Source organism: Anser brachyrhynchus, assembly GCF_964034855.1.
Source record: "Anser brachyrhynchus genome assembly, chromosome: Z".
NCBI classification, from domain to species: domain Eukaryota; kingdom Metazoa; phylum Chordata; class Aves; order Anseriformes; family Anatidae; genus Anser; species Anser brachyrhynchus.
In genome coordinates this window covers 54,595,727-54,884,084 of record NC_137697.1, presented here as the reverse complement: position 1 = coordinate 54,884,084, position 288,358 = coordinate 54,595,727, and the positions used below count along the sequence as shown (strand labels likewise).

The 288,358-nt window shown below is 38.7% G+C and overlaps 1 protein-coding gene and 2 long non-coding RNA genes across 9 annotated transcripts; all 3 read right to left on the bottom strand.

The window, feature by feature from the left end:
* Positions 1 to 17,579: 17,579 nt before the first annotated feature.
* On the bottom strand, positions 17,580 to 28,702 carry LOC308185107. 2 transcript variants are annotated; one of them, XR_013943120.1, is made up of 3 exons: positions 28,218 to 28,702; positions 18,583 to 18,690; positions 17,580 to 17,757 (listed from the first exon to the last, which is right to left on the bottom strand). It is a non-coding gene; the product is annotated as an uncharacterized lncRNA (long non-coding RNA). The 2 variants fall into 2 exon arrangements; XR_013943121.1 differs by lacking the exon at positions 28,218 to 28,702 and adding an exon at positions 27,519 to 27,751.
* Positions 28,703 to 75,531: 46,829 nt separating this feature from the next.
* EFNA5 (ephrin A5) lies at positions 75,532 to 286,373 on the bottom strand. 6 transcript variants are annotated; one of them, XM_080572840.1, is made up of 5 exons: positions 285,727 to 286,373; positions 115,385 to 115,677; positions 85,245 to 85,310; positions 84,753 to 84,833; positions 75,532 to 79,849 (listed from the first exon to the last, which is right to left on the bottom strand). In XM_080572840.1, exons 1-5 carry the CDS (start codon positions 285,849 to 285,851, stop codon positions 79,728 to 79,730), a joined length of 687 nt encoding a protein of 228 aa, XP_080428966.1. In that variant the 5' UTR covers positions 285,852 to 286,373; the 3' UTR covers positions 75,532 to 79,727. The 6 variants fall into 6 exon arrangements, with proteins under 6 accessions (XP_080428966.1, XP_080428969.1, XP_080428968.1 ...); XM_080572843.1 differs by lacking the exon at positions 285,727 to 286,373 and adding an exon at positions 285,226 to 285,392; XM_080572842.1 differs by lacking the exon at positions 285,727 to 286,373 and adding an exon at positions 285,202 to 285,275.
* Positions 90,191 to 93,397, bottom strand: LOC308185108. The gene is made up of 2 exons (XR_013943122.1): positions 92,776 to 93,397; positions 90,191 to 92,402 (listed from the first exon to the last, which is right to left on the bottom strand). It is a non-coding gene; the product is annotated as an uncharacterized lncRNA (long non-coding RNA).
* Positions 286,374 to 288,358: the final 1,985 nt, after the last annotated feature.

Here is a 288,358-nt window from a genome sequence, read left to right as displayed (position 1 = left end):
AAATTAATAGCAACTTTATATCATACATAAAAAACAACTGAAAAAAAAAACCAAATAAATAAAAACATACAGGCATGTTGCTATCTGAAGAGTTTGACCACAATGTCATTCAAAAAAGAGCAATGGATAACTTGCACATCCTGAAGGCCTCAAGAAATATGCCATTTTTCAATCCTCAAGACTGAGAAGCTATAACTCACAGCTTAATGCAAGACACTCACTGGCTTTCACACATGATATCTGGCACAATGTCCTAAAATATTGGTTTTGTCTACTTTTACTGTCAAGTTGCTGGAGAATGACATTCTTTTTACAACACAAAATTTAAGAATTGACAATATATTTTTGCTACAGTTTGGTGTCTTCAGCCTCTGACAGTGGCTTTAATTTATTATAACAATTTCAAGGGGCTACATTTTAGCACTGAGTGCCATAAGTTAGAACTAGATACAGAAACCTGCCAGCTCTAATTCATTGCAAAGTAGGTGAAAGTTTTTTTTGAGTTGTTTTGTTTTTAGTTTGTATTTTTGTTTTGTTTTGTTGTTGTTGTTTTTTTTTAATACTGGTGTGGAAATGTGTGTGTTCTTTGAAACAAAATAACTCAAGATTTTGTGACTGTTAAGCAAGCTTTTAACCAACAAACATATCTTATTCAAAATACATCAGCAAGGGTTAGGGTGAAATAGGACAACTTCAGTGTACTGAGGAGAGTACTCTGTCTTTTACTAGACAGTCCATGAAGGATTTTGCAAAAAACTTGCAGTCAGCGTGGTAAAAGCCATTTAAGGCAGTGAGAGGAAGAAAGAAAAAATAAGTGAGAAGACAAACTGAATAGAATGAAAGTAGATGGGAAGGAAACTTTATAAAGTAATCTGAGTCAGGAGGCAAAAATTGCCATGGAATGCTCTAATTGGAAATAGCTCTTTGTAGATCTGATTATTTTTTTCCTGCTCTTCAGTACAGTGACGTGGGGTGAAGACCCACTGAAGGAAGATCCATGGTGTGACTGAATGATCTTCTGAAAAGAGCCATCTTGGCTACTGAAATGTTATGAATTTTATTCCTATTCCCTTCCATTCCCAGTGTGGACAGCACTGGTCTGCACAAAGCAACGTAGGCATACATTGGCCAGTAGCGACTAGGAAAAGGTGCTAGCAAGAAGGATCTTGTTTTTACTGCTGCGACCAGAATGATGGTTCAGAGTAAAACCAATGGAAATCCTTCTGGTAGAAATAGTGTGTGAGTGACAAAATATTTTTAATTGATGGATTTTGACTTCTTCCCAATTTAAATGTACTCTTATATATTCCTCATGTCTATGACAGAATGGCTGAAGTGAAAACAACTTCAACCACTTTCTCTACTCCACAGTAGGATTTTTTATATAAACATCAATCTGCATTTTTATTTAAGCCCCCTTGGATAAAAGCATTTGGCAAACAGACAGAAATTAGGAGAAGAAACTGATATTGGTTATGCAAATTATTCTACAGATAATATAAATATGGGCCGCATACTACATTGTGTTAAATAAACTGTAACCAGTGGCTGGAAGGATATCATCTCTCCCCTCTATTTGGCGCTAGTGAAGCCACACCTTGAATGCTGTGCACATTTCTGGGATCCCCAGCACAAGGAGTACATTGACTTACTGAAGCAAGTCCAGTTGAAGGCCACAGAGACATTTATGAAACCAGATTTTATGTCATTGGAAGAGAAGCTGAGAGAATGATATTTAACTTGGAGAGTAGAAGACTAAAGGGAATAGTATCACTCTTGTGAACAACCTAATGGAAGGACACAGAGAAGGAAAGAGCCAGGCACTTCTTGGAGATGCACACTGGAAGAATGGGAGACAACAGTCACAAACTGAAAATAAATAAACGAAAAAACAAACAAACAATTTGGATTATCTACTGTGGAAGGGGGAGGAATCAGTGAAGCTGATGAAACACTGAAACAGGTACCCCAAGAGACTGTGAAAACTTAATCGTTCTAGGAGGTATTAAAACCTTGACTGGACAAAGCCCAAGGCAACTAGATTTAGTTGTCCTTGACTTCAGCAGGAGGTTGAACTAGATGATTTTGAATCATTGAATATATTTTAATATTCTATTCTGTGAATAAATGTGAAAAATAAAAGCCTCATAGAGCAATTAGGAAACATAAGAGGCTTTGTCAAACAATTTAATAATACACAATTATTTGCCCAGCTGTGTGGCAACTTCCCAGTCTAATTTCACCCTAAGTGAGTTTTAAGATGTGAATTCCAAATCAAATCAGTACTCTGAATCTTCTCAGATTTGATTCTTGCTAAATATATAAAGCTATATTATCATCAGACAGCCAGTGCCTGTGAATCCTGTAAGTTCATGCATGACTTAAGCACCAAGGGAGTTATGATCTCATCAAACATGTATAGGACCTAGTAATAAAGATACATTAATCAATTTAGAAATCAGGATCTGGTTCACTTGTCTAGTGTTTTCTAGACATCAAGAGTTCCCATTGTGAATTGTGTGAATAAAAATTTAACAAAGCTGTCTTATTAACAAGCAGCAATAATGACACATGTCTGTTCTGATTTCACGAAAGCAGATTCTTTGACATCAATGCTGAAATATTTAATTAACAATAAATGTGCTATCACCATAGGCCTCTGAAAGAAAATCTTGTTTCTCGTTTCATTTACCAGTTTCATGGACAGGGTTCTTTTTATTTCACTTTGCCTGACAGTTCAATAAACAGTCTTCCTCCTAAACCTATTCACTAAAGTTCTACCTACAACTATCCATCCATTCCTATTATAATTATTGCACAAACTTTTATGAATGACTCATACAGAAGAAACATCAAGCATATACATTCATTTGTGCTGTTTTATGAAGAACTGCTTTGTTGTTTGTAGACATAAAACATTTGTGACAACCTGTTAGAAAATGAAATTTACCCAAAAAAGTTCACAGAGAAGAGTCTATCAAAATAGCCATCAACAAGGTGGAAAAAATTCTTTTGGAATTCTTTCACATATTTCAAGGTGTAGCAATCTCTTTCAACTTTATAGGTCATGGGCTACATGAGCAAAGCATCACTCAAGCAGAAGAGAATGGTGCAGAGGTCCAAAGAGAGTTTCATGTTTCCCCTCACCTCACCCTGCTGATCTTTGGTTGCCTTTTCTGGCAAAGGAGTGTAATGGGAGACAGGTTGAACGGAGACACAGAGCGAAGGCACAGCAACAAAGGAAGGCTGTGAAACAGGACCCTGCTTGATGAAATAAAACAAAGGAAATGTTTCCTTACACCTCAGTAAATCAGTCATGTCTGTGCCAGAAGAGTGCTTTGGTTACAACAGGTGCTTTTATGGTTTCTCACAACTTCTCTGCCTTTCCCCATAAAGTCACAGAGGCCAAACCAGTCCTCAGCCTAAATTATAAATGTGAACAGTGACTGAACAAGTCTGAGGATACTTTAACAAGAGTGAGCACAAAGCACGTCTTAGTGCATTGCTGCACCTAAGATACCCAAAGAGTAGAAAGATACGGGCTCCTTGAAACACTACCACCAGTATAAATGATTACTAGATTCCATGTATGCAGTCATAATCCCTTCTGCGTCAGCTCTGAAAATTCATTACATGGTATTTTAAAGACATTTTAGAAGATTTTGTTATAATGTTTAATCAAAAACAACATTCCTTAGGAAGGAAAAAAAATCATGATTTTTTTTCCTTTAAATTGCTACATAAAGCATGTTAGCATAGAACAACTTGGTATATCGTACTCGTTTTGTTTTGATTTTCACTTTGACGATATATAAAGAGCATAGAATGCACTTATTTACTCTCACACATTAGTTCAGACAGATATATAATTGTCTAAATGTCTATACAGAACTGATCTGTATCTACCAAGCTTCAGACAATACACAAATCTAATCAGGCTGCATGTCAGTAGTTAGAGGATGCTACAGATCACTGCTATGGTGTTATATCAATACTGATATAATATAATTATAAAGTCATATCAATACAAATATAGATTTTTCTGAAACCACACAGATTACAGTATATTCAAGGACTCCAGTAAATTGTATTTCAGATTCTGAGTGAGCTCCAATGTCACAATCCTACCAGACATGTATACTGTTCTACAAATGTATTGAAATCAAAGTGGAAAAAGTGTTTTACCACATCATAAAACTGTCATTCACTTTTGTCTGTTTGACAGCCTTTTTTCAAGACACCAAATAAACAAGAAATTTCAAAGCATTTTCAGGGTGCCTTACAGTGGGCTACATAACATCATCTAGTGTCTGCCCTAGATTACTCCTAAGTTAAATCAGTTCTACCAATTTCCTTACATATATGAGCAAATCACTCACAAATGTGATAGAAAAGGGAAACTTTCAATGCAAAACTTAGGTCACCGCTTCTGAAACAAGATTAATGTACATAGTGACACTTCCAAAGATAAGCAAAACGTATGTTTGTGAAATAACAGTACATAAATGAATAGAGCAGGTTCACCTTTCCTCTGATTTCTGAGAAATATAAAATATCAGAGAAACCTGTGAAATCCAAAGATATGATGTAAAATCCTTATTAAGCAATGAATGGCTGATCTCTTCATAAAATCTTTAATGAATTTCAATATCTACAACATAGTAACTGAGCTCTAAATAACAGATTTTTATTTTTTCTGTATTGTGAACCAGAATTTTCATTGCATTCCATGGTTATTTAATTGGTACCCACAAAACCCCTCCACCCTGGCATTATCAATGTATTTTCCCATTGCAGACCTAAACAGACCTAAACTTCTGAGTATCTGTTGTTTTTAAAGGAGCCCAGCTGGTAAAAGACATTGTTTTTAAAATATCTGATGAAGAACTACAAGAAGAACACTACCCTACTCTAAATTAAAGTAGCCCAGTATCATATGGAATACATGGTATGTATCTTCATGGCATATGTCCATAAAGTATGTAATATGTGGTATATATCTCTTAGGGAGTGTTTATCTGTGTCTGTTTTAGTCAGAGGAAGGTCTACTGTCTCAGGTATATATTTTAGAAAGTATGAGGGAACACAGAATCATTCATACAGGTATAAAATATATTCCAAAGTGCTAGGTAAATACAGCTGCTCACACAGTATACTAACTTGGAGGCAATATGAACTTCACTAAAATATAAATGGTTACTTGAGCTCTAACACAGAAGTGAACTGAATGGTTTTAGTTAGGGTCAGTAAATGAAAACTGCCAAAAATGCAATACCTCCAACATACTTTAATTTTAATATATATATATATCATATATATGTATATATAATTATATATATAAATTATGTTGTTCCCTGATCCATACAGTACACTGCTGCTTAGTACAATTATATCTCCTGAAAGAAAAAGGAAAAAGTGAAAGTAAATTTTGCTGTAAATGTTTAATTGGCTTCATTATAAATCATTTTTCAAGTGAGTCAACAAAAATAATATCTTCTAAGCTGTTAAATAACATAAAACATTGGTATGTTTTTCTACCTTCTCCAAATAGTCAGCATATAAACGACCAAAATGAGATTACTATTATTACAAGGGTAGAATTTGCTTCAGAAATCTAGTTACCATACAGTTCACTTCTGTATCTTTGTTAATAAAAGGTTGAAAATAAAGTTGCAGTATAACTGTTGATGGGGATGGAGCAACATGTTTGCTGATAGAGGGCGACAGATGTTTCAGAAATTCTACAATGGAAATGAAGGATGAATAGCTGAGCCCCAAGGCACTGGAGCGAGCAAGGCCGCAAAAGAAACTTTCTGCAGTCACTGCTTTGACAACCAAAATATTCTAAGCTGTTCAGGTTTCTCCCGACCCATCACAGCTATTCTTGTGCAGACTGAAACTACATCCAGCATAGTCCACAGAGCACATATGGTCTCATTACAGTAATGAAAAGTACAGGCTGTGCTTAAGTGTTCACTGAACATGGATATGGAGCAATAATTTTAGGAAGCACTATATTGAGAAATGCCCTTCCTGAGGAGAAGCTAGTGAACTTCAAATAGTTTTGCAGTTCTCATATTTCCTTGCTGTAAAATTAATCCTCAAATATTTTTTTGTGAAATAACAGAAAACAAACAGTCTCTGATGATTTGTTACATATATTATGGGCAAGGATGTGTGCACAATCTCAATGTATCAAGTTTACTGTATAGTCATAGTTTAGCGTTCTGGCATTCACTGGTCATCTGTCTATTGCTTAGTCATGCAGAGGATGCCCTTCGGACTCAGGAGACTCATGATGTTCGCAGTTTGGGTTGAATAAAAAGTATGGATTAAGACATTAGGACAGAGTGATCTTGGGTATTGTCTTATTTGCATCACACTTAGAGAAACACCAGGAAATCACCATCAACACCACAATAATAATGTAGTACATGGGAATCAAGAGGAGCTGTTCCTCTTGCTTTTGGTTTCAGGCAAGGGATTTCACACAAAAAGAGGAGGACTGGACTGAAATATACCCGATAGCTGTTAGTTCATTTTAAGGGCTAAGGAATGCATTAAAATGCTTTGTTCATCAAATCCTTAAGGGTCTGCTAATAAAATACGTGTGGGAACATCACAAAGGTAATTTTGTGTAGTTTTAATTATATATTCACTGCTTTGAGTAGCAGAAATAATAAGATTTTCCTCTCTCTGAAATATATCAAGGCCCTATCACATTACAGAGGAAGGTGTAACACCTCAGTTACTTGGTTCAGAGGAACATTAAGGCCTGAATTTTAAAACATTCTTGAGAAACTTCCTGGAAGAAAACTCCGCTGGAAATGGAGTAGGTCCAGTGAGTCAACTCACTGTAACATCAATCTAAGTCAAATTTAAGCCCATGCAAAACGACAGCAGGATTCCTGTGCATTTACCTATGGAGCAACAGGTTTAGCTAAACCACAAAAATCATATACATTTTCCAGCCTTTAATAACCTGTACTTTCAGCCACCATGAACTTCTACAGCTCTTAGTTCATTAGATTCATCATTAAGAAAAGAAAAAAAAAGAAAAAAAAAAGAAAAAAAAAAAAGACCAATCCATCTTTCCTAATATGGGAAAGTGTTCCCACTGTTGGGCCCCATCAAGTAGTAATTTTCGCAATACAAATGTGAGATAAGTCTAATATGTTATTGCTGTTTTGCTACTGCAGTATTTGTGGCAAAGTTACATTATTTATCAAAGACTGAATATTAATAAAATTCTACATTTAGAAACTGAATTCAAGACCTTTTGACTACTGTTATCTTATAGCAAACTCTTGATTTCCATTTTAAAATAAAAATTAAAATCTATTTTTCCTGTATCAGTAACCAAAGGAATGATAACATAATTATGATTTGGGGGGTTTCCAGCTTGCTTTCTTTATGCCTTGAATATATTTCACATTAAATCAGTTTTTCTAGCCTTCCCTCCAGCCAGCAATCAGTCAATAAGACATCTTTGCACAACTGTCTCATAATAAGGGAGGTAATGAAAACATCTTTTTCAAAAAAAATTAGAAAAAAAAAAAAACGAGTATATTAAGCCAAAAAAGGTGGTAGAGAAACACAGAAGGAGATCTAATATCTTTAAAAATTTATATGAGATATCAGACTGACAGAGTTTTTTCAAATCCCAGGAAGTATTGTAATTGAAAGGAAATTTCAGAAACCTGCAAACCAGAATATCTGTAACACCTTTGGTGATCTCTCATTCAGATATGTGGTCAACATCTCACAGAAATTCGCCCTTTGGAAAACAGCATGATAGTAATCAACTGAAGAGGTATACATAATAATCATAAAAGATTAGAGATCTTTCTTGCATTCTTACCACAACATAACACCAGAACATAACTTTTAACACCCGCAACAGTACAAACTTGGCATTGACAGCTCCAAGCGCTTAGGCATCATATTGAAACCCTATCATGAAATAATTTTTAAAATATATGGGGTATATCTGAAGTTAGTTTTCCTGGTCTTCCCTCTTCTGAATTTAGAAAACACGAAGCTATACTTTAAAGACGTTTTTCTACGTACATGAAATTGAAATATTTGTTTTTAAGGAAAACTTAGGACTTCTCCATCTGTAAGTGAGGAGGTGAGAGGAGGAGGGAGCAATGAAATTTATAACTGAAAATTATAAGGTACACTCAGTCAGAAAGCTCTGATAAAGAAATATCAATTGTAACTGTCTCCATTGTGCAATACGTATGCAGTTTATACAAAATCCATAAGATTTGATTTAAGCAAGAGATAAACCAGAAATATAAGTCTTTGCTTATGATTAACTATTAATAATACTAATTTTTTAAAAAGACATACAGAATGCTCAGCTCAACCAAAAAAAAAAAAACTAAAGGAAACAAATGAAAGCCAGAAATAGTATCACAAAATATTTTTGCAGTATGTAAGCTGTGTCAGAAATGCATAACTGCATACTGTTTACATGCAAGGACTTTTATTTTCCATTGGATTTAATTATTAACATATCACCAGTATTAGATAGAAAAACATGTTGCCTAGAATCTTTTTCTTTTGAAAAAATAATTCTTTTAACAAAATCTATACATGCACTGACTTACATTAATATGAGTGCAAAGCAAGCTGCTAAGTTGCATCTGATTTTATGTTGTTACAGAGAAACAACACAGTTCAAACCTGAACAAAAGCCAAAACTTCTCGAGAATACCAAAGCATCAAAGTCTATAATTTCTGGTGTGAAGTACTACAGGCATAGGCTCATTTTCCAATGTTTTGATCGATATAGGTTTTTTTCCATTTCTGTTTTTTTATTACTATTTTTGTGTGTGTGTGTTCGGTTGGGCTCTTTCTTGCATTCCATATAATATTTGGGAGGATGCAGGAGATACTTTAAGTTGCTTGAAAATGTTCTTTGTACGAAAAGTGACATGATGGTCTAGAGTATTTGAAAAATTCCGGAACTTAGTGACCACTTTAAAAACATATTTGATTTCACAAGCCTAATACAGCTTCAAAGGGAAGATGATATGCTATTGTACATTATTTTTAAATAAGTCTACTAATCTCTTTTGCTGTAATATGTGTAGCTCAGTGTATGGAACTAGTCTGTTACGAGAAAAGCATGACTAACAAGACTTCTTCACAGGACTGAGTACAGGATTTGCCTACCTCATTTGACTGTATCAAGTAAAAAATATACATCAAACATTTTTAGAAATTCATACCTACTTTTTCTGCACTTGTCAAAAATTTAAAACTATTCTTTAGTAAAATCTAGCGTTAAAATATTCCTGAAAAATGATTTTGATTTTGTAGAAAACCTGAGTTATGTGATCCAGATAGATTGATTCATCATTATATAAAAAAGAAAGCAATTTGCGTATGTTTTAGACATGGTCAGTTTCACAAACAAACTGTATTTGGTAATGTTTATTCTCTGTCCTTTACTCCTTTTCCCTGTTTTATGTTTTATGCCACCCATATGGAATCTTAAATTAAACTATGTTGTACAATAATTATCACAAGGACTTATATCTGTTCTGGTTGTTGTTGTATAAAAAATAATATTAAAAATTAAAATTAAAAGAAATATACTACCCAGGTTTCAGAAACTTGTTTTTATTGCCGGTTTTATCCCACCTGTTACTCAGTTTGAAAGATTAGTTCTGTTTTATTACAGTTTTTTAAAAGAGCATAACAGGAACATTCTTTAAATTTTACTCACATTCTAGGTGTTGGGCTGTGACACTATTTTACTAAAATACAAGTATGTTATTCATGTTCATCAAGGTATTGCCTGGTATGATATCTCATTTTGGGTTCTCTGTTATCTCTAGATTTTGTAGATTCCTTTCTGTAAGGGTATGGAGATGTCTTTAGTTGTTCTTAGAAACCACAACAATCTTAAAGCAATTAAAATTGTCTTAATCTTTATATATATATTATCAAGTGCCAGTAACATTAGAAAGGTACAAACAAACAAGAAACTAAAGTTTGCCCTGTGTGGGTACCAAAGCACAGACATGTCTTGTCTCTGGGTCATAAGCACTTGGGGAGACAATGGAGCAATGACAGTACATCTCACACTCACAGACCCTAGGTACAGACTCATCAGCTGTCACAAGTTCTCTGTGGTGAGGGTTTTTTTCCACTTTCAGATGGCAGGGCTAGGCAAAGGAGATCTGCAGCATCCTAAACCTGAGGTTTGCTGCATCTCTACAGCAAACCAATATAAATAATAGAAAATTACAAGAAGAATTATGCAGTATGTAGTGGATGAGAAATTTCACCATCCTGTTCCCTGCATAATCACAGAACAAAACAGCATTCCTGCTGCCGACAGCCTACAGAAAGAGGACAAGTAGGTACCATCAGGCAGACATAGGAGAGTACAAAGAAAGAGATAGCAGACACCTTCTTCAGAATACATTTTGAAAGTTTTAAAAACAGATGTGAACATTCACTGACTTTACTGGCTTCAGTCACTCACAGGAATGTCAAAAGATATGTCACGGAAATAAAAAAGGCAGAATTTTTACCTTTTTTTTTTTTTAAAGCAATGTCAGTTCCTACTCTGTTGTTTATCCTGTTCTCCCCTTCAGTCTGGCATCATACTTCTGATGCAAGGGCTATAGCCATCATCATTCTCCCAGTGGATTTCTCATTATTAGTGGAAAAGTGTTGATGATCACTGGTCAGACCTGGCAAGTCTTGTTTTACATTATGTGTTTGTGTTTGAAAAGGCATAGAAATATTATAGCCAGGGTTGTGTGGCAGATGCTAGAAACTCAACTGCTTCACCTGAGACAGAGAACAGAGAATTGTAAAGGACTCTGCATGGTAAGGAAGGGACTTAAGACCATACACTGGAGCAGCAGTCCCCGTGCTTCCAAGTTTGCTGAGAGACGTATTTCTGTCTGCCACCTGAGCCCTGTAGTAGGATACCTCCTTTGGATTCACAAGAAAGATCTGCCACTCAGGGCTTAGTAGGTGACAGAAATTCACACACTGTCAATTATCACTCAGGAAGAAACACTATACAGTCCTGTTTCCTTTAGGCATGTTTTAAACTACAGACCTTTCAATTTGCATTTTTTTTTCTGTGGCAGTTATAACTTCCTCTGCTATATAATGGAAGTTAAGTTATGTATATTTAAATGTAGTGTGTGGTGTTTAGAGTGAAGGTCAGATAGCCTGCCAAATGCACAAGTTTCTGTTTATTCCATAGGTGATACATGCCAGGTCTGATATTCTACAGCACGGCACTGGCTGCTACCAAAAACAAGACACCAAAAAGAAAGAATTTTTCAGTTTATTATAAATATAAAGTTGAATTTTTTCTGTGTATTGTTTGTTCCAGAAGCCTCCACAGTATTTATTCTAATAGCCTCATTCTGTAGTCACTTTCGTGATCCTGCAGATTTTCAGTGAATCTGTCCTTGTGAGTAAGAGCTGAAAGATGAGACTGGCAGGATGGGAATAATTATTTTTTAAACGCTACTGTGCATCACTGTAACTAGCAAGCCACCTTTTACTTTAAAATTTAAGAAAATTTTATTTAGTCATTTCATCTTTTATTTAATTCAATAATTTTTCTTTCACTCTCTTTGAATCTTTAATTATCATTTTTTTCTGTATGTTTAATATTTTCCTTTCTTGTACAACGTTTTAGGGCTGTACAGTTATTTTTTAAAAAAGTAAACCTAGTGTGACCAATATAAGAGAGAACACAACCGAGTGGGAGTTATCTTTCTATTAATATAATGTTTCCTTTCACTTCATTGAATATTGACAAGCTCTTTCTCCCCCATTCTTACACACACAATACAACCACCAAAATAATCTCTGTTTTATTACAGTGCCTCATAACATGTTATACTAAAATGTCTAAGTCCATTTGGACTTTCATTTAGATATTTAGTCAGTTTCATTTTTTTTTCTTTTTTCTTTTTTTTTTTGTGTGTGTGTGTGTAAATGCTACCAAAATTTAAAATCTTCCAAATAAGTATTACAGCTATATCAGTGAAACAGTAGGATTTCTGAAAACAAGAAGTACATCAATAGAATTTAAAACTTTGCCTTTCATAATGCAAATCTGCTAATTTTGAATATCAGAGTCATTAATGTTCTGTCTAAAAAACACTCTAAAGTGCAAAACTTAAATTCACACGATGAAGACTGGGGAGACAAAAAAGGTTCGGATGTGCTAATGACAGAACCAGCACTCTGCAGCTGCCTCTACTCTGCCAGGTGGTGACAGGACAACCCTCCAGATACCTCTGCTCTTAGCTCTTGATAGATAGTCCAACTCACTTGTTATACACTAATTGCCTGGCTGCCAAGGACATCCATTGAAATGCAGCACATTTCAGGCAGTGATAGACTTCTCTAGCAGGAAGAAAGGAAAGCCTTGAGCCTTGCCTGTACTGCGTTATAGCTCATAAGTGAGAACGTGTTCTCATTTCTCCATATCACACTAAAAACTGCAAAGATGATTCTAGATAAGACAGCACTCTTCATTTTCTTTCATCTAGTGTTCATGTTGCTTCCTGAATACCATATTTGGGTTGAGAAAAGAGCATACTTACACGTTTCTAAAATCACGAAACACAGACACATCATTCATTCTAAAAACACTAGCAGGTATGATATGTCAGACAAGTTGATTTGATCTTTAGGAAATAGTTTAGTATCTAAAATTCCGTGTGCCATATACAAAGAAATAGTGCCAGCAGGATATTGAAAACCACAGAGAGCTCTGCAGGAAACATTAGGAAAGAACAGGGAAACTAAATGAACACCCAGGGAAAATAGATACTCTAAAATTGGATCCCTGCTGCATCAACCTTTGTGGATGATATTGCCAATTTGGGAAACTGTAGATTTCAGGGGCTTTGGTAACCAGAAGTTATACGGAATATTTCTGAAGTCTCTGTTTTTGCATTGGAAACTGCAACACTTTTAACTATAATAAAAATGACTCTATCTTTGAAGTATCCAACAAAATTGTTGTCTCTAACAGCATTATCTTTTTGGATTCACAGTAAAAGTGTTCAAAGTTGAAACAGTGCAGAAACCGTTTGTCAGCTAGGACTGAGGATTAATCAACACAATTTTCTTAGCATATAGAATTAAACAGTGTATCTGTTACACGTATTTCCTTACAGAATAAAAGGAAGAGAGGATAAAATCCACACAAACATAAATTAGAAAAGAGTTATGTAGGGAAAAATAATTATTGAGTTTTAGTACTCTGGTTTCTTTCAACGTAAGACACTAAGTAACATCCTACTTTCCATGATTGATGAAAACATAACTTTGATAAGCTTTTCAGGAATCAAGCTGAAACTTCGAAAGCAGACCTTCAAAACTTCCATCTTTCTGAAGAAATTCTATTCGCTAAGGGATATTTGAAAATGGTGACTGGAGAGTGTTCAGCTGCAAAAATCCCTTTCTACCCATTAGTTTCAAGTTCCCATAACAAAGAAAAATGAAAACTCTGTTTAAACAACTATTGAGAACTGTGAAGTACTCAGTCTTCTATCAAATGCTGGCTTCACAGAGTGTGACAGTTGTCTAGAGGGAATCTTATTCTAGAAACAACATAGTTAATTTTTATCTTAAAGTACTGAGATTATTTTTCCATCTTTTTTAAATGCCTTATTTTATCATACTATTTAGTAAGCCTATTGAACAACTAATGTCAAATCACACACACACATGAGCTCACAGGGACCTGTACTTCTAGGATAAGCAGCCACTGCATTTTACAGGAATCTGGTTTCAGAAATCAGGCACAGCACACTGATTGATTTGCACTCAAAAGTAATTGTTCTGAAAAGCTATGAAACCTTGACTTTAACAAGATATAGATGAGAACAGTTTCTAAAATGTGCGTACTTGACATAAAACAGCCCCAACCCTCAACATGCATAGTAAAAGAAATATCATTTTTCCAAAATGTAAACAATTGGGATATATTTACCAGGGTCAGAAAACTTGGGTGCTAATCAATTTGGATTAATGACATACAAATAATGAGTTGCGCTTAAATCAACTATGTTGTCAAAACATTGTTCTTTTAATCCCTGGTAAATGATGAGGTTTATAAAAGCAGAATTTTGTAAATAGTTGAAGATTACTTAAACACATGTGGAAAGCAGATTATGTGTGAATCCACTGCTGCTAAAATAAACTATACGTCTGTCAAGAGTATTTGTACTTCACCATTTCATAAATCCACAACTAGCTGTATATACATCTTTACTATAATCCAACTTTATTTTATGTCTAGACTTTTCACATTAAAAAATACCATACCTGAACTCAGTTTTAAGGTCCTTTCTGTGCATCTGATCAAAATATGTTAGATTTTAAAACAAAACAAACAGCCTGGTTTTACCCCTTTCCAAAGCATCCTATGTTGGAAATATTGGAAGAGCTGTCTTTAACATTTTTACATAGGTACTTTGTTAACATGCTTTTATCTTACTTGGAGCTGGATGGTACATCTGCTTGAATTTAAATAAAAAAAAATAATTAATTAAGAACAAGGTGCAAAAATCCTATTGCTTCCCTACAAAATCTATTTCCAAGCTAGAAGAAAACACAAATTTCCAATAAATGATTTTTAAAATCATATGTTTTTTCCTTTTTGTTTTATGACAGGTGAGTTTCTTCTTGATATTGAACTGTTGATAAACTTTTGTGATACAAGGCGAATGGCTATGAACTCCATCTTTAGATACCTTTTAAACTACAAGTGCACCAAATGCAGTATTTCTAAATACTTATGACATGAATTAAAGTGGAATTAACATTTAACACTGTAATTCAGCAACCAGTGTTCAACAGCTGACTCTCCTCCCTCAACCTCCCCATCCACAAGCATATTCACCTCTCAGAAAGAGCTCCAGGGATCACATTGTGGTCACTCAGAGAAGCAGCAGATGACAGCTAGGTGCTGACATGTCTGAGAGGTTTTCCACTGAGCACACCTAGCAGAGCCACTCCATTTCTGATTAACCAATGTCAGACAGAGCCACAAGTAGGAATAAAACAAAAGAGGAAAATAAGACATTATGCTGTTAGGGCATTAGTCATGCCCACAAAGAGCATAAAAATCTTAGTACAGTGAAAGCAATGAGGCACTGAAGAGCAGGGCTAGCTACAAGATGATGTGCAGTGGCTGTTTTAAATGTGAGTGTACTAATTCCATGTAATATGTGAGTTTTTTGTCAATCAACGTCCAGAAGGCAAGCTCTGCTCTCTGCACTTCCTTACACCCTAATAGCTCTGTCTTTGTCAAAATTTGTATTACTTAATGATTCTTTACTCTTTGTTGCCAGTAGTTTCTAAATAATATCAACAAGACAGACATGGACAAATCAACTTCCCAAAAACCATTTATACATATATATATATACATGTATTCTTGACGGAGCTCTGAAATGAAGACGCTGACCTTAAACAGTAAAATATTCTGTTCTTGGCATCTCTTTCTGTTCTCTCCCGGTCAACTTTATGGATTGCCTACTGCAGCACTCAGACTTCACTGCCTTCATTGCCAGATCATCATCATACAAATCTTCTGTATGACAACCAATAAAAACAGAATTTATGTGATGGTAAACAGTCCTGTGTCTGCTATTGGACAGTAATTGCAGTGCTGTGGGTAATGTGGGGGTGGCAATATGAGAAAAAGATGTGTTATCACTGATCGGTTTTCAAAGGTACAGAATGCAGGTACTATTCAGTGACTTGGCAAAGAGGTCTCCTCATTCTGAGTCTCAAATTGAATTCGATAACACACACACAAGGAAACCAAAAGACTTCATAACCTCCTTGCTGGTGGTTGTTTTTGTTTTCAGGATAGTTTTAGCGAACAAGACACGTTGCTGACAGAGTTGGCTGTACAATGAATACCCTCTTTTTCAGTTTGCAAAAAGAAAACTATTTATTTGAGATCACAGGAGGAACATATATAACAATAATAATTATAGAAGAGTGTAATAAGGTGAATAGCCACTACTATTTCTGAGAACAGCTGCTCTAATTTCCGCTAGCAAAGAAACTTGGATAGATTCATTGACTGGGAAAACTGATAAAATATTTAGTTTCAATCCTTATATGTTTATCATTTTGCTACATCGTACGCTGTATTTTGTACACGTAGGTCTCAGATACTTATAAGGTACCTGAAGGACCACACCTGCGATCTATATTCTCCATATAACAGTCTAAAAATTCACCATTATGAGATTGTGGAGTTACACCCTAGAAACTCTTCTGATCTACAAAAGTATGCACATAGTTTTGCTTATGGGGGCATTTCCTGTGCTTGCATTTACATTGGTGAATCGCATCACTGTGGTCTGTCATTATCAAAACTGAGGGAACACTTTGAAAAAAATACAGAAATGCTTGTCTATGTGAAAGTAAGTTAAACTTCATGCTTGTACTGCATTTTTATGCTCACTTTTTACAGATATTTAAGCTAACAAAGTGCCTAGCAAAATGTCACTAATTTTGAAGAACTCTTTTGAATAGTTTCTACACATTGCAGTGGGTCCAAATCCATTAAATCTGGAATGTTTCACATTTTCAAAACCTGAGCAACAACTACTCTGACTGTTCAGCAGTGCTTCCCAGCACTTGGAACACATATTTCCTCAGAAGTAATCAACTCCCTTGTGCTTAATTGTCACTCCTCAGCTCCTCATAGCAGAACCACCTCAAGACAGCTTCTTCCCCCAAACTACAAGGAAGATGCAGCTTTGCAGCAGCAGCAGAGCAGATGGCTTCCCATGGGGAGAGGAGAGCTGTTGGACTGGGTGGTAAGGGGCCTGTGGTACATTTTTGGAAGCTGCTTTGGTTTTCTCTCCTTTTAAGATCTTTTTTACCCTTTGGATTCTACTTCTTCACCTCACCAGCCCAACCCACTTCTTATTTTTATTCTCCATATGCAAATGAGTATTTCTTCACTCTTCCCATACTTACCTATTTCTACTCCACTAGAAGCAAGGTAATTTCAATCAGACTTGGGAGGAGGGGGTTGTTCGTTGTCTTTTAAGTCATAAAATCTTCATTACACTAATATGACTGCATCTGCATTAGGATACTTGCACTGGTCTAACCTACTGATGTAGCAGAAGACTGTTCCTTTCCTTTTTGCACAGGCAGAAAACCCACAAAAACTGCAGTGAGAAAATATTTTTCAAAGAATCACAGAATGACAGAACAGTTGAGGCTGGCAGGGACCTCTGGAGGTCATTGGGTCCAACCACCCTGCTTAGCCAGGGCCACCTAGAGAAGGCTGCCCAGGCCCACAACCAAGTGGCATTTGAACATTTCCAGGGAGGAAGACCCCACCACCTCTCTGGGCAACCTGTTCCACTGCTCCATCACCATCCATCATCACCATGCTCCATCACAGTAAAGTGCTTTCTGATGTTTGGATGGAACCTCCTGTGTTCCAGTTTGTGCCCATTGCTTCCTAGAATATTTGAGATTTTAGATGTTGTGTCCATAGAGATTAATAGAAATTTAATCTATATGTTCTTTCCTTTGCTAATTGCAGTTAATATGTTTATTAAGAAGCTGGCTAGGCTTATTACAGGGAATGACATCTTAGAGGACATATTGCTTGGGTTGCAATGCACTCAAAGAGTGTAGGAAGCCTGAAGCACCTTAGTTCATGGTCCGTTTTGACAGGAAGAAAGGAAGAATAAAGCACCTGGAAGCCTGAGGAAAGAAGAAGGAGGTTATGCTTTAAGTGACAAATAACCACTTTCTGTCCCCCCTTTCCCTCAGTTTGCTCTTGTTCTGGTTGCAGTTCAGCCATCCCAGGCTGCTCATGTTCTCTGCCCCATTCTGCAGTGAGCCCTTCACCTGTGTAAAGTTATGAGCATTTTTTCCTCAACTTTTAATTTTATATTTAAATATTCATTCTTACAAAAAGCAGCTCCATGTGCCTACTAGAACTTCTTCTGTCTTTTGGTAGGATTGCCACAAATAATTATTCTTTGATTTACTTCTCTCTCACTACTTAACTTCTGAATCTCTTCCTGCCATCCTAACAACCCTGCAAGGTACAGGTCCCATATGTGCACTCATACTGATCCCAAAGATGCCTCAGGTCTGCTCCTCTCCCAGTCACAAGTTCTACCAGACACATTTAACTATGTCCTAAGCAAGATACAAGCTGAGTATATATTATAAGTGAAGATTGTGGGTTTTTTAATAATATATATATATATATATTCTACAGATATTGAGGTCAAATATCTCTTCTTTGTTTCTTTTTGCCTTTTCTCATACCCTTGCCTCACTTTTTCTACTCTTTTCACACTCTGAGTCAGGAAGGACAGCTTTGGAGGGGACACATTAGCACAGCATTTTTCTGGCAAAGTCAGCAGCTGTGTGTTCAGTTATTCAAAATCCTTTTTTTTTTAAAAAAAATAAGACATATTTCATGACAGCAACATAACCAGAAGGTCAAATCCTTTGATTTTAGAAAGGCACAGGCACATTCTGTGGCATAAAGCTCAAATTATCATAAATACTCACATCCGTAATGTAGAGAGGGCTTGGTTCTCCACAGTGTCTTCACTTCAATGGTTTTTATGATTTACACTGGGGTGGGGAGTTTTGGCTAACAGCAACTCCTGAGATTTTCTGAAAAATAAACACGTGAAAAATAAGCAATCATAGACATAATTATCTCAGATATTTCTAGAAATGGCAATAGAAAATAAAAGAAGGGATTTTGTTTGCTAATAGAGAGCTAGACCAGGAGTGTGCTAGAATTCCTCAGCCAGGATACATCCAAGTAACAAATTGCAGCATCAGGTAAGGTCACCTATGTTAGCTCCAAGGATGATAGCTGGAAGCTAGCAGCAGGGCAGCTGTATTAGCTAGGGTTCGCAAGGGCTAATGAGCTGTTCCTAGGGGCCAGGCCCCCCTGCCCAAGGCAAAGCTCAGTGCTGATGTGAGGCTGCATCTCCAGGACACCCAGCCAGCTCATTCAAGATGCTATTGTGGGGCACTGCACTGTGCTGCGTGGTTCTGCTTTTTGGTCTTCTTCTGCTTTGGAGAGCTAATAAAATGTGAAAGAGAGGCATTCAGCACACAGCAAACCATAATGACACGGTCAGTGTACCAGCCTGGTCCCACACACACCAGCCCACTTGCACTGTGGGACAAAGACACAAGTGCACCAGCTACAGCAGGGCCATTAGTATTTGACACTCACAATACACTGTAAGGAGTTGGATATATGCATTTGTAGAATGATCCAGAGTTTTAAAATACATGTTTGAATCTTTACTAAACTTTCTCTACAGAAGCTCTCAAAAGAAGTAATTTGGTTACAATCATTAGTAAAGAATACACATCTATTCAAACGTACTGAAGGCATTACAATCCTCTTTTATGTTGTAAAAAAATAAAAGGTAATTCAGGTCCAATCTTCCTTGCACTTATGTAAGTAGTGCTGACTTGTTAATCCTCACATTCACCTCAAAGATGAATGAATACAGGAGACCAAAAACTGTTTAGGGAGTTATTGACCCAACAGGCAAAAAAAAATAAAAATAAGAGACTAAAACGTAAAATATACTTGACAGACAGCAACAGTTTATTAATGTGTGAGCTATGATATACTTATTTTGTTATATGAAATTATACTTTTCACCCTCAGAAAAGGAACTTGAATTTTGAATATGTTAATTTAAAAATAAAATTAGCACTATTTTACTCCAATTTTTTCTTTGTCAAGGCAATATTTTTTCATATAGAAGATACTGAATTTTAATCCATACCTAACAGCTGAAATACAGACAAAAATCAATTCAAATATACCTTTTTAAGTCCCCAGCAGTACACTGTGTGGACTCAAAGAGCGCTTTTTCCCCTTTTTGACTCACATAAATAACTACCCACTCCCTGCAGTAAATTGAAATTTAAAATCTCAAATTTGCAGCTAATTCCTGACTGTACAGTGAAGAAAGAAAGAAAGAGAGAGAGAAAGAGAGAGAGAGAGAGAGAGAGAAAGGAAGAGAGAAAGAGAGACAGAGAGACAGAGAGACAGAGAGAAAGAGGAAGGGAGGAAGGGAGGAAGGGAGGAAGGGAGGAAGGGAGGAAGGGAGGGGAAGGGAGGGGAAGGGAGGGGAAGGGAAGTTGGGGAAGGGGAAGGGAATGATGGATTAAGACCACACACAAAAAAAGGTGATTCGGATATATCTGCACCTCATGACTATCTTCAGTTTCAATACAGACCCCCAAACCTTCCAAGTTTCATTGGAAGAGATCATGAACCTACATGAACTTTGTTTAAAATCTAGTCTGAATTTGTAATAAAATAATAAACCAAGTGAGTTTATGTTTTCATATTTTTATGAGTATTTCAGAGATCTGTAGTCTTCATTCAGCTTTTCCGTTGGTGTGAAGCTATGTCATAAACAACCCAGGGCCATGGTACAGGCCAGATAAATGCCTTACTCAGGTACGCTTCCATTATTTATGGCAGTGTGTTTCATAGTAAAAATAAACTTGCTCAGGCAAAACTGACTGGATATTCTTAGTTGGCATCTTTTGGCAGTGCTCAGAAAGCAGCAAGCATGCCTTAACATTAACTTTATTGTTTTATTTGCATTACAGTCATGTTTGTAAGTGCTTCCTGAAAGTTGCTTTAGTCTAAATAAAAATCTAGGATTTCACCTTTGCTATTTCTGCTGTTAATACACTGAATTAAAAACAAAACCAAACATAACTAAAGAAATTATGTGAGACTTAGCAAATGATTCCAGCATCAAGATTTTTTTTTTCAAAAAATGTGTTCAGTTTTTAAACAGAGGTGGGCTGAAACCAAAACACTACAAGAGAACATTTCAATGCCAAGTGGAGAGAAAGATGCATTTAAACACAGCCAAGTGCTCTCTTGCATACCTTTGTATGTAGTCCTCACCCATAAATGTGGAGAGACCTTCACTGAAGTCCAGAGTCATTTTACCACCTCACACTAGTTGAGGCTTGCTGGGAAGTTTCCCATTTATGTTGGAGCCCATAACAGAGGGAAATTCTACACACTTTGAGAAATGCAGCCCAGTATGTTTGTTCCCCTGCTATCTAATGGAATTATTTTTAAACATGTATGTGTACTCATATACAGATGTATAAGTATATAAATATATATGCATAGCTTTGTTTCCTTCATGTAAGTTATGACACCTACAAAAGAATTACATAAAACACCGTAAATTACAGCTAATGTACAGGTGTGTTTGATTCCTTTTTACCGTGAAGATGAAAAGCAGCATCAAGGACACAATTATGCTCTGTCATAGCCAAGAAATTTTCAGCCATAGGAAAATTCCACAGCTTAACCTTTTGTGTGGAAGGGGTTCCATTAGAAGAACGAGGTAATAGTGTCTGATTCACTTCTAAATGAATCATTTAATTATACCACCAGCATCAAGGAAAAAGAATGGACTAGGACTTTAGGATTGTCTTGGCCATTGGATGCACTCTAAAAGCATCTAAAATTAGTCACTTGAGAACAGTAAAAAAGAGAGAGAGAGAGAGAGAGATTTTTATTATAGCATTCTGAAGAGAGTGGCACCACTGCCTTTATATGAAGCTATGAAGAGCAAGTCCACACTCCGATTTCTGATTTAGATACAGCAACATCCCTCCCAAATACAAAGAGGAGGAAGGGAATAAGGCCTGCTCCTCATGCCCCACACTGAACTACAAGCTTTTTAGTAGTGCTTTTTAGTGTTTCAGATTTTCACAACAGACACACACACAGACAAAAGAAAATAATAAGACTGAAAATCAATAAAACTGAATGAAATACTTGCCTGCAGGAAAGCACAAATCCTTCAAAGATAAAGGCTTAGATCTGTAGTCCACATATGAGCACAACATATATTGAAGCAAACAAGTGCAGTGCTACTGTATGAAGTGAAGAAGTAGAACATAAAAAGGAAAAAAGAGAGAAAAAAAAAACTAACTTCATGCTAATTTGTATGTATAGCATACAATCTTACCAATTATTATCTAAGAGGGAGGGCAAAATGCAAGATCCTGAACCTGAGGACATCCACCAAAAACACACCAGAAGCTCTGTGCAGATTTTGTGTCAAATACCCATCCTGTTTCAAAGATTTTAATGCTCCCAGATACGTAGAGCATGTGGGTGGCACCTGGATAATTACCACACTCCTAGCCTGGCAGCAGGGAAAGGGCAAGCTCCCCCATGACTGACACATTTAGCCATGTCAGGGACACTAAACATCCATATGTTCCCCAGGAGGAAGAGGAACAAATGCAAAGACCTGATTCTGTCTGCAAATCCCACCTAATTCTTAAATGTAGTACTTCAGTTTAGCAATCTTTCCATCCACAATAATATTTCAGAAGAGCAAATGTGTTAGTTATGATAATCTCATTCTACCATTTTAAGTCACATGTTGTTTGTGTGGGTGGTTATAAGTCTGCACACTTGTATGCAAACAAATGGAAGAAAAGCCTGAACGCCTGCCAAACCAAAAAGGAAATAAACAGCAGGGAATTAAATTTTTTTTTTCAGACTTCTAAGAAACAATTACAAGGAAGAAAGAGTAAAACCTGAAAGTACAAGAAAGTACTTAGCAATAACTGAGGCTCCTTGGGACCTGGATCATGTTAAGGATCTGTTCAGGTGTATCCAACCCCAATGTATTATTGAAATCCATAAATTTTTAAGGCCAGGCGGGATCATTAGTTATGATCATCTGTTTTCATCTACCACAGGCTATAAAGAGGCCTGAATAAAACCTAGTACCTAGTGAAACAGGAGAGGATATTTTAGGACACTGTCAATTTTCACATGTAACCTTTAGTTCTTCTTGTTCTTGGGGAAACTGTGCCAGCTGTGTATCACAGTATCACAGATTTCTAGGTTGGAAGAGACCTCAAGATCATCGAGTCCAACCTCCGACCTAACACTAAGTACTCCACTAAACCATATCGCTAAGCTCTACATCTAAACGTCTTTTAAAGACCTCCAGGGATGGTGACTCCACCACCTCCCTGGGCAGCCCGTTCCAATGCTTAATAACCCTTTCGGTAAAGAAATACTTCCTAACATCCAACCTAAAACTCCCCTGTCGCAACTTTCGCCCATTCCCCCTCGTCCTGTCACCAGGCACGTAGGAGAACAGACCAACCCCCACCTCTTTACAGCCTCCTTTAAGGTAACTGTAGAGAGCGATAAGGTCGCCCCTGAGCCTCCTCTTCTCCAGGCTGAACAAGCCCAGCTCCCTCAGCCGCTCCTCGTAAGATTTGTTCTCCAGACCCCTCACCAGCTTGGTCGCCCTTCTCTGGACTCATTCGAGCACGTCCATGTCCTTCTTGTAGCGAGGGGCCCAAAACTGAACACAGTACTCAAGGTGCGGCCTCACCAGAGCCGAGTACAGGGGCACAATCACTTCCCTAGACCTGCTGGCCACACTGCTTCTTATGCAAGCCAGGATGCTGTTGGCCTTCTTGGCCACCTGGGCACACTGCTGGCTCATATTCAGCCGACTATCAACCAACACTCCCAGGTCCTTCTCAGCCAGGCAGCTTTCCAGCCACTCATCTCCCAGCCTGTAGCTCTGCTTGGGGTTGTTGCGCCCCAGGTGCAGGACCCGGCACTTGGCCTTGTTGAACTTCATACAGTTGACCTCAGCCCATCGCTCCAGCCTATCCAGATCCTCCTGCAGAGCCTTCCTGCCCTCGAGCAGATCGACACACGCACTTAGCTTGGTGTCATCTGCAAACTTACTGAGGGTGCACTGGACGCCCTCATCCAGATCATCAATAAAGATATTAAAGAGGACCGGCCCCAGTACCGAGCCCTGGGGGACTCCACTAGTGACCGGCCTCCAACCAGATTTGACTCCATTCACCACAACTCTCTGGGCCCGGCCATCCAGCCAGTTTCTAACCCAGCGAAGCGTACGCCAGTCCAAGCCCCAAGCAGCCAGTTTCTTGAGGAGAATGTTGTGGGGAACGGTGTCAAAAGCCTTACTGAAGTCAAGGTAGACCACATCCACAGCCTTTCCCTCATCCACCAAGCGCGTCACTTGGTCATAGAAGGAGATCAGGTTCGTCAAGCAGGACCTGCCTTTCATAAACCCATGCTGACTGGGCCTGATCGCCTGCTTGCCCTGCAAGTGCCGCGTGATGACCCTCAAGATAATCTGCTCCATGAGCTTTCCTGGCACTGAGGTCAAACTGACAGGCCTATAGTTCCCCGGGTCTGCCCTGCGGCCCTTCTTATAGATGGGCGTCACATTGGCTAGCCGCCAGTCAACTGGGACCTCCCCCGATAGCCAGGACTGCCAATAAATGATGGAAAGTGGCTCGGCCAGCTCCTCCGCCAGTTCTTTCAGTACCCTCGGGTGCATCCCATCCGGCCCCATCGACTTGCGCACATCCAAGCTCCGTAGCAGGTCGCCAACCATTTCCTCATGGATAGCGAAGGCCACATCCTGCTCCCCATCCCCTTCCACCACCTCAGGGCACTGGGTATCCAGAGAACAACCGGTATTGCCGCTAAAGACTGAGGCAAAGGCGGCATTAAGCACCTCAGCTTTTTCCTCTTCCTTAGTAACTAGGTTTCCCCTCGCATCCAGTAAAGGATGGAGATTCTCCTTAGTCCTCCGTTTCGCGTTGATATATTTGTAAAAGGATTTTTTGTTGTCTTTAACGGCAGTAGCCAGGTTGAGCTCCAGATGAGCTTTGGCCTTTCTAATTTTCTCCCTGCACAGCCTCGCTACATCCTTGTAGTCCTCCTCAGTGGCCCGCCCTTTTTTCCAAAGATTATAAACCCTCTTTTTTCTGCTAAGCACAAGCCGCAACTCTGTTGAGCCAGGCCAGTCTTCTTCCATGCCGGCTCGTCTTTGGACACGTGGGGACGGACCGCTCCTGTGCCATCACGATTTCCTTCTTGAGGAGCACCCAGCCTTCCTGGACTCCTCTGCCCTTCAGAACCGCCTCCCAAGGGACTCAGCCAACCAGCGTCCTGAGCAGCTCAAAGTCAGCCCTCCGGAAGTCCAAGAGTAGTATAGTATATAGTATCCTCCAGTATACGGTATACAGTAGTATAGTATATAGTATCCTCCTATACACATTTTGACTATATTCATCATATGACTCATATGAGTAATTCTCTCCCTTGCAGAGTACTTGAAGAGAAAGAGAACATTTAGATGGAATTTCAGCTGAGATCAGGGTCTCTTCACTGAGAGACCCTGAGGTAAATTGTATCCTGTGCCAACGCATATTCACATTAAAAGGAGAAATCCACAGGGAACTCAACAAAGGTGTTCTTTGGCCATTACAGAATCTTGTACATATCTAAACGCAAGATCAAAAAAAAAAAAAAAAAAAAGAAATTCAACAAGGAAAAAAGAAAAAAAAAAATCCACCTCCTGGAACTGAAGAACCAGCAATTGAGACCACTGTGCAATGAGCAGCCCAGCTGAGCCTGTAGCAGAGTTTGGTGCTTCTATAGATAGGCCTGGTATTATCCTATCCACAGCCTCTTTCCCCTGCATGCTGTTTGTTGGCTCCCTGGTCTAGGTTCTCACCAAGTTTGAAATCATCAACTTCATTCACCAGCCTCTTCTGTCATTAGCAGGAAAACAGAGAGGGAATTATCATACTACCTGTTGACTCTCCTGTGTTGCATGTATAAGTAATGAATGAGTTTATTATAATAGCAAAACTCGGCAGTGAACTAACATCCAAAGATGTGGAAAATTGTATTTAGCTGGGATAAACAACAAACCTCAACAGTTTATTTCTTCATTTCAGTGCTGAACCCCTCCTCCTTGCTTGGCAATAGAGCTTTTCTGATCTCTATTAATGCAGAAAATAACCATCATGGACTTATCAAATGTATGATTCAGCAACAGAAATGAAAAAGCTCAGTTATACAGTAGAGACTCAAGATATCTCAGGCTGGACTGACAAAGTAGAAAAGAGGGCTGAAGTTTTCTCATAAGCAAGGATAAAATCAAAGACATTCGTGTCTGCTGAGTCCTGTTTTCATTCTGACTATACTGAGAAGCAGTAATCAGTATTAGTCAGGCAATAGGATACAGTAATCCCTCTGAGGGGCTGTGTAGCAACTGTTTCAGGAATTTGCACTTTACCTCAAACCCCCACTCAGGGGTTTACCTCACATTGGCAATAAGCACTCTGACTTTCTGTTCAAGAAAAGTATTTCATCAGGGAATAGCAACCCCTACATGAACGTTTTTTGTATACACATATAATAGGCCAAATTTCTGTCTCTTGTCTGAGAACAGACGTTATCCCACTGTATCTAGAGAAGAGAGAGAGAAAGAGAGAGAGAGAGAGAAGAAGCAAAAAGTGACAAGAAGCCACAATAATTTCCCCTAATTTGAAAGGTTGTTCTTTCACCTCTGCAAATAGCTCCATTTTTGTCAGCCTACTGTTACTACTCTGTGTTCTGCATGTATCACACCAGGATTTTAAATACCCAGTACTGTATTTTTGAAATGTCTTGAATCGCATGAATATTTTCACTGAAAATCATGTTTAAAAACTGAGCTACCACTACGTTAACTTTCTGAAGCTTGGCATGGAAAGACTTCAAAAAAAACATTTATTCTGAAATTTAAGATAACAAATAAAAAATAGAACAAGGAATTACCAGAATCTGAGCCCCAAATTACTCTGTTCTATTTTATCATGTATTTCATCATTAGTTTTTCCCTTCTGTTAATGTTATCTAAAGTTTTTCTCTGGTTATTACTGAAAAAGTCCCATCTTAATTTCCAGACACACACACAGATAAATAAATAAATAAAAATCAAGACTATACACAGTTAAGAGCTACTGAAACTGAGAATATAAAAATTCAAACTCTCCTAAAGCTCCTAATATTAGAGTAAATGTATGCTTAATAAAGAGAAATTGCAAGCAAGTAAAATACTGCTTCTCTTTCTCATAAGGGTGTGGTGAAAATTAATTCTTATGCAGAAAGTGCTTTAAGATCTTTGCATGAAAGGCATTATTTTGGTTAATAGCAAAGTATTATTATTAAGTGTTATTAAAATAAATTGGAAGTAGTGAACATCATAAATGCTTCCCTGTAGGTTAAATCTGAGAACTGGTCTCTGTTGCATTGTATCTTAGGTTTAACCTTTACAGCATCGCCATCATATGCATCTCATTTACACTGCAGAGATAAGGCTCCCCTGGGCCACCAGCCTCCCCCAGCCATGGCCTAAACAGCTAGTTGACAGCCCAAATGCTATAACTGCTATGAAATTTTGTAATGTAATTTTGAAATTACCTTATAGAAGGTAACAAACAGAAGGAAACAAAGAATGATTTCATATCACAATTTGTCTTTTTGTTAAAATGTGTTTTGTTGTAAGGATTCACAATTTTAAGTAAATAACTGTGTGGAAATGCAAACCTCTTAAATTTGAAGGACATACCTTTACGTTATAGCTGTAATCATGACCCTCAAATCTATATCTACCCTTAGAAAAACTCCAAGCCTTAGAAGGTTTTGCTGAAAGGTGATGAAACGAAGGAGCAGACTTATCAGGTTTCTCTCTGTTTCTTGCTATTGTTTTTAATGCTTTTAACTGAGTCTGTTAAAATGCCAGCCCTGGAAATGGTTGTTCTCTGTGTAACCACGAAACAAATATATCACAAAACACCATCAGTGTATACTTGCTAAACTTTCAGTAGGGTCATCCAGCAGAGGCCTGACAGGATTGTACTGCTCATGAATTTCCTGTGTCAAAAAACAGGCTGTATAAGGACATAGGTGAATATATCAATCAGCATATTGATATCCAGCTGAATTATGGGCTCTCAGAAGTGAGGAATGTAAATACTAGGCAATAGTAAAAAAGTCTGCTTAGAAAGTTATTAACTGGGATTGGAAATAGAAAAGAGAATTCAGCTGAGAAGAAGCAAGACAAAAATGATAGAGTAGGCACTTCAGCTATTAACTATGACATTTTCTGGTTTTGATTAAGATGTCAAAAACAGAGAGGGGGATATTTAGTTTATAAAATTGTTATTATTGACATATAAAAATTATAAAGATTTTTAAAGTATGTAAAATTGCCAATAAAAAAAAATTCATTTTGTATTGTTCTCATAAGGGTTATTTAGAAAGGTACCTTGGCACAGGAAAAACTGTGTATCCTCTTGTGAACACCTGTGAACTGTTGAGTTTAATTGGGCAACAGCTGGTGCTGATTGTGGATTTTCTTGCTGTATCTCATTACTGGTTTCCCCTTTGCTCTTTCCTGATTCAGTGTTGCTGGTGTGTGCTGTTTAAAGGACCCTTGCAGAAATAGTTAAAGATAGTTAAAGAGTGGTTGAAAATGTTTCTGTGTACATCTGTGTACTAGTGAGCTTACTCAGAGTACAGCAGATGTGTGATGTATGTGGGTGGTGTTCTGGGGGGATATCGCGTGTTGGCTGGCAGTCCTCACAGTGTCTTTCATTCTCCATCTAGGCATCAAGTTCTTCTGCAGAGGTTAGGAGAAGCTGTGATTTAAAGCTATTTATGGGCTAAAAAGCTCAAAAAAAAAAAAATCACCCATAAAAACCTTTTCATTTCACAGTAGAATATATTCCTTGCTTCCCACTTCAATAAAATTATAAAGAAGTAATCATGTATGTCCTACTGTATTACCTTGCTCTCAGGGCAAAGCTGCTGATCCTAAGAGCCAAATTACCATCTTTTGCAACATTTAGGAGAATTAGGAGTTCAGAGAGAAGACATTTTGAGTGCTGACCTTGCCAAAAGCAGAGGAGCTCACAGTGCACAAAGTAGAAAAGTAAATGGGAGATGAAAAATGAGTTTTTTCTGGAAAAGAGTAGTGAAAGAAAGAGAAGGAAAAAGCCTTCTGCAGTGAAATTATCAGCTGAATGCCTATTGCAAAATAAGAACATAATTCTGAGAATGACTGAAATTGGTAACAGAAGAAGAGCTCTAAATATGCATTTGGAAGAACAGCTACTTACCACTGAACTGAGTGAAATCAGAACAAGATTGAGACTATGCACTTTTCAAAATGGAAATACCCACCTATTTACCTGATACATAAATTCATCCATAGAGAGAAAATGGGATTAAAATTAATGATCATGCCAAAATTAGGCTCTTCATCTAGTGCTGTTAAAAAAAATTAAAAATAAAATAAAATAAAATAAAATAAAAAAATAAAATAAAATAAAATAAAATAAAATAAAATAAAATAAAATAAAATAAAATAAAATAAAATAAAATAAAATAAAAAAGCACCCAAACCTCCGATACAGTGCTCTGAAATTGCTATTAAATGAGCACTCACTTTAGTATGGGCAGATGGTAAGTTTAGATATAGGTCATTGTAGCTAACTTTAATACTACTGATATTCAATTGATATTTATCAATTTATTTTTAGAAAACTTTCAATTTGTGTAACACTACCATATATTATGAACATAATACATTGATATTTTCACCATCCAATGTAAATTAATCTACAATATCATGGCCACAAGAAATGATTAAATATTTTGTTTCTCTAACACTCTTTTGATTTCCCAATGGCTTTATCATTAAGGTCCTTTTAATTTTATTCTCTTTATTAAGAACAGGAAAAAAAAAAACAGGCAACAAAGAAGACAGTAATGCTGCGTGCAGCAAGTGAAAATAGGTTTTAATAACATAAATACCACTTTGAGGAATACTTTCTACTTTATCGATAACTGAAGTGACATGATTTAATCCTTCTATACTGAGCCGATGAAATATCTCCCCAGGAGATATATGACAGATATATATTTGGAACTATTTTATTTTTGCATAGGGATAGAAGTATTAAATATATAAATATGCTCAGAAAAACTTATACCTGTGAAAGTACAAGATAATTATGAATATTTATAATCCTGAATAGTGAAGTGTTGGAGTTGTATTAATTTGTATTACCATTGATAGAGCTGGGCTTTAGATTTACCTTTTAGTATTCTTATAAATCTCATTAATAGAGGTCCCCTTAGCAATGTGCTTTTACTAATTCTGCAGCTGTAGCAATAGAAAGCATTAAGGTGTCCTGAGACAATTTTCAGCTAGAGTAGTATCACTGCATCTAACAATATACATTTATTGCAGCATACTGTTTTATGTCTTTATCTTTATTAATGCAGTATTAGCATTGTTATTACCCTCAGAAGAGAATTTCTGCATATACAGAATGCCTAAATAACAATGAAAGAATTTATTTACTAGTCTTTGTTAAGGTACAAACACTTTTGTAGTGGCTTAACAGAAGAAATGTATTCTGACTTAAAGATTACAATCTTTGTGCTGAATTAGATGAACATTAACATCAAGTTGACTGTCAGTATTGTGTTTCTGTTAACTCCAAAATCTGCAACTAATTTAGACTATACTATTTTGTTACTAGGATTTAGTTTGCCTGTTGGGCTACTGGAGCTTCCACCTCAGCACGAGGTGGCAGCTAGGTTCTGTGTTTGGAAAGAGGAGCTCACTGATCACCTCCTCACTTATTAGGTGGCTGTTCCCAAAAGAACCTGTGCACATGTCATTCCATCTCTATCAGATCCACCCATTCTCCTGAGTCAGATGCAATGGTATACCCACAACAACATCTCTGTGCCCTGCTAAGCGACTTCCTCGCAAGAGGAAATAAGACAAATCAGTTCACAAGGTATTGAAAGGTTCTGGTTAAGATGAAGACAGAACACAACATTCACTGAGACTCAGAAATCATCACTCTTTAAACTTTTTAAGCTCCAGGTAAACAATTCTGGAACTGCAGCATTTTTAAAAAAAAAAAAAAAAAATCTAGATACGCTTCCTGAAGTTCACCACAGTAAAATTAACATATCTTTCCTAAGCTTGGCTGCAAATAAGAGACATGCCCCTAAGCAGCATATAGCATTATCAAATAAAATCAGGTTATGGCAAGATACCCCAGTTTCATCATACATTTACCTGCATCTTACAGTTGCAATTTATATCAGAACCAATGCCATATTTCCAAAGGCTATAGATTTTTACATCAAAGGCTTGATTCTTGGCAGAAACAACTAGCCATTTAGAGGAATAATGGTACAAATGCAGAAATACTAGTTAGTTATGTTTAGAGAAAGAAAATGACAGTAATACCTGCCAGAAGCTTGACAAACAACTTGCACTTCCAAGACTGATCATACCACTCTTAGCCACTCAGAAAATATTTCAGAGGTTTTCTTTAGGGCCTGGTGAGCCATTATGAAATTCATCAACAGATTTTAATGTGAGATTAATGTAAAACACACACGTGCTAGTGACAACTTCCTGGATTCTTTATAATCAAAGGGCAAATAAGGAAATGACTGCAGAAAAGGAAGCAAAGAAACAAATAACTGTACGCTATGGGTAACCTTTAACCTATAATTATTATTCTGTATTCAAGTACATCAGTCAAGATCTAAGTGTCCTATCTCATATTTGTGAAATCAATGGAACCTACATAATGTGTCTAAAGTGAAATCTGGCCCAACTAATTTTAGGTACATATTTATACCAGAAAGAATCTATGTCCAGAAATAATCTAATTTTGTCTCCATGATGGGATAGACCAATTTAAAATTTCTGCCATCATCTTGTAGCTGTCTTTTTGCCTTGGGGAGTCTCCACCTCCAAGATAAGCAGAGACTGTGCGTATAATCCAGGTGAATAGTATTCACAGAAGTCTGAAAGCTGAGTCATCTCTTCCTGAGATGAGGAAATGCCACAAAGAAAGATGATCACTGAGCAAGCAAAGATAAAGACATGAAGCAGTTATCTTTCACATGCATACTCTCTAACAAGCAGAAAGATACATGTAAGTAATTCAGAAACCTGTTGGGCTGGATGGAAGGACACTCATGATTTTTCAGTATGTCAGCAGACATCTACAGAGGCAGGGAAGAGGGTCTACCAGAGACATACACTGAGGTCATGATTCTGGGCAAGTTGTATGATATCATGCCTAAATCCATTAGTCCTGCTCTTCACCAGGGTTAATTACCATTAATACAACTTTGCACAGATGGGGGCAACACTGTTTCCAGAAGTAGTATGAGTTTAGTCATGTTATCTCAGGTGTCACTGGACCAGGCTGCACTGTGAAGTCCAGGTATGTCCCAAGACTCTACAGACACTTTGTACCAGGTCCAGTGGATATTAAGACAGGTATGCTCAGTAGCTTAACAAATTTCTGTTTCAGAGGCGAGTGCTGAAAGATATCTCTAAGTCAGCAATCAAAGCCAATGTTTTGGAATAATTAAGAAAGGACTACAATGAGACAAGATGAAAAGGTCACCAGTGCTCAGGAATTCATCTCACAGGTTACTGTGCCTGTGCCACTGTTACTGTGGCAGTAAAACTGAAAAGTGTCAGCAACGTGAAAAATGATAAAGTATCCAACAATAAAAGGTGTCCTCAGACTCCACTGGTAAAGCTATAAACTGTAATTTCTCAGGCAGCTAATCTGTTAATATCAAGTACTCTTTCAATTACCTTGGCTATTAGGGTGTTTAATGTTCAAACTGAAAATAAGAGAAAAATCAGTATGACTGTATACACAGCTTCCTATTTAGATTCTTATACCATTGTCCATGCTATTGTTTAAACACCCCAAAACAAATTATCACCAAATTTACAGTAGTCCACAGTAGATATGTAAGTCTCTTCCCACTTCTCAAAGCAAGCTGGGGACAAATCAGATCATTTTCTTTTTTCTCCATTGCTATTCCATCTCTTTTCTTTTTCTTTTTGCCTTTTTCTCTTTGTCCTGGGTATATTTAGCAACAGCTTTGGAAAAGTGAAGTTGAAAAAGTGAGCTTTAGACTTTTTTCTGAAGGCAGTGAGATTTGTGGTCATTCTTCTTTCCTCCAATAATGAGATCCAAACCACTTGCCTTAGTGCCAAGAAAGCCCTGTCTCCAGCTCCTACAGCCTTCACCCTTGAGGCTGACAAGCTCATAGTTTCTGAGGGAACATGGTTGTCAAAGGAGATCATCAATACAAAGAGTGAGGTCCTCTCAGGGAAATCTTGAGCCATGTTCTTCAGTGGTCTCAAAGATTAATAATGAGACCTTGAGTTTGATCCAACATATTCATAATTTCATAATAAATTTATTAGATACATTAATTCATAAATTTTGTAGCTTCTGTCAGATAAAATCTGAAAATGGGCATACAAAATTGAGAAAGAAGAAAAAGTGTAGTGACTGCCACTGATTACACTTAACTCATTAGAATATTATTATTTAGTTTCTATTTTTTATCTCAGTCCAGGCTGTACTTGTCCATCACCAGTAAGCTAATTAATGTTTTCTCTATAGACAAAGTGGAAAAAAAATATGTGTGAACATTTTTTTTCCTAATTTTACATTTGTGGGAACTGACAGACAAGTCCCGACAAACAGGATTTATATATTACCTTTTTCCAACTGTTTGTCCTGCCACTCTGCAAGAGTTACCAGAAGCAAACATAAGCCAGATTCTCAGTAGCTGTGGCTTACATCTCAGCCTATCAGCTTAAACTGAAGTTGAAGGTGGTTTAGATTAGTACACCAGACTGTGAGGAGTGTCAGCAAAGAAGCTCAGCACAGACTTAGTCCTGCTGCCTCTCTTACAGGGCAGTAATACCAGCAGAGGGAAGTGAGTCTTGCATGCATGACCCACCAGGACTTATCTGTCAACTCTCTGAGTCACACAGTGAAGCAAAATCAAGCCGCAGTATATAAAACCAGGATTCCTCACATGCATGGTGAAGAACTTTTAGCTTAGAAATACCTGATCATTTCTACACAGATTGCCTCTCTCTTGAAGACAGGAGTTTTCGTGGGCCAACCAGATATAACTCCCTAGCCTCTAACAACTGTAATAATTTCATTCCTTAAAATGTTGTCAGTATCTGTCTTAAATATGGATATCTTGACTATTAGAGGCATTCTTAGCTCACTTGATCATATACAGCCCAAATTCTGAGCTTTCAGCTGCTTCTACAAAGCAGGCTCCTGGACTGACATTTATATTTGCATACTTTGGTGGATGTCTTTAATTTCTACCTCCTGTTTCATTGTGCCCGCTCTAATAAATACACATGTGGTATAGATTGTATTTCATAATACTGACTGATGGTTTTAGCTCTATTTGTGGTAAATCTCATAGGTCTGGTCACTAAAGTGAGTCATTTTTCAACATTTACTGCAATATTTCATCATCCTCCTGACTGAAATGGAAATTAAAATCTGTTGTATCACTTCCTTGTAAAATAGAAGAGCTAATTTCATGTGGGGAAATGTAATTCCAATTTATGCAATTATTAGTTATTTTATCACTTTACTATTTTTGTTTATTTCTTCCTGCTGTTTGGCCTACAATAGAATAGTTCAGCTACATTTCTACAAGCTGTTTTTATACTTCAATTCCTAACATGTTATTTCAAAGTAATAGATCAACTTATTTTAAAAATCCTTCCTTCCTTTCAATTTCATTTGAAAATATGACTTTTCTAAACCACTGTGGGAAGCCTCCATTGCCTTCACTGACAGCTGAATACAGCCCAGCAGTGAGGAGATAACAAGGAATAGTACCATGGATGCAAGGCTGTCTGATGTGTAGGATCATTGACATCCCTTACTCCCAGCGTGATGAATTGGGTTTACATGGCAAGGTTTTGGTAGCAAGGGGGATGCAGGGGTGGGTGGCCTCTGGGCCAGCTCCAGCAGGCTCCAAAAGGGACCGGCCACTGCCCAGAGCCATGCCAATGAGCAACACTTGTTGGGCCTCTGGGAGAGCAGATTGAAGAAAAGGAAAAAACTGCTGTGCAACAGCAACTGGGAGAGAGGAATGAGAAAATGAGAGAGAACCAGCCCTGCACACACCAATGTCAGAAGGACGGCAGGAGGTGCTCCAGGCAGGCAGCACAAGTTCCCCCGCGGCCTCTGGAGAGGCCCCTGGTGGAGCAGGCTGTCCCCCTGCAGCCCATGGGTCCCACACGGAGCAGATCTCCATGCTGCAGCCCATGGAGGAGCCCCCAGTGGAGCAGGTGGATGTGGCCTGGAGGAGGCTGCGGCCCATGGAGAGCCCCTGCAGGAGCAGGCCCTGGGCCGGAGCTGCAGCCTGTGGAGAGGAGCCCACGCAGGAGATGGTGAGCAACCTCCCTGTCCTTATCTCAACCCTTGAGCCCTTTCCATCGTATTTTCTCCCCCTTTTCTTCTTCTGAGGGGGAGTGAAAGAGCAGTTGTGGTGGAGTTCAGCTGCCCGGCAGGATAAAACCACCACACCTAACAGCAGAAAGCTCTCCAGGATAATTCTGGAAATTTGTCAGACACAGTGGTTTTTGCTGACTCGCTTGCTGGTAGCAGCTCCTTCATGATTTCTTTAATTTGGTCTCTTCCTGTTCCTTTCTGTGATGCTGTCGGCATTGATGTTTCTTGGCTATTTGTCAGCTTTGATGTTTTAAGGCGTGCAAAACCAACATGTCAGCAATGCCAAAAAATAATGATAATAAATTCCATCTGATTATAATTCAACAAGAGCTTGCACCAGCTTGACTGTCCTCTACCTTAAGGCTACCTGACAATACCATAAGGCCAAATTCAGAACTAGTGTGCAGAGTAACTGTAGTTCAAAGTCTTTGAGGCTGGGCTGATTAACCTCCCTGGAATTTCAGGGCGGTCTCCTGCCCTACAGTCCAAGCAGGGATGAACTTGGGTGGAACAGGTGACTGTATTCCCACTCTACTCCTTCTGTCGCCCTCCAGGGCTGTGAGTGGGAGGGGCAGAGAAGGCAGATGAGACAAGCACATGGCGCTGAGCTGGAAGTGCAGTAGAGCACACCATATCAGCTTTATCAGCCTGATTATATCTGGCCTTGTGAATACTCTTAGTGCCATATTATTCTTCCCTTAAGGCTTTTCTGCAATGGAATACCCCAAGAACAGGAACCCACAACCTAGATGGATTCTGGGACTGAACTGTGGATTTCTTTCCCTTCCCATTAAAGCTCTGCAGGCATCTATTTATATAGATTGTTTCTGACTGTACTCAGTACCCCCTCACACACACACCTTTTTTTTTTTTTTAAATCATCAAGATTAAATTCTTATTACCTCTACTATTTCCTAAAGTCACTCATTATAAAATAGCCTACATATAACCCTTGAACTTTAATTTAGAGTATCTGTCCTCTAGCTATTCTGGTATGGATTGACAACCATGCTGCTTACATCCAGTACACCCCACAGAAACACCCAATGGATTCGGCAGAGCTTTTAATGAAAGGGAAAGGGAAAACTGCCTGCCAGTTTCATGCAGATCAATATAACAGTGTAGGAAGCATTAATGGAAAATGGACAGATTAGTATAACATTTGATAAGAATGAAGCAGATTTAGTTTACAAAAATAAAAAAGAGCATATAGATAGATTTTATACTTCCACATTAATAGCAAGAAATATTGATGGTGGAAGCTTCTCAGAGCAACTACATACAAAACAAGGTAAAAATTTGAAGAATATTTTGGAAAGTAGGCGTTTGCCAAACTTTTCCAGAGGAATGAGAACTTTCCCTAATAAATACTTTATAATAACTATTTTGAGGAAACATTCAGTATTAGCAGGGATGATGCAGCATTCCTCTTTCAGAAAGGTTTGGTTTGTGTCTTTTAAACAAGATGCAAATTTTGACAAACAGCCAATGAAGCAATAAGAGATATTAAAAGATATGGAAGCTTTCCCTGATTCAGAAGTCATTACAGGATAATTTGAAGCAGATTGCATAGAGTATGTTTCTTGCTTCTCTCCTCTGAAGAATCCTATTGTTCACCTCTGAGAGAAAGTGCACAGAAACCAGGAAGGTATCTCAATAGAAGATGTGATAATTACAAAACAAAGAGTTTCTGGCACAGAAGCTTTTTTTTCTGGAAGAAATAAATAATAAAATAAAATAAAATAAAATAAAATAAAATAAAATAAAATAAATAAAATAAAATAAAATAAAATAAAATAAAATAAAATAAAATAAAATAAAATAATAAAATAAAATAAAACAAAACAAAATAAAATAAAATAAAATAAAATAAAATAAAATAAAATAAAATAAATAAACTATTTTGTTTTATCCTCAAAGTAAATCAACAAGAAGTCAGGTGCAGAGTGCTATCTCCTTCCTTATTTAACCAGCAACAAAATAAACAAGATTTGTCCATGAATCCATGAATCACAGAACAATTATATGGCTGAATTTAGAAGGGACCTCTGGAAGTCACCTGGTCCAACTCCCTGCTCAAGCAGGGTCATCTAAAACAGGTTGTTCAGGGACACATCCAGAGGGCTATTGGAGATTTCCAAGGAAGAAGAGACCACCACCTCTCTGGGCAACTTGTGCCACTACTTAGTCATCTGCACAGTATGGAAGTTCTTCCTGGTGTTCAGATGGTACCTACTGTGTTCCAGTGTGTGCCCATTACCTTTTGTCCTGTCCTTGGGCACCACTGAAAAGAGCCTGGCTTTGTCCTGTTTGCACCCTCCCTCCAGGTATTTCTGTACACTGTTGAGATCCCCCATGACACTTCTCCAGGCTGAACAGTCCCAGCTCTCAGCCTTTCCTAGTAGGAGAGATGCTCCAGTTCCTTCATCATCTTGGTGAAAATGGATTCTTTCTAATATGTCCATGTCTGTTGCTCATGAATTCAAAAGTTAGTGACTTCAGAATGTATCCCTATAAGCTGAATCCAGAGATGGTTAGGGGTATGCACAGCAAAACAAGAGTATGCATTTATGTGTAGCTAACACACATACTTATGCTAGCTAAATCCAGATGAGGTTTAACCATCCCCACTGTAACATCCCCACTGTGGGTTTTCCTCTTTTGCTGGCTATTTGGTATGTGTACTCCGTAGCTGTTAAGACTGAGAAGCCCAGAGCCTTTCCTCTATGAGCTGTGGAGTGCTCTTCTGCAGGATGAGTTGCTGGAAGTAAACTCTATTTACCTATTTTATTTCGGTCATCACTGCAAATTGTTCAAGTTCCAAAGCTATACTACAGCTAGTGTAAGCAGGACTTGTCAATTTCTCCAGCTGTGGGTCAAGGGAGTCTCTCAGAGGCTTCTAGGAGATGGTACATAGGACAGAGTAAAACAGAGGACAAAAAGTAATCAGTTTGGAAATGATAGGAAATAATATATCTTGTAGCAGCTTCCAAAAATAGCAAACCATCACAGAAATGGGATTTTGTTCCAGTAATTGTTTAAGATAGGTGTTTGCTTATAGCCCTTTCAGGCTGTATAGGTCTTCATACCAGACATAAACACAGAGAAAAATGCTGTCATAATATCTTTCTCTCAAAGTACCTATTACACCTAGATAAGTTAGTTTAGTAGGATGTAGTTCCCTTCAAAACAAAGAATGCAATGCAGTCTTGATCATGAGAGAGAGGCTGGCTACAAGCTATAGAAAGATGACACCAGACGCTTCAGACAAATCTCTCATGCAATACACCTGGCTTCAGACCAAAAATAATACCAAATGTTTGTTCAGGAATAGTAAGTACATCAGTAACAGAAACAAGAAGCACATCAGAAAGGAAGTGTCTTGGAAAAACTGATATGGGAAACCTCATCCAGAGACTGAGAAAAAGCCAGGGGGATGGTTCAGAGTAGGACTGAGAAAGTGTCCACCAAAAAGTGTGCAAAAGCATACACAGAGAAAAGAAGCTCTCAGCACCAGTGGTGAGGTCAGGCTGGGCACAGAGGCCAGCTGCCTTGCAAACTGAGGAGCATTGTGAACACAGAGTTCCCACACTTAATGCTGCCTATGGCAAAAAAAAATAAATACATAAAATAAAAGCTTTTGTTTCAGAAGTCTCATGGTACTGAATTGCAACAGACTCTCACTTGAAGGAAAGCCTGTAGGATAAAGCAAGCATTGGTCCGCCCTCTTCCACTGGCACCCCTTCATGTGTCAACCCTTCAACTGTGCAGAAGTGACTCTACTTTTTCCTGCTCTCCTCCCTAAATTGTGTATAGAGTACAACCATCAGCACCCATAGTTTATGGAAATTTTAATTCTTTGTTGTAGTTTAACCTGATAAGCAGTTAAGCACTGCACAGCCCCAGGAGCGGAATGGGAGAGAGAATGAGAAAAAAAAATGTAAAAAGTTACGGTTTGAGACAAAGACAGGAAGGGACAATAATAATAATTAATAATGAAAGAGTACACAAAGCAAGTGATGCACAATACAGTTGCTCACCACCTGCTGACCAATGCCCAACCAGACGCTGAATAGCAGCCAACTCCCCCATTTTTTTGTTCAGCAAAACACCAACATCTCTTTGGCCAGTCTCGGCCAGCTGCCCTGGCTGTGTCCCCTCTCACCTCCTGGTGCACCCCCAGCCTCCTCGCTGGTGGGACAGCACAAGAAGCTGGAAGGTCCTTGGTTCTGTGTGAGCACTGCTCTGCAACAACTGAAACATCAGTGTGTTATCAGCATTGCTTTCATCAAAAATCCAAAACATGTCACTACCAGCTACTAGGAGGAAAGTTAACTCTATCCCAGCTGAAACCAGGACACTTCCTTTAAAAGGGCTGTGATTCTACGGAATATTGAAACTGTGACAGAAGTGTTATGCTTAGAGAAATGTAAAGTTGGAATAGTTACATGATTCAACCAAGATGATGCAGAAAAGGAGGAAAAGATGGGGGCTATAAGGGGGAGGGGAGGGCAGGCAGGAAAGGATGAAATACACATATAGATGTTTTTACTAGTGGCGCAACTTGCCACAATGACAAGCCACTTCCCATCTTCCTGCATACCACAGAAGAATGGGCCCTTTTCCAGTATAGACAACTCAAGTGCTAGAGTCAGATGGGAGGAACACAAAATAAAGTGGTAGAGCTACAGTAAGCATATTAAGCAGCCATCACAGCATGGCTGGTGCCCTCTTCAAAGCTTCCAAATACTGTTGTTCTTGAAAAGTAAGCAGCAGGACACCCTGCATATCCAGCTTCACAACGAGAAAATGTCAGCACAATTCCTTCCCCCTGCTTAAGTTGTATGTTGTTGCAAGTGTAGAACAGGTTGGAGTGACTGAGCCTATAGGCAGAAAAAAATAAAAATAGCACACAAAACGACTGCCGGTTAAATCTTTCCAGTCTACCTGAAAGAGGGGAGGGGGGCTGTGGGGGAGGTGGCTATTAAAATGATCTTTGTGATCAAAGGACACAGGAGAACTGTTTTGAAGGAAATTTAATTTTGCAAGTTGCTGTCTTGTAGCAATAATCAAAATGACAGCACTGCTGAGAGTTACTCATTTCCTGCAGACTACCTAATTTGTGATTGTGGTAGCAATACGTTTCTAGAACCGCAGTAAAGCATTAGCTAGGGTTTTTTCCCTTAATTTTGTCAAAGCAGAGAAGTAGGGATTCCACCCCCACCTCCTTTTCTATTTCTAAACATGCATCTTCATTCAGCAACCAAAATTGGACCCCTCTGCCCTATGCAATTACATTTCCATGACTCAAGCTGGGTGTTTGTGTTTTATCCTGTTGATTAATAGCATTCACATTTAAATGGTCACAACCAGCCTTTGAAGTCATTAACACCCCATTAAGATGAATGGGGTAACTTCACACCTTTTGTTTCAGTCTCCTGACTGTGGAACCAACAAAACCGCAGAATATTGATTTACAGAGTAAAGACTGCCTTCACGGATATTGAAGGAAAAATATGGAGGTTTAAATACAGGAGAATGCTTCAATATCTGCTGAATAACTCTGGATAATCCACATCCTGAATTTTCAACACCTGGAGAGTCGTTGCCACCTTAGTAATAAGGTAATGACATTTAAACCACTAATCAGTCTAGTACAGTTTGCACCATAATGCAGATAATCGTCAGTGTGAAGCTTCCATTTAACATCTTCTTAGAGAAAATAAATAAGTATTTGCAGCATCTAACTTCTCGGTCGAGAAAACATCTCCCCGGGTTTAAATATCTGCTGACTCTGTTATTTATTCTCATACATAAAACAATAATGTAATCCCTATTGTGTCTCTCTCTTCAGAATGCAGCATTGATAGCACTAAAATCTAGTTAGAATTAAGTCGGGGGTGGGAGATGGTGTCTGTTCTGCACAATGAGTAACTGTAAATAAAACCATATTGTGTCTACCGTAATGTGCTTTGTCCTAGCTCAGCTACTTTAGTCTTGCTCAGCAGAAATGTAATTTACATGGGCTTCTGGGACAATCTTTCTACACTAGGTTCATTTGGGGTTTTCTCAAGTAACAAAGGAGCTATGTACTAGACAAAAAAAGTCAATACTCTACCCCAGCAAGCTGTGGAAGCCCTTGCCATGACCACATTTATACCAGATGGCATTAAAAGGAGAAAGGGAAGGGAAGGGAAGGGAAGGGAAGGGAAGGGAAGGGCAAAGGACTAGAGATTTATAGGTCACACTTCCTTCCCACTATTCGTGTAGATTCTCAAAGCCAGGATTGTACCAGAGATTCACACTGCCCCGTACAGCACAAGCTGTCCCTAAACAAACTCTGCTCCAGCCATCCACAGACTGGAAGTTCTTTTTCTGCAGCTGCCAGCAGAGATCTAAAACAGGGACTGACAATCTATGAAGGGCAGTGTGCCAGACTTTATTTTTCTTCTCCAAATTAGACAACATGACAGTTAAAACCAAGGGAGATCCAGGGGACTTTGCTGCTCAGGGGGCAACAGCTCTCCCCATGTGCTGGGGCTCCAAGGCCTGGAACCATAGTATACCATTCAAATTCTGGCTTTGAGCTATCTTTGGCACATGGCTGTCCTCACAGAAAAGACTCTCTATTTCTTTTTGTTTCTTTATTTTTTTGTTTGTTTAATATCAGAAAACTAAATTTCATGTATTTATAAAATACACTTTTTCCTTTACACTATGAGGCAGGTATCCTCCAGGCTTGTGTGAAGCAACCAGATGGTTTAAAAGAGATCACAGAGATCAACAATTTTCCTGTGCATTACTCCACATTGGAATTGTAGTGATTTGGGACTGTTGCTACAGGAAGGAACTGTTCAGATTGAGTCATTGCAACAGATTAATACAGCATTTAATTAATCTGCTTAACACTGCTGAGGGACTGTTAGGCTCTGCTATTGTTATTCTAGAGAGACCCAAGGAACAGCAGAGAGGCAGTGACTTGCCCAGGGCACCCAGCAAGTCAGTGGTGAAACAGTAATCAGGACTTGGAAATTCCTGTCTCCCTGCTGTCAAGACCAAAGTGCCTAATGAAAAGTGCTCTTCACTGGTTTGATTTTATAACGTTGTTTCTTACTCCTGATCCCTAGTGTTGAGGTTTGCTGTCTGCCACAGTACAGCAAACCTGAATTGGCCTGATCATTGAGCATCTAAAATTCAGTGGACAAGCTGATTGAAAGAAATCTTAAGTTTGCTTTTAATAAGAATCTGTTACACAATACCATCAGCAGAAGGGCTGCTCTGATTTCCTTAGCAGTGATAGGTAACTTTGCTTAAGAGTACTATCTGACCTTCATACCAGCAGTTAATCCACTTGGGAACTGGATTATTCCCTAGTAAAATAGGAGATTCCTCTTATTATACACTAAATACCTCCACCATATTTTGCTGCAAATCAGTAAATAAACCTTCATTACTGACTGTTGCTTGAAAATTGTTGTCGTGAAAAATGTTCTGGTAATCTTCTGAAAATGTCAGTCAGAGAAAGCAATTTGGTTAACTTTAGTTGCCTTTAAGTTTCCTTCTCTGAGATTTAGTGTGTTCTGGCTGGAATTATCTTTCAGTGAGTCATTTTTTTGTTTGTTTGTTTGTTTGTTTGCTATCAGTCACACAGAAATCCCATTGTAAGTGGATTTCAGGAGAGCAAAGATTTAAATGTGATTACATACCCCTCATGTTACATTTAAATAGTAACAATATAACAACAAAGGTTCTTATTTCCTGTCCAATTCAAAACATTCTTCCAGCATTAAACATGAAGAGAATCAATATTTCATAGCAGTCTGTAGAAAACACAGAAAGTCCACAAGCTTTGTGAAGTATGGTTACATATAGGCTAGAGTTTTGACATTATTCGGATAGAGAAATCTGGAACAATTCGTCTGGTTTATAAAACGCAAAGGAATGCTCTGGGTGTTTCACCACATGCTAGGAGAGATGATGGGAGAAAACTGGCAGAAGTTATCTCTTCCCACCCAGTTTAACTGATTCAGACAGGGCAATTTTGTTGGAAGAGTCTGCTGGCAATCAATATGTCTCAGCTTGCTCCTATATGCCTTGCTGAGAGAGAGAGAGCTGTTGGAAGAGAATCAAGACATGCAACTTTTTCTACTCTAGTTTAAAGCTTATGAAAGCAAATGATCTCCAGGGCACTAATCCTTTCACCTTGGTAAACATGCAACGAATCTAAATGAAAGAAAAACAAGACTCCTCCCTCCTCCTCCTTCTGCAGCAGCACTGAGTATTTCAGCCTGCACAATGGTTTCTGCCTTGCTTGTGCTACAGCCATTCCCTAAAACTCGAATTAAAATAAATAAATAAATAAAAATTCAAAGAGAACAAAGAAAAGGAGAATATGTTCTCTGCCTATTTCTCAACATGTGTTTTCAAGCAAAAACCTTGCCCTACACAGTACAACTACAGATTTGACAAGGGTGAATCAGTGCTGGCAGCCTCTTTGTTACTGCTAATGACAGGCACCCATTCTCCTGATCTGCCCATTTCTTGGCACCAACTCTGGAAATAAAACAGCCTGACTTTGAAAAACAAACCATTAGAGATTGTTACTTGTTCTTAAAGAGTTATTTAGCAGTGTTTACTTATTAACCAAATATTTTTGTACATGGTAAAAATAAACCTGGTTTAATGAGCTTGGAAGGCAATACGTGAGGCATTCACTTATTTACTTAATAATATTATAATGGATTGCCAGTAATTTCATCTGACATCTCACATAAAAGTATACCCTTTTGGAAATATAGTCTCAGGTCAGAGAAGAAGACTTTCTTTTTGTTCCCTTCAGCAACAAACAGTGTCCTTAAAAATAGTATTTCATGTATATTCTCCTAAGGTTAAAGTGAAGCAAAAGAGCAGTGGCTTTTACACAAATGCCAGTCAAGTACATTATACTTGGACTATAATCAATAACAGTGGACCTTTCTTCACTGAAGGTGGATCAGTTAGTGAGCCATCCCTGGCTGTTCAAGAAATACTTCAGAATAAGTATTTTAAGTCTACTCTGCCTTGCCTATTCCTAAATCACATTGATTTCTTAGGGAAGATGATTTAGTGTCAGTTGTTTGCTGGCTTAATTATGTAGACCAAGAAGACTAGATACTATGGCCTAAATCACGATGGACTAACTGTGATTGGAAGAAGCTGAAGACTAGGCCCAACAGCTCGATGCCATGTGAGGGGGAGATAATATGGAAAGAGCAGGACAGAGTAGCTTGAAAGAAAAAACAAGTCATTGTCCGTTTTACACAATAGCTGATCTATCGTTTTTTTCTTCTTGGTATTGGTTACTGAAGGACTATTGGCTGTCGTGTCCTCAAACAAATTTCTCCTTTCTCTAGCACTACCCTTAAAGAAACACTACTTAGCTCTGAGGAGGAGAGAGATGTTCAAAGCTGCTAGAACTTCATTTATGTGGGTCATACTAAACAATGTAGGTGGTTACGTTGATGCAGCAGGACAAATTTAGCCAACTCTACTCAATGTGCAGTGAAAGGCACTACTGTGCACTAGACATACCCCATGAAAAGCTTTCTTCCTAATGTTCTGCTGACAGGGAGCCACGGAGGGACCCTTAGGAGTTTTTCTCTCGCTGTCACGAGGCTTTGGGTAAAAGCATTTCTAGAAGCTCTCTCCATGTTTCCCGTGCACCAGGCAATCCAATACAAGGATTTCAACATCCCACTGCCATGGAACTATGGCATATAATGCAAAGAATGTAGAATAAACATGTGGAAACAGGGTAACCCATACATAAAGTAATTGGCTGGGGGAATTCCTCAGTCCTTACATTCTCCACCTGTCACCTAGGCTGCAGTTATATTTTCTTGCTCCATAATTCTCTCTCAGTGCCATTTCCATGACTGGTAATTTTCTGCAGAGTTTCAGTCAAAAAAAAAAAACATAGCCTGCCAAAACTAGAAATGCATATTCATTTTCCCCTTTAGATATTTAAAGAGTGAAAATAAGCTGGTGCAGAAAGTCAGTATGAAGTCCTCTGCCTTATCTGTATTCCTTAACATGTAGTAAAGGCCAGGAACAGGAATGAAGTTCTACATTCCTTTTCACTGCATACTTGGGTAGCTGGCACAGGTTTGTGTTCAGTAAGAAAAGCATATGCACCATGCTGGGTGGTGAGCCACTCTGGTGCAGAACCCCATCACTAGGACTCTCCCCACAAGCACTCTTTCAGAAGTCCACAGCACAAGGCCAGCTTCCATAGCCTGTTCAGAGTTTTTTCTTCTATGAGCCCTAATGCAGCACAGCCACACATACCCTGTTGTTCCTTCACCTACATTAAAAATAAACTATGGCAAAGAAGACTATTCTGTGGGCAAAACTATAACAAAAAATGCCACTGGTAGCTTTTATACTAGTCACCCTATTTCAATGTGCATTTGAAAATATTTCCCTTGTTATGTAGGGGCAAGAAACCACAGCAAAGCTATTCAGCATTTGCTTGTAAACTATGCGTACACACAAAGACTCTGAGACTCCCTCCTTGCAGCCTAAAATCTTGGAACTGTGTTTAAAGTAATCTGCATGCTGTAATATCAAAACATGCTTGGACTAGCTAAGAGAGGCAATTAGGTGTTTCCTCACTTTGTTGCTTCATCAAGCACTTTACACAGGAATTTAGCATTAATTTACTTTTTTTTTTTTTTTTCCTTTTTTCTACAGACTGAAAGTGCTGAATGCTCTCAGTTAGACAAAGCTGACTAATTCCAGAAACCATTCATGAGAGTTATCCTATTACCTGTTTGTTGGAAAAATTTCAGAGAATCAGGTTTGGATCATATATATTTGTCTATAGCTCATTGATAGGAATATTTACTGTGATATTAGTATTATAGCAATATTAACATTATGGTAGACAGACAGGACTCCACCCATGATCTTACTTCAAGGCATGTTATTAACACATAATTCTTTCAGCTTAACAGTGACTAGTTTTAATGGTTAACCAGATGGTTTTATTTATCTTATTGTATTTGGGGGAGGAAAAATGAAAAAAAAATATTGTTCAAAGAACTGCATGAAGTTGGATATTTCTTTTATGTTGAAGATTTAACTATTTAGATAAGTCTGTATTAAGACAATCAAATTTTCATCTATCATATCACAAGAATTCAGGTACTTTCACATACAGAAAATAGATATTTTGTCCATATACCCCAGTATTCAGTCTTTAGCCGTGGTCAACACCAGATGCTTCAAAGGTAAGCAGCTGTCAGATTATCTTCTCTGTGTCAGATTATCCTCTTCACCAACTCCTGACCAACAAGATTTTACTCTAATTCTGACGATCAAGATAAAGTCTGAAGTATGATATATACTGTTTATATTAAATCATTGACTTTGAATCATACTTTATATCCGTATCAAATTAGCCTTTTAATTCTAAATTGTCTCTGAATTCTTATTCTTAACAATATATTGTGGAAATAAGAGCTCGCTAAGCATAGCAGAAAAAGTGTTTCATTTTCTGTTCTAAATTTGCCATCTCTGGTGGACAGCAAGTGTTTCCTTGGTGCTGCACCTTCATCAGGCCTTTCCAGACTTGGCAGTCTCCCACCAGTGGTTTTACCCAAAGATTTCAGGGTCTGAATGAAATGGCAGACTTACTAGTATGATTAGTCCTCAGGAATAATAAGTGAAAAAAAAAATCAGAAGTAACATTGCTGCTTACTACATAAGAATAAAAGAATAAACAGAATAAACAGAATTCAAAAGACAATGCAATTAAGATAATACTAAAGAGTGGAGAATGAAAAATGGCAAAGTGCAGGCAAATAACGCTGTTTAGGCAGCATTCTGCCAACAGAAGCAAGATACTCCCAGTATCTTGTCTACTTCACTTGTGTTTACAGAAGGAGATGGGTATGAGAGGTAATGCAAGAGCAGTCCCTCAACCCAGACCTAACACTACTTGAGTCAACGTGCAAGGCACCACCTTTATCTGGAAGGAAAAAATAAAAATAGACAAGGGACTCCAGTGTCATGTGTTCTTCCAGCATGAATTTACCCTTACACATTCCACCTTCCCACAAATCAGTTTTGCCCACATTCCAGCAGCCTAGATAAACTGTTACCAGTCAGCATTCCAATTTCAAAATACGCAGGAGAGTTGTTGTGATGGATTACATAGCCTGCTCTAAGTAAATTCTTATCATTTGATATTGCACATAAATATAAAAAAACATTTTATGTATTAAAAACATGTTTAATATAAAAAGAAAGGTAATGGCTAGTCTAGCAGACTTATTACTTTTCTATTTTGCATTAAAAGAAAAAATAAAGCTTTCAGTGTATTACTCTTCTTCCAATACTCACTACAATTTGAGCTATTCTTCATCAATGCTTTTAAATTACTGAGAAAACTGGAGCTAGTCATCCATTTCCTTATTTTTTCCAGCAGCCATGCCAACATCGTATGTTTGTATAAGTCCCTTAAAACTATAAAACGTGCTGCAGCTAGTAGGAAGTTTTTGGAAATGTGAGTTTAATTATCAGCTAAGAGATTGCAGTACAGAACATGTGCCAAAAGGAACCTTATATTTGCATGCTATTGATGATGTGGTGAAGGACAATTGACAAATTGTTTCTGAGTAACACTTCTATCAAAGTCAGTTTAGATCACAGGAAGGCATTTGGAGAATCCATTTCTTGTTCAGCCCAGTTTTCTCAGTGCAGTCACAAAACTAAAGTTCAGTTTTAGTTTTGAAGCTTTGAAATTGCAGACCAGTCTTTAAGGGTGGGATACATTGACCTTTTCTGGACTCCCTTACCCAACTTTTGAGGCCACCAGGAATGGTCTCAGGCATAAGTGCCTGACACAAGTAGGTCAACAATAGTAATAGTACACAGGTAAGTTAACAATAGTACGTAGGTAATAGTAAGTTAACTGCCATAAGCAGAAAGTCCAAATCAGAAAAATGGTCTCAAACTGTGTTCTAGCCATGATCTAAAAGGGATTTCCCTGACACCCTAATGAAATAAACAGCTCAGATTCTGAATATGGTGTGAGGGCAGAAGCACAGTCTCCACCACACCTGTTTGGTGACATCTCCCCTGCTGGTTGAGGACTCCTGCTGCTGACCCACACCACTTGTCCAGCCTGCTGCAACTCCACACTGGTGGGGCCTGCAGCAGGCCAGCCCTGTTTACCCCAGGGCTATCATGCACAATCTGCAGCACCAATCTTGCACGCCTTTGCTCAGTACGGCATGTTGGTTACAGGTGGATATTCACCCAGAGATGTAATTTGTAGGCAATGTCTTACTCCACATGGGAGGGCTTGCATGTCTCTTCTGAGCAATTTTCCACTGTCTGTCAGCATCCCTTTTGTTCAACATGAAGGAGATGCTTCATGGGCTTCTCTCCCAGCAAGGGTTCATCTTCTCACCAGGAAGGGAATATGGAGAAAATAAGATGTCATTACTTTGGTGGGATGTTGTGAGGGGCTACACAAACAAAAACAACCTTTTCAAAAAATTAGAATTTAAAACCTAAATTCCCATAATTGTATTTTCAATTAGACTGTTGCTGGGTGAAAAAACATTCACAACATTTAGATTTTTGACAGAGTAAATAGAAGTTGGGGAAGATTTCCAAATGCATTAGGGTACTCAGATCCCCTTATACCATGTAGATTTAATCATCGGGGTGCTACTGTAAATCAAGATAGCTGTCCGTCTGCATGTTTACCTGCTAAGTACCTTTGAATTCTCATTCCTAAAAATTAGGGCTAAAATGCTAACTCAATTAGAATCTGTGACAAATCCCCGTTGATAGTTCCAGCATTTCATACTAAATCCACATTCAGGCATCTAAATAAGTAGTCTGTTGGTTTTGTTTATTTGTGTGTTTTCCAGTATTCAAATCCCTGGCACTCATATTTAAGTAAATATATGTCCTGGAGCCAAAATGTGAACTTTGAAGTTTAACTTCAGACACATATTTTTAGAAATTTCATTTTTAATTGTACATGTGATCCTTTTCACTATAGTAGTCATTTTAAAGATATAGAATACCCAAATGTAGATTGCCATCCTTTTAAAATTAAAATCTACTCAAAATGCAATGTGTTATACTCCTGGATATGCCATTAGTTTGCAGGATAACAGATCATAGAAATGAGTATGTGCTGCAGCAAAGCTGCATCAGCAGAGGCTTTTAAAGGTCCATTTTAGAGACTTGCACATTTGATCTGACTTCAGTGTAGGACATACAGGGATGAAAAATAACATGTCTGAGTGTACAAGTATGAGAAACTTATCACTGGAATGGCCTGAATGTTACAAGCCAGATTTGAAAACATGTTGGCAATTTTGCACCTAACTCTGGGACAGCACAGGATGAGCTGGTTTTGTAGCTCACATCACTTCTTTCCTAAGACACTAACCCCCCTAAAAAAAATTATTTATTTATTAAAAAATAAAAAATGAAAAATTGGGGGGGTATGGGTGGGAGGCAGGATGGGGGACAAAGGAACGCTTAAAAACACAAAGCTACTCTGCTAAATGGTTATCAACATTTGTAAACGGATTAGGTTTTTTAATAATTTATTTTAAAAATTGCTCTTGGTCTGAGACTTCTGTTGCAGTTTCTGTCCAGATCAATTTTTACAGCTGAAATAATTCTTGAACTGCAGAGCTCATAACAAGAGTGACAGATCCTAAGCAGTAGCCCTATGAGAAAGTTTACTACAAGAGAAAATATAAAAATCCTAGGATTATCGCATTTGCCTTTGTTTATTTACAGCACTATACAAAATGAAAAAATAATAAAAACAACAAAAAATTCAACACCAAAGATAAATTCTTTCCTATTGCTTTCCTCTTGCAGAGCATTAATAGGTTTTAGAAATGAAATTATTTTATTAATTTGATTAAGTTAAAGAAAAATCCACACTTCCCATGAATAATTCAGATTACCGTCATATCTTCAAGTGTCATATGTAAAACATTGTTATACCTCAAAAGTCCCTCACAGTCTAATGTACATTTAATTTTCAATAATGTTGATTTATAGTTTTATAAAGCAAAATAATAAATATAATAAATTGCTCCTATATTTCCTGATTTCAGTCACTATGAAATAACTGCTGTAGTTTTACATTTTCAGTGTGAAATATTAAATACATAAATCAAAACAAGATTATTTTTCATCTGGAGCTGGAGACTGGTTTCTGAAACTGACAAATTCATTTTAGTTAAAATGGATGTTTTAGGAAAGAGATCTTTACTGAGTCCATAAGAGCTCTAAAAGAAATGGAATTTTGCATTCTAATATCCTGCTTTTGTTGGCTTCTCTGTGATGGGTGTTGAGTTTTACAAATGCAATGGCTAGAAGCAACCCCAAGTTTCTCAGAAGCATCATTCTGTTTTCTCCTTACCACTATTCCTTTCACTCTTTTCCCAACCACAGATGGTTCTCTTGACCGTAAACAGCCACATCACTGCTAGGCTGACATTCTTGTCAGCTGCAATTTTTGGTACAACATGTTTATATACTTGAATATATATACATGTATGTATGTATGTATGCAATCCTCCCTAAAAATAATTGTTAACCAAGAAGAATGCTAGGGAATAATAAGAACAATTCAAGGGAAATGCAGACTTTCTAACGTGCGCAAACAGATTCAGTTGTTTTTACACATTCACTGTCTCAACCTGAAGCTTCATTGGGCACAAGAAAAATTGTTTTGCATCCTTGATTAAAAAGAGTAAATCTAATTATAAGGAATCATTATAACATTTAAATACCTTTCAGCTCTTAAAGTGCTTAAACATTCAACCACAAGAAGCTTTCAGAAGGAGTCATGATACCTGAATATTAAAGAATTGCAGGAGTGAATGGGCAGGGAAAACAAGCAGAGTCTACCTGAGGATGGATATTAGACAATTCCAGAAATTGGATGTTATCAGTCAGGTGGTCTCCCCAGGGACTTGCATAAAACCTGCAACAGATCAAATTTTGGAAACTTTTATTGTGTGGATTTCCATTGATGATCTGCACACGTTGTTTTGTTCTTTTTCATATTTTAAGACAGTTTTATGGTAAATAATAATACTCCAAAAGTACAACTCACTAACAGTGTATGGAAGAAACATATCAAATAGGACCCTTTGAATTTACTTGCTAACCTCACCTTCCAAGAGATAATGCTGAATTTTCCTCATTGTATATGTCTGAAAACTGTTTGAATGAACACAAAGAATAAATATTCATAAGAGAACACCTCCCACTTGGGCAGTTTGCTGTTTCATCTTGGACTGTTTTTTGTTGGTGGTAGTTGGTTGGTTGGTTCAGTTTGGTTTGGTTTTAAGAGCAGAGGAAAAAATTCTGAAGGTCATCTAACCTGTTGTAGAGACCTGTATCACATCCATGGGACAAGTTTGTCAGGGTCTGTCCCACAGCTGAGCATTACCATGGTCTAATTGCCTGGAGGGGTTGGCTAATAGATTACTGCAGGATGCCACAATTGCCTGGCAAATACGCCTATGAATTCCTATGCACAACAGAGCAGAAGTCATCTGAGTTCATTTTTGAATTTTCTTTTACCAGAACCAAGAGGATAGTGAGAGAAAAAAATATATACATGAATAGGGAAGAAAATTTTGCTATTAAGTTTGGTAGTTTAGGAAGCACTACTATTGGCATTTACATAAATGTTTCTTTGAAGTAACATTACTTTTGTTATTGCAGTTTACTTCCTCAGTTATTATTTTGTGGGGATGTTTCAACAATTCTCCTGCTCACTACACTTAAATTCTCAAGTTAGTATTTCTCTTTGCAATTGTGAATGGATCTTAAAGGAAATTAACTTATATATGCAGCATTTTAGTATTGGAAAAGCAGGTTATTCTCTTCCAGTCTGAATCACTGGGAGAAGGAGGCAACTTAATGTCACAAATTAATTAAACTCAGACAGCCAGGAACTTCATTAGTGGTACCTGTAATTCTCTCTGTTGATTCAGAGCCAAATCTTGAGATCCTTCTGTGGCTCTCATTAAGACAAAAATCCACTCAGGTAACTAGGAATATTCTTTGTTCAGGACCTATAGTCTTTAAATTTGCCTTATTGTGGTTTCAGTCCTTCAGCCAAACCCATACAGTCTGAAAAGGCAATGAATCTTGAGACCATCCTGTTATTTCCAGACTAGTTTGATTTGACAAGAGAGGTGGTATGAAATCTGAACTAAAACATAAAGAGTAATGTATAATATATAGTGGCTGAGAAATCTCTTTGTTCATAAATATTCTACCACAAAGATATTTTAAATTTTATCCTTCTGGAATCAAAGTGTTCAGTAAACCGAGAGTAGCTTACTCATGGAAAATATTAAATGAACAACTATAAACAACTATAACCCAACAGAGAAATAAAAATAGAGAAACGGATGATGGCTATTAACTCTGGTAAGTCTGTCTTAAGCTAATATGAAAAGACACAGCCATTAACTTCAGTTTTGCAGTCTTGGAATCTTGTTGGATGCTTCAGGGGAGTCAGTGGCTGAAACAAGCCAGGCGTTCACTGCCAGGTAAGATAGAGAAGTAAATGACCCAAGACCCAGTCTCTCACTATCTTGGGTTTCTTTGCATCCCATAAACTACTGTGTCCCTTGTTTGTCTTTTCTCAGTAGCCCAGACCTACAGTAAATATAACATTTTTTTCTCCTTTTCATTTTACAGAATATCTACCTCTACTAGTCAGCAGTTACCACTTAAAGGGGGGGGAGGGAAGGAGTGGCGGGGTCAGGGACACAATTTGAAGGACTAAAAAAGAATCACATAGATTTCTAACATCTGTAGCATCCTAAAATATATTGTCTATTCTTTTGCTCCTAAATTCCCTTGGGAGCTCTAGTTCCACTCAACCTTTATAAAATGAATCAGATTAACAGTTGTATAAGTGAACTTTTAAAGTGCATTGTACACTATAATTTATACTTACAGTTAAGCAACAGTCCTTGTTTCGTTGACCTCTAACCATTTGCAATTTAATATTATATGACTGCAGTGCACTGTGATTAGAAAAATATGCATATAGCATGCATACACACAGCAGACTCATCATAAGTAACCATGAGAAAAAAAGTATTGCAACATGCTGTCTCATTCAAAATTTTTAGAAACCCAGAGTAGCTCTCTAATTTTTTTCCCTTTTTGCTTTGCTTTCAACTACTATCTTCTGCTGGCTTTAAAAAAGAAAAAAAAATGGAAAACTGGAAACCAATTCTCTTCTCTTTATATATGTATATACCTAGTTGTTTAGGTATCAGATCAGATCATGTCTACAATGTAATTAACTTTATAAGGTTTAAGTATTTGTTGTTTTAAAAAGTCACAGAGTCACAGTGCTCCTGTAAGTGTTATTTAAAATGCTTTCATGCAAATTTGCCGGCTTTTTTACCCTCCAATTTCATGGATGTGTTTTTTCACATTTAAAATACTGAGCTCCTACCAGTCCTTATGCTTAACTTTGAATTTTAATGTACTTCCGTTGTTTTCAAAATTGCTTTCAAAGTACAATGAAGGTGTCAAAGAAAATACAATGCTAAGCATACATTAAAAAACAAGTATCTGCCAAGGTTACACAACTCTGAGTCAAATTTTGTTTCTATCAAGCCCAAGAGATGATGTTTTACAAATAGGTGAGGTGGAGATCAGATGCAGAGAACATAGAAAAAAATAAGATGTTGAGGCTTTAGTACATGAGCACTGCTGTAGGATTTTTTCTGCTGCTGCCCATCTATGTTGAAGTACTTATAAGTGAGAAAAAGAATAATGGACTATATAGGAAAGAAAGGTTATGATAAATTGAAAGTGAGGAAGGGAATGAAGATAAGAACAGTGGGTTAAGAGCATTACATTAAAGCTGTAAATTAGGACCTCATTTAGAGAAAGAGAAGAGAAAACTGGAATTGGGTTTGCAGAATAATTTCATGAGAATAGAAACCCCAATGGAACAGCTCCAGAAGGTGGACCCCTCTACCAGGGGTGGCTGCAATCCCAAGTGCTCAGCAAGCTTTAACCCCCTGTACAGTGGGGATTCTGTGCCTCTCACAAGTTTCTTCTATGGCCATATCTTGTTAGGCATGCTGGTCATAAAGCTAGTATCTTTGTTTAAACTGACAGGGGTCATGATGGTGTAGTTTGCACAGTGGCAGGTACAACACAGATGTAAGTAAGAAGTAATTGGAGCATGTGGAATGGTACCATGTGCCTTAAGAACTAGCTTCAGTGGAGAGCGACCAAAACTCTCATGTAGGTATATTTTATATGTGACACATACATATGTGGTCACACATATATTATGTATATATATCAATATATAGATGTGTAAAATCATTACTAGCAAAAGAACACTCAAGAAGAAAACGTTGCTTGAAGTGGCTACTTCATGCACTTCTGTGATTCCACTTTGCCTGATAATAAATCCTTTCTAGAGTTTATGTCCATAAGTAAGGCTCAAAACTGATTGCTAATTAACTATCTTTACACAGCCTTTGCCTTCAAATTTCAAAATATCTCTTACAGACTCCATTGATAATGAGTCAGTTGTGAGTTATGCTCTGTACAGGAACTGCTAGTATCCAAATGTACTGCTTTCACTTCAAGAAGTGTGGTCTGTGCAGTCTCCTCAACAAAATGCTTTTCCATACTGACTGCCTTTATTCCTACAATAACATAAATAAATAAAAGGAAAAATAAATTTTCTTTTATTTCAACCTTTAAATGAGTTAAAAATAATGGGCCTAAATATGGAGGTGAAGGACATTTTGCTCCAGGAGTGCCAACTGACTGAATCAATTTGAATGGGCTCCAAGGCCCTGACTCAGTTGCCATCACTTAGGTGTCTGTGCAATATCAGATGCAATGATGTATCCCACTTGGCTTCCATCTGCCTCTCCAGAAGGCTGCAGCCCTCCTTGTGTGTTTTATCTACCACCTACGGCAGATGTCTTAGACACTTTAGGGTCTAAATACCCATGTTTACACAACATACTCAAGCTCCAAATGTTTGATTGCATTCACCTAACAGCGCAATCCAGCTCCAAGACAGAAAATACACACAGCTAAATGTGAGCTATGGCTATGCAGAAACCTCAGTGTCCAAAATCCCATTACAGTCAATGAGAGTATACTCAGTATAGAAGGTTAAACACACTCTCTAACATAGGCACCTAGATAAGGTCTGCTGTAGAACAGCAACTGCAGGAACCTAAATTTAGATATTTTAATCTCAATACTAATACCATGCTGCATATCCAAAGAAAAAGATAGTAGAACCTAATGTACAGGAACCCTAGTCAAGAAACATATGAAACTAAGAATTCAGAGCATAGAATAGAAATAGAGCATGTCCAAAACCAGTTGAATCAAAATGCATAACCTGATATGGATCAAGTTCTCACCATGTTTCTCAACCCTTTCCAGCCTGTAATCTTCAATAGTATTGCACCTGTAAGCCTACAATCTGCTTTGGTCTGCCTATAGGTTGATTCATAGAGTAACTATACAGGATATGTAACAATATCATTTCCTAATCATGGCACAACATGAACCATTTTGTTAACAAGGATTAATCTGACTACCAAATAATGCTCACACCTATTTAGACAGAAACCTAAAACCTTAATGAGGTGGAATACTTTAAGCATTAAAAATGCAGATCTAAAGGGCTGTGAAGATTTTAAATTAGCAAGTGAGCATCACACTGGTGAAAGCAACACAATGAATCATTGTGAATCACTTGGCAGAAACTGCAACTCAACTTCAAAGCAAAAATTAGTGGCTTGGACCTCTGGGTGGAGGGAGCCATAAAATACTAGCATCAGCTTTTGTATGTAGCAAGCTCACTATACAAAGCTAACCCTGCCCAGTATCTTTTTTATTAATCTAGGGATTCTTCTTGCAACTCATCTTCTTTTCCTATGCTCTCTTTCAATGTAAATGCCAATATAAATGCAACAGATAATACCACTAAAGTATGTGAACAAAGTTCCTCTCTCTGCAGCAGTCGTTCCCCTGTTATTCATTTTGCTCTTTGCAGCAACTTCCTGAAAATTCTTATTTTCAAGCATACCACTCCCAGAGCAGGTTCCTTAATGCATTCTCAAGTCATTTGGCCAACCTTTTGTAGGATGTTCCTCTCCACTCTGCTCTGTTCAGTCTTCCCATCACTCTGTTGTCCCTCTGTCACCCTTTTAGCAGAAATCAGAAACTGCTCTCTTCACTTTAAATTGTGAGCCACTGAACTGAGTTTAGTACATTGCCTGAGTTTAAGGACACAAGAAGTGGTTATTTGATGGAAAGCTGCAGGATCTGTCCACCCTTCCTGCAACCTGCTCTTCAATTCACTCTGCAAAACAAGATTTTTTCTCCTATGTCTTTTTGGAGACCTAGTACTGAAACCAGGATGGAAATACAACAAGCCACCCAGAAGCAACACAAATTATTTTAAAATTATTCTTCAAGTATCAGAGAACCAAACTTTTGTCTATGACCAGACCTTTTCCAGAACTCTGGCATGTGAGGGGTGAATGCTGAGGATGGTTTTTAACACTTTATGTTGTCAGAGCAATGTTTTCAAGCCTTTACTATAGATGAGAATCAGACTATGATGCCTCAGTCTTATATAACTCAGCTGTAGGTATGTCTCCTTTTACTAAGACTTAAACAAAAGTGAAATTGGGCTGAGAAGATAGCTCCCTACTTAAAGAGAACTAATTAAAAAATGGAATTCAGAATAAATCAGCTAACTCATCTTAAAAGGCAGAGAAGCACAGCCCACGCAGGAGGAGCAGCCAAACTGCTGCCATCCTCCCTCCAGGGGATAAAAGAGGACATCTGTGAAAAGTCCTCCCTTCAGTTTCTCCAGAGTAGCAAGCACAGAGGTTGAGAAGACATTAATCACATTCCACCCTTTGTATCTGAGGAAAGAAACTCTGCAGGGTGAATATGACTGAGAAAAAACACCTACTTTTGGGATCTGATTTTGTGATGAAATACAACCACCTCTTTGTTGGAAAAGGGTTCTGAATCCCTACATCTGTGCAAGTGGGAAGTTAGCTGTGTGTATCTATTTCACAGAGGGAAAGATCCCCACCAAACCTCTCTGTTTCAGGATACCTTCCAGCAATGGAGGGTAAAATACATAAAGACTTCTTGCAGCTTGTGTATACTGTTAAGCTCTCCTTTCAGACACCAAGTAAATTCATAGCTTTGATGGTCAGCCCTGGTGCCACCACACAATTAGTGTCTGTGTTATTAGGACTCTCAGATGTGGGGGTGCTCTGTAATAATTTCATTTGGATATGATTAATGTTCTTTACATTTTAGTTCAAGCTGTTTTCTTGTGTAGCTTTACAGTCAAAAAGTCGACAACCCAGTGGCAGCTGAACTTCGCATGTAGGTGAAATGATTCATGCATATATATTATGTCTCTAAAAACACTTTGGGATCCTACAGGATAAAAGACACATTTAGAAATGCAAGTCATCATTATCATCAGTAAATTGGATGTTGGAAACACAAAAGCCCAATTCAGAAGCATGAACGTTTTTTGAGTTTCATTTGTATCTAAAAATATGGGAGATAGACACCAAAGTGCTCAAGAAATTCTTCAAGCTGATTTTAATAATAGTCATTATGTTAAAAAATGAAACTTCTCCTTGTGTCAGAGATGAACTGGGAAGAAATAAAGAAAGAGAAGAAACTCCTGCAGCACCTCTGTGCCCTTCTAGAATTGCTGTTCATCATTCTTTCTTTCAGCAGTTCACTTGCTCCTTTTGTGCAAAAGGTACCACCATCTAATGAAACAATTAAGGCCTGACAGTTTAAATACGCTATTCTGTTCTTTTCAAGCATAAGTGCCAGCCATCAAGACAAACTATACCCACTGCTTCACTATCAGCAGAGTCATTGTTATCCCAGATAGAGTGCCCTAAAAATAAAAGCCATTCTGTATGTGCAGCTTCATCAAGTCAGGTCATGTCAGCCCCGCAGGGTAGACTGCACTGTACTAATTTTATTATTCTATTTTTAAACATGGCCTCCTTAGATCTTTTAGTGTGTCCTACATAACAATGCAGAATTGACATATTGTATTCAAGTTCCTACTCCCAACCACCCCCAATTTCTGAATATCCCACCCAGTCAATATGATTGCTGTCCAAAATAATGATAAGCGGTCATATTTGGCTTAATGTCACCTGTTGTGCATAGCTTGGCTGTTTAGGGGTCATGAGATCAAATCAAAATTAGTGTCCACAAGATTGAGCAGTGTTAACAATTCAGTGCCCTGAGCACCATATTTCATAGAAGGCACCACCTCCAAAAGCTGAACTGAATTTTTTAAACCCATGAACATATTTGCAGTGGGAGGGTTTAATCCTGAATTACTTCAGATATACTAAGGCAAGAAGTCACCCCGAGTATGATCATCTTTCAGAGAGAGAATAAAAATTATTGTGTCATTTTGGTACATGTGAGGCCTTAAATGCTGCCCTCCCATAGCACTAAGGTCACCCAAGCTATTTAAGAGTTATAATGCTAGTACAAAACTAGGAAAAATTGCCTATATTTTTCAAGGCAGACTGAGGGAACTCCATTGGCACACAGATTTACACTAGGCTCTTGGACTATATTTCATATTTGAATTTTTTACACTAGTAAACACTAGAAAGGTACATACATTTTAGGGTGACTTTGAAAACTAGCAGCTGAACAAGAAAGTCCTTTTCTGTAATTGCACCTACTCCTTACAAAAACAACAACGAAAATAAATTTAAAAAAAAAAATCAAAAGCTGATTTCAAAAAGAGAAATCTCCAGGAAAGATGATAGGGGGCCTGGAGCATCTTCCCTATGAGAAAAGGCTGAGAGACCTGGGTCTGTTCAGCCTTGAGAAAAGAAGATTCAGAGGGGATCTTATTAATATTTACAAATATCTGAAGTGTGGGAGACACCAACTCTCTCTTTGGCCAACCTCTTTTCAGTGGTTTGTGGGGACAGGACAAGGGGCTGTGGCCACAAAATGGATCACAGGAAGTTCCACACCAACATGTGAAAGAACTTCTTCATGGTAAGTGTGATGGAGCACTAGAACAGGCTGCCCAGGGAGGTTGTTGAGTCTCCTTCTCTGGAGATATTCAAGGCCCGTCTGGATGCCTGCCTGGGAAACCTGCTCTAGGGAACCTGCTTTGGCAGGGGGGTTGGACCCAATGATCTCTTGAGCTCCCTTCCAACCCCTACAATTCTGTCATTCTGTGATTCGCCAGACCCCAAGCTGCTAAAAAATCCAACCTTTACCTGCAGTTTGAAAATTAGCACCTAGCCCAGTGTTAACTAGAAACCTGAAGCAATGTCAAACCAAACAACAGCTATTGTGCTTAGTACCACAGTTGTGGGTTTAAAGCATAACAAGAATCCATTCAGTGTTTAGCATGTGCACAATAAAAAATTACACCATTATATGCAAGAGGAAGGGAAAGTAGAGAAACAAGGTTGTTTTTAGCAGTTTGTCTGAGTATGTTCCTTAGATGTTCAAATTGTCCTTTTTGTCATATGTAATGTCATATTCCCAGTGATCAGACAGGCTGGTGTTTTAGGAGTTTTAGGCTGAATCTATGGACAACAAACAGCTCTCAAGATGTTATCATTGTATGCCCTGAAATAAGCACCATACATTTCCATTGCAATATTAACTGGTAATAATCATCTTGATGAAGTTTTGTGCAAGAGGATGAGATCATCAGAGAAACCAGGTTCTTAGAAATGTCTGGTGCCTGTTGCACTATATTTCACTGGTTAATCCTCAGCTGAGCTTCTTCAGATTTGACAGGGTGCTTCATAGTTTTTTTGTTGTTGTTGTTGCTTTTTTTTTTTTTTTACCAATAATTTGTTGGTATGGAAGGGTCTGTAGCTTCTTTTGTTCTTTTTATTCTTTTTGTTTGGGTTTCAGACAAGAAGGAAGGAAGGACATTGGCACAATATTTGAATTGCACATTTGAAAATATTACTTAATGTCTCTCCCCACATACTTCATTAGCTAAGGAAACAGCACTGAAACAGGTCTTAGAGACGGGTATCATCTCCTCCTCTGCTTGACTACTTCCACAAAAATGTACATAGAATCATAGAATCATAGAATATCCCAAGCTGGAAGGGACCCATAAGGATCATCAAGTCCAAATCCTGGCACCACACAGGTCTACCCAAAAGTTTAGACCATGTGACTAAGTTCACAGTCCAAACACTTCTAAAATTCAGGCAGGCTTGGTGCAGTGACTGCTTCACTGGGGAGCCTGTTCCAGTGTGCAACCACCCTCTCGGTGAAGAACCTCTTCCTGATGTGCAGCCTAAACTTCCCCTGCCTCAGCTTAACACCATTCCCGCGGGTCCTGTCACTGGTGATTACGGAGAATAGGTCACCTGCTTCTCCACTCCCCCTCGCGAGGAAGTTGTAGACTGTGATGAGGTCCCCCCTCAGCCTCCTCTTCTCCAGGCTGAACAGGCCCAGTGACCTCAGCCGCTCCTCCTACGTCTTCTCTTCTAGGCCCTTCACCATCTTCGTCGCCCTCCTCTGGACACTCTCCAACAGTTTAATGTCCTTTTTGTACTGTGGTGCCCAGAACTGCACACAGTACTAGAGGTGAGGCTGAACCAGCACAGAGCAGAGTGGGACAATCACTTCCCTCGACCGACTAGTGTGGTGGTTTTACTCAGGTGGGCGGCCGAGCTCGACCACAACTGCTCTCTCACTCCCCCTCCTCAAAGAGGAACAGGGAGAAAATATGATGAGAAGGGCTCAAGGGTTGAGATAAGGACAAGGAGATCGCACAGTAATTATTGTGACAGGCAAAACAGACTCAGCCTAGGGAGACAGTAAGATTTATTGCTTATTACTAACAAGCTAGAGAAGTGAGAAACAAAGGAAAGAAACCAAAAGCACCTTCCCCCCATCCACCCTCTTCCACCTCCTCCCCCTGAGCAGCACAGGGGAACGGGGAAATGGGGGTTATGGTCAGTCTATAGCGCTTCTTCGCCGCCGCTCCTTCTCAGTCACTCTCGTCCCCTGTGCTGTGGGGTCCCTCCCACGGGATGCAGTCCTTGGTGAATTGATCTGGCCTGGGCTGCCCACAGGCAGCAGCTCTTCAAGAACTGCTCCAGATATGGGTCCATACCACGGGGTCCATCCCTCAGGAGCAAACTGCTCCAGCACGGGTCCCCCATGGGCAGCAGCTCCTGCCAGGTCACCTGCTCCTGCATGGTCTCCTCTCCACGGGCTACAGGTCCGGCCCGGAATCTGCTCCAGCAGGGGTCTTCCACAAGCCGCAGCCTCTGTCATTGCAGGTCCACCTGCTCCACCGTGGTCTCCTCCACAGGCTGCAGCATGGAACCCTGCTCCACCGTGGTACATCCTGCTTCACCATGGTCCTCACCACAGGCCGCAGGGGACTTCTGCTCTGGTGCCTGGAGCACCTCTCCCCCTCCTTCTTCACTGACCTTGGTGCCTGCAAGGCTGTTCCTCACTCCTCTCACTCTCCCAAATGCTGTGTGGCACAGTGTTTTTTTTCCCTGTCTTAAATATGCTCTCACAGAGGCGCAAAAAAACATCACTTATTGGCTCAGCTCTGGTCAGCAGTGGGGCCCTTACCAAACATGGGGCAGCTTCTAGATCCTTCTCACAGAAGCCACCCCTATGGCCCCCTGCTACCAAAACCTTGCCATGTAAGCCCACTACAACTAGCAATGCCGTGCTTGATGCATCTCAGGATATGGTTGGCACTCCTGGCTGCCAGGGCACAATGCTGGCTCATATTCAACTTGCTGTCAACTACAACCCCCAGATCCCTCTCTGCGGGGCTGCTCTCCAGCATCTCGTCGCACAGTCTGTACGTATAGACAGGGCTGCCCTTCCCAGGTGCAGGACCCGGCACTTGCCCTTGTTAAACCTCATGTGGTTGGTGATCGCCCAGCTCTCCAATCTGTCCAGATCTCTCTGCAAGACCTTTCCACCCTCATCCAAGTCCACAACTCCTCCAAGTTTAGTGTCATCAGCAAATTTGCTCAAAACACCTTCTAGTCCTACATCCGAATCATTTATAAAAACATTGAAGAGGACTGGCCCTAAAATGGAGCCTTGAGTGACCCCACTAGTGATCATCTGCCAGCCAGATGTGTCCCCATTTACCACAACCCTTTGAGCCCTGCCCGTCAGCCAACTGTTCACCCATCGTATGATGGTTTTGTTTAGCTGTATGCTGGACGTTTTGTCCACTAGGATCCTATGGGAAACCGTGTCAAAAGATTTGCTGAAGTCCAAAAAGATTACATCAGCTGGTTTCCCTTGATCGACTAGATGGGTGATCTTATCATAAAAGGAAATCAAATTTGTTAGGCAGGACCTACCCCTCATGAACCCATGTTGGCTGGGACAATGACTGCATTGTCCCCCAGGTGCACTTCAATAACTTCAAGGATCACCTTCTCCATAATTTTACCAGGCACTGACGTGAGACTGAGAGGTGTGTAATTGCTAGGGTCTTCTTTCTTACCCTTCTTGAAAATTGGCACATTTGCCAGCTTCCAGTCCAATGGGACCTCTCCAGATTCCCAAGATCGTTGAAAAATAATTGAGAGAGGTCCTGCGATGATGTCAGCCAGCTCTTTAAGCACCCTGGGATGAATCCCATCCGGACCCATGGACTTGTATGGATCCAAGTGGAGCAGCAGGTCCCACACACGTTCAGGGTCGGTTGGGAGTTTGTCATTCCCACCATCATGGTCCTCCAGCTCAGGGCACCCTGGGTCCCGAAGCCCATCATCAGTATTGAAGACAGAGGTGAAGAAGGCATTGGTGTCTGCTTTGACTATGTCATTGTCTGTGAGGAGACCTTCCCCATCAAGTAGCGGACCTATGTTTTCTTTGGTTCTCCTTTTTCTGTTCACATACTTAAAAAAAAATATTTTATTGTCTCCCACAGACATGGCCAGCTTCAACTCTAGTTGGGTTTTGGCCACACAAATTTTCTCCCTACAAACACGAACAGCATCCCTGTATTCCTTCCTCATCGCCTGACCCTCCTTCCAGCAGCCGTACACTGTCTTTACACTTTCTTTTTGAGCCTAAGCTCCAGTAGAAGATCCCTGGTCAACCAGGCCGGCCTTCTGCCCCACCTGCCTGACTTCCAGTATTTTGGAATTGCCTGATCTTGTGCTTTTAGGAGGCAGTGCTTAAAGATTGACCAGCACTGATGGATGCCAATGCCTTCAAAAGCAGTTTCCCAGGGGACCTTGCTGACTAGTTCCCTGAGCAGCCTGAAGTCTGCTTTCCCCGTATCCAGGGCTGAAGTTTTGGTGGAAGTTTTCCTTCTATCACCATAAATTCTAAACTCAACCACTTCATGGTCACTATGACCGAGACAGCCGCCAATTGCCATGTCTCCCACAAGACCCTCTCTGTTCTCCAGCAACAGATCTAGGAGGGCACCTTTCCTAGTTGGCTCCCTTAGCACCTGCACCAAGAAGTTATCATCTAGGTGCTTTATGAACCTCCTGGACTTGCTCTTGTCAGCCATGTGGTGATCCCAGTTGACGTCTGGCAAGTTGAAATCCCCCATAAGTACAAGGGGAGTTGATCTTGAGACATCTCTTAGTTCTGCTAAGAACTAAGAATTCATCGGCGTTGTCATCCTGGCCCCGTGATCTGTAATAGACTCCCACAATGACATCCCCTTAATTTGTTCGTCCCTTAATCCTTACCCAGAGGCTCTCAACTTTGCCATCGCCAACTTGAAGTTGCACAAAGTCCAGCCCATGGTTCACATACATCACCTCGTCTACTCTGCCTGTCCCTCCTGAAGAGCCTGAATACCTTAGTATATGTAAATGATCACCTTACACAGTAGAACGATGACCTGCAGGCAACTTTGTTCATCTGGTTTCCAAGCGCTTTTCTTCCAGAAAAAAAAATTGAACTGAATTCCAAGAGGAGTGAACTGCAAAGAACAAAGAACGTGCCTTCACAGGAATACAATACGATGCAAAAATGTCCAAAGAAAGAGAGACCAGGACAGTCTTATATACTAGTATTAACACAGCAGCCTCTCTGACACACTTGGCTACTGAGATACCCAGAAAGTTTGCTCAGGTGAATTTTTTAGCTACCCTAGTGCAGCTATGCCCTTATCATAATCCCAGTCAGCCAGATGACACAAAGCCCAGTATCATACCACATAAATATATCCAAAGGACCAGTGTTAATAGGTTAGATACTGAAATTCAGACCTGAAAAAATATCAACATCCTATTTATCTCAGTTTGTTTTTCTGCCTGCTTTTACTTCATATTGTATTTCTGTATCTTGAGTGAACAGTGGCTGAAGGAGTCAAGGTCTGTGTTTATCAGATAGTCTGAAAGACTCACCTCTTCCTGAATGTTTCTTTCCATTGAAAGCAACCCTGATGTATACACTTGCCATTGGGCAGATCAATCTGCCAGCTTGTGTCATTAAAGTTTTCTCAACTTCACCAGAAAAAAATGAAGAAGGGATATACCAAGACCTTCTTGAAAACTCTATAACAGCTTCTCCTGTTGAGCTTCTCTAATGAACACATTATACAGGCAGAAGAATGTTGAATAACTGCTAAAAAACTGCAAGCGATGAAGGTACTAGTAAATACATTTGTTTGAAACACATATTAAAAACTGGGCTCACGCTGAGCACACAGAAAAGTGAAAGTTTCACTCAAATCAAACCAATCAAAAAATATTTTAATCTGTCTCACCAAAACGTGCTTATGCTTCGTGTCCTGACAGGCTGAGATGTCTCCCTGACACAGCTTTTGGAGCCAGAAACCTCCACACACGGCCTCTGAGAATTTTCTGGCAATTCCCATCTAGCAATCTTTGCTGATGTGAGCTTCAAAACTGTTGCTAAGTGGCAATTCTACTGGAAAGCAAAGATGTATCTGTGATGTTAAGCTTAAATCCCCCCTAAATACAACATGCGACGAAATGACCTTTTCTTCTGTTTGTTCTATTGCAGCAGTGTGTTTGTGTAGTTATTTTCAGGCCCTGTAGTATTTCTGCAGGACATTGGCATTCAGTGCCTTCTTTGTTTCTTGATGAATATGTAAAAACAAAAGTGTCATGTTGTTTGAACAGATTTCTGGCCAGCCTTAATTTAGAACTGGAGTATGTGCACACAGTTGGGTATTTCAAACTATCAGTCACTGCAAAAGGTTTATTTTGCTTAGTTAAGAAGCAAAAAAACCAGAGTTGGAGGCTAATTCTTGGAGGCTGGAATTATCATATCAAACAGCGCTCTAAACTTGTGACAACCCAATGCCTCTTCATCTGGCTTGTGCTTTTGGAACAAACAGTGCATGACTTTCACTCAGTTTTCATACACTTCATAAACCCCAGCCAAAGGGAAAAATAAAAAGAAAACACTAGATTGTTATAACATGGCTATAAATACAGACAGTGAATTATAACAGTAAAATATGTTATGCAAATTACAGCTAATTTTAAAATAGCCTAATCTGACTGCCTACAGTGTGAGTGAAGAATTATATTGCGTTGTTCGAACTCTTAGCTCATTTTTTACCCCTTCAAACCATTCCTATTACTCCAAGTTTTCAGTTTTAACAGCCATTGAAGAAGGATTTATATTGACACATAAAAAATAGCAGTGGGCAGATCTGTAAAACTCTCTGAGTTACAGAATTTTTCTAATTAGCATTTCTTATTTGCTTCAGATGGGTAGCTTGTGATTGCTTCTCCTCGTGCACACAGAGCTTCTGGTTTCTGCTCCTTTTCTATGACGTTAGAGAGATTTATAAAGATGCCATTTGGCAGAATATTTTAGAGATTTCTTTTAAGATGAGTGTTTCTTGAGTGTGAGGCATCACAAGTGATTTTAGCCTCCCAGCTGTGTTTCTCAGCAGATGGGGCTGGCAAAAGCTGCATGTGATGTGACAGCACAGAATTAAGTTTGAAACAACACTTAAGGAAAAGGTTTGAAGAAGAAAACAAGGTCGCTATCCATCTGATGGAAATCACACTGGGTAAACATATTTAGTGAGAGGTCAATGAATTCTAGTGAAGAAAAAAAAAAAAAAAACAGATCTTTGGGCTGGCAAAGAGAGTAAAAGCTATTTAAAAAAGATCACTCTACTTGTCACTGACCTTTTCTAGCTGTGTCTGTCCTCTACTCTGTGTAACATGTGTCTTACAAAGAGAGCTTCCTGATTTGGGAATACCTACTTGCCCAATAAAGGGCTTCATCCCTGCCCTTCATCCTCACTAAAGTCTGGTCAAGGCAGAGTTAATTACTGTGTAAGAATTTCAAAGAGGCAGGGCTGGGTGTCTGACAGGATAGAGCAGAAAAAAAAAAAAAGTATATTTAAAAACTTATTGGGAACCAGCCAGGGAGCAATGCCAACCCAATATTAAAGCTAAAATATGTTTGTCTTAGGGGGCTTTCCCATCTCCCTCTTTCTGTGTGGAGGCCCAGATGAGGTTTGTAGGGGAAAATCTCAGGAAGGGATGAACTGGAAACTCAGCAGCCCCTGAAGTGCCTTCTGCCTTTGTCTTCGCCCCGCTAGGGACCCATGGTCCATGGGAGTTAACGCTTTGGGGAAAAATGGAGCTCCGTTTCCTATGTTTGTTAGCCAGACTCAGCACAGCCTGACAATCTGTTTACTGTATTCCTTAGCACCCAGGGCACTCTTATTCATGAATATGTAGTTTGTCAAAGTCGTGGTCACATTCTCCTGTTAAAAAGAATGTATCATACGAGCTTTTGCCAGTGCAGAAGCTTTTCAACAATATACGTGTTTCCACACCTTGTACTCTGCCCAAACAAGTTTGTTACAGCATTTCTCCTGGCCACCTATCCTATCTACAGTGCTTGGTAATGAAGGGAATGCTTTCAAGTTTTATTGCTAAGAAATGACAGGGTGCTGGGTTTGGGCAAAAGGGAGAGCACACTGGCTCACAAGGAAGGTCGATGTATTTCCTTGATTCTATGGGAGTTTTGTATTCATTCTTGCTCCCAGTTCATTCAACAGCCATGTTTCAAAAGATTCATCTTCTGCCCCTAGGTTTTCATTTTAATTCCTAATGGCAGGGTAAATGATTCCCTGAACATAAATAGACACAGCTGAATACATGCAGCATGGTAGTGTGTGAGTGTATTTTGTTGGTGGTTGGAGTAGAAGGCTTGTCTACAGGACACACTGTGTGATAATGCAGCATTTAAATTCTGCTCTTTCCGCCATGCCCTACAGACAGTATAACTATTAGATATGCTGCCTTCTCTTCTAATTTAGTTGGAGACAGATCAGAAATTGAAAACCAGAGATCACAGCACAGCACCAGGTGCCCAGTTCATAAAGTTCCTCTGTTTATTGCTAGATTTCAAGCACTCACATTTTTTCTCCTTTGCCCATTTTAACTCATGGTGGATACTCTGAGCTTAGACAAGACAAGATGGTTTCCAGGCGTAGCATCACTCACTCTGTATGTGCAATAAGCAGTGCACTGTGTTGATGTAAACAGCTCCTGAATCTGGTGTGCTAATATTTCTTGCCTAATTTTTCCAAATGGAAACTGCTTGCCCAGTGAGTCACTGTGTGTTTTCTCTCTCCTTCAGAAGATTCTCCTCAGGAGTCTCCACACCCTGCTGCTCTACCACAAGAATGGCTTTCCTTTTTTCATTCCTCTGTAGGATGCCCAATTAGAATATTCTTATGCTTTGTTTTTCTCAAAAAAAAAAAAATCTGTGCAAGACTGCATGTATTTTCTTTTTTCCATTTCTGAGTATATGATCTTTTCCAGTTCCTCAAGCCCTGTTTTAGTGTTGGGGCTATATATTCTGAGATTAAGCCTGGGCTACAGCTATTAATGCTCCTGCACTTGCTACAGGTGCTACACATATCATAGGTGTGTGTGCTCTTTGTGGTCTCTTCCGCAGCAACTTCTTCAGACTTCCTGATTGACTCAGCAGAGAAAGAGGTTCTCTGTCACTAGCGATGCAGGGTTCCTCTCACCAGCCTCCTAAAGCCCAGGCAGCCAGCACACTGCATTACATCACAAAATGGAAGAGTGTTACTACTCTTCTGTGTATTAAACCAGACATTTAAAACAGTTATCTGTTGCCAGAGAGAGATGAAACTAGGGCAGTGGCAGTGTCCTTTAATTTCCTTCTTTGTGATTTTTTTTTAATTTTTGAAACAACGTAAGTAGATTTCATGGTGGCTTCTGGGACAAGTACTCACTGAAAGCATACAAATGGAGTAAATATTTGAAAATAGCTGTGACAAGACACACAGATAATACCATCAGAGATAAGTTGCTTCATGATGATTGTGGTAGTGTTTTGTGTGCCAACAGCAAACAGGGAAGGATCTACTTGTTTCATAGTGAGTTTGTTTGCCCATTAATGAAAGTTTAAAAACTAGTTTAAACAGTTGTTTAAGCTCTGAAAGGATTTTTCTTCTCTTTAACAGGGTTACACTAGGTTAACAAGTTAACACTAAATAACCTTCCATATGGAGAAGATGGCAAGAAAGTAACATAAGATCTATGTTGATTTATTTTAGTCTGCACTGAAGATCAAAAGTCTTTCTTCTTTTATTTCCCTGACTGACCATCCATGCAAATTAAATAAATCTTTTTAAAAGTGCTCAGCTGTGACTTCTTTTCAAATCACTGTTTTGTTTTAAATCTTTCTTTTTCTTTCTTTCTCTTTCTTCTTCCTTTCTTTTTCTCTCTTTCTCTTTCTTTCTTTCTTTCTTTCTTTCTTTCTTTTTTTATTTTTCTTTCTTCCTTTCTTTCCTTCCTTCCTTCCTTCCTTCCTTCCTTCCTTTCTTCCTTCCTTCCTTCCTGTCTGTCTTTCTTTCTTTCTTTCTTTCTTTCTTTCTTTCTTTCTTTCTTTCTTTCTTTCTTTCTTTCTTTCTTTCTTTCTTTCTTTCTTTCTTTCTTTTTCTTTCTTTCTTTCTTCCTTTCTTTCCTTTCTTTCCTTTCTTTCCTTTCTTTCCTTTCTTTCCTTTCTTTCCTTTCTTTCCTTCCTTCCTTCCTTCCTTCCTTCCTTCCTTCCTTCCTTCCTTCCTTCCTTCCTTCCTTCCTTCCTTCCTTTCTCTTTCTTTCTCTTTCTCTCTCTCTTCCTCTTTCTCTCTCTTCTTTCTCTCTTTCTCTTTCTTTCTCTTTCTCTTTCTCTTTCTCTTTCTCTTTCTCTTTCTCTTTCTCTTTCTCTTTCTCTTTCTCTTTCTCTTTCTCTTTCTCTTTCTCTTTCTCTCTTTCTCTTTCTCTTTCTCTTTCTCTTTCTCTTTCTCTTTCTCTTTCTCTTTCTCTTTTCTCTTTCTCTTTCTCTTTCTCTTTCTTTCTCTCTTTCTCTTTCTCTTTCTCTTTCTCTTTCTCTCTCTCTCTCTCTTTCTCTTTCTCTCTCTTTCTTTCTTTCTTTCTTTCTCTCTCTCTCTCCTTCTTTCTCCTCCTTCCTTCCTTCCTTCCTTCCTTCCTTCCTTCCTTCCTTCCTTCCTTCCTTCCTTCCTTCCTTCCTTCCTTCCTTCCTTCCTTCCTTCCTTCCTTCCTTCCTTCCTTCCTTCCTTCCTTCCTTCCTTCCTTCCTTCCTTCCAAGAAAAGCAACTTTACTATAATAAATTCTTCGACGTCCTCTATTTCTCTGTGTAACATAGACACCAGCACCCAGCTAGGCAGCTTTTCCAGCTCAACTCTTACCTGAAGCATTCTTCAAGCTGCTGCTTTGAGAGCAAGTGGATCAGTCTGAGGCCTGATCTTTACCACACAGGTACTGGACTGTGGCAGGCAGTGAGGTACAGCCCTGAATATTTGCCTGGGAGGAGGTTTGACCAAAGGTTAAAATACAGGCAAACATTTTTTGATATCTCCAGGTGGAAAAATTATGGAACAGATTATACACAAGATCCAAATAAATCATTGAATTGAGGGGTTTTAGTAGAAGAGTGGCAGCAGGGATGGCAGTGAAGCAGTCTGACTCTGACAACAGGATAGGGCAGGGAGGAGCTGGTAAAGATAGAAAGTGCAAACAAACAGGTCTTTTAAACAGGTGTTGGTTTGTTGACATCACTTATCTACCTGCACATTGCCTGACACCTGCTCCCACAGTTCCAGCACTCCCAGGTACAGTAAACATATAGTAAACCCTTGCTCTAAAATGTATCAGAAGGTAAAATGTTCGTTTTTATTTTCAAGCATGCCATTATCACAGCCTTACAGACATCAGGTTGACCCTAAAGAGGTCAGACTTTTAGCAGTTGTTACTACAGGCAAGTGCTGGGAGGGCTGCAGTCCCCAGGACTTTGCAGTCTTCCCTGTACTTCACCGAAGACCTGGCCTAACAATGATTTCCCTTCAGTGCCATCTGGCTGGAGCGGGGAGGAAGATCACTCTTCCCTGCCTCAGATCATGTTGCTTTGTCTTAGGGATCCCAATCCTCTTGGGGTTCATAAGTCTCTTGTAAACACTTGTTGGTTAGTTGCTCCTAAAGAGTCAAAGCAAAGTGGCAGTTTCAGATTCAGATGTAAACTGCTGGAGAGCATCTGAAATAAAGCATTGTGTTCAAAATTTGAAGTTCCATTTTTATTCAAAATCTTGAGCTTCCTCAAAAGAAGAATGTAGGAGGTGGCTATGGCACAAAGCATACATAAAACGCCTGCTTTCTAAAAAGCTATCTGGGAGATCTGCATGTCCCATCAGACTAATTTTGGTGCTAGAGAAAGAGCAAGGGAAAAGGGGAGGGAGGCACACACTGCCTGCTGCTGTCAATGGAGTCCCTGCACCAAGAGGTTGCTATATTAACCACTTCACTGTTTTGTGCCAATCTCGTTATCTGTTCTTGTTAAAATCTTTATTATTCATGGATGCAAAAATCCCATCATTAAAACATAAATATTCATACTGTGCACATTTCATTTAGCCACTTGGCAAAACTTCTCTGGAGTACAAGAGTTTTGAGGAAATCTGGCTAATGAGACCAGAGCACAGGAAGTGTGTGCAGTTTTTTTTTCTTTCTTTTACCTGCAAATAAATGCAGAATAATTAAATAAGCAACAACAAAAGAGGCACTTATTCACCAGCAAAGATGATATGCACACTTGTTTTGGCTTCTGTGTCAAGGGGAACACAAGGCCTTTTGTAATGCAAGTAGGTTCAACAGCCAGGATATTGTAAAAGCAATGTAGAAAGCCTGATAAGCATCACTACAAGGGGTCATCGGGCTTTGCTTTACATTTGAAGTCTGACTATTAACGTCATGCATGATCCATGCTTTTGTTCTTTCATCTTTAAGGACGAACAGCCATCCTTCTCTTTGCAGCGTTCCTAAATCAAACTGTGGCTGTATCCTGTCTCCTGAAAGTCACTTTACACTCTGCAGTCCTGATTCAGCTTCAGGATCTTTTTGACATAAAAAACTAAGAAAAAGCTACCCCCCAAACCAAGTTTTAAAATGGGCATTAAAGCATTTGCTACACAGCACACTCAGTAGCTGGGGGAGACCTCACACAAGGGTCTGGTACTTCAAAATCCAGAGCTGCCAGCTGCTCCAGATGCACCAGCTCAAGGTGCAGCCAAGAGGAGCCTTGGAGAGTGCAAGACTTCAAGCCTTTCCTATTTAGGAATGGTCAGGTGAACTCAATGTTTTTAAATGCTACTGGCTTTTCAAAATTGATTGACCCAATTGAAAGGTAAATCTTTCCCCAAGAACAGTGCTTGACCAGAGGTCTGCTTCTAGAGAACACAGCCTGGTACCTCATAGGCTTTCTGTTTAATGTTTTTATTAATTCAACAAACAAGTATGACTTTTACTCACGGACAGTTTACACCAGTAGCCATTTTCGTCAGCTCGAAGTCTGCTGTCTACTTCCTACTGCTGATGGTGCTTAGCTGTCTGCGACTGGACGAGCTCTGTCTTTCTTCCCCACCTACCTGTTCTCCATCCCCATCACAGCAAAGAGAAGCACTAGGGTATGCACAGCACTATGTAACGCACAGCATGCCAAATCTCTGAAATATTCACACCTGGCCAAGGGCCTGATTCTTCTGACCCTCCTCAGACAATGACTGGCATTGCAGGACACAGCTAGCTATTTCCAGTATATAGCCCTCCATTTGGGGAATGGGCTAAAGTTGCACCAGGGGAGGTTTAGGTTGGATATTAGGAAGAACATTTTTACTGAAAGGGTTGTTAGGCATTGGAATGGGCCGCCCAGGGATGTGGTTGAGTCAACATCCCTGGTGGTCCTTAAAAGACGTTTAGCTGTAGAGCTTAGCGATATGGTTTAGTGGAGGACTTGTTAGAGTTAGGTCAGAGGTTGGACTAGATGATCTTGGAGGTCTCTTCCAACCCAGATGATTCTGTGATTCTGTCATTCCCATTACCCAAAAAGGAACAGAACTTAAACATTGCATCAGAGTTGCTTCTTTAGGAAGATGTTTTGCTTTTGTTGCATTCAGTGTCTAGACTTTTTATTCATTTTGCCAAAGGTTAAAAAAAATAATAATAAAAAAATAATAATAATTAAATAAATTCCTCCTAAACTTCTTGGACTAGGTAGTCAGTGTTTAGGTGAACTTTTAGTGAAGATACAGAAAGTTATAATACAGGAGAACATGAGATGCAATCGGTTCTCAGCAGTAGAAGGAACAGAGGGATACTTATATCTACAGTACCCTATTGATTTACTTGACCTCTCCTTTTACAAATACCAGCCAGACAAAAACTTCAGTTTTGCCAACAGCAGTTTTATCTGTGGATAAAGAAATGTTTAAATGTTAAAATTAGTACCACAAAATAAATACAGCTAAGTGGGCAACTGTGTCCCACAAAATAGCACTTAAATCATGCTTTGAACATGAGAACTGCAAGATAACTAAGAAGAATGCACTTAAGAATGTATATACAGGAGAACCCTTCCATCCTTCACTTCAGAGCTGTATTACAAGGTGAATAATCATGCAGAAATCACTCTGAAAGCCTGATCTCGAATGCAGTCTAGACTTTCTTAAAGTTCTAGGCAAAAGAGAAAATGCTTATTTTCCTCAGAACAGATATCTAACTTGTCTCCCTGCGATTTCTTGTATTTATAATCATCCTTGTGTAAGCAAATGACAGGAGAATTTGCCTGAAGAACCATCACAGGAAAAATGAGCATTTGAAGATGTGCTGGTGGCTGCAAGAGTTATTCAGTTTTGAATTCCTCTGTATTAAAAATGACTGACATCACTCGCCTAATAGTTTTATCTGAGGGGACAACAACAAAAACTGCTTAGATTTTCTACATATCTGCAATCGCTATCACACTTCTACTTTGATTTTTCTTTAAAGGATATTTTTGCATCTAAGAAATACTTTGTTTTAAAAAGCTTCTACCTGGTCTAGGATAAAATTTTAAGAAAAAATAAATAAATTGGCACTACTTCAGCTTGCATTCATCTGTAGCATCAAATGAAAGTGATGCTGAAAACAAACATGAATAACTGGCTTATACAAGAGTGGTCTGTATCACAGCCTTTACAATGAATGAGTCTTGATCTGGGCTGTTAGGCACACACCTGTAATACAAAGTGTTTTAAACTAAACTTTCTACTAAGGGTAAGTGCTAAAAGGACACACTTTTCAATCCTCCACTTTTAAAGCTTGTAAAATTTTAACCATCCCAGTTGGTTACCACATCTCTAGCCTATATAAATCAAAGCATTGTTCTCAGTGAATAAAAACACCTTGGCACACAACCATATTGTAGTGGTATGATGAATGCCCGAATATTCCTAAGAATGCCCTTAGAGGTACTCTGTGAACAGAATTATTCTGTAGAAGGAAAGATGAGGGAGCACAAAGGCCCATTGTGCACGCTAATGCAGAAAAATGAAATCAAATACCATTCTCAGCAAAAGCAGAGTGTCTTCTGAGCAAAGGCTATTAAGTGTGTCAGGCTGCAGGACATTTTCTGGACAAGGCTATTATGTTAAGACATACTGAACACATGTCACTTATAACCCTGCCCTGGTTCTAACATCACAGCTCCAGAGGAAAAAGTCTGGTGCATCAATTCTTTGTATCAAATACTTACACACACTTCTACTCTCACCAAGTTGTCACTTCTCATTTGTAAAGAAGGCTAGAGTAAGTTATAATTAGTACTTACTGCCCTGTCAACTAATTAAATGTAATAAAAAGCTTTCAGTGAGTTTAATGCTAACATGGTAATTACAGACGAGTTCTGAATGCAGGGTGCATGTATTACAGGTTTCAGTATGTGTCCCCGCCTTCCATGACCTAAATTCTCCAGCTAAACCACTGTACCTATCATGTGATTAGACAACAAGCACTGCCAAAGACACCCTACGTACAAGTCATGCCCAATCCAGTCCTGTGCATTTTTTGAGGCACTGCATCAGCCACAGGGGGCATGGATGGAAGGAAGGAGAAGAAACAGCCAGCACAGTTGCTTGCTTCCATTCCTCCTCTTCCTTGCAGGAGGCACCATTGCTCATATACGCCCACCCACAAAGCTCCCACCACCCTCAGCCCTTTTCCACACTTTTCTGACTAAAAGCATAGTTGAGATTTCAAACCACTTCCAATCCCATCTCTTTGTCAGTCAGAGGAGCACCTGGGGTAGATGGATACTGTGTGCAGCTACCCTGTTCACACACCCCTGGGGCTGGCTCTCTTCCTCAGAAAAGAAGAGCAATGACACACAAACATGTGCTACCCAGAGGAGTAAGGAATACTGCTCTGGAGGCCCAGAGCAGGTCAAAAGAGATGATGGAAACCATGTAATGCTCCAGCACTTTTCTGGCATAGTTCCTTCTTCTCCTAAGTATTTGGAAGAGCTATGAACACATAAATAATAATAATAATAATAATAATAAATAATAATTTAAAAAAAATAAAAAAAAGTGAAGAGCAGAGCAGCCAGAGTTTAGATCAGCCAGGATGTAGGTCATTACAGCTCTAGGTAGTCAGTCATTGTGCCCACTGCATTCTTCACACTTTCCCACTCATACTCCACATGGCTTTACATTGCCCACAAATATGGAATGTAGATACAAATAGCCCCTAAAATACAGACGTAATTAAATGAACAAAAATATAGCCTAAGAGAACCAATTAAAATGATGAAAATCTTTAATTTTATTTAAGTATAATTGTACGGACACGTGTATATACAAATACAGATCTTATGGGGCAGGGTTGTTTTTTTTGTTTTTGTTTTTGTTTTTGTTTTTTACATTTCCTTTTAAGTTCATATAATGTAAGCATTTCAAAAACAGCACTCAATGAATAAGTGCAAAGAAACTGCAAAGCAGGGCAGTACAAGCACAGGACCACACTGAGCTGGACTTTCATACCCAGATGCATACACAATGAGTGGCTTCAATGGGGGTGTCAAGAGTAAGCATGGAAAGCGGATTTCGCAGACTCATGGGTAACCTCCAACATGCCAGCATCTATTAAACTGTACAGACAATGGCAGCAAGCCTATTGTAGGGAGATTTGTCTCACATCCGAGAAGCTCGAGGGCGAATGCATGGGAAAAAATCAGTGATGCCAGGCCAGAAACAGATCTGCCCATTCACCGCCCCAAATTAAAAAAGGAGGGGGGTGGGACAGGAAGAAGGGCAGGAAAAGGGGAGAGAAATGTGGAGGGTTGTACAGTAAAACTGGTGATTACAAAATCCAAGTGTAATGAAAGGAGGGGAAGAGTTAACACACTTTTCTAAGTCTCTGAAAGTGACTGAACCATTGCTCTCACTATGCAATGGATTAAGTTCAGTTTTGACAACTAGGGGTGGGAATCAACAGGTACAAATACAACCATTTTCCTTCCACAATTATGTAGGAAAGGAAACAATCTACTCATCTACTCTCAATACCTCCCAAATTTGTTTCTAGTTGTTTTGGAACCAAGTACATACGTATAGCGCACATGACACTGGCAAGATCCTTTCTGGAAAACAAACAAACAAACAAACAAACAAAAAGACTATTCATGGAAACAAAATCAGAAGGAGAACAGGAGGAAAAAAAAGTTTTAGAAAGAAAAAAAAAAAAGAAACAAAATAACAGAAGAGTTATTATATCCCCAAAGCGTTTTTAGAAACAAACATGATACAAAAGAACTAAAACTAACACAGAAACCACAGGGCTCCAATATCAGACCTTTAAACACTGAAGACAAAACATTGATCATCAAAAGTCGTGTTGTTCCAGGTCTTGATAATGTGAAGTCTTGCAATAGATGAACGATTTCCAAAGATGAGTCCTGTATGCTGCAGTGTCATGGCCACTTGCCTCTCAGTTCTCAGCCATGATCACACTTGATGCTTCAAAGCTCTGTCTTGTAATCAACTCGTGATTTTAATATCCTGAAATTCTATTGTTCTCACTTACAAAAGACATAAGAATCAAATTAATACTTTATTATCAAACACTATATACAACAGAGGTTGCTAATAATACAGAATTTAAAGAACATAGCTTTAAGATTTACTTGTCTTTCCTTCGCCATCCAAGTAAGTACAGTACAAAACAATATTCTAAACTAACACGAAATGTTACCTTGTCTATTAAAGGATACACAGTATCCACTAAACCCACTGATCCCTATTTTCCCGGCTTTGCATTGCAGTCGCCTTGGCAGCCAGGAGTGCAGGCCATGGGGGTACGCAAGCCACCCAGGCTGAGGGAGAATCAATCCCTCAGGCCTGACAAGGGGCAGGCAGAGTGGAGGGGAGCAGAAATCTCCTTGCAGTTGGTGCCAACATCTGCATTCAGAGCATCCAGAGATTTGCTTTGCAACACAAAACCCATCAGTACTTAATTCTATGACTGGGATTGCCTGATGCCATCAAGTACCGAGTTGGCAGTGTCTTGTGGTCTCCTGGCCACCCGGGGCAGCACAGGGACCTGCCTTGCAGCTGCACCACTCGTGCTGTCCCTCACCTACCCATCAAGGCTCTGTGATAAACTGAAGGGCTGAACTGCACTTGAAGTAACACTGCTGGAAAGCGTCTGCTGTGGATAAGTGTACATCTCAAATTCTGACATCATTTAGAGACAAAGGGTGAAAAATGAAGTCACCACTTCCACATGATATTGGCACTGCTGGTACAACTGTCTGTAATTGTTATGAATCATTTAATAGGGTTACCTATCATGCAATATTATCAGTTAATAATCCATTTGTTAAGGTTCATTTTGATTAAGCTCATCTCATCCACAGGTCTTTAATTCCTACTTTGAGGAAGTATTAGCCTGTGTACCAAGCACACCCATGTTAAAGAGTGGAAAGTACCAGCTAGATTGTAATGGGATGCTGGCTGACTTCCCTCACTGTTTAGACTGCATATCTTTTTTGTGTGGACTTCACACTAGAGGAAATTTCCTACATTCCTGCCGTAAGCACAGGCCCTGCAACAAGAACATTGTTGTATGGTATCAGGCAAGCTCAGATTGTGGTTTAGCATGCATAAAACCTCCCTTTACATCTTAAATTGACTTCTCTTTTTCCTCCTTTATTGAATAGTGAGCTGCTTACAACTTTAGGAAAGCTTTTCATCGTTAAAAAGAAAAAAAAAGAAAAAAAAAGAAAAAAAAACCAGCCAACCAAATACTGTCTGCTGTTGGTATCACTCAATTTTGTTATGCCAGAGTTTTTCTTCAGAATTAATATAGAAAACCCTTGTTTTGTTTGAATGCGCTCCATGTTTTGATTCACATTTAACAATTATCACAATTTTTGTTTAGAAAAGCTTTGTTTCAGTCTTGGTTTGATATTTCCCTGATTATGTTTAGCAGTTTGAATTTCATGGCAGCCTAGACAAAAAATACCCCAAGGCTTGCACTTCCTGGCAAATGACTTTTTCAAGCTCTACCATAGCCAAGGCTCAGATTCCCTAAACAGGGTCACTCCCAATTCCATCAAACAAGACAGTCCCATTTCCTACTTACATCAAGGCTTACCACTTTTCTCACATGTTTAAATAGGACAAGCATATATACTCACTTTCAGCATAAAGTATATCTAAATAATGTATTTTCTATTCTAGTGGATTTTTAAAAAAATATTTTGTTAAGTCTTTGGGAGCCCATCTAGTTTATCTCTGGCCGATAAACACGTTTCCTCTACTCTTCAAACTGTGCTGGAAGGGGAAAAGATAAAAAATCAACACTTGAATTCATATTCCACACTTTTTTTCTTTCCCCTCACCAAACAATGCTACTAAACTGTCCTGGCTTCTTTTACTTGTGGTTTATTCCCATGACTGAGGAACTTGCAGGAGAGACAAATCAAGAGCACACTGGAGATCCTGTGTCCCAAACATGATTCCTCTGGCCACTGAGGCCAGAGGACATGCTATGTCCTCTCATAGCATGTATTAACACCCAGAGCAGCATCCAAGGCTATCAGCTACTAAGTCAGCGCTGGGGAAGGTCACTTTATTCTCAAAAGTGCCTCTGCATTTCAAGAAAAAAATTGTAGCACCACGGTGATTTCTTTTAAAATAAAATAATCCGGTGTGCATTATCCCCTTAAAACGAAATAACAGAGGCACTCACACCCCCAGTGAAGTTTCCTAAATCTGACCTTGCCTACTGTGTGCTAACATTTCTAAATACTAACCCCTTTCTTTCACCAAAGGCAGTGTTTCTACTTGTGAGCAAGAATTTTACAGTCAAAGATGTTTCAGGACAGTCTGTAAGAAACAATGTCTTCCCCTTTCAGAAGCCTGTTCATTAAGAAACTCCTGGAGGAAATGGTGTTATATTATATCTGTTCTTAATATTTCCCCTCCAGTCCTGACATCATGACACGATGCCTTGCATGATCATCTTACAGTGCTGAACGAGAAGGCATAAATATTGTATTGGAGAGAAAACTCTCCCAGGCTTTCACTCAGTTTCTTTATCCTTCACTGACAGCATCTGCCACTACTCTTCCTTGTCTACACACGGATGACACAGTGAACTAACAGAGGTGACTTCTTAAAGGAGAATGCAGAGGAAAATAAGAATCACTAGTGTCACTATTATAGTTTGGCATTTTCATTTGGAGTCCTTTTATTTGTATGGAGGGGTTAAGAAAGTCACAGGGTAGGTAGGGATGGGTGCTGAAGCTAGTTATCCCCTTCAAATTTTTGCTGAGTTCAGGCTAAAAGGGAGAAGAAAAGGGAAAAGGGAAAAATAACAATTTGACATCTGCAAAAACAATAAAGTCCCTTTCTTGGGATGAGCAGTTAGGTGGATCTTTGATGTTCCAAGACCCTGATATTTTCTGTGACAGGTTGCTGGAGCATACTGTGCTATAATATCAAAAGCATTGCCAGGAGGAACAATAGAGTTGCCAAAAGCCGGCTGGGTATCCTCGGTGTCTGTGCCGCATTCTCACCACGGGATGGCTCGGCTGACTCATGTACGGTATCATCTGTTCAAACAGAAAGCATACATGCCAATGAGATTTTGCATCCTTAATAAACTCTCACTGAGCCGACAACTGCAAGTAGATTTCAGTGCCTTTATGAAATAGGGCAATGAACCTTGTGCTGTCATTGACTTTCACAACCATGTAATATCTCATTATGTAGCCAACCTGGGGCCAAGTCCTGCATTTCTTACTGGCAAAACTCCCACTGGAGACCAAAGGAGCAGAAAGTTAAGTCTGACTGCAGCAGACTAAGGAATGAAAGATTCCTACTCTAAGAAAACACTGTAGCCCCAGCTTTGGATGGTTCATTAGATAGCAACGTCAACAGTGAGGCAGCTAAATAAAAACACCTGATTTTCAAAAGGGCTTGAGGAAGAGTTGCACGTGCTCAGAATTAACTTCAAAGTTAATCCCATTCCTGAGTTACAGATTTTGTCTCCTGAATTCAAAAGAATAGCCCATAAGTGCAAGCATGTACTCCACTTCTACACACCAAATTTCCACTGAAGTACACTGCATTTTGGAATATGCAGGGGATATGAGACTAGTCTCCCTTTCTCAAAACAGAATTCTGAAGGCTAAGACAGTCTCTGATTGTATACAATACAGGCATAATCCCAAAATCTCATAGGTAGCAGACTATTTTTTATGGTATACAAAATACAGATTTACATATGTACTGATAAAACTAATGAAAAAATAACTATGTGGGTTGTGAAAACATGCTTATGTATTGGCATCAGAGGAGAATACAGTCAAAAATACTCCGCTAATTTTATTAAACTGAATAAAGATCTGTTTATTTATTTATTTTTTAATTAAAAATCAGCCTTAGAGCTACAACTTGTACCATAAAAAATATAGGTAAATTCAAATTCAACTTAAGTGTTGTTATAGGTGTGGTATTTTTCTTTGCAAAATCCCCTATATCTACAGCTATCTAGTTTAAGTATTTTAAGAGCAATCTGTCTGAGGCTTGCCATAAAAAGTCTGCTCTGTGTTTAAATTTTCTTAGTACTAAATGAACAACATGAGCTAAACCTTTTAAGGAAGTGTGAAGTGGCCTCAAAATGAATTCATAAGCTATTTTAGGGTGCCTAAGTTTCCAGGAAAATTAACAGTATCTCATAACTTAGTGTAATAAGCTTCCCCATTTTAAGAGAGGTGTTGAAATACTTGTGATATATCTGTTTCAGAGCTCCCATCTCAACAAATTGCGCTGCGAGGATTACAGTGGATGAGAGCTGTGTGATCCCAATTAAAGGCACTAAGGTACGGCACCAGGATCACCAGGCAGCACTGGTGTGGAGCCTCTCACATTACTTAGCTTCAGTTAGATCAAAAGATCCCCTTCACACCCTTGACACCTCGCACAGAAGCAGGCAGAGCACTTAGCGTTATTTGGGTTAACAGGCTCTTCGGCTCCAGTCCAGTTTCACTGGGAGATGCACAGTAAACTGGATTAGCAATGTCACATTTTGTTCAGCACTGATGCTGCAGTCGTGTCAGGTCTATCAGCATGTCCTCGGTGCTATTCAAAGCAAAAGTGTGAAAAGCAAGCACTGATCAGTTGTGAACATGTTCACATTTGCAAGAAAGGGACAATTAAGGGGCTGGAAAGGGCTATTTAAAACTGCTAGTTCTGGTGGTTGTCAGAACCAAGAGCTGTTCCGTATTTCACCTGTGAGTTATTTACATTATTGTGCTTCGGTGGCACCGCAATGAGAATACAGTACTTCACAAGAGCAACTTCCCCATTAAATCATACCCTAAGAAGGTATGGGGAAAAGATACCCCTGTCCTACCTGTCAGCTCTATCTCCTTTGATATACGCAGAGTTGGCTCTGCCCAGTTTGGAAAAGTGTACTCACCACTGATGAACTAAAAGTACAGGAAAGAATGATGTGAACTATCTTCTGCCTCTTGCATCATCAACAGAATTGCAAGTAAGTCTGAATTTGCAGACTGAATGTTAACAGCTTTGTGCTAATTACATGCATGAGTCAGGATTAAAGCACAATAGGGCAGAACTAGTGTAAAACAGCAATAAATCCTAATTCTCTGTGACTCTCAGCTCTCACGACTGGAACACTGAGTACTGCTAACAAATCTCAACCAAAAAGTCCTAAACTAAAAAGATTAATTCTTAAATTAAAAACGTGGAGATCTTCTATGATGCCATTAAAAAAAAAAAAAAAAAAAACAAAAAACCTCTTCACAGGGGAATTCATTTAAGGGACTCCTTACAAGAAATCATCAGAGCTTTCTGTCAATGCAGTCCCAAGGTCTCTTTGAGCTCATATATTAGAGCACATATTTTACCTGCAGTTCTCAAAATCACTTTACAAATATGATTTTCCTGAGAGGTGCAGAGTTGTAAAATCTTTAATGCTTACGCTTAAGGTTTGAATTTGTTTTAAACAATGAAGGCAAGTGACAAAAATGACAAAATTCATTAATAAAATCTGGAAGGTCACTGCTAAAGACTGGGAATGCTAGCAGTAATTAGAAAAAAATATTTTGACAACCATGAATTTTCCAGATCACATAGCTTTACATCATATGCTTCATGTCTAATTATTCCACAGCTGCAATTTTTGTTTTAGGGACAGAAGGGGAGGACAGGAATAGGGACGATTACTGTAATAAATTCTGAAAAAAGAGTGATCTCTACAAATCAGCTTTCTGCAATTTCCTGAGCAAAACCAGTGAAATTACAAGGGTTCAAAAATCACTTTTTTTTCAGAAGAGTGGTCACAGGAAGTAATCTGCTGAATGTGATCCTGCTGCCTCCTCATTCTCCTGTATACTGCAGGAGAAGATGGTGGCGGGCAGGGGAGAGCACACAAGCAGAAGATGAGTGCGAGAGGCAGTTAGGTAAGTAAGTACATGTTACAGATCACATACAAGATCCACTGGGGCAGCAGCACGCCTAACAACCTCATAACGGGAAAGCATGATAGCAGTTAGCAGATCTGGGAATGACTGATTATCTGATGGCAACTGGTCCAAATAATAATGCAAATAAACACTGATCTTGGGAGTGGCAACTTTTTGATACCTGAAGGGTTCAGAATGAAAACCTTCTCTTTAAGGGTATTATTTCCCCCGGTAACAAAAACAGCATTTCATCTCAGACTGCAGGATACTCTTTGTATGATTTGGGTTCTCTGTTTCACCTGCTGCTTTCTAACGCTATGCTTTTGTGATGGTGGTAGCTACGTATAGCCATTCAATGGGAAGTGAGCAGCACTGCTGAAAAGAATATACAGTGAGGTCACTACTATCAAGTGCTTATTACTCACACGATCTCTTTTGCAATCCAGTACCAGGCGGAATACATTTCAATTAGCCCATGCACCAAATCAAAAAGTGTAAAAGAGCACACTGAGTTTCTAGATTCATAGGTTACCTAGAGATGGGAAATGATCATCCTAATGCCTCCTGTAGAAGGTGAATATTGTTAATAAAAGTGCAAATGCATCTCTGCTATAAATGCACTCACCTTGCATACATATTTGGTTAGAGAACAACCCTGATTCTCAAAACCAAAATTTTTAGGTGAGTTCTGAAAACCCTCTCAAAGAAAAATATAAAATTATATTGTGCATTTATCGGTAGATCATTCAAACTGGATAACTTGTGGAAATCTTATTAATACTTCTGCCTAAATAATGGCTTTTAGTTAAAGAATCAGCAAATAACAAAGAAAAAAAAAAGTTGCTTCATACCAAAGGAACAGTCTCTTTCAAATAACATAAGAGAAAAGAAAAAAAAAATCTTGGTAATCTGTTCTTCAGGGTATATACTAAATTTTAGACAGGTGTAATGTTTATGGTATCATTTGTTTATTTAACTGTGCCTTTTAATTACTGAGGTTTGAATGTAGCAATGTGTGAACAGCGTGTTACAAATAAAACAAACAGATAAATACTATTTCTAATACTTGCCCTACATACCCACCTAATTTTAATGTCATGAGACATCCCATTGAGGTGGATGGGATTACTCACACCCCTAGAGTTAAACATGCTCCTATCTGTCACAGACCTGAGTCATACAAACATACACATGCACTTCCCACACAGACCCACACAACTTGATGGTGGAGAATAATACCACTTTTCCCTGGGTAGATAAGGGGCTTTATAAAAGAAAGTATTATTCTTATTTTTAAAGGTAGCACTTTGGGGAACAAATGAAAAAACGACAAACCAAATGAATAAAATAAAAAAAGTAAAATCAAATCATATCAAACCAAACCAAACAGAAAAAAAATCAACCAAAGATAAAAAAACAAAACAAAACAAAACAAAAAAACAACCATATCTTAAGTTTTCTCCAATAAGAACAGGATAGAAATTCACATATATCAGTGTGTGTGTGTTAGTCTGCATATGTAAAAACAATACTTTGTCTAATATACATATATGATATTATTTTAAAGGACTAATTTCTTACTTAAACACTATCAGCTGTATGCCTGTGTCATGCGCTAGCATTAAACAAGCAGCAGTTCTATTTCTTTGAAAGTCTTTTGACATCACAAAACACATGAAGTGTGCCCATTGACTTTCTAAGACTTTAGTCCCAGTCAAAAACTAGAGTGGTCTGTAAACATGCTGGATATTTGGCTTGGATGGACCAGAAAGTTCATGACACCAGTGAAATTTTATGCTGGCCCACACATTATTTTATTAAACTGCATCAATGAAAAAGCAACGTTTTTCCTCCCCTGCATTAAATAAGGAGACAGGAAATATACCACAAGTGATATTAGCACTGCTAGAAACGAGCAAAAGCAGAGCAATTATACCATGCAAAGCATGCAAAGAGGAAAAAAGTACTCAAGCACCAGAGGGATACACGCATTTTTAAAAAGAGATTCTCTAAGCATACTAACCTGCTGGTTCTAATGAATTTTCTACTTTGTCGTTAACATCGAAAACACGATCATGAACACCTATAGTTTTCATACAGCTGTCTATAACAAAAATAGAGATAACAGCCAAATATGTTAGTGAGACACCCTTAAACTCCCCACTTTGGTTTTTTTTTCTCTCTTTTTTTTCTCTCTATTGACTGTATATAATTAAACATATTTATATTTTAAAGTCTGTGGCACGTATCCATATGCCAGTGTAGTCTTCCATTGGTACAACAGTTTAAGAAACAACAAGTTAGCAATTGCCATGTAATTAAAATAAAGCCTTATGAAAAATGATAAGGAAACATGATGAAAACCATAACACAAATGTTGCTGTACAGAACAGATAAACAAGATTTAACAGTAAAAAAAAAAAAAAAAAAAAAAAGATTTACTGCTGTTAACTAGACCACACAGTAAAGCATGCGCTACAAAGCCACCCTCGAAAGCTTAATCTAAAGAACTTACTTGCTGGTCGCACAAAGACTTTAAGCTTTAGACAGGATCTCCTTCCATTATCTGGGATTGCAGAAGCTGTAAATGAAGAATGAGAGAGAAGTGGAAGAGTAAGAGAGGGAAAATGCATATGATCCTTTGTCCTAAAATCAAATACCCTTTATCTTCCCTTCATCTGAAAGGTTGGACACATTTCAGCCTCTGCATGTAAGGACTTCAAGTGTGCAAAGTAGCTTGATAATGCAAAAGCAGGGAAGGAACTGCAGATTTTACTCTAATCTCTTTTTTGATTATTTTTTTCATAGGAGACATGAAGCACATGATATTCACAATGTTTCATTATCTACTCTCACCTTTCCACATTTTTCTCAAGAGAGAGTTTAATAAGGTTTCTGCTGTAGTGCATGTGTCTACCTTGAAAAATTCCACTTTAGAATAATTAAGGTCATTTACAGGAAAGCTAGTCTTGAAATGTTAGGCCATAGGCTTCAGTGACCTATAAAGGAATGAAAAAAACTGACAAAATGACACTGAAGGTGACAATGCTAAAAATATAAATATGTACTTACCTCCATGAAAGTAAAAATACACCCCATTAAATACATGCACTACATTCTACCGCAAAATCAGCCTCTGTATTCTCCACTTTGTTGAGAAAATTCTTATTTGGCTTTAGTCAAAATATGATTCCCTATGTTACATAACAAACAACCAGCTTATTCCTTCTTTCTGCCCTCCTCCGTCATTTGCCGTTCAAACTATTTATTTGGAAGAGCATTTACAGTATGAGGAGACAAAAAAGAGGAAACAATGTCTGGCACTATACAAAAGATCATACATATAAGTCTAGCATCAGCATGTACTTATTTCTGAAAAACAACTGCTGCTGTGAAAAATTCCTTTTGGGAATTATGCTTGCCTCAAAATACATGATCACAGGCAAACATACCAAGCTACCTGACTTGGGCATGCAAATATTCACTTGTGAAAAACCATCTGCACACACATTTTTTTGCCCTTGTAAAAACCCTCAAATGCTTAAAATACTGCCTGAAGCACCTAAAGTCATTTTTATTTCATTGCATAGCCTTCTCTATCATCCAAAAAGCTATGCACTAGGGCAGAACAAGTTGACTTTTGTAGAAAACTATTGGAAGCTGTCTGGATTTACAAAAGATGATTGGACTGGCAATCCAAAAATTAGTTTGTTCTGATTACCACTGTTTCGTCCACATTTTGCCATTATGTTCCTGTTTGTGGCAAATAGCTAAAAAGATTTACATACATATGTATGTTACAGATGTATGAGCACATACTCTTTGTCTCCATGCCAAGCTCACACTTGAAGAGCTCCTCAGCTAACTTGAAATTAATTCCAGTAGCCTTTGATGATGCATCTCCAAGGCAGGCATCAGCTTTTTCCTACAAGGAAGAACTAGCAAATTTAGTAGGAACACAAAAAAGAAGCAAAGTGAGAGTCAAATAGAGCTAAAGCTGTGGTTCTGCACCTGTTGGGAAGTGCTTGAAAAATTGTTTCCCTCTTTTAATCACAAAACAAATGTGTGTAGAAATGATGCTCCCCCCTTCACACTGACAAGCAGTTAAGAAGTGCTAACAGCTGGCTTTGCTGTAGGCTCTTACTAAATCAAAGTCAGAAAAACTCCCTCTACTGACATTTACAGTAACTGGTGTGTTATTCAGGGCACAATATTTGCACTCTGTGGTTATATTCAGGAAATTGTGTCCTTTCTGTGGCCCTCTCTGAGTATATGCAAGCGGCGTTGCTCAGACTAAACAGGCAGTTGTGGATTTCTCAAAAGATAAGAATTCTATTATTACTGTATTGCTAACATAAAGGTGGAAAAGACATTTCCAACATTATCCAAAATAGAGAACACACAGTAGTTTTATCACCAACTGATTTTTTCCTGCTCAGAAATTATTTCAGAAGTACATCAGGATACACAATTATTCAAAGGCACATTTTAGCTTTGACGTTTACATGCTGCTGTTTATGTCCACAAAACAAGCATGTTTGGGCTCATTGGTGTTTATTAGAACACCCTGTTAGCATTAGCACTGACTAACTAAGATAGCTAGGATCAAATAATATTCCATCTGGAAAATCAGAAAATGAATGTTCTGTACATATAAAGTTTATATGTGCATATAATATTTGTGCACTCTTAAGAGCAAACAACAGCTAGTGATTAGCGATGTTCTCTGGGAGAAAATTTCAAAATCTGCCCTCTGCTTAAATCTTCTTCTGTCACCATTCCTTATGTAGGGTTGCATATAATGTGCTGTATCACGAGCTGCAGTCCTTTTGCAACCATAACAGTTACATTTAATTCATCATCCTTGAAACTGACACAGTTTTAGTGATAAGTATGAAAAAGTGCCTTTTTCTTCTCCAAGGAAATTATGTACCCTCACTGCTTGCAGTAGAACTAGGAAGACTCCTTTTTAACCACAGTGTTTTACTCCTTTCAGAGGGAATAATAATAATTAAGAAAAAAGAATCAAGTGACATTTTGTTCTGCTCTCACATGTGTCTCAATGACTAAGAAAAAGGTGACAAAGTGATACACTGCAACCTCTTTGGCCTTCCTGAGAAATTAAGAGCTGTTTGTCAAGCTGGGTGGCTGCAATCTATTTTTATTTCCTCCCTTCTTCTCCTTTTCATCTTAAAACAAAAACATTGACAATTTGTAGTATTTCCCATATGTCCAGATGTATCTCTCAAACGGCAGAGTCAGGTTGGCTAATGTCATCCATCCTGCTCTCTCATACATTATTGCAGTTTGTCAGTATTGTTCTGTTCTCTTCTATTCCCTGTCTTCTTTATTCTGCAATATTTTCACCACTATATTATGAAAACCCTGACTCTTGGATTATGATGTCAACAACTAGGAATTATTTTTCCTTTTTCAGCAACAAGCTCAGGATCTTTTATGGCTAAATTTTAGGCACATCATACTCGTTGTCCACTAAGGAAAGCCAGGGGTGTTCATTAAATTTGTTTTTTTTTCTTAAGTTAATACCTTGAAGCTTTAACTCAAGTTGAAGTCTGAAGTCCTATTCGTCCACATGAAAGTAGTTTTAATGACAAACTTTTGCTAAAGAGCACAAAACTCCCAATCAGGGTGACCTACCAGCCAATGTTTTGAGTAAGAACTACAAAGGAACACCAAATGACCAAAACTAAACAACGGACAGGATAAGCTGCACATATTAGCATATTACTAAGAATAGATGCTAAATACCTTTTTTTTTTCTGGAGCAGAAGTAAAGTTGTGGCTAGGATTTAACAAAACCTGATACTTAAATGAAAAACTCTGGGATCAGTTCAAACTAAGCATTTCCTACCAAACTGACTTCAACTCATGTCTTGACTTCAGGGCCTAAGGTTAGGAAAGAGCGCTGTTTTCAAGGTGTTTTACTTTCCAAGAAAGGTAGGTTTCCAATGCAAAGAGGTCTGGCTGATTCCCCAAGACTCCTGCATGTTTGCAAGAGAGCAACATTGCTGAAATCTTTCTCTCTGGAAAGGAGAAAAAGAACTGCTCTCTGCCAGCTGGGGTCTGTTAAATTTCCCTTCCCAGCTAAACTTATTGCTGCTGTTGCTATATTCCACTGGCATTAGCTATACTATAAGAAAAGATGTCCTTTCTTGGCCTGTACAAAGAGAAATTTCATTCTCCTGTCTGCACAAAACCACGTTAGCCTCTAAGGCTTTGGTATAAGGCTTTTTTATTTGCCCCCTTTAAAGGTGATATTAGCTATAAAATAGAGGCCAGTTCTCAGAGCAGGAAGTCTCTGATGTTAATGGAAACTGTCCCATGCAACATTTTCCATTTGAAAAGCTGAAATTCCCAAAGAAAAAAAAAGCAATTGAAACTTAGCTGCACAACAAAAAGAATCCTTTGAAAGAAGATTCCTTATAAGGAACAGAAGAGGTTATATCCTCTTTTTTTCCACGAATTATATTAGAATTGAAAAGGTCTGACTGGTTTAGTTTGTGTCACAAACAATGACAAAGAAACACAGAACAGGAAATCTGCAGTGTCACTAGTTCCTACGATTTCATTGTAATTCCTATGATATTTCATTCTACCCACCCTGCCCCTACCAGCAACTTCAAGAGAATCTCCTGGGTCTGTCTTTTGAAGATCACATTTTATACTTCACAATTACTCAAAGTCTTGAGATTAGGAGCAAACACGCATTAAAATCTCTCTGAAATTACCAGATACATTAAAACACCTTAATGATCATAAAAAATAACTTCTTCACTCTCTTTTCAAAAAAAAAAAAAAAAAGGGAAATTCCATAATTTAAAAGAAATTTAAGTCATAATCTCTGCATTCTTCAGGTGAAAATTCTGTATCCATCAGATGAACTAGAAAAAACAAACATACAATGAACTACTGCTCATAGGACTAGAGCCAAGCTGGATTCAAAAATGGCACTAAAGTAGATTAGAACACAGAATTTCTTTTCTCTGAACCACTTCTGGCTACCATTTTTATACCCTGTAAGGAAAGTGAGTGAAGAAAATGATTTTCTCCTCATCTAGAGCCAAACCATAAATATTTCAGTATTTGCTAGCTATATTTAAATATGGAAATTATATATATATATCCATCTCCCTTCAGCCCACTCCAAAGCAGTTTTCTGCTAGAAAACACATGGTATATTATTAATATATTATATACAAATAACATGTACGTCCTTTCTCAGCCTGATAAGGATTAGCAGAGTTATTCAATAACTACTGGAGAGCCAGTCAGAGAACAAAAAGTGACATACACAGAAAACAGTGGTGTTTTTTTCTGACAACAGATTTTCAGTTAAATTACTATGTCAAACTGCAAAAATCTCCTTAAAGGAGTCATCCAGATATGGTTCAATCAAGCTAAAAAGTGGGCTAACTAAAAAGTAAATGTAAAAAAAGACAAGGTATGAAAATTTCAATAGTAATGTGGTTGTCAGTACCTGCTAGTCATGTGACAAAAGCCACAAATAAGTATTTTCTTTTCTGAGACAGGCAGTAGTTTGGCTGGCACCTATTTGAGGCTCAGTTTCTAACTGAAGAGAAAGTTATTTGGATGTCGCATATAAAAAGTGTCTCAACCATCCATCCTATTTACTGATACTCACATGTAATCAACGTTTTTCTCTGCTCGTCTTCTCATTCATTCTTAGCTTTCTAATTATAACATTGCACCTTTTACTGAAATGTAAGTCCTGATATAAAAAATTAATTCATGAATGCAATTCAAATCCTCATTTAGCATTACAAATATACTTAATATTCAAGCCACAATCCGCTATGGGCCCTATTAGACAGCAAAACTGGAACTATTCAGTGTACAAATAATGCTTCATTTGTCTAAGCCACTCAGATGGCACCTTCATTTTAGAACAGGGGGTACACTGGCAAAGGAATATAATTTCTCTTACTATTTTGTTTTTCACGTTTCAATTACCAGTTCACTTGGAATATTCTTTGAAGGATTATAAACCACTGTCTGTGAAAAAACGTGGAGATAAGCCTGTTCATTTCTTTCTATATTTTTGAGAGCTGTGATTTCTCTCAGTTGCCCTTTAAGTGAATGTTTTCTTCTGTTCTCTCTTCAGACGGCAAATAAACAGGGTTTCCTTGTAGAGAAGATCCAAGAGATCTCACCAAGATCTCTCCAGTTCCTTGCAGATGGACTACTACCCGCATCCTCTGTGTGCTATTCAAATTCTTGGCACTGATAAGTGCTTCCAAACCACAAGCACCGAACAGGAGTATTGGTCCAGGCTGGGAAGCCAACAGAGTATTAATTCGAACTTCTCCCCAGCACACGAAATCGAAATGCCAGGTTGCCTGCAACTGGACCAAACACTCAACACTGAGAGCCCTGTCAGAAGGACTGCACTTGGAACTTTTGAAATCACCTGGGGAAACACCACAAAGAGAAAACCCACAGAGCAACCCCATACACAAGACACTGTCTTTGTGAAGCAGGAACTCATGTTTACTCAGGCCTTCCACTCGTTTTGTGCTGTAGGCTACAGACAGTCTCCTCAGGAGAAAACATTTACAGCTGTGACTTGCCTCCAGCCCCTTTCAGGCACAATACCACTCCCATTAGTCAAATCCAATATTAAGGTAACCTTATATAATCTGCAAATCATAGTTCCACCAACTAGAAGTGTTTTAGCATTCAATATCCTGTGTCAGCTATGGAGCTTTAGAAAGTTTTATTTTTAAAAAACAGAGCAGACGACTGTTCTTGTAAGGAACTGAGTATGTGTGAGAGCATTAAAAATGCAGTTTTCCATTATGTTTGCCACAGGCAATATTTCTCAATTTGTGCAAGTGAAAAGAAAAAGTAGCCTATTAGTTGTTAGAAGAGCTGAGCCTTTCCCCTGTAGGTTTTCATGTGATTTACCATACAACACAAATGTATGCAAATTAGCCAGGTAAATGCAGAATTAGTTATTAATATTCTTCTCACAGTGTAGATTGAAAAAAAAAGTTACAAATTTGCATAAACGGTACAACTGAAAAAGTCAGCTAGAATTTAATGAATCAATAAAAATCTCCTTTGTGTGCATATATAAAGTAAGATCCATACCTAAGGACAGTGAATGGGTCTTTAAACTTATTAATTAAAGGAGAGGCTACCTGAAAGGATTTACAGATTACTTTCTCCATATGAGTGTTAAAATCTAAAATTAAAAACAGATAAATAGTGGTCCTATGGAAATCCCTGCCTTCACCAATCCTTGAGTTTAACTTCAGAAAACGGTCTTTGCCTGTCTGTTCTTTCATTCCCAATACTAACAAGAGTTTTGTTCTGATTGTATAAACACAACTTCAGCCTGGGCAAATTTAAATATTGAACTTCCATGGCTTACTTGTTCTTCATACCTAGCGATCAAACACATTTCCTGAGTAAATTGTGACTAAATTTGTTTGTGCCTTTACTATTATCAACAATCTTGTCTACCACCTCTCTGTATTTAGTCATCACTAGGATGAGGTTGCAAAGAAAAATTACAGAGCATGTTAAATACTCAGAAATCTCAAGATACCAGACAGAGAGAGAATCTCACCTGGAAATGCACCTGATCTAGTATTGCCAACAACCCTTGAAAACTAAGAAAAATCACCTACTGAGGAAAATAAGTAAGTAAGTAAATAAATAAATAAACAGATGCAAGGTCACAGCTAATACTGCCTATGGCTTAATACATGCAAAAGTACTATAGAAATTAGTCTTTACAAATTAAGTTTTGAAATATTACAAGTTTTGAAGTATTACAAGGATATGTAATACAAATGCACATTTTGCTTTATTCCTGAATGCTCAAGTACATCTGTATGAAGTGAAGCTACAAGCAATCACGTAATGTTTCTGTGTATCCGTGTATGCATACACAGACGGATATTCTGCACTTTATGTAAAATATAAATCACAGAGTACACAGCAATGGAGAAAAAGACCTGTTAAAAGCTGTTTGCACAACAAACATAAAGAAATATTACCTTTGTTTTCTCACGTAGTATAATTAATTTGTCCTATCTTTGCACTAGTGCAAAAATGGTGGATTATTATGGCTTATGTCATAAGCGACTATATCTTTCAGATGCCCTAAAAATAACCAGATAAATGACTTGTCATACAAATGCTATTTTAGTGAGTTGTTGGAAGAAAGTAACACATAGTCAGTGTTTCTGCATTAGCACTTAATGCTGAATCAACTGTCCCACTGCAACTGGTTGGCCAAGAAGAATATAAGCTTTTCTTGCAGTTCATAATCCACTGCAACTTATATATCTTTTTGTAGGCTACACAGACTGAAGGTAGATTTCGTATCAAAGACATAAAAAAGAAACCTATTCCAGCATTAAGAGAGGAATAAACCATGGATTTCCAGTTTAACTAAGCCAGTATTAATATTTTAATATAAATTGGCTCATTTGACCAGTATTTCCTCTTTCAGTGGACATAACTTGGTCTAGCCCTTTATGTGCCTCAAGAAGGACCCTTAGATGCTCTAGATGTAATGACAAGGCATCCCTGTTGCTGGCCTGGCTGGTGTACTGGAGCCAGACATTTTTAGTGCAAAACTTCAAAACACCCCAAAGCTCAGCCCTTCATGGTACTGGGTACCTCCAGAGGTGAGCAGAAGCTCAGATGAGGCAGACAACACCACTTTGGATCCAGTCCAAAGTCATGCTATATTATCTGTCCTCCCGGGTTGCCAAGTCCAGATGAGTTCGGGAAAATGCAAAATCGCCTCAATGCAGTGCAGCCTGTATCCTTTTAAACCTTCAGAAGAAAAACAAAGCAGACATTTCAATTTCAGCTGGGAAAAAAAAAAAAACAACAAAAAAAAACCTGTCTGAGCTGTTCCTCTGAAACAAACCCTGAAGAAACACAAGACCCTAGCTCAGTTGTACTTTGCAAAGACCTTTTTTTTTTTTTTTTTTCCCCTCATGAAAGTGGGAGCAGTTACATTTGTTTATGAAGTGGGGCAAAGTTGTCATCTAACTGCAGCCTGAGCTTCCCAGAGAACCTGTCTCGCCACTGCGGTGTTTCTTCTCATTAAAAAACAAACAAAGCTCAGCTGGAGATAAATGAAAGGCATATCCTATTTTGAATGGACTTTTATTTGCGCATAGCTTCTGTGAAATATAAGGAGGTATAGATGAAGAATAGATCATATAGTTAGTTACTCCCACATTAAATATTTTCAGGTCTTTCTCTCACATAAGAAAATTTCCCTTTTATAAATGCAAACTCTATTACATACCATAAAATAAGGGCTAAAATTTCCACACTAACACAATATAAATGACTGATGTCATACTCTTCTATTGCAACAGACCAACACTATTATTAACTAGAATGAAATAAAAACTTAAGATCTCATTACTGTTTTCAATGGCATTAACAAAAACAAATACAGTTATTGTACAACATTAAGACTGTATTAGAGTAAATTGCTAATAAAACAAGTTAATACTATCAAATAGAGCACTTACAGAAAAATATATCCTCCTCATACTTTTCATAAGCACTTTTGCACTTTGATTTTCCCTTGGTATCACTAGAAATAAAATGTTTTTCTTCAAGCAGGCTATCCATTTTGCTAATTTCCATCTCTAAGAACTAGACATGAGTAAATCCTTTGAAGAGACATTATAGTCTTGTTAGTAATGACCTTCTCTTTTTGATCTTTAAAGCAACATGTTCACTCACATGGAATTTGTGGGTATTGTATCACGTTACTAGACCTCATACACTTTAATGGACTTCATATTACCCCTGTCTAGCTTTACCACTGCTGACACTGTAATTAAAGCTGAGAGGAGCATTCCATTCTACTCCATTTTCATGGGCTTGCCACTATCTTAAAAAAAATTAGAAACCTTCTAGCTTCCCATGCTGTGCTTGTAAATTCTGTCAGTTCATAAAAATAAAGAAATAATTATGGATGTTGTATTGTGCTAGGAGTATGACAAGTACACGGACATGAGAAGTTACTTCTCCTGACTCACCTAACCAAAGCAACAAAATTCTATGTTTATGAGGAGGGTTTTCTTGTGGAGGGAGAGGCACAGGGAGATGTAAAGGCAGGAAGACATCTGCAAGAAGCTGCTTTAGGCTCAAGAGAAATATGGAAAAAAACATAGACTGTGGGCTGTATTTTATTGTTATTTAAAATGAAGGCAAACAGTGAGAATAATGCAGGTTTGAACGTGTTTGAACATACATGCATGTCCGAAAGTATGCAAATACACTACTTAGCGAGAATACCATTGCTCAACATATTTCTGAAGGTCCTTTCCCATTGGCAAAAGTCTAACATCAGCTTAGCACAGCTTTTACAAAAAAATGCCTTTATGCACACAGTTAGGTTTTACACAGACAAATCCAAATTTGAGCTGGATGAAAAACAGGCATGAAGCAGAAAAGGTGATATTTGTAAAATACATAATAATCCACTGGAACTCAAGCCTGTTTCTGGCAAATAAAGATTCTCAGGGCAGAGATCTTCTGTTTCATTACACCTACTGTGACAGGGTCCCAGGTTTTAACTTAGTAGAGTACATATAAAATAACAGATGCCAGCACTATATTAATAACAGTACATCTTTATCAGGTGAATTCCCAGTTTGTTCAAGTCCTGCAGAGGGACTATTGAACCTTCAATCACTCTGCCATATGTGCCAGAAATTTTTATCCCAGTCTTTAGAAAGATTTCCTTAGCCCTTCAACTCGTCACCTTCACCATGAAAAATTCTGGAATGCATTAAACTGAAGTTTTCTCTTTAACTGAAATTTGGCCAGTGTGTCAGGCTATGGCAGTTATATTTGAGCTTCTAGCTTTCTGCTTCTTTCTTTCACCTATCTAGTTTGTGTTCATTGCCACAGGTCACACTCATACTTTTAAATCCATATTTGAAAAAGGCCAACCTACGTAAGCGTTGCTGCAGCCTCATCAAGGAGAGCTGCTGCCTCATCAGGAAGTTGACATGTCTCACCTATGCCAGAAAAGGACTGTAGACTGTCATAACTATGACTGTGGGAAAGTTTGAAACACCCACGGGACAGCTAACCTTTCATTTCTCTGCCACAAATTATTTCCTTCTGTGCTATTTTTTTTTAAATTAATGTATACCACAGGATGTTTAGCCCTATTCCCAGTGATCATTCCCAGCTGAACTCAAAATTAGATATATATGTGTACAGTCTTCCATAACTGGGACTCAAAAGCCCAGGTGGTTTGGAAACCAGTTCCTGAATGCAGTGAGTACCTCATCAGACTGTTGAGCTATACAGGTACCTCCTTGAGATTTTCCTTTCCCAAATGCTGTAACAAGTGCTCTCTCAGAACAGAAGTGTTTCTCCATCACTCTTCCAGAAAAGCCCCCATTTGACACCAATAATTTTCCCAGGAATATTTTCATCTCTATTTTTCACCCAATACTTTCTGATCACAGCAAGCACCTCCCCACTGCAAGCTTGTTCCTCTGTTCTGTGCCTGTTAACCAGCCATGAACTTGCGTATCAAGTTGTGAGCAGCTTCTAATCATGCCTCCCATGTGTATCTAAGATCATACATACAGAAAAGTATGGGATAACACAAGACCACTTACTTTACACCTCCTTGCTGACACATATTTCACTTCAAAAGAGATAGACAAAACCTCCACCTAATTAATGTCTCTCAGCCACACAGTATCCATCACTGCTCCATTTAAATGCCTCTAACCTAATGCTGAGTCTCCACACCTCTGCTGGGAAATACCTCATGCTTGGTCACACCAGAGCTATCCTATCAGTGAAGCATACAACCTCCATCCTGCTTTCGGTAACCAGGAGGATCTGCTTACATTTGTATCCCAGTCCATGGCTAATCCATATCAGAAACATCTGCACTGCATCTAGTTCTAGTACCTGTGCAGCGCTGCATGCCACTGTGCATCAGATGCATCCTTCCCTCATGTTCAAAAGCAGGTTCAGTGTACTGAGTTTCTCTACAGAAGCCTGCATACAGTCCCAGTTACCTTAGCTAGGAAAAGAGCCACTGAAAATGCATATATTTGCTCCTTGAGTTAGTGTAGCAAAACATGCAGAGTTCAAACAAACTCCCAGCCAAACTTAGGAAAACGACAACAAAAAAAGTCTAAGACCAAATACCTCACTCCGGGGTGTGGGGAAGCACCAAATCTTCAGAGTGTGTTTGTCCCTCCGTCCATTCCCAGTCTCTGAGCTACCTCAGGCACCATCCTCCCAGAGCAGGGAGCACACCACAGGGTCCTGCACACCCCTGCAGGATTTCCAGCCAGGACAACACAAAACCTGCATCCATTCTGTGCTTTCTGGCTGAGGCTGTGCAGCCAGAGCTAGTGACACAGAAGGATCCTTCCTGTTCTATGTTCCTAGTTAATTTTTAAGATCACCATACAACTTCCAGTTCACTTTCTAGGGGTCACTGGTTAATCTGTTCTTCAGCCAAGAAAGAGCATTTATGGTACACTCCTGCATTTTCCTGTTCTCCCTGTATGAAATATCCTGCAGGGACAATTTTTTTATTTTTTTTTTTTCTTGGATCAAGCTGGATATTTTTCTGAAAGCCCACAAAGTGAGTAACCAAAGCTGGCACTGGAGCATCCTAATTATGAAACCCAGCAAGGAACTTCAGCACACATTTTGTGGACTTCAGCTTTCCCATTCACAGACCTGTCTTACTAGGAAAGATGGGATCATGAAAAAAAAAATCAGGAAACAGAACTCATACTGGCTGTAAATGATTTTTCACTTCCGCCTTTTAATAACAAGATAAAATAAATAAATAAATAAATATAAATTGACCCTCTATTTGTAGCATGTCACTCCATTACTGTTTGAGACAACATCCCGAACTTCTCAGAAGGAGGACTAACACAGGGGGCAGGGGAGGGCGATGAAGGTTTATGTTTTTGTTTTGATTTATTCAGAAAAACATGCATCTTGAAACGAAGCTGCAGACAAATAGCAGGTCTGAAGCACTATCGGTGCTGGCTGCTTTCTGCTGAGCTGAAGTGACCATTTTCAGATCCTTTCAATCTGTGGTGAAAAGATCATTACCATGCTACTCCCGGGAAGTCAGTCCTCCTGCAAGTGAGCTCCTTTGTTATGAATATGGAACAGATGGAACCAAATCTATCTGCTCTGTAGGAACAAAAACACTTACAACCTAGCTCTCTGTATTAAAGACTCTACTTAGCTCCTTTATACCACTGGCTTTCTGTGCACTGCTGTGAGGTTTTGACTTTATAGAAAAAGGCACTTCATAAAAGCAATAGTTCTTACTCTTAAACCAAAAGAGGCCTAAGAACTGCAGAAGAAGAATGCAGAGTTTAACCCGCATGGCTCCTTGGAGATATGCAAATATTCAATTACTTTTTTTTTTTTTTAAACTAGAGAAAGGATTTTTTTGGAGGAGGAGGAGGAAAAATAGCCATATGTTGCAAAGACTGTGCATCAATGGCAGTGAAGCACATAGATGATAATATGCTGCTCACTCTAATGAAGGTTGAAGCTGACTATGTTATTGCAAGAAGGAACATAGATTTGTTTTCTAATTATGTCTGCATGGATCAAGATGACACTCCTGTAAAAAGTCTATATCAGTCTTTCAAAAAATGACTTTTGGCAGGAGACAAAACAAAAACAAAAAAAAGAAATTAGGTCCTCCCCAGGAATACAAAGAAGATGTAATGCATCAATTTATTCACAAATAGTGCATCTTGCAGGGCCTATTTCCTAGGACTTTAACACAAGCTGCATCAATATTACACCAATTAACTGCAAATTGAAAATATGCATAAACTGTAGTTGAAACCAATAGATGTACTTATTGACTCTGCTCATTTGCAGCAGAGAGAAGCAGGAGCATGTAGAGTATCTGTCACATCTCTTACTATCAGAATAATAGTGAATGTTTATTCCTAGCCATGCATGCACACATATACACAGACATTGTTTATATCACCTTCTCACAAAAACCCATACAGCAGAAGTCATCAGCCTCCTTTACTTACTATTTAATATGTTAATACATTTACCGTCTGGCTGCCTTTTCAGAAGTAATTGAAAAAAGGGTTTCTGTGGCAGGATGCTTTGATTCTGACTAAATCAAGTCTTCAGGCAAACGTCCCCCTGCCAGCAAAGGCACAGCTTGCCTGAAGTCGTAACCTTTGTTGGCGGAAGGGAACTGGCCTTGAAACAGATCATGAAGCAGATGTTTTATGCCAAATCAGAGTCTAGGGATACACAGGCTACTGCAAATAAAACTCTTCTCCTGTCTGTTCAATCATTTCAATTCCCTGCAGCATGAAATATGAACTTCCCAACAAATGGCCAGTGCACTGTGCAGCACAGCAGGGAGAACAAGTGCCACAGGTGCACCAAGGGCTGGAAAGCTCCTTCATTAGGTCTGCCTTTCAGCCCAAGTCTGAGCAGTGACATGTGGGAGCCACCGCCAATGAAAGGTGATGGTGTTTGTACAGACAAGTCTCCACCAGCTCGAATTACAGAAATTCTGTGCATTTGCCTGGGAGAAAAGGAGGTTCATAGGGCTGTAACCACAAGTCACGTTCATTAGCAGCTCATAATGAAGATGTTTTTTTAATGATTTTTCTTTAAAATTTTCCCACCTCAGACGTGACTGCTGATCAAGTACCAAACCACGAGTTCACAGAAAAATGTAAAATGAAATAAAACAAAATAAAACAAAACAAAACCCTGTCAGTCAGCTTAATGTGAGGGGTCTGCTGCACAACGTATGACAAAAGCCTGACAGGAAAGCCCACCATTGAGCACCTTGGTACCAAGGGAGGGCAGCCCTCAGGCCCTGCTCCCAGCACCTCTGAGGGCATGGCACGACTCTGCTGGCACCTGACCAGAGGCTAAGACAACCCATTGCTCCAGCTGCCCCTGTTTTTCATATTCTCATCTAAGCTGCTTCCATCCGATTAAAGCATTACATGTCTGTAGAGACACACGCTTGCTCTTGAGACACAGCTGTTTAAAACACCAGTTAAATGTAAAAGAAACCTGGTACTTTCAAGTCAGTTTCAATCGACATCAACGCTACAATCACTCTTTTATGTGTTTCTAAGCTAACAGTTGCACTTTGTGTTAGAAGGAAGGAACAGCTAACAATAGCAGACAATTTTAGCTCGTGATTATGGGTGCACAGAAATGGGGCTCGAGTTCACAAGAATTGTGTATTTGCATTTAAAAAGAAAAAAAAAGAAATAAAAAGATAAAACACATATATCACTCAGAAGAACTTACTGACAGGATTTCAAGATGTTTACAATGCGCAGCAGAGATCACATACTCAGAAGAACTCAGTGCTTCATGTGCAAAGCATTTTAGAAATCTGGCCAACTATTTGGATACCTAAGTGACAGCTAAGTACTTCTAAAATTATGACTCTAATTGGGAATGCTAAGCACTTCTGACATATGGCCTGTAATACTCAACCTGTTTATTTTACCTCCTTTTGGACTGGGATCAATGCAGAATAGGATTGAAGAAGCATATGTGCAATTTTCATACAGTAACTTATGCATATTGTATTTACCCTGTTTTTAAGTGTTTCTTTTTTCATTTTTGAAAACGCGTATGGTCAGGTACATTTCAGGTCAGTCCCTTAAAGCATAAATAATGATTCCACTCAAATGCAGATGCACTGAAAACGGTGGTGGTTTTTTTTTTTCTTTTTTTTTTTTTTCAGGAGTCCAGTTAAAGTGACTCAGATAAATCGTTTTTAGCACTCAACGTACATAGTCTCAATTTACATTTCAAATCTGAAACAAAACTATCAGTGGGTTATTTATGTCTGTAAATTACAAACAAAACTGTTTCGGTATGAAATGGCACAGGAAAATAAGTTACTTTTACAATCTTTTTTCATTTCTCAGAGAAAGCTACCATTTCAGGGTCTTCCTTCTTCAGCCTAATGTACAGTTACTGAAGAACTAGGGCAATTTCATGGGACTTTGTTAGCTGTTTTATTTGTGCATGGTTTTCAATGCTGAATTCTTCATGGAATGCACGTGTTTGTAATTTCACCTCATGTTTATACGGGTGCAGTATAGATTAGCACATAGATATTTGCACTTGGAATACCATATGCTGTTCACAAGCACTTCATAGAATGGTGTGCCTCCTTGTGAAAATCCAGCCATACTTGCACAGGTACCAAAAACATACTTTTAATTCACATTTCTAAAGTACAGTAGTCCTCATCCTCAGAGTTGATACAATTTCCAAAGTTTTCTCTTCCTTTTCTGCCTGCCATGTAAGTCTGAGATCAAATTCCCCAGAACCTTATTTTTATTTTTCACTCAAGATATTCTTTAGCTTACTAAAATGAGAAAGTTCTGGGCAGAAATATCTCTTCTCAGATAGGTTATGATATTAAAAATATTCTCCCCAGATAGCCATTTATAAGGCCTTTTCTCAGACTAACTCTTGATGTACATCCATTAGACCCGTGTAAAACACAGAAGAAATTCAGTAATTTGGATAGAAACAACGAGTATTTTTTTCTGATGAAATGCAGCAGCTGGTGTGGCTGGGCAGAGAGCAGTTCAAGGGTCTGTGAGTGCACAGGATCCTCAGATCACCCCTTACCGCAAATGTCGTCCATTCCACAGAATTAGGTGCCAGGTAACTACAAGGCTACTGGAATGGGCATTATCCTCCCTCCGTTAAGGAGCCAGCAGTAATATGGAACATTATATAATTTGGGAAAGTCCAGTAAAAATGAACACTTTATATTTTGCATTCAAAGAATTTTGGTTGCAAACCAAAATGCTTCTTTTCTAAAAAGCTCACATATTTCCTCATGGAAATATGTTGGAGAACATTTGTAGAGAATGCTGGAGCACATTTGTAGAGAATAGCTCCTTCTGCCATTTTCTTCAATAGCAAAGATTTCAGTGGGAATGTGTCTCCTCTAATGCACATCCATTTACCAGGAAGAAGAGGAAGGGAACTATGCACAGCAGGGAAGGAAAGCTAAAGGGACAATAGTTGCACGTCTATCATGAGCAGCATGGCAAGTAGTCTCATCTCTCAGCTAAGACTGAATTTATCTTCAACTTCATTCTCATTTTGTAAAGAGTCAGTGACGTGTAGTGCTAGTACCGTGGTTATGCTGCACCGAGGACAAGAAAGAACAATTGGGCAGCTCAGCCCATGGAGGAGAGTGATAATCTACTAAGAGAACAATGAAATGCTCAGGAGGTACTTATACTACAAACATTTGATTTTTTCAGTTGAGTCAAAATTATTTATGTTTTTAATTTGACAAAATTAGCTTCTTTTTTTTTTATAACCACAATAGCTAACGCCTTTAACGCAAAGAAATTATTTTTAATTGAAAGTTTAAACAGTATGTGACTTTTCCACATTACTGTTATATATAATCTATATATGTATGCATATATAAGACCATACAATCTGTATACACATATTTGCTAAAAATTTATGAAAAATACAAGAAGAGAGGTCAGTAAGTGGAGAAGTAAGCACTGCTGCAAACATTTTGGTTTTCTTGAAAGAATAGTACTTCTAAACAAACAGGTGGCCTTAGGAAAAGAAAATTAGCAACAGATCCTTCACTGAATAGATTGACTGCAAGTTTCACAAATGCTTATAGCAAGCCATGGATCTGATCAAGTCTTCAGACCCTGCTGAATACATCAGTTGCCCCATACTAATTTTTTGGGGGAAGGAGGGAATAAATTAAGCTCTGTGTCACAGGAGTTCCAAAACTTCAGTGAGACAGAATCACCCCTGCTGAAATCAGTTTTAAGTTTGATGCTCAACAGAATCCTTCTTTATTACTGATTATTAGACATAGTAAGTTTCTCAGGGGAATAAAACTACCTCTACTGATTTTATCATGCCCTTTTCTTGTGAAATATTTCACTGAAAATAATTGGAAGCTAATGATGCTTCAGAGGACTCTCTATGCAAGTGAAAAAATAATAGGAAGAAATGTTATGTTTGAGACTACTTTTTTTTTCCACAGGATCCTTAGACATCCAATGGGAACTCTCAGAGCCACCAATCAATTAATTTTCTAATCTCTCTGTAATGAGCTTTTTTCTCCTTCAACCCTTGTTTGTCTCCTTTGTAGCAAACTTGCGTTTTGATTTACTTCATTTTCTAACATCTTAAAATGCAAAAGTGGAAGAAAAAGGGGAACTAGCCATACCAGAATAAAATATAGCATGTCTGTTCTTTAATTCGTTGGAACATGATAAGCTCAAAAAGTAGTATGCTAGGAAATGGATTTTGTCTGTCCTGAACATGTGAAAGTGTGAAGGTCATACTGGTAGTTTGCCCTGCATTGCTTTTAAACCCTCCAATATTCATTTTGACCTCTTCCTTATCATTCTAGTCATTTCTTCACACCCTGCACTGAGTTCATGGACAGCTCCCACTGTATTCCCACAGTATAAGAGGACTACTTGCAGATGAACAGAATATTAAATGGTCACTTAGACTGTTTTTTCCAAGAGATCTAAACAGGGCACATGAAGCCATCTTGAGGATATTAAAGGCATGGTGGTGTGGGTAAGAAAAGAAGAAAGAACGAATACAAAATGAAATAAAAAGTATTAGAATGGTGGTACTCTCAATTATCTTATTGGATATTTGGACTTGCCCAAAAATTATGAAACGTGGGTCTAGTTAGGATTTTAATCTCATTCAGCTTTGTTGATTAACCTGTTTCTACTCTTAAAATGAATTACACCATCTTGTGTCTCTACTGTATAATTTTATCAAGTAAGTGACAAATCATGCTGGCAGTGACAGTCTGCGCTGAAGTGGAATGTACAGTAAAATACGTTTTTCCTCAAATGAATTGTTGAAACCGTTAATCTTTATCTAAATGCCCATAATAACTGTTTTGTTCTGCATGGCAGTTGCGAGAAAAAAATGTCTTCCAGAGAGAACTTTGGCAGCCAATCTGCTTGTTAATAAAACCTGGAGAAACATTTGTGATTAATATAAATTACTAATTCCACTTTTAATGCCTAAACGTGACAGTGACTAATTTACACAGTTTCACTTGAGCTGCCACTGAGTATTTCAAGTGGGACTGTGAACAGAATGCTGTTGGACTGGTGTATGTTTCTCAGCACAGCTACCACAGGTGCAGTGCTGCAGATGAGGAACCCTATCTCTGGCAATCATTTCTAACCATGCTGGCTGATAGCTCTGCTTGGGCTGGGGGAAAAGGGTCAGGAGTGAAAGCTACCTAACACCTTCTCATTATAAGTTGGAAGTGGCACAATTTGTACAGATATGGGAGCTGGCTGCAGTAAACTGCATGGCTACGAGGCAGCTGTTGCTTCTGCTACCTAGTTGTCAGCAATTTTTTAATGGTGCAACAGGAGATATCTAAAATTTTTCCAATTTAAGTTTGAAACTCAGTACTACAGCAAAGAGTGCGGGCTGGAAGGTGGGCACTTAAGTGACCGTCACACAGACACTTGGTTCCTCAAAGGAAATTTTGTGATCGCATGGATTTCTCCAGCTAGACCTAGACATGACAACAGCACCATCAACGGTGCTGCATATCCATATCGAATAATATCCATATTTAGAGGCTTCAGACAACTAGTCTTAATATCTTTTTCTTATGTACTTTAAATGTGTTCTTACATGATTGTTCATTTGAAACTCCAGTAGCACTATAATTTGCCCACTTATATTCAAATGCTAACATAACAATTTAAAAAGTCTTGCAAAATACACGAAAATATAAGAAAAGAAATTGTTAAACAATAACCTACTCAGCTCACATTTGAACTATATAACACTGTCATGACCCTCACTGGAACATATATTTACTCCTGAATAAGCATGTGCTTTGCTTCTGCATTTCTCTCTGAGAAACAAATGTATTTTCTACCCTGCTGAGGCAACGATGGAGCTTGTACTGTGTTACTGCCCCCTTCACCCTCTTGATGATACTGCTTGCAGAAAGGACCTAATCAGATCCCACCTCCATGAAGCACCAATAAGAACTGTATACATAACTCCATGAACCTTATATCTCAGAGACATCTGAGGAAAAATGAGTTCATGACTTCTCTGCGCATCACCAGCCAGAAGCTGAGAGATGTTAATTCTAAGCCCTCTTCAACAGAAGAGGCTGCATTCTTTTACAGTCCCCAGGATGCCAGAGAAAGACACAATGTCTTTTTCAGCCTGAGGCTACTGTATTTCTGCTCAAGTTTTCTCCAGCTGAAATACTTGCACATTTGTACAGACAAACCCTGCTGCAGCTCCTGCTAAGGATCCTGATTTCAGTCCCTGTTCAGGGCTGTATGTTATAGAATAGCATAGCTGCATAGCTCATAGTTGAACGTCTTCCGCATAATGCTAAAATATTTGAGAGGAGTAGTCCACATGCAGTTTTAAATGCTGCAGGCATCACAATACAGGAAGAACACCTAGTATTACTAAAAACAGATCAGTCAAAAAACATGTAAGAAGAAATCCAAGCTTGTGTCTTCACAGTATTTCCACCTACAACTCTTAAAACATAGTACGTTAAGCCATTCTGGTTTTATTTTCCCTGAACACATTTTGAATACCACTAGGACTGAATTGTCAGGGCTCTTTAAATTGATTAATATACTGCCATTCTGATTACCCTTCAAATAATTAAGATCATTTCACCCCCAGAAGATCAGCAACATTAACATTATTCCCCATATCCATCATCAGGAGCCTGGTTACTTTTGTGCATAGAGGTATGGCACAAGTGAGATTCTGATACACCTGCAAGCCATTCTTAATTCCCCAAAGCAATGCTGTATCTAGCTGGCTATACCACTTGATTCCTTAAATATTAAATATCCACGATGTAAAGGGGAAGCCAGGGAGATTTCAGAGGCAGTAAAAATCTCATTTGGCCAATTATGTAGATCTCAGGATGACCTACTACTGTCCTGAAGGAAAGTGGAAACATTTGGAAGTCTGAAAAGATTTTTCTGATTTTTTTTTTCTTTTAGAATAAAGCAGTTCTATGCATTTCAGAACACACTGTAAAAAAACTAAGATACATAATTCTATGTAGTTTATATTGAATTGCCAAGAATCTTGGGACATAATAGTATCAACTGCATGTGGTCATTTTGAGCCTAGGGGCTCACTCATCCACCTTGTTTGAAAAGTTTTAAATACTGGGGAATAAAAAGAAAAAAAATGAGAATTACAAAATATTCTTCTGTTTTACAGCTTCCTCTAATATCAGAGCAAAAGCTAGTTTAGGAACAAATTTACTTCTCTTAAATATGAATAATTATGAAAACATGGAGTTCAATGCTAAGTATCACCTTATGAAACAAAGACCATCAGCAGTTGTTCAGAAGGTTCAAGCATTTGTTCACGGAGGGAGCTTGTCTTTGGTTTATCAGTAGCAGGCATGCATATACTCAATTTGTATCATGACACACAGACAGTGTGAGCAGAGAAAGCGCTGCCTTGGTGAGTTAGTCTGAGGAACAGGAAGACTAACATGCTGATGACATGGAGGCAATGAAGTACAACACTGTTATTCCAAATGTCACTGGTATGTTATTTCCATTTCTGTTGGCATCTGCTCCATGTTACAAAACACATACTTCCAATACAACAGCTCATTAAACAGGTTTCAGTTTGCTCAGAAATCAAATTAGAACAGTTACAGAGTTATAAGTCCTCACATAATTATTAATAATACTCTTCACTTCTATGAGTTCTTTCATCCAAGGAATCTACATGCTTCACCTTATTAATCTCATAACATCACAGTGAAGTACCACTGAAAAAGAGCCTCACCCACCACTGAAGTGCAGCCACCTCTGAGATGTGAAGTTGTAGCTGTTGAACATCAAAACTGATTTAAAGCAAGGAATGATGAATGGTCCATCTGTACAAAGGATTGAAAGGGCTGCATGCAATTCATTCAATTGTACTTCCAGCAGAACACTGGATTTGCATACTGAGAGGAAGTTGCAATGGGATTTTTACAAGAACTGCAAATGTTAAAAATTACTGTAATCCATAGACAGACACCAGTATTAGTAACCATTTAGTAACCACTCCTCTAAGGCAAGGAGGTCACATACAGCCTTATCAAGTTCCTAATCCTTCTTGGTGGTATAATCAATCTACCTTCCTAACCTTTGTGATTATTTAATCACATAACAATGCTCAATACCTGCTTTATTTTCCTACAGAATTAACTGGTTTTCTTCCAGCACATTAGATGAGAAGGAAAGAAGGATGGATGAAAAAAAGCTGTCCCTCACCCCTTCTATCTGTGGGCGCAGTCTCTCATTCTCCTAATGTCCAATACCAGCATTTCTATAGAAAGCAACACAAGTCACTGGTCTTCCTACAGGGGTTAAGATACAATACACTCATGAGACAGCTTTCAAAGCTACAAATGTATGGTATATCCTCCCCTCTTTTACATTTGTGCTGTTATCAGAATCTTAATGGCACCTGAATTTTTGAAGCACACAAATCCAAATAATCTTCTTTCAACTTGTTATCTGAAAGACATTCATTCCCTTTGAAAAACTGAAACAATAGAGACCAGCACCTCCATGGGTTCTCTCTTCATTTTCTTATATGTATTTCTCCCAAGTCCCAAATTATTCAACAGCTTTTAACGCTCCCTTTGAGGATTTTAACAACACTACCAACGTCAAAATCTATTAGACTCTAGTGATTGTTTCTGCTTTCTTTTTACCAGGACCAGCACTTAATTCTTCTGATGCTTTCTAACAGAAACCAGTCCTTTAATCTACACATTAGGCTAAGCATGAATTCCCTTTTAAAGGTCACCTTCCTTGTCTGTCTAATGTTATCACACAGAAAAAATTTTTAAAGTACACATTTATCAAACCCTTTCAATTGCTTTGATTTCATTCAGAACATCTCGAGTGATTCTGGTAAACCAGCTATCAAAGCAGGATTCATAGAAGAGTGGCATGTCTAAGCCCACTGCTGCCAAAGTAGCATCAGTGTTTATGCTGATCAGATCTTGATTGAAAGGTTAATGTGGGACCTTACAATAAACAACGTTTCCCCCAAAGAAAAGTGCAATTAACACATTAAAAATATTTGTAAATCCTTCAGCATCCCTTAATAGTGTTCTTTAGTTAACCTTCATTTTTTAGCTTTTGGTGCAAACTGGGATGTTTGTAGAGTTCCAAATGGGAACTTCTGACCTTATGTCTTCAAAAAGAAATAAAAACATGCAAACACCAGCAGTACCTGCATTACCTAATACCTGTGGAAATGAAGACAGACAGCCTTCTTTAATGCATTGAAAGACAAGTCTTCACTTTGAAAGCAAAACATTTGCTACTTAAGTAAACCATTGTCACCAGTAGAAATAATTTTTAATACAAGTTTAGCCTAAGGAGTAACTACAGTGACTCTGCTGCCTCCCATAGATGCTGAGTACAGTATGCCAAGACTTTCTAAAGCTAAAGTCCAAACTTTGTCCCAAGACAAATCTTAGACTTTGAGTCCCAAGACTGACAGAGCCAAGGGGTAAAAATATCCCAAGCCAGGCTTCTTATAGCCTATATTTTATTGATGTGAGGAAAAACAAGAACAAAAATGATAAAAATACAAAAACAAAACAAACAACAACAAAATAACCCCCCCACACACAACAATTATGGGCTTTTTATTACAGTTAGGGGCTACTTTTCATACAATTCCAGACTGCACTCAGTTGAAAAAGAAAAATAATCTGTTTTCATGTATGGATAGCCTAGTTTTGTCCATGCATATTGGTCAAGAACGCAAATAAAGATTTAGCCAAGGACTTTGTAAGACAACTAGCACTGGAAATCTACAGATGACTACCTGCCCTAATAATCATATAGACAAGTTAAACAAATGGGTATTTGCAAGAGATGCACAACATTTATCATAACTACAAACAGAACAGAAACCCCCAGTAATAAAGTATTGCTACTAAAATGGAAACTATTTTCTTCCCCACAACTGAAAAGATTCTCTGAAGAAGAATCAGTACTAGCTGCATCAATGAACATGAAGGAGCTATTCTTTGTTACATAAAAGCAGCTTTAAAGTTAGGCTGACAGTGTCTTCACATTTACGTTGGTAAATGCACAGATAAAACGTCTACCGTGCTTTCTTTGAATTTCCAAAATGGTATAAATTGCCATTTAAGCCAAGGTCAATTGGTTGGTTAAGAGATTTGACTTTACTGGACAGCTTAAAGTGAAATCATATATTCCAAGTGCTGGATGCAAGAAGGAAAAAAAAAAAAAAACGTTTAAAAACATTATTAGTTAACTATTGCTGTACTACCCCTGCTGGGATACAGTAATGAAAGTAGCTGTTGACTTCCTCAAAAAAAAAAAGGTAAGTAACCTAACTATCATGCCTAGTCATCTATGGCATCTATTAGATTGATTCTAACATTCTCCAGACTGCAACACTGGTTTCTTTATATTATCTCATTTTTCCAGAAGGAACTTCCTCACATAAATCAGACTCAAAAATTGAGAAAAACTACACTTACGCTCTCAGACAGCATCTCCTATCAGCAGACATACAGCCAGCAGTATAAGCCAGTTCTGAAAAAGCAGTATTTCCTGGTGTATATCAAGATGAAAAAAATGAGGGAAGTGTTTGGGGGAAGAGGAGGAAGTTAGGTAGAAGACAACTTTTATCAACAATTTATCTTTTCTGATAGGACAATATTACAGGTCATGGTCCTGTTTTGTGTTCCTATTACATCAATTCCATCCCATCTTACCTCTGGTACAATATATAGACATCCCTAAATTAAATAATCATTTGCAGTGAGTTGTGCCTCTGTGCATAACATTGACACCCACTAATACTAAGCTAGTGCTTGAGGAAGAGCAGTTAGCTCTATGAACCTGTTTAATATCACTCTTTGAGCACATGAAAAATATCAAAAAGCCCTGTTAGCATATGAGAGTTTAAAGATTTATCTGTAGTGTTCTCCCAGACAGCATTACAGGCAATTCAACCTTGCTCTACAAAATCTCTAAATTCTTGCTATACTCAAACTAATCCTAAAAAAAAAAAAAAAAAAAGTACAGCCAAGCTGGCAATCTGGGAATCTCCTCCAAGTTCTTAGCCACAGAAAGTCTTTCTTAAGTCTGTGTTAACTTTCATAAAAAGTGGCCAGTGCCTTTCCTATGCTAACTCCTGATTTGCACAGGGATATGTATGGTTCCTTTCTTTGATTTCTAAACTTTGCCCAAAATTCTTCATTACTAACCAAAAATCCCTATCACGACCACCACTACCACCAAACAGCGATTGTTTTATGTCCTCCTCCATCTCCAGTAATTCAGAGGTGAGGGCACCTAGAAAAGTGTTTCACTACAGATCCTGCCAGAAACATCTCAGGCAGAAAGGAGACAATACAAGCTACTCAACTCAATTGTAAGATTTTTAAAATATACTCACAGCTTTAAGACAACAAGCAAGTAACATTAACCTGGCCATAAACCACTGAGTTGCACATGACAAACTGCTAAAGGATTGTAGGACAAAGTGAAGGAAAAATAATAGAGCAAATAAATACTACATGCTTAAACACATATTCTCAAAACATGACAGAAGGCAGAAAGAATAAAGTGAAATCTCAACTTAAAAGTCATCTGAGACTGCTACTGCCTCAAAAAGAATTCAGCCACAGACCTTTTACTATTAACTAACTACTTAATTGACAGGCAAAGGTAAGACAGAAAGAAGTGGAGGTATTATAAATGCTCTTGTCTACATATTGTACAGTATGTTTTTTGAGTTACAGAAGCCTCCAGAAGCATGCAGATGGTTGCAGTGAGATAGCCCAACTACCTGGCAGATGTTTGTGAAAAATGACATCAGGACTCAAACAGTCCCACAGTTTTTAGAACATGTTGAGGACACCTTCCAGCCACAGAGATTGAACAGAAGAAAAACAATTTTGTATTTGAAATTCTGAAAATTCTCTTCAGGAAAAGAAGCTACGACCAGCAGGGTGGAATGTCATTTGAATAAAAGCCCTCAGGATAAAAGAGTCAGGAATTCAGGAAAAGAAAGAATTAATGCAGAGGAACAAGGACTATGGAGAACAAAGACAAATTTTAAGAAAATCAAGGCACGAGGTAAAAGCAGCTTCCCCACAAATACATTTTATGGGCAAAAAGAATACAGGAGAGTTTGATGCTACTTAAAGAACTGTATTTAAAACTCTAATTGCAACTTTACAAATTATTTCTTAATCACAAATTTAAGAACCATTAAAAATATTTCTAACAATAATTAAATACAAATCAAAAAGATCACACTAGATTACTGTGGTCAGGAGCAGTATGGTTAAAACAAACGCTTCCTGACTGTCATAAGCTTCGTACGAAGAAATGCATGACAATAAAAGAACAGTAAAAATGACCCATGATTAAAGGTGATACAAAGAAACGGAACAAGTATTCTGAAATAAAATCAGTAAAGACACATGCATGACATAAAACCAGAAAGAACCACTAACTAAAAGGTTACACAAACAAACCACATGTAAGAAAAGATTTTTTTTTTTTTAATTAAAGGAGCTATATTTCTCAGTAAGTATGGAGAAAGAACCACTTAACATATATTCAATAAAAGTTACCGGTAAACCTGTAAACAGCTAGCAAAATCCTTCAAGATCTTGCAGGGAAGTGAACAGCAGCAAGATAGTGACAAACAACAAACCTATCTGGGTCTCTTCAGGAAAAGGGTATAGGTGTATACAAGTAATAGTAGTCAAAGTGATCAAATGACTAAATAAACAACACATGTAAAATCTTGGAGGATAAGATGATAAAAATAGCATGGATTTGTTAAGAATAAATGCTGAATTATTTGATGGAATAACTAGACTGATGGCAAAGACGAAAGCAAATGCTACAGCTTACTATTAGTACAACTTCTGACCCTATGTCTATGATACATTACTCCCAAGAAAAGAGCAATTGACTAGCTTAAATCAGGAGAGGAGCTTGGTTTGGAAATTGCTGTCAGGATTCTTCATTAATCAGTACTAGTCTAGTTCTAGCTGTGTCTTCATCTTCCGATTTCATCATCTCTGTGTACTTGCCAAACTATTACTGATACTTTATTCCATATGTACTACATTAATAAAAATAAAACACCCATAATTAAGTTAAAGTAATGAAAATGATACCCTCATTTTGAATTAGATAACATTATATATTTCATGACCTTTTTTCCCCTTCCGTGCTTTTGTGTTCATCTTCCCTTCCACAGTACCCCATCCATCTTAACCTGCAAACCCAAAGTTCTTTTCCCTTCCAAATGGCATTAAAATCACAGTTATACCACTAAGTGGTTAGCTTCTGCTTTCACTAACTAACTTTCAGTTACTGCTGTTTCAGTAATAATACACTTTTGTCTGATATCAGATTAATATACAATAACTTTAGATGACTGTCTGCTAAGAACTATGTAAAAACTGAGACTTTGTGTCATGATTTATTATTTACTTTCCCCACTATGCAGTCCCTAACTAAAAGTTAATTTCTCTCTAAATATCTAATAACATTTTTTTTCTTTCAAAAGTAAGCTCAAACAGTACTTGTTGATCACATCTGCAATGATGAATTCAGTTCTTCGATATGAATTTGACATCAGCAAGCTAGATTTTTTCTTCCATTGTATTTTTCTGGCATGACTATGCAAAGAAGGGAGGTCCAAGGTCATCTGAGCAATATACAAAGGCATTGCATAATAAAGAAAAGTGGCATTTTCAAAAATCAACAGTTCAGAAAAGACACAGTGATTGTTTTCTAATTACTGCATTTCCTGAAAATAATAGAAGCAAGAGATACAAGTCACTTTCTTAAAAGGTAAAGGGAGATGATTTTCCAAAAGCACTAAAACAACAATAATTAAGTTAAATGCCTAACCAACCACTTAATCTTTTTGTCTTCCAGAGGTCTACACTACCTGACATATTTTGTGTCCTTATATATCCTTAATATAACAGGCTACGTGGTCAGCTTTCCTCTGTCGTGGAGAGAGGGCAAAGATTTAAGATCTGATGAGGAAAGGAAACTTTCCCTGCCAGAGCACTGATTTCCTCACCATGAAGATACAGAGAGGTAGCAGAGGCAGTCTCTGCAGCCTGCACTAGAGCCTGCTGACAATTTTGATGAGGAAATAAGGAACAATGTTTCACCACCTCATTTCTTCAGCACAGACCAGTAGAAAAACATACCAGGATGGTCAACTCTCCCCAGAGAAGCTTTTTGCCTTTAATTGTTGCTATGATTCCTGTAACTGCAGCATTACCAACCTTGTTACTGTCCCCAGCACACCAAAGGCTGAAAGGGGAAAATACTTACAATAGAGAAAAGGAGGCAAAACACCTTTGTGTCTCTGAAACATGGCTAAAAGATTAATTTCAGTGAATACCAGGCCAATAAGCTACAAGTAAATGAACACCTCTTTACTGCTAATTTTTTGCTATTTTACCTTTCATTAAAAAAATAATTCCATCTAAACTCAGTTGAATATCATAAAGCTCTTCATATTTTAAAGCACTTTGGAGCAATTATTTTGAAGGGAGCCCTTGACAGTTAAATGAGTCAGTTAAATGAATGTTATAGAAGATACATAATGATTTTTAGCGAAATATTGAATCTAACCAGAAATGAGGAAAACCAGGCATAAGCACCCTGGGTGTATTTGAATAATAATGTCTTGCTTGAGAGTTCTATGGATTTTGTATATTCTAACAATGAAGCTATTAGCTAGGTAGACCAAGCTGAGGTTTCTCTCTCTTTTTTTTTCTTTACCTTCTTGTTTGATTTTAACCTTTATAAAAAATTTCTGCATCTTTTTTTTTTAATTTAGAAAATCAATGTGGATTATTTTTTTTTAATGCTTGCAGGTACTGGTGTCATCACTGTGCTACATTTTATTGCAAACACATGATGGTAAAGAGATTTCATTCCTTAGATTGAGTATGTCTGCTTGTTTTAATGATGATAATCAGAAACTAAATTAAAAACAAAACAAACAAACAAAACCCCACAAAATCCAGTGTTTACATGGGGTCCAATATTAGAGTTTTGAGCAATACAAACCCCCTGTTTAAGTTAAGGGGAAGTTTTTGTGCATTATGAGAGTAAGACTAGGCACACACAGTACAGATTTATTTATCCTAGAACATTATCTCCATAACCCTCATTTCTTAGTTTGCTGCAAAATCTGAGATGGCATCAAGGTTTTACATGACTTCTCATCATCATATTAAAAAACATCACCATATTTAAAATTGTAAGCAATATTACTGTTGGCTATTATTATTATTATTGTGCTTCAGCACAAGAACAAGGCACTGTTCTGCTCCTGCTCAACTGCCACCCATTAGAGGATTTTGTTTGCTGGAAGAAAAATGAACGGATTGAAAACAGTCCGCTAGGAATGCATTTCCCTGTAGATTTTGAAAGGAAAAGGAAAAACTTCAATGCTGAACAAATGAGGCTGAAAAACAGGGATCATACATACCGAGTTTCTCTGGTGAAATGAGGTGGAAGGTCTGTTTCACAGCAGAAAGGCCAACCACACATACAAAGGCAATATTTATTGGAACCTACAGTCTGCCTAAAGCTTTCAGCTCTCTAGCTGAACACTAAAAACTACCAAAAAAAAACACTACTGAAACAGTCACAACCTGTTAGGAAGCAGAAGATTCAGGTCCGAAACAAACTGATGAGATGAGATCTTTGTTGGGGGATCAACCAAACAAAGCGAAGCCCCAGCGGTCTCCGAGCTCCCCCAGGTGTGGGTGCAGGAGCGGGCTGGCAGCTCAGGGCACCACTGCAGTGCTGCACAGGGCAAGGGCCATCGGCATCATCTGCCCGCCCGCGGCACCCCACATGCTCCACACTCCCTGAAACCACTGCTACGAGAACATGGCAGGATGAGAAGGAAGGGAGCAAAAGGCAACACATGGCTTGATGCTAGGAGTGCTTGCCACGGGGAATTACGGTTTTGAATACTGCTGGACATGGGCAGGTATACTGCTCAGAAACCACACAGACCTCACTTTCCCTGGATGATAAACTTTACAGAGACGAGAATACTTAAAGTGAGCAATTAAGAAAAACAGAGATAAGAATACTGAAACTGAGCAAATAAGAAAATCCATGAATTTCACACACAAGCTATTTTTCCCCATATCTGGGACGAGCTTCCACCCTTCCCTCCTCGCCTCCTCCACTTCAGTGTGTTGCAATAAACGTAGCAGCCCGTTTTGCTTTAAAAGTCAGCCACGGTTCAGCGAACAGGCTGACACGCTATTTCATGTGAGAAAAGAAGCTGTGATTTAATCTCATTTCCACTAGCTAGATTCCTAGCTAATGTATCTGGGGATAGTTAAGCCTGTGTTCACTGTAAAACGTCTGCATTGGCCCTCTGCATTTCCACAGAGCATAGGTGAAAAATTAGCTAGGTTTCTTGCACTTGCTAGGCAACAACGGTAAATCTCCATATACTCACAGATGTAGAAATACTCCCGGCCTGGCCTGAACTCAAATCCTAGTGAGAAGGGCGTGAAGAGCTGGAATTTTTCTGAGAACTTCAGCGGTCCATTTGGGGAGTGTGGCCGATTGCACTCCCACCTCTTGAACCCTTTGGAGGTGTGATCGCAGGAGCTGTAGCCGTCAAAGTTCACCATGTACAGAACATAGCGTTCGGTCTTATCTTCTGGCACTGAATCTTCGTAGTGAGGGCAGAACACATCCAGGTAGTCATTGATGCACACATCGATGTGGTAGTCACCCTGCTGGAATCTGAAATCAAAGAAAGAGTTCAGACATAAGCACAGTTAATGCAGGATGACCTTGTTGCAGGATAACGTTCTCGTAAAGGGGGCATCACTAATGTAATTTCACTTCACTCCAGCCACGCACATTCACTCTCTAAACTAACCCTTAATATTCACCAGAGCTATCAGAGACTGCTTGTGCAGGACTATGGTTATATGACTTTCTGGATAAAGGTTTTGTTCTTTTTTTCTGACAAAATGAGTTGTCTCATGCTAACGCACACCAAGTTACAGACTATCTCTCCCTATGTCTTTATTGAATAAACAAAGTCTCTGCTTTTTGTTTATTTATTTATTTTTATTAAATTGGAGGGAGAAGCAAGAAGAAACAAAGAAGCCAAAACTGTATCAGCCTCCCCATACCAGTGCCTATATAAACATATACCTGTGCAGAAAAATAAGCAACCCAGGCATGCCCTTTTCTATAAATCAGGCGGTAGTCACCCCTGTGTTGAAAGCCGACTTGACTATAAGAACTTACAGTTACTGCAAGAGCACAAACAGGTTTACTCTCTTCATGATTAGCAGCAGTTTGTCAAGACGCAAAGAAAACCCTGTATTGCTTTTTAAAGATATTTGAAAAGCACTACAACTCCTTTGCCAGAAGTACATACTGGAGACGTCACTTTGCTCAGATAAAAGGATTCTGGGATACGAATTATCAGCTCTCAGCCTAAGGTGACAGGTCTGAATAAATGCCAGCTGAGAAATGCAGCGCAAGGCACCAGCACAGATGCACTTTATTATTATTACTATTACTGAGGAGTCCTCAGAGGCGTGGGATTCTTGTTTTTTTGGGGATGTGTGTGTTCTTTTTCTTTCCCTCCATGTTTCACATACGTTACTTTCCTAACGCCTGCCGTAGAATCTGGAAGAAACTATGGGAACAAATTCACTGCCTCCATGGGAGCTTATACCGTGATGGATTTAATGATTCCATAAAGCAGGTCTGTACGTCTATCAGACTCCCTGGGGCTGCCAAAGAAACCAACCACTGACCTGCTCCACATCAGGGAACTGGGCTACTTGTAGCTCCTCTCTTTCGCGGCTGCAGTTGTCAAGTGTACCACAGAGCAATAAAAAGGCCATGACAGATTTAACTATAATACTTCTTTTTAGCTGAGGGGCATATTTTAAACACCTGATGGGCTTGAAATCTGCCATCTGGAGCCTTCTATCTAATTTCAGAGAAAAAGCAATGATCTGCTGGCCCTCCAAGGATAAATTCAGAGCAAACTATACCTTTTCATATCCCTACAATAATTTAGCTTCAATAAAATAGCTTTTTAAAGGAAAAAAATTGAACACGCATCAAGGCATGATATATCTGTATAATTTCAGCCAGTGCACAGACTCAGAGTTCCATTCTGAAACAAGAAGTCTTTCTTTTCTTAAACACAGTTCTTTCACGAAAATTCACATTTATCTAAATCATTAGTTAAAAATCTATTTTGTGCTCCAGTGCTTTCAAAACCTGTCACACAAACAGATACTGTCTTAACACACTTACAAAAACGTACTGTTTTGAAACTGGTGCCTGTTCTCTGTATCAGTTAGCAGTACACCATTTCTTACTAGTTATAAAAAGAAATATCTAATAAGTTGAAAACTAGGAGGCTTTATTCTAGCAATGATAACTCTGTTTTTGTTTTGGCTGCATTTTTTTAATTACATTTTTTATTTGATTTTGTAACTAGTAACTAAAATGATAATTAATATGTGCATATATACATGTACATTTATTTTAAATTTGCATGCTTCTTATTCTCAAGCCCACCTCTCATACCACCCTCTGCCTTCACAATAATGCTTAATCATGGTTTTGTGACAGAAAATGCACACGTTTCGAACTAAGACTAAGAACTAGATTTAAGTAACTGTAGACATTCAGGATCAGACTGGTCTCCTTAACACTGGATTTTAACAATACAAATAACCTCATGCAAACTGCTTCTCCAGACTCCCTTTAAGTCAATGGAGAGAAATAGGGACTTTGAGTCCAATTCTTCTGACCTGTTTTGGCCCAACATGCGCTGGGGTGAGAGAGATCTCACTCCAGGGGCAGCTGTTCCTCTCCTTTAACTACAAGGAGACTCTAGACAGATGGAATCTATACTGTGAATGTCTGAATTTGAAAGGGTGAATCTGACCACGCAGTCCACGATATTGGAGATTATAAACACACAGAGCCTGAATTTGTGATCACACATTAAATCCAAGTTAGCAAGGAAATCAAACTTGAAATCTGCACCAGTGACCCGTGCTCCAAGCACTGCACACAAGGAGCTTGCCTGACACCCTTTTGGCAAGGTCCCCTCCTGTATTCCTGTTCAACAAACAAAACCACAACACAACCATCACCTTTTGCCACAGGTTCATTCTGATTTCTACTAACCCAAGAGCTGAAACAGCTGAGCGTCCCAGGATGCCCTTGGCCAGCCCAGCACAGGTGGACACGGGAGCAAGAAGCAAGCACTGGCTGCAGAGCCAGCCTGAGGCCCAAGTACTCAGCTATGTACCTTTCATCCTGCTGCCTTTCCCTTCCTCGTCACCCCTCCCCTGCTCTGCCACTACTTTCAACCCACAGACATCTGAGGTGGCCTGCATGCATTTGCATTCGTGCCTCTAAAAACGGAGGAAGACTGTGTGTATTTCAAGTGATCTGAACTGGCTGATCTTAGCTGATATTGCTGGCACAGCAGTGAACATGGTCCAGGGAAAACATGTACCAAGGTATTTTATTAAGCAGCTCTGAGCGAAGCCACTTCACTCTGTAGAGCAACAGCAATACTGAGAAGAGGTTATTAGCCAACCAAGAAGCAGAAAGCAGGTATTTATTTATTTCTTCTCTCGTAATGTCTTAAAGAACTCAGTAATCAAAGACTCAGCATGAGTACTTTACAGATGTAGAACAAATTTTGTTTTTCCAAAATAGGCTACAAAATCTGCATTGTGCGTGTTGGAGTGAACAACGAGACAGTTCCTGCTTCTACAATTATAAAGAGTTATTTTCCTGAAGAGAAACCAAAAAGGCTTCTGACATGAGCAGGAAGGCACAGGGGTGGCCATGGATAACTCACAGCAAAACTCATCAGCTCAGACTCCTCAAAGCTATTAAAGGGAAAACACTCCGGAAACACATTTCCAAGAATTTAAAACTACATCCAAAAGGAAAACACATTTACAGCCAAAAGCCTCTTAGTAGTAGCGTAAAGTCAGGCATTGGAGTGAAACCAAAGTTCACTTCAAATGAAAGTATTTATCAGTGTTTAGCCACACACACGTGTCAAAGAGCATAACATGTAAAGGGAAGGTGGGATCTGTTTACAGATATATTTGGAGAGATGACAGGAACAAGACTTCCTACAGACTGTATATAATAATAATGCATTTCTCCCTTCTTCCAGTCTCTTTCAACATAGAATGCAAAGCTTACTTTTCAACACATCTCTAGCAATACTACTGACTTTCCTTTTCCTTTCCTCAGTTAGGTTTTCATCGTGTCCTGGGAGGTCCTCATCTGGACCCCTGAGCACTTCTGGAACCAAGTGGTAATCAGGATCTTTATAGATCCTACTATGAATAATAATAATAATATTAAAAAAAAAAATCCTATCTAGATTTTGTGTAACAGAATACAGTGGTGTGGTAGAAACCAATCAAAAAGGCTTCCCCAAAACTCAGGGTATGCAAATCTTCTCAGAAATACTGCCATTTGTCTCCCTGGACTCTGCCTTACACATAGAAAAACACAGCTATTCTTCAAACATAATTAACCTTTGTTTAGTGTCAGGTGGCATTCAAACAGTGTCTTGGAAACTTGCATAGTACAAGGCTACCTATTAAGCAGTACAGCTATAAAAGCTATTTTCAAGACAGAGACAGATAGTTAAGTAGCTTCTAAACCAAAACATTACCATAACCAACAAACCATCAGCTTGCTATGCAAAACTTGCACACAGCTTCTAGCAAAGACTGTCCCTGTGAATGTTTCTGGGTTCAAGTGCCACTGCACAAATACCCAGGTATTCAGGATGCAAAGAAAGAAATTCACAGTAATTTTAACTGGAGAACTATAAGACTAGCAAAACATTTTCAAAGTAATTTTATCTTCTATATTCTGTTTATCCATTAATGGAAGTGAAAGTACACAATCTGTATGCACACTTCTCTTCATAATTTGAAGTTCTGAAGCATATGTGGCTCATTTTGAATTTAATAGCTTTGCTGGTCACTGAAACAAGTGATGATTTATTTAAATAGATATTTAGAATGCAACAACAGTTTTGTTTGTTGGGTTTTGTTCCTTTTTTCCTTTCTTTCTTGGAATAAAGGCTATAAAAAATCCAGTTTAAAAACAGCACAAATAACACTAATTGCCCATTATCATTTAGATAGATAAACAATTGCAATAGCTCCTGCTTTTTGCTTCCCATAAAAATCTTATTAGTTATATTCTATCATCCTTCCTGTAAAATCGACATGCCAGATGCTCTACTTCAAGATAAGTGTACTGGAAAATTTTCTTTTTACTATGTCAACCTTTCTTTATTTTAAACCTGTTCTATCAAATGCATGCAGCAAGGCTTCATTGTGAATCCAGGAAAAAAATAAATAAAATAACTGCTTTAAGTATGAATTATGAAATTCTGGTCTTCAAGTCTGGCATCAGAAATGATCAGATGCAAATGGCCCTGATTCTGCTGCCTGGAACACCAACAAACAAAGGACACTGCCACGGCTGAGTGTCTTATACCAGTTGCCCTGCTCTCAAATGATAATCTAAAATGCAAAGCAACATCAACAATATTCAGTGAATAGAATTATTCTTTGCAAACTATAATTAGCCATAGTTTTCAGAGCACAGCAAAAAGATACTTGTCCTTTTCCAAAGGAAAGAAGGCTTCTCTGAGCAGCACACGTGCACACCCCTGCAACTGCTGGTCACTTAGATCCTTATTTTTACTTTTTTGGCCACTAAGCAAATTTTAAATAAATTTAAGGAGACAGACAGGTCTCAGAGAAAAGTATATTCCTACAAGTATCATATAAAAAGGAGCTAGGAGAGATCCTGTAAGTGTCCCAAAAAAGGCTGAACTGCCATTAAGTGCTAGACGACAAACGTTTTCCACAAGTGCTATAGCCTAAGGAAAAGCTTCAACAGGAAAAATATTGAAATAGGTTGAAAATTCAGTTTATTTTTGTTAGCTAGTTATGAAGCCACTTGGATAATTTATTAGTATTGGAGTTGGGAGTATAACGTAGGTATTATATATATACAATGCAGAGACGAGTACAAAGTAGGTATTTGTATATGCAGTAATACAAAAAACACAAACATTTTCTGCAAAACTTTAATGTCATTTAAAATGACACCATTTAATCGCTCTTGGGATTTGATAATGTCACTTATTTACCATCTACACTGAGTTCACTTACATTTTTTGTGTCTGTTTAGGTGGCAAGCATAGTGCGTTACTCCATCCCAAACTCTACTCACGTGCTGTGACTGTAACACAGCAGGGTAACTTGTGCCTCGTTATTCTTTCTTCTTTTAGACATCCCAAGCCCTCTCATTTCAACTAAGTTAAAGCTCCTATGTGTGATGGGGGAAATCTTGTGGCTGTTAATTATCTGAGGGGTTGTGGGATTAAGTGCACCATTTTACTGCAGATAATTTTAAAGATGCTATTTCTGTGGTACGCAAAAATAACCTCTTTAATGCTCTTCTGTTCTTTTCACTGGCTTTGTCACAATATTTAATAAACTCTGTTCCCATAGCTCTGCTGACATCAACAATGATTCTGATGCACAAACAATGAAGTAATCAAAGAGTGATTTTAATTTTAGCTCTATTCTAACCAAAAGCAAATTCAACATCTTCCAGATGCTAAGTGAAGTGGGTTCACTAACCAGTGACATTTTAGATCTCTAGCAGGATATTACTACCCTGAGCAAGCAAACAAGAAAAAAAAAAAAAAAAAAAAGGAAAAGAAAAAAGGGGGGTGGAAGAAAAAAAGAAAAATAACAACAAAAAACCAACACCTATTATGAAGGAGCTGTCTGTGACCTTTTAGTCTTTAGGTTACAGTTTCACAAGTTAAGACAAGCTCAAAATACCGTGAAAAAAGCCTCTGTAGGAAGTGAAACACTGACAAAATTGACAGAGAAATAACTAATCAAGGCTGTTGTTCAAAAAAACAGCATTCAAGAATTATGCCTAGACAAGACTGCAAGTTAAGTACACAATGTAGAAAGAAACTTATTCTCTTGTCATTAAGTTCTCTATTCAATTACCATTTATTGGAGTAATTAAACACTGGGAAAGGATGCCAGGCTAATTGTTAGATTATGATAATTACCCAGCTTTGCTGTGCTACAGCTGATCAAAATAAGATGTGGTCACATGCACTCAGCTAAAGCTTCTCTGCAATCATGGGGCTTCCATGGGAAACTTATTACTATAATAAGGCCACTTATTACTAGTTCATTATCAATCAGGCAGAGAAACTTATTATTTGCAACCTTCGTTTTACTTTCCCACCCGCTCTGCCGGAACAAGTCTCCCAAAAGGTTGCACCCAGGTCTCTGCCTTTGGCTGGCTCCCTTCCATCACAATTACACAGCTGAGCAGAATCAGGCTCCTGCACTTGACAGACTTCATCATACTCCCAATTACTGTCTCACAGCCAGCTGCAAGAGCCTATCACATTTCTCAGAAGAGCTGAGTGATCTCCATGAGATTCACCCCATAACTATCTGTTGGAGATTTACCTTCCCCTTTTGTTCCTGCTATGTCTATTCCCTGCCTGACAGATTTCACACTGCTTGGATTGAACCAAAAACAAATATCCTAAACAAACATAAATTAGAAAGAACAGAATTGTGTTAAGCTGGGCTTCACGAGAAAAGCACCGTCATCACATGGCTTGCTTCCCCACAGGATCTCATGCCCTTGTCCCTTCTTATCAGCCAGTGGTACAAGAGACACATTGTGTTTTCTTATTGGGAGGAATGGTTTTCCTTCTTGCTGTATAACAGGATTCTGATCAGTTGCCATCCTATCTGGTACTTTCTACTGTCTATTTAAATGAGACACATTACTTCTCCTGTAGGGAACAGACATGGGAAGAAATATGAAACAAATCAGCTTCAACTGGCATTGAGGTTTTTAAAGAAAAGAACTTGTTAAGCACCACGTGGCTTTGAGGAATAAAAGAATGTTTGGCCAAACCAGAAAAAAAAATCACCAAAAAATACCAACCTCATGGCAATTATTTTTATTCTGTGCTGATGAAAAAACTAGACCTTTTGAAATGTCAGAAGCACCAACCCCTTCATACCCAATTGATTTGGAAATTCTCCTTGGATGTGACAGGCCAAAGTTTATAACATTGGTAAGGTAAGGTGAGTGCTCGAGCTTCACTGTCTGGAACTTCATTTCCCCCATGGAAGGCTAGCCTGTAGCTGACCACTTTAGAACCTTTCAATTCTCTTAACCTCCAGAACTAAGAAACCTCCTCAAAACCAGTCTGCTAAAAATCTTTAACTTTCTGAAAACTTTGTATATACATATATATATATAATATACTATTATATAATATATATACACAATCTCCACTTTCTTAAAAAATAAAACCTGATTGTTGAAAACTTCCTAATGTGCCTTGACTGAAATATATCCTCTGCAAAAAGAAGAAAGCCTACATCTGAAAGGGGGAGGTTTCTATAAGCAGAATCATGGCAAAAAGACTATAAAACACAGGAGGAAAGAGGAGGTTTGAATGGGAAACGGATATATTTTATTTTAAATTTAAGAGTTCTCACAGTGACATATATTAATTCCATTAACACAAAAGACTTGAAATACCTTGTTTTCAAATTTAAATTGTGTCCTAAGTTACCAATGGAATCAAATGTAGAAGTACAGACCCACTTTTATTTATTTTTATTCTTTAAAAGCTCTTTAAGGAATAAATTGTTCAAAAATGTGTTTATTCCACTCACTGTTAATAATTTCCTCCTTACACTCATAACTGTGTTTATTTGTACAGCTGGGTCCTATATTGACTTTTTATAGCTGGCACTGCAGAAAGATATATGTTCAGTGATAATGCAAACATTAAAAAATAGAAACTAATTGCTCTTCCCTGAGTAGATATGAAGGAGGGGGAAAATAAACAAATCAACATTTATTTCCCACCTATAAACCTGAGAGTACTCCAGAGATTCTCAACTACTGCAACACCCTCATCCACTTAACTTCCCATCATTCTGGACCTCCTAATCGATAAGCTGGACATTTTTCATTCCGTTTATTAAAACTGTTTCCTCAGACTCTGCATTTGTAAAAGGACTTTGGTTCAAAGCTTGCATACACAACCTTTGCCTGATCCCTCAGAATTTCTGTTTTGCTGCAACTTCTGAAGAGAAGCCTGGGGGCTTCAGTGGCACAGTCGTGCCATGGATGATAAGGGTGGCAAGGGGTACAGCATGTCACAGCATTGATCCCAAGGAGGTCAGGCTCTCATTCTCAGTTGTCCCAGCTTTGATAGCTTTAATCCCCATGACTACAGACTGTACCTGGCTATTGATTTTCCATTGCTGAGGGCATTTAACTTGCTGAGATGGATGAAGAGAGAAGGAGGGAGGGGAGGGTAAAGGAAGAGTTATTACTCTGCCAAAGGCATCACGTAGACTCATGGGATAAACTTCAGTGTTGAAGCCCCAAGTAACATAATCTGAAGGGTACCACACCCAAGCACCTAAAGGCAGCCTGAGATCTGTGTGTGGAGCCTCTGTCCACAATGAATACAAAATGCCTGGGGTGATGCCAGTCTCTCTGATGAATTATGGGCACAAGCTCATTACTTGTGTTCACATTACTTCTACTCAGTAACACTATTCTGGAGTCCAACAGAAACATTTATCCAACTTTATCTGAGGTGCACTGAGGAGATCTGGTAATTACTACCCACATATTTTTTAAATGTAGTCATCAATACTGTCCCCACGTGACCCTCCATTTGTCTACCTCAGACACTAACACCACCCAAGGTATCAGCTTCGTCTTTTATGCCATATTCATGCTTGAAAATACAAACCCACCTCAACTACCTCTGTCCAATACCAGAAAAACTGTAGGTTGCTGATTTGTTAGGAAATCCACCTTTTTAAAATACGCAAGAAAATCTTACGTTATGTCTGATGCACTAACACCCACTTTTTAAGCAGCCAGATTTGTGAGAAAATAACCTTTTCATAGTTTAAATTATTTAAAAAAAATAGAATAGGTATGTGTACAAATAAAGAGTCCAGACTGGAGCTTTCTAACATGTGTTGACCATGTGTCTCACCCAGAAGACACAGACTATCAGCCTTGATGGAATGGGATTCTGCAACTGGTATTCGCTAACCCTGCCTGAGGCATGTGCTGACATCTATTAATGGATATGGAGAACAACGCCCTGTCTGCAGAAAGGTCTTGCTTCTCACACTCACAAAATGAAAGAAAAGAACACTTGCACAACAAGCACGTTGACCTGCACACTGAATGATAGGGAGTAACTGCTGTCTCTTTCTACGAGGAAGGGTGCATAACACAAGTCAGCCTTGCAAATTTATTTTTCTGCTAATACATTAAAAGCAGATTGCAGAGTGATGGCTAACTCATGTAAAATGAAAACTCCACCTCTTCAGTACTCCTAGGGGAAAAAAAAAAAAAAAAAAAAAAGCTCTATCCATTCACACAAGTAAATAAATGGCTGGTATTTGAGAACACGTACTTTCATAAAAGTGTGTATCCATTGCATATACACCTATAGTTACTTTTGTATTAGAAGTACTTTCCTCCAATGTTAAGATATACCTGTTTATTATTAATCTCTCAATACCCCAACAAAATTAATTTCAAATGTTGTGTGATCAGCTTAGAATTTGAAGTCTCAAGACACCCTAATAACTTGTAACTGGTAACATTTAGCCCTTCATTCCACAGTATGTGAGTGTATGAAAAGGAACTTTAATCCCAAATGTTTCACAGTATTTGTATGTTTAATACACTATGTGTTAATAAACTATGGTCATAATTCCACATCCTCCAGAAAGAAGGAATGGATCCAAATGAAATATAAAATAGCCTGAGCAAAATGTGGAGAAAATCACATAACAGAACAAACAGATCCAGAAACATAACAAGAAATTCCAGTATTAAAGCACAACTTGCCACAAACATGAATAACCTAGATATTCAAACACATTCTCAAAAGCTATTTGAACTTGTTCAGGTAAAAACAACAACAACAAAACATTAGAATGGCTAACAAGTACATAAATACATTTGCAGACAATTTGCTATCAGGAAAGTGGGCTTCAGTCCATGAATTTATTTCTTGCTACAGAATTGCTTTGTGTTTATTTAAGAGGTCCAGTGGAGAAATATTTTCTTTACTGACTTTGAAATGCCATTTTACAGAAAGTTTTATGGAGAAATACAATAATTTAGCCTTCTTCCTGTTACTGTTGCACATTAGTCTCTCTCCTACACTACACAAACTATACTTTAAAAGAAGAATAAACATCTGGAGTTTTAGATTACAGATTGCATCAGCACCCAGTAGCATTTATTACTGTTAGAGTTTTTTTCTTTTCAATCCTGTAATTTTTTTCTAAAGACTTATAGCACACAGACTACAAAATTTCCATCGGGTTTAATCTTGTTACACACAGTCTCTGAGCAACAGGACTTATAAAATGTCCTCCCTAGCAACCCCCCACACCCCTCCTAGAGAAATTTATCTTAAGCTTTGTATGTCGTATGAACAAGATAGTTCCTGATCCAAATGGGTTTCTATGTTTACAAATACAATTCAAAAAGCTTTGAACTATAAACTGGCAATTAGTCTGTAAAGCATCTAACACATTACAAAGATTACAATCTGATGGGGAACAATTACATTTTTTTTAACTAAATGAGATTAATGAAAACAGTGATCAATACAGTCTTTTCCAATTACGGAGCTCTCATTACAGGGTTTTAGAATTCTTATTTCTTCAAGATTAATTTTCAATACGTATATATACATATCAATTTAATAAAAGGTGCAAAATCTGTTCATTTACTTTTATATGCATGGATAAAATATTCATATAACAGAAAAATAGGGAGGGAAAATAAAATGCATTGCTCTCAGATCAATCAAGAAATTCTGAGAGGTAAAACTGAAGCTATTCTCTTAATTTCCCTATTGCATTTTTCTAAAAGTGATTCCAAATTAATCTTAAACTAATTCCAATCTTCAACCTGTAGTGAAATTGCTTCATTCACAACTGACTGATGACCTTGTCTGCATAAAACATAGTACTATTTTAGAGGTACAGACACTAAGGCTTAAGATAAGAAGCAGAGTATATCACAGACAAATTTAACCAAAGGTTTATTTCCTTGCCCTCTCTTGTTATTCCTACTTATTATACAGACACCACAAAGCACATGTGATGAAGAGACTGCACAGATCTGACAAGAGCCATTATTTTCTATTGGAAAGTTTAGCATTGTTCCAGAGGTGTTAAAATGAGTTATTGAACATATGAACTAATTCTTCCTGCCAAAATTATGTTGAAGTATTAGTTCAGGAATAAAGAAACAAAGTACATTACAATAAAGTAAAACAAAAGAATATAAAAACGTTTACAAAATAGGCATGGTCTATGTGAAGTATTTCCTTCCATTGCCATATGCCTGTTTTCTACTCTGTTCTTCTGGTACATACAGATGTACCAGATGTATGCAAGCCCAAACCAATTTAATCCTCAACTCTTCTGGCTTTGTCCCAGTGGGCACTGTGCTGCCCTCCCCAGCAGTATTTCATCCTTCCACTTGCACCTGATTTAGCATCAATCCCGTACCTCTTCTGCTGCCTTTAGGCATGTATCACAGCTAACTCTCGCACTGCATGTACTCTGCTGCCCGCTTTGGCCCCCTGCAATGTGACCGCAATGACAGCAGTCATCCCGGGCCTGAGCAAAAGGCCCATCAAAACCAACAAACAGCGCCCAGCACTGGCCGGCGGAGGATGCCCAGACATTGTCATACCTTCCCAACACATCCTTACAACTGTCACTGATCCTTCGCATAGCCAGAGGTTCAGGCTCTTCACACTCAACAGAGAATGATAAATTTTTCTTCTTCAGTCTGAGCATCTTTCAAACCTGTGGGAACTCTGGGAATTCACCATAATACGCTCTGCAGCACTGAGTTGTACAGCTTTATGGAAAAGTACTTGCTCCTCTTCTTTTTGGAGCCTGACACCTGGCAGTCTCTGCCAGAGATATAATTTATACCATGAATTTCATACATAGGAAAGTGATTTATAATCTGTGATGTTGCATTGTTTAGAATAAGAGTTATAAGAACTGATACAGCTGATTATAAATGTGTCTAACCAAGCACAGTAGTGCTCAAATGTTAAAAAACTGACTATTTTCATCTTTGCTACCTGTAGCAGTCAGGAAAGGGTACACCCTGTCAATGCCTCAGTTACAAGACTCTTTTTTTTGAAGACAAATTAACACCACAAAAAAAAATATCTTGATTTCCATAATACCAATTTGTGATTTTAATCAAAACACTTCTGTAAATGAATATATTAAAAATTGGATTTAAATGGACATCACCAGGTCTGCAAAGAGGCTGCCGCATACGACTAGATAAATGCAGGCTTCCTAATTTTCTAGCATAAGTTTAGCTAAGGATTGATTAAAACAGAATACAGACCTCAAGATTTGTCCTTTCATTTTGTATGCTTTGACTCTAAACAAAAATAATGCAACTGAAAAGACTTTTATTGCACTTCAAAGATAACTTAGAGTTTTATATTGTTCAGCTTGTCCTGCAGTCTTAGGGACACACACTTCATAATCAGCTGGTCATTTCTTTAGGAATGCTCTTCTAACGCTCAAACCCGTTCTCTACAGTTCTTGAGAGGTTATCATGCCCTGAAGATATTTTGCAAGAATTCTTACAGTGAAGCAAACATAATCTAACTTGTTTTAAACCTGCTTTTTTCCTATTACATGGCGAGAAACCTCTGTAGAGCCCTCCATTTCCTTCCTTCAAATGAAAAATCTCCTAAATTATGCCTTCCAAGGTCCCAGGAGCAAAATGCAATTTAAGACTATGGTCTTCACCAAATTTGGAAAAAACATGCTGAATGTCTGGAGGTCATTTGTTTTGTTTTTGTAACTTGTCCTTTCATCAATGAAGTAAAAAAAATGTTAATTATTATGCACATGAAATATGTTCACTAGAAGATAAATTATATGCTTTAAACATATTAGCAGTAAGTTTGGATTTATTAAGATAGTAATGTAAATATAGTGGTCTATCTACTTTAGCTTTTACATTGAAGAAACAAAGGTTTTTCCTTTAAAAAAGGTTAACAATTCCTTGGGTTACAGTGAGACTGCAAAAAAGCACAAAATTACTGCCTTTAGCTAAGCTATCAGATTGTTTTTCATGAGTTGCTGAATCAAGCTGTTCTACTGTTGTTTTTTTTTTCTTTTTTTTCCATCAGTTGTTTTGCTTTTCTTTATGAGCTAGTTCTGTCAGTGATCAAGCATCTTTTGCTTTCAGTGTGTATTACCCCATGCTCACAACCTGCACATGTGGTGACTCAGATTATTTGAAAACATTAAATATATGTTAAGAGATCTTTTGTTATATTCAAGAATGGTCTGGGTAACAGCACATGAGTATTCATTCTCTATTTAAGTCATAGCTATAACTGTTGTAAAAAATACATTCTGACATCTAAAGTTCCAAAAAGGTTACAGATACGTGACTATTAAGGTTCCCTGTTCTAATCAGCAGCTCTGTTCAAGACAGCAGTTAAGCTGATTCTTTATCATTAAGCACAGACTAAGCCAAAGGATTCAGGTAAATAGTTAAATGCTTTCCTGAATTGGGGCCTAACCGTGCAGAAAAGCATTCAACAAAGCAGTGAATCCACATAGACTATATAGTGGTCTAAAATTATTCACTATTATGCTGAAGTAAGAGGAAAACTACCTCAGCCAAAGAAGAATGTGTGAACACAGCATTTTGTGATATGAACCACAATAACGAATAACTTCATACTGAGAATCATTCATTATCAATATTATTACAGTAATTCCTCTTATGACTTTCATTTAATTATTCTATCTCCAGGAAACTGAACTACAGATATCTTAACGCTCAATACTTGACTCTTAATCCACAAGGAGAAAGGGTTAAAAAGCTTTTACTTTAATGAGCGGGCACCTTTTATAGCACAAAAGAAAAAAGTCTCACCAGGATTAACATTTTAAATATGGTTCTTTGGTCCATTAGAAGGTCATGACATCACCGCTACTATGCCCTCACTAAGCGAGATAAAAAACGACCTGAGACTTTATCAATACGCTACCATTGATCTTACCAGTAATCTGAACGTAGGTGACAGCACGTTAATTCCTATGTGTTCAAACATTAAAGCTTAATTCCCTTCACCCATGTAATTTTCTCACTTTTATGTGCTGAGATGATGCTCTTGATTAACTACCCAGACAGCAAGGGACTAAATCGGCTCCACTGGTTAGTATCAGTTATGTATGTGTTACATAGAAATGTACAGTCTGCTCCAGCGTGCGTACTCAGAACACATGGGGTATGCACATGGGATATGGAATATCTGTTCACTTTAGTGCACTGTAAACGACAAAACCTACATTAAGGCTAATTGAAATCTGTTCTTCCTTTCATGAAATCAGCTATTTTAAACTTTCCAACCTGAAACTTGGAGATGATTTCCAGTGCAGCACAACAGAGAAGATGACTTCTTAGTATGTTGAGGTTGATTGGGTAAACATTATTTCAGTTATTTTTATATCCTTAAAATTAGATTTTGTATCTGCTGAACTGAATACTGACATTATTATTTAAATTCTTCAACATAGGTAAAATCCAAAAATCCCTATTCTGCTAAGACAAAAAACAAACAAACAAACAAACAAACATCAACAACAAAAAAAACAGATCCTGCTCCCAAAATTTAATTCAATCACAGTGGCAGCAAGACGAACAGCCACTTAGCATGCTGAATTATTCCATCAACAAATATAGAAAAAGAATCATCTTGACATTACTTTTAAAATGGATGAAATCTGGTGTAAGACTCCAAGAGTGTCCCAAAAAGTGATTCTTCCTTTCAATAATAACTGAAGGAGCCCATATTCTGGAAAAAAACACCTCTTAAAAAGGTTTGTCATAACTGCATACCAACGTTTATGCTGGAGAAATAGTACGAATTTTACACAAGTAGTACTAGCATGCTGCAGTGACGGTTTGGGGGGAATTGCTGATTCAATCACCTGTGCCCTACTTTTTCTTTTGCCTGTAGTAGGTTTAAGCTAAACGTGCCTTTTCTATTTTATGTACATTTGGCTTGTTTCATTTTTTATCATTAGTAAACCACACACTGTACAAAAGGAGACTAGAAACTGAAGAAAGAAAAGCATTATTGAGTCATTAAGGGTTCTTAAGAACACAGTATAGAGGGTTTATGTGACAGTTTGCAAGTTACTTGAGTTATACATGATCTGTACAGAAAAACGTCCCCCCACCCCCCCAAGCCCTACTGGATCAAGTTTCCCCTTCTGTTGAATTAGTGCAAACCAGGGAGCAACTCCCTGGTTTCAGCACATAAATACATGGGATGAATATGACAAAAATACGAACTATAATATTTAGTTCATTTAGATATCAAGTATACCACTCGGGTAGATAAACAGCTAAGCAGAACGGCATCGTCTGCGTGCAAAAGTTACGGGAAAAACAGAATTAATGACTGGAGCAGACTGCAAGCAGAAGGAGCGTGTTACCATTTACAAACATGAAGGTTCACCACATGACATGCCCAAGCTGTATATCTAATTACATATCTGACTGTTTTAAGTATATTTGCTTTATGTATGAAAATAAATGTTATTGATAAAAATACAGAAATACACACTCAGAAACGTGCACATGGTGTATAAAAATAATATCTACTATTTTATACTACACAATAGAAGCTTAAACTCTATTTATCATCTAGCCTAGAAAGTTTTATGTTTTGAAGGATAGCTAATGTCTTCCTATGACAGTGTAATTTAAATCAGCATGCACACTACCAAGCACTTCAATAGAAAAAAAGAGGTCTTAATGACAACAGGTGGAGCAAAACAGGTATTACTCAAATACTTGTTGATGGGATTCAAGAGTGCTCAAGGCCATCTGATGCTTAGGGCCACAAGAGAAATCAGCAGAGACCTAACCTAGCTAATTGCCTCCCCTGATTGTGATGGTTCTGATTAGAAGAATAATCAGCTCTCAGCAGCCTTTAGGCAAAAATGCCAAACGAGGGCTTTCTGTTGTTGTTTATTTGATGAAGATGCACAGCAGACTGAAAGCCAGATTACATCATTAACCCACTCTTCCTAATATTAAAGGGGTTCCTATATGAACAAAGTGAATAATTCCCTTCATAATTAGCTTAAACTTTCTACTTCTGTCATTTTGAGATTGCTTTCATATATAGACTAAAAAAAAAAAAAAAAGCATATCTACAGATTTTCTTGGAAATGGAGAACCAATCTGTCACTTAAAAAAAATAATGAAATTTTAGCAGTCCCCAGATGAACAAAAGGTTATCTAATGTTAAATTAAATTATCAAGAACTGCTTACTTTGAAATCTTTTGTAGCAGTATTTTGACTGTTTTTTATTTAAATACAGCCTTTCACAATAAAACTTCCTTTTTCCTTTATGTAACTGACTACCATATACCCAATCATCAGGAAACTTCAAGACATATTCAAAAGAGGGTTTAATACTATCTTTTCTCAGTACTGCTCTGTATTCTGAGACTTTTCGTTTCCTGACTACAGTAATGTCATCCATCCATTAGTTGCTTACTGCTGGAAAAAAAATATGAGTATTCATTTGAATGCAGAGTAATATGTATTGACAATTACATTCCCAGGCTAGTAATTTTAAGAAGCACATCTTGTCAACGTTTTTGCACCATGGTAGATTAGCTGATTTAACATCTTCCAAAACTGTTACGCATATCACACACAAAAAGCTTAAAAGCAAAGGAACAAAGGAGCTCAAAACAGTTATTCTTTTCATAAAGATCCAGCTATCCACATGCATAAGAAGAGGAAAGGCTTAAGAGCAGCTTTCAGTGCTTAAGCCATGCAAGGAGATCTATGAATCCTTCCACGTGGCTGATTGAAAAAAGTGGACCAAAAGCATGTCTCCAAGAGAATTATCTACAATGTGAAATCAGCCATTTCATAAGGGAAAGCGAAGTCTGAAACAACTGATCTTCTATGTCCTCCCTTTAAGAATGTCCACGTTAATAAAATTAAATGCTACACAACAAGGTATAAATGTCTGAACAGAAGAAAAAAAAAAATCAGCAGTCACCATGTACACTTGACACCTGAAGGTAATTACATGTACAGGAATCCTGACGAGAGCAATTTCTCTTTTGTCCAGTTTGAGCTATTTGTCTTCCAGAAAGTTCACTGAAAGAATGTGTCAAACTGTCTATTAAAGGGACAAGCAAAATATGCAACAAGCACATCCATATTTTAGCCTCTGACCCTTGAAAGCTGGCACATTTTTTAAATTCCTCCTGTCAGGATAAGCAAGAATCAGCTTGCTGTGCATATCTGTGCCCAGACCCACTCATGCTGCTAATGGGTCTCGTCCAGGGAGAGATCTGCGGGACCCATACATTCACAGCTGTCAAGTGTGTTGCTGGAAATCATTTAACCAAAGACGGAATGAGTAAATGTGTGAAAGAGCTTACTGCAGACCTATTTTATAGATCCCCTACATGTCAGGAGACCACACATTTTTCCCAAATAGAAATTTTCTTGAAACAATAACTGTCTCTTTCCCTCAGAATGCTGTGCAAGTACTTAAAGAAAAAATTTCTTTTTCAACCCCACCTGCCTTTATTCAGACAAATGTGGACTGGAAAAAAAAATTATCTGTCTCTACTCAGCTTCATAGTTGGGGCTCGGAGTATTTTAGAAAGAGAAACTTTTTTAGATGGCGCAGCATGAGCTGCTCATTTCACCAAGACTGCTAATGAACTGTAAAACCAACATTTTGGCTCAGTTAACATCAGCATCCCAGCTCCCATAACAGATGACCATACTGACTTACTGAAGCAGAACCTCTGATTTTAAGACTTCAGCATGTAAATTTCACCCGCATCATTTTGTTTTGCTTGCAGGATTTCTAGTCCATTTTTTATGCATATATACACATGCAGCTCCTCTGCCTTACCTTGGTAAACATATATATTATACCACCTGCTCTTTTGATATGAAAGCCAGTATGGCACTCATAAGCTGTAATTAGAACAAATAACTAATTGAATCAATTTTTGATTGCACTGCTTTTTCCATTTATGAACTTTGTCAACCAGCCTGTTGTTTGACATTGGTGTGATTGACAGCAGTAGTCAAAGACACTGTGTCCCTTCCAACAAAGCCCGGCCACAGACAGAATCTGAGTCAGCTCCAGATACGTGTTTCTGTCTATCACCTGGTTCCCAGCCTCCACAGAGATACTGGTGGACTTCTCCCGCAAAAGTTTTTGTAGACCTCTTATCAAGTCCCAGAATTTGTCCTTGGGCAAAAGGCTCCCCCTGCCTCCCAAATGCAGAGTACAGAAGTAGGGGGAAATTCTTTACTCAGAGGGTGGTGAGGCACTGGAACAGGTTGCCCAGAGAAGCTGTGGATGCCCCATCCCTGGAGGTGTTCAAGGCCAGCTTGGACGAGGCCCTGAGCAACCTGATCTAGTGGGTGACATCCCTGTGATCTAGTGGGTGACACCCTGGGGAGTGGGAACTAGGTCATCTTTAGGGTCCCTTCCAACCCAAGCCATTCTTTGATTCTATGAAGTACGCAACAATACTACAACCAGCTGGTCTCTGAACTGCCAAGTTTCCAAGAAGGGCTTGCCTGAACACACAGAAAATGAAGTTGTGCCACTTTCAAGGTTCATAACAGTAGCTGTACGCAATCAGTGTCTGCTTTAGTTAGAAGACACGTACCAGACCTTTCAGTACCCATCAAGACTGCAGAAAATTTAAACATCCTCTTGGAACAATAATAAAAATCTCAGTGTAAACAAATGTTCATGTGAGCTTAACCAAACCACTGATGACCCAAAAGCAGTTTCACACAAGGGTCAGTGGAGAAGAGCTGCTTTCATCACTAACTTAATACAACTTCAGGAAATAACTTTAGGTTTTTGCTCTGTAAATCCCCCTTGTCAGTAACCCTGGGATTTACATCACTGGCAAATGTTCTGCAGAGATGGTTTGGATTGGGCAGGCAGGGTTACATTCAACATCTACAAAACTTCTTGCATTTTTGTTTCCAGCCTATTCCAATGGATTTTACAGGTCAGCATCAAACATTGCTGTTGACACTCAATCAGCAGAATACCTACACTTTTGCTGTTTGCAGATGGGGATGTGAAATGCTGTGTCTTAACCTTTGGATGGAGACAATAGTTCTACACTCTCCTCTGTTTTGGTCTCAGGCTTTGATATCTCAAGTCTGTGTTATTTTTCATCCAGCTGGCATTTTCCAGAGCAGAGATCATTTGACTTAAACAAAACTCCCATCAGGAAAAGTGACAGAAGAAAGCTTTTAAGGCTCAGCCCCTCTAACTTACCATCTGACCAGTGCAAGGAAGACTGTCTGTACATCTACAGACTTTTTATCAGGAGCCTGAAATGCACTGAGGACTGCACCTCTCAGCCACTTGCATCTGACTACACATTATGGTGAGATCCATCAGCCGATGAGCACTGTGATGAGATTGTTACTGCAGGATTACCCCATTACCCTGTTTTCTTGTCTCCACAAAGAAGTAAATTTCTTCACAATGTTAATACACAGAAGGACAAGCTCATCAAGGCATTTTGAGACACTGGAACAGTTGGATGCATAAATGCATAAAGTTAGATCCTCCTGTGACTATCCCATTATTTCCTTATTATTAGTGGTTCTTATCTATTGTGGCCTGCAGTAAAGGGGTGAGTAGATAGCTTCCATGCGACAGAACAAGGCACTGAGTAGTAGGATCAGGACCTCAGCGATGTGGTCCATTGTTGGCCTAATAACTGATTTCCTGTATGCTGCCCTACCTCAGGTTTTTGCTGTTTTCCATGGCAAAAAACAGCAATATTTCATTGATGTGGGAAAATAACCACTGATGACTGAGTCACTTGGATACTATGAGGACACATAAATATCTAATTACGAAGATGAGATGAGCAGTACAGCCAACTTTCATATTTATCTGCTACTCCTGCTATTCCAACAGCCAGTTTTGTTTTCGGCAGTGAATTCTGAGCAGCTGCTCAGACAAGAGACCTGCCAATGCCAGGAGTAGCTTCTGCCACCTGAATTTCACCCAAATCCCTTCATAGTCAGAAGATACAAGGGTTTACACAAGTCTGTTTCCTTGCTGAAGCACTGACTACAGGAATTAGCTGGAAGGAACCAGCTGCGGTGTTCAGAATGAATAAACACGTAAGCATTACTGCTGTGCATGTAACTTTTGGTTTGGGGACACGAGGAAAGCTTAAGTCTTCTTATAACACAGTTAGCAATTTTTTAAATTAAATTTTCTTTTTGATTGCTGAAACGATTGCTTCATCTTTTGCAACTGTTTTCCCTTAAACTGCTCCATGAACTAAATGTGAATTTACAAATAGCTTTATTCCACCTGAATCTGTGTTTTTAACTGTTATTTTCATGCGAAGAAAAAGAAACAGCTGAAAAATAGAACTTAATGAAACACACAATTTAATTTTCTTCCTTCTCTCAAAAAATTCCAGTGCTTCAGGCGCCTTATGTAAGAGAAGTCATCTCCTTTCAGAACAGACAGAACTCCCCTCATACCGGGAATGCAGGAGAGAATTTAATAGCAGAATAAAAAAATATTCAGGTTAGTGGATGAGCGTACCACATAAAAGAAGCAGCAAGAAGCTGGGAAACAAGATACAATTATTTTCATACAACTTGCTGCGGCAGAGATCAGAGTTTCAGCTGGGCAAGGGCTTAGTGATCACAAGGAGTCCGAAGCAACCTCTCCCTCCTCCTCCAGGCCTTCTCCTGCACTGCCTTCTACCCTGCAGTGCTGCCTGGGGCTAATCTCTGCTTTGGCTGCCTCCTGCTCCTCCATGGGGCCTCCTTCTCCACAGCCCCCTCGCTGTGGCCCAGCCTAGCGCAGCGCGGGGCAAATCCCTGCGGCCTGCCTGCTGCCACCCTGGGCTCCAGGCTCACAGGGGACATGCGGCTCTTGGCAGCTCTGCTGAGGAACCTGGCCATCAGCTCACCTCCTTTTTAACCTGTTCTGTTGTGTTTTTTGTTTGTCTCTTAATTATTATTATTATTACTTATAATTGCATAATGTTTTGCTTAGGCACTTTGCAGCCCCGCTGCAGCACTGCGAGGTCTCACGTGAACACCATGATGAAATGCCTCTGGGAGCTAGTTTGCGGAGAGTGAGGTGACATCGGCTTTGTAATTTAACTCCCAGTGCATCCGAGCCAAGAATAATAAAATAAAACTAAGCTTCAGAGAGCAAGTTTCATCAGGCAGTGAGGGAAGAAACGAAGAAACTTTTTGTCTGTTTAATGAGGGACAGTGAAACCCACTCCAAAGGAAGAATGCATTAGCTCCAAGCACCAGAGGGAGGGAGAGAGGCAGGTGACAACTGGCAATGCAGGACTATACTGGAATTTGCACTTAGCAGACACATTTATAGCATCAGCTGCCCAAGGTCGATGAGAGTGCGCCAGTGTACTTTACAATGAAAGGAACCAAGAGACAAGCTAGTGAGGAACAGTAATTGCACTGCACTAACTGCACTCATATAACTGCAGAAGCCCTAAAGACTTCCTTTTCTGATCGATTTCACATCCTGTCCTTTCAAGTTGCCATCTTACTTTCAATTCATGAAAAATGTTTCTGAGATAAATCAGGCCATTATCACTGTGCAAGCATTCCTTGATTCCCAAACGTGTACAACACATCAGCATGTAACACCTTCCAGGTTTCACTTTTTCCTTATTTACTAAGTTCACGTGTTGCTCCATCATTCATATTATGAATTGCATCTCAGCAACATAAGAAATACCCTGTACTTTGGTTTAAACTAGCCTAGCACTGGCAAGGCTGGGCTGCCAAGTCCTGAACAGTCTGTCTTTGAACAGAATTACATCCAATAAGCAATTACAGCCAGGCACGGCCCTTTTCTGCCAGTCAGAAAAGATAGAGACCTTTCCCTACCCTCATTTAACTTTCTGCCTGTTAGAATGTAAAAGAATTGATTTGTAAAGAGCTAAGAGCATATCTGCTTTTTGACTTAACATCTGCTTTGTACATATTGATGAGGCAAGGAAAAAAAAACCTGAAAGTGGATGAAAGAAGGAGCTGCTGCCACAAAGAAAAAGGTTGTGGACTCCATCCATTTTCTGCTCTGTCTTCTACTATTGCCAGCTAACCATTTCTGCTCATACAGGACTGTGAACTATCCTCAAGTGCAAAATGGATACAGCACAAATTGATTCGGTAACATCACACAGACATGTTGTATGAATAATAAGGTTCAGTTGCAGCCTGTCACACAGAAAGCGTATCAGTGTAACTGATGTTTTGAAAAGTTGACTAACACACAATTTATCAAAAAATAAATAAAAAATAGCATCAATTGTTGATATAACCTTCCTTTGCATTTAAAGCTGCCCTGGATTATATTCCATTTATAATTAACCCCTGTAATGAAAAACTAGGGCCATCTTGCCCAGGTAATCTTCGTTACCTGCTAACTTCAAGTTCTTCTGAAAGAGCTGGTTCATTGGTGTGAAACACTCCAGAAGAAGCAGTAATTCCATCTGAAAGTCTTCAGTCTTTGATTTCCAGTTAACTAGATTCTTCACTATTTCTAAACACAGACAAGGTCATCACTCAAAACCAAGGATGGTAAGCAACTTTATCTCCTTCTGACCAATTCATAGACTATGCACACTGGACACCAATTCATTCTCAGGGTGAAGTGCTTTTACACACACTCATGGACAGCCTTTTCCACCAACTAAATGTTCCAGCTATTCAGTATAACTGGGTGACTCTGCAGTCATCTGGCAATTACTTAAGGTAAAAGGAAAGTGAAAAAATGGGTAACATAACACAGGATATTTTGCTTCAATATATTCACTTGAGTTCATGAAGTTCTACCAGCTATGCATTAGCTCAGCTTAGTCAACCCTACACTGGGGCCAGAGGCACTCAGCAGACGTTTTATCTATCTCTGAGATCTTCAACACATTAGATAGACTTGAGTGCAGGACAAGTGTCTTTATGCTAAGCTTTCTGACCCCAGAAATAGCACTCCCTTCATAGTTTGTACTTGGAAATACTGCCTAGCCTCTCCCCAGCCCTGCTCCTGAAGGAAATCCCTGTTCTGGCAGCACAATGCTGCCCCACAGTAGCAGAGATCCTGATCAACCTCCCCAGAGTGCAGCCCAGCACAGCTTGGCATAATCTACATTACTGCACCGGATAAGGAAGAAGAAACTTTCTGCTCTAGGCTATACAAGTTCCATTGTGTCCTACATAGTGTAACCTCTTGATCAATTATTTTCTGCAACTTTTCAAAATGTACAGTAATTGTACTTCGTGCTGAAGACCTTAACTGCATGCAGTTATTTGAGAGGCTAAGACACAAGCATTTTAGATGCGCGTAATAAGCTTTTGGCCAAAGCACCATGGCTTGCGTTGAAGAATGTAGCAAATAAACAGAAAATAAAACATCTGTTCCACTGATGAGTTGGTGTTAGTACTTTAAATTCAATTGCAAACTTTGTTCCAAATAAGCCATTCACAATGCTGAATAAGAAATAACAATTTAATATAGAATGTCTGAACCTGTTCCCATTAATGTCACTGGGAATTCTAACACTGTCTTAAATAAGATTCCACAAAATTCCTCTGTTTTCTGGCTGCGGATGAAAAAACAAACAAAAAGAAATAAAATCAGCACCTAGTTGGTTAGAATTCTACTTGTGTTTTCCTGATGAGTCTCACATGTGCCTTACAGCTTTATTGCACGTTTAGAGTAGCCTCTGGTCAATTTGCAAAATGGAAAAAGTTTTCTTGTTCTTCTAAGGCAGCTTGAACAAAAGGAAAACAGAAAACCAACAAAACCCAACAAGCTCATTCAAAACAGCTGGACATTAACACTATGACTACAAAAACAAAAAAAAAAGTGTTGTTGTTGTTTTGTTTTTAAACAAATATAAGGAAGTATTCATGTTGTGTTGTTTCCCTTAAGGAGTGATCCTCTTTCCGTATCTTTAAGACTTACTGTGCCTTTAACTTGGTAACCTTTCTCTGAACAACCCCAAAAACCTCTTCCTGGCCAAAAATTAGATAAATGGATTGAATACCTTTTAAATAACTACAGAACAAGGAAATAGATTGAGCTAAAAATACATCCTCTAAAAAATAATTCAGTAATAAAATCACTTGGGCTTAACATGGCAGACATTGTAAGAATAAAATACTGATACAAAGTGGACCTGTAACCAACCAATGGAAAGTGTAGATCTAGAGCATATAGTTGAGAAAACTCTTGCCAAAATCTATGAACAATATAGCTGGATATGTTTCCCCACACAATAACTGTAAATTATGTTTTATATAGTTTTAAATAAACCCACAAACCTCCCCACACCCTATTTCCTCTTTTCTTTTGAGGCAGGGGGAAGGAAGGAACATGAAGAGGAGAGAGAGCGACAGATCTAAGTATCTATCTAAATAGCTATCTAAAATAGCTATAATTGTACATGACTCATTGTCTTCTTTAAAGGTATAAGGCTGCAGTTATTGAGCTATATTTCTGGGAATTAAGTGTTTAACTGGTAAACTTCTAAGCACAGCAGTATTTTTTTATGCAGGGTCCACTTTCAGTAAGGTTGGAAGTAGGAGGGGTTTTAAGTGTGAATGAAAGCTATTCAAAGCAATATATAAAATTTAAAGAGCGTTGAAGAACTTGGTATGAAAAGCTTTTAAGATACAGTAAAAGCAATCACTTGCAGATACAGCATCAGTAGGAAATTTATAACAGGCAATTTCACCAAGAGACAAATAAGAGACACTCTTCCACTGGAGCAAGTTACTGCAGAGTATTTTGGCCCTTGATTGAACCCCTAAAGTGTTCTAGCTTTCTATTCCATGCCTGGCACATAACGCATTTTCTTGACTGAGACATTAGATCAAGACAACACAACACAGGCTTCCACCACAAACTCAGGTGTGTTGGAGAGAAAGCTGCTGCAGATAGCATCTTCTGAACCAAACTGAAAAAAAATTCAGCTGAAATAAACTTCTTTTTTAAATTACTCAACTATTAGCCGTTACTGCAGAAGTTGGGATTAAATCAAATATTGAGTATGACAGGTAATTCTCTCACACACAAAAGAAGGTATGTAAACCCAAGTGATAAACATCTGGAGAACAGTTTATTGCTTCTCATTCCGAGCTCTTTTGTTTAACAGGTGGTATGGCATTTCATGGTGGCCTGTGCCCCCCTGACTGAGGGGTGGTATCTGTTGGGAATGTAAAACTTTTGTTTTGTCCTTGTCATTCGTGGAGCTGTGGGCTCAGCAGCACCTAAAGGTTTGTACCTGTGGCCCAAACAAAAGCGTCCCATGCTTTCTTCAGTGACCTTTTATAATAATACACGTTTTTGATTTCTGCCAGGATGGCATTTTCATAAGACAAGGTGGTGACCACATGTGTCCTGAAACATAAGAATATTGCAAAGTCTTCTGTTTTTCAAAAACACAGCTCCTTCTTCTATTTACTGTGTTGCTTCTACAGGCTCACACAGTCTTTCCTGAACTTAAGTATTATACAGAGATGAACTCTCTATCCCTCTCCCCATTCCCTGGAAAACATCTACAGCTTCTTTCTCCTCTTTGAAAAGAGAGAGAGAAACTGCAACATTTATAAGGCTCTCTTATGATATATATTTAAACTGAAAACAAAACCTCTGGTAAAGGAAAATTACTGATATATTCTTTTTGCAAACACAGCTTAACACTTTGGCCAAGCCAAACTGTTAACTGTCATGTCATATAGCAACTATAAAAAGAATTCAGACCACTCCAGTTGAAAGCACATGAAGCACAAAATACTTACGAAGTTTTACTGCTAAGTAAATTCATCACAGGTAGCAGAAAAAAAAAAATAATAATCACTGAACACTTAATCATGTAGAGTTCCCATCAATTTCTATTCCTAGTTTTCTAAAGGAATTTCCACTTAACAAAATGAGTTTGTCCGAACAGATCAGCCTCACAGCTTGGGGACAGCAAGGAATGTGGAGGAAAACCAGACCAAGGTCAGAGCAAAACAGTCCTCCCAGATTCCCGGGGTGGGAATGCATAGCAGTGCTCTTTACAGCCCTTGCCTCCTACACCATCCACCGGAGAAAGTCAAACACACCACACCGTGTGCCTCTTGACTGTAATAACACTTGTGAAACTGCATGTGGGGCCAAGAAAAAGGTGGTGAGACTGCGTGAATGTGTGTATGCATGTACACATATATGCTACAGCAGGAAATCTCAGGTAGGACTCCCTGTAGCTGTTAGAGTTCATACACATCTTGTCAGTGGTTGTGAACAAACCAAGCACAGACAACGTAAAAAATCAACATCTCATTTAGATCTGCTAATTCAAATGTGGAAAGCCACAACATGCACATGTTGATCTTTACTTCTGAATATTTCTTAGTGGGGATTACTTCTCTTTTATGTCAGTTAAGATATATTGCACATACATACACCAACAGCATATTCATCTAGCACTTACTGTGAAATCATCTCCACAATTGTGAAGCCACCACAAATCATAATTTGCATGGATTTTAGAAGGGAGTGTTCAGAAGATGCAACAGTACAGCATGAATCATTGAGAATTGGGAGGAAATGAAATAAACACTTGTATAGTAACAGATTTTTAACAGTTTTTTTGAGACTGCATGTACTGGAGTAGAAAAGCACCTATTAATAGAGGATTGTATCTGGAAAAATCTACGGTGCTGGTTAGTTAAATTCTCATTTCATATCTCACATGGTTAACATTTACCACTTAACTTCTTTTACATGTATTTTGAAAGAAATAATTTTGCTGGGTTGTTGTTTTGGGATTATTTGCCTTGCTTGTCTTTTTTGATGAGAGGGATGTATTTCACTATTTCTCTTTTGGTCTCTGCAGAATTCCAGTTGTGTTTAGCTTGAAACAGAAAACTAATATGCACGTCAAGTGCACAGCTAGTACAGACTAGATAGAACAAATATATCTACATAAAATCTGTCTTGAATGATATTTAAAGCAACTTTAAATCATAGATGCTTATTTATTTATTTAAGCAGGAAAACTCTTGAGATCACTTTTTCTCCCAAAGTCTGAAAGTTGAAAACAAGTTTATCTCCAAATGAAAACGGGATTACATTACAGATTTAAACAGGCAAGACCCATACTACGAAAAAAAAAATCATTTTAAGCAGTCTTCCTTAGGCAGAGAAGACAAAATTTGCTTTTAATGACAATATTTTGAGCATATACTCTCAAGAAAAGGTGTGTGTGTGTTGGGGGGTGTAGAAGGTGTTTAACAAACTAATGATTTTATGATTATGAGAGCAGAAGAAAATAAATTTTATAGCTTCTCACTCATCAGAAAACAACCTGAGAAGGAATCAGCTTATGCTAGAAGCAATCCTTTCACAGACATTCCTGAATCATAATTGTGCCAATCAACATTATTCAGAGGAGTGGGCTCACTTTCTAAAGGTGTTTTTGAAATACTCCAGTATTCAGCTATCACACTCCTACAATACAGAGAGTTCCCTGGGGTCCTACAATAAAACCTCTCCTCCTCCTCTCTTTTACACACACACATATTTTGTTTTCATGAACCAACTTTGAATCAGCAGCTCTGACAGATCTAAGACCTAAAATTTTATGTTAAAACCCACATGACTGAAGATTAACCATTTGTACTCCAACAAAAGAGCACCACTGCAATGTGCTTCAGTGATTTGGTGAAAACAGATCTAAAGGGAATTGTTGAAATACAATTGAATGCTACTATGCACAGCATTGGCTCTAGACAGCTGGTGGATAAACAATTTTTTTTGTATGAATCAGTATACTCATAATGAAGTGTCTGCTAATCTCTGGTTGACAAAGGGAGGAAGTGAATAGAAGCAAGCATAGCTTAAGATAAAGGATAGTTTTTCTCTTTCTTTCTCCATTCTTCTCTGTCCTGCAAAGCTCTGATCCATTTGCAGTTTTCTCACCTTGGGCAGCTATGAGAGAATCTCTCCATAAAAGGAGCCTGACGAAGTTGCACAACAGAACAGTACCCCAACCAGGGAACCGTGCCAGCAAGAAGGCATGGCAACTTGGAGGGGAATGAAGGAGTGTTTCCAGCCAAGAAACATCCTATCAATCTTTCCTTCCACTTACCCTTCCAGACTCCTATGGCCCTCTGTCATGCTAGAGAGAAAGATCCAAACTTTATTTTTGACTGATTTTCCTCTTAAACGTGTAATAGAAGACAGAAACACCTGGTAAGCTGTCACCCATTTGTACTGGGTGCTGCTAGCTCAACATAAATCTTCCAGCCTAGTTGGTCCAAATGACAACAATGCACTGAAGCCTACAGACTAACCAAAAAGAAAAAAAGGAATATGCTGCTCCACTTCCATCTTCATGCATATTCTCTGTATGTAGAAAGTGCACCATATTGAATGTACATTGCTTTGTTTCACATTTTCTTAACAATTACACACTTTTACACTTAAAAAAAAAAAAAAGAAAGAAAAAACTTTGTCTCACCAGGCACTCAAACCATGTGGCTATGGCTCAGGTCAATGAAACCATTTTACTATTTTTAACTGCTTTAATGACTGAAGATAGCAAGCCTTCAATACTTTCCAGGCAAATACCTGGTTGTTTCGATAAAATGAAGTCGTTGTGATTATTCCTTGTTTCTACAGTACACCTGAATGCATAAACATTCTGCTGAGTGGACAGTCAAATCCATGCCTAAAGGGTCATTTTCATAATGACCTTGAGTTTGACACAAAGGAATGAGCTGCAGTCACCTGGAAGGGGAAAACTGCAGACCACCACTGTCAGCCTGACCTTGCCACAGTGTTATCTTTCTACCCTTACTGACATGTCTTCCAATACAAGACAGAACGTGCAAATGAGATAGAGAAAGCCACGGCCCTTCTCTGCCAATGCCCACCACTCCAATCTTTCTACCCCATTCACGAGCACTTCCTGCTCATGAACGACCAACAATTTTGTCAGTGCAATTTAGCCTCTAAGAGAAGTTAGACTTTCCAAAAGACAACAGAAACAAATTTCAAGAGAATAAAGATATATACATGAATTACACCTTCCTATCTAAAGATATCTCATATGCAGTCTTCCCTTATTCAGTGGTTTCAAATGCTCTTCAATGTAAGAATGTTCTCTGGTGATGAAATATGAAGAGGTGATGATTTCCTCAAATTAGGAGGACATTAACAATTAAGTGTTAATGTGAACACTGTTACAGTAAGGCAATTATAACTGTATTCCATGAAGAGCAATAGGAAATAATTACTCTTATTCTCAAGTGATAGTTCTAAGAGAATGAGATTCCCAATCTTAAATTCATTTGATGGGCAGCTCTGGTTTCCTAGTCTATGAAAGAATCAGTCTTTCTTTATTGGTACAGTATCTCCTATCTTTCATTACTGAAGCATGCAACCCCCTTCACTTTTGTCTGATAATATCAAGCAGTGATCTAAAGACAGCATTTTGTAGATTTTCATCTATCTTGAGGTGTAGGTGCAATATCCTCCTCATAAACACTATTCACATCTTCCAGAGGCCTCTAAATGCAAAGTTCATCCAGAACCAAGGTACACTCATGCTCTTTTAGCACAAGAGATTCCTCAGGTGTAATGCAAGAGCTCTCCAACTGCTGGCTCTCTGACCCAGGCTGAGAAAAAAATGGGATACCTGTAGCAACATACAGTAGAAAAAATACTGAAAATTTGCAATACAAAGAAGATGGCCCACAGCAACTTGCATGTCAATGCTTAGCTGCCACTGATCTTTGCAATCTACATCATTCAAGAAAGCATGAATATTACAGTCCTCCACGTGGTTTACTAAGCTTTGGTGAATTACAGCAGGAAAAAAACAAACAAACAAACAAAAAAACAATCTTATTTGTGTCTTTAAAGAGCAAAAGAAGACATTTTTGTTGCAAAAACAAAATCAGAATATAGGAAAACCTGAAATCAGGCATAATGGCAGCACCAGTGCCCCTAACCACAAAACAGATACTGAAATCCTTTGGCCTTTCAAAGACTGCATTCTTTGTTGACTTCTAAAAGCTATCACTCCACACTCTCCATATTAAACACAGAGGTACTGGTTGGCTGTAATAATTAAGAAAGCTTGCCAAAAAGATGTTAGCACAAGGAATGCATCAGGTGACAGAACAGTGCCTCCAAGGACTCTGGGACCTGTCAACCTCTGTAACTATATCCTCCTGGCCTGTCACAGTAGAGTTAATTAGAAACATCTGTAGCATAGAGATCAAGCAGAGGCAGTAGCAGCAGCTTATTTCCACAAGAAAGGTACATCTCATGTGGGAGGTAAAGAGGGCAGAATCACAAACAGATACAGATCAGTTACACGAACCTGATCAGTTATCTGAGCTATATGCACTTCTGAAATAAAACTACCTGTGTAACGCAAATGCAAGGCTGATGAAAAGCTTTAACTGTAACACTGGCAAACTGACTTACTGCAGTCTTTACTGCAACAACAAGTCTTGAACAATGTACAAAAATGCCATTCATCTGTTCACAGACATTATGGTTCAGGCTTTCCACAAACGCCTCTGAAAATCAAACTATGTTGCCATCACCTTATTATTATTTTTTTTAACAATCTTAGCACAAACTAAAAATGCTAATTTGTTAAATCACAGTTCACATTGCTGCAGTTTGCAGAAAGCAAATCCTTTCAATGTGAATCCCCAACACCACCTCCTTCCCAAAACCATATATACTTTGCGGAAAAATCTCTGTTACAGGTGGAAATAGAATTTCTTTTCTTCCATTCCTGGTGCACAGATCTTTCAGTTTACTCAAGACAGTGTGCTACAATTTGGGACTGAATATTGGATACTATAAAAGCAAAACTTATGAAATTCAAAAGGTAAAGTAAGTTTATGGTTGGAAGAGAACTTGGTAGAGGTGTGCACATGCACAAATACAACACTGAACTATTCAGAGAACTTTGCACTCCTACCACTCTGTCCTGCTACACCCCCATGAGAAACTATGAACTTTCAATAAATTCATACATGATAGCTGCAGACCTTTAGGCTGATCCCTCCTAAAAAAACAACCATATGGAGTGCTTGCATGTCTGGGCACATCAAAACTCGTCAGAGAAAAACAAAATGAAAAAATATTTTTTTCTTTTTTTTGGCTAATCTGGAAAATACACAATTAAAGAAATACAGGATGCAGAGTCCTCTAAGTGAGCATGTAGAATTGCATAAGCAAATCACACAATCAACACGTAAATCTGTAACCAATTTGTGCCAGGCATTTTCCAAAGCCTTCATTCTCTACTTAATTTTAATTCGATGCATTGCTGACCCCTTGGCCCCTCGCACATATCCCCCAAGCAAACAGACACAGCTGTTTACGTGCCCGTCAACACGTTCCCCTGAAATGGGAGGCCCATGCTTCTGCCCCTAATTTTAGTGCTACAGATTTCACGGGCTGCCTAACGAGGTACGGCAGAGGCCCAGGACACAGGTACACACTCCCTTTTGCCACCTTCACTCTCCACCTTACTGTGGGCACCAAGGCCTCAGGTCATCAAACCTACATTTGCTGCAGGTCCTCTGATAGAAATATTAATTTCCCTGAGGATTTTCGGGAGAAGATCGCTCCCAATCTTTGGGGGGAACACCCATTTACTGGCTGTGGTCCTCCTCCTTCCCTATGAAGTCCCAGGAGTCCCACTCCAGAAAGTCTGCTCTTTCAAAGCTCAGGGAAGTCCCACATCATCTTTAGTCCATTAGTGCTTACTCCTCACACTGCTCCTTTTTTTTTTTTCCCCCTTTCATTCTTCTGCTCAAACACTTGGAAATTTAAAAGGTTTGTATTACTGCATTGTCAAGGAACAACTTATAGTCATGGCACTTAACTAATTACCAGACTTTGACATATATACATACATACATACATATATATATACACACTTATTTAAAAGAGATTTTTTTTAATTATTTTTTAAATGAAAGAAAAACTCTTAGCACTTAACAGCAATATAACAAACTGCATGAAATAGCGGCTGGAAGTAACTACATTTATGCTTGGTAAACCTGGGGAGCTAATAACTCAAGACTGCTAAGATTTACCCACTTTGGATACTGATAACTTTAACTGTGAATGTTACTGAATTTTGCAGCACAGCCTGCAGCAACACAAAACTGCAGAGTGGTTGAGCAGAATGCAAAGATTATGAGTTGCAATGTTTCATTTTCATCTAAAAAATGCCATCAGCAGTTTTGTATGGTAAAAAAATCTGGTCAGTTTACGCAAATTTGGAGTGTGTGGCCCGAAAATTCCTGGCAGGAATTCAAGAATAATCTTGGTATTTGGGCACTCTTTTAATATTCTATTACATATAAGCTATGTCCTGGAAGAAATCCAATAACCTGTGCTGAAATGAAATAACACTTTCTTTTTTCAAATTACTTTTGCTGATCTGAAATGTCTGCATCATACAGCACTGCAGAAATACTTAAACCACCAAGGATGTTGGTGTGTGACTTAATAAGGTAACACACTTGCTAACACACAAACTTTTTAAAGCAAAGATATGAAAAAGTAGGAACAGATTTTTCAGCTTTTTCTTTTTTTGGTACCTCATTTGAGAAAAACAAACAACCAAAAAGCGTTCCCTACAGAATAAAAATCTCTTTTCTTTCACACCACCACAGACTGCTGGCTGTTTCAACTGCTTTCAAAACCAAGTATCTGTGCAATTACCAAAAAAAAAAAAAAAACAAAAAAAACCTGTTGCTGGTGTTGTTCTTCTTTAGCAGTCATTAGAAAAGATGCATGTATAACATTTGCAAAACACAGGTACAGAATGCTTTCCTGATCAAAAGAAAAATTAAAAATGTATCAAGAAATCAATTACATAGATTTCTACTAAAAAAAAAAAAAAAAAAAAAGATTGTCTGCATGAAGCTGTGCTGCCCAAAACCTTTCCAAATCCATACTCTCTGTGTCAAGCTATGGCTGTGTCCACACAGTGTAGGTTGAGCTCCCCATGGCTTCCTAACTCAGTTTAACAAGCCCATCAATTAAAGGCAGATATTTAGAGGAAGCAAAACTGATTGGTTGCAGAGGGATTTCTGGACATTTTAACTGATACCCACTGAAAATACATGAGAAGTATTTCAAGCTTACAAAAAAAAAAAAAATGCCTGACAAAAGCTCTGACATATATAATGCCATGATAGAAATACTACACATTATGTCATATCTAATAACCCACTTGTGCCATATCACACAGCTGTTTTTGTTATACTGCAGTGCCAGATACAGTCCCCTCTCTCTTCCCTGCTCGCTTACTCCAAATTAAGAAAACAAAATTAAACTAGCACCTTTGTGGACACCAGCTCTACGCAGAACACAAGTTTTACCCTAAACAGAAGTCACAAAGATGAGGCAAGTAATCTCCCTGAGAGGGAATGAAATTTTTAGTTGCTTTCCCAAACTCATTAAGAAAGGGCCTGATTCCCACAGGTTTACCCAGAATAATTAGCAGCAACAAACATTGGTAGGATTTCAGTGTGTAGGTCAGCCTATGGGATTAGTCACAAAGGTTTTGTAAATTTCAGAAGATATCTACCCAGATGTCAGAAAAAATAAAATAAAATAAAATAAAAATAAAGGCTATATAATGAATACAGCCAGAATCATTAAGTAGTTTAGAATTTCTAAGACTCCCACAACCAATAAATTTTATGGAAAAAGTCAAACGGTTAAAAACGTAATATATAGTATAAAAGTTGCAAACTTCTAGGCAGCTTGTAAAAAAGTGGCAATGCAAGAGGGAAATAGTAAACACACTAACAAGAGTTCATCAGTCTTAATAAATAGGACAGGGTCACACGGGTTTACTTCTGGAACCCATAAAGGTCCCTAAGTATCTAATTATTTCTGAAAAAAGTCTGAGGTTTTATTCCCTTCTATTCCTCAACAGATTAGCTCATTCTTCATCAGACACCACTTTAAACTTAAATACATTCTTTTTAAGAAGCTAAAGTTTGTTTCTTATTGACATGATAGAATACTACACACCGTATGTTCCTCCAAGGGAGTATTGCTAAGCGGTATTAAGCACCACATCCTAATGGAAGTAACACGAAGCTTGTTTCTTCAGAGAAGTACATAACAAAGATCAGTCATGGCATTGGACCATATAGTAGCTCTGGATTTTGAAGAAAATGTCAGATTAAAATCAACAGCACTCACTTCTAAGTTTCTACTTTACCGCAAACTACAAAAATGTCTTTTCTATCACTTTGCCGGGGGAAGATGGGGATGTACTGTCACCTTTACAAGGAGGCAATCATCCTCCTCACTAGGCATATTTTTAGTTCATTGGGCCTGACATAAAATTGACAAGTGCTGCTTGTTCATGTCTGTGTGAACAATGATTTTATAGGACTGCCCAAGTTGGTAACTTCAAAAATCGTATGTAGCAAATGTTACCTTTGTGACCAACAAGAAGAAATAATGAATAACACATCTGAAACTGCAGGTTATATATGTAAGTAAATGCATTGTAATGGGTAATAAAAATAGCACTTTGTTCTGACTGTGGTGCTAATTAGAATCTGATTTGCCTACTTAAAAGCCGTAATTATGCAGAACCCATGCTACGAAGATTTTGAGGCTGGATTCACTTTTTAGGAACTAATGCGCTTACCTCAATAGCAGAAAGAGAGAAAGGAGGGTAGGAAGGAGGGAACGAGCAAGCAAGTGGGAGTAAGAGGTCTGTAAATGAACCCCTGCTCTCTGTTACTTTGGTCAAGCAGCGATTTGTGTGCAGGGAAGGTGCTTTGATGCTGAGGGTGCTACTGCAGAATGCTGGGTGGGTACCGCTGCTGGCAAACAGGACGCCACCAGAGAGCTTTAGAAAGCAGGACATAACGTAGTAATTGATTTTTGAGCACGTCTTCTCCTGCTTTCCTTTCCCTGGTTCCTTTTTACCCTTTCCAAATCCATTGCTTTGGGTCTGTTTTGGTTTGGTTTTTGAGCTATCTATATTCCATAGTCGCATACTTAAGAAATTCAAACTGAAATAGAGCAGATGATTACCACCTAAGACATAACATTTGCAAAAGATTTATATTCATTAAAAACATAACAAAACAAAATAAACTAAACAGACATCTTTTCATAAGTAGTAATGTAAATATCAGCAACTCCCAAGTTCTACATTGTATACATAAACCAGAATGTCATGTGCGTCCCAAAGAAAGCAAGAATCATTAGGAAACCCAGAGGAAAAATCAAATCTCCTCCTCCTCTCACCTCCAGGAAGCAACTGATGAAGCTTCAGCTAAATGATGTATCTACTATGTCCTTATTATGTTATCTCAGCTATATATTCAGCGCCCCTCAGATATTACTTAAAACTCCTTGGGCTTTTGTCTAAATTGAAATGTTCACTATCCCCAGTATTTCAACACTATTAAAAATACAACCTGAAGTCATAATGGGATTTTTCCTTCCTCATTTTCTCTAAGCAAAACTATTCTTATACTTGTAGAGGCACTCCCAAGCACTACTCTCTGAACTTCTTACATTATTTCAAAGTTTATGTAGGATTCCATACAGTCATATCCCACATACTGCTATCTGCATTTGAAAATAAAAAAAAAATAACCAAAAAAGAGGAATCTGTATTGCCATGTTTCTATAGAGTGGCAAAATCCTGGTTATTTTGTCCAATATCATGAGACAGGTATACCACCTTACACATATGACAATACTGGCCACATCTGATCAAGTGTTTAGGTATGTCACAGGACAAAAATAACTTATGAAACTAAATATAATTTATCAAGTCACGTTTATCAAATTATAAAGACTTATCAAAGGCACTGGCTTCCTAGAGGAAAGTGCCTCCAGTACATGAACAACTGGTCACTCTGTGTAGTATTTTGAATGCTTGCACGATCTGGCACGTTACCCAATTTGTTTGCCGACCCACAGAAAAAGACAAAAACCCGAAGCTGCTGAAACACTTGCCCTGCCTAACACCTGCCACTGCTGTTCCACCACCCAGCACCCGGTGCCCCCATCTGGCCACCCACACCAGCACCCCGGTGTTGGGCGAGCTAATTAGCGAGATGTCAGCTCGCTTGTGCACAGCTTCGCGTGCGACTGGGCGCGCAGCAGCGGCAGCAGCAGGAATCCCTTTGGGCCCTGTCATGACATCGTTTGGGCAGCGCAGTCTGTGATAGCAGAAAATGAAGCTGGTATTTATACACGGGTATTAGAAGGGGGCCCTCCTGTACCGTGCTTAAGATGACAAAATGTCAGCTTCAATCATCTGACAGGCTTTGGTCTCCCTCTGTAATCTCTTTCTTTTTGGCTGCTCTTTTTTTATACACACATATGACACTAACAGAAAAATAAATTGAAAAGAGCACTGAGGCAGAGTGTATTTCACGCACTGGTGCCAATGTTTCATATCTCATGAACCTCGGGAAAACAATTCGTCGAACTAATTAGTTTACAGTGTTTAAGCAGCTTGTTTCCCCTCTTTAATCTTCTTTATGTAATACTGCAAACAAAGCCATATTATCTTCTAATTTTTTTTCTTATACAGTATAACAAATATTATCTTTTTTTTCCTGGAGATTACTTCATTTAGACATCAAACTACACTACCCCTTTATTTTTTCTTCTCAGGGAGAACAATATAAACAGCACAGATTCATTTGCTTTTCAAAGATTTTTCAAGCTTAAGCTATATTTTTTTTCTTCTTCTTCTGTTGTTCTTCTTTTACTACCTAAACCTTAACCCAATCATTTAACTTCTCAGTTTTAGCTACCCCTCACAAAGCAACTGTGCTTGCCTTCCTCCAAAAATGAAACACCTGCTCTTCTTCCTCACAGGTCCTAATAATCAAAGAGTATCCCTAAGCTTACAAGTGTTGTTCAACTTGTTTAAAAATGTACTGGAAAAGCCATGATAACTAATTAAAAAAAACAAACAAACAAACAAATCTTTCAGTCTGGTATAGGCTCATCTTCTTACTTTCATCAGCAATGATTGGCTTGAATGAGAAGCAATTATATAAACAGACAAACCAGACAACCCCTGTGGAGAAGCCTGGATGCTGTGTTGATTTTTTAATTCCCTTAGAAGTGACTTTAGTGGTGGCTTAGGACTGTAAACATGTCTGAAGCTGGCTCAGCCACAGCAGCAGAGTGCTCGCTGCTTTCCCTGTTTCACAGAGGGAACCAAAAACAGTATCAGAAGGCTTGATTCAACAGGTACTCAGTTCAAACCCTGTGGGGGACCAAGACATGACTGTCCTCATCTGGTCATTCTGCCTCTCGATACCACCACCGATGGGCAAAATCAGCAAGAGAGTCACACAATGAGCTGGGTCCATGTCAAGGCAGCCAGGCTAACTTCAACCTACACTGAAGATGGGTTAAGTAAACCTGTATTGAAGGAGACTAGGTTTGCCCAGACAGCTAGGTTTCCAAGTCAAAACATGTGCTCAAGTGTATTAATGGACAGCTGGGGACAGCAGCTTTTTAAGGGACTCCAGCCAGAGTCACTGTAAGACTTTTATAACCAATGTATACAGACAAGGTTGGACTTTTTGCCCAGTACAGTCACAGCCACTTTCTTGAGTATGAAAGGGGAGATTGTAGTACATATCTTTTAAACAGAACTCTAGTGGTATACTCTAACAGCAATACATATATAACCAATATAATCCCTTCCTTCTGTATTATTTCTGGTTTTATACAAAGGATGTTTGACATAAAATGCACAAACAATACTGGAAATAGGAAACCAATACTCCAGCCACAAGGTAATGCTGAAAAGAAAATAAATTCTCTTGAACTTTCCCATGGCTGTTATCCCTAAGAAAGATGTCACATTTCTGAGTGTTTAACTGGTGAGTGCTTAAACTGTTTCCTCAATAATCACTCTCGTGAGGAGGTGTCTGCTGCCAACAGTGACCAGGTACTCTACTCGGACATTTATTTCGTGCAGACTGTTGAAGTCCACACTGTCAACATTACTTTCCTCTCTGATCCTTTGCTTGCTTTAGAACTGTCTGCTGTCTCCCCATGCTTATCTACATGAAAGTTCATGCTGTCCTTAGTTGTCAGATCCACAGTAACTGCTAATTAGTACAGAAGAGGTGACACTGCTGCGGCTTCACAGGCGCAGAACACCATCCAGAGCTCTGTCCTGCAGAGCTCAGGGGACTTCTCTGTTCTCCCCCAAGGTTAATGCCTGTAACTCCTCTGGGAGCTAGCAGCTATGTAGGCTGCTTTACTGAAGACACCTGAAATCTCCCAGCTACTCAGGGATTTAGCAGTGACTGCAGAAAGCTTACATTGTTTCTGAATGACTGAAAAGTTACAAGAACAAACTTCATAAATGAGAGAAAAGTGTTAAAAAAAAAAAAAAGTTTTCATTAACCTTCAATTTACATCCTAAGCTGCTGGACTAAAGCTTTATAAATTGAAGTTTTGATGAAAACAAACAAAAAAGAATTTGCTCTTAAAGAATACTTGCAGTCCCAGACTGTCTGATGTTAAACATACGCATGCTTTTCTACTCAACCCAGACTTACACCAGTAAGCAGACTGGGAGAAATGGAAGACGAGAAATGACAAAGCCACACAAGCACATAAATCTTTAACCCTTTATTCATGGGAAAAAATTGCAAGCTTTTCCATTTCTCTCCTCATTTTATGGTTTAGTATTAGCCTATTTAATGAAGTTTGGAGGAGGATGAAGGATGTCTGTTCCCATTTCCTTTCTCTCGTTTACAGCACCAAGGATATATTTTTCCAACTTAATTCTAATAGTTAGCAATATATGAAGCAGAACTATTATTATTCTTACTATAATCCATCAATGTATCCCAACATGCTACAGAACGTTGTAATTGTTAGTCCACAAGGAAAGAGAAGAGTTTTTTTTTTCCTAGAAACAACTATGTTTGTGACCCATGGGAGCTCATGAAACACACAAATTTTTGACGTTTGCAATACTTCTTAAGAGAATTAACTGCATCAGCTAACACTGGATAAGACCAGTTTGCCAAGAGTTTTTTTCTGGTCAGCATGAAAATTCATTCTGCAGCAGAAAAGTCAGGTCTCCATAGGCTCATCTTCACAGATGACTCTTTTAACTTCTTTTTTTCCCCTGAACCTATTAGTGTGATTGAGAAAATGTTATGAAGTGCCACATTAAATGCATTCAAGTGGATGAAATTTTCTTATGCAATCTTTCACATTTTGTTTTATTTCTCATCTTCATCCTGTCACAGTCCCGGTAAGATTTTTTATTAGTATTATTCAGAAGTAAATCACTATGTGATTTACAATGCCTAGAAAACTCTCACGTTCTTCCTTCTCTCTAGTTGAAGTCTACAAGCAAGAATTCTCACTAAATTGCCATGTGACTGAAATCCATCAAACCCTCTTCATTCTAAATGCAATCCCTCAACATACTGACTTTGTGATTATCCAAAAACACCACTCAATCAATATCTGGCTCACTTGAATAAGTTTTTTTGTTTGTTTAAATCACTAGCCAAAACCTGGCTAGATTCCATGTGTGTGATGTCCCCACTAGCTTCTTGTCTTGATTTTTTTCTACCTTCTGTTTTTTCCAAAGTACAAATGATGTACTGCTTACACGATGACATTATGACTGCTTACTCTGGCTGCATGTGCTATCATGCTTTATAAAGTATAGTGCATGCACTTCACCTGGAATTCTCTCAGGCCAGCATCTTTTTGAGAAAGCTGACACTGCTAACACCTCCTCACTTGTTGGACAGTGGTCTGCCTCAAGACTATGACTCCAGCAAGGATTGCCAACAGAGACATAATAATATAGAATAAGCTCCGAAATTTCATTCCAAAGAGATGAGTTATTTATACAAGATGTTTACAGCTGCAGCTGTTGTATCCACTCTCATACAGCACACAACGTTGGAACAACATGAATTGAATGATGTAGGGTGCCAATGATTTTAGCCTTGTTTACACTTGAAAAACAAAACAAAGCAAAACAGTTTCTCCCTAAAATATCTTTTCACAACTCCGTGCTACAGAGGATGTGTTATAGCTGTTCTTTCCCAAAGGAATTCTCACCTTCTTGTCAAACACACAGGCATTCACACACCTCTTCCTGAAAGGGCAAGTGCAACAAGCTCTGCTTGCCGTTGGCTGGGGAAGATCTCCACCTGGTACTGCAGTTAACACTGCACTGCACACAGAAGCAGGAAAGGCTCCCGCCACCCATTTCAGCTCTGACTGATTTCCTACACAACCCAGGTTTTATGCACACATCAGTAAATCCCTAGTCACTAGTTGCATAGGCAACTAAACCTACCTCCTCAGGTACATCATTAAATAGGTAGGTAGGTAGGTAGAGGTATTTGAGAAATAATTGAGGAAGACTGCAAGGAACTGTTACTTGTCCTCTCCTGCTACAGTTTTATCACTCAAGAACACCACTGGGGTTTGCACTGTGTGTTTATGGGCATCAGATTGTTAATTACTAATCAAGCTGGGTCACAACAAGTATTAGTCAGAGGCACTTGTTGAACACTAATAAGAATCTCACACTCATAATTGTCTTTGGCTTATTGCAATTTTCCGGGGGGGGGGGGGGGGGAAGAGAGTTGCAATACACTCACTTTCTCCAAATTACTATACTATTTAAATAAAAAGCATCACGAGATTTTAAAATGAACTTACTTAATTTGAATGCTCAGCTCAAACCTCCTGTCCACTGTTGTTTTTTATCTACCTGTACAGTCTCATTTCAGCTTTCCACTTCATATTTGAAAGTTATTTGTTTTTTACCAATAGCAGAACAACAGTAAGACCTGCTTCTTCAAAGCTGTATTTTCATCTTTAAAAACATTATCAAATCCATCCCATCTGCATTGTCAGTAATTCTCTTTTCCAGAAAGTCCCTTTGTTGAAAACCATTACCGTAAAGAAAAAGTGCAGGGTTTTATTCAGAGGCGTAAGTTTCCTCCAAAGCTGAGAGACAAAGAGATAATAAATTAGACTGAAGTTGCTGCTGGGAAATGTATTTCTGGCTGAGTAGATGCTCTGAGATTTTCAAACTACTCCAAATAAGCGATGGCTGGTACTCTCCCTATCCCAGTCAAACAAAATATGGTAGGTCATAACCTCTGTGTTGGCTAATGTAAGATTTAATGCATGACTGTGATCACTTTTACCAGCATATGTAGGAATTACTGTAGCTAAAATGATATTATAGCTCTCGGGGAAAAAAAAGGAACATAAGCTAGAAATGTTAAGACATACAAAGAAGGCTTAACTAAAACAAAACCACTAGGCAATTATATGTCAAAAATTATATTCACCTGAATAAGTACAGTTAAAATATTAAAATCCACATGAATGGAATTAGAGAATAAATAGGCATTTTCTTTAATTGAAATGCCCATGAGCATAAATTTGATAAATAATACTGAAGGATAATTCCTTGTTATGCTACTGCATTGGTCACAAGAGCACCTATATGCCTATTAACAGTTACCTATGGCTTTGGTCAATGATACCAATGATCAAAAATAGTATTTCTACCTTAATAAGCAATGAGGGAAAAGTTATAATAATCCAACCTGTATTTAGGTATGTATTTAGACATATGTAGAGTTTTCTTTTACCAAAACCTCTCTTTTTCTCATATTAAAAAAAAAGGCAAATATATTTTGTAAATTGGGCTAGGATATGGTGAACTGGCATATGACAGCAGGCATCCCATGAATTGCCAATTCAGTGTATAAGTATTTGATCAGAAAATTTCTGAAAGAATAATTGGGCAAATTTATTTGCAATATGTAATATCAAAAGTAGACTTCTCTCTAGTTTTTCCCCTTTGAATTTAAGCACTAACGAAACAGAAAAAAAAAAAAAAAGTATCTTGGTATACAAACCTACTCCTTCCTTGTTATTACTGATCTTTCTGATTTTGTAGGATATTCTAATCTTTCAGCTTCTCTATGTCACGATACAAATTGGAGGGATTTGGCTTGACTCCAATATTCTGACTCTCTCTCTTGGCATTTCATACAGCTGAATCTGAACTGCATCTCATACATATGATTGAAAGATGACAAAGAAAGTCATCTTTTGAAAGTACCTAATACGCATTTTCTAAAAGTCAGAACATTCTCAACCCAATTTCTTTTCCAAGTTACCTTTCTTACTATCTGGACCATCTCCCTCAAAGACATGCTAACGATACGGAAAAAAAATATTTGGGCTTAGTGTGTGAGTCAGCTTTACGGTAGCATTGAAAAAAAAATCCAATTTTTATATTTTTGTGTGTTTTTCAATGTCTTTCAGAGAAAATCTGATCAGCTTGTATAATGAAAAGGTATTTCTTCTCCAAGCCAGTCCTGTATTTAGAAGGGAAGGAGTGATTCTGACATCTCTGCCATCAGCAGCAGCAAGAAAAAGCTGGGCAAATGAAAATTTAGCCATAGAAACACTGGCACATTTTTACTGTCAACACACAGGTGCACTGCACAGAAAAAAACACCACCAACAACAACAAAAAACAACTGCCTGTGAAATAAATACAAAAACTTTGCTACCTCTGATAAATGACAAAATAATTCAGCTCTTCTCTGGTCTTGGGTGGTGCTCACAAAACTACAGGCTGGGAGAGCTGATGAACTTAAGTGAACTGCAATAGCACCGAAGATGTGCTTTTCTTTCTAACCGCAGCTGCGCTTCTTAAATAAGCACAACTTACACAACTATGCAAAGAGGCAACAAAATGGTAAAGAAGCAACCACCAGATGCAAAATAGTGGGTGAAAAGGGCCAGCTGGCTGGCTTACACTTACGAATCTGTAGTGCATTTCCAGAACCTACCTAACTACTCCAACAGCCCTGCAAAAGAAAAAGTATCTCAACTCTCCAACAGAAGTACAGAGTTCTCTATGTGGTAAATTAATAAATTACCTAACTGCTTGTTAATTACATCCTTCCACCACCCATCATCCTAAGTACCCCTACACTATTACAAGCATCATCTCATCGTGTGAAAAAGGAAGATTTCATGATCACTATAATCATTATTTTCCAACAACAGTAACAAAAAAAACTAGGTAAGTACTCTTATTTGAAGCCATCAATGTGCAGAGAATCATAATTAATCTCCACGTAGCTCTGCAATTTCTCCTCAACTACTTAAGTATCATCATAATCGCAGGTCCAAAACAGGAATCTCTTGGCCTTGTTTAATGATTCTCTCATATGCTCTTCTCCTAAGACAAGGCTCTGATCTGAGAGCAGAGTTTGGAAAAAAATGAGGCGAATAGAAATGAGAGCAAGAGCAGGGCAGGTCCTAATGTCTTGCCCCGAGCGAAAAAAAAACGGGTTAACCTTAAGTGGCTGTTCATTGGACTGCTGAAAATGAAGACAACCACGGTGACAAGGAGCAAAGAAAGGCTGGGGACAGAGACCAGAGAAAGGCAAACACACTTTGGTCTGTTATTTGACCTCAATTGCAACTGCTACTACTATTCTTTTTTTTAATTATTATTATGGACAGAATACATATGTATATTCTTATCTTTTACAGCAAAGTGCTCTTTAGAATAAAGTGATATAGGCAAAAAAAAAAAAAAAACAGTTTCCTCCCCTTCTCTTCTCCTTGAAGATCTACTTTATCTGCAGAGTTGTTAGTGACTAACTGACAAGAACAATTAAAGGGCTCAGCAGCAGAATGTGTTGGGCCATTGAACCCCAGTTCCCACACCTCTTTGTCTCTCTACTAAACCTCTTTTTTGTCTGTCTACTAAACCAATCCACTCTGAGGATCTATCACAGTTGAAGTTGGAAACCATGCTTAAGACAATAATAATAACAATAATAATAGGAAAAAAAAACCACCACATCTAATTTTCTCTGATTTCAAACACTGCTTCTTTCTTTTTAAAAAAAACTGATACACAGAAATTTCTCTAAAAGCCCAAATTTGCCATGCACAAAATTAGAGGTAAGCATCTAAGTAGAACTTCTAAATGAGTATCTCTCTGGAAAGACAGCATACTGCTATGAAAGACTATGACACTCACCTTTATCAATTTGAGGAAATTAAATGATAATAGTACACCAGCATAATCACAGTACTATGACTGTATCAATTCCTGTACAAAAAGTTTCAGAATAGAAGTGCATTAGTATTTTGGGGGTTGTATTTCTGATATGGCTTATACTGGCTTCAGAATATAAACTAAAAGAGCAATGAAATTCATATATTTTGTAGTAAGTGTGCGCACTGGTGATCCTAGACACTACAGTCACTCTCACAGCTGAGCCAAGAGACTAGAATGTATGAGGCCTCCTCCTGCAAAGTCAGCTAAGTTTTCTTGAATGGTCTAAATTTAGGGGGGGGGTTATATCAATAACATTTCTCATACTCTAGCAATGTAACTTGCTATTTTTCTAAATCCTCTATGTCAAACTGATGTTTACAATAAAAAAAGAGGGGCTTATCTCACTACTATTCGGAATTCTCCGAACATTTATTTTGTTAAAACTCTGTATCAGATGCCCAAGAGCCTATAAAAAATGCAAAATCGACCAACTACAATTGTTCATGTTTAGCAGGTTATAGTACTGATTTTAGATATGAAGGTTTTAAGCAATCCAAAATGACTTTCCACAACATTTCTCTACCAATACAAATCAGAACTCCTGAAACCCAATTCATAATCTGTAGATAAATTCTCCCTGAATTTCACTATAGAAGATCTGAAGAACTGAGTACAACTTACCTATCCCAGCTTGTTCAATGAAGGAGATTATCTAGGGGGAAAAAGAGTCCCCCCGGTTCATAGAAAGCTCTGTTCCAGATGATTATATTTAGAGCTTATGAGTTCTTCTCTGGTCTGCCCAAGATCAATACTTGAAAAATGTCTGTCCTGCATAAAAAATCCTTGCAATCAACAAAATATCTTTCTAATCGCATGGGTAAACTGAGCATCTGCTTCTGTCTCCTTGGGTCTTGCCTACACAGAAAAATTATTCACAAATGTGAGACAGTCTATAAATTTGAAGTGCTACAACTGTTCCAAAATAGCCACCTATAGGACACAGTTATTGCAGTCTAAGAGCATTCAAGCAGGGGAGCTTTTTGAAAAAAAGTTACATTCAAAAAGGCTTTATGCTGCAAGGATAATTCATGTCCATTTCTGAGGGCCCCCCTCTGAGAAGCTTTCTCAAGGTATGGAGTGTTAAAATGTTTCTTCTCTGAAGTCCACAGCTACTCAGCTAGGCTGCCATAATCAAGTATTATACTGTTAAGTAGCCCTTGCAATGGAAGTTACTTGCACATTTATGCCAGTAAGACAGCATGGGTACTAAAATACCATTTCTAGCTTCACTGTCACAGAGCAGACTAAGAAACACTGACAATTACAATATAAATATGGCAATTTTCTAATGGCTTATTGTTTTCCCCTGTTCTTCAGTGTGGTCTGTTTGGACAACTAGGGAGGAGAGGTTTTTTGTTTGTTTGTTTTTCCTTTTTCTTTTTTTCCCCTTCTGCCAGCATATTTAAATTATGCTACCGCTGTGAAAATCATGCATTACAGACCTTGTGGTCAGGTTTGTCAGTAGCTCCACAGGAAATACGTCAACAAACCTTCCAGTTTTGTAATGTTTTCTCCAGGTCATGACTTCAGCCTGCAAGCTCTAGAACAGTTTAATGACTGGATCTACTTTAAATGAATAATCATACAGGTTGTACTTTGGAATACCTGCTCACCTGAACTAGTATACAGTCAGTCCTCTAAATCCCACAGCAAAAATCACATGCCATTGGTGTTAAAGAGCTTTATCTCTAACCTGTGTAGAGACAGCTAACGGGTCAAAGAGGGTGTTGTTAGGTAGCACTCAACAGTATCCATGTTAATTCATAGTTTAAAAAAAATATACTACATCTGCAATCAGCAGCTTAAATTTAGCAACCAAACAATCCTTTTTTTTTTTTTTTCCTCCTATCAGTACTCATTTGCACTCCTTTTATTTGGAGGCATTTCTCCACATGTTCATATCACCCTTGCTTTATGCCTTTTGTGACATAAAAATCCTGACATATTTTCACCCTAAAGCTGTGATCATCATCTTTTGAAACTAATAGGCACAGACGATGATGAAAAAGCCCATAAACCCCAACGCTCGAAGTACATGCCTGGCAAAAGTTTTAACCCAGATGTACGCTAAATATAGAGGTATCAACTGATGACTACACCAGAATAATTTTTTTTTCTGTTTTTAATTAAAGCTGTCATAACGCGGAGTTCATTTCTTCCAAATTCCCTCTTTCCCTGTGAGCGTAAGCCATTTTATTGTAATGCTTTATTGCAGCCAGCAAGAAAAGATACGAATGCCCTAAGGCAGAACTATTACCAACACAGATGGATCAATCTTCCAAACATGGAAGGGCACACAGATCACAAGGCAGGTAAACCTAACAGTATCTGGATAAAGCCAAATAAACAAAAACAGGTGAATGACTCAGTTCTGTGGTGCTCTACAGCCATTCTGGTAGAGTTAATTTGCCTGGTGAAGTCGTACTGATCAATAGCTCCAAGGCAGCTGTGACTTGGCTCTGTGACAGTCCATTGACTAGAGCCTTTTTTTTTTTCCTTAATCCAAATGCCATACTTTTTCAGCCTGACTCAGGCTGCAGGGTCCCATCAGCAGATGTTGACATTATCTGCTCCTGATTGTAACAGCTCATCATAAACAAGTACTCTGCTTTTTAAGCCCTGTTTTGGTTTGAGTTCTTTGAAAAACAGCTACATAGGGGAATAGACAGGGGAAAGAAAGATTATCATTTATAAATTTGTACTGAATGCATGTTGGCACTTCTGTCATGTTTTCCCATTATGATGAAAACTGCAGGATGTCATTCATCTGTATTTTCCTATCTGACCAAGTGCCCCAATGTTCTTTTGTTCCATTTCATTCAACAGATCATCTTAAGAAATACCCCAGAACAATGGGCTTGTGCTACAGTTGTTTAGTTACATTTTTAAAAGTGTCCCTCTTTTCTCTTTTGTATCGTATTGCCAGGCATAAAAGTTGAATTCAAACCTGCTAGACCTTCACCCCTACTGAAGGTCAATGATGCATGCATTGTTTGTTTACTGTTTTACACTATGATGAATACTCAAGAATTTGAGAAGCAGTCCCATGTTACTGACATGATCTTTACGTATGTCAAGGTAAGGGCCATGTTCTAGCATGCAACCTTGACACTATCATACCAGAAATGAAGACCAAACTGTTCCTCATGCATCACCAAACCAGATGCAGCAGAAGAACAGAGTGCTACTGAAACTCTCATGAACAGTCCAGCTACCATGACCGGGGGGGGGGGGGGTGTGGGGTGTGTGTGTGTGTGCAGGGGGTGGAATAAAAAAATAAAATAAAATTCTCTCAACACTGGTTAGAGATATTTCAAGCATAGCCTGGTGAACAAATTCATTTAGATAGTTCCATGATTTAGGGTATTGCCTATAAAGTTCTTCAAGGAAGCTTGTGAGCACTGTATCATGAGGATCATTAGCTAGAACTGACCTGAATGCCACATCTAAATTTATATAGAGCTCAAGCCTAGCTCCAACCAACAGATGGGTTTCTCATGTTGCCTTCAGAAGAAGCAGAGTGGGGAAATATGAACCCCTGTAACAGGCACACCTACAAATGCTTTGGTTTGGAGTCAGTGAGTATGTCTACAGTCAAAGTCTAGTATCCAAAATGAGTAAGACAAAAAGCCCAATTAATGAGATTTTGATTATATCTCTATTTGCTTGAGGTACAGCTTGATAGGGAAGACAATAAATAGATAAATAATCAATTTGCAAGATAATCTAGAAAACAGGTCACTAGACTCAGTGTACTGATCTATCTTCAGTACTCCAGTCTGATTAGTGGCGTGCAGTATGATCCTGGATAATGTGTTGCTTTGTGCCTCTGTCCCCACCCATGTCTTGTGTGCCCGTCCTTCATAACACCCAGCCCCTACTTCCACGCAAAACACTTGGCATAAATGAATCCAGTGATGATGTTCTCGATTCCAAAAGATACTGTTCATACAAATAATTTCTGTAATTTATTGCAATAGTTGAAGTCTGACTTTTGTTTTTGGAATCACTGGCTACCAAAACTAAATCCAAGATTTGATTTCATTTAGCAAAAATGTAAAGCCTACCAAAGAATCAGCTCCAATCCACACATTAAACTCTGACCTCACTTCTCGTGCGCACTCTATACATTTGGTGCAGCTTCTGCACAGAATTACACCTTGTACCATGGTGCAGTGTTAGAAATTGCACCCATTTACAGAATCAGTATAATCATCACTGAAGATTAAACCTTGCATTAGTTAAACTCCAACTTCACAAAAAGGCTATCACATCTCAGGCTATTCAGAAACTCCTAGTACTTTCATTTCTTCTTCCCCTTCAAGAAAAATAAATGCTCAGTACTCAACTACTGACAGGTAATACTGAATACAGATCAGCAATCTTAACTTAGCCACCCATTTCATATTGAATATGCAGTCACAACATTTTGTCATAAAACTAAATCAAATACACATTCATTAAATTCTTAATTTGGGATTTCAGGAACTTCTGGCAGCAGCATAAGATTTAGTAACTCTCACTACTTTCCATTTCCTTGAAGCAGAATATCTGTATTTTGAATATATGTAGTGGGTATAATAAAAGAAGGTCTTGATGGGTGCATGATTTCATACTTGCACCCCTGCCTTTCCTGATTCACAAAAGCTGACAGGTAATGGAAACACCCACATTGTATGGTTCATCAACAGAAACTGAAGATCAAGTGAAGCCTCCAAAACAAATCCTGTTATCTGAGAAGAATTAATGTTATCTGGACTGATAAGTTCTATTTCCACCTGGGCTGACTCAGAAAGGAGATTTAAATGAAGCTGCTAACTCTAATGAGCAGCACACTGATGGTTGTCTGAAGTGAGCTATATACCACTTACCACCAAACTGTAAACCAGTCATTTCACTTCACTGATCTTGTTCAGGCTTCCCAGAGTTAAACAGACAACTCATTATCCACTCCATCACGTTGTCTGTCTATCTCTCTACGCCAATTGTTTTAAGACAGCAGATGAAGCAGCTCATGCTATCTTACACTGTCTTCCCAGTCTCTCTGCAAAAGAAAGCTGCTGCTTGCAGTAGGCTGAAGGGGAAAAGAAGAACAAACAAGCAAGGAACAAAATAAAAAAAAAAAAGAAAAAAAAGTGAAACAAACAAGAAAACCCCACCAGCAGTGGACTGACTCACAGCACCTTTAACAGTACTAAATATCAACAAGCAGTTACAAACTCCAGCATGTTAAGAACAGATTTCCTAAATGTGATGCCCCCAAATGGTATATTTCATCTGGCATCTTTTTCATTGGTAGTAAATTAACTAGCAGAAACCCCAGTACTGGAAATGGAATTAAAATAACCTAACCCTGACAGTTTGGGGTTTACTCATTTTGTTATGAATAACAGATGTATTCTGTTACTTGTGATGGCATCCTTTTGACAGCCACTGCTGGAAAGCACACACATGGTCATGCGCAAGTTGGGCAACAGCACAGAAGAATCAGGGCTTTTCTTCTGTTTGCATACAAAACTGTGCCTTCAGAATTCCTCTCCATCAAGCCCCAGCAGAAATACTTGATGAATGGGCCTTGAGAGAGCACTTCTCCTTGCCTTCGGCTGCAGTGGCTTGCAGGCATACGACACTCCATCAATATTGAGAGCTGGCAGCTTGAAAGGCGGGAAGGACGTTCACTGATAGCATGCATCTGCTTACTAATAGCATTGGTGCTCCACTCCTTTTCCCATTCATTGCCTGCAGGAATGACTCCATTGAGAGACTCACCATCAACAGATGGTCCCAGGCTAAGGTGTAATCAGGAGTAGCTTGCTAAATTTACCCAAAACAAATAGAATTACAGGCTTTTCCTGAAAGGAAGCTGAACTGGGAACTTGGGTGGTACAGAGTGTTAACACACAGAGTATATCCCAAAACAGTGATCTGAAGTTGTCAGAGAAAATCAACTCTGCCCTGAAGTTGCATATTTATACTCATGCTGCTTATTGTCTTAGCTTATACAATAGATGCTTATTTGGGGTGAATTTTTTGCTGCATCCCTAACTAAGTCATTTACCTCCTACAGTCCTCTTTTCCCCTTAGGATATACTCTGCTAAAAATGTTTAAATGCAGAATCTACACTTCCAACACCTTCAACTCGTATTTTAGTGTGTTGACTTTCTATTCTGTTCAGAAAATAAGATCTACTACTAAAACTGAAAAAGCCTTTACCAAGACAGAAAACTATGTTATAACACAGGATTGGATGTGTATATGCCTTGAAAGCATCATTACCTTCAAGTTATTTGCTGTTTTGTTGAATGCAACATTTAAGTTTGGAATCGTGCCCTGTTACAATTTACTTATAGCAATTCCAAGTAGAAGCAAAGGGGAAAAAAAAGATTAATTTCAAATGCAAGTTCTGTAGCGAGATTTAATATTTGAATTTACATTCACCATGCAGAAAACAAATGTTTTCTTTTTAAATGAGATTAAAATGAGTTTATACATCACCTTATTAGACAACCTATCTTCGTGCTAGAGATGTTAAGACCTATCTGCTGCCTCTAAAGACAAAAATAAGATTTTAAATATGCCAACTTCTCGTAGTCCCACAGCATATAAAAGGTTTTGGTTTTTTGTTGTTGTTTTGTTTAAAAACAAGAACAGCCTCATGTGCCAACAGAGGATCCTCAGGTAAATTGTACCGAAGGAAAATAAGATCCCTTCTATGTACTGGCACACATATATAAGAGAATATATTCACAGAATCATAGAATGGCTTGGGTTGGAAGGAACCTTGCATATCACCTGGTTCCAATTCTCCTGCCATAGGCAGGGATGCCACCCACTAGATCATGTTGGCCCCATTCAGCCTGGCCTTGAACACCTCCAGGGATGGGGCATCCACAGCTTCTCTGGGCAACCTGTTCAGTGAAGAATTTCTTCCAAATGAATTTCTTCCACTTCCCTCTCCCCATCCCCTCCTCAAGGAGTTGCAGAGAGCCATTAGGTTGCCTCTCGACCTCCAGATCAGACAATCCAGGTGTCCTCATCCTCTCCTTACAGAACATGCCTTCCTGCCCTTGTACTAGCTTTGTTGCCATCCTCTGGATGCTTTCAAGTACCTTAACACCCTTTTTATTCTGTGAAACCTGGAGCTGCACGCTATGTGCTAGATGAGGCTGCACCAACATTAAATATAGTGGGAGCATCATCTCTCTTGACCAGATGGTGATGCTGCGTTTAATGTACCCTAAATTGTAGTTTGTTGCATTCAAAATAATATGCATTGTGTGTCTGTGACCAGATAAATTTCATGCACAAAAATGGCAAAACAGATCACCTTGTTATGTATAAGTTTAGAATAAAAAAATTGGTAACAATATGGAATACCAAAGTCATGAGTGTCATTGCTGCTCTGTTATTAGGAAATACACACATGAAATATAGCATTGTTCCACTACATGCTATCCTACTGCCTTCAAATGGCAAAACCTGACTTAACAGTAAAAACACAGTAAAAGCTAATTTCTTCAAACCAGCTTTGAAATGACTAAGTATCTTTATTTAACTTTCAAAATTTAAGCAACTTACACAATTTATGAAAACAACCTCCAGAGGTTGTAGTTCTTCAACAACACAAGGTTTCCAGCACTGTTGTCAACTAAAGGAATTCCTAAACTCCTGTTTCAGGGCAGCGTACTGCCTCACAAACTGTACGAAAAACTGCATCTGGGGCTATGAGGGGGACACAGATAAGTGAAGTGATCTGGTTGAAACAACAATAGATGGCCCACAGCCCAGTTATTTTTTTATCTTGATCAATCCCTTGATAAATTTGATAGTGTACAAGCTGTCAGCACAATTGAGAATAACAAATAACAGGGAGATCTCAGCAGTCAGCCAAGGACTAAGAAACTAGACCTAAAACCATCAGATCTGCCAAACCCTTCACACCATGGAGCTGCAGCTTAGGAAAGAACTTTCAGGGTAGTGGTATATCACAGTATCACCCTTTAACACTGAATGCTTCAAGAGCTCCTTCACAATTATCATTTCTGTCATGTAAAACTTCACACTTACTACTACTATGGACCAGAAATTCTTCTTCAGAGTACAGTCTGCAGACGTTAATTGACCACATTTAGTTGGTACACATATATACATATTTTGACTCTGTGTTGCAAATGGCTACAACTATAGATTTAGAAAAAAAAATCAAACTACAAGATGATTTTTAGCTTTTGCTAATATCAGAGATACATTATTCTTCAATCTATCCATATTGCAAATACTGGCTTTGATCTAAATATTTGTCAATATTCAGAAATAATTTAAAAATCAAATCAAAAGAGATATTTAGTGTGAGACTACTTTTTCTTTCATAAGTTATTTTTTTAAAATGTAGCTATAGATACTTATCCTTTAAATAAAAGTCAAGATCTAAGTGCTAAGATTATAAATATTTATCAGTTTATAATGGAAAGTCTAGCAAATTCTGAAACATTGTGACAGAAAAGGTGAGCTGCATATCAAGTCCCTCATATAGTCCGTAGTCCTCTGTGAATACCATAGGCACACTGTGTGCCTCCTAGTAAGCTATGGAAAAGGAGATGCTTCCAGTAGTTCCCAGATGTGCAGCGACTACCATCTCCAGTCACCCCATAGCTTCCTCAAGAGCTAAAGCTGGGTGATGAGATGTTACCCTTCAATGGAAGCCACACTTGAACTATGCAAGAGCTGCAGACCAGTCACCCACTACATACAACACATGGCCAAATTCAGTTGCAGCTTGAGGTAATACATGCCTCTGCGTAAAAGCAAGGTTTCTACACATGCAACTAAAATTATTAAAAGCCACCCTGATGTTAAAATCCATTAACAAAGATGGTCAAGTGAATGAAAAGGAACACGAAAGGAGATACTGCAGGAATACTACAGAAAAGCTTTTCAAAATAAAACAAAAATATTCTAGAATAATAGAAAATAAGGCTGAGAGAAATGCATCTTCCCTGAAAGATCTGCTTCAGATCTGAAACTATATTTATTACTGTGTAACTTTTCCTACACTTATCAAATGTATTTTGTAATTAATATTAATGGTTCAGTTTTAGAGCAAAATTCATTTTGTATAAAGAGAACCAGTAAATACTTAGATTTGGAGAAGACTCCAAGCTGATGTGTGCCTCTCTAGCACCAGCATCATCATATAAATTTAACGGAAAGTATTAAAAAATGAAAAAAAAAACGGAAAGTAGTAAAAACTGAAAGAAAGATGTAAGCCTTACCACTTACTTACAAAAAAAAAAAAAAGGCAAAGCAATATCTTCAAGCTTGCATATATCAGCCTGAGATGTATCGTACGTAAATTGCAGATCACGTACAAAATCCACCTAAGGAATGTGTAATTTGTAAATGCAAAACCTACCATCCATCTACCTGATTACAAATTCTAGATGATAAAGCTATTCCATAACTGAGTCCTTGGTGGATTTTTCTGTAACTTGCGCAGTTTTTCTGTTCCTAAGTTAAAAAGGGAAACTAAAGTATCCTTTGGTATTTACTAAATCTAGCTTTGAATAATTTCCTCTCTTTTAACTTCATAAATCTGTAAGGTTAGCAAGCAAGAGAGAGAGAGAGAAAGAAATCACACAAAGTGACTTATTCAAAAGCCTCCTATTGGAGAAAGTTATTAAAGAGGCACGCTTCTTGTCTGGGAAGTACAGCTTGGCTTAGTAAGTCTTGAATATGGAGACTCCTCAGCTTGAGATGCTTCCGCTACAGGCTCTTCACTGCTGATCACAGAAAATCTCCGCATCTTAAGTAAATAAGAATTATCACCAGAGTGTTATTATATTGCTGATAGGTAGATCTGCCAGCAACACATACAGCCTCTGGCAAGTTCAAAAGGACAATTCCTGAATTAACTTTGCAGAGGTTTTCTTCTGCCCATTCTTAAATCCCCTGTAGCTGGCATTTAAGAAGATAAAGGACTCCTTAATGAGACTCCTATCTTTGTCTCCTTAGCTGTGGGATCAGTCAAGAATTTTCTCGTGATGCTGACTTCTCCTTGCTTGCAGTCTCAGAGGTCTCACACCATAACTGGATCCACAAAAAGACATGCAGGAGCACAGTGGAGGTGTTTCTTTCTATCACTCTATATCTTGCCTCAGTCCCCTAGCTTTGCTCCTTTCTTTGGCATACCACAAAACCAGGCTGCTTCTAAAAAACGTGGTATATGAGGCGCCACTTTGGGGCCGTAGAGGCCATGCCAGCAGTGTTTTGCAGAGGTAGCAAGGGGAGGCTGCCAGGTGGGAGGAGACGTGGAAAGGTAGGAAGGAGCCAGAGGGAGCTCCCCACCATGGCCACCTCACACCTGAGGAGGCTTTCAAGCCTCCCAGCTGCGGCAGCCATCTTGCTTCAGCATGCTTCCGGCGTGACGCTGCAAGCCGCGAGTGGAGGCTTTTCTTTTTCTTCTTTATTATCCCCATGTTATTTTAAAGTAAAGGTAATTTAGACCTAGGTTATAAGCAATATAAAAACAGGAGGAGGAAGCTGGCAACAGCAGTCTGACTTCAGGCTTCGGAAAGTCTCTGAGAGCCTGCCAAAACTGTCTTAGCTAAAAGCATTAACACATCTGAGACCCCATAGATGCCTAAAAGCAAAGCAAAAACAAACCAAAAATGCTCTCTAGCAATGCTACTGCCTCCATCTCCTGGTGGGGGGAGAAGCAGAGCCTGTGCACATGTTTTGGCTGTGAATCTAACAGAGACCAGTACCAACTTCCCCAGGTGAAACTATGTATGACAAGTTCAGCCTGCAGCAAATTTGTACAGCCAAGTTATAAATCCCTCAAACAGGGTCTCATAATGAAAATGTGAGCACTGCCTTAATAGATGGCACCTTGACCTGACAGAAATTTGGCCTCCATTCCTCTGCCAGAGCAGCCTTGAGACAGAGAAATGAGCAGTCCCTCCCCCAGCGAGGACCTGTGGGAGGGAGGAGGGGGTTGACGGATGGTTTTGTGGACAAAAGAGAGAAGGATGAGGAATAAACTGCAAATTGATCTGTGCAGCAGAATAAAAGCAGGATGTGGCAAGGTAGACCTAGGTCAGTGTCACACAGGTGCAAGCCTTGGAATTAGTTTCCTGAACATCTGCAGCAAACATAAAAAAAACAACTGCCAGTACCAAGGAGGGAGAAAAAATAACACATCTCACATTGCATCGAGTGAACCAACCAACAAAACAACACAAAAGCCAAAAAAATGACTATCGCATTCACTGGCTGTTCTGTTCCTAATTTCCTGCTTTAAGCTGCGTGTTTTGCCACATCATTAAAGAAAATAATAATCCTTCTGCTTTCCCTGAAACTGTTTGGAAACATCCCCCTGTTGAGACCTTAACTGAGCCAGTCTTCCAGACCTAAACAAAAGAGGACCATTGCACGGAGCTTCTGGCATGTTCCCCCATGCCAACCCCCCCCCCCCCCCCCCCGCCAATTACTTCAGACTAAATACAAATTGGAGTCTCCTCCTAGGAATCCACAAAGATCCATCTTAACAAAATGTCTAAGTACACGATAGGCAAGGAGTCATTTGTGTGTTTTTCTTTGCCTATGAGAACGTCTGGGAGAAGAAGAAAAGGTTACTGTTTTGCCCATAATTATTTCTCCTCCCCCTTTCATCCTTCCTATTCCCAGGGTAAGCACACAAAACAGCGTACCAGCACCCCAAACTGAATTCATTTACAAAGCTTTAATTTTTCACTTAGCTGCATACAAAGCAAAGGTACTGTGGAATTACCGCTCACATGCGAAGGACTAAATTCATTTGCCCAAGAGCATGAGTGCCCTCAGCGCTCACAGAAACAATCCAAACGAGAGATTCTCTTACCTTGACAGGAAAACACACTCCTTGCCTTAAAAACAAAACAAAACAAACAAAAAAAACACATACCCTAAAAGAGCCTACTTGATGAACCTGATGTTTTCCAAGTGACTGACTGCTGTTTAATGGTCAGAATATTTGTTTGAGCTATTTGGGTTTAAAAAATTGACTTTTTATTACTTTTCCTCTCACTGCCTTACTTAACTGTCTGTTGTAAATGAAAAGATTTACTTCATCCAGTAACATCACAAAATCCATGAATAAATATTTATCAAAATTGTATTAAAAAAAAAAGATACCCAGAGGCTCAAGTCTGACAAAATAAAAGGATTCCCACATAATCAAGTTTTCAAAACACAAATCTGACTTAGCTTTACAACAGAAACTGTTAGACAAATGTGTAACACGACTATGCAAAAAATGGGTGAGAAGAAACTATTAGGAATTAAATATATTGCAGGAGGACAGTGAGGGAAAGAGTCATTCAAATTGCCCAGCAGTTTGGGGTGCATGTGTCTTTACCCCCATAAATCAAAATCCTGGTCTCTGAAGTTATGATAAACAACTTGGGGTAGCTCACAGCTGTCCCTGAACATGAGTTCCCTTATAAAGAGCATGGAAAGCACTGGGTAAAGAGCACAAAAAAAAACAAAACAAAACAAACAGATCCTGCTACATTAATCTCTTGATGGATGACTTCAAGGATGCAGCAGAAGCTACTGTTCCACAGGCACATCTCCACGATCCATTGCATAACATGATGAAGGGTCCCTCTCCACAGCAAGCTTCCACCCCTGCATGTCAGCATCCTGCAACTACAGCACCCTGCAGGTGGGAAGTTCTTCAAACAGCTCACCTCTTCCTGTGGCAGCTGCAAATGTGTGCACACCTGCTGGTGGGTAGCACAGGTAACACACTAGCTAATTTGATGGGCACCACAGTACATTTGGCCAATTTTGGCAAGGACCCAAGAGTTCATTCCCATTTTCCTTCCACCTTTCTTTTCCAAGCCAACTGAAACTTAAACAAGAAGGCAAACCAGGCGCTCCTGGTGCAGCCAGAAGCCCAGCATCACTAACACACTGTGGAGAAACCTAAGCCAGCTCAAGCAACGCCACATGTCTGAGCAGACCAGTTCAGGTGGATGGGTATCTCTTCACCTCTACAGCCTGAGCTGATTTAAACATCCTTCATTACACCGTACAACTAAACAGGGAAAAGAGGGTAGGTCACTTCGGAAAGAGAGGCAAGAGAAACTTCACTTCTTTACATGAGCCTTATCCTATAGTGCTTTCTGCTTCCCAGTTTTATCCCTTCTAGAATCTTGTTTTAAAAGCATAAAAGACTTATTTAATAGCAGCAACAGAGCTGTGGACGAAGTCTTTGTAGCTTTAGTCTCGAGTAAGGGAGACTGGAGATGGTGGGGGTCTTTTGCATCCCACCTCTTAGTAAATGGAGCCAGTCGATACTTTGTGCTGAATTCAAGGCTTGAGAAGAATCATCTGTGGCTAGGATTTGTCTGCAGTAGTTTTGTTTTGTTTCAGGAGAAAGGGGATAGATGGGTATTTTTATTTAATAGAATGTAACTAACCAGAATGCAAAAAATGTGTTCAATCAGGATAAAGGACTTTTTAATGAAGGCACTGTACATGACATTTTCCCTCTACTTTAGAATGCTGCAAATAGCAAATTAGCATACCTTAGAGTGGAATTTCTCCTACAGGAGAGATGAAAGGTTAACTGTCTAAAGAGTAAAGAATATGTTTGACATCTATTTAGAAAAGAAAGAGTCTCCTAATAAAAGCAGAGGCCCCACTTGATGCTCCTAATTCTCCTTCAGTGTTTGCATACACTTTCAAATAATTAGAGAATCCCACTCTGAAAAGTCCAAGTGAAAAATAATAATAATAATAAAAAAACCACTGCAGACCTCAATGCCTTGTTTGCTGGGCTTGTTCGGGGGCTCCAGAGGTCACAGTGATTGACAAGCCTTTGGCGCCTGTAGGAGGGCTGATAATGCATACACATCGCTTCAGAGGCAAGCTCGGAGTACTAACCATGCCTAATAAGCAAAGGGCAGCCAGTAGGCTGAACAATGTAGCAAGCAAACCCTCATGAACTAGGGGTGGCTTAAAGATTGCAAATTAGATTCTTCATCAATTAGCACCAATTAGAAAGTGGGAGAGTACGGTATACCATGCAAATGGAGATCTCCCCCACTCCAAGGCATTTTCATAAAGCTACTTTTTGTTACCACTTCCCAGCATCCACCTTACTGCTGCATGCTCATGCCCAGGCTCCCCTGAGAGCATTTGCTGTATGTGTTACTAGAGCCATAAAGTTGTTTAAAAAAGCAATTTGAGCGAGGGTGCACAGGCTCCAGTTTCTACAACCTGCCATAACCTATGTGCTAGGACACGGTTTCATAAGGTGTGACAGAGGCAGAAAACCATGGCCTTGAGACAGGCAAAGCTCTCCCCAGCCCTCCCACCACACTGCCCAGCCCTTCTCTGCGGCTTCCTCTTCAGCTTGTAGAGGAGGAGAAATACCCAGGGAAGCAGATGATGAGTCTCCCTTCTTCCATCTGTCTGTAAGCCTGGTCTTGTTGGAGTTCATGTGTTATTCTATGTATGCTTGAAGACAGCAAGCTGCTTCCACAGGTGTGCTCTTAAAGGTAGTTCATGAAGTGACTCCATGGAGGGATCTGTCCTCCTGTGCATGTGCTGCTCAACTTCTGCATCTGTTTTTACTTTGCCTTGTTTCGAAGGCATGGTGTAACTCATTAGGTTATACCTCAAGTTGCATCTAACTTCGGCTAGCTATTTGAAAGCAGCTGTATCTGTTTAGCAAAGGAAAACCAGCCGTATTCGGTGTTTAAATGTATACCTTCAATGAACAGAATTACTGACTGGCAATACTGGCTATGCTTTTCAAGCTTTACTGAGTCTCTGCATTGGCTAGACGAATAATATAAATGTGATTAAGTTTTCAATAACGGCAGGTGGCAAGGAAAAGAGACTCAGAATCATTTTATTTTACTGAAAGCACCTTAGGCACCACACTTGTAGAACGAATGATACTTTGAACTGAGCACTTTTGACTAGTGAAATGCAATGGTGTTTTACAAAGGAAGTTATTTGGCACTTGCATATCGGGTACCATTATTGAACAAAGAACTGCTGTTCATTTCTTTTCTCATGCATCTTTTTTGTGCCCTATTCTGACGATTTGAATAGAAAAAAAATCATGGAGCCTTGTCGCACTATCTTCCAGAGGCCTGCTGGGCCCTCCTCTTGTTCCCGTTCACCGACAGCTGGCCTTTACCTTTTTCTGTCCCAGCAGGGTCTGGGGCTTGGTGCAGTACTGGAGACAATGGGAGCACTGCTGTTGTGCGGTGTGAGTCAGGCTCAGTGAGTCGGGCTGGGCTCTGCATCTATTGCATTTCACCTGCTATTGTGGGAACCTAGTACTCAAGTGTAGTATGGAAATACGGCAAAGGTAAGTGCAGCAACAAAGTTTCAGGGAGAGAATAACTTACTCTGCCTTGCAAGAAAATTGATTCCAAAGAGCCAGCAAAGACTATTCTCTCTCTCTCTCTCTCTTTTTTTTTTTCCTTTAAAAAATATTGTTAGAAAGCATGACTGGGTAATTATTTTTGGCAAAACTTCCACATTCCTAGAAAAGTGTGTAACACACAAAAGAATAAAATATGGGCGAACCTCCTAAAAGTGAAATTAAGACCTTAAATAAGCTTAAGACCTTAAGCTTCACTGACTTGCTAAAAATGGTTGGGGTTTAAAAACAACAGAGTCTTGCTTAAACAGCTTCATTTGGATACACTGTTTAAAAGCAAACAAGCAAAACAGACAACAACAATAAAAGCCCATGCACACATTTGAGAAGCATTTTAATATTTCAGCAGCTCTAGAACTGAAACTAAATGATCCCAGAGTAAGGACTGGCTTTCTCCTTGGAACTAACTGTAAGTATTGCTCAGTTATTGTCAGGTGTGATAAAATGAGCGTAACTGTGACAAAGTATAGTGACTCATTTTCCCATTCCCTCCCAGTTCCTCATTCACGGCTTGGCTCTTCCCACTTAGAAAACAAGAGAGGCCTCCCATTCATTTCCAATGGGGCCACAGAAGTATTTCAGAAGGCAGAGGGACAGGGTGTCACCAGCACAACACAAGTAAGTACAAAGACAGATGCAGAGAACAGACTTCTGCAGAGGCACCTCTGTCGGATGTACCATAAATCACAATGTCACGGTATTACAATAACTGCTCTCTTGCAATATACTCCAGGCTATCCTTCTCTGAGTGGGTTTGCTGATACAGTTTGCAAATGCCACATCTGGCTTGGCACTAAACAATATAAACCAAGAGATTGTTCCTCAGCTCTTTGAAGATTTATTCTTTGTTTACAGATGGCTTTCATAGACCAGACCAGACCAGACTACTACATTCAAGACAAAGTCTTGACAGAAGTCTTGACTGAAGTCTTCCTCATGAGAAGACCACAAGGAGGATAAAAAGGCTGGTTGTGTCCACAGCCCCAGCACCACCACAATTTTCCTGGACCTGATCTGCTGTGCTAACATTTGTGCTCCCACCAATGCCAGAGTGCAAGTCTGTGTGTTTCTAAGTGTTTTAAAGTGATTTTTTTTTTTTACACCTAAATTTATCTAATCTACTCTAGCTTGACAGTGATAAAAGGATGGGTGGGGTTTTCATGATATTTCTTGTGAAAATTCACTTTTATTCCAGCTCCACAGCATGAGTAACCACCAACCAACACAGTCTGTTTATACAGTCACACACAATGCTTTAAGGCTTGGGAGTGGGGCCGCAGTTTTCCCTCCTCCAAACTCCCTGGCTCCCAGCATAGCATGCAATTAAAAATATTAATGGTAAGCCAGTAAGAAGATGGCAGTCTAGAAGGAAAATTTACCTAAACATATATTGAGGGAGCACAAAGAAGAAACAAAGGTAATAAAAAAAAAAAATCAAAAACAATTCCTACATTGCAGCAACAAATGATATAGCTACCCTGGGGCAAGTATTTGAAAAGACAGATCCTTACCAACTTCTGGAAATAGCATCTTCTAGTTTATTTTTTCTCTCTACCACATTTCTGCTGTTTCCAAGTCTTGGCTATTTATTTATTCACATGCATGCATGCATGGTGTCCATGCAGTGAATTGGATTCATCATTCACTTCTTGAATATTTCTTTTTTGGCTTGCCAATGAATCCCAGTCATTATGTCTTTCCCTAAATTTCAAGTCTTTGAGTAGCTTCAAACTGCCAGAGAAATTCTTTCATTTCCAAATATGATAAAAAATCCATTCCACATTACTCTAGTGTTGAGCCCAGCATAATTTGGTCCTGGACAAGTGACAGACTTAAAGGTCTGATTTCTTGTAACCCTTCACAGCTAGAAATTTCTGTGGCATGGGAAAAAATATCACTTTCTCGTCCTTGAATATTGTAAAGATAAGGCCTTTTTATTTTATTTTATTTTATTTTATTTTATTTTATTTTATTTTATTTTATTTTATTTTATTTTATTTTATTTTATTTTATTTTTACCTATGTGGAGAACCTGGTTTAGATAAAAATTTATGGATTTTCAGTTATCACAAATTCAGTTATGGTAAACTAATGAGAAACCAGGAAACACTCAAAAATTACATAAAATTTCTTTTATGTAACTACATGACTTTATTCTTTACCTGAAGTTTCCCCATGGATACAACATTATTTAATTCTGGTAGCAGTGGGGCTGGCAGATATGACAAAAATATTTACAGAAACTATATATAGTTAAGCATATTTCTTTAAAATGAAACAAGGAAAGATATATTAAAGGTCAAATGAGGTGGTCAAACTGACTTAGGTATTATTGCTCTGCATTCTTCTGATGTTACCAACCTACTCCTGCCAAATGTGCAGGCATATTCCTACATGCACTAACATTCATGCATGTATTTTATCAGGTATTTAAAGCAGGTGGGCCAGCTGAAGTAAAATACAAACAGATCATCTATGAAGATGACTTATCACTGGTCTTCTGAAAATTAAGGACTGCAAAGTCATACAATCCGTTATGGTAATCTGCTCATATCACTTAACAGATGTTGGTCTGTGAACCTAAAAATAACAGCAACCAACAAACAGCTTGTCATCATTCTCAGAACGAAGGCATAGTCTTAACACAACAGCATATATACACAAATATTTTTAGGGAACATGGTAAATGTTTGACTTTGAAATAGCTCTAAACTGGCATGATGCACTTCAGTTGAACATCTTTCTGTAAAACCCCGAGTCTTGCCTTTTCTTAGCTCCTTTAACTATGTATCCACATACAATATCAGCTCCTAAACTGCCATGACCCAAGCATATCCCCTCAGAAGACACCATCCATTCATCCATTTTGCATATGCAAAAGTCAGTCAGAGTCATATCACAGCTTCAAAAATGTGGCATTGCTTGTTTTCTTTTTTTTCCTTTCACAGTCTCAAAGAAACAACTGCCCTCTGTGCTGAGGGGTAAGAAAGGCAAGAAAGCTTGATTTTTTAATTTTTTTTTCTTGGAGCCTGGAACTGAAATTTTTGGAGCTACGCTCATCCTACCACAACCAAGTGAGTGACAGGGAAAGGATCTTTGCACAGGCCAATTGCAGCATGTCTGGTTTTGACAAGGCAGAGGAAGTGAATTATGTCAGCTCAGCTACTGCATTTCTGAGAGTGAGACAGTCAAAAGGCAGCTGCTTGACTATGCCTTTTTTTGTAGGGATCAAGCCATCGGATGTTTTGATCAGTCACTTAAATCTGCCTGCCCTGTACAGAACTCTACCATGAAGAAATATCCAAGTCCCAAGCTGAGATGCGATATGGAAAATGAGGAAGTGCTTAAATATGTATGTGTGAATGTAAAGCATGCACAGTGTTGATTATGTCACAGGCAACAGCATGTCCTTGTCAAAGGTAAGCAGGAGGAAATCTTAGCAGCACACCTGCAGACCAGGCTTTCTGCAAAGATTGATGCTTCCAGAGAAGCATGAAAAGAGACCACAGGCCAGGCCACGCTGTATTTTCTCAGCAAGGCTCTATCGCTAACAAAGAAAGCAAAGCTTATTGTGCTCGGTGCCCATATTCTACAAACTTGCTGTAATGCTCAAAGGGCTTAAGTGCCCTTATCTGCCAACCCCCTGCTTCATTTCTTCATTGAAATAAATCCCTTTGTAATAACAAACGAGAGTTCCTACTTAGGCTGTATGCAGATGAGGAGGGACAGAGCTGCTTTTACATCTGGCTGGCAAAAGACAATCCATACAGGTAGCGTGAACTGCTTAGGGATTACAGACAAAATTAACTGAATGGATCTCCCTGCTTCCTCCCTTCCTCCACTTCCTTTAACCCTTCTCATTACAACAAAGTAATTCTAGTTCTCTGTAATTTAAAGCTGCAGCTTTCTACATCATTTTGGTGACTGTAGCTTTATTTAAATTATTTTGAGAACACATTCCTGGATCCAGAGTGGGCAGGAACAAGGGAAGATGGGAGTAGTTTCAGATTATTTACACAGCGCCAAGTTCTGCAGTCCTGGCTTTCAAATGGCCTAAGTCAGCTAGAGAGTTCAGGATAGCCTACAGTTCACCAGCTTAGGAATGCTTTTAAAAATTGGCTGTAAATAGGAATGCAGATGTTCATTGTAGTTATTACAAATAAAAGTGTGAAGGGGGGGGGGGGGGGGAGGGCGCAAAAGCTGATTATAGAAAAATGGTTTCCTGAATGTATTTACATATTGCCTCGGATGGCAATTTACAAATGATATATTTGTCAGTAAACATAGAAATTAGAAAGTAACAAAAATACTGCTGGAACCACTTTAAGGTATTTTTAAAGCTTTTAAAGCCTGAGATTTCATTCCGCAAGGGCACAGAGGTCTTGACTGTATCTGTGATTTCTATCAAGTGGGGCTTGAAGACAATGAGGACATTCACATGAGTAAAGATGACAAAGGATTACTTCCAAAATGCTGAATTGTCCATTATAAAACAAATTACACAAGTTTCCTCTGCAATTTAAAAGCCCTAATGTTTTACACAGCAACAACTCAAAATTAGTAAGTCACTCGGCATACAGTGTATGCATGCTCAGAATTAAGTAACCTCAAAAGCACAGTAACTAAGAAGAAAATAATCTGAATAGCTGAACATGGGTTTAACTTCCTTCTCTCAAGCATTTAATAAGTATTTACATAAAGACTTCACATTTGGGACATAAATCCTTACACAGAAATCATAAAAAGTTTGATAAAGACCTTAGGTGGAAAGTACCTTTGGAATTCTCTAAAACTAGAAACAAAGAACCCACCCATATGCTGACTCTAACACCCGAATGTTATTCATATGATGTACTTTGCCTACATAATTTAAAAATAAATCAGGTGTTTATGCAGACTCTCAGCACAAGTTTCTGTTTTGGAACTTCATTACATCTCTTTCTTTTTCTCCAACATAATTCTTATTTTTACCATATTTATGTGAAATAAAAACATAACATTTTTAGCTTATCCTCCACAAAATAGAAGTAGCATGTCTAGTTTAGCAGACTTCTTAATCTGTCCTTCAGTGTAGTTGCCAGTGGATCAAAGGAGATCATCAGCACTAAAAATTTTTTAAAGATGTTTTTTCTTATTTTGAAAGAAGATTGGAAGGAATTTAACTTTCTATGTAAATTCAGGTTTTTAATTCTACTTACAAGGCTGCTGATTAATCAGAGTTGTGAATGCAGAGACAGATGCAAACACCTTGCAATCAAGTGCTGTCCAGCCTCTGGAGAACAGAAATGGACCAGTGGAAAAGTGGGACACAGGACTAATTTCTGTGACAAACTGCTGTTCGTCTTAACATGCATGCACCTTATCACTGAAACCTGTACTCAACTATCCACAGAAGTTAAGCAGTGTAACTGAACTTCAGGATCCTCATTCATTTATTCTACCATAGCATGGAAACAAATTAAGTTTAATTCTTAAAACAACCTAACATTGTTTTTATTTCGTAAGGTGCAATGTAATCAAGTTGGGTTTTGGGTAGCCTAATGGGGATACTCTTAAACAAAAGACAGATTCTGGTTCAATAATGGTCTACAATGTCTGTACATTTTCTCTCAGTTAAAGTATCATATAAAGTCTTATGAACACGATTTACAAACCTAACCAGCACAAAGAGACACATTAACAGCAAGACTGACAGCACATATCCCCTTATATTTACCTGGCCATCTATAACACCTTTGAGGCAGTTTTAGGGACTCTCCAGTGAAGAACAATTAAAGTAAGTAATTTCAAATTTAGAAGTTCCCAAACTGTATATTTCCAGTGTGCTAAACTCATAATTTTTCTGCATGTGACATACTACCAACAAGTTATATAAAAACATTTATTTCTCTCTCTAAATATCAAAGCTTTGAGAAACACTAAAAGCCTTCCTCAATTTTATTAAAGGAAAACAAAACATATACAAGCAGAAGAATTAGAAATGTGTCACTGAATCACCAGAGATTTCTACATATTTCATCATATCTAAGTATCTTATTTAAAGGGCTCACAATAAGAAGTACTGTGACAGCCAGTTAATTTCCATACTACCTGTACAGGACCTATCTCATGTGATGAAATCAAAGGTTCGTAACTATTTGCATAATTTTGTTGTGATGAACAGACTATGAGAATGATCAGAAGCATAAACTGAGCCAGATGAAGACAGTAATTCAGGGAGTCCCGACTCCCAGCTTTCTGGTGTGGAGACCTCCTCCAGTCTTCTGGCATAATCCAGTGCCTAGCCAGCTGTTAACTGCAGTATCATCTGGGGTAGTTTATATTGTCCCATTTTTGTAAACATCAGAAACTTTGTAGCATTTAAAAAAACACATTGACAGAACCGGGCTGGAATATACCCCACATGCTGTAATGTCAGCAGCACAAATAAGTACCCTTTAACAACAATCAGCTGCTGTTAGAACAGCACATCCAGCCTACCTCCCATATACACTATCTAGAGTTTAACGCATTAACGTGTTTCTTTCCTCATGTACACCTGTGATTCCTGAAAAACTTCCAGTCAAATCACATTTTGAATTCTCTGTTTTGAGGTTTATGCTTACAGACACAACTGGACTGCTCGAATACTGAACATATCACATCTAGAAAGGGTTTAGAGAACTACATTTGAGATCATTCCTCCCTATGATCAACATAAATTACGATTTGATGAAAATAATCCTGTGCATAATTATCTAACATGTAGCACAGCATAAATACTTTCGAAAGAATGATAACATTTTCCCTAGCTCACAGATCACAATTGGAAAGAAATTTCAGGGTCTAGATGTTAGTCATATTCTGACATCATCCCAAGATGTTGAGTGTGGAAGTAATACACAATTGCCCTTAGCATCAATATTTTGATACATGCATTCAACAGATGCCCCCTTCATTTTGCAAGAAACATAAAGTAACATTCTCTCTAGAACTAAATGGTTGATATATGCACAATAACTGCAAAAATATTCTTAACCATCTTCAACAGAACAAACTACTAGTCCATATCAAAAACATTTATCTCCCAAAAATAAACCGAACACTGTGGACTGAAATAAATGAATCTGCTTCAGGAATTAATTTTGGTACTATTACTCAAACCAGCAATTGAGGCTTTGCATTTTTTCATAACGATTTTTTTTAAATAAAACCGTTTACTTGTTCAGCACTCACAGTCTGAAGGGTGACATCTATCTATGAAAGGCACATTACTGGATCTAATGGACAGATCCAGTAATATGTCTGAGAATTGGACTCGTTGTCTTCAATCAAACTCAGATTGTTCATGTTGTAAGGACTCATATGTTTATACAACAGGTGAATTAGGCCCATGGCCATTAGTCTACAAGTAACAGAGATATCATTTTTTATGCTAATGAGTGCATTTTAAAAAGCTATTATATGATTCTAGTCTGGAAAGACCTCATCAGAAAGTGATGTTATTTCACAGACTGTTTGGGGCTGTCCCAGAATTCTAATTTTTAAGAGCTCTGACGTGAGAATCAAGCTTGTGTTGCTATATAATACATTTTCACTGTGAATATGAGAAGACTGAGCTGTGGCACAAATTGCTTACGTGTACCTTAAATCTGAACTCTAATAAAGCTTCTCAGTAGAGCAAAGTTTCTGGTGGGCAGAAGGATGAGACTGAAGCTATACAGCCAGCACAGCTTGGACTCCCTGCCTCCCAGCAGAGGTGGTGGAAGGGCACAGGGGTGCTTTTGCATCCCAGTGAATAAAGGAACTCCTCCTGCCCCCCTGAAATATCACCAGCATCCTTCTCCTCCTGAAAGCAGCCAATGCAGTGTTTGGGAGCCTCTTTCTCATCTTAAAAGGCAAAGGTTCATAGTGCATATTGCAGTCTGGAGAAAAAATCTTTTGAATCGACAGGCTTGCCTCTCTTACAGCGTCTTCTTCTCCCTTTGCACAGCAGGCCTTACAATTTAATTTTATCATCACTGAGATGAATGGGTCAGTTCACAGCTCTCAACTAGAGACTTTACAAACATCACTGCATTGAGACTAATACTAAGGCAAACCTTTATTCACAGTCATGAGGAGCAAATGTAGACACAGGACGCTAGAAGCTGAGACCTTCAGAATAGATCTGCTATGCTTATGCCTTAAATCCAGTCTAAGATAAACCTCATGAAGTTAATAAAAATATATTAGCAGATATATTAAAAAAATAAAAAAATAAAAAAAAATAAACACACAGGCTGAAAATTGCACCAGCTCAATAAGTACTGGCCAAATCAATATTTAATCCACTCTCGATGCTGTGGGCACAGGTGGTAATGGCCAGACTCTATTTTCACAGACTTGCAGACATCTAAAAGTTTCAGACCCATTTTTGCTCAGTTATGATCCTATGCCATAGAAACAGCAAGTCTGAAATTCTCTGGACATTTTTCTCTTGTCCTGTAGATGCTCTCAGAGCATTTGAGCTTTTTTCACCTCCCTTTCTGCAGCACTGCCTTCAGCCATAGCACACTTACTGTTAAAGATTTCCTATTGTTTTTGTTTTTCAGCATAAGTATCACCTTTCCAACAACAGCAAAAATCTTTTACTCCAGCAAGTGAATGCTCATGTTATCAGAACAGCCTAGGCTTCATAGGTACAGGTCTAGGTTCCCCAAAATCTAACTGATGCTGAGACTGATGCCCCCTTCAGAATGTTTTTTGGGCTACATTTCACTAACTTGTCTTAATGATTCTCTATCAAAATTTGATCCCCACTAAATGGCACATTATATTAAATATGCGTGAATTGTCCTTTACAACTGGTTTCTTTTAAGACTAAACTGGTTTCTTTTAAGACTAAAAACCACAAATAAAATACCGGAGAAGGTAAACAGAAGAGCATGATTCCTCAGGAGAAAAACGCATGGGAAAGGCATAAACAGAATAAAAATATTGGAATCAAAATGGGATTTCTTAAGTCAAATGGGATGTTAGCCTGTGAAAGATGTATATTTTCAGGGATCATGATCAGCGCTACTACTTTATTCTATTTTGGAAAATATTCTTACAAGCAAATAAAGCTTGCTAAACCCAAGCTACCACTATCACACAATATAATGTCACTTCACCACTACAGGGTGACTGCTTTGAGCAATGATAACACATGAGGTCCCTCACAGGACAGTCCTGAATTTAAAGTAGAGTCTCTCCTTGCTATGGGAAAGTAGAGGTAAACAGAAAAATTGATAACTGCAGCATTCCATAAATTACAGAAAGTATTGAGCACTGTGGCAAGGCAAAAATACTGACGTCATAATTTTCATACTATATGCTGCATGGAGCAAGTGTGCTCTGCAAGGTAAACAAAAAACTTTTTTTTTTTCATTTTGCACTGCAGTCATCATTAAGTGAATTTATCTGCAGCCTGTTCTGAGTGCAGTTGGAGAAGACCATCACACAAATGCTAGGAAAGCTTGTCTCCAAAATGCTTAGCTGTAATGAACCTATAATAATGGTTTTATTTTGCAGCTGAGCTAAGGAAAGCTGGAATGCAGGCATATAAATATAAATTGAATTTTTAAATGCTTATATTTAGGATTCGTTTGGAAATTCACAATAAAAATTTATGTCTGAATTCCCAATATGGAGATTTTATGTTTTTATTAGTCATATTTTTATTTCCTCCTTTGCCATAAATTTGTTTTTAGCTATATAAATGGATACTAATAACACAAGTGGGGTACAATTTAAACTTCTTATTTTTTTTTAATAAATTATGTAAAATATACAGGGATCAGTAATAGTTCCCATGATAACATCAAAAAAGTAAAATGGTTTAAGGTTTTCCACAAGTATTACTAGTGTAAGAAACACCTTTCCTGCAAGCTTAAAATAGCACTCAAGACACAGTATTACACACAATAAGTTAAACATATGTATATACTGATGACATATAAAATCCTGGTTATATACTTGGATTTACTATTTGTATGCTTCCTTATTTTCCAGATAACGTCTGTGCATGTTGATGTCTTTTTTTAATGTGCAAATACTGTCAGACATATTTATAAGTGCAGTATTGCCGAAGTAGGTGTACATTAACAGGGAAACAGTAATGCACTCAGCTGAAAAATATAGTGTAGTTCAGCTGAAAAACAAGCCAAATCCACATACACAAATACCTCATTTTTATTACTCTTTCTTTATTTTCCACTGAGTCCACATGCTTAACTGTAAGGGCAGACAGTTTTTACTGGATACCTTGCTTTTAACAAGGAATCTCAATGTAAGTATTCTAGTGTGTCTTTAGCACCATCCTTCTTTTCTTTATAAAATCATGGCAAGGGCTCTAATTCCAAGGCAAGTTTAGGCTATAACTTATTCTCTCCATTTATTTATTTATTTTTTAATATGAGGAAGTCTTTTGATTTTACTAGCCAAGTCTCTGAGATCTGTTCTTTTGGTGTTTTTTTTTTTCTTTCTTTCATTTTTTTTTTTTTTAAATCAAGATGTTTCATAATTCAAAATACATAAGCTCTGGTTTAGAAATGCAAAATACTGCAGTCTTTTCAAAATCTCAGTATTAGGATCATCTAAGTATTTAGACAGCTCCATATGTAATCTTCAATTACCACACACATCTATAAGCTGTCACACGCTATTGGTGGAGGAGAGAAAAAAGTGAATTCACTTCTATTTTACTAGATAGAAAACTGAGGAACAGAAAACAAGTGACTTATCTAAGGTTACACAACTGCTACAGAATGCAAAGCAAAATGAATAATTTTTAGTAGTGTTCTAGCCATGGGAGACACAACACCAACTGTCTGTTCTCTTCTGAGTGTAAACAGTTTTTAAAACTGAAGTGTAATATGCACCAACCATATCAAGTGTACAAAACTGCATGCAGCAGCAGAAGGGACAGAAAATATGGTCAGCAAGAGAAAATCACAAGAAAGTTGTCTTCTCAGAGTGTACTCTGTTGTGATCCCCAGAACTTAAGGGCATACCAGAGGAAGGATCTCCCAGAGTTTTTGTAAGGTCTCAACAATTCAGACATAACTTAGCATTTGTTATGCTAGAAAACCTACTTACCTACTTTGTTCCTTTTTTTTCCCCTGTAATGCCAGACATAAATAAATGTCAACAATATGAGCAAAGAAATAGCACATTTGTATAACGTGAGTAACAAGGGGGAGTGACACTCCTCAGACTAAGGGACAGCTAAGAAATATTCTGATGGCAAACAGGTAGTCAGTCCTTAGACAAAACAAGTATGTATATCAATTAGGCTCAGGACATGGAGGTTAATGGAGTATGCGGACAGCTTTGTTTTATGGGCCCAGCAGAAGATGAATGATAGTAGAGAGGAGGATAAGGAAGTCTCTACTATTTCAAAGGTAAGCTTAAAAGACGAAGCAATGGAGTGTGAACATTACATGGGACAATTACTGGTGAAGACCCCTGGCTGAAAGTGAGCAGCCTGCTGGGATACGTGGGACATTTGATAGGTAAAATCACTCTTGCCATTTGGGTCACGACCTCATTAACAGACAAACAGCACTGCTGAAAATTAATGACCTGCATCTGACTGCCCAGTGAAAGTCTACACTTCACAACAATGTTTACATTTAAGAATGGATTTAGCAGGTAGCAGTTATTGTAAACTACTTGAGAATAAATAATTTTAACTAGAAAGCATTAAAGCAGAAGGAATAAAAATTATATTCTGTGTACTCCAGAATTTGTAAGGCAAGAAGATGTAAGTATTTGGATGGAGACGAAATGTAAAGCTCATGAAAGCTGTCAGACAGGACTTCTCAGTGTAGAACACACAAAAAAACCTACACATATAACATTCAACATCTCGTACAGTGATGCACACCAGTTTAAACAACAATACGTAGGACTTTGCAGCTTTGTGTGAAACACACAGCGAACTGGATGCTTTACATTAAAATGTGTCAGAAAGCACCAGGGAAATGAGAACAATATCTTCCATTAAACACAAAAATACTGACCACATCCTTTCCTGTGCTGACACTAAACAATTTAAACTGATGAAGGTTCAAGGATATTTATTAAGCTCTTTGTTAAACTACAACTAGACATTGTAATGTAATGATAAAATTAATTAATTCTGTTAAAGTACAATTCCAAAATACACAATACTGTAGAATCATTTTCCACTAAACATACTGCGTGTACTCAACCTACTAACTTGCCTTTGCTTCACCTGATCCCTCTAACCTGAATTTTCAAGCAATTCAACAGTAGAAATATCCTCAAATAAAAAGTTTCTGTTGAATCAGTTGTTGCAGAAAAATTAAAGGAAGGGAAAATATGATAGTGGTATATAAAAAAACAAATATATATAAAAAAAAATCTAATCTTTCAACTGTTTTCTCAAACTAAAACTTTATCCCATTGAATTCAATCAGGGAAACAGGTTGGCCTCTAGCTTCATAAAACGATTAGGAACATGTCAGTCCTTTTCCTCGATACTTTCCCCTCCCATTTTTCTTAATCTGTACCATCATTTTTGCGATGTTGCAAGTGTGTCATCCCTGCTTCTGGGGTCATGAACACAGTCTGACACTAACAGTGCCTATGTAAGACAAAGAGGGGTGATAACAGTGAAGGATGAAAAATGAAAAGAAACAGGAAATAAAGGAGAAGTGAGGAAAGGAAAAGAAGGGACAACAAAGGTTCTAGCTAAAATGCAGTTTTGTTTCTTCACTGCTACACAGCCCATTTTTTCTGACCTCTCCATTTATCATCTGAGGATGTAACATCACCCTAAAATTAAGGGGTATCCCAGTAGCTAAGTAAGAACTTCTTAATAAAACCTTATGGTTTTGGCCTTGAAACTTATTTCACTGAAAGATTTGAACTTGAGAGAATAATCAGCCAGTAAAACATTTACCACTTCCAAGAAGAAGCCTCTCAAAAATGGTATGATAGCATGTAGTAACATTCCCACAGAAATTAAATGCTAAAATTATTTCATTTTCAAATATAGGTATATTTAAACTATTACCTACATAGAGTCATAGAATTATCTAGGTTGGAAAAGATCTTCCATATCATCAAATCCAACCATCTACCTGACCTACCAAGTCCCATCACTGAACTATGTTCCTAAGCACTACATCCACACACCTCTTAAATACCTCCAGGGTGAGCGCATTTGCTTTTGGGTTTTCTGAAAACTTTCACTATTTTTTTTTCTTCTTACACAAACCCTTTCTTCGCATATCTTTTGAACCGTTGTCGATTTGCTGTCAAATTTAGAAAAAAACAAGCCACACCCAGGTGTCCTAGTTTCCGAAGCGGGAGAACTGGGAGGGAATTCTTCCACTTGCTTTTCTTAGGAAGATCTAGAAAGAATAATTTTTTCTGGGTCTTGCCTTTCCTGTCATTGGAGAGTAATTATAGAAAAGCCATTGATGGAATATATTGACCTAAGAAATGAATGATTGCAGAGGAGAGAAGCAGGAACGTGTCAAATGGAAACAGAGGACAGGACCAGGGACCAAAAGAACTATTGTACCCTGAAGGGCTAAAGGGAAATGGATGGCCAGAGAGATTCTGCTAAGCAGAAGAGGTCCTACTAGCTTGAAGACATAAAGGAACATGTGAAAGACTAATAAGCAAGTAAAAAAGGAGCAGACAATAAGATGCTCTCGTGATAATAAAGTCCAAAACAGTGATTCAGAATTGAGTAACATAGAGACGTTGTCTCACCTCAGAAGCCATCAGTTGTTTGTCAGGGAAATCCTCCTTCAGGAGCTGACCTACCCATACTGGAACATGTACTTTTAGAAGATCTCAATAGATGGGGAGCATCAGGCCAGAACTGTGTCATTCAGCCTTCTACCTGGAGCTTGCACAGTTCAAAAGGGCCATGGCAAATGAAGTTCCAGAAAACCTGACCACTGATGGACAGAGAAGGATTAATGTGATGATCATCGGAAAAGATTCATTCTAGAACCAGTCTCAATGTCATTGGATTACATACTTCACAAAGGTGACAGTGATAGCCCAAATGGCAAAACTTGATAGGAATGTAGCCATCTTCAGACACAACAGGGCCCCTGAACGATTGCTAGAATCTGCTGTACAATTTATTCACATCTGCTATGAGAGGATAAAAGTATTTATCAGTCTTCTCAAAGAAAACTATTACTTTTCTCTGGCTACAGGGGAATTAAAGACATATTGCTTCTATTAAATAAAACAATCATGATGACCTTAATAACATGTATGCTAATACATCTTTTCTTTCAAGAAAAGAAGTGCTGTCTCCAAGTAAAGGATGGTTCAAAATAAAATAAATAAATAAAAACTAAGAAATTCAGCAAACGAGTGCTTCTAGCATCTCAAAGACAAAGCTCCTGAGACTTTTCCTCTATATATTAGGAGTGTAGAGTAATGGGTCTCGTATTGGATGGCTTATGGTTTGTGGATCTATGGGGACCCATCTCAACTGAATTCTTTAACAGCTGATATGACAGAGATGTCCATTACCCAAATGGACAGCACTCTCTATTGATCAGTGCTCTTAACAGTCCCATTTGTCATTCTTTTGTCTTTGCCCTCATCTGCACTAAATAAAAAGTAGGAAATTAATCAGGTGCCACAATAGTTAATACACCCCATAAGGCACAATGAGCAATTAAAACACCTAAGGCACAGAATATCTACCTTTGCATATCTACTGCAAAATAGGACCTACTGAATTTATTTGTATCTTTCCTTATGACAGGCAGAGAGAAATAAGAAACAACCCCAGAATCATAAAGGAGCCAAAAAGATGCTACGGTCATTGCAAACTCTAGTTACATCAATTCTCACGCTATCTTTGCAGCTCCTTTATGAAATGTTTTTGTTTCCCTCAACATATAGTAGGGAAAAAGAGCCAAAACCCCAACAAAACAATAGAAAGACTACTTAACCAGTCAATCACCTGGGGAGGCGCAACTAAATTAATTAGATTTATGCAGTTAGACCACAGTCATACAGTATTCCCATACATATAGTATGTTTTTACATCGTTCTTATAAGAAAGATTAAATTAGCCATGAGAAAAGCAATACTGAAACATTTAACGTTCTCCCTCATAGTACACATAAGCAGCCGTGTCACGGAGACAGAGGCTTTTTTATTCCTTCATTGAACGCAATAACAGAAATAATTAAACATCTTTCAGACCTGAACTGCATAGTCATTAGCCAATAGTCAACGATTTGAACCGCCACTAGAGCTTGAACTGTACTTTGTCCAGGCTTTTCTACCCATTTCCATTCAGAAAGACTTCATATCTAGATTTTCCCTGAGAAATGTTTTATGATGTTATAAAGACTGTCAACCAGAGACAGGAGCTCCTCAGCACCTGAGCCACAGACAGAACTATCAAATAACACTTAATTGCTGGATGACACCATGTGGCTGGGCTTGAATTCTGATCTCCAAATATTATCCACGCAACTGTCTGCAGAGATAAGACTGTTATGATAGCAGCAGATAAAACCAATTAAAACAGGGAGCAGTGAGCATATCAAGACCCTGACTTTCACCATAAATACAGTTTAACACACGTAAGTGGGAAGATATAATACACTCTCTATTATGTCAAGAATACCATCTAGGACCTAACTCTTCTTTGTCAGTGGAAGGAGGCATACACATTGCTAACGGAACAGCACAGTGTGAGTGAAGGAAAATACATCATATTAAGGACTGAACACAGCAGCTGTTAATGACTTTTCTAAACACTGTGGGATTGCAAATGCAGATACTAACAGCAGAGATAGGATCTTTTTAAATTTAGGAAGATGTTTACAGCTTCAACCACCAGCACGAATATTCCAACAGAACTGCACATATTTTTGTTTTGCATCACATCTGAGCAACTTCTGCTTTCCAGTTTATGCAGTTCCACTAGTATCTCTGCCTGGTATTGTTCATACCCTAATCTATTTCATGATTTATCTCTTAGTGTTGCTGCCAAAACCCTCAGATGAAGCTGCAAGCTTTAAATTTTTACACACTCAACAACTAAGGAATACAGTGAAGTTGCACATAAAGAGGACAGTGAATAAGAATTTCTTAGTATGCATATAAATTTTTGTTTATTTGACAAGAAAAGGCAGGGACATAGGGAGAGAGCAAAATGGGAGGGTTGAGAACAACTCTAACTAATGGATCCCACAGGGAAAAACCATAACTGACTGCTGGGAACTATTGTTAATAAGGAGAATCTGGTTAAATGAATTGTGGACTTAGGAAATAAATTTTCAACTTGAACCAAAAAAAGGCTAAATAACACTGCACCACTCAATATAGAGCTGCTTAAAACACCTTCTCCTCCATGCTAGTTTCTCTCAAAATTCAGTTTGGCATTTATAATTGAGAAGCCATTAAAAAAGTAGTTCATATGAGTTGAACAGTTAAAAAACCTTTCTTTTTAGTGCTAGTAATTTCTATTTAACCTGTGAGAGCTTCATATAAAAAGTGAATTAACAATACCAGAATTAAAAGTGTAACAGATTCTTGACTCCATTTCCTTTTCTTTCTGGTTCTTCCCCATTCTCTTTCTTTATACTGTATTGCTGTGATGTTATTTAAGCATTGATGTTATTTAAGCTTTAATGTTATTTAAACCTCACAAAGTGAATACAGGAAGTGATTTTATGGAGACAATCTTTTACATACTGCTTAAGTCAATTTCAGATGAAGCTTACTCACAGTAGAAAGTAGGAAGTTACGCACTTTTTCTCCTCATTTTTGCAAATACTTGGCCTAAACATCTAAAAAAAAGAACAAAACTACAAAAAAAAAAGGCAATAACAATAAACAACAGCACAATCCTTATCTCTTTTATATTGCTGAAGATTTTGTTTGTTCAAGCCAAATCACATGGACATCTGCTGTACCCTTCATATTCTGCTTCCCTTTCTTTTGTCCTGTAAGCACAACTCACTCAGACAACAGAAAGAAGAGGAGAAGTGATTGAACATTGTATAGCTGGCCTTAAAAATGCAAATGAGAATTTTTTTAAAGCTGATGATATTGCTCAAAGATCATTCACAAAATCCTAGTCATCTCCTCTTGCAACTTTCTTTCAACCTTAGAGGACCACAATGACTTAACTTTCATTATTTACACTGTCACTGAGCACACAAAAACTAAAACATACATGAAAAACGATCAAAAGCTTACCAGAACTACAACTTCATTATTTGCAAATGTATGTCATATATGAGCTACAATTTTACAATTTAGTATACTTGATTTACAATGTTTTCAGGTATTTTGTCCATTTCTAAAAATAAGCTTTTTGTTAAGCATCTACTTTTATCCCAGTCCAAATAATAGCATTATTTTTGTCTTTAGTGGTATAATTTCTCCATTACAATGCTTTGCTCTTTCAGTCTGTTTTCACTCCCTGGTCTGCTTCATCTGAATCAGTGAAATCACTCTCAGATCACCACCTTATCCCAAAAATATGGCCAGCAGAAAGGCTGAGTGGCCTATTCCAGCTACCCAGGTTATGATTCCTGTTTTGCTCATCCTTTTTAGCTATAAAAATGTGCCTGGTACCAGGCATATGAAGTGCAAACCTGAGAGCAACATGTTTTTTCATATATACATATAGCATCTCTTCAGCATTCAAACCATTGCACTGCATCTCTTATTGAGATCAATGGCTTGCTCTTCTTCACCTCTTCAGAGAGAATTAAATACTCCCTTCGGAGCAAAACATGTCTCAGAAATGGAGGTAGTTTGGCTGCTAATGCTTCCATGTGATTCTCTTATTGAAAGGGACAGCATGGCGGGGGCAGCAAAACTCGGTTTGTCTATACAGAATTGTACTCCTCTATAATTGCAGTTTTTGCACCTTTTCTGTTTACATTCACTTTGAAGTATTCTCCCTTCAGGCTTCTCCCCTCTCCACCCTCTTTTCACTTGTTTTGATATGGCTTGCACATTTCCTGCTGTTACAATTAACAATGCCTGTACAGGAACAATAGCCACTGTCACAACATTCACAGCTTCAAAGCTCGCTCCAACTTGCAAGACATAATACACAGAGAGGACACTAATGAAAAGGCTGAATTTAAAATCCCATTTATCCTGAAAAGGTCATGCCACATTGAGATGTCCTTGGGAGATTGCTGGGAGACACTGGGCTCTTTGAATGTTGTGATCATTTTCTCAGCAAGATAACTGTGCTTTACATGTCTGGACTGTTTAAGGGCGCAACACGTGCTAATTTAATTTATGTTTTTAGGGGAGCTGAAGCTTAAACTGAGAAAATGCAAAGGGCTATAGTTTGCACTGCATGCACAAGGGATTACACTGCTCTTTTAAGAGCTAATGGCAGAGCCACAAGAGACAACAATGAACATTGGTTCAGTTTCCTGGGAGTGTTCTTAATTCAAGATCATTGTCTTGCAAAGAAACTACTCCCATACACAAAAGGGATTTAAGAAAAATCCTCCTGGGTTTTATAAAGATACCGGAAAAGATTTGGACCGTTTACGCTCTAAATAATTAGACAAACCTGTACCATGTACAGATAGATACATTACCACAGGCAAAGGCTATGCTACTGCTGTTTTCCATTTGAACAGCTTCATGCCATGAGTGTTCAAAATAACCTCTAAAAAAAAAAATTAGCCTGTAGCTCCAGTCGCTTACCACACTTAGAGCAGGTACCAGCCACAGCTATTACATAGCATTTCACACTTAAAAACTCATTAGCTATCTTATGGCCATGTCTACTTGTTCCAGACTATTTTAGGAAGGCTGGGAAATTCTGTGCAGTGAGACAGATGGCCTGGCAGACTGAGATCAAACAGCAGAAAAGGGGGTATTTCAAAGAATGAAACAAATCTAGCCACTCCTTACAGAATGAAGTGTTACCTATTCTGAAACCCAATTCTTATGCATGTGAGTATAAGCAGAGCTACGATCACATACTATCAATGAACTGCTCCTTTCAATTACAACCTCTGAATTCATGGACGTTGTAAGCATATGAAGATAATAAATCCTTTAAAGCCACATCTTCAAACAGGAGATTTATTTGAAAGATTGAGGGTCTTCTTGAAGTTTCATTCATTTACTACTATTATCTTTTTAAGCTTTAAGAAAACGATGTTGTATGTCCCTGTTTGAGTCTTAGCGATATTCTCTTTTAGGTATTCATTATATAAATATTAGTACAAGATCAGGCATGTGAAGACTGCCATAAATAATGTCTGAAAATGAGGACTGTGAGTTAATTTTACTTTACCATATGCACATTAAACTTTCTACTTTTGTTAACAATCCTCCTTGTCCCATACCATTTTGTCTGTATCTTCACAGGATACAGCCTCAACTAGCTATTAGTTCAAGGCCCTGGACTATAAATCATAACTGAAGGGAGGAGCAAAAAACACAGTAGGGAAGTGTATTCAAAATCTCAATTTTTCTTAATTCTTCTTGATTTTCGTAACCATTTATTTCTCAAATCACAGTTTCATCTATATTTTTGGGTTATGCCGTGAAAAGACTTGTTGGAAACAAAGACAAAAGGTTTCGAGTAATAGGTGAAAAGTACTTTGACACAATGGTATCACGACGCTGACAAAGACAACATAGGAAATAAGAAATACTCCTTTTCACATAGTCCTTTAGGCACATCAAGAGCCCACTGTACAAAGGTCTGGAAATCTCCATGTCCAGAAGATGAAAACAGGGAGGATGCAGATTCCAGTATGTGGCTGAGGAAAGACAAGAATGATAAACTCAAATGTAAAAGAGAGAAGGAAAGGAGGTGGGGGGGGAGAACAGGAAAGAAAGAGAGAGGGGAGAGAAGGAAAGGAGAGAAGGAAGGGAGGAAGGGAGGGAGGAAGGGAGGAGGGGAGGGAGGGAGGGAGGGAGGGAGGAGGGAAGGAAGGAAGGAAGGAAGGAAGGAAGGAAGGAAGGAAGGAAGGAAGGAAGGAAGGAAGGAAGGAAGGAAGGAAGGAAGGAAGGAAGGAAGGAAGGAAGGAGGGAGGGAGGGAGGGAGGGAGGGAGGGAGGGAGGGAGGGAGGGAGGGAGGGAGGGAAGGAGGGAGGGAGGGAGGGAGGGAGGGAGGGAGGGAGGGAAGGAAGGAAGGAAGGAAGGAAGGAAGGAAGGAAGGAAGGAAGGAAGGAAGGAAGGAAGGAAGGAAGGAAGGAAGGAAGGAAGGAAGGAAGGAAGGAAGGAAGGAAGGAAGGAAGGAAGGAAGGAAGGAAGGAAGGAAGGAAGGAAGGAAGAAAGGAAGGAAGGAAGGAAGGAAGGAAGGATACACAAGTAAAAAACAAGTTGACGGCTGGCAGTTTCTTCTCTAGAGAGGTCCAGGATGAAAATAGCTGCAGCTCTGAAGAGTAGAATGTGTGTGCACTTGCTAAGGTGTCGCTTCAACACAGGTGTTCACTGTCTCTCACTTTCATGAATACAAAGCTACCTTGCACATATAAAAATAGAAGACAGAAAAAAAATGCTGCTACTCTTGAAGCTCTTGCAAGTAGAACTAGCAACTTTGTAATTTTAATTTGTGATTGCTTTCTATTAAATATATAGTTCTATTCTGCACCACATCTTTGCATCTAAATATAGAGTAGGGAGGGGGAAGAGTGAGTTTTTAAACAGCTGTGTTAAGGATTTTGTTTTGAAAAGGTACATATTCTTCAGATATATTAATTGATATGGATTCTTTTTCTTTTTCCTCTTAGATTTAGGACCATGTACTTATGAGTATAGTCTTCTCAGCAATTCAGGCCCCAAAATAATGAGCTAAATATCATAGGTGATACATCTGCTTCCATAACGGAAAGTCAGCTACTATTCTGGTGATGGGAGTATTACATCTGGTATTTCCATCCATTTTCTTGTTCGCTTGTATTACTATGATCCTGTTACCAGGACTGAAGAATGAAACACAGAACCAACTGCAACCAAGAACCGTGTAAGATCTTTCAGAAAAGACTTTTACATTGACTATAACACTTTGGCAACATCCATAAAAATAGTCTAGTATTTCCCATTTATAAAACCTGGTTTTCCATTTCCATCTCATTTTGTCCAACTTCACACAACTGGAATATTTCTACAGGGTATTTAAAACAGGAAAAGAAGACTGAGATAGGACAGTACGGATGAGAAGGCAGAAGGAAGGACAGCAGAAGTCATGCCCATCAGAAGATGCTTCCCTACAGAGCCTGGCATGGAGATTCCCAAATCCCACCACTACCCTGCTGTCAGAGGATATCAAGCCCATCAGCAAATCCCTCCCTGCACAGTGCTACTCTGCAAAAGATGACAATCTGCTGCTGTTACTATTTATTTGCTTAGGTCAAATAGCAGAGAACTATGGAGTGAATTACAATTTCCAGCATTCCCCATGATCCACCCCCCCCCCCCCGAGTTAGACTTGTTATTAAAAAAAATAATAAAAAGGCACTTGCACACTCACGAAAATGTTAAAAAAAAATTTCAGATTGCAAAGTTGGGCTTTTCGAAGTCAGGAAATGCCTGGAAAGCTGGCATTTTACTTTGGTTCCACTTTGCATCTATTACAATACAGTCCCATTCAGTCAGAGTGAGAAGTGTCTATTCAAGGGACGGTTAATTCTTTTCAATAGAAGACACTTGAATTAACTGAGGTTTTCTTTATTAAAACTTAAGTCAGCTGAAATATATTATTAACTGTACTGTACAGAGATAGAATTGAGGCAGAAAAAGGTTAATGTCAAGAGTAACTTGGGGTCCACAGTTGGCAATGGTTCAGGGTGCTTAGCACTTTGTCATTCTATGTTCAAAGCATAGTTCCCACTGACTACACTTGCACCTGTGAGAGTTCAGCACTTTTGCAGATCAGATCCCATAATTTCATCTCAGTCACCCAGAAAATGTGGAACATGCAGTTAGTAATCACCTCTGAAAAGTCTAGGTTATGCCATTCGCTTTAAACTGCACAGAAACTCTTTTAAAAAAGTTTACTTCAACTAAATAAATCATATTCTTCCTGTGCACAGTTGATTCCAAACACTAGATAAGAATTAGGCCCCAGGGATAACATAGGTTATTACCATATAATAAACTGTACTACTTTCTGTCCAAGAAGATGCCACTGCAACTAATTCTACTTCAAAAAGAAAATCAATAAAATAATAAACCAATCAGCATCAAAATTTCTAACCAAAGCAGCATTTTTCCTTTGAAAGAGAAGGACCCGGATATTCTTCAGATAGCCCAAGCACTTGGCTGTGACTACTAATCTTGTATGAAAACATCTTTGATAGTAGTAAGGTAATGAAGATTAGTAAAAAAGGCTTACAATAGCTTATACATATAACAAGGAATGCACAGAGATTTGGTTGGATAACTAATTTCTTTTTCTTTAACCAGGTCAAACTAACTAAGGAAAGGTTGGAGGAAAAAAAAAAAAAAAAAACAAAAAAAACGGCAACAGCAAGAACTCGTATCAGCATTTACATGGCTCTTCACAAGTGTAAACTATTTTTAAAAATTAACTAATTAATCCTCACAACCCCATATTCCCATCTGATGCAGTCAAGTATTATAAACCTGCATTTTCCAAGAAGAAACTGGGGCAGAGAAATTAAAAGCTGTATTTCCAAAGTGTCCATTAATTCCGTACATCAGTCTGGAGTGCCCAACTCGAGACACTGAAAAAGAGGCCATAATATATTCTGAGTACCCTTAGCTCCTAACAAAGACAGTACCAGTCATAAAAAAGACATTTGAGAAAAATATCTGAAGTTTGGCACTGAGATAAAAACATAAAAATATTGCAATTTACAAAGTTTTTTGGAGAGGTTGACACGAGCTCTGACTCTGACATGAGTCACAGATCTGCAGATGCAAGACCTTAGATTTAATATTTGTTCATTTGAGGAGAGACAGCTAGCTCAGAAACCTTAGAATGAGCCTCTGTACTGGAAAACTATAACAATTTGGGAAACAGAGGAACAGGTCTACAGACAAATGCGGAGCAGTAAGTCACTGTCAGCCAGTTCAGGCAGTGTAAGATTGAATCTGGTGTTTGTTTGAGTTAGAAAGGCAAGCAAGGGAGACAAGAAACCACAGTGCTTGTACATACTAGAGGCCCTCCTACCTCTGAGGAGCACGGCAATAAGCAGTACACAGCTCCTGAAATTTGGCGTCTGCGGCAGCCTCCCAGAGTCCCAGCTGCTGGTCTCAACGCAGATGAGCTTCTTCCTCCGCAACCTGTGTGGGTACCAAACCACATCCACCTCTCTCTCTATGGGAAAAAGATGCTCCTCAGAGACTCCTGCGATTGCTTGCAGAACTTCAGGTTTTAAACTAAGGACAAGAAGTGCTCGAAAGAAAGCAAATATTGGATTTTTGTGAACTTCAGAAGTGAGTCTTTTTAATCTTCACAAAATCAAACCATGGACCAAGACAGCATAAATAAACCTTTTTGAGGACCCTGTTCTCCTGCAGGCAGACACAGTGCTTAGAAGTCATATCTAAACAGTGATAATCTCTTCTTAATCTTTAAACCGTGGCTTCATGCAAGCCTACATATTCTATTTACTATTTGCAACACGTGCACTTCAATACAGAGGTAACAAATGTGGCTGACAACCTGTAGCAACTCTGAGTCAAAGGAAAGGCTGGGAACCCGCGTCCTTCCCTGTCTTCTGAAGCCTTTCTTTGCTCCCCACCAAAGGAAGAAATCAAAACTACGTGCTGAACCTCTCATGTTTCTTAAGGCATCAAAGCCACATCTTTCACAAACATTACCTGTCCGTCAAGACATCAGGCCATAGCATGACAACAGCGCATGCCTTCTGTGATCTTAGCTGCTAGCCATATATACTCCATCAGCTGCCATATCAAAAGCCTTATATTTGTGCATCTTCAGTGAAATGCGAACCATTACTGGTATCAAAGCAGTAAGCAGTTCGTTCTCCTTTTTATAGCATAAATGAAGCAAGCTATTTTGAAATAAAACCCCGCACTGCAGAAAACATTCAACCTGTGTAAAACGCAACACTATGTATGGGGTTTCCAGTTTCTGATGTAAAAAATTCAACTTTTCTAAGCATGTTTCTTTCATCAGTCTTGTTTGTAGAGCACTGAACACAATGTGCTCCCTCATGCACCATTCTGAGCAGGACATTTCACAAGAACCCCTCTCCCCTCCTCCTGATCTGTTTACAGAGAACTACATTTTTGCCCTCAGCCCTAAATAAAAAAAGAACGTCTGCTTCCAAACCTTTCTGTTTTTTGAAGACGGACAGGTATTTATTCTCAGCAATTCTTACTGAGCACTGCATCATTCCAGAGACTGTTGTTAATTACTTAAGGCTGGGGTCAGAAACCTGTGGTTTGAAAGGCACATGTAGCTCTTCAAGCAGCATGCGTTTAGTTCTTCAATCCTCTGGCATCAGACCATAATTTTCAACAGCACACAAACGCAAAAGGAATTTTTTTTCTTTTTTTTTCTTTTTTTTTTAAGAAAGGCACTTAATGGCTGTGTAATCAACCCAGCTCCAGCAGTTCTTTTCTGTATCTGCTAACAGCAAATCAGACTTTTGAAAGTCGATTTTGACACATAACTTTATCTCTCACTTCCCATCAACTTCTCTGAAACATTGATATGCATGCGAGACAAACAACAATTAAAGTAAATCATCATAGCAGCAGCTTGAAAAACTACAAAGCAGTACTTTCTAAAGGGTTCTAATTTTGCATTTCCTGTGCTGTATATTTCCTGTGCTGAATACTGTTGTTTTGTTTTTTCAAAAAATGACCATCCATACTGCATGTTGCTTTTACCGACGGTGTTACAGCCTGGTTTGCACCAGAGACGGTTCAGTGCAGACTCGGTCTCTGTTCTTTTTCTCCTGTACTGGAGTTTTTCTCCAAATGAAGACAAACATGAACACACATGGAGTGGATAGATTTTCCTTTCCTCCTGTAATTTTCTGGGACCGTTAATGGCAAACAACCACGACTGAAAATCGGAGAAGAACGGAGGGGCCAGAACAGGAGAGAAGACAGTTTGTAAAGGCTGCCCTCCAACACTGATACTGCTGTTCGGTTCATGCTTGTGATCAATTTGGTTGTCTCCAGAACATCTGCTCACAAGCTGACAAATGATGAATCCCATCTCAGAATCCATAAGCAGAAAAACAGCGGTCTGATAAACAGCTAACAGAGGAAAATATATGCACCTTTCATAAGGAAGACAAATCGGTCATTCTTACCAAATGCTTCCAACAGGAACACTAATTCTGTATTTATTTGTAGAGCATATGTACTGTGTCCAAAGCAGTGCATTAAAAAAGATCTCCAGCAGCCAATTGGTTTGCTTACATTATTCTTCCCCCATGTAACAACAGCTCTGAAGCAATAATAGAAGAGCCTCTACAGAAAGACAACCTTCTAGAAACATGCTGTGGGGTTTTTTGTCTGTTTGTTTTCTTGTTTTTGGCAGAGGTGGTGTTTGTATTTTGGACATTTTTCTCCAAGAAATATCCATGAAATATCAAGGTCACACAGCAAAGGCTTTCATGCACTTTCCCTTCAAGATGGCATTATTTTTATTAATAACTACACGAATATATTGCAAGATTCTCTTTGTTTTAGATCCAGTCACGTGATTTTCCTGACACCAGGGAACACTGGGTAAATTGTAATGCTCTACCAAGCCAAAGAATGGTCTTTTTTAAAGCTAGGATGTTGATGAATTGTTATTTGCCAAGGCCTAAGCAAGCACAGAACACTATATCTATTCCTCCTTCTGTGCTCTCAGGAATGATGGATGGAAAAATGAGGCAGGAAAAGAGCTGGAGACAAGCCTGAGCTGACAACCTAGCAGATCTAAGCAAGATTGTTTTAATCAAACTGCAAGAAAAAGTAGCTCTTTGTGTTATTCCTCTAGTTTTGCTCTCTTATTGCAAACACAGAGCATGGGAAATACTGCACGACATTTATCTGTCTGAATATTGTAACACATTGAAAATACAAATGGTCACCCCCCACATGCTGAGATACAAAAAAGACTCTTTGAACAAAGGCAGCTTCACATAAACCCTGACTTATGAATTGTGACCTGCTTGTAATGCCAGCAAATGCTTGGATACACATGGATTCAGCAGTTTGTAAGTGCAAAGCAGTATTTACCTTTCCTAGAGTAGCTGGATGTCTTATATCCTACCACCTAATGCTGATGCTACGCATATTCCACACCATAATAATATTTAGTCACAGACAGTGGGTAACAGAAAGCAGTTTTCAGATATGCGTATTTTCAGGAATTTAACATGAATATCTAATAAGATCCAATTAGCCGTTTCCCAGGAGATGGGCCGCACTGTCCACTAAACACACTACCTCTACAGCCAGGCTTAGAGATGGGACGGAGGAGAGACCATTGCTAAGCCACCCATGGCAATACCATGATTGCCACTACCAGCGTCAGCAGCGTTTCCTAAGGCAGAAGGGAGGTCCTGGAGGAAGGCTCGGAGCTGGGACCTGCCAGCCCGGTATTTCTGTGATTATCCGATGACTGCCTTCAGCTTCTGCATTCACTGATACTTGCAGTCAGCACAGTCCAAGCATATCTAGCCAAAATTTTCTTTTGACAAAGAGATAAATCTACCCTGTTCCTGAGAAGAGGTGGAAGGTATGGAGTGAGAACTAATCGGGCAGGAGGGCCCAGGGATGGAGTCGCCTCCAGGCACCCAGCCTCAGTGCAGTCCTGGTTGCTCCTAACCAAATGAAAGGTGGCTAGAAACACAGGGTACTGAATTATACAAAATTCACACCTGATTTCAGCATCATTCCCACCAGCAGGAATCTGAACACGTGGCATGGAAAGAAACCGGACAAGCAATGAGGCTGACTGGTCTATGTGCAAGCCAGCTTTGCCAAGCGATGGAAAATGGAATGAACCTCCAGGCTGAGCTTCCCTTGCTGGCTGAGCAGCTCGTGCTTCCTGCACCCTGTGCTGCACTGAGGGCCTGGGACAGCGTCCTACAGCAGCAACACCAGGTTGTGGACAGGAGTGAGAGGCCTGTGTGAGAAGCCACCACCAGTACAAGCCAGGCATCACCTCTGGGGCAGCATTACACTTGTTTGCTCCATATACACATAAATATATACAAAATAGATGAAGTAAATGAAATGAATGAGCTTTTCTTCTGGAGGTTCTTCCTGGACAAAAGAAAGCAACAGTGGTAATGCCTGAGAATGGCGCAAATACGTTCTTCCTGAATATATTTTTCTTGGCCTTAATATTTCTTGAAACCTGTAAGTGCTCAGAAGTCACACAAAATTACTTCAAGACTTACCTCAAGCAACATACACAAGATCTCCTATCAGCTGACAAACATTTTGAAACTATAGGAAATAAATTGGTGGTCTTCATCCATACAGACAGGTGTCCATGCATGGGAGCTACCAATATGTTTGAAATAGTCCTTATCATTGCTAATAGTCTTCTGCAAAGTCAAAACATGAATAAACTGATATCCCACCTCCCTCATTCAAATAAGTGCTTTAAAAGCCAGGCAGGAAAGCTGTGCAGTGATCTGAGCATTTTGTTTCAGTATTTGAGATGAATGTAGTGTGTGGATAAAAGGTAGAACACTGTCTCTTGCAGTTTCATCTAAAACTTATCAACGTGCTTCAGAGGGACTTCCAGAAACACACCACCTCTTAACGTTTAACTAACTTGGTCATATACACAACCTACACAGACATGCAAATAGCAAACCAATTTTTCTTGTAATGATCTGACAGAAGGCATGGATGCAAGTTGGGCATGCGATTTTATACATTAGAATTCCCAAATCCTAACTGAGGAATGGGGTTTAGATGGCAGAGCAATTAGATGCATTTAATAGGATAGCTCAGCACACAAGGAAACCATGAAATTCTTAACAGTCTGCCTGTGTATTTCAGCATTGATCAATGCCAGCAACACTGCTCAGTGTTATTCCACAGCAATTTTAACACGAGTTACTGAAGTAAGTGAATTCAAACTTATTAAAACAGATGTGTGTACTGCTGCACAGTTACAGATATCTCTCAAATTACAAATGGAATTTCCATTACACAGGTGATGCGTTGCTAAATGGCATTTTTACTTTGTTTTTCTTCCCATCCAAACCTCCTGCCTATTCATAGTTCTCAAATAAGACGTTTTCAGTTTTGTTTTGTTTTTCCTTTGCATAAGGTTAATATGATTTTTTTTTCAGATAATTTCTTCCATACAAATAGATTTCTCAACATTTAAAAAAATACTATGGAGAGAAAACAGGACTTTTATGGAACAACACAATAATAAGAATGAGAATTCTTATTTTGAGAAATCTTCTTAGTTTGAGAATCCCTGGTTGATATTATGCTTTTTTTTTTCTTTCTTTCTTTTCTAAAACAAGAAAGTTCAAGAATTTGTTTGTTTTTTTGTTGTTGGTTTGGTTTGGTTTTTCAAAATCAGATTTAAGAAACCGTTTTTCTTTTTAGTGAAGAACAACAAAAGGGCAGAGAAGTTATTTGGACTTTGTCTGTGAATGGAATACAAACAAAAAGCAAAGCAGACATTATCCTGCCTTCCTCCTACTTCACTACATTTGTTACCCTGTTTCACTATGGTGGGATTCTGTTCCTGCGATCACTGTGCCACAAAGGCGCCTGAAGTCATTACTCACTCTGTTAATCACTAATATGGATGGGGAAGAAGGGCCAGAACCTTTTAACATTACAGCCTCATATTGCCTGGGGTGGTGGGGGCTGGAATAAATGATCCAAGTGTTGAAAGGTGATGAAATATAAAATGCTCTCCTTGTAAACTTAAAAGATAAAGCCGCCACTTGTTTTTATGCCTTGGCTACCCTTGTAGGCTATGTTTTCCATGGCCCATTATACTTCCACAGTGCTTGTTACTAATTATTTCCATTGTTTTCCAATGCCCGTAGGTAAGAGAAAGTACTTAAATATAACCCTAAGTTTCAAATTTAAGCACAATGGTTTCCCCATGTTTAGCTTCATTGCTCATGCAAGTCAGAAGAGTAAAACCTGACCTTAAGAAACCAATGAAGTTAGAATTACAGAATGGATTTATTTTCCACATGCTGCAGCAATGCAAAGAGCTTTACCTTCCAAACAAACAAGCTACAGGAAAACATTGAAATGGCAAAATCACAGAGGTAAAAACACCTGCACCTCAGGTCCACACACTTACAATGCAGTCCTTGCCAGCTATGCAACCCAGGATGTCTGGATTCATCTCTTCTCCTGGGCAATGTTAAAATCATTGTGCAGCTCAAAAATTTTGCCTGTTTCACTGGCAAAATTTTCACAGCAGACCCTGAAGCAAGAAACTGACATTCCTTTTGCAATTAAGAAAACTAATACATTGCATCAATTCCTTTCCAGAAGAACTGAAAAAAAAAAAAAAAAAAAAAAAAGCTCCCCATGTTCTTGCAAAGCAGGATTGAGACCCATGCCCACTGCCTCTCAAAACAAACACACCAAACCGAGCCATACAGCTGCAGCTTGAGCCACGCTGTTCACACACGCAGAGCCCAGGGTTTCTGCCAGACAGTATTACTGTCACTTTTCACTGTAACTAACAGGAGCCCACACTGCTACTAAAAATGTTTTCCTCTTTGTATTGTGTAGCCATAAGTTGCTCCTTCGGTACAAATTAATAGCACACTCAGGGCAGGAAGGCCTTAGGAGCCCATTTGGATTACAGGATGCCGACACCATTTGGTTCGTCACTGCGTGTCGCGCCTCTCTGACAAAAGGCCAGGGCAGCAGGCTGTGCAGAGTGCCTGCTAGACAACAATGCTGGAGATTTTGTTTGTATATCCAGGCTGAGCAAACTCTTACCTTTACTGGCTTTAAAAAGGTCAGTGTTTGATTGAATAAATTCCCTGCCAAGAAAGCAGGCTTCATTCTCAAAGGTTTAACATTAGCACTGGCTGGGTGGCTGGGCGTCTTGGAGCACTGCTAGCATGCTACAAAGACTTTAACATCTGTGGACTTCCCCTGTTTAAGTCCAGCCCAATTCAGCTGTTTCTATACTTAGCACCCTTTCCAAATACATGAGAGATGAGTTTGGCAAGCTTCTGTTCCAGCTCTGCATTACAAGCTCATCACAACACCCTGTAAATTCAGAGGTTAGAAAACTATGGGGAAATGCACATTTTAAATTAAAGTTAATAAACCTGTCTTCCCTGTCTCTGTAAAGCATACCACAGTCCTGCTGCCTAAGTAAGTTATGCATGCCCAAACCTTTGCCCATGCAAGCAGTCCTACTGACTTACTTCAGCGAAACCACTCATACGAGTTCAGTCATACATGTGCTTAGACATTTGCATGATTAGGCTAAAATAAGCAAATTTGAAGCAGACTGTCAAAATAACAATTTAAAATTCAAGCACATAAACACTTCATTCAACTGAATATAAAGTAAAAAGGCTCATAGAGTCTCATTTTTTCAAACTTTTCTGGGCAGATAGATCAATGGAGGTTCTGTTTCTTAAGCCTGTGTTCAAACTATGCACAGGTACCACCAGTTTGTTCCTGTCCTCCCAAGTCTTGACAATTAATAAATATGCATGTGTTATGTTTATGGCATTCATTTCAGTCAGATCCACCCACAGACAAAAACAAAATTAGATAAAACCAATGCACTCTTTTTTCTGCTTCCATTAATGTTTTTTCAAGTGTTGTTTTTTCAGTAATATTTTGCAACCTTATGATGATTCATCCAAAAAGAAAACAGTAAAAAACAAAATAGATTTTACCTATGAAAAACGACATCATGTGCTCAAATATCATTGCACGGATGCAATATTGTAACAGTGCTCTTAGTGCCACATCTGTATTGAGAGCTGGCTGCTGGTTGTCCTTCCAGACAGGCTATCACCAGCATGCAAGACTGGAAACATGACAGAATTTGTGCTCCCTCTGTTGGCTACCTTGTTCTTTGGTAAGAAAGCATCAGCCATTTCACAGAACAAGAAAAAAGTCTTCCTGGGAAGAAGTGCTATTTTAATTTTTTTGATAGAACACAGAAAATTAATTCCTAAGCAACAGAGAATGAATTACAAAGAGAGCAGGCACACAAGCAATTAATGTCTGAACTCCAACTGGAACTCGACCAGGCCTTAAATTTTGCAAGCATAAATAAATGCTCTCACAGTTTTCTGTCTGTAACGAATCAGTGACACATACTGCTAACATCATCAGGCTTCGGCATCCAAACAAGTACTTATATGTCACAGTACTGGCATATCAAAGCACAAAAATACTATCAAAAACTGTGCAGCAGCTTGTAAATGCAAAACTTTAGCCACAAAAGCAGATACAATTTGGAAAAATATTGGACTATACATGCATATTCATAGTATGTCATACCAAGAAGCCTAAATCAAAGTTTTAAATTCAGCCAGAAAGAAGTCTCTGTTTAAAAGGCTGTAACAGAACTCCTACTTGATAGAAATCAACAGCAATTTGGTTCAGTGTCACAAATCAAGCAATTATATTGCCTTAGTAATTATAAAGTCTCAAAGTGGTGATACTGGGCATAATATTGCCTCCACTCTCTATATAGGTAATTAACTTGTGTGGTGCCAACAGCTCGGACCTCCTAACAGAGTAGTGCTGCCAAACACCAGCAGCATTCGTACACCAGAAACACGAGGGCATCTCCTGCAGAGAGCCGTTGCACTGCTAGCTGCTGAACCAAGCAGAGTCTGGAGCAGGAAGAAAAAGAATACAGCAGGGAGAGGCGACAACATAAATGGAGCTCTCCTGCACGGCCTCAGGTTGTGGATGGAAAACATATGAGGTAATGACAAGGCTTAGCGAGCCACTGACTTATTAGTCAGCAGACGGGCTGGAAGTCTCGATTCAGCCTGTCTGCCAGGCAGGCAGCTCCACCACCGGCTGCAGGACTGCCAGGCAGACTTCCTCACCGCCGCCGCGCTGCACCTCCAGCTGCAGGGAGCCCAAGTCCATCCTCTCCTAGCTGCCTCTCTGCTTTTGTTGTGACTTACTCCTTTGTCTCTCCCACCTGCAATAAACTCAACTTCAGCCAGGGCAGCTGTCAGGCTTTACAGGTTGACATCCCTGCCACAAAGACGAGGTTGCTGCTGGCAGCACTATTCTGACATTATATTTAGAGCGAGTGCCAACAGCTTAATGGCTCTCTCCCTCGTCATACCAGGATCAGTCGTATCAACATATTTTGGCTGCTAACTCTTGTATAAATGGTACAGGAAACTGGCCGTATTATTTGCCAGCTGAAGACTGGATGTAAAATGAAAACACATACTGATATTGCATGTTTTTTTTTCTTTTTTTTTTTTTTAACAAATATTATATGTGTGGGATTTTTTATTGTTGTTTGTTTGTTTTTGACAGGTGAGAAATGAAGACATCTCGGTCTTTATATTGCAGACAACATGCTACTAGATCCCAGCTAAGACTAATGGTCATTCTGTAACCTGCAGAGATGAAGATCATGCCCTTGACATTAATCAAGTTAACATATTGCCTCACATTCTTTTTTTTTTTTTTTTTTAACACCAAAATGTGTTATATAGCGATTACTCCTGTATGAACATTCCTCAGCCTCCAGCAGGACTCACAACAGAATAGCTTTGTCATTTTTGCTCCGTGGGGTACATGCTTTGAATTGCTGGAGTAAAATCCTCACATCCATTTTTCACATGCCAAAAGGGATGAGAGTGGCCTAAAGCAGACATTGCAGTATGCATTACTGTGGCAGAGGATACACTATGAGAGCAGCAGAAAGCCGCTGCACAGCTTCATGTGGAGAAGTGTTGTGCACATAGCAGTGAGGAACCTTACAGGAGGGTTACCTGTTACTTACTGCCCTCAGTCTGGGCTGAGGACAGTAAGTAGACAGCCAAGTAACACGGAAAGATGTGGGGGAGTGATGGTTGGAGAACAGAAAACCTCTCAGACTCTGGGGCTAGAATGACAAATACCTTTTAGTTTCTACTGATCTTCAGCTCCGAGTTTTGCATTTACATGTTTCTTGAAGAAACACAGCATTAATATTAATACTGAGCATTTTAGACAACAGCTACAGAAAGAAACCTCAAAGCCACCTAGCTCTCCACCCCGTGCTCTGTGCCAAAAAAAAAGGGTTAGGTCTTATCTGCTGAGATAAACAAGGCCTCCAAGAGCTGGCAAACTAACACTTAATCCATCAAATATGCACATACCTTGCATACAAATACCATGTATGACAAATAATTTTGAATCTGGGAAGCCATAATGCATATGCTACTAGCTAGTGATTACCTCCCCCACCCCAACACCTCCCTTCTTTTATTAAGGAAATTAAATAACACAATAAGATTGTTTTCAAAAGGGGAAAAGGTGAGGGGGTGAGGTGGCAGGATGTAGAGGATATGAGAAAGTCAAATGCAGCTACGTGGGGGTTCTGCTCCATGGAGTATTAATAAAGAGAATCAATGTGCCTGTTGTCACAGATTTATGAAATCAAATATGACTAAGTACTTATTTACCTGTGAAACAATTGCTTTAAGGATATTTAAAAACAGAGGTAGAAACACAGTTCCAGTACCAAATGTCCTTTTCAGAAAACACATATACAGTGAATTCTTCAACTCCTTAGTGCAGAACCTAATAATAATCTGTGGTGCTGCTGATCCATCTGAGAGTAAATGCAGAGTGACTGTCTCTCAAGGATTCCATCAGCATGTACATTGAGTTAAATAACATAAAGAGCAGAAAGAATATTTTCTCTCAAAGCAGGGGAAATAAATTATTGAAAAGAAGTTTTTAAAACAACTCTCTGCCTTGCAGAAGAGGAAGGCTTCCGTAGTGATCTCTGCAGTATAATGAGAGGAATTACTGAGAGAGAATGTCAGTCGCATTATAACTCAAACATAAACAGCACAGATAGTTGCTGATACATCTGGAAAGCCCATTATCCTTTAGAAAAGAAACTTATTTGGATTTGCAACTTCGAAATAGAAAAATCCAGAATGCGTTAGAGTGGAATGCACATATACATATGGCTTAGCTCAATATACATTTTGAAATTGACAAGATAAATAGACTGGCTTTTGATATAATGTGTTCAGATTTGTTCTAGCCACTAACCAATTATTGTGAAGTACTTTGGGATAAAAAATAATAATAACCTGAAAGATGCTATATGAAATTTACTTTAAATTCCTTAGATTCCTACCACTGAGGTTTAAGTTCCTTGCACTTCACATTTTTTAACAGATTTTTTTTTACATTATGAAACGAATTACAGTACAAATCTATCTATTCATAGTACAGTATTGACATTAAGAAATATTTGCATAATGGGCAACAGGAGAGAATCTGGTAGTCAGCTCACATACTGTGTAAGTCCCCATAACACAGGCCTGCTTTAATATAGCACCACGGTAAAGTCTTACTGCTGAACAGCATTCTGCTGAGCTTGAGAATCCACCTGTGAAGATCTGCACCACCACACAATCTAGCTAATCTACAAGATGTAAATATACATTTATAAGGGCTAGAATTATTGACAGTTAACCAAAATATAAATAAATATAACCAAACAGATGCTTATAGTCATAAAAAGGCATTTCTGTTTTAACTATGTATTTAAAAAAAACAAACCACACAACATAATAAATCACCCCTCAGGCTATAAAAATGTCCTCTGACAGCTGTGCAGTGGTTAAATATCCAATACCAAAAAATACCAAATACCAAAAAAATCCAAGAAAAAAAGCCTAAACAAATCTTTCACAGTAGGTAAACCAAACTCTGAAGTTTAGCCACGGGAGTTTTGACAAAATAAACATTCTTTTTCTCCTGCCTTTGAGACCATGCTGCACAATTTCAGTAGCTATTTACACCTTTACTGCAGAGACAGCTTGACTTATGATATAGGTTCACAACCCCTTTGAACTGGCATAGGTCCACACTGCTGCAAACAGATGTTTCTGCTGACACAAAGGAAGAGGCACTGACAAAGGAGAATGGAGAAGATGTGGGAAGAACAGAGAGCCTCTTGCAGTAACTGGCACATTTTAGTGAATGCTACACTACAAAATTAATCCACCACTCATCAAAATTCTTGATGAGATCCTGCATGAACTATTTATTAAGTGAAATCCTTCCAGATTCTTTTTTTTTCTTCCGAATTCATCCAAAAAGTCCAGATACTAGATACTTCTCTCATATGTTGAAAATATTTTGACTTGTCAATGTTTCTCATCTGTTCCTTCAGATTGCAGCAAATGGAATCGGTACCAGTTTCCAGATTTGTTTGTTACTCTACTTAGGAAATAGGAATTACAGTTTGTAAGTGATCAAGATACTATTTCATGCCTTTAGAGCACCATCAACATTTCCACATGGTTTTCTGAATACTAGGATTTCTCAGCAAGAAGTGATAAGTTGACTAATAGGAGCTTGTGATAATATGAGTGGTCCAAAATCATTTATGGATAGAAAGTAAGCATCAGCTGTCAACAGCCCTGAAGATGCATGCAGTGCAGAGCTTGTTCTGGTGACAGCAGTATCTAATAGTAGTTGTAATCATACTGCTAACTCCATCTCAGTCAGTGACAAAATCAGCCTTTCCCTTCTTTAACTTATATATTCCTCCTTAAAATGACACTGTATTTGCATTTGGGGTGGAAGTTCTGTACCTACACCTGCAACATTTCAGGGCTAACATGGCTACAGAAATCTGCGTCTTTCAGTCAGTTCTAGAGTATGCGCAAGGCAAGCTTTTCTAGCATTTTCAGCATTACTCCTATTTCAGACAACAGTGCCACTCTGTTACGTAGGAGTTCCCACAAGCAATTTTCAGTCAGAGATGAGAAAAGGATACACAAATTTCTAAATAACATCTATGAGTAACAAACCACAGCATCTCTGCAGTTGTTCTGTTTCCTCCTTTTTCACAATTTCCTAAAGGGTCCTTCTTGGGTATCAAGATATGAACATGGTAGCAAGTAATGTGAGCCAGCCACTGGTTTAACAGAGCTAACCCCAAGCCACCAGTGCTTGCACAAGCTGCTAAGCTCTGTTATTACACCAGAGCTTCCCAGAGGCCAAGTGCAGAAGGGTCATCTCTTTGAGAAACTGTATACCCTTTATTTCGTGTTTTACTCTCTGGGGTTAGCTGTAACGTGACCTTCGGCATGACTTGAGGCTTGAGGCTGGAAAAGTACAGATGCTGCAGCAGATCTGAAGGGCAGCTGTGGTCTGAGCATGGCTCCAAGGCAGAGCCACAAAGACAGCCCATGATGGGGCTAGCTGATGCTGCACAGGAGGTGTGTGCTTCCCCCAGGAGTCCTCCGCAAGCTCTGTGTGCTTTCGGCACACAGAAAAGGAAAGGAAGAAGAGAAGTCAATATCATGCAGAAAACAAGGTTTATGAATATTTAAGAAAGAAACTAGTGCAAAGCCTGCAGCTCAAGAACTAAGGCTGCACACTAGAAACAGCTTGCAATTTAGCTAGGATGTTCAGGAGGTGATCAGAAATAAATAAATAAATAAATAAATAAATAAATAAAAGAAAAAAGCACAGACACTTGATGTTTTGTCTTTATTACAATCTTCATGTAAATGCCATGGTATCTTTTATTTTCTTTGCTAATCTGGTCTCTGGCCGTCCACAGTGAAGTTTGTGTTTGTCAAAAGTGCACTTTTTCTGTTAGACAAGATTTTTCAGCATCTCAGGGTAAATGTTTAAACAAAAGACTATGGAAAACAGCGTTCAATTGCTGTTTTTTTCATGAGGCAAACACCGTGCTTTTAATGCACCATTTAAAAAGTCCTTTGGCTACAGTTTCAGTTCATGTTCAGCCTTGTTATCATAAACTATAAATATAATAATTACGTGTGTTCTGACAGTGGCTGGTATGTGTCTGCTTTCATGCATGCACCTAAATAGAAATTGTTTCTGTTCCAGAGAATTTGTACTCCAAGAATGCCATGAAACAAAGGCGCTCAGAAGTTCTCCATTGATCACCCCTTTATGTCCAAGGGACTTGAGCAGAAGGGAGGGAAAGGACAGCAATACCCTTCTCTTCTGGCTCAGCATTACAAGTCTGTTCCAAAGAAATACAGTTATTATTCTTGCCTGTACTTCTGACTTCGGTGTTGTTTTTTTATTTTTATTTTTATTTTTGTGCCCCCCACCTCCCGAATCACATGCCCTCCTCCCCCACCCCCACTAAATTGCAAGAACATAATGATTCAAAATCACCTCAGTTTTTCAGTTTTCAGATTTTCAGATAGGAAATACACAAGAGAAAGACAAGATCTGAATGTGTAAAGCAGGCCATTCACAGATACCCTTTTAGGAATTCTTATGCACAAACGGGTACAGAGAAAAAAGGTTAATTATAAACGACACTGTATAATTCCTACCTAAGAATCCTAAGGTTTGCAAAAGGAAAGGTTAGCTCGAAGTCTAATAAAACATTATGCCTGAGTGTCCCTTTCTCACACGCAGAAGGGTTCTGCTATTGTTCCCCAGCTCAGCAGACAGCTGGCACTGCGCTGTGAGCGCCAACCCGGCCGCAGACAGCAGCTCATTTACGACCCCAGCATCAGTCAGTGAAAGCCGATCATTTAGCAGAAAACCTCCCAGGCTGGTCGTCTTCCCATCCCTCACTTCCCCCACATGGTAGCAGGCAGGTCCGGTCAGGCTGCACAATTCCCTGGCCTTCAAAAGCCCAACATTTTTCATGTTCTTTTGAGAGGTTCTTTCCCTCGGACTCAAAGCTGCTTTCACAGACGTGTTAGTGGGTGAGAGTTTTCTATTCTCACGCTAGATGTGATTAATTTGTGGCATTCACGTGTCTCGTTTTGCACAGACAATGGGAATGGACTGGCTCACACCCCATCTACAAGCAATTTATGCCAAAGAAGTTCAGACTTAAAGAAAAAAAGCTTTGACAGTAGCAAGCTTGCTGCGGATGGCACTGAGTGAACTGCATTCAAATATTTCTGTGAAAAGATAGTGCTATTACTGTTAGCACCAATTATTATTAAACCAGACCTTACAGGGACAGAAGGACATTTTTTTCATAGCAGCACAGATCACAACAAAACACATTAAATAAGCAAAAACTGATTCCTACATTTTCTTTCATTCATCCAGCAATCAGCATGCACTAAGGAAGTGGCGATATGAAACCCTAACAGAAATACCTGCTTTAACTCAGATACTCAGACCTCTCTCTCTTCCACTTACAATTACAGTTGCAGAAGTGGGAAGTCAGTAGCAAGAGGGATATTTATTGAATTCTCTTCTCTCGGTACATTATTCTGGCTAAAGCTCTGAATGACAATCCTATCCAATTCTGTAATCAATCTGAGCTTATCTTTGATGGACTAAGAAAGTAAAAACTCAAAAGCATCTGCAATCATCTTGCTTAGAGAACACTCAAACTTTCTTTATTCCAGTTTCCCTTCTGTACAGGCAAGTGCAGATGACCACCTCTTTGCCCTCCTGAATAAGCTCACTTGTACCATACATTGAGAAAGACACGCTGACTCAAATTTATACATAGATATGAGAGTGCGCAAGACTAAGATTTTATCTTCTATATATACACATTTGCTGGCCAAACAAAACATGTAAACTGCATTATCAGATGCATACGGTAAACATGTACGCATTCTAATCTGCATCAAAAAAGGAGCCCTCGATGTTATTCACAAAACAGGCTTTTGCAATTCTTCTGAATGTCTAACAGAAGCTAATGACATTCTACACAGCAGTCTGAGAGCATGCTGCCTGTCATTATTTGAAGTATTTCATTGTTTGCTGCCTCTGTGGTAGGGCTTAAGAGAAAATTAAAAAGTACAGAACCGGAAAGCAAAAAAGTAGGCAAAATGTAATGGATGGCTACTTAACCATATACTGGCACGTGTTTAAAACGAACTAGACCAAATTGCAGAGAAGCAGCCAGCGTGGTGAGCTGATGTTCTGAAACATAGTGTCAGTAAATAGAAGGTCCTCTTAATTTCTGTCAATTAACCCAATACCTTGAAGTCAGTAATTACATACGGAAGCATGCCCTGCACTGGCCTTGAATTTGTTTCATAGCCAATGCGTATAATTAGTCCTGATTAATATCCCACATTGCACATCAACAGTATCAGCAAACCCAAATGATCTACAGTGCTGCTGCCACAGGAAGTCTTAGCGGTCTGGTTTGTGCCTTTATCAAAGCACTCTGCCCAAATGGGATCCAGGGCTGATTTGGCACCCACACCGACTGATTTATTAAGAGAGAAACTGCACTGCCTTCCGCATAATCATCTTAATCCCTTGCATCAACTAATTAAAACAAGGGGAAAGCTTTTACTTATGTGTGAGCAATTACAACAAGTTCCTGGTTGGTGTCCAAATGGATTCATGACATTAATTTGTGAACAATAAAACCTCATGTAGTAGGGAATTTCAACAGGTGACTTTACATAGAGTACACACATTTTCATTAATTGTGAGCACATCAGGGAGCAATAGGTGTGAACCTTACCCAGACTTAATACTGTTCACAAGACTATTTCCTAAAGGGAACCAAATAAACAAAATTAAATTTGCAACAACAAAATCCACAAAAAATGCTGCACCGAAAGAAAGGGAGGAAGGAAGGAAGGAAGGAAGGAAGGAAGGAAGGAAGGAAGGAAGGAAGGAAGGAAGGAAGGAAGGAAGGAAGGAAGGAAGGAAGAAAGAAAAAGAAAGAAAGAGAAAAGAAAGAAAGAAAGAAAGAAAGAAAGAAAGAAAGAAAGAAAGAAAGAAAGAAAGAAAGAAAGAAAGAAAGAAAGAAAGAAAGAAAGAAAGAAAGAAAGAAAGAAAGAAAGAAAAAGAAAGAAAGAAAGAAAGAAAGGAAAAAAAAATTTTTAAAAAAATGAAAAAAATCCATTGCAGGAGAAACTAATAGTCTGCAGCAGTAATTTCAACTGCTCCCACCAGCACGTACATTTTGTTAACATTACCTTTTCGGATTACATTTGTCTGTAAGTGAAACTGAGTGACTAATAGTAACTGCTAGCAGCTGTTATTGGGGATCTTTCTCCGTTAAGAGAAAGTGGTCTGTGCACAAAGCTTCATCGAAAGCTGTGCAACCTGCTGTGTGGCTTCTGTTCTTCTGGTTTGCCTCAGCCGGAATGGGAAGCGCTCCAGCATCAGGGATGCGCATAATCCGACATGGGGCATAGTGCATGGGAACCCACTGGGTCAGCCATTCAAGCCAAGGCTCTCAGAGATGGAGCAGCACATTGTGGTTACAAGCTCAAAGCGTACAGCCAGTGAACTTTTCACTGTGCAGATGGCTTGCTGTCTGGGTGCACCTAGATCCAGTAAATTCCTTTTTTTTTTAGTGTTATGTTTTGGGGAAATGCCACTCACCTTATGAACTGCAATGAAAGAAATCTACACCTGTCAATTAAAGTGTAACAGCAAACAAACCTACGTCAACGTCTCTCTTTCTGCATAAAATAGTACCACAACTAATAACTCACGTTCCCCTCCAGGCTACAAGAAGCATTCAGGAGGATATTCACCTGCTTGAATTTCTAGCACGTTTCAAATCCAAGGGCAGAGAGTGGTTCTCGTACTGACAAGGAAGTGTACATACACCCTTGTATGTGGAGGAATACACAGCTGAGGAACAAGTTCTCCTTGCTCCAGAGAGATGAAAGGCTTGACATATTTTAGCAACTACCTACCGTAACTTGGGAATATTACTGTCTGAAAAGTAATGGTTGTTCTCTAAAGATGACGTTTATTATTCACACACAGCAATTTCCCCGCAGCCCAGTAAAATCTTGGTGAGAGCAGTACGATAGAACTTGCCTCCCGAAATGCATTTTGAAGAGACACAGGGTATTAAGTATTATAAAGAATGCACAGTTCCCTGGCTTCTGTTAGAGGCAAAACAGTATCGCTCTATCTTTTTTTGGTCTGGTGGGTGGATGGGGGGGGAATATAGGGAAGGAACTGAAAATGCTTCAGCGCTGACTACTCCAGTAAAAGGAGAGAAATTTAAATGGACTATGTGAGCTCCTGCTCTCCCTGCTGATCCGGTACCCTGCCCACATCTGTCTTTAATCGCCCAGGGCACCTCCTGCTGCCTTCCTCCACATGGGCACACTGCCTTGCCAGAGAGATCCTTAACCTGGTCAGCTACAACCACCCATGCCACTGCGAGATCTCACCCAGGCACTATAGAGAAGCAGACAGCTTGGCAAAGTAACACACTTTAAGCTACGATACTTGCCCAGCCCCAGTTCCCTTCCACAGCCAGCGCGACCCAAGCGGGCACCGGCGGGTGACTGGCAACCCCTGGGATCTGCTCCTGGCTTGCTGAAATACAAACGCTGCTTTGCCGAGGACCAGGGAGTAAACAAATGCTAAACTTTCACAAACAAGAATTTATGCAGCACAGTGATAACATAATTTTACATCCTGCTATCAACACTAGGGTGCATTATTTGAAGTTACTGTAACACAAACCGAGAGCTCTGATAGCAACTGAATGTAAGAGTTTTGTATTTCTTCCTCCCTCCCTTCCATCCCACTCCTATTCTTCATCCCACGATCGCGCTTAACTCAACCCTCCCTTTGCACATTGTTTTTTAACTGGAGTTTGACAGAAACACAAAGATATTTTGTAGCCACGGTTTTCTGCACTGCTGGAAAGGGTCCCCTTTTATCAACGTCCCTGTAGTACCTCGGGGTTTTGACAGGAAATCCCGTGTAACACAGGCAGCGTGCTTGTCCGCGAGCACATTCCCACCGTCATCAATTGGAAACGCTTACTTAAGAGCATCTGCCGACGTGTTCCGCTCTGCCCGCCCCGACAGCGGCACTGCTGACAGAAACCAGCAACAGGCCGCCTGCTGCTGGCAGCCCCCGTGGTGGGGCCGAAGCCAGGCAAGGCTGGGCCGGCTGCCCCGCACACCTCCACCTGCCCTGGCCTTGTCCCAGTGGGTGCTGGGTGCTATGCTGCTGTGAAATGGGAGCAGGAGGATGGATGTGCCGACCACAGCAAGGACAAATGGATGCGGAGGTGCTGTCCTCGCCCCGACATGGCTCACCTTCTGGCAAAGCATTGAGGGAATGGGGCGAAGCATTATGGCTTCCTTCCGCTGGCTGCAGTTCTCAGCATGCAAAGTTGAAGCCTGTTTTCTGCAATAACAAGCCTTCAAGGGTTCCACTGGAGCAGTGTTTTAGCCTATTGAAAGATCTAAAGCAGAGCTCATGGTTTCTCTCTTGTTTGGGGATGGGAGGAAAGCCGCAAAAAATTTCAGAAAAGAAAAAAAAAATCAATACATATAAACTTTGGTAGCAGCAGCTGTTGGCAAATGTTCCTTCTTTGAATAAAGCTGTCGATATAGCTAAGAGCTTAAGGGCCAATTTCCAGAGAGAGTTATCTTCCAGATTAACAAAATAATGATTATAAACGTTCTCTCTTTGTTTCTGCCCCATCCTACACTCTTTGTTTTTCCCCAGTAATCGGGCAGAGGTGAGCCATCACTGTGATGCACGTGTTGTGAGCACAAAGACGGAGAGAGCGATGTGACTGCAGACCTGCTCCCAGTCTGCCACCTCCTAAACAAACAGTCAAACTAGCAAACAAAATGCATCAACCACCACCATGCTAAATCCTCCAGGGGAGGGGAAAAAACACCTTAATTTGATTGACTTTGCTCAGGGCTGTGACGAGTCATCCACAGATAACTACCATATGCTGGCAGACACCCAGAAATTTGATGCGCCAGAATTATATATGGTGGCATGTGTCAGGCCTTCTCACTGCACCTAACAGTTGTCTCCAGCTTCATTTCAAGCTAATTAGCTGCAAAAGTCACTTCAGAAAATTCTCCCCTTCTTGGGATTTCACATAAAGGCCTCCAAAAAACATTATCACCTATTAGAGAACTGAGGAATTGGGAAAGACCAGAAACTTCTGTACTAAAACAGGATGACCAACATTTATCAAAGATCAGTCAGCGCTATCAAGTACTAATAGAAAAGAATTAAAATAAAAAAAATCAATAAATTAGCTCTCAACAAACCTCACGGGTTTAACTTGATATGCCATTAATATGAAAAGAATTTGACAGTTTACATAAGGGATGTGACCTAGTGCCAACAACCTCTGGCTTCCACATTTTCCAGATGGCAAGAGATTAGGCTAAAGTCTTTATTCTCATAAGAAGACTTTTTTTCCTCCATGGAAAAGCCATAAAGGACAATTCTGTTCCAAACTTCAAGTCTCCTTCACAAACGTCTACTCAATTCCAGGCCTTACCTAATGTCTATTAAAAGAAGCCTTTGGGCCTGAAGCTGTGAAGAAAGGAAAAAAAAAAAAAAAAAAAAAAGACTAAAGCAAACCTAAGTTTAATGCTTGCCTTTAAAAGATATATTGACAAAAGCAGTGGGGAGTGTTTGGACCATCATTAACTTAAAGGAAAAGGTTGGCAAGTTTCAGTTGTGGATGTGAATGCCTGCTTGAGTTTGATCTTGATGGGCTTAAGACTGGGAAAAAGTTAAGCCTACTTACATATTAAAAAATGCAGTAATGTTAAATTCAGTATGTACCATTTTTCTCACTTTGATTTATACCCATCATTGACAAAGACTTTGAAGGACATTCCTGTTTAATATGGTAAAGAGCCACAGCACAGGGCACTGTCTCTGCTTTGCAAACGTTAATATGAAAAATCGTCCCTTGACAAAGCATGACACTATTTCCCATTAATCCCTGAAATACAGCAAAGAGGAAAACTGGAGTCTTTCATTGCTTCTCATCCAGGGGAAGACATGGATGATTAATCAAAGTGGACCATAAGGTGAAAATACACCGTGTGAAACGTAACTCTTTCAGACAGAAATTCGTAACCAATTAATCACATTAAACATGAAAAAAAAATCAAAACATATACTTTAGTGCCCAAAGTATCCAAAAAGTCATCTGTAAGAGTTGTTCACTTCTCTCTCCAGCCATCACAAAGTATTACCTCATTTCTTGCTTTACTGGCATCACCATAGAAACCTTTCCCGAGCAAGAAATATTCCCCAGGGTCCACCACCCCCTCCAGCACATGCCTTCAACACCTCATATGGAGTGCCATAAAAATTGACTTGTCTCTGAAGACTTGCAGTAAATTCAAGCGTTCAATGAACACCGGACCTCAGCCATTAAAGGATCATCTTCAGACGTAAGCTTACCAAGTGCTCCACACGCAACAGATTTTAAAGTGATCAACATTTTGGCTCAGTCCAAGATGTGGAGAAACAGAGCAACTATTACCATGATATTGTTTTCTTAACTAGTCCCCTCTCTCCCTCCTGCTGCCTTTAGTAAGTTGTTTTACACGTGATCATTTTTCATTTTCAAACATATAAACTGGTAAAGATAAGTTTTTAGTAGTTTCCACAAAATAATTTTGTCACTCAGACACACACACTAGAGCAATCCTGTGATCATATAACTTTGAAATGTTATTTAAGGAAATGAGCTAAGAGCATTAGATCATAGTATGATGTTTTCCTTGACTGCCAAAAAAAGAAAAGAGAAAGAAAAAGAGGAAGAGAAAGAAAAAGAGAAAGAAAAAAAAAACAGATAATAGACAAAGCAGTAATTTTATAGCCTTCCCTTTGGAACGAGTAAAAGCTACAGTTTTGTTTGCAAAATAATTTGGGGAATGGTCAAATACTAGAATTAGTACTAGGAATTTGGGATGTGAAAACACTTGCCATACAATGGTCTCTTACAAAAGACAGGAGCTTTTTCCCAGGGTATTTTAGCATTTTACACCAATTCTGGAGTGTCCTTCCATAATTATTAAATTAGAAAATGAGATGGGTTTAACACAATCCTACACGGTATTTATTTTCAGTCTCATTCTTGGCTAGTCCCAGGCTAAACAGATCACATCCAACAGGTGGGGACAGTAAATTCTCCCACACTCCTCACCCAATTCCTCTCTGCACCTCCCCATGTGCAGAGAGGAGCACCATGAAGTTTCTGATGCTTAATAAACACTCAGAGAGGATTTGATTTCTTCAACAAATACAGAAAATTCACAAGAAGGTTCATTTTACACATTGGAGGATGGAAGAAAACTGTATGCATATAACTGCCTTTTAATGTTCAACTTATATCTGCAGCTTCTTTTTCTGCTTTCAACAATGCATCACCTGCACCTTTTTCCTGAGTGCCCTTTGACAAGATATATTTCTCTTGAACCTGGTGAAGATGGTTCCACCCCTGTGCCTTAAGCTCTTCTTCTTTCTCTCTTCATATTTCCCTCATCTTCTACTCATCCAGCTCAGTTTTCCCTTTAGTTAGGAATGTGCTGCATTCCTACTTCACTCTCTAATTTTCCTTCATAATTTTCATAATTTCTCATGCTTTCCAGGCAAACTCAGTAGAGAAGTACAAAAACAGAAGAGAAGGAGAGTCTAAATTCCTCTGTGTCTGTAAGAAATCTTCTAGGGAGAAAAGATCCAGCATTTGACTGCTACTGAGGGAGCAGGAGGTTTCGCTGACTGAGACAGCTGGAAATGCCTTGGACACATTTTGCTTTTCAGTTCCAAAAATACAGTCTCTTTTAGTATTAAATTAGGAGGTCCTTTTCTCAACAGGAAGAGCTATGGACTTATTTACCAAAATAAATAAATAACATAGAAAAATAAATAAAAGAACCTAAAGTTCTTCAAAAAACAATGGTAGTATGGTACAGTCTAGCAATAAATCAGTTTGTCTGGTTAAATAATACATGCTTCAATGCAAAAGTTAAATACTATTCCTGTGCAATTTAGACAGCAGTGCACACACTATCAATAACTACTAACTAAAAATAAGTGATATTAACAGTAGCAAACCCCAATGCTTCTTTACAAGCCTGTGACACTCCTTTTAAAAACTGCTTTCCACATATCTAAAACAAATTTCAGTTGTTGTTGCAGGGTGTGTGGGGAAGAGTCACCTTTAAAGCCCTGGTAATAGATCGTAATAGGGGTAGGATGAAATATATCCTTGTAATTTAGTATTCAGTGGCTGGGATAGCTGTACATTTTACCTTGCAGAGATGTACAATTCTAGTCCCTTAATCAAAATAAGACTGAACAGATTCAAGAGCAACAGAAATTAAAGTGCATTTGGATGCTGTTCTTGGTTTGTCTACTTCCACTCCGTGCCAGTAGGAGACATTTTCCCCAGATGGTATGCTAAATTGTGTTCACAGATCAAAAAGACCACAGGCCAATCAAACAGGTTTCCACCTTTCATTGCCAGCACTTCTTTTCAGGTCACAAAACCTAAGCCAAAATCCTCACTTTCAAATCACCAAACAGCATTCTTCTTTCTTGTGTCCTTCAGAGTTCATCTGAAGCCATCATTCATGCTTGGTTATTGTCCTCTTGAACAAATGAATCTCAAAGATATGAGCACTACACCTCTGGGATTCTGGCAAAGGGTTTGTTTGTTTATTTTAACATACATGCTGCTTATACAGCAGTGCTTCCAGTACAGGGGGAAAAGCACATCTGCCTTTGTCTCAAGGATGGTGACCCCTATCTGTTAAATTCCCAAAGAGATAATGTTGACAGAAGCAGAGTTGCAATTTGTCTAGTAGCACTTGGAAATTAGAGCAGCTCTTCGCAACAGAGGGATGTTTCTACAACGCACCTAACATTCCAGATGGACTGCATCCAAAATCCACTTGTCCAACACAGAACAAGAAAGAATATCATTACAAAATATAAAGAGAGATCAGCTTGGCCTCTCCCTATTTAGAAGAAATCTGGGCACAGTGTTTTGCCAAGTTTTGGAGCGGCAAAGATGATTTTATTTTAAATTGCTGAGCTCAATAAAGAGCTGCTTTTGTAGAGACTGAAAAAGAAAGATTAGGCGGGTGAACTTTAAATGTAAAATGTGTCCCTCAGCAGCTTTAGCCACAGAGCTCATCTCTCCTTTCTGAACAAAGCCACACACCCTGCCAAAAGTTAAATTATATCATAGATGGAAATCACAGATCTTGCTTATGATCCAAACGCTGTGAAAAATCTCAGCACTCTGGAGCTTAAAGTAAGCTCAGGACCCCTTTTCAAACCCATGGGCTATGCCTGTCAATTCGGATTTGGCTGGACTGGAGGGTTCGGACACTGCAGATTTTAGGTACATCTTCTATTGGAAAAGCGTTCTTCTCTTCGTACATACAAACACATACATACATACTTTTTAACGGAAAAGTGGGGCTACACTACTCCATCCTGCTTAGCAGAAAGTTGTGCTAAACATTTTGTAAAACTTTGGTCAGGCAAATGACAATCTTCAAATTGAGAAAGGGCAAGTAATCTGATTTTGCAGTAGCAAGCACAAACCTGTACACACACACCGGAGGGGAGTGCTTAGTTCCCTAGCTTCACAGCTAATCCAAGGGGAAGCCACGGTTCTCACTTCAATGGACAAGCTGTCTGGCAGAAAGTAACAGGCAGCCCTCCTACCTTCAACGATAACCAAAGCAAAATGTTTTGTTCAAGGTCAGCTCATTTTCAAGCCTTCTCTGTGCTCAAATGGCTCAGCTGCTCCCATGCATATCTTTGAAAGATCCCTGCAGTGAGCAGCAAAAGTCCTTCAAATCCTCACCAGACTAAAACTGGAAGCTCAGGATGAGGGAAAATTGAAAAGGAGCAACAGCAAGCCCCAGGAGGCTACTTGAACACCAGCTGCACTCTACCTATCTGTTTTAAAAGACATAATCTGTGATCTCTTACATTGCATCTAAGACTGAATTAAGCAGTAATTCTGTTGCTGCTTTGTTCAATAATTTTATGTGATGGTTGTTTTCACTCTTCCCTGCTTACACCAACTGTAACTTGTGAGGAAGAGAATGCCTCACCAATTAAGCAACACTCCCTCTAAAAGTCCTTGTCCTTTAAACTTGTGAAAGATTTATTAGCATCACTGGCTACATGGAACATAAAAACTGATCTTACGTGCTCCAGACAAGGCAAGCAGCAATATCTCAGTCCCGCCATAAAGACAAACGTGTTAGTCAGCTGGCTAATCACAGTCCTGAAGCTGCATGAAAGCACCTTTAGCAGATCAGACGTCCCTACAACTTCTGACAGTCACACAGCAGCCAGAGTCCTGCTTACTGCTGTGGGTCCACAAATTTAATAATAAAAAATAATAATAATAATAATAAAAATAAAACAAACAAACAAACAAACAAACATAAAAAATTACCCACAGAAAGATATCAACTTTCAAAAGTATTCATCTCTGGGTCAAGATTGTACAAAAACCCTATTGCCTGGCTGTTTTAGTTTCACAGCGACATTCATAAAAATGTTTTAAATCTTTAATCTGCTTCTACTGTTTTTTCTCTAATTTTCCAATCCTGTGAGGATCTTCAGCTTCAGAAATTTTTCAGCTTCAGAAATTTTACTGTCAACCAAATAGCAGAATCTTTCTACCAATAGGCTTTAGCACCATGATATTTGGTCACATTCACTAATGGGAAGCAGTGCATCCTTTTTCAGAAAAATCAAAAGATGCTTTGGCAAGGTGAACAACAATTCCTATTCCCTACCCTAAAGAAATTGGAATATGTGAAATAATTTACAGAAAACTCTGTATAGACATGCTAAACCACATATGAACACAAACAGTTTTTTTCTTTTCCTTTTCCTTTTTCGTTTTTCCTTTTTCCTTTTTCTTTTTCCTTTTTTTTAAGCTTTTTGCAACCTACTGGCAACTAAAAGACAAAAAGGTTTTGTGCAATTCTAAGCCTTCAGAAATATTTATAGGAGTATCATTCACTATTCAAACAGAAAAGAAACCAGGTGTCTGTTCAAAATTACAATTAGTTAAAATGTTTTCTAATTTAAATTTTTACCATTTTTTATACCAGTATTTTAACTGAATCTCCATTTCATATAAGACTTTTTTTCTTTTTTTTTTCCTTATTTTAAGGCAGGCATAGGATGCCAAAAAAAAAAAAAAAAAAAAAAAGCTAATCCACCTAGGAAAGATATTGATTTATATTTGCAACATTTTTGTAAACTTTCTTAGAAGCTTCCGAAATTGGTTACTACCAAAATTGTTAACCTGATTCTGTGCAAGACCAAATTTTGGTATGATTCAGCACTACTGCTCATATCATACAGACTAATCTGTGAACACCCAAAGTTAACCAAAAAAAAAAAAAGGAAGAAAGGAAGAAAGGAAGAAAGGAAGGAAGGAAGGAAGGAAGGAAGGAAGGAAGGAAGGAAGGAAGGAAGGAAGGAAGGAAGGAAGGAAGGAAGGAAGGAAGGAAGGAAGGAAGGAAGGAAGGAAGGAAGGAAGGAAGGAAGGAAGGAAGGAAGGAAGGAAGGAAGGAAGGAAGGAAGGAAGGAAGGAAGGAAGGAAGGAAGGAAGGAAGGAAGGAAGAAAGAAAGAAAGAAAGAAAGAAAGAAAGAAAGAAAGAAAGAAAGAAAGAAAGAAAGAAAGAAAGAAAGAAAGAAAGAAAGAAAGAAAGAAAGAAAGAAAGAAAGAAAGAAGAAAAAAAATAATTGATTCTCTGTGAAAGCATCGACAGCGTTTCTTCCATAGTTACAAACAGATGCTTAACGACTCCTTCCTTGCAAGTTTATAAAACTTACAAAGCAATTGCAGTACTGCCAGGTGCATAAGTACAGACCAAAATTAGCAACAGAAGAAAGCAAGCTGTTGTTACCAATTTTGCATAACACTGGAATAGCTAAAACAGAACTAGGTTTCTCTGAGCTCCTTTCAGAGACCTCAGTGATATCAGGCAACTTGAAAATAACCCTTCCAGCACAATGTTTTCCTACCTCTACGAACAGTCTTGCTCAGGACTTAAATTAGACAGCTTGCTCCCCAGATCAGTTCAAAGAGACTGTTTACCACTGAATTGGAAATTTTATTGCTTATGGTGCATGCACTTGATTCTAAAATGACAACAAGCTTAACTGCTCAAGAGATTCTGCTCTGAAAAAAACAATTCCTGTAACATCACTGCTTCTTTCCTTCCATATTACAACAGAGAATTACTTTACAGTCACAGTTTGCTGTATTAAACAAGTATGAGAGACATAAAAAAACAAAACTCATAAATAGCCATCCCGGCATTTACAACAGACAGGGAGAATTTTTGGCTTTTTGGACAAACCACCTAAATAACTATAATCAGGATTTCTTTAATGGTTTGAAGGAAGCAGGGTCCCCAGGCTATACCTACACTACTGTAAGAAAGCAGTCAGGTACTTCCTGAGGTGCCGAGTAATTACTTCATATTTTGTATACCCCTACATATTTCAGCGGAGGAAAGGAGGTGCAGAAAAGAATTTATCATGCTCTTTTCACAGCTTTCCATTATTTGGGTAAACATATCACATCTTTAGAAAATAAAATGGAAACAACAGCTGAACCACAACTTTTCAGCTTGCCAAAATCTGCAATGTGTGACAGAAGATTAAAATAAAATAGGGTTAGTAAAGCTGGAAGCTTTTCCAAAATACTACAGTAGAAAGGCCTCTTTTCTTGCTTGGAATAAATTCTCATACGAGGAGAAAAATGAAAAAAAAAAAAAAAAAAGGAAAGGAAAGGGAAAAAAAACAACTTTCGGGTACAATCTACATTCAAGATGAGGGGCAAAATGAAAGTTGAGGGCTGAAGGCAACTGTTAAAAAGAATTGATCTTTCACAGAAATCCATACAGATTGAAATATGTGGATGATGTTGGCTGAACCTGTTTAGAAAACATTGCCACTCAACATGCAGCTCCCCAGGAAAAAGAAGCCTTTCTCCAGAAATGTTTCATCCCAAGAGAAACTCCCTGCACAGTACAGCCCTGGAGAACTATGCACTAACAATCGGTAGGAAATGGAATCTGGAAACACACCACTCTGGATAGGAAGGATGACATTAGTCAGGTAATAAATCAACATAAGATCCCACTTAATATGAAACACATTTATGCTATCCTAAATTACATACTTTAGGAGCAAGCTGATCCAGCAATATATTTTATGCTTTTCAATGAGCTGCTGCAAGTTGGGACAACCACATCATTCCTTCAAAACTCCTGACAAAAAGCTTTGTCTCTTGTTAATCTTTTGTTCCTAAAGGCAAAACCTCAGCTATCACTCCCAACATGGAAATCGCAACGAAATTTCTGTGGGTTTCTTTTCCTTCATCATTTCAGATGTGCAAGCTCTCATCTTTTTATAGCTTCATGCTCAGATAATTTTAGCAGGCCATTTTAAAAAAATCACATCTGAGAAGTACTAAGAATGAGCAAGCTGTTTGTAAACCCCATAAAAAAAAATTCCCAAGGTAAATTGCACTTTTTACTGTTTTCATGGATCAAAGTAATTTGAAGGAGAATACTCAGATGTATTAGTTACTTGACGAAAAAAAAAAAAAAAAGGCTGTGTTAAGGCATCAAGCCCGCACCACAAAGCTGCACAACCACACAGCATCCAGGAATATCGTAACGTTGTACAAGGGTAGGACCAAAGTTCTGGCAGAGCATCTAATCACAAAGAGCAACAACACGAGCTGCGGGTGCACCACTAGGCTCTCAGGGGTAACTTTGCCATGTATATACATTTGTACCTAACTCGCCGCTGCGAGCAGAGCAGCAGCTCCCAGGGGCTGATGAGGTGCACCTCCCGCAGCCCAGAGAAAGCATTCTTAGCAGGAGGGCACTTACAGGATGGGCTGCTAAGAAAGCAAGGTCCATGCAGGTGTCCAGGCAGCCCCAGGCTCTCCGCAGGCACAGCTGGTACAAATCTTCTCAAAATACGTTACCCTACAAGACCTTTCTTCACAGCATTTCCTCCTCAGCCCGGACACCAACACACTTACAGCAAAAGAGCAGGCTGGACAAAACAGGCCAGGAGCCAGAAGCAGCATCAGGAAGAGAAACCTGGTGACATGGACTCGCAACGCTGTAGCCAGGCCCGAGAGAGCCAGGTCGCCACCTCTCCCTGCAGCCATACATCCCCGTCCCTAACGTCCAGAGGGCCGTGAGATGGATCTGGAGATGGGGGAACTGAGGAAGGGAAATGATCCCGTGCAGATTTTTCTTTTTCCACAAGTGGCTTTTAGGTTCTCCCCATATTCATACTTCCTTTATCCTGTTTTCACTGAAATGACACTAATCCGCCTTGAAATTGGCTGATTCTGTTCAAGCCATGTTTACACGGAAGCAAGTTTCATCTGGTTGTTCTCATTCAGAGACCAGTTTCTGCTCTGTGGCAGGAGAGATTATTAAAAACTGTATATTACAAGCACATGCTTTAAAGTAACTCAGCTTGGAAAGATAACTGTATTATATCAGCCTTCCACTCTCTAGGTCGCAGAGAGGGAGAGGTAGCAGTTAAAAATCTCAAATGGAAATTGCTTCCTAAATATATTATCCTCCATAAAAGCCATTTAGCAACCGTTAGTACCCACAAGACAAAGGAAAAGATAAAAAGTACCAGTGACAGGACAGAGTCAGGAGGGGTATGGAGGACTCATTTACATTATCACACTGAACGTTAACCACAAGAAGGAAAAAACAAATGCTTCCCGTTTTGTACAAACATCAATTACATCTCATAATTTCACTGATCCCTCTTGCGGAGCAGGTGCTTTGGCTCCACTGCAAAGCACAAATGCGTACACCATTCGGGCTTTTATGGTGCTGGTAGCATTTCATTGACCTGCTCTGCATCACGGTTCCCCTTCGTTTGGGGGAAAGGAGGAAAAATTTTCTTTTCTTCTACAATCAGCAGTCTCAGGTGATGCCGTAAGCCATACACAATACCTAAACCTGCTCGCGTATTTTATGGCAGAGAACATATGGATAATTTTACATAAACACACTTCAGTGCAATGCAAACACACTTTTTCACCCAGGCTTTGGGTACCGCCTCCCCATTTTACAAGAACTCCAATAGAAGGAAGGAGGGCTGTTTCTTTCATTTTTGGGGCAAGGAGAGCAAATGTCATTTGCTACCATTTTCATATTAGTGGTCTCAAATGTTCAAAAATGACCAGCCTTTAACTTCTTGTTTACTCACCATCCCAGCTACTGCTATTAATCCTAAGAGCAAATTCTGTTCTTTTGTTCTGAATGCCACCAGTCACATTTGTTTCTGGTCACCCCCACCACAACTTCTCCAATAAGTATGCCAAAAATGATGCTAGTCTTTCTCAGTTGTTAATTCCTAATTTTCTAGATCTATGAGCCATGCCAGGGGAAAAAAAAAAAAGAAAAAAAAAAAAAGAAGAGCATTAATGGTTTGCTTCTTGTCTATTCATCTTACACAAAAACAGAAAGATACAAGCCACACATGAGGTAGTGTTAATCAAGGCAAATTACATTTTATGTAAGATCTAAATTGCTATCATTTTCAATTCCATATAAAAGGTACCCAAATTAAAAATATATTAATTCCTTTATGTGTTCAACAGCTTTCCAGACTCCTCAGCTATGAAGCTGATAATTCTATGCAAAAAATCAAAACATTTGTAGTTGCTATAACAGCATTTTACATTCAAAAAGAAACACAAGGCCATCAGCTGCCTACATGCACATGTGGTTAACACCAGACCATGCATGCTAGCTCAGTGCAGTAAGATGGGCAAAGCTAAAGCACCTCCTCACCAAATTATGGAATAACAACCACAAGCTAGAAGTGTAAGACATGGCAAAATACAAATCCTGAGAAGAGTAACTGCAACTGAGGTGACACAGGGAGGCTGAGGTACCTCTCATTTTCTCCACTCATCATAAGAGATATCTCCTAAAATTATCTAGACCTATTAAGAGGTCCTTAAAGACAATAGAGACAACAGAGACAGGGATGAATGCAACAACCTGACAAGAGGTCAGCAATAGACATTTGACTAATCTGTAAACAGGACCCAAATACGCTCTGTCCCCTGAGGACAGGAGGAGCAGATATAAGCCACCCACAAAAGGCCTTAGGGGCAAAAACGTATTTGACAATAACTGCATATTTCATAAGCTTTTAAAAATTAATCAGATGCAAACTGGAAAACATTACCAATCCCAAAATATACCTGACCTTCACAAACACAAACAGAATTTCACCTTTCTCCTGGGATGCATTTCTCCTCCTAAATCCTAAGCTCTAAGGGCAGCACTGAGAAGGATGGGATTCTTAAGCACTTAAAAATACGCTCAAATGCCTGTTAGGTAAAGAAAATTTATAGACCAGTGTCAAATATCCATGTCCCAGGGCTTTCTTTGCAAGTGTGAGTACAATTTATGCTACACAAACACATCTAATGAGGAGAGATGCCCACAGCTCCTTTACCATTAGCAACAGACTCCACAGAACTATCACCAAAAGCGGAAATTGAATGTGGTCTCATTTTTAGCTCCCATAACATATTGCTGCTTTCTGAAATAGATGTCAGTATGCAAATTACACAGTTGCTCACCCTTTCCCAGCTACATCAAGAGTTAATTAAATGGCAACTCAGCTAAGATTATTTCTCCAGTACCTTAATACTTGAATGGACTGTCACTTCTAGTGCACAGACTGACTCAGTCTGCATATTATGTGCAGACAGTTCATACTGGTTTTCAGTCCACAGACGGCAATGATGAGTATATTGCTGCCTGTCTCTGTCAAGAACATGGCAGGCACCATGGTAGGGAACCAGCTGAGATGTAAGGTAGAGAGAAATCAAGTGTGCATTATTTTCAACTGCAAAAAGAGTATTAACAGCTATTAACAAACATTTAACCCTCTTCACTACAGAGCTCCCCAGCCACGCTGAAAGAACACACAATAGCAAGCACAAAACCTCTGACGTAGAGCCAAACAAGAATGCTAGTGGGGGCAGAGCACTGTAATTCACCACTGCAGGCAGGCAAAAAATTACCACCTTTGTAACAAAGGACTGAGGGCACTGACAGATGTCTCTGGCAAACCATGCTGGAACGGCTGAACACCAGCTGCCTGCCTGCCCCTCCATCACTCAGCCGTCTTTGTCCATGGCCTTCCAGGCACTTGCTCTCCTCAGCAGCTCCGACTAATGCACTGACCTGTGAACAGGCTGTCTAAGATACAGGCACATGTTTCCTTTTACCACTTAGGTACGATGCTGGTAACCTCTGGCAGAGGGTTGAGAAAGTACATCACATTGGACAAGCAGTAATTTTGAGGAGAGGGGTGAAGCAGGTTGCTGGGGTAGGTAAGTTATTAAAATCAACCAGAGAATTGCTAGGTCTCAACTCTCAGACTCCCAAATCTCTGATCTGCAGGAATTGTCTAATACTCACACCGAAGGTCATCGGTCACCTTGCATGTTTATTCAGCTCGACCTAGGAACACAGCACTGCAGGCTGTGAGGGGAACGAGAAGCCAGAGCAGAAGCAAAGACAACCACCCACCAGACGCCGTAAGGAGTCACCCACAAGGTAAGATGAGGAATCAGTTGATTCCTCAACTGATTTGAGGATGCTGATTTCATTCAGCAACCACACAATTTAAGCTATCAGTGGAACAATCGGGTGTTCCTTAAAGAAAGAGATTATGTCAAGCAAGCAATCCAGAGATGTCTTTATTTTCTTTGTTCTTGTAAACACACTGTCATTTTAAAAGATAACCAACGTAAACCTAGACCAGAAAGAATGGATGGCTGGGAAGCAGATGAAAGCAAGCTGTACCTTCAGGTACTCTCTAAGGACTAAGTGGGAACACGGGGGAAAAGCAGAGAACAGCAGGAAAAGGTGTGTACACATAAGGTGAGAGAGAAGGAAAAATCAAGCTTGTGCCAAACGCTGTGATTATTATCTTGTAGCTGCAGCTCTAGTACCTGAAATGACACGCACACCAAGACCAGATCCCCAGTGCTCTGCCCACCCTCCCCTTACAGAAAAACAGATATCGCCAACCTTCACATAGTGATCATCTTGATCTCTCAGGCTTTCTATTCAGATTTCTTGAAACAGAAGGACAAGGCTGCCTTTTCATGCCAAATCCATTCTCAACAAAAAGCCTGTATGTTTTCTTAGGCACTCCATTTATAACAACATACTGTCGCTACAAGCAAGCAAGAAACTGAGTGCTACAAATTTAGGGGAAGCCAGAATATTAAGGAGATTTTAATCCAAGAGCTATGGGTAGTTAGGCACTTCTTGTTTGGAAACTCTAGTTTGTACGAGTTTATTGAAATACAGATATATTTCTCTTGGCAGAGTGGCATGTTTCTGCTTAAAGATGATAGAAAAGAATTTGCAGCACTTGCCCCACACGATCAGCTTCCCTATCACTGACTGCAAAATGTACACTGAATGAGACATAATAGAGGAACTTGGCTTTAAAATTGTTGTTAAAGTTCTCTTACACGGTTGGGTGATTTTATGAATATGGTAATAACTATAACCTTTAGAATTCAAGACAGGAACAGCAGATGGAACCTAATTAAGACAGAAAAATTATTAATTCATCTTCATAAGGAGTGGGAAAGGCAACAACTCTTTGCAGAGGGAGGCCCTCTGTGTCATTTAATAAATGCAGAAACAACTAACTAGACCAGGGACTCATTAAGAAATAGATACACCTCACACAAGAGACCAGGATCAGGTACTTGTGGCTTAGGGCACTGAGCAGACGATATAAGAGTAACAGGGACTGGTAGTGGTTTCTTTCACAAAACAATAGTGCTGCCATCTGACTGCATTCTCAGTTTTAGTGTAGACAAAATGACCATGCAATTATACTTTTCAATCTGTTTGAGTTGCCTTCACTTCAACTTCATCAAAGTCCCTGAAGAACTCACATTGCTGTGGTCCATCCAACAAATACTGCGAGGCAGCAGACACATTGCTTCATCTTTTGACTGGCTGTCCCTCATGCTGCTTAGGGTACAAGACAGAAGAGGAGGAGGGGGAGGAAGAGGCTTTTAAAGACCTCGGGCATGGGGGCATATCTGTCCTTCCTTCTTGAGGGAAGGACTGGGGATGATGGGGGTGGGGTGGGTAGGCATAAATACTATCTTAGAAAAATCTAATGAACAAATCCAAAGCAAAGATCTCAACAAATACTGTTTTCTTCATAAGCTTCTGCCATGTCAAGAATGTACCCAGACTATGTTTTATTTGTCAAAATGTTAAGACAGTTCAAGAGAAAAAAATAAATCACAAACAAAAGATCTCATTCCCAATGAGGTCTCTCACATTCCTCTGCTCAAAACTCAGCTGGCAGTCCCCATACGTGATTCTCTTCTCCCACACGTCAGCACAGAAATCAGCAAATATGCAGAGATGTAACTAATTTATTCTTCTTATTCCAGCAGTGCTGGGTTTACCTCTAAAGCAACACAAGGGAAGGTAATGATACAGCTGAAGTAAAAGCATGTAAAAGCAGGTGAGAGATAACAGCCACACAAGGCCCACTGTCCATTTCCATCAACACTCTTCTAATTGCTGTGTCACCAAGTAAGAGAGAGAGAAAGAGAGAGAGTGACTGAAAACAGTGAAGCTAAATACAGACACACACACACACCATGCAGCTTCTGCTTCTGTTTATGCAGTTCTTATCCAGGCCCATTAACCAGCATTAGCTGGAGATGAAAGGAATGTTTTGCAGGAGACAAGCATGTGTTACTATATCCAGTTGGGCAAGTACTGGTGCCAGCGATAAAATCCTATAAACTGTGCATCATTGATACTTACTTCATCAACACCTACCCCTGTCACAGTGGCATAAATATACACCACCCCTTCATGTTAGCATAAATATACACATTTGTGTACATGCAATTTGTGTGCATGTGGTGCGTGCACTTCTTTCCCTCTCTGGAACAAGTCTTCATTCACGGCTGCCTTGTTATTTCCTCTTCAGCTCCCAAATACTGCAAAAGACACCTCTTCTCCTTCCTAGCCCCCTCTCCACTTCTGCCCTGCTCCCTGTCACTGGCATTTCCTTTAGATCTTTACCAAAAAGTACAGCCAGGGAAAATAATGTATAGTTCAGAAAATAACCTCTTCGGTTGGACATAAGCGTCCAGCAGAAATACACCATCAGCAATCTGATTACTGAAAGTTTTTTTAACTCCTGTTTGCTGTTGTTTTTTGTTGTTGTTTGTTTGATTGTTTTTGTTTTTACAGAACTGAGCTCTTCTTGGCATATGTTTTGATACACTTACCGAAACAATATGCCATATCCTCTCTTCAAAGCACAAACCTGAATCAGAGTATACACAGATACTCCATTTTGACAACAAAATGACAAAAAGGAGAAACAGCCCAGCACTTACATTAAATAAAAGTGATAAAACAGAAACAAAACCTTAAGGAGAGCAACTCTGGCCCTAAAGCTCCCTTGTTGCTTGTCCAAGAGATGCACGTCAGGAATAATAAGATTCCTTTCAACAAATGTTAAACGAAAGATTTTCAATGGGATAAGAAGAAACATAGATATTCTATTTTTACCACTGCTAAAGGGACAGAAAACTAGAGATTCCTGTGTTTCTGACACAGTGCGGACAGAGTTCATGCCTGACCAGAATCTTAAAAATAAGAATCAGAATATTAGCGTTCCTCAGTATGAAAATGCACAAGGGCTGTGCTTTCAATTATGTAATTTCTGAAGGAGGAAAAAAATAAGTAACCTTAACCCCTGTTGTATTTTAACAAAACAAGCATAAAATGGTTGCAAAATATGAGGAGGGCAGGGAGAAATTTGGAGTATTTTTACCTAGAGAAAACCATACACACATACATGTCACAAACTTGTGGTAGGGGAAATACAGAAAATGCTATGAAAGGCATTAGCTCTGTCAGTCAGTCCAAAAAGAAAAAGCCCCAAATCATTATTAAATAATAATAATAATAAAAAAAAGTAAAGTAAAATAAAAGCTTGGTACAGTTAACAGTGAGCTGCCTACAGGCAGAACAGCCACTGTCCCCAGACTGCCCCTCTTCACAGGACTACAGCTCACAGGACTACAGTTTCACAGGACTGTAGGACCTCAGTTGCCCCCATACCACCCGATACCCATTAACAGCATTGGCATAAATGTTTTTCTGACATTTCACTAGGCAGCCTTGCAATTTTATGAAAAACCACAGGTGAGACACCTTATGCCACCTACAGGCTCCACTGCTTTCTTTCTCTGAAACTCAGTGTGCATTTCAGCTTGCCCCAGTGTGTCTACTCACTAGTCGGCTGCTGTGGCCCAGCTCCGCCTCTCCATGTAGAAGTCTTCTTGGAGGTCTTCTAGGCCAGGACCCCTCCAGCAGGCCTTACAACACCTCCCTCCTCAATTCCAGCAGAGTCCACTTTTCCCAACAAGCACACCTCAGCTCCATCTAACTACCTCTAGGGTGCTCTCCTACAGCAAGGACCAGAACTTGTTTTAATCCATCGTGAGCCTGAGTCTCCTTTGGATCTCACTTCTCATGGTGTTGACCATTGGACTCTCTGCTTGAGAAAGCATTAGGTGTTCAAAGCCAACTGCATTAGTTTTTATCATTAGAGAATGACTTGGATATTAACCTCCTATGCTTTTTTTCATGAAGTCGAAGAGCTGCCTAGTGAAATGCCAGAATAACATCGATGCTGGTGGTGCGGTGATGGGTGTCTGCTGTTATGGAGGCAGCTGAGGTCCTATAGTCCTGTGAAGAGGGGCAGCCTGGGGACAGTGGATGTGTTCTGCTTGTAGGCTACTCACTGTTAACAGTATATTGTTAACATCCTGGAAATAGATGAAAGCAAAATTAAGAAAGACAGCTAATTTTCTTCTAAAGGACTGCTCTTTAAAAACTGTAGACAAGATGGAACAAATCTTAACTAGTCCTCCTTCCCCTACCCACTGCCCCATCTTGACCTCCCCCCTCCAAAAAAAAACAGGCCACTGAAGCTAGGAAATAACAGGAAGACAGTCTGTGTAGAAATACCTCTGAATTTCAGTGGAAGCAGAGCTTTAATAATACACTGATAGTTTTTTTCAGAGAGACCTAGACAGCTGGCAAGATACATTTTACTCTAATATTGTAAGGTGATAAAGGCCAATAATGACCTGCAGGTTACAAGCTGCAATGCTGTTTGTTTGGAGACTTCAATATAAAGTGCATTATTTTGGCATCAATTAATCAATTCTTTTCCTTTTTTTTTTTTTTTTTTTTTTTTTTGAGGAAATGCCACAGGATCATTTAGCTCCTTCTTAAATATAGACTAGGGAAGTCTTCAAGTGACATGATGAATGGCTTTGTAGAGTTTTAAAGGTTTAATAAGCAATTTATACTTAGAAGAGATTAACCTAACTGGACAGGCTGGAGAAAACCGCTCTGTACATGTCTAAGAGAAGGGTGGGTTATCCCCCCTGATCCTAGAAACTCCTTTACCCAAAAAGGCAAGATACACTCAGACTTTGCATGAAACCTTGTTTTAAAAAACAGCAGACAAATGCAGCATCACCATATTTGGCACCTACAACGTTTGCATAGTCTGTCAGGTCCCCTTGAAAAGGATATTGAGATCTCATGAATTACTAGTAAGGTGCTGTGATTTTTTTTCCCCGTTACACATGGAAACATTTGAATAAGGCACCCTACATATATTTAATCTAAAAGGCTTTTTACATCAAGATGTTTACACATGTATTAACAAAACAAAAGCAGCAGTCCTAAAATGTATCTCGAGGACAAACTGTGGCCACATTGTCTTAAGCAGTCTTGACCTGGAAATACTCTTCTGTTCCACACAGGCATCAAGTTTAGATTCCATTTTCCCTTCCTACCTTCAAAATAATATGCCCTCTTCTTCCTGTCCGAGACACCTGAAAGCTGATGGTCCACTGACAGCTGGCTGAATTGGTTTATTCTTTGTTAACTGTTTGCTTTGGATCAAATGAAAGCAAAAAGGAAACGGAAAACAGCCCCATCGGGAGAAGACTCATGTGGGACAAATTAGGAGCCACTATCAGATTTAAAAGCCAGGGGGAAAAACAGGACTAACTGGAGGCAGCTGTCAGGATGTGGTTTTTCTGTTTATATTCCTCTCCTTCCCTCCCTTAAGCCCCTTATGGATATTATGAGAGAAAGTAAGCATGGGTATGTGTGTGTGCACAAGAGAGAGCAAGCATGTAACACTGAGACCTCTCTTCCATACAGAAGGCATGAGAATATAATGTAATCCGTACAACAGAGACGGTCTGGTCATAAAAAGAAAAACAACTGGTAGAGCCACTTATTTAAGAAAAAAAAAAGTAACTTCTTTTTCTTATCTAAATATCACAACACACTGTAAAATTACAATTTTAAAACATCAGTTATAATTATTAGGTGAGCTGCAGTCTGGAACTTGGAAGTTCCACTTTGTTGTTGCTGGATGAAACATTCCGATACACTCTCATCCACCTCCCTCTCTAGACACCAAAACACCGCTGTTAATAAGATGCATTGCCATGCACAATTCAAGTGTTACTTATTCAAAAAAAAAAAAAAAAAGAGTAAACTCAGTATTTTGCGTTTTAACTTTAACATACAGTAAGTATGTGAAATACTTATAATATGCACAATACCAAAGATTAAGAGAATTCCTTCCCCTGAAGGATTTTTCCCCTTTCATATCTTCTCATACACTCTGTACTTTAATACTCCACACAATACTCTCGAGGAGCTCAACAACAATAGCTATTGTTAACTAATAGCCAAATCAGTATTTCTGGGGATATCAGACCCCCAGTCCCTGTCACAGCCTTCATCTTTGTGTAGTATCAGCTCAGGTCATTTTAAGGTGGGAAGAACACCAAAATCACAAGTAATAGAAAAGGAGAGGGAAGGAAAAAGGGAATGAATGGGCAGCAGCACAGACTGCTTGTTCCAAACCACTGAGCAGCTGACAATCGCCAATTCCTCCAAAGCTAGTCCTGTCCCTTCTCATTGTATTATTTCCTTTGCCTCATGTTCTTCCCTCCATTCTTATTCCTCCTCTGAAGGCATAAATGAAATGTCAGATACCTAGATTTTAAATGTCCAGCGAATCCAAATTGCACTGAAACCAAATCATACAAGAGCCAAAGAAGTCGCTCTGCACTCTCTGGACCTCTTAAAAGAAACACTGAGAAGGCATGAAAAGCTGATTCTGACTCCATGGGTGATCAACATATTTTGAGGCAAAGGAGCATAAAAAGTTTTAAGAGCAATCACAGAAAAACAAAATACAATTGCCTGTCCAAAGCTGACAGATGCAATCAAGAATGATTTTCCTTTAATCGTTCAAATGGGTTGACTTTCCCTGCTGGCTGAAATGAATCAGAGATAGCTTAGTAGCAGGCATGTGCCTTTTACAGTCCATTTTTTCTGTGTAATTATTTGGTTTAGTCCTAGTTTGTGTTTTATTGCATTAAGTGTGTCAACAGGTGATGCTAATAAAGACAATGCTGTAACAAAATGCCTACCTGCATTCTAGCAGTCACCTAACAGTAGGCTCCCAATTTGCTGTGTGTCCATAAGTCACGAAATCAAAAAAGATCAGTTTTTGTCCTTCAGTTACGCTGGCAAAACATCCTAAATCTGGTAACCTCAATAGCAAGCTACCTGCGACTCCACAGTCTGAGGCTGTTCCTATGTTTATTACTCATTTCTTGTGAAACAAATGATTGTTCCTTTCAGTTCAGTCTCAAAAACTCTTTTTTTTTTTTTTTGGAGGCAAAATGCAGCTATTTTATGGAGGCTAAAAAAGAAAGGTTAGAAGTTTTTCTTCTGAATGCTTTACTTTCATATCCTTCACTAATACAACGGAAACCATACCCAAAGCTAGTAACTGCATTTTATTCACCTAGCTTCCAATTTCTTGAGAAAGTTAACGAACCCACAATTCCACCATAACACCCTTAATGACTTTAGGCAGGAAAGGCATTTCTCCTTGCTAAGAACACATATAACAGAAGAGACTGTTTTCCATACCAAATTATGGGTTCCTTCTTGCAGTAACTACCATTCCTGTTGTTATTTTTAAGAAGATCTAAAAGTGTTTTTTTTTTTTTTTTTTTTTAATTCCAGTCTAAGGTGATGCCTAATAACCGCTGGGAAAAGGGAACAGCATTTTCCACACATTCATACAGGAAAACCCCGTGCCTCCTCAGTCTTTTTACTGCGTGTACTTACATGAACCCATTCACCATCATAGGGTGCAGAGCACAACAAGCACTCTACCACACATTTAATTAAGACATGATGGACAGAGTGTAAAAAAGGATGAGGACTACTCCACCCAGACCACCTCAAGGAAAAAGAAAATCAACAAAGAATGACTGTTCACAGAATCACAGAATCATCTAGGTAAGATCACCGAGTCCAACCTCTGACCTAACACTAACAAGTCTTCCACTAAACCATATCACTAAGCTCTACATCTAAACGTCTTTTAAAGTTTTAGCATTTCTGTCACCTATTTTTATTTGCCCAAATGCTGAGGCTGTAGTGGCTGAAACCTAAAAAGAACTAGTCTTGTGATAAAGGAAATTTTAATTTTTCTAGACAGCTATGCCCATTTGTTGTTACATCAAAGGTATCAATTATTCCTTGTCTGCATGAGATTAATTGAAAAGAAAGGAAAAACAGCCAGTGTCACTAAAACTTGTTGCAAGGGAGTGAGAGAAAAAAATATATTTCTTATGGATATGAATTGCTTTCAAATGGCAGCAATCTATACAGCAGGCTTGATCTACCAAGCATCTCCTGAATTGCTTCCCCTCCTGAAAATGACTGGAGCAGAGTGGCTGGGGGAGCTGGCTGCTGCAGCGACCCTTACCCCTGTGCTCCTCGGACTCTCAGCTGCTTGGAAGAGAAGGCAGAAATGGAAGAAGGGGAAATAACAGGCAGACAGGAATATAACAACGATGTTTAAATAGATACTTCCCAAAAATGGAGCGGGAAAGAGCAGAAGATCAGACAGAGCAGATGTTAGCAGTGCCTCTCTCCACTGAACAAAGTATCCAGCGTGTTTGCTGCTGCTGTAGGCAAACATTGCTCATTGTCTGACAAGTCACATCTACAGTGTGTTTTACAGGCACTGAGCAGTGAACCAGATGCTTAAAATTAAATGGCGAACACTCCGTTTTTTATTACCTAAGTGTCATTCAGCAAATCTGCCCGGCTGCTTACCGCTGCTTACCAAAAGCTAATTTGGCAAAGAGCCCAAGGCTCAAGAACTTAAAACAGCTCGCTCCATGTAGATGGTGTCCGAGAGCATTACCCCCCTTCTGAACATGCTGCTTTTGGCAGCAGAGGCGTCCCACCAGCACACTGAGCAGCGCTGGGCTCTCCTTCTGCACACCGCCCCTGCCTCTAAAACGTGGCTCTTGAAGACACACTTACCCAGATGGGGCTCCCAAATCTACTTGGTTAATTTGGAAACAGGTTATTTAATTCAAAATAGATTTATTTCCACAGTGATTTTATTCATCAGTCAGTGGTGCAGTACAGGAGATGAATAGCACATGAGTCTCTACCCCAGACAAAAAACATAAGGATGTGTCTACTGGCTGCTTATTGTGAGTGGGAAAAATAAAAAAAAATAAATAAAAAAAATCCAGCCTTGCTTGTGAGTGAAATAAAGCTGCAATGTTTTGCTTTACTGCCATGCTGTGGAAAACACAGCACAGCATCCAAGCTAGGCTTCTTTTTCCACAGCGTGGCAGTAAAGAGAAGCAGCATAACTGCAGCCCACCTTGGGACAGTGAATGACCGAAGAAGGGTGACAACTGAAAAATGAAAACTAGAGTTTTACTACTACCCAAGTAAGGAAGACACAGTTTAAAGAGTGAACTGGTCATGCCACTTGCTGGGGAGGAGGGAAGACAAGGCCTGCTAACCTCACAGCTACTTAAAGGCAAGGATGCCCCTCTTCTCCCAAAGGATGCAGCTCTTCCTCCTTACCATCCACGTCTTTCTGTTTGGCTTAGGCCAAAACATTCGCCCCACTGATAATGTAGACCACAAACCTATGCACAGTAACAGCTGGGACAAAGCACTGCAAAACCAAGTACTTTTCTTTAGTGTGGGGAGCAGGGCTGTTAATCTAAAACAGTTACTAAAACTCAAAGAGGGGCACGGAAAAAAACAACACTGTCACAGCGTTATTGATAATTGTTGTGCAACGGTTTTAGCCAAAACCTTGATCTTCTGCAGCAGGTCCTTCCTTCACTTGCCACATAGGTTGCGGATGGTCCTGTTTCTTTGGCAGCTTCTATGGCCTCGTCCCTGTGACGAGGGCTCCTGGTGTTCAGCATGGCACCTACCAGCCTCCCTCCTCCTGCTCGCTGGGTCGGGTGCCACCAGCCTTGCTCATGCTGTTTTCAGGCTGGAGATGCGACTCCAAGTGTGCAGACAAGCAACTATTATTTTCAAACCATAATAATTTATCTTTGAGAATACTTATTAATTCACATAATAACTAAAGTTTTCCATTACTAAAGCTTTCCTATAAATTAAAGAAATAATAATCCTAGCAATTAATACTAATTGTGTTTTGTGCTGATGAGGACTGCCCTACTTCCCCCTTCCCGAGGCTCTGACTCCTTTGATCTGTCCATCCTTGTTATAAACATGAGCTGCAGGAGTGGCAGGTTCAAGGAGGAATGAAGCAAATAATTCCTGAGTGGAATGAAGCCAAAACTGGCAAGGAGCTGAGATGCCAACCTGAACTGTTCAGAAAAAATAACAGTAATAATAATGACTTTTTTTTAGTTATTTCTCCAAATAATCTTAACAAAAAGTGCATCTGAGAGTGCACTGGCAAAACAGTCTTCTGTCAGCATACAGTCAATCAGTGCTAATCTTGAACAATCACAAGAAACATACTTTAAAACGTAATTAAAAAAAAGTATTCTGATTTATTCCTTTTGCAAGTAACTTTGTTCCAGACAATATAATACTTGTGTGTGAAACTAGCCCATATTCTCCTTTTCCCTCATTTCCACACCCAACAGCTAATTAAAAAAAGATGACTACATCGAACACAGAAGATTACATTAGCAAACCCAATTTATTATTTCCAAATGAAAAAAAAAAAAAAAAGATAAAAAAAAGAAACATAAATAAGAGAAAAGCAAACCAAAAAAAATAGGGGGACCAGTAAGAACAGTGAGAGAAAAGGATTCCAAGAAAAAGATGTCCAAAAGGATGTCAATACAAAGGAAAAAAAAAACAAACCTCTGTTCAAAATATAGTCCTAAAGTGTATTCTAGCTTTTATTTCAAGGCTTAAATAGACAGATTGATAAGGGTAGGAAACACCACCACTGTAATTTTTTTATGGAGGGAAACAACATGCTTAGGCAATTTTTACTGGAAAAAAATAAAAAATAAAAAATGATAGCACTTTGTGCCAGCTATAGAGACTTCCAGAGCTTTTTTTGTTTCATTACGACCCTGTTATTAGATTCTCCTGTTTCTGAGCATACAAAGACAATATAATATACAGTGAATTTCTGCTGAGCATGATAGTTTTAGGAAGTATGACCTGCTTTTTCTTTCAGGTTTAGAAGTTACAGTACCCATTTCAGACGGGCTAGTAAATGCCACATCATTGGCATTCTCGTATTTTCCAATAAATGAGGTTCTGAAAGTGTAGCGTAAGAAGTATATAAACCAACTTAGATAATCAAAAACAGATATTCTTTGTAATGAAGTCACACTAACAAATCTAGGTTTAAAACAAAACAATCCTTTAAATGGCTGAGTTATTATCTTTTCCACCTTATCACCAAAACAAAACAATACAAAACAAACAAAAGACTACCACCCAAAATGCTGAACTGCTCCCCTTCCTCCTTCCTTTCGTTTGTGGGTGCATCTTCCCCATTTTTTTAGGTTTTGCTTAGCTGGGAGTGAGTATGCATGGCTGCCGGAGAGCTGCACTCCTGGCGAGAATGTCACAAAAGAAGCCAGCTGCCATTTTCAAGGCAGCACACAGGTTTCGGGCATCAACCCTACGACCACTAAAAACTGACCATAATGAAACACAACGACGTGACTGGCCGCTGCCGTTGCCCGCACTTCATCACCATGGCACGTTTACTGCAACCCCCGTGCTGCAACCTCATGGTGCCCCCCTCCCCAGCAGGGCGGGCTTGGCTCAGGAGAGAAATTTCTGGAAGGTCAGATTTGGGCTGCCTCCGCCTCGCTCCCTGGAGCATTGCGTGCCATGAGCAGCAGAGGAGCGATGTGGCGGTGCCCAGTGCCTGCTCCCCGCTCTGTCTGCAATCATTTCCATACCCACAGAAGCATGAAAGGGGCAGTGACAGACATGAAACCTCGCATGAAACACTGCGGAGGAGCTTCTGTCTGGTATTCACTGGAAATTAACTCCTTACTGACGTATGTGGCGCTCAGACAAAGCAGGACAGGGGAAAAGGGGGGCAGCGATGGGGCACAAGTTGTAAATCAGATCTGCAACCCAGCGTGGGGCGAAGCAGCGAGCATCCATATTGACCTGCGCCTGAAAAAGGTGGGGGGAAACCTGTCTTCTTCAATTGTACACATAGATGAAAACAGCCCTACTCTATGGCTCATTCATCCCAAGCCAAGCCTTTGTTCAGGATACCGCCTCCCTGCCAGTGAGACAAAGCCAAAAACCAAAACATCTGCTCATTCAAGAAGTGCCATTCTCGCTCTTCTGCACAAAATGTTCTCTCTGGATTTTGGCTACAATGAAAAGTGGAGGAAAATTAAAATAAGGGGCATTAAACAGAGTGTGGCTTAGCTCTTCCACTTCCTCCCTCTGAAATGCTGCCATATAAGCACTGAAAATTAATCGTCGTATTTTGTACTTTTATACACAAATGACATTTATTTAAATTCAATGTCATTGCATGTTATAAAAAGACATTTTTGGTTTTTCTTTAATGAACAAATACACACAGAGTAAAAGACATCCATGCACACACACAGACAGATGAATATATATATATATATATTTACATGTACAACATAGAGATCATAACGGTATGGAATTAAACATGAGGTCCTGGAGGTCAATAAAATAGATGTACATTTCTTAAAAAAAAAAAAAATTGCAAAAACTACTCAAATATTTTGTTTTATATCATATTTTAGATTATTTAAACTCCTCTATGCTATTCTATATGCATTTTTGCTCTGCTCACGTTCCTGTTTTCTTCTCATTTAATATTTACTGAGATTTAAGTGTCACATAGGTAATGAATGTGTCACATAATGAATGCAAATTACAGAATAAGTAAAAAATGGGAGAAAAATTCACCCAGCATAATGCAAAATATCCTCTCATAAAATAAAAGGACTATATATCTTCAGTATCACACCAGCTACTACTGAACAATCCTTGGATATCTTTCCAAATTATTTGGTCTATTCCCAGGCTTTTTTTTTTTTTTTTTTTGAGATTACGAGGAGATTTCTTGTTACTAGAAAGTGTATGTTACAGGGTAATGTTACCGGGTAATGATCTAAAAGATACACAGTTATATAAAAAATATTACTTTTTCAACTTTTGCTAAATAAATGTTCAATATAATTTTAAGTCACACTTCAGTATCTCTAACTGATATAAGACCTTTCCTTTCAATGTATTTCAACTCTGTACAACTCTTCTTGAGAAAAAAAAAAGGAGGGGGGGGAACGACAACAAACAACCATGAATTCAAAAACAATGTAGAGGAAAAGATCAGGGCAGAGAAGCAATGATTAAGGGAATAAAAAGCTAAAAAATTGTGCAGCTGCACAAGGGAAAAGCTGCCAATAATACGGCAAAGCAAAAACTCACTGCTGTAGAGAACTGCCAGATGAGGCACCTTAGGTGGAAGCACAGCCCCTGTGATAGTGCAGTGAAGCAACTGCTACAGGGATGGAGCCCCTGCGAAAGTTCGTGTTTACTATCCTCCAAAGCTTATCCTGTGCTGCCAGCACCCTCGTAGAGGAATATAGGTGCTTGAAGATATGAACCTGCCAGTGTACAGGCACCATCAGGCACAAGACAATGAGGAACCAAAGAATCACCCGGATGAAACCACTAAAAAGACGCATTTTCCTTGTTCACAAGCTGCAAAACAAGCCTCATTTTCTTCAACAAGTCATAAAAGAACATAAAACGGGTGAAGAAAATTTCTGTGATGCCTAAGACTATATAGCCCTAACAATTTTCTCCTGCAATAAAAAAAATAAATAGTAATAATGGAAAACCTTGAGAAATGCAGAGATTTTATTAGTTTTATTAACTCAACAATATAAACTTGAATTATCTCAGTTTGTTTATTTGCTAGTTACTCATTTCAAAGTGCCTCTCAGTGCTAATGAAAATAAAATCTCAAGTGCTTTATAAAAGCAATGGGGTTGGCTGAAATGACTAGAGATTTTTATTTTATTTATGTTAAGATGTTTTCTCCTCATTTAGTAACTAAATTGTTAATTTAGGAAGCAGTAGTTACATTTTTATATCTCCTGTATTAGTAATGCTATCAGAATAATCAAAGCCAAGCAAACAAACAAAATGAGTATTAAAGTAAATATTATTTGGGCTATTACTTTTTATTTATTATCATTAGATATTTACTAATACCAGGATGCTGGAAAGGGGTATATTTAACCTTTTTCCCCCCACCTCTAAATTCTTTAACAGTATGGCATAGTGTGACTATTTATGCTTAATCTCTTTTTCCCTCCTCCATCTACTTGTTTTCCTGCCAGTTTGTGCTCCCAGCCTGAACTAAATTAAAAAACTATTTTCAACCGATTCAGAGCTATTTAAACTTATTACTCCTTCAAGGATATTTTTACTAGAAGCACTTCAGGAGTTAAATTGCTAAGTTAAAATCAAAGTAATGACCCCAAGCAGAGATTACTGAGTTGCAGAGTAAATTCATATAAATAAAATTGGACTGAAAGGCATTTCCCGCTGAACGATAGTGTCTCGATTAAATCTTGTACTGGCACTAAGCATGCCTTGTGGTTCTAACAGCCCATCACTTGCATTAAGACTATCACAAAGAGAATGAATACCAAACAAACCCAATCAGAACTTTGCCCTCAAAGCTGTGAAAGCCTCCAGTTTCCTAATATTTCCAGACCACTTGAATGACTGCCTCACAAAACATAAGGATAATTAAACTGACATGAAACAACTGCCTTGTTTAAATCCTAGGGGCAGTTTGTCTAACCTTCTGATCCCAGGGGAACCTGCAACCACTCAAGCACCTGTCTGTGGTCACTATCTGACAAACTTCACCAAAATATTCTTGGCAGCATATGGGACCATCTACTGTTTGCACTAACATGATCCATATTTTACTCTCATTTATGACATCCAGCAAATGAAAATCATACTCTCATCTGCAGATGTAAAACAATTTCATTATGGTTGAATATTCTGTAAGCATCGTCTAAGGGTATGAAAACCAAATATTCTGACCAGGTTGAAAGACCTGTTGTCTCTATAATTCAGTTCAATTTTTAATTTTTAAAATTCATAGGAACAGTAATTGCCAATGCAAAAATGGAGCATCTGTGACTTGCCTTTCAAAACAAAACAAAATAAAACGAAACACAAGAAGGCATGCCTGGAATTATTAGATGCTAAATCAGTTTTTGTTTTCAGAAAGATCATCATCCTGAATTTACTTAAAGCAATGGCAATTTTTTTTCACTGACTTCAGTGAGATCATGAGTTGGACAGAAAAATTGCAAAATATCACATTATTTATTATCCACACTTGCTGCCAATTTTCTCCCTTAAAAATAAAACAAACAACATTTTTTATTGTTAGGCCTTGTAAATGATTTGCTTTGCCAATTCTGTTCTTAATTGTGGTTACGAATTTCAAGTATGTTCAAATGTTTTGTAAAAGCCAATTTCCTTCTGTCATCTTGAATACTCTCACAGCACACAGGTTTGCAGTGGCAAAAAGATTTTGTTCCCTACCATATTATAAAATAATGGAACAACAAACTACAGAATCTAGAAGGAGCTTCATCAGTATCTTTAAAACCTCACTCTCCATCAGCATTATGTGATAAAACAAGAACTTCAAAGTCAAATGTCTGAAGGACAGATAAAAACAAAAAGCAGCAATACCTGTAAAAAGAGAATCTGCAAGTAGCATCACTTTTCCTTTAAAACAAAACAAAACAAACAAACAAACAAAACCTTTTGCATGCTTTCCCTGAAAATAATTTACATCTTGACTATTCCAGTATCATGATTTCTAACACCTTTCAGTTTAGGACCAACTGAAAAGCTCCTCCCCAGGAGTTTCTCTCATTGTGGAAAATGAGACCGCTCATCTGTCTAAGATCTTCTCGTCTCAGAAACAATTTGGCAAGACTGAAGTGTGTATCTTCCAAACACTGATAACATTTGCATACAGTCCCATTTCATTCTAAAATGCATTTCTTTTGTTAGCTCATTTATAGGCATCTCTCGAAAGCTTTAGAATGACTTGGTAGTCCCAGCAAGGATTCCAAAGGGTCACTTCATTTTTAACTCTTGTAGTACAGTTAGTACATATTAACTGTACTTAGCATATTGCCATCAAGGGACTCAGGTTTATTGTTTCCATGTAACCTCAAGGGTTTCCGTTTTCGTCCTTAGAGCTCAATCACAGTTTTTCACACTCTGCTCCTGCCCAAGGATAGAGCGGTGCTTACCTTTTTTTCTTTTTTTTAAGCCGTGTATTCACATGAATGTCAAGTGCTGATTGAGAACACATTCCATGATGATCCCTATTTTCAGTTAAAATACATACTTACAGTTTTAGATTTAACTCCCTGCCTTTTCAGTCAGAGTCATTTAGCTGGAATCAATCAAGTGTGTGATTAGAAATAATAACTCACAAGCAATGAATTCAGAAAGATTAGATCTTTGCCAAACTGCAAGTGTGGTAAACTGCTATGTATCCTCTCATACTTCTAAAGAATGTACTAAAAAAATACCTCAATAACCACAATTCTTGGACTTTAAAAACTGTATTTGTGACTTACAACACCCAACATTTAAATTCTGTCTTTCATAAGGTGCAATCAATACAGGTGTGGCTTTTCCTTGGATGGATCTCTCCTACTAACAGCAGCGGCTTGCTGTTGTTGAATTAGCTAGGACCAGAAACTAAAATTATGGGGAGACCTTCAGATTTTTTAAAAGTGAAATACTTAAATACCACAAGACAGAAAATCATTTGTTTTCAAGTAAAACCTACCACTCAAGATCTATAAATTAAAGCTGTGCATTAACAACATTTATGATATCATACTTAATGTTCAACTACCCCCTTTTAGAAATGACTGATCACTGTAAAGTATAGGTATCAAAAATAACAGAGTAGAGCTTCAGAAAAAGACATCTTTAAGAAGTAAAAAATTAAGTTAGCCTTTTCCTCAGGTTCTCTCCCTCCAGAATCAAAGGCCAAAAAAGGTTTTGTTTTGTTTTGTTTTTTAATGTTTTATTTAACCAAGTGAAGGACCAAATATCTGGTGTGCAGATTTCAGAACATTCAGCTATGCTCCACCTTGTTTATTTTAATAGCCTACCAAGAATTACTGATCTTCGGAGTAACCTACCAGGCTTGGACTAGCCTTAATGGGTGTCTGGCTTACTATCTCCTTACCATCTCCTTCCTACTTTTGCTGATAACAGAACACAAATATAGGATTTTAAAATCATTATTTAGTACCAGCTCTCAAGAAGTGTATAAAGCCCTACCTTTATTGTCTGTTTTTACTGATGGGATTCCTGACAGAATGAAGTTCAAGTTACTTGCATTAGTTTACTCAGCAAGCTAACCATCAGAACATCTGGAGATGCTCACTGCCTAACAGCCTTACTAGCTTGTTAGCTATCCTCATACGTGGACCTACCAATATTTCTGAGTCTTCATATGGTACATATTAAGGATCTTTTACAGTTTCCAGAGAAAGACAGGTTTCATAGGAAATGCCACATAGTCCTGCTCCCTGTCAACTGCCCAAACAATCAAAAGAAAAGAAGCAAATCTCATCTTGAGCAAACTTCGAAATATACCTCTATGTCATTTTTTTTAAAAAGAACATTGGATATAAGAAGGTTTCTCCGTTACCGATCACCTAATAAAAAACAGTACTTAAATAGAAGACTCCAGCATTTTGCTGCATTTCCCACATAACGTGAAAAAACAGCTACACAACTGCTCTGAAAAATTTCATATCATCTTTCCAGAACAGTTTCTTAAATTGTAAACAGCACTGAAAAAATCTAGTTGAAGTGAAGGAGGATGAAGCACATATGGATTACCTTTCAAATCAGCATATTTTTAGCAAATAACTTTTTTTTTTTAAATTTGTTTTTCTTAGAATCTCTTAGAATCTCTTAGATTAGTTTCTCTTAGAATCTCTTTTCTTAGAATCAGGAAACGCGACTTTCTCCCAAAAATAATAATAAGGGAGCCTATGCTCTTGTTTAGTGTATAATATAAAATGGTTTTAAAACATTTCATTATGATTTTGAATACATGTAAAGATAACTACCACAATTTAATAACCTAATTCCTGTGCAAGACCACACATAATCTGTGTTCAGTGAAACATTTATCTCACAGTAGTTTACATTCTGTCTGTAACTTTTATTGTCTTCACAGGAGGTATAGGTAGGACCGTGAGCATAAATTTAACTTTTATCCTGGCACAAGCACCACAATTAAAATATTCAACCAATCAAAAACAATTTATTTTAGTAGCTCGCCTGCTCTCACACTTTGTAACATATAACATATTCCCACAAATTCCTACTATTGTACAAAAGGGACAGTTAGCAATAATTTTAAAAGGTCCTCACAGGTGCATTGGGCTATCCCCAAAAGCACTTAACCACAACTATCTTCCCCTCCACAAAATCTCCGTCACATAAACCTACAGAGCTTCCAGAGGTTTTTAGATATACATTTATAGAAAAATAATCACCAAAATAATTATTGAAAAATTATCTTGAAGTACTGTTAGGAAAGCACATTTATTACCCCTTAAGTGAGCTGGTCACACACAGTTATCAATCAGTACCATTTTTAGTAGTAATCTATTACCCACAGCTTTTACATTTATTAAAACAAGTGCAACAGAAGATTATTTTTAGTGGATGAAGGGAGGACAACATGACATGTCCAAGATAAAAAGTAAGCAAAGCAGCCAGATTTCTTTATCTAAAACTCAGCTGAAACCCAAGACTATAAGAACAATTCATTCTAGAGGTTGACCGCTATTTTATACAAATTTGGAAATTCATCAGAAGAAAAGAAATTGAATTGTTTCATCTGCTGCCCAAGCTGTCCCCTTCACAGACAAAAGAAAGAACTAAATCTGTTCCAAACAGGTACAAATTACATTTTTCCTTCAATTATAAATACAAAGCAAATGATTCTGGGGTCTAAATCTAAAATCTCTAGACAAGTAAAAATAATCCTTTTTCACTTAGAAAAGTGTCAGTGAAGTCAAAGAAATATGACTACTTGATTACAAAGATACTTTTCCAGACTAAGCCCTTAATTAGGTTTGGTTAGTATATGCTATTTTTAGAGGAACATTCAATAGTATTTAAGAATTTAAAAGTATTATTTGACCTCATTTTGTGGGTGAAAAGATATTCCTATCTAATTGTATGATTATGTCACATTATTTACTACAAAAGCTAGCATATATGCCTTTGTTGTCCATGGGTGAATAAACATGCATATAACTTTCTCCTTTTCCTCATTACAAAAACAAACAGGAAAAAAAATTAAAACACCAAAAAGTAGGTAACCTTAACTTAGAAGTAAAAAACATCACAAATGGTGGGCATATTCTGTCCCACCATCTGTGGGCCTCTAATTTAGGAAAAAAAAAAGAAAGGGGAGGGGAGGGAGAGGGGAGGGGAGGGGAGGGGAGGGGAGGGGAGGCAAGGCAAAAAGAAAAGAAAAGAAAAGAAAAGAAAAGAAAAGAAAAGAAAAGAAAAGAAAAGAAAAGAAAAGAAAAGAAAAGAAAAGAAAAGAAAAGAAAAGAAAAGAAAAGAAAAGAAAAGAAAAGAAAAGAAAAGAAAAGAAAAGAAAAGAAAAGAAAAGAAAAGAAAAGAGAAGAGAAGAGAAGAGAAGAGAAGAGAAGAGAAGAGAAGAGAAGAGAAGAGAAGAGAAGAGAAGAGAAGAGAAGAGAAGAGAAGAGAAGAGAAGAGAAGAGAAGAGAAGAGAAGAGAAGAGAAGAGAAGAGAAGAGAAGAGAAGAGAAAAGAGAAAAGAAAAGAAAAGAAAAGAAAAGAAAAGAAAAGAAAAGAAAAGAAAAGAAAAGAAAAGAAAAGAAAAGAAAAGAAAAGAAAAGAAAAGAAAAGAAAAGAAAAGAAAAGAAAAGAAAAGAAAAGAAAAGAAAAGAAAAGAAAAGAAAAGAAAAGAAAAGAAAAGAAAAGAAAAGAAAAGAAAAGAAAAAGAGAAAAAAGAAAAGACTGTGACACTACGTACATCATGTAAAATATATGATGATGTACTCTTTCTACTGATCTTTATTGGTAATTTATAGCTACCGAACATTTGTAAATTTAACAGCCCATCAAAGCATTTGAGAGGACTCAGTCCTAAGTACTCATTAAGTGAAATTAAACATAACTTTCCATAAAGTACTATGCAGCTTGAATGGGTGGGCAAGCTTTTGAGCAGCTACCACTATAATAATTTATAGTTTGTAATCCTGCCTTATTACTTCCAAAAACATAAAAAAGAACACTTGGCAGCTACAAAAAATACTTAGTCCATGCTATAAATTACTCTGGCAGAAAAATCTTTTATGTCCCTGAAGGATGCACTAATTCTTCCTTCTCCAGTGGAAAAAGATAAGCTAAATACAGAAATATACCACCTCCCTTTATCTGCGGGATAGTATTCCCTGCATATTTTTCTCCCCAGCTATTTATGTTCCTCTCCACCAGCACAAGTCATAAATAAGGCCAGCAAGAATTCAGGTAAGTGCCATGGAGCTACACCGACCATCCAGATACGCAATTCCCTAGAAACAGTCTATGCACTTTATTAAATATGTCCTTCCTCTTAAGACACCTCTCTCTCACAGAAAATCAAGCACAGAATGATGTTGTTGGACCAAAAAATAAAAAATACAAGCACCAAGAAAGAAAGAGAGGAAAACTATATGTGAAAGATGGTAACTATCCAAATGCACGTCTTAGATTCAAGTTCCTGAGATATCTAGAATAATTTTAAAAGCAGACAAGAGGGCAACTGTCAGTTTTTGTAAATCAGCCTGCCCCTAAAAATATGTCTTAGTTTTAATTTTTGTGACCTGTGAAGCACACTAAAAATCAAAACAAATAAACAAAAAACAACATAAGTGGAGCAACTTTTGATGTTTTGACATTTACATCCAATAAAAGATTTCACAAAAGAGTACGGGAGGTCTTATGTGAAAAATTCATAAAAGAGACCTGAAGCAACCTGAAGGATTAAAATAAATAATTGTGCATTGCACAACTATTGAATAGAGAGCAGAGCATTATTTAGGGGCCTTCACCTCCTGCACCGTGAGCTGACTAACTGGGGGACAGGCAATGCCATGTTAATTCCTGTCTTGGGTGCCAGCAGTGCACTCCCTGCAGTGATAGCGTGCAGAGGGCGAGCCCTGTGCTCACGGAAAGATTTGATGTTTGAGTGAGCTGAGCCATCAAAATGGCCATCAGGAGATGGAGACACCATTTTAGAGTACACTCTCAGCCCCTCCTCATTCAGAGCAGCAGACGGGTGGCTTCAGCACCCTGCGCAGGCCCCTCTGGCCACAGCGCCACGAGGCCTTGTATTTTGTGCACTGTTTTGTACATTATGTGTAATTTTCCTGTGTATTATCACTCCAGATGGACTGGAGTGAGTTGAGATGACGGCCACAGAGACCATCATGGCTGGAGCACTGGCCTTGCAGAGAGAGGCTGAGGGAATATGACTTGCTCCGTGGGAGCTGAGACAGGTTTGGAGGTGCCCAGCAGCCATCCTGAGAGCAGGGGGGAGTTAAAGGGGAAGCTCTTTAATGAGGTGCACAGAAGGAGCTGGGATGACAGTGATGAATTGGAACAGGACTGGTTTTGAGAGGACACAGGGAGATGCTTTTACCCACAATGACAGCCCATCAGTGGCAGGGGTTGGGCAGAGAGGCTTTGGAGTCCCTCTCCATCCTTGGAGGGCTTTAAGCCCTGACTAAACAAAGGTCTCAACCTGGTCTGAGCTCAGAGCTAACCCTGCTGCGAGCAAGTGTTGCACTAGAGATCTCCTGAGGTCCCTTCCGGCCTGAACATTCCTGTGATCTGTGATTTGACTGCCATATACTTGACGGAAACCTCATTAGCCGTCTACCACCATCTCCTCAGCTGGACCATCACCAGACACTCCAAAGCACACATCTCCAAACAAGCCAAAAGCAGCAGATTTCTCCACATTCCCAAGTATTAACACACATGTAAATATTGGCTACTATTTACCAAGTAGTAAACATGATTAACAGTTTAATTTTGGATCAATAAGAAATGTAATTCTACAAGACAGATTCACTGTAATGTGATGCTTATTAACAGTTACAGTGAAGTATTGAAGGATCAGAGCCACCTCCTTACAATGATACGAGGAACACAGACAGACAAACTTGAGAAAACAGAGCTCCACTCCCATCTCTTGAGAGACAGAAAGGAGACTCTTTAATTTCAAATCCATACATATTTACAACTCTTGAATATCTTATTAAAAATGTCCCAGAAAGAGAAGGCAATTCAAAAACAAAAACCTTGGAGTGCTGAAGTCCTGTAATGTAAATAAACAATGTGCTAAGAAAACCACACATACTAGTAGCCCATAGCTGAAGATGTTTCATAGATTGGTTTTTCAAAACGCTGCACATGAGAACTTTCCTGACACTACCTTTAAAATTCAGCCTGCCTTATCACACTTTGCTTTTCATTGTTGTTGCACCTCTGCAGCTGGGATATGAATTACCATCAATGCTAAATCCTTCACTCATTCACTCACCTAGAGGACTGCAGTTCTTTTTATTTCACATGCATGTTTTGAATAACAAATTAAAAGACAGAAAGCGAAGAACAGATCTTGATTCATGCCACAAAGGCTTTTCTTCCTCCTTCTCTTCCAATGCCAAAGGTAGATTGCAGTCCAATTTAGGCACCAACATTTGTGTACTTAGGGTACAGGGAGTATCCACAAAAATGTGAGTTTTTGTAGCAATTACATGCACAGAAACACACGACCACCTATCTGTACAGATAGCTATAAGCAGACATATTGTGTGCATCTTTCTGAAAACTCTGATTTTCTCATTCTCCAACACAGGATCACAGGAGACACCAAGAAAAGTTTTAAATGTGCAAATTTGACAAAATCAAGTTGTTCGAAATGTTTTCTAATTGAAAAAAAAATGTTCTTCTTACTATCATAGTATTACAGGTCTTGTTTAACACAGCATCAAGCAAAAAGGTTGCTTGAGGATTTTCTTCGTCAGTCTCTAATTAGTTTTCTCTCTGTTTTTTCCTCTTTAATGTTGTGGCACAGGACTTAGCTACAGTCATTATTTTCAGCAGCACATAGGATTCTTTCTTTATAGCTTATTAGGGTATTTTATAGCGCTATCATCAAAGAAGCTGTAAGGATTTGTGTTGCTTCATTAAACGTTATAAGGCTGCCTTTTCTATATGAAATATCATTTTGTACTTTTTTGTCATTTTTATTGTCATAATAATCTTCATAAGATGTCGTCTTTTTTTTTTTTTCTTGCTGTTTGTTTGTTTGGCTTTTTTTAGAAGAACTAATATAGGAAATATTAATGAGACAAGGTTATTAAGGAATAGGGATGAAATGATTTGGGATCTCTGCACTATTCTTAACAATGAATGGGAATGAAACATTCATTTTCTCTGCTTAGAAATAATAATAAAAGTTATTAGCCACTTTATCACCTGAAGAATTGTCACAGAGGGAGCGTTTAGCATGCAAATGTCAGCGTTAGCACTACCTCTGTGTATGAAGGTAATATAAGCAGAGGTTTAGTTAAATAGTGTGTGGTCATTAACAACATGCACACAAAAAATGTGTTTTACTTAGTATGAAAACACATTATTTGTTCAAGTGCATTAAAACACCACATTTGTGTCATGGTCTCCAGACATGAATATATTTCTGTTGAAATAAAAATGTGGTTCACGAGTGTTTAGTTACTCCAGCCATGTACTTCATGTATCCCATGCCGCAATATGTCCCTTGCAGTTACACCAGCAGTATTTGTACAAGCTGCAGTCCTTGTTTTCACGAGTGGAGAAAGTCTTACTCATTAGCACTACTCATTGCCAGTTACACAAGAGGTCAACTTGCAACTACATCACGTCTGAACACTGGTTTGCCTCATAGACAAATAATGCTACAAAAATTCCAATGCATCTAGAGACCAATAATACAAATCAAAATAACTTCCTGAGTAACCTTTATTTTATTACTCTGACCATCTCCCTGGTTTCTGTAGTGAAATAGGAAAAAAAAAAAAAAAAAAAGAAAAGAAACATTTCCACTCTTTATCCTGATAGTAACAACCACAAAATGCTGGATATTTTGGTGATTAGGACATTCATCTAGAAGAACTAGCAACAAAGGAATTGCTGCTGCTCCAAAATAATTTAGTACTAAACTTTTACAGACTTTATTAGATACACACCAAAGCCCAAAACAACAATCATTATTGTTTAATGAAAAGATTATTTCTTTTCATATTGGAGAAGCAATCACTCCTACTCTGTCATATCATGGTGTGCAGTGCATTCCTGTACAAGACATATATATAGTATGTGGAAAGAGAAAAATAAAAACTGGCTTAAAACAAACAAACAAAAAAAAACAACACCAACAGCAATGGGAGGGAAGGACAGCACTGAATTTTTGTAATGAGCTTGTATTTGTAAGTCACATTAATTTCTTTAGAGTATATGTCAATATTTAGATCAGAAATAAGATATTAAATTGCTTTATATATTAGCAGAAGCTTCTGGAATTATTATTATATTTTAAAATAATTGTTTGTATTCTGTACTGTATTAATTCCCATCCAAGATGGTCAGAATATTACAAAAGCTCAATCCAAAATATGACAGACTTTGGGTTATTTTTTTCTGGGGGAGATGCCTGTGTATGATGAAATGGTGAGAATTTCTGGAGCTCCATATCCTGAACTACGTATCACCGGTTAAGAAACTCTCTATGCCAGAATTACTGCTAGGGCACTACGACCCTTTTGCCACCCCCTGATACTAGCCATCCAAAACCATGCAGAATTTGCCCCAGCTACCCCTTTTCCGGGAGTACCGAATCCTGACTCCTCTGAAAGGTTTGTGCAAGTGTTCCGTGGCAAACTACTCAAGCCTTCGAGTCCTTGCTAGCCCTGTGGCTGAGCTGAAGGACCCTTTCCCCCCAGCCGCTGGGTCTCGACCTGCTCCCCTGCCTGCTTCTGGGTGGCACAGCGCAGCCCGGGCTGGCTGCGCCAGCTGGGGCTGCCGTGCTCGACTTTCGCATCGCATTACTTCTGCTTTTCTAACTTTTCCACTACTGAGCACCATCAATTATGCACTAGAATAACAGAGGCCTGGCTCAGCAATGTAACATAAAGGCCGATTATGAGTGTAAATAATTTAAACACCTGCGTGCCATGTTTCTTTTAGCAGTGATACACGGCTGGCGGATGCCGTGCACTCACAGGGAAGGCTCAGCTTTTTAATGTACCAACAACTCCCCTGTTCGGATGGTAGGGAGGGCACGCTGAAATGCTGCTGTTGGCATAACACTGGAGAGGATTAAAAAGAGTCACTTAACTGGAAAAAGGAAACATTGCAAGCCACACATGCAAGAAGATGCAAGTTTCAAAGTCTGTTGGTATCTTGGGTGAACAGACTCTCTCACCTCTAACTCTTTTAAAGGAAAGGGTAAAGATGCGTTTTCAGGCAGGGAATACAATGCCGAAGTTATAAAAGGCAGCTATGAAACAACCTTAGGCTACTTAAGCGTGGAAGAGACACTTGCCTATTTAAGGGACAGCATTTTAGAAAAATCAATTTTGTACTATTAACTACAGAAAGTCCAATTTCCTCTACTATGCCATTCAGTACATTTGTGCTGCCGCTTAGACACTGATACGTGATTTTCTAGCTTCTGTTCCAGAGAGCTTCACTTTGTTCCTAGATGCAACTCGGAACAACCTCACAAGCAGGTGAAGATCAAGGACTTGATACCTCCTCCAAAATGCATAGGTAAAGCTCAAACCTGACCCTTGCTCAGACTAAGGAACATATCTGAAATACTTGGATTAGCTTAAGTATGCTCCACTTTCTCTATAATACCATTTATGTGATTCAGCATTTCTGTCATCAGTCTTCACAGTAATAAGATGTGGGACAGCTCTAACACATGCTATTTTAAAACAACCAGGGGACCCTTAAAATAACCTGCAGTTGAGAGAGATGGCTTTAAATTACATTTTTTGTTTGCTTTGAAAATCCACTAGTAATTTGACATTGCAATACAGAATACATGGAATGTTTCCACTTGAAAAACATAGTCCACAATCCAGTTAAATGAGTTTTGAACAAAAAGCACGCATACAATAATACAGTTCATAGTCTGAGGTGGGGGTCATGCTACACAGAAGTACTCCAAAATACAAAGTGTGGGGACGGCTAAGGGGACAGAATTAAGAAATAAGAAACCAGTACATGTATAACTGAAATACACAATCTTTCAAACTGAGGTTTCAAAGCTGTATTGGGATTTGACCATGTCAACTGAAAGAAAAGGGTGAAGGGGGGCACTGAGTGTTGTTGCTTAAAACAGCAAACCTTAATAGCATCCATATGATTTAGCAAATCAATGCGGCCAAAGTCAATAAATAATCATGCATTTTCTGAAACAATTTCATTACTTGCTTTGAGCTAACCATTGGTAATTGAGGAAAAGTGTTTTCATATTTCCTCCTGTTAGATGCATCTTTGCTAAGTTCCCTTCAAATAACAAAGAGAATTTGCACCTTTATTGTTGTATGAATATTTCAAAGCAACTTCTTGGAAGGTTACTAGGTTCTTACTGCATATTTTTTTCCAGTATTGATCGACTGCGAATAGCCTTGCTTAACTCCTTGTGCATCGTTTTCTCTGAGGGCCAGCACATTTATTCATAACAGACTGTAAGGGAGCACCAGACTGCAAGAGCGCCACTGAGTTCCTCTGTGGCAAAGACCACATGCATGAAATTGTTGCCGCACCACAGTCAGACAACTTGAAAATCTCCTTCATCAAAAAATGTGCAAATGAAACCAAGTATAATGCCTATTTATTTATTTTTTTACCCAGGAGTTTTATTTTATGCTGACTAGTACACAGCAAACAGTCCTCACACAGCAGTTCTTTGCAGCCAAGCATTTTATGTGCCATAATGAGGGGCATTTTAGAGACACAGTAATTACCATGGATTTTAGGGTTTAGATAGCTGACAGCCTCATAGTGAGAGACTTCCCTACACTTAAAACAAAGTTTCTCTTTAAGTAATATAGATACATTTCAGTTCAGTTCCACACAGGCAGACTGACAGATAAGGCCAAACTTGTAAAACCAGCCATCCATGCAATGAAAAGTCTCAGCAGTGAGCCAAAGTGTAAGGTAATTTTAATCAAGAAGGATTGCCACAGACAGCATCTCTTCATAGGACAATTACCATCTGCGTAGTACTATACACTATTAAGAACATTAGTCAACGCTATGGAAATCCTTCTCAGACCATCTCTCTGTGCATGTAATGACAGTATGCTATTATGTAAGCATATGCACAAAGTATACTTATTTAAAAGAAAAAAAAAAGGAAAAAAAAAAAAGAAGAGAGAGAGAATTAAAGATGGATGAAACTCTTGACCCTTCAAATTCTAACCACCTCCCCTGGTATCCCAAACTATTTTGTTTTCTCAAGTGGATTCCACCATTTATTGCCCTTTTTTCCAACTGCAATTATGATGTACTATTGATGAAAATGAGAGTAGTACATCCACACCCTCTCATTAACGGGAGCATGTCTTGCAGGCTCCAGAGTTTCAGGAATGCTAGATTGAAAGAGTTCATCATAATTAGTGATGTTTACTGTGTCTATGAAATAGTTTAAGTTGCCACCGTCAGTGGAAGGATTAATGGATATATTTGGTCCAGAGATGCTAACAAAAATCATTAAAAATGGTCATTCAAAGCCATGTGGCTGGAGCGTCTTTGTATATAGGAGGGAAACACTACTAGCAACCATGAACAAATCTCCAAAATTCAAGAAGCTATGGATGCCTCGGCCTCAATGCATCCCCCCTTTCCATGTGCGTGCGAAAGTTTGCATGCCCTACTCATCTGTGAGATCGCAAACAGCTTTTAATATTTCATTCAGCCCAAAGCACAAAGCGTGCTCAAATTCAATACAAGGAAATGCTTTATCTCTTCCTTCACAGACTAATACTCCGACAAAACCAGAAGCACCAGGGAGTCATGGCAAGTTGTGAGGAAATGACGTGCAGACACTTCTGAACACTTTTATGCCTGTTTACTGTTTGGGACACTTGGAGTGAATAAACACCAATTAAGAGTCTTTTCTTCACCAGTGCATAAAACCATACCCAACATTCAGGGCCCAGACAAGTTATCAGGGAACTTTAATGAATTCTTTGAAAAATTTCCCCCTTCTAGCTTCATACATGTCATTAATTTTTTCCTTTTTTTTTTTTTTTTTTTTCATGAGGAGATAGATTTAATTCATAAAATGGGAGAAACACTGCTAATCTAACAAATCTACCCCAACCTCCAAATGGGGCACTATACCCTTACAACACTTCGCAGAAGACTGTTGCTTTAACTGCTGAATTTTACTAAATTTTCAGGATTGCCTTAATTTTCCCACACACTGAGATTAACACTATCATCTTGTTTCACTAAAGGTCATGTGGCCCTGAAAGTATCAGTCATTTGCTGCATACCAGATTATGTTGCAGTACAGCACTTTGAACAGCGTGGTCTGGAGGTGCTCATGGAGACATTTAGATAGCAACACCCTTCTCCACTAACAGAAGCCTAAAAACACAGACTTCTTTAAAGACATTGGGCAGAAGTTGAGAATTTTAGAAGTTCCAAAGTGAAATTCTGCAGTATTTTATCACCTACAAAATGTGAGTGAACAGTTCAAGGAAATATATATTAAAAAAAAAAAAACATACATATTTGAATATTAAGCTCCTACTTCCACTAGGAGATTCAAAACTGCTGTTTAAATTTATAAATAGTACCTACAGATTACAGCAATGGCCTATCAACCACCTTTTATCTGTCTTTATTTTATCTAGCTGATGTAAGCATGTAAGAATTATTTCCACAGTGACTTCTGCAACTATTCAGGAGAGGGAAACACACAGAGGGATAGTCAACATTGTTTTTAAATGCAAGGAAAACTGTTTTTTGTTTGTTTGTTTGTTTTTTGTTTGTTTGTTTGTTTATCTGTCTCTATCATATATGGATCCAATAATTATTTTATGGCATATATTACTAACCAGGACAAAATGCATAAATCCTAATTAAGGGTTGTACCTCTTTTAAAACAAAAACTAAGGAGAATCCACCCAGGCTACAGGAGCCCTTAGCTAAATGCCCATGACATTTAGAATGACAAGCCCTATAATGCTGTTCCGTGACTCCATCAGGCTTCTAGACCTGGCAGCACTAGACACTGTCAGGTAAATTACCGCACATACACTGTCTGCTGACACTAGAATAAAAAAATGAGAAAAGACTAAAATCAGACACGTTAGAAGATGGAGGAAGATGGAGGAAAAGAGTAAGAATATTCCAGCTCTGCATGTTTGTGTATGTTACAAACAGGTCTTCAAATATGTCATCTGTTTTTTCAAGTCCTGTCTTTGTATATATCTCTAGCATTCTTTGCTATCAACAAAGAATCCTGATGAAAGACAGTAAGGGAGAAATCTGTTTCCTAATGGTAGTTGTCCTATATTAACATTGGGGGAAAAAAAGGCAAAAAAAAAAATGGCAAAACACTGAACATTGAGAAAGATTTTAGATGTCAAACAGGGACTGAGGAGCCATTATGTACATAGGTCCTATATAGGTATTATATACCACACAGGTATTTCCCATATGAATAAATAAATAAAGATTTTTTTGATCAGTATTTGGACATTGCAGCAATGCTTACAGATAATGAAATGAACACAGCACTAACTTACAGACCAGAAATGGTTCTGAAAATGCACCATTCCTGGCATGTCACACTGATCAGAAACCAGACATACCTTGAAATGATCCAACATGATAATCAAAACCAAGAGCTCATCATGCAATTTTAATGTTACGTTTACCCATACAAACACCGTTACTTGTACTCTGAATATTTCTGTATATACTATCCGAAGTTTTAGTCTGATTTGTTGTGACATTGCTAATCCTGCCTTATATTCACCCAATTCTGGGACAATCAGTGAGTCACACTGATGCACCTGAAAAGCACAATTTCTATTATGTCATTTTTCTATTATATAATTTTGCATATATCTATTATCAAAATAAAAGCCACTTTCCAGCATGAAACTACACATACTGCACCCCACAGATGAAATGCAGCAGTATGTATGCTGGATGTCCTTAAAAGTGTCATACCAAGCAGCTGGCTGTCTTAAGCACTGTTTATATATACAAAGTAATCAGCAGATGAAGTTTTTCAATCTTATCAGCCCAAATTGAACAGGAAACACAAGCTTCAATGTTAAATATTTTTTTCTCTTTTATGATGCTGTATCTAGTACAAAATGAATTTGAGGACTCAAAAGATAATACATAACATAATATTGCTCCTTAAAACTGGGCAAATTTTCCTCACCTTACCAACTTCAGTCATTATCCCAATCATTTCAATGAGTCTATTTATCAAAGTATGACACACATAATTTGTTTTAATACCTGATACACTTCGAAGGTGCTGCAAGGTTTGCCCTGTTTGGCTCACCTGGCCATTGATATCAGAGTTGTTAACACACTAGCAATCTGCATCCATACTAAAGTTAAGTCCTTTATGATTTGTGAAAGTTTTATTTACTTGTTCGTAATTTTGTTACCCTAGTAACATCTAAGTGCAGGGGGGGGGGAGGGAAATACCCTGATGGGACTGCCAGAGAGAAATAAAGTTGACCATTCAGTTTTATAATGGGAGTATTATATCTCAGCACAGGTACTTTAGAAAACTAACTACAGACATGAGAAGTCTGAATATTCAGAGTAAGCAGAAACAGCTCAGTAATGTTTAAACAAGTAGGAGGACCTATCTTCATGCCCTAGCCATCTTCAGACCTTCTAGAGTAAGAAATTATCATCTTGTTTTCCTTTGGTGTAATTCTTTGAAATCAACCATTTCTGAAGCAGAGCTGTTTACATTTGTATTACATCAGCATGCAATTCTACCACTAACTTATTATTATTTTTTTTTTCTGTGAGAGTAATCAAGTAAATTTTTTTTTTCTAACTTTGGACTTTTAGCCATTCCACAAATTAACTTGCTATAGCTTGTAGGCTATGGGAGAAGAAACCTTGAGATCAATAACGAGAGAATTAGTCCCATTCATCCAAACTATTCAGCCATAAGACAGTCCAGATGTATGCTTTTTATTTAAGGCAATTTCTCTCTTTTATGACATGATGCATTTTATTTTCTTATTAAATATGATAGAAAAGAATGAACTATTCATTGTTGAAGTCAAAAGCAAATGGGCAGCAATTGAGCTCTGTATCACTAATATTAACTTTACTCTGAAGAGGCACAAATGGATTTTTCTGCCATCAGGGGGTCCAAGGATTAAAAAATTAATGTCTGTCCATCCAGACAGAGAACAGCTGTTCGGATAATAAGCCACATTTCCCACTCTTTGCACAGGACTGCAAGACCAAAAAGCTCTGGCTGTACTGAAATGAGCTCTGCAAGTCCTTAAGTCACTAAGGAGTGCTTCCTTCAGAAACAACTCCAAACTTTATCCCCTAAACCCAGCACTTCCCTTTATTTCAGTGACTAAAACCTCATCTATGGAAGAAGTCTTTTCTGAAGTCCACCGCTTCATTTCCACATGCTTCATGTAGAAACCATGCCGTACTACAGATAAAAGCAGACCTAAATGCACAATTCCTCCTGGCTAAATGTTTTCCCAGCGTTTATCAGCTATATTTTCCAGATTTCCCAAGCATCCACAGCTACCAATCAGTTCTGACTGCAATTTTCGTCCTCTGCTCCCGGTACTAAAGTAAGAGGCCTCGTTCTAGCCCTTTACAGGTTATTTCTTCCTGTGGGGGCTGCTAAGAAATACTCCTCATAATCAGGGGTATTGTTTTTTTAAATTACAAAGTGTAGCTGCCTTACAACAGAGAGGGATATGTAACCTCAAATTGCTGTTCTTAAGAGGTCACAGTTTAAATCCAGTTATGTATAGGAGGATGAGCAAACTTAGCTTTGATTACCTGCAAAGTGGCAGAACACCCTCATTCCCTTCCTTTTCTCTTTCTCCCCACTCCTCATCCTAACCAAAGACAAGAGGAAAAAAAATCAACTCTCTTTGCTTCAGTGATCTGTTCTTGGGGGAATGCTATCTGCCCGTGCGCAGCCCCTTGGCCATCTGGGCCATGAGGGCCCTCAATCCCAGCCCTGAATGGTAATTGTCTCAGAGAGCAACCTCACAGGCATTTCAGGCAGTGGGGCTTACTAAAATCCTGAAGGGCAGTAATCCCTGAATGCCACTAAAAAGATCTCCAGCTGCTACCATTTATGAAGTGGGCTTGACAAGGGAGAGAAAAGGAGAAGGAGCTGGGGGGAGGGAAGGGAAAAGAAGAATTTAGAAGAGGCAAGTTATCCAAACAGGGCCCCCATCTGAAGAGTCACGTTTTACCAGCCTAGTCTTTCTTGCCTCGGTTCCCAAAGGTGTCTCCATCCCAGCCCCACCTCATCTCTTCATTTTACTTCTTCCTGAAGGGCTGGGGCAGGGGGGGCACACCTCATGAACATACATTTACAGAAGATCTAAAATTAGGTAGGAAGGCAAAAGGAGGATGGCAGCTGAGGGAGCCAGAGACAGAACGGAGGTCTGCCTGATCCCAACCGGTATGAAGAAAATGCCAAGATGTGAAAGCATTCAAAACCAGTTTTCTCCATAAGCGCATGTCTCTCCCCCTGTAATTCTGAAAAGGTCTTTTCATCTCAGTAGGTTAAGCTGATTAATAAAAATTCAGCAGTTTGCCCATTGCTTCTTCAGAAATGGTGAAGCAAGTTGAAAGATGCAGATGGAAGGTTTTTTTGTTGGAGACAATAAATGAGATGACTTCTTAAATCCTTCGTTGTCATCCTCCATTAGAGATAAATAGACACCTTTGCTCAAATTCCTCATACAAACACTACATTGCTACACTTCTTTATTTTCTATTAACCTTCATGAAAAGCTTTAACCCTTCCAAAGTGCAAGGATTTTTGTGTGTGTGTTTTATAATTCACCAAGTAAGTGAAAGCTTTCTCTCATTTCAGCAATTATTTAGACAAGCTGTTGAAAAGGCATTATTGAACACCTATGTGAAAAAAGAAGGCTGTGAAAAATGAAGAATATAAGCTGGTCAATTGCTGAATCTTTGTAGAAAAACACACTCAAAACTGAAGTTGAATGTGCAATTTGTGTACCTTCAGAAACTGCAATAACTTACAAACTTTTCAGTTGGTTTTCAAAACATTATAGAGGCAAGAATTTAAAAATTCTGCATTAAGAAATTCAAAAGCCATTACATGCTGCCTTTTTTTAAAAAAATAAAATAAAATAAAATACTGTGAATGTTAGTTGATCGTCTTAGGCCCCAAAGATAAAATGGTGTATCTGTTTTCTACTTAGAAATATGTTTTGCATTTTCAGGAACTGCATTTACAAAACCCATTTCTTAAATAAGAATGGGTTTTTATTTTTTTTTTCAATATGCCAGAAGTTGACTGTTCAACTAAAAGACCAGGTTGAAAAATCAGAACTCTTCTGTTTCCTGACAATTTGAGACAGAAGCTGCTATAAGCTATAAGTTTCTTAAAGCTATTTAAAGCACAAACATCACAATATTTTAATTATTACCAGCCCTCCACCATCTCACACTTTTCTAAAACACTACAATGTCTCTGTACTTCAGAGAAGTGCCTGAGCGGACAGGCACTTACATGACATGTTCAAAGTATTTTTCCAGATATTAGTCAAGAATTTCAGGACTTTTCTTTTTTTTCCAGAAAATGTGACCAATAGCAGCAATTCTCATGCACAAATGTAAACAATTGAGTCTGTATAATTTTCCTTATTCTCCATTAAGGCAGAATGCTAGACTGGATATCATGAATTTTATCTGCTGAAACTTGCACAGTTCACCATAAGACGTGCCAATTTTGATATTCAACAAGACACAATTATTACTGTTTTTAGGAAGGATCTTTGTGTCAAACCAGTGATTATTCTACTCTAAGAGTTTGCTTTTTAAGCATGATTTGGACTCATATGTAACATCCACACAGATTAAATGAGCATTTTCATATTCTGTTTACAAAAATGACAGAAAACTATGTTGCTCTGAACTTTTAGCTCAGATAAGAGACTATAGACTATAATAGATCTTCAAAGCTGGGTTCATACTTTGTTATGTCCTATTCAGTACACTAATAGTATCCGCTGACATAACTATGATAAAGAAAAATATTAATGCATGCATGTGGACTTGATATTATAAAGATGCAAATTTTAATCCTTAAGAAGGCATTTTTATCAATGCATCCTGAATTTTCCTGACTGTAAAATATCAATTATAATATTAAAATAGATATGTTAGATGAGCAATGAGGAAGTGAGGCATACAAACAAGTGATAAAATATGGAAAAATAGGAGAAAAGTGGTATAGACAGAATACTCTTGTAAAAACTGCTTTTATTTCATTGCTTTAAATCACAACTCTTTTTTTTTTTTAAATAGAAATATAAAATATACATACAGGATATATATGTATGTCCTCAGTGTATGTAAAAGCAGCAATTTCAGTAACCTTCCCAAGAATAATTTAAGCATATCATGGTAAGAACATATACATGTCTATTGTCCTGAATTTCATGTCCTAAATTATTCTCTCTTTACAATTAAAATATAGCAATGAAAACCAATATCATGTTGTCAAAAAATAAAATTATGTTGCCCAGTTACGGTACCATTGTTTGCATACACTCCTGACTAATCAAGCCAAGTTGATTTAGTTCTGCTAAACCTCTGCTTTTACGTTTCTCCTAAGCTACAAATGTAAAAAAATAATAATAATAAAAAAAAAGTAAGTCAAGGCGGAATCTGGTTAACAGGCAAACATAAAAGAACTTAAAATTCAAGTCCTTTCTGAATTTAAAACACAAAAGCAAACCCACGTGAACAGTGTTCGTAAAAGGTTGGGTATGTCCCTGATTAATTCACCTAAAGCACCAGACTGGCTGGGCGTAAACCCTGGGCTCTGGAACAGCGCTTTACCATGTTTTGTGATTTGAGTTAATTCATCGAAAGGCCACACTGCCACAGAAAATGGGCTGTACCAATCAAACCAGGAAACTGATTACAGTGAACCTGAGCTGAAAATCAGTACCTGCACACATGATGAGGGGTTTTCTTCCCTTTGTTCTCAAGCAGGTCTTTTTCAGCGTAAATGGTTAGCAGTGCACTAGGCAACGTAACTCTATGTTGGTGCCTGCCTCTGCATACATTACTTCAGTCTTCATGGAGACATGCCTAGCAGGTTTTTGAATGCTTTTACTTTGTTCTTTGTGGACACCTACTGAAAAATAAAACTCTCTTCTTGGAGAAATTCAACTCCTCCCAGCCTTTACAATGTTTTAATTCTTTATGATGTTTTAAGAAAAGAGTGTTAGAAATAGATTTTAAATAAATAAATAAATATATCCCATGACTGGAATAAGCCCATTTGATTTGGTGACAATATCTGCCCATCGTAAGATTCTGTTATTAATAAAACAGGAAAGATAAATGTAGAACTTCTAAGACAAACAGTGACATGCTTGGGTATGGAGGAGAGTATTTTGCATTAATATGGTAGTAATCATACTAGTCTGAAATTCTGATAAATGTTCGCACAATAAGAGAGTCAGAAAAGTTTGAAGAAACAGATGTGATTTAGAGCACAGTGGTAAGTACCAACAACTACCTGTTTTCCAAACTGGCTTCTGCTAAAATGGGAAAACAGCTGCTTGGCATGTTACTGTACAAAATAAAGCTACATTATTGAGCTGTCTGGCAAACATAGCATTATCAACAGAGACAAAATATAAAAAGCCATATTTCTACCATGACTGATAAGCTTTCTAAAAACCTCATGGTTACAGCTAGAGTATCAGCTACATTAGGAAAGGAATAAAATTTTTGGTTCTTTAGAATGGGACTGAAGAGAAAGTATACAAATGCATTACAATTTTGATTGGCCATTCTTTTTAATAAAGGCCAGTCAATTCACAAATGAATGTCATTCAGAACAGTTAATTTGGCACATATAAAGAAACAACTCCTTAAGTAGACTTTAAGTAGAGGAGGGATAAAGTATAACAATGACATAATTTGTGTGACCATATGTTGTTTTCCAATCTGAACAATAACCCTTCCAAAGCGCAGGGATTTTAAGTTATCACATATACACAAGAGTTAAGATTAACATAAAAATCTTAGGTTTATGCCATATAGGAGTGTTCCAATTGTTGCAGAAGCTGTAACTCTGAATTTTTCTGTTCATAAAATATCAATCATATTATTAGAATTGTTGTGTTAGGTGAGGAAGGCAGAAGAGAGGCATACACAGAAATGAGAAGGTCATAAAAAAGAAAACTGGACTATACAAGAGTCTGGTTACTTCTTCCCTTATCCTGGCTTCATTGGAAATCCTTTTGCATTTGAGCCACACACAAAATTATTTCTAATGATTTTTAACTTTTGCAGGTTGTAGTCTGTGATGCAGTGGCTTTCAGTGAAACATATTTTGTAATGGGTAAAATTAGACAACTAGCAAGATGTAAACTACCAGTTCAAAGGAAAATACATTTACTGCAGAAAAAAAGAGTCATGAACCTTCTTCTGTATAAGAATTACCATGCCTTAACTACACACTTCTATCTTCAGAATATATAAAGCAATTTGAACAGTATCTGGTGATCAACATACAATATTTACATGGAGTATTCTTCTTACAGTTAAAAAAAAAATGTTTGGGGAAAGAAATTTGTACCTAAATCTAACGTATTTTATATTCCTGTGTATTCTGCATACCAAATAGGCTGATCTCTAGTGAAATGACAACCTTAGTTAATTAAAATAAAACTGAATCACATTCCTCCACAGCAATTTATAATAATATGTTACCTACTTACTTATCAGAAGTCTGTTTTTCTGGATTTGATATAGTACTGTTCTCTATAAGCTCGGAAAACAACGCTTTTGCCAGCTGTAAGGCACTGTACTTGAAGTTTCTTATCATCAGCATATTAATATTTTGAGCAATTCCCATCTATGTTTTAACTTCTCCGACTCCATCCTTGAAGATGGGTTTTCTTCCTGCTGTAGTGCTGCTAGAGGGTGCAAGCAAAGCACAGTGCAATCTCATTCTTAAACACGGTGTCAAGCACTTCTACTTAGATAAAGGGCTACAGCAGCAACAAGACAATCCTATTCCCATCTGAGGTGAGTAAACAGAATTTGCTTTTATACAGCTCCTTTCACATTCAAAATATCACAATATGCTCTACAATAATGAGATAGATACACTGTCATTTTCCTGATCTTAAACACAGAGGGCAAAGCTTTGTCTTGTGAGTAGGAAGAAAAGGAGGTCATGGGTCCTTTAAAATTTCCTTACATCATCTACACTGAAGGACAGAAGGGAATGGAGAAATAACTGAGACAAAACAGACAGGGATGAGGACAGCTGACCATTGAGAAATATGTGAGACATCTCTTTCATCACATTCAAGAAACACCTATCTGGAAGCAAAAATGAATCAGCAGGAAAGATTTTTTTTTTTAAGACTGGCAGCAGGTACAATGTTAATAATATATTTCTTTGAAGGTTTTTCTTGGGCAGGAAAGGGGGGGAGGGTGGAACCAGGAAGCCTGGTGAGATGAATTTCACTTTCAACACAGCAAGTCAGAGATCTATATACATAGAGAGATTCAGTTCAGGTGAATGTAATGTAGTGGGCTGTATTATGCACCTAGTCAACAAAACTACTCATGCTATACAGAAGTGAAATATCCAGGCAAATGAAAATGTGAAAGAAACTTTTGAAACAGTACTCCTAAGCAAAACAGAAAGGTGAGAGAATACTATAAGACAGCTCCCCAGCCTTTGACCAGGGGTCCATCATTCACCCAGTGCAGAAGCTTCTCTAGTGAGGATGGACTTGCCAAGGGAAGTAAAACAATCCTCAGTCTATGGTTTACGGCCAAATTATGCTCCCAAATTAATGAATATACAGTGGTTGCCTAATTAAACTGCATGCTCTGCATCTTGCCTTTCTTCTGCACAGCCAAGACAATAGCTAGATGGAACAGAATAGCAGCTGTTAAACTCTCCAAAAAACTTTACCTATCACTGCTCTGATCAGAGCCTGGAACAGCAGGGGAGAGAGACGTGCCCAAGACTCCACCTTCATCATGTAGCTGTTCATAAACTATTACAGCATCTTTACCAGGAACCATCCCCAGAAGGAAAACACTGGTACGCCTTCTCACAGACCTTCCCACATCCTACCTAAATAATGCCTAAGCTATCAACTACGTGCATCTAGCACCCCTCACAGACAAAGGGTGGATGCTGTGAGTCACTCCTCTTCAGCAAAGTTTTCTGCAAACCACAGCAAGTTCTTGCCCCTTTTTTGTTGGAGGTTTCCCTCTCCTCTGCAAGGAGCAGTTAAGAGTTCATTTGTGTTCACTGTTTAATTCCCCCACTGCCTTTCTTCTTCTAACACATGCATACTTTAGCCTTGGCTATGGCGTGCTGACTGAGGAGGAACAATAGGAGCCTTTCAAGTGTTCAGAGCAAGGCTCAGCTCAGAGACCCGGTCAATATTTGCTGCAGTTTGGAGCCACTGTTTTACAGGTCCTTCCAAGCAGAGCTCACTAGTCAGGAACCCTGAGGCATTACCCAATTTTATTCTAACAAGGAAAAAATAAGGAGGTGAACAGATGACAGTCAACACCACTTTTTCATGGAAATAATCGTTGCCACAAAAGAGAAAAAAAAAAAAAAAAAGAAACGGGAAGGGGGACAGAAGAGGTATAGAGCACACTGAACAATACCGCAACTTAGGTTTGAAGAGTAATTAGCCATTAATAATTAGGAAAGTCATTTTTCTCCTAAAGCTGATAAGCAAAGTTCAAAAATCACATATCAGACAGCTACTATATGCAAATCCACTTAAGGTGACCCAAGCAAACTAAGTATGCAAGGACACTCATGAACTATCTAAAGCTCCTGTTCTCTTTGCAACAGCTAGGTCACAGCATGACCACACACAGACGATAGCAATGCACCCTTTTGCACAGATGGATGCAACTTTCTGATGTTTAAAAACAAGTAAAAAGCATACTCTCCGCTTATCAAGAAAGAGAAAAAAGGACAAAAAAATGACATTTTTCATATAGGATCTTAGTCACGGGCAAGACGTAATTACCAGCCCATAAAAGGGGTAACTTAACACATGGTGGAAGTACAATTAAATGTTTCTAAACAAGTGTTTTTCTAAATACAATCTCAGGATCTCTTTATTTGGAGGGGAGAGAGGGCTCGCCTCTTAATGGCTCTTCTGTAGACGTATTCACCTTGTTCCGGAAGCTTGCAGAACTGCAGCAAAAACAGCAAAAACAAATGTCCTGGTGCAAAACAAGTCATCATTAGCACAGTCTCGCCCCTTCTTCTGCTTCTTCCCTCAGCACCATCCACATTAAATACACACACACACACACAACATGTTTCTAAGAGTGAAAAACAGACAGACTGACAATCATCATTTACCTCTTCAAGCCGAAAGGCAGCCATACGATTTTTCCTTTAGAATGGCTGGAGTCTTGCTTGAACATACTTTCTCACGTTAGACTCCACTCAAAGTTTTGAGTCAGACTGACAATCGACTACTTCAACAGGAAAAATTACAGCTTTAGCTTTAGTGGTGTCAGGATCTTTTGAAAAACAGTTTATGTCAGCCCTTGGGGTTAAAGGTCATGCAACAGCAGAACAGATGCACCTTTCCACCTCCCATCTTCCTTTTTTCAGTCCATGGAGGTTTGATTGTTTGAGTTGCTTTATTTGATACTGTTGCATTATTGTCTTGGCATTTGTTTGATTTTTGGCATTTGGTAACAACAGATGGGGTTCCTGACTGCTTTCCATTCCACCTTTTCATTTTAAGAGAATGCAGGAATGCTTATAACCACCAAAAAATAGGTAGAAAGAACCAATACAATTAAGGGAAGACGCAAACACATCTGCAGCAGAGGTTAGACTCCTGAGCAGCTTAAAAATGCTTGTTTCCAAAACAGAGTTCAAAAGAATACAGGCTTCCCTGTCCTAAGGAAATGTGTACATGCTCCCTTTATACAAAATTCAGTCTGCAGCAAATTTCTCTTAACCACCTTACACATTACATTCTCCTAACCTTATTTGAGGGGTGAGAATTTTAATCGATATATTGATAAACAAACTCTAATATATAGAAAATAAATGTAACTATGACTGAAACAGTAGCTAAGATGGAACAAAAGTTCAGAAGAGGAAAAAAAACATTGAGTAACTTACTAAGGAAGTAAAAGCTAAAATGAACATTGCAGAAGTGGTAAATGAAAATAAAATGAAAAATCTCTACATAGAGATTTAACTACGTTTCATTTTAAAAAATTGTTTAACATTACTAATACTGTTTTTAAAATTTAGAGAGGAATGAAAAACAACAAGGAACAGTAACATACTGTCCACTTAACAGCTGATACTTACTTTGTTCTCTTTTATTGCTGCCTAGACCTCAGAAATAAAAATTATGACATCCCCAATGATTCAGTAAACTCAATGGAAACTTCACGCAAATATAGCACAGCATCTGGTCACAATATGTTAACAGACTAAATAAATACTACAGAATACTACTTACAGCCTATTTCCAACCACATACTATGTAATACTACAGAAAAAGGTAGTAAGTAACCCTGCATTATCACTAATCAGAATATTCTGTATTGCTGAGGTATTTTCTCAACTGACAGGTCATATTTGTCTAAACATTATTATTGCTTCTGATATATTATTTTGATATGGACCAATATCCATAGTAGTAGTAGGTAGGTATTGAAAGAAAGGTACGCTCTCAAATATTGAATTTATCTTTAAAATAAATATTTTTTTTATTTCTTTTCCTTCTCTAAGGTAGAAATGTTTCTCAGACCACAACTGGTAAGAGTACTATCCCTAGCAGCAATCATAGGAAACAGCACTGATCTCTAGCACATTTAACTGAAAGCAACAGAATTTTTTCACCCAGGTACCTCACTATACTCTGGGGACTATGACACTACAATGAATTATTTTGTGAGTAACATTTTGGTTACAGTCTGGAAAACAGAAGACATTTTGACTTAACAGTAGATCTACTCCAATATGAAAGAAAAGAAATAACTTAAGATGATTGGGTTAAACCTACCTAATACTCTCTTCTAAAATTCAGGTCTTGTAGGCATTCACATAGATGTATAAAGAAAAAAAAATCACACAAACTAGATGCAGTATTTCCTCTTTCAGACATAACAAGACAAACAAACAAACAATTCTTAATTGAGCACTGACTGCAATGGTCAGATTTACTCAGAGAAGGTACAAACGCAAAACTGGTTTCATCAGTAATAATATATTAGATACAAACTCTACACCTAAAACAAAGTACCCATGAAACTGTTCCAAATGCTTTGTTCTGAAGAAGGCCATTATATCAGCACTAAATCAAGACAGCTAATATGAAAAATGGAAAACGGAGATTTCTTTTTACAGTAAGCTATAAAATATAGTTCAGTCAGAGACAGGGTCTGAAAAAGTAATATTAAAGTGATGGCGTAAATCACAAAAAAGTGTATTTTTTTTTTAAAGCAAAATATCATGCTTTGTACTAGAAACAATGAATATGGAGATCCTCTTCATAATGTGTTCCTGGCAAGTAAGTTTTATATGGTTGAGATATAGAGAAAAGGTTCGCTTCGAATTTGAATGCAGTGAATAGCCAGGGTATAATGAGAAACAAGTATGATCTACCTCTCTAATTAATTTTCCTTCTTCACCTACATTGTCACTTGTTATGATAATGTGAATCTTAACCTTAATGAGAAATTTCATACCACCTTGATTAAAGATACTGCAAATAACAACAGTCTTTATATTTTATTTTTACTTTAATGAGGAAACTCTTTATGCTCTCAAAACCCTCAACAAATGTATGGAACTTCTGCTAGTGAAGAAAATAACATATCTGCATCCAACTTTTGTGCCAAGTGTTAAAAGACTGATTTATATTTCATGTTTTTAAATGAGAATTATGCTATTAAGCGTGTTAGAAAATGATCATGTTCTCTGCAGGAAGTGTTCCTGTATTTTTTGTAAATGTAGTTTGTCTGGGGACTGTTTAACACTTAAGTTCCTCAATAAAATTGTGTACACATCCTTTAAAAGGATTGTGAACTTAACATAATTATTAAACTTTCACACTATTTCAAAGATTTATTTTTTTTTAATCAACTTCACAGAAAATTTTCAAAGATTTCTAGGACCCTAAAGACAACTCATTACAAATACTTACAAGTAACATTAAGTTGGGTCCACTATCCTACAACAGAAACTATAAAACATGACAAAATTTTGTATATATGTATGACGGATTCAGTTTAATAATTAGGACTTTATTTTTTTTTTAAATGAGACTCATTTTTAAGAAAAGGAGGTGTATTTCATCAATGCATGTCTTTCCAAATTAAATGTGTCACATTTCCTAAAAGATGTTTCTTCCTCTCGTTATGTTGTATCTCATAGCCCCTAGACATCAGCAAGTCCACTGGACATCAAGAAAAACATAGTATTTGATATTGCTTTAAATGAAATTGCTTCAAGAAAAATTGCTTTCTTATTCTTCCAGCAGCCTCAAAACACAATACGAAAAAAAAAAAAACAAACACAAAACTACAAAAAGCTGTCAGCGTTTTGGTAAACAGGTAACAACACACATTGTTATTGTATTAAAAAGAAGAAGTAAGATCCTCTGGCAAAATAGTAACTTTTATTTTGTAGAAGATTATTGTTGTATTTTGTAGAAAATAGAGAATTATTTCCTGAATACAGTGTTTCAATTATTTCATTGAGAAATGGACTCTATCATATTTGGACACTCACAAGATCCATCTGGTCTTTAACAAGTATCTTAGCCAGGAAAGAAACATGTATCACATAGTGCTTTGGAAAACACATAACCTGTATCCTAATTTTGCACTACTGATTTTAGTTTCGATCTTAATCATTCTTTAGCACATACCAAATTGTCCCTGACTACATACGGTGCCCAGCACAGCAGTGCCTCACCGTATGCTCACCACCTAGGGCTAGCCAGCCCACACTGCTGACGCTGCTGGTGGCACAGTGACTGTTCATCCACTGGGTTCACCTCTATCTCCTCAGCTCCCCAAAGCTGTGGGTCACAACCCTGCAAAAGCAGTTTAAGAAGGTTCCATCTAGATATTATTTGGATCCGTTGAGACAAATATCCACATACGTGGCTTGGTCTCAGTAGATTTCAGTTGCGTGGTTTGCAAGGCCTTGTGGAAGGAGGCAAGCCTAATGACTGGAAGTCCCGCTCATGAGCAACACCATGCCATTGTGACCACGGGACCTCAGTCAGCTCCTCTCCAAACCTGTGGGAGAATCACTTCCCTTCCGTGGAGACAGATATGAATGCTGCCTAGAATACTGCAGTAAGAAAGCATCAAAAGATGGCAGATTAAAAAAAAAGACCAACTTTAGATCCTTGGTATCCATTGAGCATATAAGGCAAATAGACTATGATTCCTCATTATACACATCAGATCCTACAGACTTCACCTATTCAAAAAAAACAATGATAATAATAATAATAAAAAATAAAATAAAATATAAATTTACACTGTTTTCCTCAAGCAGCTTTAGGGATCATTTTTTGATAGGTATTTAAGTACCTAAAGGTGTAAGAAAGCAGAAATAAAATCTAAGGCAGCTAGGTACCAAGCAGTCTCAAAAATCCCACACAGCTCTTCTCTGTAACTCCAGGTACCTAAACATATTCAAAATCCTGGCTCCAAGGATCTATTCTTTTTAAAATCTGTGGGCTAAAAAAATTTGCTTAAATAAATTATTCATTTTACAGGCTACAGAAGAAAAACATTAGTAAATATTAGTGCAACGGCATGACTTTACTCCTTCAATGTCTTTTAAGTACAGCATTCTACAGATAATTCACTCTCCAGCTACGCCCTCATGCTTACATTGGGAAATATCTGTGCACTGACAAACAGAACTGGCACACACTTCACCAGAGTCACTGCTGCAACACTCCAAAATCTTAACCTCCTGATTTCACTGAGGATGACCCGCAGGCCGTGGACTGAAAACAGAAAAAAGGTGAACAAGCAAACTTATCTGAAAGCACTAGCTGCTTTCTTTCAGCATTTTTTATCCAGTTTACTATGCAGGACACAAGCAAAAGAATACAAAGGATAAGATGATTTGCACCCACTTAATAAATGCAGGCAAATACCAGCTTTGATCTGAGCAATTTTATTGGAAAGCTCAGTTCACCAGAAAGTGTGCAAGAGAGAAAGAAACAGAGAAAGGCAAAAGTGACTGAACGTAAAGGGAAAAGTGCGTGCAACTTAGCCATAAGTGAGGGGAAAAATGCAACCCTAGAATTAAGGTCTTTTGAATACAGGAATAATAAACTTCCATGTAAATGTCACTTCACTATGACTGAGTTTCCCCAATTGGGTATTGTATATATATAATTTTATATATATAATTATTAGGCACACACTTTCCATGTTCTTTACCCCCAAAAGCAGATCTGACAATGGTGACAGCAGAGTGTGTAATTAGTTTTTATTGTTCCCCTGACAGCCATAGCTCTGGAAGGACCCCTTGCCTTTTCCATTGTAAATGTTATGGAAAAATACACTAATGACAGGCATTTAATTATGGGCACAGCAACCATGATGGGAGCTGTGCCAAAAGTGATTGGCAGAATTGGATACCAGATATTCACAGCAATGGCTCCTTTTTTCCCCATACCTTGTAACCCAGATTGCTGAAGATGTGTTTTTGTTTAATGTATCTTTTCTGAAGCTTCACTTATAGGTTATAGATACTATCATCAACCACCAACTTAAAAACAGACAGGAACAATAAATAGACAAAATGATATTTTTTTTGCTCAAAAGCAGCAAGAGGTTTTCTGAAAGAGCTCTACCAGCGACAATGCCATCAACATAAAAGAAATCCCCAACAACTCTGGCACATAGATGACATTTTTATTTGCCTTTTTTTTTTAATATACACAGATACAAACAAGAAGATATTATGTCCCCTTAACACATCTTTATTAAATATTTACAACAAACTGTCCCACATTCAACTGTAGTTGCTGAGGTGCTTTTTTGCCTGATTAATTAGCAATTGGGAGACACGCTTTTTGGCAGCTTTTGTATCCCTATTATTTCTTCTGTTTTGGCACAAAAACTCCCTTTTGGGAGCACCAGTATGTGTACTGTACCCCGCTTAGTGATGGATCACTAATTTTTAATAAACTAAGCCCCAAGAGAACTATAAAAAGATGTATAAGTGTACTGGAGCAATAACTGTAAGCAAATAGAAAAAAAAAAAAAGGGGGGGGGGGGGGGGGGAAGAGCTGTTGCAGTACATAAAGTATGAGGTCTTTTCCAGATCACGCATGGACAGCCTATCTAGGAGATCACATGTATTCCAAAGACACGGGCCTGAATTGGCTTTTAAATACTTGCTCCAAATCTTTAAAAAGCTTTAAGAAGGGGACTAGCTAATGTGGATGCGCATTTTCCTTGAAGAATGCTATATCTGAATGTCCCCTCACTGTTTCTCATCCCTCCCCCATCACCAGATGAATGAAATTACTCTGTGAAGCAGATCTCTATGAAGAATGACCACACAATTCTGGACCAAACGGTACTAAGTCTATGTAGCAGTCACAAATCCCTGGCTAAACCGAACAAAGCAACATTATTCCTAAGTGGTAAGTTTGGGAATATAAAAGTGAAGCTGTCTGTCTCTAAAGTGGAAACTTGCAAATAGCTGTAGAGTCAATGTTGGCTCTCCATCCCCCATCCAGCTGGCTCTCATATCAGTAACTTCAAAAATGCAGTTTGCCATTATGGTGGCTTAAGGCACTTTATGTGCCAGTGCAATGACCATGCTGTGTGTGCATGTCAGAAGGTCAATACTTTCAAATTCCAGAGTCTCTCTTTATTTCCTTCTTTTCTGGAAACAATAGGAAAGAGAGCAGGATTGATAGTTCCTACTTTGTTAACTTCTGCTCACCAAATGCCCTGCCTGTATGAATACACGACTATTTTTAAAATTTGATTAGACATCAACTAAAGGGGGAAAAAAAAACACAAAAAAAAAACCCAATGCAGCTGTTTTTCCCGCTTATTAGCAACATTAATTAGGAAGTTTCTTTGGAGCAACTTTTAACAGTTCCATGGAAGGCAACATCATTAAAGCTGTTAGCAGTCCTTACCTAACACTGATTAACCAGCATAGCAGACTGATAGCTGTACTACAAAGATCATCATCAAACCTACCAGTAGGCGAAATATTTTTTTTCTGCCTCCTCACAAAAAAAAAAAAGAATCTACATTTTATTTACATAGCACTACAAAACCAGCAAAGCCTTAGCCACAGATGAGGATTTATTTGTTTAGTTTTGATGAAAAAATTTAGAATGTATGTAGCTCCTGCTTCAAAGGCACAGACCGCATACAAGGTACCCAAATTTATTTACAAAATTTAAACAGATGTAAAGAAAAAATCAAAATGAAAAATTCTGTGTACAGTACAAATACTGTAATAAAAATTAAAATATATTTCTTAACAATTCCTTGTGTGATTAGATAATGGGATTAAGGAATGTGTGTAGAGAGAATGGGAAAAAATCTTCTGAACCATAATATTAACAGAAAAAATACTACTTTGAAGTCCACAAAAGGAAAAAGGTAGTTTCACTGTTACCCACAACGGAAAGGCCACAGTGTTCAACTACTACTGATGAGCAAACCACATAATATGAATATGCCTGCCACTGCCCAGCATCCACCCAGAAGCAAAAAAAAAAAAAAAAAAAAAAAAAAAAAACATTTTGGGGAGGAAAAAATATATTCTTTTAATGAACAAACAACATCCATGCTACACTGTAAATATTAATTATGACATAAAATACATTCAATCAAATGTATTTCTTAATTGTTATGAGGCTGAATTTTATCAATGAAAATGGAACAAAAAGATATTTTAGCATACAGTGATCAAAGCAAACTTATCTACTGATTTTCACTTCATCTGATGATTCACAAGCAAATTACTCATTCTCTGCACTCCAGCACCACTTCATTACTGACATAAAAAAAATTAAAATGGGGTCTTTCAAATAAAATGATTCTTCAAGAGTCCAATATAAAAAAAAAATAAAAAAAATTTGAAAGTTAGTCAGTGATGAATGTGTATTTTTTTAATTGTAAGTATTACTATCAAACAGTTCTTTGTCAGATTAATATGCTGATTTAATGATGGAAAGTAAAATACAAGAAGTAAAATGTAACTAATACTGTACTTATAGGTTTTGTCAGTCTACGATCCCTTTTTTTTCACACCATATACCAGCCTGGATAGGTAAATTCTTCTCCCAGATTATACTGCAAGTGACAGAATAGGAATCATAATCTTGACTTTTCCAGTAAAAATCGCCAAACCTGAAGAATTAGCTGTAAGAAGTTGCTGTTAGCTATTCAAGCACATCTTGCTAATTAACAGGGCTCTTGTGTATCTTCTCGTTAGTTGATTTCTCTTTTGACAGCATTTTTACTGGTCATGCATTTAAACAGAAAAATGGGCATAAAACTCCTATCATATCAGATAACAGAAAATGGGCATCAAACTTTCTCTACATTTTGCAGCAGTCAAAAATAAACAAACTCATTTTTTCATAAAACTAGGATCTAATGATGGATTTTCATCAACCTGTCAACAGTAAAATATGATGGACATTTCCCCAGATGAAAAACATATAGGAGGTTTACTTTTCTGTTATTGGAAACCATAGTGTTCTATAGAAGCAAGATAAAATCTCTGTCCTCACAGACTAGCATCATTTGTATTATTATTATTATTTTAATTTTCAAATACTTGATTTTAACACAAACAATTTTTAAAAACATGTGGGAATAGGAATTTGTGGTTTTGTAATGTCACAACCTATGCTCAGTTTCTTAGAAAAGGATTTCAGACATCTATCCATGTTTGCATACTTTAAAATAATACCCACCATTTTAAATGAGCTCAATTATAATCTAGCTTTTAGAGACTACAATGAATAGGGAGAATGCAAAAATGCAAGGGAGACTTCCAATGCATGAACGGTTCTTTTCTTCCATCCAGTAATGCTGAACTGCATTACAGTAGGGTTTACTCACAATAACTGTAATATCACCAGAAAGCAGTTTCAATAACGTGTCTGTTTATTTTAAACCAAATGTTTCCACTTCGTTATATTGGCGTGCTGCTGACTGACTACTTTTTAAGCAGAAGTGCAAAGAAAACTTAAACAGGACCCTTTATTATCAACAGTGAATTAGACCATTCAGAAATACTGGAAGATTAGATTAATCGTGAGAATAAAGACATTTGAAAAAAATGTTCAGAACAGGACAGCTGAAGAAGAAAAACGCAGTTCCAAAATATTTCTCTTTGCCTTAAAAAAAATCTGAAAAACTAACAGTGAACCAGAAGAGCAAGACAGGTGCATCTCACAGTTATGGAAGAACTACTGACTACTCATGCTTTCTCCATGAAAGGTTGTGTCTTTGTTAGCATTTTCTCTAAGGAGATCAAAATGACCAGCCTTCTTCACGCGCTTTGTTGAAGCCTAATATTTCTACCATGCAGTACACTGCCCAGTGACACCGGCTGTTTCAGGAAGAAGCAGTAACAAGGTACTCTAATAAGCCCTGAGAGTTCTCAAAGCACATGCCTGTAATCTTCTCTGTTTCATTTTACATCTGTGTGCCTGTGTGCTTGGGCATCCACCCACCTGCCTACCTACTGGCCTGGGGGCTGCCAGCATGCAAAGGAAGAGCACAACAGGAAGACTGCCAAGAACCACAACACAGATCCCACTTTTTTAAAATAAATATATATTGTTTATTTTACTACTGCGATTATTTTAAGCCAAAAAGATCTGTGCTGGAAGACGAGAGCTGGGAATGAGTTTGTAACAAACTATTTTCTCAATGTTAAGTTCACTGATTAGAAAATTGTAGAGATTTTCTTCCCATACAACAATCATGATTTACTCTATGCCGCACCTCCTTCTAATGACACATTTCAATGCATACATACGTATATGCTTGCTCACATATATATGCACATATACAACCACTGAAAGCCATGCATATCCATGTAATATGCATATACATATTATATACTTCTCACCTTAAAACTGCAAGGACCGTGACTCCAGAAGGACTAATTGCATTCATTCATTTTCTCAGCCCAGCATGAAGCTGGTAGATTGCTGGGATCACAGCAAGAGGGGAGGGAGAGGATGGCTCTTCTTTATCTGTCCCTCCCCATAAGGATACAGGGCTCGCAGAACGAATGCAGTGAAATGTCCTTGGTATGTACATTTGCAAAAGATTTAATAAGGAGCATTTCATGAAAATCATTTACCACTGAACAAGGTGCCTTTCACACAAAGGTGGAAGGCAATGAAACTATTATTCTTTGTGTTTCTTCCGTAGAATGTTTCAAACTACCTCAAAAGTGCACTTTTAAAATAAACACCAAAATTCTTTTGGAGACATGAGGTGTTGGCAAAACTACTAAGAGCAAAGAAAGTAGGTGTTAAAGAATCAAAGGCTCTGCTACTGATCTTTTAATTACAAGAAATCAGTCAGAGATTCTTTCAGCTCTTGAAGCAAGCTGCCACATAAAATGCTCCCAAAACATAAGCCATACTGTTTGTACGGCTCACTTACTTAGGGGGTATTATGCCTCTCTTGATATAGAAATGATGTGGAATACCAAACCCAAAGCAAATGTCTTGATTTTGTCCCTTTTCACCCCCAACTTCTTAGTTGTTCTTACCAAACTCAACTGCCTCTTTCCTATTCCAATTGCATAGTTTCCCTAATCTCTGTATTTAAGCAGAACTATTTCAAGATGGAAAAGAAAGAAGAAAAAAATAGAAGATGCATGACCTCAGCATATACCATCAACATGCAATGGTGAAATCTTCAAATGCGCATCAGCAAATGGAGGATGCTTGTCCGTCTGTTCGTCCATCCATCCATCTATCCAGCCAGCATATTCCCAAGAAGTGCCAGGCATGCACAGGCAGCCATGGCCAGAGCTTCTCAGCGCTGGGTCTGTGCGTTTGGTGGGTTCGGGGAGGCACTTAAGTACACATCTATTCACCCACCAGCTGCAACAGAACTTAAGTATTGCAGTATGCAGTTCAGTGGGGTCAGATGCTTTTCTGACTCAGTGCCTGAACACTCAGTTGCAAAATGCTCCACATTTTAAGCATCCGGGTAGTAAGATTCTGGTCTATTCACAGAATTTTCGGAAGCATCCACTCATTTTCCTGTTCACTGATACCCAAGTATCTCTCTTAACAAGAACTCTAGCACTGCTGATCGAAATATGGTACCCAGGTTAATACTGGCAACTTACCAATTGAATATGACATGATTTCAATCTATTCAATTCTCTAATTAACAGCTGATTTCTTGATTTTATTATCCACCTAAACACACACACGAAGAAAATGTATCAGCATCCTATATCTTTATGATTCTCTTGTGAAGGTAATTTTATACACAATTTTCTTCTGTAAGAGATAACCAAATCCAATAAGACTCCTAATAAAAAATATTTGCTTTCCTGAGACTACAAGGTTTGGCCTCTATGTGTGACCAGAAACTAGACTTGAATGGCAAGTCTTTTTAACTACCGTGAAACCAGTAACAATTTATGAAGCTACAAAACCTGCCACTGAAATAACTACAGGAAAATACCTAAATACCAACCACAACGTTGAAGCACAGTCCTGCAAGCAGAAAAATGTAATAATAATTACTAAAAATAGCTCATGTTGAACCTTGACAAGATTAACAGCAGTAGCAAGTGCTAAGCAAGTCGACTGCTTCAATATTTGGCTCAGTTACATGACATTTTGGCTGGATTTTCATTACAAGGACACCAGCTATCAGGATTAAATGCATATGCTCCATTACCAAACAAACTTCCAAAAGTATTTTAAGCATTGGATTCAGAGGAATATACTGTGACAAGAGCATTTTCCTCTCTTCTATAAGAATACATATGCAGACGGTACTGAAAGACATTAAAGGGGTAATTAGAATTTACATGCACTGAATTCTAAGCCCAAGAATAACAAAAATATTAGACACATTTTCAGGCATATTCCATGAATAACTTTCAATCCACGCACACACACAAATAAAAATAGACGAAATAACCTTATTTTATTATACTTCAAAAGTCTGATACTTAAACATAATCCCATCTGGAATTGGACTACACCAGTTACAGTACTTTGTGTATGCTGATAATTAAAATACGAAACAGAAAATAAGGAACGGGAATGCTTAAAATGTTTCTAAGAAAAGACGCTCTGTAACAATATTCAACTTTCTGTTACTTGTACATACTAACAATAATGATTCTAGAACACTTTTTAATTATTCTAGCAGAACTTTGGCAACCATTCAAGAAATGTAATATGAACTTGTTAATAGACTCACAGAGTCTTTTTAGTTACCAAAATATTGTTCACACAAGCAGTACTTATCAAGTTGGGCCACTCATCAACTTACTATTGTATCTTTTAATAAGGATGAGATCTTTCTGTATATTTCATTTGCTGGAGTTTCACACTACAAAACTAAGCATCGTGGTATCCGAGATAAATTGAATCATTATTAAGTACTTCAGACGGGGTTTTCATGAAACCTTACTTTACCTTGCCTTTAATCACTATCAAAATGATGAAGATTTCATTTCTAAACTTAGTTAATTAGTTCTACACTGGTTGTTAATTTTTTTGAATAAGTACAACAAGAAAGTAAGCTAAAGAACTGTGGCCGCACTGGTGTCTATAGAATGGCAGCATATTTTGCCTTCTAATTTCAAATCGTTATCTCAGAGTAAGCATTCCTACTTACTTCTATGGGTAAAAAACCTGACTGTCCATTTCCTGAATCTCTCTCTAGAAGCAGATAAATCACTTAGGAGTTATTCCTACAGCACTGCTAAATGACCTAAAACCATTGGTAACGAACGCGAATTTTGCCTTCACCTTACATCCTGACAAAATGACTTCAAACCAAAAGTGTTTTCTTTTCTTTGGGTCTCCCCAGTCTAACCAATGAGGTGTTTGCCTGTTTCTCTGTAATGATCATGCAACTTGAAAGGCACACAGAATAAAACAAAGGAGAAATATAGCGGCACCCTGCTCTTCCTCCCAGTTTTAACTCACGGACAAGCACCACATGTCCAAATAGATACTTTCTTTGTGAGAGGGGGCAATGAGTATTTTAAGAGAGAAATAAGCATTTGTTTTTCAAGGGGAAGGTTTGGAAGCATCTTGCAATTAAGTATTCCTCTGGTGTTTGGAAGAATAACAGTACTAAGTTTTCTCTGCAGTCTGCTATTTTTAATGTTGGACTAAGAGAAGATTTCATTAACAGCGGTAAAATACCATTAAACTCATTAAAATCCTCACAAATTCACTCAGTGCATAATACCCACTGACTAGATGAGTGCTGCTTGTACCTTCAACTACCTCTACCCATGTGCAGTTGTCGTGTGAGCTCATCACACACGAGACTGCAGAAGTTAAAAATCCTGAATGTGAGGTTATTTTTGAAGTATTTTGTTTAACTGCTACATCAGCAACATGTGCAGATCATTTAGGCAAACCTATTTCTTTCAACAATCCCTCTTCTGCCCAGTGGGATTTGTGAATATTTTTTTTTCCAACAGTAACATTTCATTTTGCCTAACAACAATAGAAAAAAAAAAAAAAAGCTGTTTTTGAGAGAGAAGCAATTTTTTCAGATGTGTGGTATACGATGCAACTTTTTGTCTCATTTACAACGAGCAATTTTTTTCAAGCAACGCATGTCAAGAGAGGAAAATGTAGAGACAGGCACTTAAAATTATAGATGCTCATCGTTCCCAGGCACGGCTGCTTCTTTGGATAAATACTTTTTTGTCCTAAGCTTTTTGTGCCAGCCATGTAATGCTGAGGCATTGTTAGCAGGAACCCAGCATCCAAGTGCGGGACAGAGCAGCTACCTCTTCACACTTGGAAATTCTGCCCGTAACCTCTGCATCACCTATTCTGAAGCCACTCTGGAATACCGAGTAGGGGAGTTTTCTGCAGGCAACACAGACCTATTAAAAAACATGACCTGTGACAAAAATCAATGTGCTAATCTCAAACCAAACAGCAGTATCAGAAGCATAAAAAAAGAGATAACCTAAGATAAAATAGCCCCAAATTTATTTAGACTAGCTTGACATGGGTTTTTTTGTTTGTTTTTTAAGAGAGAAAGAAAGGGAGAAAGAGGGAGAAAGAGGGAGAAAGAGGGAGAAAGAGGGAGAAAGAGGGAGAAAGAGGGAGAAAGAGGGAGAAAGAGGGAGAAAGAGGGAGAAAGAGGGAGAAAGAGGGAGAAAGAGGGAGAAAGGAAAAGTCTGTTCACACGTACTTTAACAAGGAAAAAAAAAAATACCCGGGTGACTTTTCCTCCAAACACACGGATACCATTTGGAGCAGCGCTGAAATTCCCCGATGCTAAACGCGAGGGGGAAACTCCAGGAAAATCACGGGAGCCTCCCAAAGCGTGCTCGCTCCGCCGCGTTGCAGAGGCGACTGTCAGGAGCGGGGACGCCGTCCAGGCGCCCTCTTGCCCCCCCGACGGCCCCGGCCCGGTACCTACCTCGCCTCCTCTCGGCTAGCCCCGGACCCCCGACGGGCGGCGGCGGGGAGCTGTGATGATCCGGACCGATAAAGGGGAGAGACCCCCGGCGGGGCACCAGCTTCCCCCTCACCCCCCCTCCCCAAAATTTATAATAATTAAAATAAAAGTTTTCCGCCCCATCCCGCAGACGGGGCATCTCCCGCAGGCTCCGGGCTGCAGCAGCCGCCGCCGGCGCTCCCCTCGCTCCCCGCCCGGCGCCTCCCGACCCCCGTCCGCGTCTTTTTCTAGTCCCCCCGCGGCCGCCCCGCGTACCTGGGGTTGGTGCTGTTCCAGTAGACGGCGTAGCGGTCGGCCACCCCCTTGGCGCCCGGCTCCTGCCCGCGAACGCACACCCACAGCGCCGCGGCCGCCAGCAGCAGCATCTCCACGTGCGGCATCGCGCCCGGCGGAAAAAAAAATTAGGGGAAGGGGGGTGGAAGGCACGGGAGCGTGGGGAGGATGGTAAAAGGAAAAAAAAAAAAAGGGGGAAATGTGGCAATAAAAATAAAATGAAGGGGGCAGAGAGGGGGAGGCTGGCGGGAGAGAGGGAGGAGGGAGAAGCGATGGGCTCCTCTCGGCAGCCGGCGGGGATGCGCGACCCGCGGGGACCCTCAGGCAGCCTCACCCCGGCAGGGGGAGGTGGGGGCCGAGGCGGGCGGCGGCGGCAGGCGGCGGGCGGTGCTCATTCACCGGGAGGCCGGGGCACGACATACACCGGGCCCCCGGCGCCGCGCCCCACCGCCCCCTGCGAGTGGCCCCGCGGCTCGGGGGCGGCCGCGGAGCGAGGGGACGGGGAGAGGGGGGCGCGGGGCTCCGCTCGCTGGGGGAGCCCGCGAGGGGTCCCGGCGGCGGATTAAAGACCGCCGGCTGGGAGAGGGGCGAGGGGGGCCGGAGGAGCTCGGAGCGGTAAGTTTGTGTCTTCCTTCCCGGCCCTCCGCGAATGCAAAAGCAAAGAGGAAATTAAAAAAAATAAAATAAAATAAAATATAAAATAAAATAAAATAAAATAAAATAAAAGGGTGTGTGGTGGTGGCGGTGGTGGTGGTGGAGGGGCAGCAAAAGCCCTGAGGAGTTTGTTTGCTGCGCTGATGGGAGTTGGGGAGCCTGTTCTGCAGCGCAGAGTGTCTTGAAGGAGACTTTGTGGAGTGGTTTTCTCGTCCTTCCTGTTCCTGGGCGTTGGATGCACCAAGGACTGAGCAACAGCAAAGGCAAAAGGAAAAAAAAAAAAAAAAAAAAAAAAGGAGGGGAACAGAAAAAAAAAAAAAAAAAAGAACGGCCAATCCAAGAAATATTGCGGCGTGGAAACCAAGGAGATGGAAATAAAAATTATTTTATGGGAGGGCGTGGAGAAAAGCAAAACCTCGGAGAAGTGGAAAATCAAGCCTGCAAACTCCTCTGGTGATGCCGGTCCTGGTTGGCCTCCCCAGCCCGGGGGAGGGACGGAGCGGTGCGGCGAGGTGCGGAAATCTGCTTCAGCTTCCCGGAGCGCCTCTGTGATAAAGCAGGGTCCAGTCCCGGGAGCATCAACTTCTGCGGAAGGACAAAACAGTTTGAACGAGCAGGGAGGGGTTGGGAGGAAAAGAATCCACCCCTCAGATGGCTACATAAGGAGATCGGGAAAAAAAAAAATAAAAAAACACCACCCCGGTTCTTCTCGGTCTTGCCCGACAGCTGCTCCCCTTTTCCCTCTGAAGCAGCAGCAGGAGCAGCAAGGAAAGACGTACCACGCCAGCAGGCAAATAAATAAACTTGAATGCAGCGGCAGGCAGGGAGGGATCGTAAAGAGCGAAGAGGATTGGAGGGGCAGAAGTCACTTTTGCGGAAAAAAAAAAAAAAATCGCTTTATGGGAGGAAAGGAGAGGGAAAAAAAAAAAAAAAAACCTTTACACAGTCACGCCCCCTTCTTGCAATGACCGGTCCCTTCGCTGCGCCTCGATCCGGCACCAGCCGCCTGCGGGAGCGGGCAGCCGGCGCTGCCGCTGCGAGACGGAGCCGGAGGCAGCCGCAGGGCGCGGGGGGCGCGGAGGTGTGCACGCAGGCACGCTCACAGCACACACTCACGCTCACACACACTCACACACGTACATACATGCACACGCGTGGGTCCGAAGCGGGATGTGGCGGCGGCGGGCGCCGGGGATGAAGGCGAGGAGGAGGAGGAAGAGGAGGAGGAGGAGGAGGCGCAGGCGGGCAGCTCGCGGCTCGATCATGTGGGGCTTCTGCATGCGGCGTGCCGGGGAAGGGGGGCACCCGCCGCCGCAGCCACTCACCGAGCAGCCTGCTGTTTGCTTACGGACCGATTCCCCCCCCCCCCCCTTTTTTTTTTTTTTTTTTTTTTTTTTTTTTTTTTTTTTTTTTACACCTCGACCCGATTGGCTTGCCGCACGAGAGGAGGAGGAGGAGGAGGAGTCGCAGGCTTCTCCCTCCTCCGTGCCAAAAAAAAAATATTAAAAAATAAATAAATAAATAAATAAAAAAAAAGAAACTCAAGCCGGCCCCACCCTCCCGAAACCTGCCTAAGTGAATTACGGAGACGCCGGAGCAGCTCCTGCGCAGCCCGGGTAACCGTTTCGGCGCCGGCTGCCACCCCCAGCGCCCCCAAACCCCCAGACCCTGTTCCCAAACTGGGCTCCCCCCCCCCCCCGCCACCCCTCCCCCTCCGCGCCCGCGGGGACTCCGCAGGTGAGTGGCTACCGAGGGCGGGGCCTCGCCAGGGGGCGGGGCCTCTCCGCCAGGGGGGCGTGGTCTCTTAACGGGGGCGTGGCCTCCGGCGTTGCCGCGGTGACGGCGGCCCAGCGCGGCGCCGTTCGGAAGCGCCCTGACGCCCCCCAGCGGCGGGCGGCGGCGCCTCACTGCGGGGTGGGGCGCGGGCAGCCCGCCTTCCCCTCCCTCCCCCTCCCCTCCC

Bases quoted from the DNA above. Each gene is read 5' to 3' on its own strand.
- EFNA5 (XM_080572840.1), bottom strand. From the start codon at position 285,851: ATGCCGCACGTGGAGATGCTGCTGCTGGCGGCCGCGGCGCTGTGGGTG. The intron at 115,678-285,726 runs GTACGCGGGGCG...CTTTGATTTCAG, and splicing joins TGGAACAGCACCAACCCCAG to ATTCCAGCAGGGTGACTACC. The intron at 84,834-85,244 runs GTAAGTTCTTTA...TTTTTGTTATAG, and splicing joins AGTCTTTGTGCGACCAGCAA to ACAGCTGTATGAAAACTATA.